Source organism: Cetorhinus maximus, chromosome 14, assembly GCF_964194155.1.
Source record: "Cetorhinus maximus chromosome 14, sCetMax3.hap1.1, whole genome shotgun sequence".
NCBI classification, from domain to species: domain Eukaryota; kingdom Metazoa; phylum Chordata; class Chondrichthyes; order Lamniformes; family Cetorhinidae; genus Cetorhinus; species Cetorhinus maximus.
The window spans coordinates 30,736,242-30,978,713 of NC_135892.1; the positions used below are offsets into that span (position 1 = coordinate 30,736,242).

General features: G+C 46.5%; 3 protein-coding genes across 3 annotated transcripts in view; all 3 read right to left on the reverse strand.

Annotated features, from left to right (window-relative positions):
- igf2r (insulin-like growth factor 2 receptor) overlaps positions 1–14,475 on the reverse strand; it is a 223,537-nt gene extending 209,062 nt beyond the window's left edge. Inside the window, exon 1 of the mRNA XM_078556726.1 lies at positions 14,263–14,475. Within this exon, the coding sequence (XP_078412852.1) occupies positions 14,263–14,375 (113 nt within the window). The 5' untranslated portion in view covers positions 14,376–14,475. The remainder of the gene's footprint in view (positions 1–14,262) is intronic.
- Positions 14,476–34,304: 19,829 nt separating this feature from the next.
- Positions 34,305–75,400, reverse strand: LOC144689563 (platelet-activating factor receptor-like). The gene is made up of 2 exons (XM_078556742.1): positions 74,311–75,400; positions 34,305–34,356 (listed from the first exon to the last, which is right to left on the reverse strand). Coding segments are annotated over exons 1-2 (963 nt in total). The 5' UTR covers positions 75,272–75,400; the 3' UTR covers positions 34,305–34,354.
- A 33,445-nt stretch (positions 75,401–108,845) lies between these two features.
- LOC144690054 (kinesin-like protein KIF25) lies at positions 108,846–242,196 on the reverse strand. The gene is made up of 12 exons (XM_078557562.1): positions 242,160–242,196; positions 234,541–234,608; positions 220,447–220,521; positions 206,171–206,320; positions 195,182–195,358; positions 128,102–128,256; positions 127,810–128,022; positions 126,582–126,737; positions 121,629–121,819; positions 110,438–110,495; positions 109,179–109,310; positions 108,846–109,024 (listed from the first exon to the last, which is right to left on the reverse strand). Exons 2-12 carry the CDS (start codon positions 234,555–234,557, stop codon positions 108,846–108,848), a joined length of 1,503 nt encoding a protein of 500 aa, XP_078413688.1. The 5' UTR covers positions 234,558–234,608; positions 242,160–242,196.
- Between the last annotated feature and the right edge of the window lie 276 nt (positions 242,197–242,472).

The following is a 242,472-nucleotide window of genomic DNA, read 5'->3' on the forward strand; positions in this document are numbered from 1 at the left end:
CCTCTGCAATACTGAATCAGTATTCAAGCCTTTAACAGATTGCACAATATAGCAATCTGAACCAAAGATTCAACAGCACATACAGTATTCAAAACAACAGGAAACACGATCCAGAACTGTTGCTCAGACCTTCAAATATATGAATTCTAAAAGATACAATCAGTATAAAGTACATTTTCCATCAATTGTCAAAGTTCTGTTCTATACATATAATTGTCACAGCAACAGCAGAAAGATCATATGTTACAGCATTTAAGCAGTGGCGAGGTAAAAGCATTGATCTTTATCTTCATGCAATATGGGGATTTTTTTAAAACGAGAAAGTACTAAGCATTAAAACTGGAGTTAAAAAGGGCAGACATTTCATACAAAAAAAATCAAGCAGTTTAACAGACACTACAAAGCTGAAGGAGGTATCAAATTATGCTGGGCAGCAATTTATCAAGTTCAGGATGCATTTCAACCTCCAATTGTACTGTTAAAATGCTACTAAATAAAATGATTTTAAATTCTGCTAGATGTTTGTGCTTTAAAGAAATAGTTTAACACTGTACAGGAACAAACACTAATGTATGAATAAAACCCTGCAGTAGCAAGATCATTAAATTGGCAGATAAAAGCAAAAAACTGCAGATGCTAGAAATCCAAAACAAAAATTAAAATACCTGGAACAACTCAGCAGATCTGGCAGCATCTGCGGAGAGGAACACAGTTAACGTTTCGAGTCCGTATGACTCTTCAACAGAACTAAGTAAAAATAGAAAAGAGGTTAAATATGAGCTGGTTTAAGGGGGGGTTGGGACAGGTAGAGCTGGATAGAGGGCCAGTGATAGGTGGAGATAGCCAAAAGATGTCATAGACAAAAGGACAAAGAGGTGTTGAAGGTGGTGATATTATCTAAGGGATGTGCTAATAAGTGACATTAAGGGTAGAAAGCAGGACAAGCCAAGGTACAGATAGCCCTAGTGGGGGTGGGGTGGAGGGAAGGGGTCGAAATAGGCTAAAAGGTAGAGATAAAACAATGGATGGAAATACATTTAAAAATAGAAGAAATAGGTGGGAAAAGAAAAAGCTATATAAATTATTGGGGAAAAAAATGGGGGATCGGAAAGGAGGTGGGGATAGAGGAGAGAGTTCATGATCTAAAATTGATTAACTCAATATTCAGTCCGGAAGGCTGTAAAGTGCCTAGTCGGAAAATGAGGTGCTGTTCCTCCAGTTTGCATTGAGCTTCACTGGAACAATGCAGCAGGCCAAGGACGGACATGTGGGCACGAGAGCAGGGTGGAGTGTTGAAATGGCAAATGACAGGGAGGTCTGGGTCATGCTTGCGGACAGACCGATGCTGTTCCGCAAAGCGGACACCCAGTCTGCGTTTGGTCTCTCCAATGTAGAGGAAACCGCATTGGGAGCAACGAATGCAGTAGACTAAATTGAGGGAAGTGCAAGTGAAATGTTACTTCACTTGAAAGGAGTGTTTGGGCCCTTGGACGCTGAGGAGAGGGGAAGTAAAGGGGTAGGTGTTGCACCTTCTGCAGTTGTATGGGAAGGTGCCGTGGGAGGGGGTTGAGGTGCAGGGGATGATGGAGGAGTGGACCAGGGTGTCCCGGAGGGAACGATCCCTGCGGAATGCCACCGGGGGGGTGAAGGGAAGATGTGTTTGGAGGTGGCATCATGCTGGATTTGGCAGAAAAGGCGGAGGTGATCCTTTGAATGCGGAGGTTGGTGGGGTGATAAGTGAGGACAAGGGGGTCCCTATCATGGTTCTGGGAGGGAGAGGAAGGTGTGAGGGCGGATGTGCGGGAGATGGGCCGGACACGGTTGAGGGCCCTGTCAACCACCGTGGGTGGTAAACCTCAGTTAAGGAACACATGTCAGAGGAACTGTTTTTGAAAGTGGCATCATCAGAACAGATGCGACGGAACTGAGAGAATGGGATGGAGTCCTTACAGGAAGTGGGGTGTGCTGAGCTGGAGTCGAGATAGCTGTGGGAGTTGGGAGGCTTGTAATGAATATTGGTGGACAGTCTATCACCAGAAATTGAGACAGAGAGGTCAAGGAAGGGAAGGGAAGTGTCAGAGATGGACCATGTGAAAATGATGGAGGGGTGGAAATTGGAAGCAAAATTAATAAATTTTTCCAGGAGGTCCAGACGAGAGCATGAAGCCGCACCGAAGCAATCATCGATGTACCGGAGAAAGAGTTGTGGGAGGGGGCCGGAGTAGGACTGGAACAAGGAATGTTCCACATACCCCATGAAGAGACAGGCATAACTGGGGCCCATGCGGGTACACGTAGCCACACCTTTTATTTGGAGGAAGTGCGAGGAGTTTAAGGAGAAATTTTTTAGTGCGAGAACAAGTTCAGCCAGACGGAGGAGAGTAGTGATGGATGGGGATTGTTCGGGCCTCTGTTCGAGGAAGAAGCGGAGAGCCATCAGACCATCCCGGTGGGGGATGGAGGTGTAGAGGAATTGGACGCCCATAGTGAAGAGGAGGCGGTTGGGGCCAGGGAACTGGAAATTGTTAATATGACGTAGGGTGTCAGAGGAATCACGGATGTAGGTGGGAAGGGACTGGACAAGGGAGAGAGAATGGAGTCAAGATAGCAAGAAATGAGTTCGGTGGGGCAGGAACAGGTTGACACGATCGGGCTGCCGGAACAGTCCTGTTTATGGATTTTGGGTAGGAGGTAGAAGCGGGTCGTCCGAGGTTGGGAGACTATGAGGTTGGAAGCTGTGGAAGGAAGATCTCCAGAGGAGATGAGGTCAGTAACAGTCCTGGAAACAATGGTTTGATGTTCATGGTCCAGGGGGAGGTAGGAGGAAGTGTCTGCGAGTCATAAATTGGTAGGGACAACTAGCTGTTACTGTGTTTGTTGCAAATAACAAAAAGGAAAAGCTACACTCCTCCCAAGACCCACTTCCCCAAATAGCAGGTTTTAGATAAATTCTCTAAGTACCAAGTGAAAGTTTAGCAAAGAGCTGGAGATGCACAAGTAAGACATTTCTACAGAATCCCTTGGCAAATCATTTCATCTGTTGAAGAAACTCGAGACAATTTTATCCAACTATTACTGAACACTTGATATCACTGGTCATTGCAGGTTTGGAGGCCCGTTGCCTTTTTAAAAAATTTCTAGCTCTGCACTTGTAAGTTTGTAATAAAAACACCGAAAGGTTCGATCACATCTAAATATTGACAGGCAATTGAATTTTATACTTAACATACAAGCTTTCCTTAATGGAAAATGCAGTACTTTTTACTTCTTACACCATCAGAAGTAAGCTAGACAGAAGAAAACTTGCCTCTCTGCCGTAACTATGCTATACTGTGGATCAACTAGTAATACTGCGACTATCTGAAACACTTTCTATGAAGGGCTGTTGCACCTGAAAGAAAGGAAGGAAAATAAAAGGAAAGCTTTTCCCTACCAGCGAGAGCAGGATTTAACCTAACAAGGGTGACAGCACTACGAGCTCAGCTGCTGTACTACACTATCCTCTAGACTAATTTCTAAACAATTCAAAACTCCTATTAACTGAAGTTTACTGCATCAGGCATTCCTTCAAGATGAAACTAGGAGTCAAAAGTAATTTTCAATACCCAGTTAGTTTAAAGAATCAGTTTAAACAAGTCCATCATAACAGGAAACCCTCAGGATTGAGGGAAGGGGAAAGAAGCAGCCTAAAGAAATTCTGGGAATGAGGAGTCCCTAAGTTTTCGTGTTGCGTTGTCACTATATTCCAAGCACAAAAATGAAGACAAGGACTACAACAGTAACAGTGAATTTTATCCATGGGATAGAATTTCTTGCATTTACGTCCAGAGGCACATGTAATCAGGGTCTAAAGCAAATATCTAATCTAGAAGATAGATGAAAGTCAGGTGCAAGTGTTATGCAAGCAATTATGGCATGCCCAAATGTCTCGGCTCTTTTATCATCAATCCCTGTGCTTGAACTCACATGAGATCCTCAAAATGGCTACATCACCAGAGAGAACAGGTGCAAACTTTCTGCACTCTTCTGTCTTTGAGTGTTTTTTTTTATGGCATCATGTTAAAAATTGAAAAGCACCACAACTCCACATTTTCAAACATGCTGTGCCTAATGCGTATGACTGATCGTCGGATGGTTTGAAATGCAATTTTCATACTCAAGGTTCAATGCATTCCCTGGGCCTTGACTGGTTACACTGCTTTCCTCTCTAGGGGTATGCCAATGAGATTGGAAACCTCTTTTGGGGGCGAATAAACATTAGAAAAATAAACTCGTTTGAGAGTAATTTTAAGTGTAACTTCTTATTGACACTCCCACAGAAATTTCCACCCTAAAGGTTAATTTACATTAAGACAGGAGGAAGCATTACCCGACAGGTTATGCGGGGTAATTGGAGTGGGACAAGTGGAAATTCCACAATAATCTATATCCAACTCCTCAGAAACCGTTCAGTTTAAAACCTGCCCAGGGCTGCTCAGCTGATTTCTGTAAGCCACTTCTATCATCTCACAGCATCTTTTCCTGCCCGGATACTGACTGGGTGATATCCCAAGGTTAGATTTCAAATACAAGCATTTATTGGTGTTTTATTTTCCTTCTAACCTGGGAGTTAAGATTATAATTGAGCACTTTAAAATAAAAAGTCATTTGATAGCACAGAACTAGAGTATTGCTGAAAAGAGACATTTTTTGTCAAAGTTTTTTGCCTTGCACTCATCAGGACAATTTGCAGGAAAATACCAATGTCAGGGGGAACAACATATTTATACTGTATGAGAAGAGATGCTGACTGGTTGGCAAGTGGACTCCGATAGGTAGAGGCGTTGCCGTGGAGAATGCACCAGTAGATGGTGACTGACAGTTACCAAACATTCCTGAAATTTAAACCAGGCAGCTTGACTCTGATTGGTCAAGACATTGCCCTGGGGAATGAACCAGTGAATGGCCGTCATTTATTTTGTTTAGCTGAAACAGCCGCAATGTGTGTACGTGTTCTTTATGTCTACAAAGAACAGGGCGCTGTATATTAATACATGTAGCTTCCAGTACACGCATATGTATCACACTGCAAGCCTGACTGACAATCTTAAACTGATTGCCAGTGTAATTCTTAGCACCCAGATTATTTAGCAAATATTGTTTTGGTATAGAAAGATCACAGGTTCAATCAGGCTGCCGGTCTGAAGCCAAAACTAACCCAAGAGGGGAGAAAAGATGAAGCCTGAATCTCCCGATAAAGCAGGAAAGCCTGAATAAACTTAATATTTTACCACACTTCAAATGCACTAATCACAAGCAGGGTCTGGATTCATCAAGATGGATAGGTCATGCAGAATTGCATTATTTATGTTATATAATTTGATAAACAGCCTAGAACATTTAGATTTTGCATCACTTAAATTGTCTCAAGCGATAAAGTTAGATTTTTTTTAAACTAGCAGCCGTTATCTCAAATTACTGTTCATCAGGATTAAACATTGTACAAAACTACATGAAATGGGTTATAAGAGAGCCTGAACTACAACATGAAAGCTTTTGCTAACATGTAATTTACATCATCTGATGTAGACCCAGTTAGCTCCATCCTGTAATGCCAAGTATACGTGCCTATAATAGTAGGTCATAATGGAGCTGAGCGGGTTACATCTTCATAGGACTTTAAAGTATTCCCCTAGCATTTAGCATCTCCAAAGCTGCAGCTGAACCACAATACTAATTAGATACAAATAGCTATATAGACAGAAGATAAAAACAAAAAACTACTGTGGATGCTGGAAATCCAAAACAAAAACAGAATTACCTGGAAAAACTCAGCAGGTCTGGCAGCATCGGTGAAGAAAAGAGTTGACGTTTCGAGTCCACATGACCCTTCAACAGAACTGAAGTACAGTTAGGAGAGGGGTGAAATATAAGCTGGTTTAAGGTGGGGGGCGGGGGGAGAGAAGTTGAGGGCGTGGTGGTTGTAGGGGCAAGCAAGCAGTGATAGGAGCAGATAATCAAAAGATGTCACAGACAAAAGGATCAAAGAGGTGTTGAAGGTGGTGATATTATCTAAGTGCTAATTAAGAATGGATGGCAGGACATCTCAAGGTACAGCTCTAGTGGGGGTGGGGTGGAAAGACTGACAAGGTATTAGTTGTAGATTTAAAAATAATGGAAATAGGTGGGAAAAGAAAAATCTATATAATTTATTGGAAAAAAAACAACAAAAGGGAGGGGGAGGAAACAGGGTGGGGATGGGGGGAGGGGGAGTTTAAGATCTAAAGTTGTTGAATTCAATATTCAGCCCGGAAGGCTGTAAAGTGCCTAGTCGGAAGATGAGGTGCTGTTCCTCCAGTTTGCGTTGGGCTTCACTGGAACAATGCAGCAAGCCAAGGACAGACATGTGGGCAAGAGAGCAGGGTGGAGTGTTAAAATGGCAAGCGACAGGGAGGTTTGGGTCTTTCTTGCGGACAGACCGCAGGTGTTCTGCAAAGCGGTCGCCCAGTTTGCATTTGGTCTCTCCAATGTAGAGGAGACCGCATTGGGAGCAATGAATGCAGTAGATTAAGTTAGGGGAAATGCAAGTGAAATGCTGCTTCACTTGAAAGGAGTGTTTGGGCCCTTGGACGGTGAGGAGAGGGGAAGTGAAGGGGCAGGTGATGCATCTTCTGCGTGGGCATGGGGAGGTGCCATAGGTGGGGGTTGAGGAGTAGGGGGTGATGGAGGAGTGGACCAGGGTGTCCCGGAGGGAACGATCCCTACGGAATGCCGCCAGGGGGGGTGAAGGGAAGATGTGTTTGGTGGTGGCATCATGCTGGAGTTGGCGGAAATGCGGAGGATGATCCTTTGAATGCGGAGGCTGGTGGGGTGATAAGTGAGGACAAGGGGGACCCTATCATGTTTCTGGGCGTGACATTAGATGTCTCAATTTCTCTGTTCCTCTCACCCATTCTAATCTGTCTCTCTCTGAACTTACTGCACTCCGTTCTCTCAGGTCCAACCCCAACATTGTCATCAAACCCGCTGACAAGGGTGTGCTGTTGTTGTCTGGCGCACTGACCTCTACCTCACGGACACTTCCTCCTACCTCTCCCTGGACCATGACCCCACCACTGAACATCAAGCCATTGTTTCCAGGACTGTCACTGACCTCATCTCCTCTGGAGATCTTCCTCCCACAGCTTCCAACCTGATAGTCGCCCAACATTGGACGGCCCGCTTCTACCTCCTATCCAAAATCCACAAACAGAACTGTCCCGGCAGATCGATCGTGTCAGCCTGTTCCTGCCCCACGGAACTCATTTCTCGTTATCTTGACTCCCTTCTCTCTCCTTGTCCAGTCCCTTCCCACCTACATCCGTGATTCCTCTGACACCTTACGTCACATCAACAATTTCCAGTTCCCTGGCCCTAACCGCTTCCTCTTCACCATGGACGTCCAATCCCTCTACACCTCCATCCCCCACCAGGATGGTCTGAGTGCCCTTAGCTTCTTCCTTGAACAGAGGCCACCAATATACAATACAAGCCTACCGACTCCCACAGTTACCTCGACTACAGCTCCTCACACCCCTCTTCCTGTAAGGACTCCATCCCATTCTCTCAGTTCCTTCGCCTCCGTCGCATCTGTTCTGATGACTCTACCTACAAAAACAGTTCCTCTGACATGTCCTCCTTCTTCTTTAACCGAGGTTTTCCACCCACGGTCGTTGACAGGGCCCTCAACCGTGTCCGGCCCATCTCCCACGCATCCACCCTCACGCCTTCTCCTCCCTCCCAGAAACATGATAGGGTCCCCCTTGTCCTCACTTATCACCCCACCAGCCTCTGCATTCAAAGGATCATCCTCCGCCATTTCCGCCAACTCCAGCACGGTGCCACCACCAAACACATCTTCCCTTCATCCCCCGGCGGCATTCCATAGGGATCGTTCCCTCCGGGACACCCTGGTCCACTCCTCCATCACCCCCTACTCCTCAACCCCCACCTATGGCACCTCCCCATGCCCACGCAGAAGATGCAACACCTGCCCCTTCACTTCCTCTCTCCTCACCGTCCAAGGGCCCAAACACTCCTTTCAAGTGAAGCAGCATTTCACTTGCATTTCCCCCAACTTAGTCTACTGCATTCATTGCTCCCAATGCAGTCTCCTCTACATTGGAGAGACCAAACGCAAACTGGGCGACCGCTTTGCAGAACACCTGCGGTCTGTCTGCAAGAAAGACCCAAACCTCCCTGTCGCTTGCCATTTTAACACTCCACCCTGTTCTCTTGCCCACATGTCTGTCCTTGGCTTGCTGCATTGTTCCAGTGAAGCCCAACGCAAACTGGAGGAACAGCACCTCATCTTCCGACTAGGCACTTTACAGCCTTCCGGGCTGAATATTGAATTCAACAACTTTAGATCTTAAGCTCCCCCTCCCCCCATCCCCACCCTGTTTCCTCCCCCTCCCTTTTGTTGTTTTTTTTCCAATAATTTATATAGATTTTTCTTTTCCCACCTATTTCCATTATTTTTAAATCTAAAACTAATACCTTGTCAGTCTTTCCACCCCACCCCCACTAGAGCTGTACCTTGAGATGTCCTGCCATCCATTCTTAATTAGCACTTTTCTTAGATAATATCACCACCTTCAACACCTCTTTGATCCTTTTGTCTGTGACATCTTTTGATTATCTGCTCCTATCACTGCTTGCTTGCCCCTACAACCACCACGCCCTCAACTTCTCTCCCCCCGCCCCCCACCTTAAACCAGCTTATATTTCACCCCTCTCCTAACTGTACTTCAGTTCTGTTGAAGGGTCATGTGGACTCGAAACGTCAACTCTTTTCTTCTCCATCGATGCTGCCAGACCTGCTGAGTTTTTCCAGGTAATTCTGTTTTTGTATATAGACAGAAGTGTAGCTGGTCAGGTCAGAAATACACCCGACACTGCCCCCACTCAGATCACTATTCCTACAGCACTCCCTTAGTTACCTTTTGGTCAGAAGAGAATAGGTAGCACATGTTTCCTGCAGCATTCAAGCTAAGCTTGGAAACTGCATGGGGAACCAATTAACCGAACTTTACGCCAATGGTTTGAAATGATGAGTTTAGATCAGACAGTAATTGTACTACAGCCAGTGCCAAACCCAGTGGTATACCACCACCTTTCAGAAGAGACTCCCACACTTTCACTTCAGTGCAGCTCAGGTGATGACTTGATGGGAACGTTCTGTAAAGTGGCTTTGGATAAGAATCAAAATTATTGCAGCCCAACTGAAAAGACAAAGGGAGGTTTTTTTTTGACTCAACAGGCAACCACAGCTATGTATGGTCAACATGTTTATATAGCACCTTTTAACAAAATGAAACATCCCAATGCGCTTCACAGGAGCATTATAAAACCAAGTATGACACCCAGCCACATAAGGAGATATGTCAGATGATTAAAAGCTTGGTCAAAGGGGTAGGTTTTAAGGAGTGCCTTAAAAGGAGGAAAGCAAAGTAGACTGGGGGAAGAGGTACAAGGATCAGGTTTTGAAGGGGATGTTCAAGAGGCCAAAATTAGAGGAGTGCATATATCAGAGTTGTGGGGCTGGAAGAGATTACAGAGATGGGAAGGGGAAGGCAACGGGGGAATTCGAAAACAAGAATGTCGATCACAACAGTCAGAAGCCACTAGCCTCTTCTCAATTTCATTTGAAGCAGTGTTCAACGTTTATCTTTAAATAATGTTTGTCATCTTTTATACCTCTAAGCTCACCCAAATTTCTCCATGGCTTTCCTCCTACTTAGTTCAGTCACCTGACACTAAAGTGAATCACATGGTTCTTTGCATCAACTTCAAGGCTGAAAAGTTTCCCTGGGCAGTTAAATAATGTTTGGCACTGTGAAGTAACATTCCTGTGTATTAAAGAGAATGTTAAACACAGCCTCATCACTTCCCTTCAAAATCACAACCCAACTCTGAACTTGTGAACGTGGAGAAACAGAAATCACAACAGGAATGGCAGTATGGCTACACTGTCTCCTGACACTCCTTGTTAGTGCAACACATTAACCTTTCTAGTTGGCAGGAGACTGGGAGCAATCAACCTGTGAAAAGCTCCCTCCAGTACAGAATCATGAATGGAGAACATTGCCTATTTGCCTCCATTCATGATACTGCACTGCAGGAGTTTTACCTATTCTGGGGTCATTTTATATTTTGTATTTTGAATTGCTGATTGGAAAAGTCAAAAGGACTGAAAAACTTTGCAGCATCTGTGCAAATAGCCCAGCTATAACATTGAAGATTTGCTGGAGAATTAAGAAAGTGCAATTCAACAGGAAGTGACTTCACCACAAAATCAAACATGTTTCGATGTTAGTTTAAAAACTGTCAAATTTCAGAAAATATGCCTTGATAAAAAATACATTACAATAATACAGCCTTACATTTCTTAATGCCAGAACATGTTTCATACACAACAAATTGCTTCAAAGTGAGTGTAAATTAATTGGAACACAGCAGCCATTTTGTGTAAGAAACCACTAATACCAAAGGGATGAATAAGAAGTTAATCATTTTGTGGTGGTACTGGTTGACAGACACCACCTTAGTGTTCTTTGAATTGGATCTATGATATTACAACATCAACCTGAACCAGAACTAGCATCCATGGCCTCCATTCAACATCTCAAATGACAATGAAGCACTCCCTCAGTATTGCAGTGAAGTGCTAGCCTAGACTTGTACTCAAGTCCCTGGTAGGGCATGAATCCACAATCTTTAACTATGCATCTCAAACATTTTAGGCAACAATAAAGCAAACTTTCTTATTTGGCATGTTTACAGTCACAATAACTATGCAAACTTCAAACAATTTGCTGCATATTTCATTATTGTAAAAAACCAATAAGGATAAAAAAAAATCCTGAGAGCAAAAGTAGTGTCCTAAACAAAAACTGCATTGTGCCTTAACGTGATGTCAAAGAATTTTAAATTGTCAAATTATTGGCCTGAATTTTGCATCAAGAATACCAGTGATACTAACAGCACTCAGCATTATTAGGGAGTAAATCACACAGCAACTTCCGAAGTATGCACATGCACAATTAAACATGGAAATCCTGAAGCTGCCGTCAAAGTCATCCTGCTCCACCACAGGAGGAGCTCAGCACATCCTCAATAGGCTCGGCATTGAAATTAATGTAAGGGCTTGAAGATCCTTGAAGTTAACCACTAAGCATGCTAGAAAAAGTTAGGGCTGGTGCATTCCAGTGTCAGTAAATTTTTTTAACAGCTTGATAATAACTGGGAGAAGGCTTGAGTGGAGCAGGAAAACTAGCATGGACTGGTTCAGCCAAATGGCCTGTTCTGTGCGGTATACTTTATATAATAAAAACACAAGCTTTTATTTCCTAGAAACCAAACCCATCCCCCTCTCTGCCTCGCCACCATTCCAGGTTGAACCAGACTGTTCTCAACCTATGCATCCGATATGACCCTGAGCTGAGTTTCCAAACAGATATCCATTTCCACCTCTAACAATGCCCCACTCTGCCTCTACCCTCAGCTCATCTGCTGCTGACACCCTTATTCAAGCCTGTTACCTCTGGACTCAATTATTCCAGGCTCTTCTGTCTGATCTCCCATTTTCAACCCTGCGTAAAATTGAGCTTATCTGAAACTCTGTTGCCCTTAGCCTAATTCTCAACAAGTTCCATTCACACATCACCCTGAACTATACTGGACCAATCTGGCAATACTACAATTTTAAAACTTTCATCCCTGTTTATAAATCCCTTCACAGCCCCGTCCCTCACTAACTCTAACCTCTTCCTGACCTACAACCCTCTCTGCGTTCCTCCAAATCTGGCCACTGGCCTACACCCAATGTTCCTTGCTCCGCCATTGCCTTCAGCTGCCAAGGTCTCAACTCTAGAATTCGACCCTAAACCTCTCGCCTGCGCTCTCCTCCTTTAGGCTGTTTCTAAAAACCTACATCTTTTGACCTGTTCTAATATCTCATATGCAGTGTCAAGCTTTGTTCAATAATATTCCTGTAAGTGCCTAGGGGTGTATTACTATGTTAAAGTTGCCAAATAAATGCAAGCTGTTGTAAAGGACAAGATTTCTGAGCTTTGAGGCCCTGAATGAAAAATCATTACTACAATAAAACTCCTGGGCCATGCAATTCTGTATATGGAAGAAAAAAGATCAGATTAGACAATATTTCAAAATATCTGCATGAACCCTCTGACTGCCTTGGAAGTATCCATTTGCAGTGTAAGCAATTACATTCTGACTGAATAACTGACATAAGTTATTATTTCTTTGTATTTTCAACTTTAAAGATAGCTTAAAATTGAGCTAAACTAAAATAATTTATGCACGACCATTTCATACTCTACTATGCAACAGTGATCTGTTAAGCAGTATTCCATTGAAAATAAGCTTTAAAACTATACTCCACCCAAATGTAAAATTACAGGCCAAACCCAACTGATATTTCAGGCCACTTTTAATCTGTATTGCTGAAAAAAGACATGCTGAAGCTTTTCATCTTGCACTCATCAGGACAGACTTGCAAGAATAACAATTGCAAAGGGAACAAGAATTTATACTGCATAAGAGAGAGTGCTGATGGGTTGACAAGTGGATTCTGATTGGTAGAGGTGTTGCCATGGAGGATGCACCAGGGAACAGTTAACTGCCAAGCTTTTGGTTAAATTCAAACCAAGCAGGTCAACAACCTGCCTACGTCTAGAATTACAAATTGTGGTTTCTAAGGGCTAATTGGAAAAATGAACAATCCAAGAGAAACTCAATTGAGAGACATTTAAAGATTCTTACAAAAACGACAAAACATTGGAGCTGTTCAAAATCCAAAATAAAAAACAGAAAATGCTGCCACTACTCAGCAGGTCAAGCATCATCTGTGGAGTGATATTTCAGAATGTTGAAACCTGAAGGAGCCTTGGTGTGTTGTTGCAGTGCATCCTGTATGTGGTACATGTTGCTGCCACTGTTCACCAGTGGTCAAGGGAGTGAACATTTAAAGTGGTGGAGGGTGCTAATCAAGTGGGCTGCTTTGTCCTGGACAGTGTTGCGCTTGAGTGTTTCTGGAGCTGCACTCATCCAAGCAAGTGGGGAGTACTCCATCACACTCCTGTAGATGGTGGACGGGCTTTGGGAAGTCAGGAGGGGAGTTACTCACTGCAGAATTCCCAACCTCTGACCTGTTCTTGTAGCCAAATGTTATGTGGCTAGTCCAGTTCAGTTTCTGGTTAATCATAACCCCCAGGATATTGATGGTGGGACTTAGCAATGGAAATACCATTATATGCAAAAAGGTACTTGGTTAGAATGTCTCTCGTTGTAGCTGGTCATTGCCTGACAAATGTCTTTTGCCACTTATCATCCCAAATTTGAATATTGTCCAGTTCTTGCCATTTGCAGACATGGACTGCTTCATTTTCTAGGATGCTTTTAATTTAATGATGTCTATGTTAAAAAAAAATCTAAAAATAAATAATACTGGAATCAAACACAGATCCACAGAAACAGACATACAAATTCCCACTGTGGACAGTGTAGAAGTGGGACAGGGTGGGAGTCACCTGACAAATTGAAACTACACATTTGCAAAACTTAAGAGAATAAAGAGAACACAAGGCAGGTTTAGCCCACAGGTTTAAGACAGTGACTTAGCAGGCAGAGAATATGACCATGTGTTCAGAAAGAACTGCATTTTTATAGTGCCTTTCGTGACCTCAATGTCCCGAAGCACTTCGCAGCCACTGAAATATTTTTGTCGGAAACACGGCAGCCAATTTGCATGCAGCAAGGTCCGGCAAACAGCAGCAATGTGACAACGACCAGATCATCTGTTTTAGTGATTTCCATCGAGAAATATAGTTCAGGGCGCCAGGGAAATGGCGTCTGTTCTTCAAAAACGGGGTCACGGGGTTATTTAAATTCAACGGAGGGGCAGACAATATGGCACCTCAGACAGTGGAGCACCCCCTCACTTACAGGGTCATATCGCCTAAGAGTGGGACTTAAACCCACAACTTTCTGTCCCAAAGCGACACCAACAATGCTTCCCACTGAGCCATAAGCAACCAGCAGCCGGGCTCTCCTCTCTCTCTCTCTCTCTCTCTCCCCGGGGCCAGTGCTCCATCCCCGTGCCAGGCTCCACGCAGGCAGCGTCTCCACAGCCCCGTTAATGCGACCGGAAGGCGGTTCAGCAGGAGCAGCTCGGGGCTGCGGAGGCCCGGGGGCCGGTGCGTTTGACAGCGGCATACTCACCCGCACAGCTCCGGGTAACTGAAAAGCTCGGTCGCCTGAGCTCCGCTCCACACGCCCCAAAGGACGAGGAACAGCCACCTCGCCGCTCCCAGAGACCCGAACCGGGCCGACATGTTTGCTCGTTACTAGAGAGACAAGCGGCAGCTCCCTCCCGATGAAACAATCCAGGGCCTCCTTCTGCAGCGAACACCCTGCCCCCCCCCCGTCACATGACTGATTGGGCCCAGGCCAAGTTACCCCCGTCACATGACTGACCCGGGCCGCGTCACCCGTCACATGACTGATTGGGCCCAGGCCAAGTTACCCCCGTCACATAACTGACTGGGGCCGGGCCAAGCGCCCGGTCACATGATTCAGGCGTGCACGTGATCAGCGTGACATCGGAGCGGGAACTGAGGGCCGCACCTGGAGCTCAGGGCTGGGCTGGTTATTAGGCAGGTGGCTCCTTCTGCTTCACCGTCACAGCCCAACATTCACATTCCGCCAACATTGATGAATGTGGTTAGTGCTGGCTGAATCAGACATGACCTGCTGATATGGCAGTCTGTTGCTTCCTGCTTACTGATAGTGACCAAGCTGGCAAGTCAAGAAAGAAAGCAAAAAACTCTGGATGCTGGAAATCCAGATCAAAAATAAAAATACCTGGAAAAACTCAGCAGGTCTGGCAGCATCTGTGGAGAGGAACACAGTTAACGTTTCGAGTCCGTATGACTCTTCAACAGAACTAAGGAAAAATAGAAAAGAGGTGAAATATAATCTGGTTGGTTGGGGTGGGGGAGGGGTTGGGACAGGTAGGGCTGGATGGAGGGAATTGCCAAAAGATGTCATAGACAAAAGGGCAAAGAGGTGTTGAAGGTGATATTATCTAAAGGAATGTGCTAATTAAGGGTAGACAGCAGGACGAGCAAAGTACAGATAGCCCTAGTGGGGTGGGGGGGGGAAGGGAAGGGGCCGAAATAGGCTAAAAGGTAGACAAGGGATGGAAATACATTTAAAAATAATGGAAATAGGTGGGAAAAGAAAAAGCTATATAAATTATTGGGAAAAAAGGGGGGATCGGAAAGGGGGTGGGGATGGAGGAGAGAGTTCATGATCTAAAATTGTTGAACTCAATATTCAGTCCGGAAGGCTGTAAAGTACCTAGTCAGAAGATGAGGTGCTGTTCCTCCAGTTTGCGTTGAGCTTCACTGGAACAATGCAGCAAGCCAAGGACGGACATGTGGGCATGAGAGCAGGGTGGAGTGTTGAAATGGCAAGCGACAGGGAGGTCTGGTTCATGCTTGCGGACAGACCGAAGCTGTTCCGCAAAGCAGTCACCCAGTCTGCGTTTGGTCTCTCCAATGTAGAGAAAGCCGCATTGGGAGCAACGAATGCAGTAGACTAAATTGAGGGAAGTGCAAGTGAAATGCTGCTTCACTTGAAAGGAGTGTTTGGGCCCTTGGACGGTGAGGAGAGGGGAAGTAAAGGGGCAGGTGTTGCACCTTCTGCGGTTGCATGGGAAGGTGCCGTGGGAGGGGGTTGAGGTGTAGGGGGTGATGGAGGAGTGGACCAGGATGTCCTGGAGGGAACGATCCCTGCGGAATGCCGCCAGGAGGTGTGAAGGGAAGGTGTGTTTGGTGGTGGCATCATGCTGGAATTGGCAGAAATGGTGGAGGATGATCCTTTGGATGCGGAGGCTGGTGGGGTGATAAGTGAGGACAAGGGGGACCCTATTATGGTTCTGGGAGGGAGAGGAAGGTGTGAGGGCGGATGTGCGGGAGATGGGCCGGATACGGTTGAGTGCCTTGTCAACCACCGTGGGTGGAAAACCTCGGTTAAGGAAGAAGGAACACATGTCAGAGGAACTGTTTTTGAAAGTGGCATCATCAGAACAGATGCGACGGAGGCGAAGGAACTGAGAGAATGGGATGGAGTCCTTACAGGAAGCGAGGTGTGAGGAGCTGAAGTCGAGGTAGCTGTGGGAATCGGTAGGCTTTTAATGAATATTGGTGGACAGTCTATCACCAGAAATTGAGACAGAGAGGTCAAGGAAGGGAAGAGAAGTGTCAGAGATGCACCATGTGAAAATGATGGAGGGGTGGAAATTGAAAGCAAAATTAATAAATTTTTCCAGGTCCAGACGAGAGCCTGAAGCAGCACCGAAGCAATCATCGATGTACCGGAGAAAGAGTTGTGGGAGGGGGCCAGAGTAGGACTGGAACAAGGATTGTTCCACATACTCCATAAAGAAACAGGCATAACTGGGGCCCATGCGGGTACCCATAGCCACACCTTTTATTTGGAGGAAGTGAGAGGAGTTTAAGGAGAAATTGTTATGTGTGAAAACAAGTTCAGCCAGACAGAGGAGAGTCGTGGTGGATGGGGATTGTTCGGGCCTCTGTTCGAGGAAGAAGTGGAGAGCCATCAGACCATCCCGGTGGGGGATGGAGGTGTAGAGGGATTGGGCGTCCATGATGAAGAGGAGGCGGTTGGGGCCAGGGAACTGGAAATTGTTGATATGATGTAGGGTGTCAGAGGAATCATGGATGTAGGTGGGAAGGGACTGGACAAGGGGAGAGAGAATGGAGTCAGATAGCAAGAAATGAGTTCGGTGGGGCAGGAACAGGCTGACACGATCGGCTTGCCGGGACAGTCCTGTTTGTGGATTTTGGGTAGGAGGTAGAAGCGGGCCGTCCGAGGTTGGAAGACTATGAGGTTGGAAGCTGTGGAAGGAAGATCTCCAGAGGAGATGAGGTCAGTAACAGTCCTGGAAACAATGGCTTGATGTTCAGTGGTGGGGTCATGGTCCAAGGGGAGGTAGGAGGAAGTGTCTGTGAGTTGACGTTCAGCCTCTGCGAGGTAGAGGTCAATATGCCAGACAACAACAGCACCACCCTTGTCAGCAGGTTTGATGACAATGTCAGGGTTGGACCTGAGAGAACGGAATGCAGCAAGTTCAGAGAGAGACAGGTTGGAGTGGGTGAGAGGAGCAGAGAAATTGAGACGACTGATGTCAAGCCGACAGTTCTCAATGAAAAGATCAAGAGAAGGTAAGAATGCAGAGGGAGGGGTCCAGGTGGAGGGAGAATATTGGAGGTGGGTAAAAGGATCTGTTGAACGGGGATAGGACTCCTGCCCAAAGAAGTGAGCACGGAGACGAAGGCGGCGGAAGAAGAGTTCAGCATCGTGCCGAGCCCGAAATTCATTGAGATGAGGTCGCAAGGGTATGAAACTAAGTCCTTTGCTGAGCACTGAACGTTCAGCATCGGAGAGGGGAAGGTCAAGGGGTATGGTGAATACACGGCCGGGGCTGGAATTGGAAGACAGGATGGGGACAGACGGACAGGCAGGGGTGGAGGGTCCTGGATGGGTGTTGGTGTCGATGAGTTGTTGGAGCTTGCGTTCCTTTGCACCTGAATGAAAGAGACAAAGTTTCTTGTTGAGGCATCGGATGAGACGAAGAATAAAATGAAACTGGGGGCACGGGCAGCTTAGAAATAGGGTGCGGCGGTGCTGCTGGAGGGAGAAGTCGAGTGTGTTCATATGGTGGCACATGGCACTGAGTGTGGATCTCAGAATGCGACGAGGACAGCAGTCCGAGGAGCGTTGTATGTCCCGGAGATAACGAATCCTGGGTGGGTTCGAAACATGAGCGATGGAACTTCAGTCGAAATCCACGTGGGGTAAGTCGGAGACGGAGACAGTCACTGAGGAAGGAAATATGGCTGTGAAAGCGGGTTTTAGCAAACACCTTGTCAAACACCAGGAGAGAAATGGAAAGCAATGAAGGTGAACAAGGCGAAAGAGAGATACGGAAATCCTGTCGGAGAGAAGAGCAATACTTCTTCAAGGTAGGCATTCCTTGAAGAGAAGTGGCAGTCAATTAAACACTAAGATAAAAGCAAAAAAGTGCAGATGCTGGAAATCCAAAACAAAAATAAAAATACCTGGAAAAACTCAGCAGATCTGGCAGCATCTGCGGAGAGGAACACAGTTAACGTTTCGAGTCCGTATGACTCTTCAACAGAACTAAGTAAAAATAGAAAAGTGGTTAAATATAAGCTGGTTTAAGGGGGGAGTTGGGACAGGTAGAGCTAGATAGAGGGCCAGTGAAAGGTGGAGATAGCCAAAAGATATAGACAAAAGGGCAAAGAGGTGTTGAAGGTGGTGATATTATCTAAGGAATGTGCTAATTAAGGGTAGAAAGCAGGACAAGCAAGATACAGATAGCCCTAGTGGGGGTGGGGTGGGGTGAAGGGAAGGGAAGGGATCGAAATAGGCTAAAAGGTAGAGATAAAACAATGGATGGAAATACATTTAAAAATAATGGAAGTAGGTGGGAAAAGAAAAATCTATATAAATTATTGGGAAAAAAAGGGGGGATTGGAAAGAGGGTGAGGATGGAGGAGAGAGCTCATGATCTAAAATTGTTGAACTCAATATTCAGTCTGGAAGGCTGTAAAGTGCCTAGTCGGAAGATGAGGTGCTGTTCCTCCAGTTTGCATTGAGCTTCACTGGAACAATGCAGCATGCCAAGGACGGACATGTGGGCATGAGAGCCGGGTGGAGTGTTGAAATGGCAAGTGATATGGAGGTCCAAAGGTGTTCTGCAAAGCGGTCACCCAGTCTGCGTTTGGTCTCTCCAATGTAGAGGAAACCGCATTGGGAGCAACGAATGCAGTAGAGTAAATTGAGGGAAGTGCAAGTGATATGCTGCTTCACTTGAAAGGAGTGTTTCAAGAATACCTCTGATTCTAAACTTTGGCATGTTGAAATACGTGGGTGTACAGAGTTTGCAAAAGCTGAAGCAGTAGCCACTTCCTTCATCTGTATTGGAGGCCAGAAAATAGGCAGGTTTATGGTGATTCAGGGTCTCTGCTTTGCTGCCACATGAATTTTTGACTTTCATTTTAAAATTTTGCATTGTGGTTAATTTTAAACGCAATTGATCGTCTAAAAACTATTATCTAAAAAGAAATTAAACTTGTCTCAAAAGAGTATTAGGTGTGCATTGGCCTTTGTTTGCCAAACATCACAAGTTTGCAGATGACACAAAAGCAGGTGGGAAGGTAAGTGGCAAGGATGACACAAAGGCCGGAATTTTTCCATCAGTGAGTTGGGGGCGGGGCCAGCTCGCCGACACGGAAATGACACGGGATGACATCAGGAGGAACCCCCGACGTCATCCCGCCCCATTTAAATATTCAGGAAGGCGGGCGGATAGTGAAATCAGCTGTCCGCCTACCGACCTGTTAATGGCCAATTGAGGCCATTGGCAGGATAATTAACCCAATTAAAGGCCCTGCCGCCCAACCTTAAGGCTGGCGGGCAGGCCAAGAGCCCTGGCGGGCAATAGAAGAAACATGAAACCTCATCCACTGGCGGAATGAGGTTTCATGTCCATTTTAAAATTCTTTAATAAACTTTATGTCATATTTATTAACATGTCCGATCTCGTGTGACATTGTCACATGAGGGGGACATGTTAATAATTTTTTTACTTTTCTATTTTTGAGGTTTTTTAAACTGTCACCCATCTCCCTGAGACAGCACTTAGTCTCAGGGAGCGCACTTTGACAGTTGGAGAATCCCTCCCCATGCCCCCCCTCCCCCGCCCCGGCACAGGAAGCGCATAGCGCTTCCCGTTGGGCAGCCCGCTGGGCAAGCATTAATTGGCCCGTCCACTTAAAATGGCGGCGGGGCCCGTTTCGGTGGCGGAATTCAGCTGCCCGCCCGTCCATCGAGGGCTAAATTCTGCCCAAAGAGTCTACAGAGGGATATAGACAGGTTAAGTGAGTGGGCAAAAACTTGGCAAATGTAATATAATGTCGGAAAATGGGAGGTTATGCACTTTGGCATGAAGAGTAGAGGAGCTGAATATTATTTAAATGGAGAAAGACTGCAGAAAGCTGCAGCACAGAGGGATTTGGGAGTCCTCGTGCATGAATCCCAAAAAGCTAACATATAAGTTCAGTAGGTAAAAGGTAAGGCAAATGGAATGGCCTTTATTTCAAAGGGAATAGAGTATAAAAATAGGGAAATCTTGCTAAAACTATTCAAGGCACTAGTTAGATCACACCTAGAATACTGTGAACGGTTTTAGTGCCCTTACATATGGAAAGATATACTGGCATTGGAGGCAGTCCAGAGAAGGTTCACTAGGTTGATCTCGGGTATAGAGGGAATTTCTAATGAGGAGAGGTTGAGTAGGTTGGGCCTGTACTCATTGGAGTTTAGAAGAACGAGAGGCGACTTTATTGAAACATATAAGATTCTTAGGGGGCTTGACAGGGTAGAGGTTGAGAGGTTATTTTCCTTTGTGGGAGAGTCTAGGACCAGAGGGCATAATCTCAGAGTAAGGGGTCACCCAGTTAAGACAGAGATGAGGAGGAATTTCTCTCAAAGGGTAGTAAATCTGTGGAATTCTTTACTGCAGAGGGCTGTAGAGACTGGGCCTTTAAGTATATTCAAGTCTGAGACAGACAAATTTTTAATCAGTAAGGGAATTAAAGGTTATGGGGAAAAGGCAGGAAAGTGATTTGAGGATTATCAGATCAGTCATGATCTCATTGAATGGCGGAGCAGATTCGATGGGCCGAATGGCCTACTTCTGCTTCTACATCTTATGGGATTGTCCTATCCCTCCTTATGGGATTGTCCTATCCCTCCCAATGGGAGCTACCCTGTATCCTTATAAACTTGGTTGCTTTCCATTGTTCAATCCTTTTTTAAGTATTCCACTGGCCTTTCATTTTGCTTCCTTCAGTACTTTTAACTTACTTCAAAATCTTTCTTTTTTATTTCATTGCATTGTGAAATTTTACTTGGGGCTGGTGCACTTGAACAGCCTTCATACGATGTGTTTGGTCAGCTTCCCTGGCAGCTGGGGAGATACACGGCAGCCTGGATCTCCCTGAAGCTGATGGTTAAGTGCTTGTTTTACTGGGCCAGGCAAAAAGCTTCATCTGCTCATGACCTTGGAGGAGATGCTGGCATTGGGATCTACTTGCTTTATCAGTTTATAAATGTAGATTGACCAACTCTCCTTCCTTGATCTAGAGAGTGGAAATACTCAGATTTCACTTGCTGGTTCAGTGCAAAGATTGCAAACCTGGTGCCACGGACAAGTAACATTCCTCCACTTTTCCGAATGTTTTTAGAAAGGAGATAATGTAATGAAATTACAACTGCAGTATTGTTTCCTAAGCTGACAATGGTGGAGCTGCAATTTGGCAATTGCACCCCATCATCACTAGGAGTGAGTGAAGAACATTAAACTTGCACTGCAAGTCACAGGTACACATCTTTTAGTAATGGGCACATTAAGTTATGATTTTAAAAGCAATGTGGCTCTCAAAGTCTTGCAAAATATTCACATTAAAGGTACTGAGGAATCGTTACCACTTTGGGTACAATCTAGGAATTGGACACAAATTTTAGTTGAAGTTCTGCTATCGTTCATGTTTGCACCCACACGTTTTCGAACCATTGAATGCAAGGTATTCTGCGTAAAGAATGCAATGCAATAGTAGTGATCAACAAGTGTCCAGGAACAGAACCAGTTGGGCCCCAAGTAGCTGGAGAGGAATCAAATAAAAGCCAGTCTGAAAACTTCTCCTTCAGAGTAAGGCTGAAGAGTAAACGGTAAGAAGACTCTGCATTCTGCCTGGAAAGCAATGCCAAGTGGTCTGATTTATCAGGTCAATTAATTTAATATATCGTAGTGGCACATGATTCCAATCTGAGCAGTGTGCAAGTTGATTTAAGGAATGCATTAATCTGATTTAATTTTAATTAACTTAAATGTAAATCATGGTAAAGTTTTAAGATCAGTGTTGAGTGTTCTCAATTTGAACAGTGTGCAAATTGATCTAAGGGATTCATTGATCTGATCTGATTGATTTAAATTCATTTTAATTTAATGATGAATGAGTTTTAAGAGCAGTGATGAGCATTTCTGTCTCAGCAGTGGGAAAGTTGATTTAATGTGACAGCACACTGAAATAATTGGGGCTCCTCTCTCTGGCGAATATGCCAGCAGCACATTCCCAGATCTGTTCAAGTACCTGAAGCGGCTCTTCAGGACCCCAGTATCTCTACCAATGACCTGCCTGGTGGCGAGAAGGGCCTGATTAAATGTCACCTCTGCCGCAGTATGTGGTGCTCAAAATGTAGTCATCAGCCATGGAAGCAAGGGTAGATCTTATCTGCAATGAATCAGCCATCAGGCCAATCGCCTTCTCCAAATATGTGGCCTACATCTGAGTTCCTTATAATGAACACATTGTGTGTTGATCCATGTGCATAGCATTCACATGGAAGAATCACAAAAAGGCATTACACAGTACCTGAACATTAAGATGGTGGAATCCCTTCCTGGTTCAATAGTGTGAGTCCTCACTAATGACCTTCAATGCCACTTATATGCCACCAATCCCTCCAAGCACCTTTGGAAAATTAGCTATTCACCAAAACACCAGTGACTTCTGCCACTGGCCAGCAAGTGTTAAATCAAACTTTTCTGAAGTTATTCACCTGGCGGAACAGAATATCTGTCCCTTGCCAGATACTGACCTTCACTGCCTCTTGAGCTGATCTGGCATAAGTTCACCAATGGACCTGGAATGAGCCATTCACGTAAAAGCAAAAGGCAATTTTGAACTTTATCTCACATTGATGGCTTTGCTGGTTGACAATTGAGGGCCTCCCTCAGCAAGTTGCAGAGCTGCCTTGATGAAGGATAAACAGTGCATGATCATATAGAGACATGAGTTCAAATCCTACCAAGGCAGCTGGGGAATTTAAATTCAGTTAAATAAATCTAGAATAAAAAGCCATTCTGAGTAATGGTGACAATAAAACTACTGGATTATAATAAGAATCTGTGTGGTTCACTAATGTCCTTTATGGAAGGAAATCTATTGTTCCTACCTGGACTGGCCTATATGTAACTCCAGACCCACAGCAATGTGGTTGACTTTTCATTGCCCTCTGATATGGCCTTGTGAACAAACTACTTGAAAAATTCTAATAAGAATAAAGCCAGACAGACCACTTGACATCAACCTAGGCATCAGATACGACAAAGACACATCCAGTCCAGTTGACCCTGCAAAGCCTCCCTCACTAACATCTGGGGACTTGTGCCAAAATTGGCAGAAGTCCCACAGACTACACAAGCAACAGCATGACATAGTCATGGTCACTGAATCATACCTTATATTCAATGTCCCAGGTGCCTCCATCACCATCCTTAGGTATATCCCGTCCCACCAGTATGATAGGTCCACCAGAGGCGGTGGCACAGTAGTGTATAGTAGGGAGGGGGTGGCACTGGGAGTCCTCAACATTGATTCTGGATCCCATGAGGTCTCATGACATCAGGCCAAACATGGGCAACAAAACTTTCTGCTGTTTACCCCTACCGCCCTCCCTCAGTTGATGAACCAGCATTCCTCCACATTGAGCACCACTTGGAAGAAGCACTCAGGGTAGCAAGGATGCAGAATGCACTCTGGGCAGAAAAATTCCATCACCAAGAGTGGCCCGGTGCCATCACTACTCGCCAAGCTGGCTGAATCTTGAAGGACCTATGAGCCCGGCTGGGCCTGTGGCAGGTGGTGAGAGAATTAACAGGGGAAAATCCTACATGACCTCATCCTCACCAGGATACCTGTTGCAGATGCACCTGTCCGTGATAGTATTTGTAGGAGTGATGACCGCACAGTCAAGAAAGACTTGCATTTAAATTGCACCTTTCACAATCCCAGGCTGTCCCAAAGTGATTTGCAGGGAATGAAGTACTTTTTGAAGTGCAGTCACTGTTATAGGAAACTCAGCAGCCAATTTGCGCAAAATGATCTCCCACAAACAACAATGTAATAATGCTCAGATTCAGTATATCACTTTTGCCATCATTATCAGCTAAGTGATGCTAAAGATCTCCAGAACAGAACAGATGCAAGCATAGCCAGGGCAGTGTTACAGTAAGCACGCACACCACTGAGAACTTTACTCATTGGCAAAATTAATGCTGAATTTAGACAGGAGCAAACATTTTTCAACTCTTAAATTCAGCAGCAGTAATCGCACCCAAATCCAGAGGCAGACCTCACAAGTATGAGTGAGGTGATAATCGGAAACCCACTGAAACAAAACAGTTCAATGAGATTAAACCTGGAAGCTCTGTCAAGGTCATTTGATCCACCACTCTATATCTGTAGATCACCCTGCATAGGAAAATACCAGCTATACTGACAATTGGTGATATCATAGCTTAATGATGTTCCAGAAATACCTGCACTGAACAGCAAAGTCCCGATCTAAAAACTGACCAGTTGCACTCCGTCCCTCTGTATAATCAGCAAACAAATGTCATGTAAACAGGAAGTACCTGTCTTCAGTACTAATCTCAATAATTGATTCTGGTGTCAAAGCTAAATTTAAATCATTGTCTCTGCTCCACTGGATTCTGGCAGCATATCTGTTTTCATGTGCATAGTTATTCAATCTGTACGTCCAATCAGAGCAGGGTGTGGTCCCAGGGGCAGCCCCCTTCTGTCAGAAATTAAGAGTAAAACAGTCAGGGTACCCAGATTGTAGGTGAGCAGCCTGGGTGCTTCTGATTCCAGTTACTGAAAGTGACACCCCACACAATCCCAGTTGGTTGAGGGATAGGGTTGGATTTTTGACAATGGAACTGACTCAAGTACCACATGATGGATGGAGTGTAGTAGTAGCTGAAAAAATCATTCCATCCTGATTCTTAGCTGAGTGTTCAGGGCCAGTCACATGATTGTGACTCACGGTCCAGTCATTAGGTAACAATCTTAGACTGTTTTCCAGGTTCTTAGAATAGGTTGGCCTCAGGACCAATCACATGACCATTAGCAGCTTGTCTTTGAGTCTTAAACTGTTTCGAACTTTTCCCTGTCACATGATGTGAGAGTGTGTGGCTCTTGTCCAAATTCTACTCCCAAGTCTTCTTTTGACTTACAGCCTAACACGGTGGTTGCTGACTGGATTGAAATGATATCTTAACCAAGTCGCAGGAACCATTTCTTGTGAAATTAAAACTGCCATGAACTATTTTCCACTGACCCCTACTGGAAAGCGTGAGAACTTCAATGAAAATTGAGACTAGGCTCTGCTGAAGTACCCCACAACTAGAAGTTTCCAGAAGCTTCCTGACAGTATGGCCTACAGCATTTGGGAACTTCCAACCGATGGGAGATGGCTGCTTCCACTCTGAGGAGGAAACAGCACTGATAAGGGACATTGAACAAAAGATTTCCCTCTTCATTCAAGTTCACTGTGAACTTTTCCTGTTGCCCAGTAATAGTGGGAACTTATTGAATGTGAGCAACAGCAATGTGGTTTTATAATCAGGATTTATATTACTGTTAATTTTGTTTGATTTATATAGATGTAAGTTAAGCATTAGTTTCTCAGAAAAATATTATTGTGCTGATTTTAAAGCAGATATGCGATTGTTTCTAATAAATGTGATCTCCTTTATTATTCATGTTTGATATGAAAATGTCTTATTTTGTTTCTGGTGCCACTTAATTTAATTATGATATTTAATATAAAAAAGTTAATGCACACCAATTTGTAATATGTAGTAGTAAAAAAGCAGTGAAATATTTATAATTTTTATAAGTCTCCATTAATTCTGATCAGTTTTTTTGTGGTGGCAAGCAAAAATGGATGGGCTAGGACTTGTAGGTGGTCTTCTGTCCTGCCTAAGTGGTCTGCGGGTGAATAAGATTGAGAACCATTGCTCTAGAAACTTGAAATCTTAATCCAGGCTGACACTTCAGTGCAGTACTGAGGGATTGCTGCACTGTTGGAGGTGCCATCTTACAGATCAGTTGTTAACCCTCTGGGATAGATGTAAAAGACCCCATGGCACTATTTTGAAGAATAGTAAGGAAGTTCTTTCTGGCATTCTGGCCAATATTTATCCCTCAAACAACATCACCCAAACAGATTATCTGGTTAATCCTCTTTGGGGACCTTGTTATGCACAAATTGGCTGCCACATTTTCCTACAATGCAGCAGTGATTACATTTCAAAAACAAAAATTGTTTAAGTGATTCAGGATGTCATAAGTACATGAAAGGCACTTTACAAAGGCAAGCCTTTCTTTTTCTTTTAGTAATGATAGAAAATTGCGACAAATGATGTAATTCCATTACGGTTGTCTCACTGTCTGTCCAGATTTGAGAAGATGCTTCCAGGATCTGCCCAGTTTCCCACTTGAACAGTTTATTGATGAATTAACAGAGAGGGTAGATGAGTGTATTGCAGTTTGTTTTGTATTTAGACTTCCAAAAAGCTTTTGATAAAGTACTGTGTAATATAGGCTTGCTAGCAAAATTGAAACCCATGGGTTTAAAGGGGCAGTGGCTGCATGGAATTGGCTGAGGGACAGAAAGCAGAGGAAATGGTAAATGGTTGTTTTTCAGACCTGAGGGAGATGTACAGTGTTGACCTCTCTAGAGGTCGATGTTGGAATCACTGCTCTTTTTGATATATATTAGTGACCTGGACTTGGGAATATTTAGCATTATTTCAAAGTTTGCTGTTGATACAAAGCTTGGAAAATTAGAAAACAATTAGAGGTATTGTAACGGACTTCAGGAGAATCCAGGCAGATTGGTGAAATGGCCAGACACATTGTAGCATAAAGGTTTATTGCGGAATATGTAAATATATAGTCTACATCATCAGTGACACAAGATCACATGATAACAGAGCTTGGAACGAGTTCTAAGTAGAACATCATGTTGAGACTACCTTGTAAATAGTTAGCATAATGTTAAATAAAAGATAGAGTTTGCTAACAATATTGCCTTTCGCCTTACTAGTAAGTCCAGGACCACGACTACCACAAACCAGAACAAAATGAACAATAACATAGGGTGGCAATGGGTTAAACACGATGAAAGGAGCAACCAGTGAAGAGCTCAGTGACTGGAAGGCGCAACGAGGAAAACGACTGCAGGACAAGGACAACACAGGAAAACTTTCAACCATGCTCCAGAAGGAGGAACAGTGAATGGAAGCAATTGAAAAGGTCCTATCTTTACCGAGTGCTTTGACCACGTGGAAGGCCTGGATTAAGCCGAGAAGTGGCAGAACTGGCATCGCAGATTCACCAGGTAAAGAACAGTATCGGGACTAGCAGAAAAGACTAGCAAGGAGCAAATCAGTACCTTACTATACACCATAGGCAGCAGTGGAGGCAACATAATGGAGGAAAGAGTGTAAACGAAGACATGGCGACATATGAAAAAGTCATTAAAGCCTTCGATACCTATTTTAAGCTTCGAAGAAACACCATCACAGAGTGAGCAACGTTTAATAGGTGCACCCAAAAATCGGGAGAACATGTAGATCCCTTTATTAATGAGCTATATCGATTAGCAGAAAATTGTGAATATGGAGCCCTGAAAGATAAATAGGGATCAGATTGTCATTGGCGTCTTAGAAGAGACATTCTCCAATATTTTGCAGTCGAGGGAAGACTTGACTCCATCAAAAGCAGTACAGTAGTGAGGAAGGCAGAAGAGAGAAAACCAAACCAAAGTTTCATCTGAGGTGAAAAAGAAATCTGGTGGAGGAAACAGGTTGATATAGTCCAGTTCATAGCAAGTAAAATTCGCAGCGTACCTAACCCCAAACAGAGCAAAAAAGAGGGTGGGGAAGCCACCATTATTCAGTGTTCTTCTCGTTGTGGTGGGAAAAGGCTACATCGGCACAAAGAATGCCTGCCAAAAATGCGGAGTGTCATTCATGCAAGAAGAGAGGCCATTTTAAATCAGTTTGCCACAGCAAACTGCTTTTAACCAAACAATTAAGGGAGAAACAGCCAAGATCATGTACCATTTGGGAAATTGAAGGCATTCAAGGTGCTGAAGAAGAACAAGAAGCAGAAGTACCATTCGTGGGACAGGTCATGGGATCAAGTGGAAACTATTGGAGGCTGGATATTATGGTCAATGGACATAAAACCAACTTCGAGTTAGACACTGGAGCAGCAGTTTCAATTCTGTCAGATACAGAAAAGTGGTTAAAAGATACTCTAGCTATCGACCATAAGACTCCATAGTCCAGGAGGCATTCAGCTGAAAGAAAAGAGACAGTTGACTGCTGAACTCCAGCATAAAGAAAGAGAAATGTGATTCACAGTCAAGAATGCTTAATGTTAAGCTGGAAAACTTGCACAGATTTACAACTCTGTTTAAAGGTGATGAATTGGAAAATCTAGAGGAATCCAAACAGAAGATGTCCTTGGAACAGAGGGAGAAGGAACAAGACCGAATAGTTACAAGGCAAGCAGCAAACAACAGCAGATGCATCATCACCCATTCCTGTTGGAAGCCAGAACAGGAGGACATGAATCTTATTGAGGAGGTAGAGTCATACAGTTCACTCATAACAAAATTCTTACCGCTGGGCAATTCTCCTGCTCCCAGGGGCCCTCTTAAAAAATCTCCAACCCTGAGTTACAGTTGGAGACTTTAGACAGTTCTGACTTACTTACCTGGATAGTTACCCAGGAAATATTAGACAGAAAAATACCTTGTCTAACTCCTGGGTAACTATACAACTGACCCCACAATCACTTACACTGACCAACCCCCAACTTCCTCCATGACCCCTTATACACCCCCAGATCCCCTGACTCGATTTGACTATTCCCCAACCTGACCTGACTAGCCCTCACCATCTGATTTCCCCTGAACCCCAACATGACCTGACTCCCCCCAACCCACCTCACTCACCTATCACCCCTATTCAACTCGCCTACCTACCACCCTGCCCCTTATCCACCTTACCCCTTTACACACTTAGCTTCTCTCCATAGCTGTTTTCAAAGAAGCCTTGGGACATCTAGACTCTTTGCTTACCAGAAAACAGCAGCTAGTGCCTTAAAAAAGAGGGCATGGCTCCTGTGCAGATTCTCTGCATTGCTCCCTACGAGTTTTGCAGCACTGGGTAGGATGTGAAAGATCCTCCATCAGTAGATTGCTCAGAAAACTCAGAGGAAGATAAGCACGCATTGTCTTGATCAGGGTCAGAAATGGGGGCTGGGATTTTCCATGCACGTTGGCATTGGATATGGTCAATAGTGTGAGCAGATAACACGGCGAGAAGGCCAAAAATCGGTTCCACGACGTCGTGTAATCAGTTTGCGATCATCCACTCAGCCCGTCGATGGAGGGCTGTGTTTCCCACCATCGGACGTCAGGAACCTCATTGTAATACATCTGCATATCACTATAAGCCCAGACTGCTGGAATCGTCCCCCGCCACCCTGCTGGATCATCCACCCACGTTGAGATGTTTCACAGCAGCATATAAAAGGCGTGCACTTTGCAGGCTGCACTTTGAGGAGAACTTGGAGGTGAGTGCACAGCAACGTTGTGGAGCGCCTGTCCAGGTCGCCAGTTGGACTTCAAGGCTGAGGCATGTTGGGTTGGAGGGGCGGGGGGGCCAAGGGCTGCCCTGCGATTGAGGCGACTGTGGGTGGGGGGGGTGCACCAAGGACTTCCCTGTGGTTGAGGCAAAATCAGGGGTTGGGGAAAGGGACCAAGGGCTGCTCTGTGGTTGGAGGTAGTGCAATGTCATCATCCAGGCTTGGACCAATCTCCCCCACTTGATGTACTTCTGCTGCAGGATGAAAGAGAGAGATGCGTAGGTTAGCATGGGTGTTCTAAGAACCTGTCCTAGTTAAGTCTGAAGGCCCCTCAACGCAACCCGGAGAGTGTTGGCCACCACTTGGACGGCCAGAGATTAGTGTGCTGCATGGCTGCCTGAAACCCCACCTTCCTCCGCCCCAATCTACCTGACCAATTGGTGGTAGCTTTGCCCATTGGACTGCATGCTGTGCTCTCAGCTCAGGCGCAGACATTCTCCTAACCCGAACTGCAAGACTGCACTGTTAACTTGAACCATTGGTGAGACTGGTCCAAACCGGATGCTAACATTGCAAGGGTCTGTGAACACCTCCAGCAGTGACTGCTCCATGGCCAGCTTTAGAGAGGAGATTGTACAATGTGTGCAGTTGTCTAACTGTTCTGCTGAATGTGAAGCTGGTATGCGACAACCACAAGTGCATCCTGCAGGTCTGTGGACAGTTTCCAGGGTCTGTGCACAACTCATACATTCTCAGTTGGTCACAGATCCCTGAAGTCTTCCAGAGTCTGCAGATACTGCAGGAATGGCTCCTCGGGGACAAGGGCTACCTGCAGGGGACGTAGCTGACGACACCCGTACAGCGGCCTCAGGCTGTAGCAGAGCGACGCTATAATGAGGCTCATGCTGCAGCTCACAACTTGGTGGAGCAAACCATCGGGATGCTGAAAATGAGGTTCCAGTGCCTGGACTGGTCTGGTGGAGCCCTGCAATATAGTCCACAGAGGGTGTCACATATCATCATCGCCTGCTGCACCCTTCACAACCTGGCACTGCAATGGTGAGAGGAACTGGCTGAGGAGGAGATGGAGGAGCCGGACGTCTCCGATGAGGAGGATGCCGACAGGAATGAGGGTGAGGAGGTCCTCGAAGGCAACGATGACGGGGATGAGGCACTTGCAGTGGCTAGATGGGGCAGGTGCGCTCAGGAGGCCCTCATAGCTGCTAGATTTGTGGAGGATGACAACATGCAGTGAGGTGACCCCATAGATCCTCACATTGCATCTGTGAATGTTTGACTCCAGTCTGGCTTAAGGCAGCGCCAATACCCTCTGTGAGAATGCTCCTGTCCTGGAGACACAGTGGAGGGCCTAATAGTCACTTCATTGCAGGAGGATGATGACAACATGTGGTGAGGACACTCCATAAACCTTCACATTGCCTCTGAGAATGCCTGACTCCTGTCTGGCCAAGGGCAGCTCGCTTGTACTCTGTGATCAGGGTCATATCATAGAAACGCAGCAATGAAACTTTAAAAGCCTCTGATCCTGTGTCCACCTTCAGTACCTGTCCCCTTCAGGAGCACAGCATCACTGGTCACAGATACTGAAGAGATGGGGGCCAGCTTCACCTAAAGATGCTAAGAACACACAGAGAGAATGACGGAACTCTGTGACACCTGCCCACGACATTCTGGCAGCAATGACAAGCACCTTCGAGGTGCAGGCTTCAGTAATGTGTCCAGGGAGTGTGAGGCCGGACCATCACTTTGGTCTGAAGGCTGCACAGAGCACAGGGAAGAGGCCCTGGACTGAGACACCTGCCTTTATCTTGTGTAGAAAGGTTCCACACCTGAGTGACACGAGCACTGCTCGTCAGAACAAGGAGCCATAGGGAGGGAGACATTCTTGGAAGTTTATTGACAATGGTGAACATTATGTACAAGTGATTAAGATCTGTGCCCAGGCCATGCAACTGCATCTTCTTAACCTTCCTAACTCTGCCGCTATATCTTGGTGTTCCCCAGCCATCCACAGTGGAGATGGAGGCAGCCTGCTGACTGTGACGCCCTGACTGTGATGAGCTTGGTGGGTGTCTTATGGAGGGCCGAGACTCTGCACTGGTGAAGGGTGTAGGTGAGCGCTGTGAGAAGACTTCAAGGAGGGTGCCTCCAGGTTCCTCTTCAGAGGTTTCTTCAGGGTTTGTTTGGAGGCTTTATATTGTGGACTCTGTTGGCTGATTGGTAGATGTACCGGGCTGCTTTCGGGATCCTGCTGTCGGCAGTGACACTTTCCTCGGCCTGGGGAGCTGCTGAGGTCACAGGAAGAAGGGATTCGGATGGGCCGGACACTCCCAGAGTCACCTGGATGGATGGCCCCGGGAGGGGTACATCTGCTGATCCTCCTCCCAATGGATGCCCAAGGACCCCTCGCTAACTCCTTGAAGAGAATGGATTGCTGGGGTGAGATCATGTTGCCTTGCACCCCTCTTGCGTACACACTGTTGGAGGCCAACTATGGCATCAGTGATGGAGTTAAGCCCCCGCAGCAGTGCAGGAGCAACATCCGGGACCAAGATCTCCATGGCAGCCACTGTCCTGCCAGTGTTGACCTCAGTGCGTTGGAGTGCCAGCGCTATCACCTCAGACTGAAGGTGGATGGACTCCTCCATGGTGCCTTGCAATCTGAGGAGTGCAGTAGACATCCCTTTCTGGTGTTCCCGAGCTTGCCTTTGCAGCTCCAGCAACTGTGATATAACCGAGTCCAGAAGCTGACTTGGACTCAGCAAACTTCTGGCCTCCAGCAATCCTCCGAGTGCCGGAGACCTGGGAAATCCCTACCACCAGCTGCTACAGATCAGAGAGTGCAATGTGCTCACCAGACTGTGATCCCGAGGCTACTGTAAAGCCAGGTTCCACCGAGATGTGTGACTCTGCATTGGTGGAGAGTGTGGGTGAGCGCTCTGACAGGACTTCAGGGAGGGTGCCTCCAGATTCCTCTTGAGAGGTTTCTTCAGGGTTTGATTGGAGGCCCTATGTTGTGGAGTCTGTCGGCTGATTGGCAGATGTGCCAGCGGAAGCAAGGAGAGATAATTATTGCATGGCAGTGGCCTGTGAAAGAGGACACATCACTCACGGAATGGTTGTCTGATGGATGTTGCACTGCTGGATCCTCACTTGGTAGAGCACCGCTGACCTCACCAACAGCACAGGAACGGTCCCGGTCATAAACGGCCAGCTGGATGGCTCTGTTTTCAAAGTCTGTGAGGACCTTGATTTCAGACATTTCTCCACCAGTCTGCGACCTCTCCCTCTTGTGTGTCAGCTTTTCCTGCATGAATAGAGATGGAGAGAGTGTAAGCAGAACGCCTGCCAGGCCAAATGATAAGTATGCCTGGCATGTGTGGGTGGTGAGTGGTCCCACGGACAGGATGAGGACAATGAAGGTGTGTGTGAGAGTGAATGGTGATGTCCCTTGAACTGATGGTGAGTGAGGGCCCTGTGGATGTGTGATGGGTTTGTGAGTGTGTGAGTTGAGAGTGATGAGAAGAGTATCTTACCCTGGTGGGAGATCATTCATCCTCTTGTGGCACTGGGTGGCTGTCCTCTTTTGAAGGGTGTTGGCGCTGACCACTGCCTCCCAAGCCGGATTAGTGATGTTGCTGCCCATCCTGTGGCCATAGCAGGTGTAGAGGACATCACAGCGAGTCTCCACTGTGTCCAAAAGGTGCTGGAGGGACACGTTATTGGACCTGGGGGCTGCAGTCTTTTTGCCTTTCAGGGCCATGTCTTCTTTGCAGCAGCCATGGGCTGGAAGCACTGAGAGGTGTGTGCACAGCTGGACTCTAAATATGGCGCCTGGCGTGCTGCAGCGGCGAATGAGAGCCAGCCTGCTGTGGAAATGGCGTATTTCCCAGGAATGCATAATTAAGGCAGCGAGTTTGGGATGACACGGCGTGAAAAGTTGCCATTGCAACTGGCAGGTAAAACATTGTTTTACCCGCCCGCTACCGGACTTAGTGCAAATCTGGGACAATTCCACCCGGGGTTTCTGATCTTGATCAGAAGATTTGGGCCAATAGCTCTTTAGTTGAAGATCAGCAAGAGCCAATTGCTTTAAAATCAGGAAAGATATCGCGACTATAAAAACTGGAAATTAAGCACCAGCTCACACAGAAATGAGACATTATAGCTCAATGGTAGCACTCTCAGTCTCTCAGTCAGAACCTCTCAGTCAGAAGGTTGTGGGTGCAAGTCCGCCCCAGAGACTTGAGCACACAGTCCAGGCCGACACTCCTAAGCAAGTGATCCTTTCAGGGAGGTTTCAGTTGAGACATCTCACTGAGGCCCCACCGGCTCTTTAAAATGGACATAAAAGATTCCATGTAAAATTAGAGTAGATTGTTGCTCAGGAGAGCAGGGCCAGGGGCGGTTGTGACCAGGAGCTGAAAGTGGGCCTTTTTATATGGGTTGGCTTGGATAGTGCAAGGCCAGGAAAAGGATAGAAAGTTGTTGCATAAGTCAAGGTGGGCAAGGCTTCGAGCAGGTCAGAACATTAACTGAACTGGGAAGTAAGACAGCAGGACAGATCAAGCACTAGGGCCTAATGTAATTAGGGCTAAAAGCGTGAGAGTGAGCGGATGTAAAAGGCAGCAATATGAAGAGGCAGCAGCTGGGAGTGAAGGCAATCCTGTGGGAAGAGGGGAAAATATTGAACATTATTAGCTGGAGAAAATGTGATACAGAGCCACCTTGTGCCCAAACATGGAAATGCATGATTAATGTTACAATAATTCATTCCTTTTGAGTGCAAGTTTTGAACTTGAACTATTTTTCAAACAGATTATTTGTAAACACAGTACTCATCAGTACTGCTTCAGAGGGCAGAATCATCCCAGCTTTGTACAAAGTGCAGTAGCAGATATTTAACTCGCCGGCCGCAATTGCGGGTTTTCGTGCCGTATCATCCCATTCCCACCTCATTAATTATGCAGCCACAGGAAACATGCTGTCTTGCTGGCGGGTGGCCTCCGATTTGCCCACCACGCCGTTACCTCACTGCTTCCTCATGCAGGGCACCATATTTAAACTGCAGCTGCGCGTACACTTCTCAATATTTGCAGCCCAGGAGGGCACCGGTGAAGACATGACCCCAAAAGCCAAGAAGGGAGCAGCAGCCCCCCCCCCGCCCCGATTCAGTGACACATCCCTGGGACGCCTCCTGGACACCGTGGAGGCCCACCGCGATGTCCTCTACCCCTGCTCTGGCCAGAGGAGGCCCATCAGTTTCACCACTCTGGCTAGGGAGATGGTGGCAGAGGTGGTCAGTGCCAATGCTGCACATAAGAGGTCAGCCATGCAGTGCAGAAATAGGATGAATGATCTCAACCGTGCCTCAAGGGTCAGGTAACCATCTCATCACTCTAAACTCACACACTCACAGGGCCATCACACATTCACTGGCATCTCACTCACTACCAGCTCAAGGGACGTCACCACCCATTCTCACACACACACCCTCACATCACCATCTGGATTTATCTCATCTAGAGACTGCCTCCTCAGCCCTCACCATCTTGAGGACACTTGCACAGATAAACATGTGCCCCTATACACGCCCTGGGATACCCCCCCCTTCCCCAGTACAGGCCTCGCCCTGCAGCCTCTTCCATCGCCTGAGGCCACTTCTCCACCTTTCCCAAGCAAGCCCTAGCCCTGCAGCCATTGAAAAGCCACCCTTCCCTTACAGCTGGCCTGGTAGGTAGAGACCTCCCCATGAGACCCCCTAAAAGTGATGTGGTGCTGCCTGCGAAGCCTTGCGCTAATGACCACAGCTGCTGCCCGAAGCAAGGTAGTCAAACGAACCTTGAAGTCCTGAAGAAGTGCAGCTCAGCAGGTGAATGTCACTTATGTATAGTTGTGAAACACATCGGCATGGTACCTGGATGATCCAGCGTGGGGGGATGTTTCCGGCAAGCTGGGCTTATAATTAGATGCAAATACATTAAACTGACATTCTTGACCTCTGGCAGTGGGAAAGATGGCCCGCCATTGACAGGCAGAGCAGACGATTGCAAACTGGTTTCGCAACATTCTAAAACTGATTTTTGGCCTTCTGGCCATTTTGCCGCTCACGCCCTCCATGACTCCAGACACCAACAGGGGTGGAAAATTCTGGCCAGAGTTATTTGGTAAAGCAGGAAAGACACCAATCAGAGAAGGTTAATCTGAAATTTTGGGTATTTCTTTAACCTCTATTATTAAAAAAGTGTGATATAATAGTGTAGTAGTAGTGTTGCTAGAATATGAGCTCAAATACCACCATGGCAGTTTGAGAATTTGAGTTTAATTTTCCTTTAAATCTGGAAGTAATAAGCTGGCATCAGTAAATGTTACCATGAAGTTGCCTCGTTGTTGTAAAAACCCAACTAGTTTAGCAACGTATTGTAGGTAAGCAAACTTGCCATCCTGATCCGGTCTGCTTTGTAAAGTGACTCAAGTTTTAACTGCCCTTTGATGTGACCTAGTAAACCTACATTGTATCAGTCTATTACAATGAGGAAGGCCCGCCACCAGCGAATTAAAGCAGTTTTCAAAAGGCACGCAGAAAGCAAAGGACATTTAGTCTACGCTCTGCGATGTGAAAAGGCAACTAGAGATGGGCAGTAAATGCTGTCCTGCCAGCAATGCCCACAATGAGAATAAATCAAAGAGACAGAAAAGAACTGCTCCCTAATACACAGTACAGGAATTTATTTTAAGTAACTGTGATATTTATTTATTTGCCAGCCATGGTGAAGGCACACATTTAAATAATGTTCAGCCATCAATCAAGAACACTTGTCTTCCTGCCTCTTGAGAGATCATTTACAAACTTCTTTCCAAATCTTTTCACTGGGGATGAGCTGCTCTAACCATAACTGTGCAAATTCTGACTCGCCTTTAGCATAATCACAGTTATTGTCTCTGTCACTTTGTCATATCTGCAAGTCACAATTTTGACATACTGGGTTAATAGCTGGGAAAGAGTTGGGGAATTTCCACCTCTGTTTAAAACTATTCCAGGAGGTTTTATCACATTTCCTCCAATCTCCAACCGCCCTTCTCCCACACTCCCGTTTTTTGTTGCCCGACATTTCCAACCTCACATTGCACGATCACCCTTACTAATCAGAAGTTGAACAGCCTTCATTGCCCATTTGGATTATTGACTGTCAGTCAAAGAACCTTACCCCCCTACCTCCAATATTTTTTTAACTTACAAAAGCATTCAAAGAAAATGAAAAATGCATTCAATTTGTTGATGATTTACTTCCTAGGTTTCTCACAGCAATGTGTAGAATATTCTTCTTTAATCCCTTGAGACAGGGAAGGTTCCTAGTACAACTTAGAAATGCTTTTAAACTGGTAACTGATTTACTTTTCAGGCCTCCCAACACTCGGTACTGCTGTCTCACTTCTGTTTCTGTAAGTGGCACAGTAAGTAAGTTTTTCTCTTCAATTTATTCAACTATTGGTATTTTCCATTTATATCTTACTTAAACATTTAAGTCGATTTTAACTTTGATATTTTCTTTATCGTACCTTCTTTCAGCTGCCTCCAAGACCTGCTTGTCCTCCTCGTTGGGCCTTAGGGTTCAGACTGACACAGGCTACCCAACCTCACTTATTACGCTCTACATGGAACCAATGTCCCACATAAGGGTTGCCAACCATCCAGAATCATCCTGGAGTTTGTAGGAATTAAATATTGATCTCCAGGACATTACCACAAGCTATTTGCGAGAAAAACCATTGGGACTTAAAAAAAAATCTTATTTCTTATCATTTACTTTAAATACATTCATTTATTAGTTAAAAAATATTAGAGATTGGGGAAAAGTGCTGTTTGACTGACAGTCAAGCAGCATCCGATCGGATAATCAAGAGCCTGTTTGCTTTCCAATCAATGTGGCAAGGCAGTGCACTGCAATAATGGACAAATTGGGTGATCAGTGGTGGAAATGTGGGATTGGGGTGGTTGGTAACAGAAGTTGTGTAATGAAGCCTTCAGAAATATGTCCACCAGACTTGGCAACCCTCATCCTACAACCCTACATCTGGTCCTACACGAAGACCATTGTCACCCGCCTCTACAATGTTGTCTTCTTTTGGCTGAGACCCCTCACTTCCACTGCCGAAAGCCTGAGCCACACATTCATCATCTCTAACCTTCATGAGCTAATCCAGAAAACAGAAACCTGGTTCCTCTCCTGCAAAAAGTCACGAGCATCCATCCTTTAGACTAAATACCTTCATAAAGAGTATCAGCTATCCAGCCAACCCATTTTCACCCTGGCTGGCTCCTCGTGTCTAGAAAATCGACATCGGTATCCTTGTGCTTCGTAATTTCATAACTCCAGCCATGTAGTGAAACCTGCACCCTCTGCTCTCCAGACTCTGGATTATTGCTTGTCACTATCTGTCAAAATCATTTTACCTTGATTCTTCCTTCTCTTTCCTTTGTTAACTGTTGAAATGTACTAACAGACAGGCCATCTCTCTTCGGCAATGCCAGATAATTGAAAGTTCCCATATTGCTCTTCACCGAATGCAGCAAAAGTAAATGTAAAATTTTGTTTGTTTAAACTCTGGAAAATTCTTGTATACCCATTTTACAGCTTCAGAATTCACATTCCCATTTAAATTTTTAAAAATTCCACAAGAGCCAATATGATCCCCATAGAGACCAATAACCATTTTAAAAGAGATGAATTTCCCACTGACTGAGGGAAATAACCAAAGGACAAGATGTCATGTTTAAGACTATTATTGTAACAAACAAACTAAAATCAACATAGATCAGTCATTATTTAGTAGACAACTAATACATCAAACTAAGCCAAACTTTTTTTCATTAACTAAGTAATGCAATTAAGACACTTCTGGCAACCCTTTTTCTTGTGCTTCACACTTCTGGCAGATGTGTAGGATTACAGGAGCAAGTCCCAAGTTACTTCCAGCTTTCCAACAGACTCACTTCTCCCTGCTGCGCTATGTCGAAACTTCCAGGGTGAAATTTTACGGCAGCGGGATTTTACATTCCCACCAAAGCCAATGAGGTTTAGAATGTCTCGCTGCATTTTACAGCCCCATCCCCACTGAAACGGGGCCATAAAATTCTGCCCCCAGTGTCCTTTCGAAAATATTTCTACCATTGGCATTGAAAAATCTCCATGTATTCATTAAGCACACTAGTCAGCATGAGTTTAGACTCAGTATCTCTTTTTATGAGCATATAGTGATGTTCTTCCCTTCCTTCTAAAGTGCCTTGGGATGTTTTTCCACATTAAAGGCATTATATAAATGTACACCATTATTATCAGTCTACACAACAGTTTTACTCTGGACAGAATTGCTCTCTGTGTTTATTCTGAATCTCACTAACTCCTAACCATAGCTTCCTCTTTAATCTAGTAATAGCATCTGGTGTTGTGATGGCAGGTGTTTTATTCCTTTCATAAAAATAAAAAACTACTGCGGATGCTGGAAATCCAAAACAAAAACAGAATTACCTGGAAAAACTCAGCAGAACTGTTGAAGGGTCATGAGGACTCGAAACGTCAACTCTTTTCTTCTCCGCCGATGCTGCCAGATCTGCTGAGTTTTTCCAGGTAATTCTGTTTTTGTTTTATTCCTTTCCCCTGTTAAGGAAGTAGTGAGTGATCTTGTCAACATTCATTTAGAATAATGATGTCCTTTATGTGTAGACTATTACTGTGCCTTGCAGGAGTATAGTTTAAAATAATATTGCATGTTCTCTGTATGTTACTGTTAGTCACCTAAAACATTTACTCACTGTGAAATTTCAGTGTACAATTCATTGCAATGTCAGGTTTGTGAACTAGCTGAAAGCAGTATAAATACTAACCAAAGAAATTGAACCTCTAAAAGCTGTAAGCTTCATTATGCCCAGGCCCATTCTGCCCTCAGTTGTACATAAAATATCCCACTATGGTATAGAAAGAACAGTAAGGAATTTCTTCCCACTGCCTTTTTCCAATATGTATTCCTCAACCAACATCACTAAAAACATAGATTATCTAAATTGGCAGCCATTTTTCACATATTACAACATATCTGCAGCTAACAATCAGCTCGACCACACCCTCACCTCCACTTTCAATATCCTAGTCCCTATTATATTCCAGAAAGCCAGGTAGTGAAGGATAGAACTGGAGACAATCTTTATACACTTTCATAGACATTTATTCACAGATATACATGTGCAAATATGCACCTCCTAACCCAACAATGACAGTTTCTGCCTCTTCCTATTTATAGGGACACAAGCGAATGCCCAGTTAATGCTCACCACCTTCATACAGTTAGTATATAATTAACAGATTCTCTTCTCTCTCTAAATAAAAATTAGAGTTTATATGTACAACAAAAATTTCAAAAGAAATTAATTCAAATGCCTCCATATTCTGTACAAAACATGACATTGTGCAATGCATCTCTTCCAGGACCCCAAACATTTCTTTGAGCATGTATTTCTTTTTGTCAAACAGTTGATAATTTTCATCCATCAGTTTAATTTTTCTTTCTCTCCAAATTTTGTTTGAGACCAGTGAAGCCAATCTGATTTCTCACTTGTGCTCTTTGCAGAGTGTACATTATCCCACAAGGAACGAATATCCACAAAACATTCAATGGGTTCAATACTATCTTCAGTACATCACTTTTATAGAATCTCACTTAAAATATTTGATAAATAGAATCATATGTCCGCTGCCTGCACAAAGCCCCAGAAACCAGCCCTGCTTTAACCTTACAAGTCCCCTCTATAAGTAGTTTTCAATACAAATCCAACCAAGTGACAAGGCTGGTTTGACTCTTAGCTGGTACCTCAGAATAAATTCCTGTCTCTCTCCAACTATCTAGCTCCCTTTGTTTTGCCTCTCTTATTAGTTTATCCTCAAGTTTACCGGCAGCCACTAAAGCTTCACGATCATGAAACTTCTACTTTTAGTTCTGATCCAAGACATCTGTGACCTTTATTTTATTGTCTAATCTTTTCAACGTACAGCTTCTACTTCTACTTTAATATCTGTCGGAACTGCTTCTGTGAAATCTCCCTCTTGCATTCTTGGAGGTTCTTTCTCCAGTTTGTGATCATTTTTTGATACAAGAGTCAGTTCCGGATCCACTATCATTACTTGCACTGCACTTTCTTACTCTCCAGTCTTTCACCCAATTTTGCCAATCCATCGACCTCATTTCTTGGCAATCATCCCGAGCATTTAAATAACATTTAAACTTGCTAGTAGCCTTTCTTGCATGGCCCACAATTGTCGCATCCCTCTATTCATTGCAAACCTCTGGAATTTATATCATCCAAGTACTCTCTGTGTAATTGACCTTTAGATATGATAGCTCTGTCCTGTGTATCACAATCACTCTCTTCACTACTATCCAGCCCCTGCATTCTGTTCCCCAGGACCTTCATCACAAAATACATGAACATTTGAGATACAGGGTGCCTCATTTGCTTCTATCAGCTTACTCAAAGTGAGATTTCATAATTAATTCCAATTAAATGTGAGAAATGACCTTTATGGGCTGGATTTTGCTGGTAGGGACGAAATCTAACCCCTGGGTTGGTGGAGTAGCCCAGGGAAGTATATTAGTGGCTGCATCTCTGTGGCCAGGTGTCCTTAAGGAGCACTGAGGGGGAAGCCAGGGCCAGCCATCAGCCGGGAGGGGGTGCGGTTTGTGAAGTTCCGGCTGCCCTATTGCCATGAGGGTGACCATTGTACTAATTGTAATACCTTCTTGAACAAGAGGTCTATCGCACAGGCCGTTCAGGATCTTATATACTTCAATCAAATCATCCCTCACTCTTCTAAACTCCAGTGGAAACAAGCCCAGCCTGTGCAACCTTTCTTCATAAGACAACCCACTCATTCCAGGTATCAATCTAGTAAACCTCCTTTGCCTCCAATGCATTTACATCCTTCCTTAAATAAGGAGACCAAAACTGCACACAGTATTTGAGGTGTGGTTTCACCCCAATGTCCTGTATAACTGAAGTACAACATTCTTACTCTTATGTTCAATCCATCTCCTAATAAAAGAGAGCATTCCATTAGCCTTCTTAATTACTTACTGTACCTGCATACTAACTTTTTGTGACTCATGTACTAAAACACCTAGATCTCTCTGCACCTCAGAATTATGCAGCTGTTCTCCATTTAAGTAATGCTCTTTTTTGTCCTTCCTGCCAAAGTGAACAACTTCACATTTTCCCACATTAAACTCCATTTACCAGATCTTTGCCCACTCACTCAACCTATCTGTATCCAACTGCAACCTCCTCATGTCCTCTTCATAGCATACTTTCCTACCTATCTTTGTGTCATCTGCAAAATTAGCTACCATGTCTTTACTCCCCTTATCTAAGTCATTGATGTAAATCATAAAAAGTTGAGGCCCCAGTACAGACCCCTGTGGGACTCCACTCGTCACATCCTGCCAAACAGAAAAAGACCCATTTATGCATACTCTCTGCTTTTTGCCAGCCAGCCAACCTTCTATCCATCCTAATATGTTACCCACTACACCATGCACTTTTATTTTCCGTAATAATCTTTGATGTGGTTCCTTATCAAATGCCTTCTGGAAATCCAAGTACGGTACCTCTACAGGCTCCCTTTTATCCACTGCACATGTTACTCCTTCAAAAAAACTCCAATAAATTGGTTAAACATGATTTTCCTTTCACAGAACCATGCTGACTCTTCCCTATTGCCTTGAGCTTTTCCAAGTGCCCAGCTATAACCTCCTTAATGATCAGTTCTAATAACATCCCCACGACAGACATCAAGCTAGTTGGCCTATAATTTCCTGTTTTCTGCCTCCCTCCCTTCTTGCATAGAGGGGTTGGTTATATTTGCTACTTTCCAATCTGATGGAACCTTTCCAGAATCTGGCAAATTTTGGAAAATTAACAGCAGCACATCAACTATTTCATTAGCCACCTCTTTTAAGACCCTAGGATGTAATCCATTGGGACCCAGAGACTTGCCAGCCTGCTGCTTCATCAATTTGCTCAGTGTTATTTCCCTAGTGATTTCAATTCCACCAAGTTCCTTTCTCCCGATTTGCCGCTACTACTGGAATGTTTTTTGTATCCTCTATAGTGAAGAACACAGAAGCAAAATATTTGTTTATTCCTTCCGCCATTTCCTTATTATCTACTAACTGTCCACTGTCACTCTCTAGAGGACCGACACTCACATAACTCACTCTTTTCCTTTTTAAATACCTGTAGAAACTCTTGCTATCCATTTTACATTTCTAGCTAGCTTCCTTTTATACTGTAATTTCTTTCTCCTGATTAAACTTTTAGTCATACTCTGCCGTTCTTTATATTCTGTCCAATCATCTGTCCTGCCACTCATCTTTGCGGAGTTGTATGTTTTTTCCTCAAGTTGATGCTTTCCTTAACATCTTTTGTTAACCACGGATGGTGGGTCCTCCCCTTAGAATTTTTCTTTACAGCACCTTCCAAACTCGTGAACTCTACCATCTAAGAAGACAAGGGCAGCAGAACCTTGGGAACACAACTACCTGCAAGTTCCGCTCCAAGTCACACACCACCCTAACGTGGAACTGTATCACCGTTCCTTTATTGTCGCTGGGTCACAGTCCTGGAACTCACTTCCTAAGAGCTGTCCGTGTACCTGCACCCAATGGACTGCAGTGGTTCAAAAAGGTGACTCACCATCATGTTCTCAAGCGCAATTAGGAATGGGCAACAAATGCTGGCCTTGCCAGCAATGCTTACATCCCATGTAAGAATAAAAAAATATATAGTGTTGTTTGCCTGTATTATTGGTGGCCTCCTATTGGATAGGGCACTTGTGGAATGTAGTTACTTACTAGTGGCACTGTGTTAACTGTTGTCTCTTGAAACTTAAAAGTAAAAACAAGCTCTTGATCAAACCATCATAAAGGTTGGTTTCAACCCAGTGGGCAAGCTAGCAGAACTATTGAACTAGAAATTCAAAAATCACAGCATGGTGAAAAGATGAATGATCATGTAATGATCTGCACATGTAAGGATGCATCGAGTGGAAGACCAGTTCATGGAATACCTTTTAATAAATGTGGCATCAAATGACATTATAAAATATTTTCAGTACAGAGTGCACTCTGTCAGTGTTTATGTTCCATATTAGCCTCCTTCATACATTTCATTATCTAACCCTATCAGCACATCCTTCCATTCCTTTCTCCCTCATGTATATGTCTACATTTCTGTTAAACGTATCTATGCTATTATCCTCAGCTATTCCTTGTGGTAGCAAGTTCCACATTCTAACCACTCTCTGGATAAAGAAATTTCTCCTGAATTGTTACTGGATTTATTAGTGACTCGTCATCGAAGTGCCATGCTGAGTTGGGTAGGTGACCATGGTCTTCCAAACTTTCCAATCATTGCAACAGTGGATGATCTGGTTGTTGGAGTTGTGGTTAAGCCTTTCAGGTGGTTAGGTGTGGTTAGGTCTTTCAGGTTGTCTAGATGCTTCCTTCAGTGTCAGTCTCTTGCTCTTCTTCCATTAATCCTTCCAGTGGTGATTTGGGACTCCAACCCTTCTGCATGGAACATGCCTGAAGAACTTGATGTATCAGCTTTTGATATTATTTAAGAGTTCCCTTGTTCTTATGGCCTCATTCAGTACTTCTTCATTAGTTCTTTTCTCCACCCAACTAACTCTGAGGATCCTTCTTAAGCACCACATTTCGAAGCTGTTGATTTCCTTTTCTTCCTCTTTCCCGATGCTCCAAGCTTCACATCCATAGTTCATTACTGACCAGACATAACATTTACTGCATGGATTCTCATTTCAAGACTCAAGCTGAAGTTTCTTATAATGTTGCTTCAATCCTTTGTCCAATCCTTTTTCGGATTAGGCACCATCTGATACCATATATAAACAAATCTCTTATACCTGCAGGAACACAACACTGATTTATACATTTTATGGCAAAAGGTTGTAAATAATAATAGTAACCATGGGCTGAATTTTACACAGGAAGGCATATTGCTTGCCCACCCATATGAATAGTTGATTTGACTTTAAAAAAGGCTGCCCCACACCGACATTACACTGCGGGTGGCCTGAACAAGCAGAGATTGGGACTTTTGTTCCTGCTGACCAATCAGATTGCCAGTCAAGCGGAGTGCTACTGGTACAGAGTGGAATTATTGCGCGTTTGATGGGAAGGGAGTTAAGTTTTAAGGGTTAATCTTTTATAAAATCTAGTACTGCTTGCTTGCAATTTAGCATCTTACTTAAATTTACTGTTTTAAGTTTCTTATAGACTTGGGCAGGGCTAATCAAGCAAATCAAGCCCTCTGCTGGAGAGCAGGTGAGGTCAGCGAATCAAGGAACTGGCCTCATCTGGGTTCTGTAGCTGCCAGATAGGAGATTCATTTGAATCTCAGTAGTATAACTAAGAGAGGTTAAATTCACTGTTATGGAGTGCTACTGGTACAGAATGGAATTACTGTGAGTTTGGTGAGAAGGGGGTGTGGTGAGGAGGGGAGGGAAGTGATCTTTTCTTTTTCTTTCTCTATCTTTCTCAGCCTGTGGGAAACCAGGAGTTGAAAAGTTACATGAGAGGGCTGAGTTTTGAAAACATTCAAGAGTGACATCACAGGAGAAACATAAGTTCATTGGTTGGTGAGAAACTGCTGTTAGGGAGGGTCTTCAAGCAGCTGAGAGTTATAAAAACACATTTTTAAAAGGAGAAACTATTTAGCTTTCAGTAAGAAACACAAGCAATAGGGAAGTAAAGTTAAGGCCAGGTAAAATAAAGGAACTAAGTAAATCAAAGTAAAACAAAGTTAACCTAAGGGAAGTAAATTGAAGCCATGACAGAACAGCTCAGTCATGTGTAATACCTGTCCTGTAGTATGTGGAAAGTCATGGACACTACCGGTGTCCTAGACGACCACATGTGCAGGAAGTGTCACCAGCTGCAGAACCTTGAGCTCCGAGTTTCGGAGCTTGAGCGGTGGCTGGAGTCACTGTGGCGCATCTGCAAGGCTGAGAGCTACGTGGATAGCACATTCAGAGAAGTGGTCACATCGCAGCTGAGGAACATGGAGGCAGAAAGGGAATAAGTGACTGCTAGGCAGTCCAGAAGAACCAGGCAGGTAGTGCAGGAGCCCCCTGGGGTCCCGCTCGCCAATCGGTTTTCCGTCTTGGATGCTGCTGAGGGCATTGGTTTCTTGGAGGAGTGCAGTCAGAGCAAGGTTTGTGGCACCACAGGCATCTCTGCTGTACAGGAGGTGAGGAAGAAGAGGTAAGAGCAGCACTGATAGGGGATTCGTTAGTAAGGGGAGCAGACAGGTGTTTCTGTGACTGTAGACGTAACTCCATGATAGTATGTTGCCTACCTGGTGCCAGGGTCAAGGATGTCACGGAGCAGCGGCAGGACATTCTTCTGAGGGAGGGTAATCAGCCAGAGGTCATGGTTCATGTTGGTACCAATGACTTAGGTAGGAAAGGAGATGAGGTCCTGAAAGTAGATTTTGGGGAGCTAGGAAGAAGATTGAAAAACAGGACCTCTAAAGCAGTAATCTCAGGATTATTCCCAGTTCCACATGCATGTGAGTAGGAGAATTGAGCAATTGAATACGTGGCTGGAAAGCTAGTGTAAAGAAGGAGGGCATCAGGTTTCTGAGACATTGGAACCGGTTCTGGGGAAGATGGGATCTATACCAAGCCGGACAATCTACACCTGAATAGGACTGGGACAAATATCCTCACAGGGAGATTTGCTAATGCTGCTGGGGGTGTTTAAACTAGATTGGCAGGGGACTGGGAACCTGAGGGCAAATTCAGAGCAGGGAACGGGAAATGGAGAATTAGTGAGTTACTCTGAAAGACCGAAGAATCACAGATTAAAAAGTGTATAGCACAGGAATTTGGCAGTGTTTAAAAGTATATATGTTAATGCAAGGAGTATAGCAAATAAAGCTGATGGGCTGAGAGCACAGACGGATACATGGCAGCATGATATTGCTATAACGGAAACTTGACTTAAAGAGGGGAAAAATGGCAGCTCAATATCCCTGGATATAGAGTCTTCAGGCAGGATAAGACGGAGATAAAAAAGGCAGGGGTGTGGCAGTATTGAATAAAGAATCAGTTACAGATGTGAGGAGGGACAATATACTAAATGAGGCATCAAATGAGGCCATTTGAGTTGAGCTCAGAAATTTAAAAAGAGGCAGCTACACTGCTAGGAGTGTACCATAGACCCCAAAATAGTGGAAGGGAGTTAGAAGAGCTAGTTTCTGAGTGCAAAAACAACAGGGCAGTAATAGTCGGGGACTTCAACTACTCTAATATCAATTGGGATACGAACAGTGTGAAGGGCACAGAAGGCACAAAATTCTTGAACTGCTTTCAAGAGAACGTTTTCTGCTAGCACATAACAAGCTGAATGAGAGGAGGAGCAATTCGCGATTTAGTCTTAGGAAATGAAGCTGGGCAAGTGGATGAAGTAGCAGTGGGGGACCATTTTGGAGATAGTGACCATAATATAATTAGATTTAGCATCATTATGCAAAGGACAAAGATAGAATAGGAGTTAAAATTCTAAATTGGGGGAAGACAAATTTTACAAAGCTGAGAGGTGAGCTGGCGAAAGCGGACTGGATGCAGCTACAAGAAGGGAAAACAGTGTCAAATCATTGGGAGGCATTCAAAAGAGAGACTTTCTGGGCACAGTGTAGACATGTCCCCACAAAGAAAAGTATGGTACTGCCAAACCTAGAGCCCCCTGGTTATCCAGAAGAATACAGGGTAAGATAAAGCAGAAAAAGAAAGTGTATACAGTCACAAAAAGCTTAATACTGTAGAAAGCCAAGAGAAGTATAGAAAGTACAGGGTTGAAATAAAGAAGGAAAGCAAAGAGAGGATGCGAAAATAATATTGGCAGGTAAAATCAAAGAAAACCCAAATGTATTTTACCAGTTGTTAGGTATGAAATATAGGGGAGAATTTTCTCCCTGTCGGACGGGCCAGTTGGGAGCGGGCAGGTGCAGAGCCGATCGCCACCCGCTATTGGCACCATGCCACCATTTTATGTGGGTGGACCAATTAAGGCCAGCGTAAAACGTGGCTCCTGAGGACAGCGGGAGTGGGCGGGCGGCAGCAGGAATGCAATGACCCCCGGGTCCAATGACAACCCGGCGGCCTGTTTAAAGAGCGCTCCTGCAGCCTTACAAAGGCTGTGAATCATGGCCAGTGGAAGGGCTCCCCAGAGCGCTGCTGGTGAGCAGGCCAGGGAGGAGGGTAGGGCAGGGGGGCACTGTGGCCCTCACTTTTCAGACAATTGCCTTGCTGCCCTCCTCGAGGAGATGGCAGCGCGGCGTGAGATCCTTGTTTCCAGGGACTGGAGGAGGAGGCCCCCCCATATGACCAAACATGCCTGGGAGGAGGTGGCAGAGATAATGAGTTCACATGACGCGGTGTGATGCACCTGGGTTCAGTGCCACAAGCGTTTCAACGACCTCTTGCACTCGGGAGGTGTGAGTACTGTGTTGGCATAGGCCACTTAACACAGCAGTTAGGCTTCCCCGCCTGGCCCCTGCACCCCTCCATGCCCCCCAACTTTGAATGTAGTGACTGCATTGAATAATTCACAGCATGTGTCCTTCGCTGGGTGGGCCAGCATTTATTGTGCATCCTAGTTCATCCTGAGAGGATTGTGCTAAGATGGGTTCTGCACCCGCAACCTGTGGTAGACTGACACCCAGAGTACTGTTTTGGGGGCTACCTCAAGGATCTGCACCTAGGCGCAGTGCTGGAACTGCAAAACTTATCAAAGTCAAGCTACTGACTGATCGGGAGGGGAACTTCCAAGTGGCGGGACACCCATCCATCTGCTGCCCTTGGCGTTCCACGTGCTTGTGCATCCTTGCTTTGCAAGGTGAAACCGCGTGGTGGCAAATGTGATGGAGGTAGCATGTGGGCAAGGGGCGTCAGCCCTGGCTGCTCGGTGTGAGTGTGCGGCTGTTCCAGATTCATGATTCACTGGAACCCTGCAATGTCCCACTCTGGTTGGGGTGGCAGGGATGTGATGGGAATCCAGGTACAGGGTGGACTAATCAATGCCCCTCTCTCCTTTTCAGGAGAAGACTGCACACAATTCCGCCAGCGGATGCGGACTGGCGGAGGCCAGGCACAGTTGACCATAATCATCAGATACGAGCAGGAGGTGATGGAGCTGGAGAAGCGCCATGTGCCCATGTCCACCAGTGGCGGTGAGGCTGGGGTGCCAGGGAAAGGTAAGATTGCTGAGCACTGAGGTCACCTTGTCTGTCCCGGCAACTATTCCACTGTTGAATGTTTAGTGATTGAAGCTTGCAACATGGGTTTCCCATTGATTATGGAAGGATGAGCACATACTGATCTGGGGGCCAGGCATGCATATTGACATTGTCTCCACTTGAACTAATCAAATGTCCTTGATCTTCCTTTCAGCCTCACCAGAGCAGGGCTGGGAGGAGGAGGCAGAGGGGCCACCTCTGACACCTGAGGGCCCAGAAGAATTACAAGCACCAACGTCACACCATCTCTGCCAGGCAGGCACTAGTGCAGATACTAGCACCTCAGTGGGGATTAGATCGGTGGCTAGTGTCCCGGGGCACAGTGGTGAGGGCACTTCACACTCGATGGAGGTGCAGGCAAAGACAGAGAGTGCCCATGGCGCTGGCAGTTGGAGGACTGCAGGGGACCAGGCACATGCTCAGTCGGTGGCTGATGATGTGTCTCTGGAGTCATCCCTGAGGCAGCAGATGCTGGAAGTCCAGCAGGGTGTGCAGGAGGATCTGACGGAGATACATGAGGCAATGCATGGCATAGTCTCCCTGCTGGAGGAGTCCATGCAGAGCATCAGCAATGCATTGACCCTCATGGCCAAGCGCAATGCTTCCTCCATAGAGAGAGTGGCAACTCTCGTGGAGAGGCTCCTCCAGGAGAACAATCAGGGCCTCCTGGGGTTGCGCTCGGACCGGCAAGCCCTCACAGCGGCATTGACCACAGCTGGTCAGTGCTAGTGTGGGGGAATGGATTGGGCACCAAATATCCCAGTTAGGTTCCCATCCATCAACAGTGAAAAGGGAGGCCCGAAACGACCTCATGTCGGCGCAGCAGCAGCTGCCTGTCTCTGTGGGCTCCTCTCAGGGCACTGCGGATGAGGGTAGCAGCTCCTCCGGCCCTCTGCCAGTGACCATGGGATCCATTGAGGCTGCGACGACTGGGAAGATGTCAGCCGTGGAACTGGTTGCTCCCTCCCAGGCGGGGCCAGCACAGGCTCCACTGGCCAGAGGACACCCACCAAGGTCATCAAGGCCAACAGGACAGCAGAGTGAGCAGGCTGTCTCAGATGCCAGTGCCAGCGAGGGAGGAGCACCTAGACGTAGCACCCGAAAACGTAAGCTTAAGGCACCTTAGGCACACCACAGGCTTCTCACTGATGGTTTTAGGTTGCCCCACTTTTAGTTGATTATAATTTGGTGTGACGCTCAACACCTTTGAATTAAGTTTCTTTTCTGTTTTATTTTGTGAATTCATTAAATGTTAAATGTGAACATGGTTCAGGGTGATTCCTTACTTCTGTAGGTGGACGGGAACCCATGATGTTATGAGTGACTTGTTTGTCATTGAGCTTTATTGACAAGGCACTTAGTTAATGTTCCTAACCAGGCAGATGTTGCACTCAGGATTCCAGTGCGGATCCTGCAGCCCTGGCTCATGTTGGAGGTCCATCTATGGTGTGCTAGCTGAAGGTTTGTTGGATTAAAGCCTCCCTGGTGTCCCTGCCTCCCAGGAGGTTGCCCGGGTCAGTGTTCTCCTGTGCGTGCTCATCCTTGGATTCACTGCTGGACTCATCGTGTGCAGCCGGAGCAACTCGTCTACATCTTCTTCCTCCACTGCGTCCCTCCTTCCAGCGCCAGGTTATGGAGAGCACTGCATGCAACCACTATCAGCGACACACGATCTGGGGGGTATTGCATTCCCCCCCCGAACGGTCCAGGCATCATAAGCGCATCTTGAGAAGACCGATGGTTCTCTCCACCACAGCTCTTGTGGTGCCCTGGCTCCTATTGTACCGCTGCTCGGCCTCTGTTCTTGGATGGCAGAGAGGCGCATGATAAGCCCTGAGATCTGCACCAGCATGAGCCACCTTTTGCAGGGATAGCCCTTGTCACCCAGCAGCCATCCATCCAGCCGGGCTCAGATGAGCCTCGGCACCTGGGAGTGTCTGAGGATGTAAGCGTCGTGGGAGCTGCCTGGGTACCTTGCACAGACTTGTAGAATCTGCATCCTGTGATCACACACTATCTGCACGTTCATGGAGTGGAAGCCCTTCCTGTTGACGTAGGCACCCGGCTCACCTGCTGGTGCCTTGATGGCCACATGTGTGCAGTCGATAGCACCCTGGACGTGGGGGAACCCAGCAATCACTGCGAAGCCTCTGGCTCGCTCTGTCTGGCTGGCCTCGTCCCAGCGGTAGTGAATGAAAGTCAATGCATGCCTGAACAGAACATCTGTCACCTGCTTGACACAAGTGTGGACAGTTGACTGGGAGGCTCTGCAAAGATCACCCACTGACTCCTGGAAGAGCCGGAGGCATAGAAATTGAGGGCAGCTGTGACCTTTTGCACCACGGGCATGGGGTGCCCACCCAAACGGTTGGTGCAGATCTCAGGGCTTATCATCTGACAGATGGAGGCCACTGTCTCCCTTGAGAGACAGAGCCTCCTTCAGCACTGGACCTCAGAAATATTGAGATAGCTGCTTCGCTGCCTGTAAACCCTGGCAGCAGGCTAGTGGCGTCTTCTGCGGCCCCTTCCGCCTTGCACTTCCTGTTTTCCCTGCGCCCTTGTGCCTGCGCCTCTCCTCCCAAAGGTGGCTCCCCTGGAGACTGAATATGGACTCCTGGCCTCCTCCTCCTTCTGGTCCTCCCTTCCTCCTCAGAGGAGGTGCCACCAGTGGAGAGCATAACTCGCATTCCCAGAGTAAAGGAAGTCTTCCTGAAACCAGCAAGGCCCCAAAAATGATGTTTACTCCAGAGTCGTGACCTGAAGCTTATTATTCCTGTCCGAGCAGCTGTGAAGAGATTTGAAGTTTTCCTGCTTACACAGGCAAGTAACAGTAAGTTTAAACATTAAATCTCTACTAAAGATCACTTGCGACCCCACTCACGCCTCTTATCCTGCCCGTGGATGAGGTTTTTTAAAATGTGGCCTACCCGCCTGCCCGTTGTGCCCATGCGACGATCTGAAGATCACATCGGCCCCGAAAAATCGCCGTCAATTAGTGGCTAAAGGGCCTTAACTGGCCTGTTAATTAATGGCGGGCACGCATCGCTGATCACCGATGTCACCACATGTCATTTTACGCGTTGGCACAGGCGCGGGCACACACCAACAAGAAAATTCTGCCCATAGTTTAAGTAAATTGTATTTGTATTTGTGGGTGTTAGGAATAAGCTACATCTTTAAGGTTAAGTAAGTTATATGTTTTATTTGTGGGATAAAGGGTGAAACCTGGGTCTAGTTTTCACTTTAAAGAATGTTGCCTGCAAATCTGTGGATTTGTTTGCGTACCTGCATTTTTAATAATGTTTTACGACTCTTGAAGTGGCTTAGGGAAGTTAAAACAAAGTTAAAGTAGAAAAACCGGGCTGTTGCCTAGCAACAGGGGGGCCATAGACAAAGAAAAACAGAAAACAGTTTGAGTGAAGAAAACAGTTTAAGTCTCTCTCTAGCTGGACATACTAGCAAATTGCTGAGAAAAAATGAGTCTAAGAATCTTAGATGAATTGCTCTAAAGTTAAAGTTACAGTGAATGTCAAGTGAGTTCTGGATCTCAACGGAGATACCAAGTTGTGAGCAGTCTACTGGGAGAGGGAACTACAAGCAGCAGGTCCTAAAGGAAAAAGAGAAAGGTTTCAAGAAGTACTTTCAGTTAAGTCAAAGGACAAGGACAGGGATCTGTTACAAGATCCTGTTCAGTGGAAGTGAAAGCAAGGAACAGAGGAAAAAGTTCCAAATTAAAGAGAGAAAGCTGTGGAAAGCAGACTCAAGGCAAAGTGGGCTTGCAAGAAGCCAGAGGATACGAGGACACAGCCAAAGGTTGGTGACTCCTTACTATGGGCATGTGAAGCAGTGGTGTTCTGTTGGCACAGCTGAGTACCTGAGAGAGAGTGCATGGAAGGTGAAGCTTGAATGCACGTGGCAATCCAAGGGAGTGGAACATCAGAAGGAGAGTTCGAAACCCTGGAGGTAGACCCTTGCGGAAGGCATTCGAGAGAAAACATTGTTTGGGAGAAGATTCCAAAGTGGGTTCTTCGCGAGTGGAGATTGGAAACCCTCATGTGAAAAACAGAGTTCAGTGAGACCAGTTGACTCAAGGTGTGACAAGTATCTGGGGGGAGTTGATGAGAGATCCATAGCATCTATTCAGGGTGGCATCTGTCACTTGGTTTCAGAGTGTGTTGTGCCTGACCACAAGTCGCCTATTGGTTTACATGAACTGTGTATTTACTGTGAACATGAGAGTATTAGATCACTTTTGTAACTTGTGTTATCCTTACAAATCTGTATATATCTGTAAAGGCATAGTTAAGGGTGAAGGAGTATTGTAATATAGTTCATCTTTTCTTGTTTAATAAATGTTTTATTCTTTTTTTAAAAGTTCATCAGCTGACTCCTGTGACTCTGTTCAGTAACCGCCCCCCACGTTTCTAAACGAAAAGTAAAAGTTAGGATCTATCAAGCCAGGCTCCACACTAGGATCTGACTTGTCCAGTAGTAACATCAGCTGGATCATAACACAGCACATTAAGAGCAAGAGAATCACTAAGGAAAGGGTAGGGCCTATTAGAGATGTGCATGGTAACTTGTGCGTTGATACTGAAGTTGTGGGGAGGACTCTCAGTGAGTACTTTGTCTCTGTTTTCACTAAGGAGAGGGATGATATGGACATTCTAATTAAAGAGGAGTGTAAATTATTAGATACAATAAGCATAATGAGAAAGGAAGTACTGGAGGGACTGACATTCTTGAAGGTGGATAAATCACCAGGGCCAGGTGGATTGTATCCCAAGCTGTTAAAGGAAGCCAGGGAGGAAATAGCGGATGCTCTGAGAATCATTTTCCAATCCTCGCTAGATATAGACGAGGTACCAGAGAATTGGAGATCTGCAAGCGTTGTACCAATATTTAAAAAAGGGTTCAAGGGATAGGCCAGAAAATTATAAGCCAGTCACTCTGACTTTGGTGGTGGACAAATTAATGGAATCAATTCTGAGAGACAGGATAAACTGTCACTATGAAAGGCACAGATTGATCAGGGACAGTCAGCTTGGTTTTGTTAGGGGAAGATCGTGTCTTACTAATTTAATAGAATTTTTTGAGGAAGTAACAAGGAGAATTGATGAGGGTAGTGCAGTGGATGGATTTTAGTATGGCATTTGACAAGGTCCCACATGGCAGACTGGTCAAAAAATTGAGACCCCATGGGATACAGGTGGTGAGTTGGATCCAAAGTTGGCTCAGCAACAGGAAACAAAGAATAATGGTCGATGGCTGTTTTTGCGAATGGAAGACGGTTTCCAGTGGTGTTCCACAGGGTTCAGAGTTGGGGCCCTTGCTGTTTGTTGTATATATTAATGATTTGGACTTAAATGTGGGAGGCCTGATTGGGAAATTTGCAGATGACACAAAAATTGGCCGTTGATGGTGAAGAGGAGAGCTGTTGTCTCCAGAATGAAATCAATGGCTTGGTTAAGTGGGTGGAAAAGTGACAAATGTAATTCAATCTGGAAAAGTGTGAGGTAATGCATTTGGGAAAGGCAAACAAAGCAAGGGAATAAACAGGAGGATATAGAGAGGGGTTGAAGAAATGAGAGATCTTGGAGTGCAGCTCCCCGAAGGTGGCAGGACAAGTGGATAAGGTGATAAAGAAAGCATATGGAATGGTTTCCTTTATTGGACGAGGTATTGAATATAGAAGCCGCGATGTAATGTTGGAACTGTGTAAAACGCTGGTTAGGCCACAGCTGGAATTTTGTGTACAGTTCTGGTCAGCACATTACAGGAAGGACATCATTGCGCTTGAGAGAGTACAGAGGAGATTTACAAGAACATTGCCAGGGCTTGAAAATTGCAGCTGTGTGGAGAGATTTGATAGGCTAGGATTGTTTTCCTTAGAACAGAGGAGGCTGAGGAATGACCTAATTGAGGTGTACAAAATTATGAGGGGCCTAGATAGGGTAGACAGGAAAGACCTGTTTCCCCTAACTGAGGGGTCAATTACCAGATTTAAGGTAATAGGCAGAAGGATTAAAGGGGACATGAGGAAAACCTTTTACATCCAGAAGGTGGTGGGTGTCAGGAATTCGCTGCCTAAATTAGTGGTTGAGGCTGAAAAGCTCAACTCATTTAAAATGTACCTGGATCTGCATCTGAAGTGCTGTAACCTGCAAGGCTACAGGCCAGGTTTTGGAAAGTGGGATTAAAATTGAGGTGGCTAGTTTCTTTGTTCCACCTTTTTTGGTTGGTGCAGAGACAATGGGCTGAATGGCCTCTTTTGGCGCCTTAAGATTTCTATGGTTCTAATCTGATTGTCTGGCAGCTGTTGCAGTACCAGGAGCCCCAGAACACGGGTGCTGCTGGGACTGCAAGCAGCCCCATGAAGGATAATGATGGTGCCTAGACCCAGGTAACTCCCGGGCCTATTGGGCAGGGAGGAGTGGGGCTTCCTGGGCTGTGTGCGGGGAGGGGAGGCAAAGAGGGGTGGGGAGGTGGGTTATGGATGCCAGACGGGAAAGCACAAGAAGTGGTGGGGGCCGCAATCTTGGGGGGCTCTGCTCCACGGAGCACACAGCAACCCCAAAGGATGTGCCCTACCTTCCTTCCTTCTCTTTCACAAACTTTGGTGTAAAAAACAGTCTTCCCACCCTCCACTGCCCAGCGTATTGTGGCAGTGGAGGCAGATTGAGGTCCTTAAGTGGCCATTAATTGACCACTTAAGGCCTCAAGAGGCCAAAGGGCAAGTGGTCCAGGGCACCTTACCACCCTCCCCCCCCATCCCCATCCCTGTATTATGTCGATCGGTTCGGGATTGGGTAGGAAGGCAGTGGGATACCCACCTGTCATATTTTACGTGCCCCAATGCCCTCCCCCACCCCAACCAAAAGCATGCCTGGTGGAGTGCTGAGAAATCCAGCCTAACATTGCTTTATCCTTAGGTCATTAGTTCCAAGTAAAAAATAGCTTATCCCCTTGAGGTCAGCTCAGACCCTAATATGGTTATCCATGTTTTCACATTAATCACTCTAAATACATTGTTATCCAGTTGCTAGATTCCTTTATTTCTCAGTCATGTAAGTGGAATGAGTAGGGTGATGTAGTGCTTCTACAAAACATACATGCACATCAACCAGAGTCCCTAATGTTGCAATTGTAAATATATTTTGTTGATCCACAATTGAAAAATAAAGCATATGCTAAATCTTTAACTACTGAAATGGAAGAATTAAGTTATTTCACGTTTGATTTAGAGTTGCAAAATGTATCTGAGTTTTGTGTGTTGGTGAGGAGCTGACTTGATCTATAATTTTGGACAATGAGAGAGTTATTTCAGGTGTATTGCTCCAAGTCTTTGCTCCAAGGTTCACTCATTTTCCCACATTGATTGGTTTATGTATTGCTGAGGAAAAGCAAGTATCAGGTAACAATTGAACTATGTCAGAGAATTTTTCTCAGGATTGGCCACTGACAAGGGGATTAGTGAACAGTGTTCAATAAATCACAACTGAAAGTGCAGGAAATACTCAGCAGCTCTGACAGTTTCTGCAGAGAATAGGGCTGGAATTTTACCAGCCCCTTGCTGACAGGCTAAGAAGCGGGAATGTTGTCAAAATGACAGGGGAAGGCATCGGGGTTGTAGATTTCGCCAGTGGCGTGGAAGCTGACAGATGTGCTGCACACCAGGAGCCCAATTCCAACACTGAAGTGGACAATTAAAAGCCATTTCCCCTTTCCATGGGCTTGGTGGCCTCCGCCACATGGGGAGATGCTGGAGTGAAACCTGGCAGCATCCCAATGGGCTAGAGAGGAGGTCCTTCCATTTGGACAAATGTGGCAGCAGTGGCCACCCCCTACACAAGACAAACTATCCCCCTGCCGCAATTACCTTGGCCAACCTGCCATGCCCTGCACCCCCAATCTCACTTGCGCTTCTTTGAGGGCATCCAGCCATTAAAATGCCCTCTTCCTGCAGCATCAGCAATGGCCATCACTACAGCTGCTGGGGGATTGTGGCGTCGAACTTAATAGGAATGGCAATCCCGGCAGCAGCCACTTAATTGTCCATTGCCAAGAATTCAGCCTAGGCTGCTTCCCAATTCCAATTCTGGCAGCGGGACTTCAGCAATTGTGACAACATTCCAGCCAGTGTTTCACGTTGATGACCTTTTTTTCAGAACTGGTCAATGACTGGAAATATGAACTCTGTTTCTCTCTCCACAGCTGCTGCCAGACCTGTTGTTACTTCTAGCATTTTCCATTTTATTTCAGATTTCCAGCATCTGCAATATTTTGCTTTTGTCAATTACTCAATATACAGTCGTAGAACTGGACATTGACAGGACTCCAAGAGAATGTTTGCCCAGTTCTGAATTCCAAGTATATATTTCTTATTGTATTGCGTATATATAGAAGATAGCCAATGTGAGGACTGATCCCTCTGGGAACCTGCTGTTGGTTATGTGTGGGTGGTTGATTTGATCTCCAAGTTGCACACGGAATTGTTGGTCACTGATCATGGTGTTGATTAGTTGTATGGTTTTCACACAGCAGATGATTTGGGAGGGTTTCAGCAGTATGCCTGTGTGCCACACTGTGTAATATGCACAGGATAAGTCAACAAAGGTGGTTCCTGTCTTCAGGCCCTTCTGGACACCAGCCTCAATATAATAGGTCAGTGTCAGGACCTGCTAAAAGCAGTTGTGGCCTGTGCGACAACCTGCCTGTTGGGGGGTATTGTTTCCTCCAGTGTGGGACTCAGTCTGTTAAGCAGGAGGCGTTCCAGAATCTTGTATATTATTGAAAGCAGGGTGATGCATGGGTCGTCGAGTGGATTCCCTGGCTTGACAATGGATTTGCTTCAGATGTTTGATATGGTGCCTGTGCTGTGGGTGTTGGTAAAAAGCTTTGCTAGGCATTTTCTTCCATGTGATCTGTTGTTCTTCAGGAATTCTGGGTAAATCCCGTCGGCTCCTGCTGATTTGCTTGACTTGGTTTCGGTTAGGGTGCTGTCCACTTCCTCTTCTGTGTAGGGGCTTGAGAAATCTGCCGGCTCTGGAACAGTGTCAGAGGCTGCAGCAGTGCTGTTTTTACCATTTGTTTATCTTCCCTGCTGAGTTTTTATTAAGAGATGTGAAGCGACAGCATTAGTGATGATTTTGGGCTGTGGTGTGGTTGTTATTTGGCTGCTCCCAGACAGGGTAGGAGTTTCTGTGGCTGGAATTTTCTGTCCCCGTTGGCATCATGGTGGGCATGAGTGGACAACATGACGGGAAGGCCAAAAATCGGTTTCAGGCCATCGTGAAACCAGTTTGTCATCGTCCACTACGCCCGTCAATGGCGGGCTGTCGGGAACATGATTTTAATGCATTTGCATCTTGTTATAAGGCCTGCTTGCCGGAATCATCCGCCCACGTCAACTTTATTGCCCACATCGGCGGGGAAACACGCCAGACCAGAACACGTCTTGACAAGTGTGACATGCAGAAGCCGGGGCTTACCGTTAGGGCCTTGCTCACACTGTGGACTTCCGAGGTGCAGAAAATACTGGAGCCCGACAGCTAACGGACCCTGGAGGAACATGTGCATCACACGCTGGGTAGATTTACATGGCCATGGTTTTGTTGTGAAGCAGCTCACGGATGGTGGAAGGTCACCTTTGATGTCTGGGGTCTGCTTTGGGACATCAGTGTCTTGGCCATGGGCTGTTATGGTAGATCATCAAGGGGGTGGAGAGGAAGGCTGAGGTTTAACTGGGAGAGGAAGGTGTACTGTGGGGGTTGAGGTTGGGGGAGGGGTGAAGGTCTCAGAGGGCTGAGGTTATAGAGTCATTGGGTCATAGAGGTCTACAGCACAGAAAAAGGCCCTTCAGCCCATCGAGTCTGTGCCACTCAAACAAGTCCCTAACTATTCTAATCCCATTTTCCAGCACTAAGCCCATAGCCTTGTTTGCCATGGCTAGTTTGGGAGGTAAGGAGGGAGTATAGCTGGAGGAGGGTGTAACAGGGGAGAATGTGGCAACTGAGAAGGTCGGTGTAAGGGGGGGAGGAAGGTATAAGGGAAGGAGTTCAGAGGGGGAAGGACTTCAAGGGTAGCAAGGAGTTTGGAGGGGAGCAGGAGTCCAAGGGGAGGAAGGAGTAAGGGTGGGGGAAGGAGCCTTGGGGCAGGAAAGAGTCTGGGTAGAGGAGGCAGTTCGGAGGGGGGAAGGAGAAAGAGTGGAGGAAGGAGTAAGCGGAGAGGGGGGGGCATGTCCAGGTGAATGTGCAAGAGATGGGTCTGTGGGGCTGATGACTGCCTCCTGGGGAGTGAAGTTGAGGGTGGACATGGTAGGAGGGAATGGTATGATAGAGAACAGAGTAAACCAGTAGGGTGGGAAGGTGAGGGTGCGACGGCAGCGGTAGAAGTGACGTCGAGGGTGGTTGCTAGGACTCGGAGGCAGACATGGACCCTGGGGATGGGAAGGAGGTGGCTGAAGAGGTCAATGTGGAAGGAGGTGGGATTCTCAGGAAAGTAGGGAATGTACATGTTCACCTGGACATCCTGGAAAGAAAACAATCCTAGTTGGTAGTGACAGTGGGGAGGTGGAAGGTGATGCCAGGGAGGCCAACAGTGATGGGGGAAAGGACATGGGTGACTGAGGGAGGGGAAAAGACAGGGGAGTTGAAAACATACTTAACAACCAGCATGCTTCTAAACTGAAAAGTGAAAGGAGCCTTGTGTTGGGCGAGCACAGGTGCTGCATGGGAGTGTGATCAGTGGGCGGGTGGAGATGCAGGTCAGCTCAGATGGACAACAGAAAGAGAACCCCAGCAGGCAGCATTGAAAATGCTCGGGACAGTGAGATGAGTGTGATAGAGAAAGGATCCGTGTGCGTGGGTGTGTGGGAGCGTGCTCGCACGAGGCTCCGAAAGGCCCTGCCGCACTCACTCTTCTCCCTCCAGAATCACTCAAGGATTGGCTGTGTGCAGCTGAACTGCTAGTGGGGAGGCTTGCAGGGGATGACTCGTGAAGCCTGTCAATGAAGCTTTAAGACAAGATTACACGTTATTCAGTGAAAATGAATATATTTTCAGATTATAAAATGACAAAATGTGTTCATACGTGCAACCACTTGTGGTCAGAAACTCTCAACTTTTCTAGGCCTGCCACTTCTTCTAGGTGCTGCCCTGACATCCGCAGCAGGAGTGGAGACAGCCTGTGCGATGGTTGTCCCTGTTGCCTCTGGTGTTCCAGTGTGGGTCGTCTGGAGAGCCGAGGCCTTTGGCTATCCTCTTGTGGGCCAGCTGCTCCCTCTGCGATGACAGAGGATGAAGTTGAGGCGGTCACAGGCAAAGGGAACTCAGAGGGAGAGGACAGCGTCTGAGATTCCTGAGTGGATGATCCAGGGGTGTCCAACTGCCGCTCCTCCTCCCTTTGGGTGCCCGAGGGCACGGCCTGACTCATTGAGAGGAAGGAGCACCTGGAGGGAGGTCAAGGTGTCCTATTTCCCTCTTGTGTTGTCACTGGCAATGGCACGGTTCTCAAAGTGAGTGAATGTGGGCCACTGCACCCATGGTCTAGGACCTCTCCCTGCTGTTGTGAGCCAGCTTCTCCCACATGTAAAGTGTGAGCAGGAGGCAACGCACTGTGTGGAATATTTGTGTGGTGAGCAGAGCCATGGATGGGATGAGGATGTGAGCTCCAGAGGTTATGAGCCTGATGGAGATGTGAGGGTATGTGTGAGAGTTAGTGTTGTTGTCCCTTGAGGTGTGAGATCCTTGTGGATGTTTGATGGGTTTGTGAGTGTGTGAGTTGAGAGTGATGAGAAGAGTGGCTTATCCTGAAGGAACAGATGAGACCATTCCTCCTCTTCCTGCACTGGATGGCTGTCCTGTTTTGCAGGGCTTTGTGCTGACCACCGCTGCCACCGCCTCCCATGCTGGATTGGTGACCTTGCTTGCTGGTCTTTGCCCAGAGTGGGGATAGACAACTTCACGGCAGGCCTCCACTGCGACCAATAGGCGCTCAAGGAAGGCGTCACTAAATCTGGGGGCAACATGTTTCCTCCCTTTGGCAGCCATCAGTTCACAGCAATTTCCTATCTCTTGAAGAGTGCGAGCTCTGTGTAGAGGCAACCTTTAAATATGGTGCCCGGTTTACTGAAGGCCTGAGGTGACAGCAGGCGGGTGAGTAAGAGGCCGCCCCGCCAGCGATCCAGCATGTTTCCCAGGAATGCATTATTAATGAGGCGGATATGGGACAATATGGCGTGAAAAGCCGCCATTGCAGTCGATGGGAAATACGTCCTTTTCCCAACCGCACCGCACTTAGTGCAAATCTGCGACGATTCCGCCCCATGTCTTTCAGCTTGAGTATGTGAAGTCAATGTTCTCTGCTGTTTCCGAACATCTTATGAGGTGCCCTTCATCAAGGGACTTGAGGAGTGGTGTTACGCCAGCAGATAGAAGTCCATGGAATTAAGAGCAGAGTTCTGTTAGAGATATGGAAATGCCTCAGTGACAGGAAGCAGAGGGTGGTGGGGGTGGATGTTTTTCAGACTGGGAGGTGGTTTGCATTATTGTTCCCCAAGAGTCAGTACTGGGTTCATTACTCTTTTTAATTTTTATGACAGTCTGGACTCTGGTTTGGGGTGAAACTGTCGGAGATTAATCACACCAAGGCATCATTAATATGTAGAAGCCCCATTTATTACTTGTGCACAAGGGAGACAGCACACAAAAGACCTGCTGTACAGTCTCGTAGCAGAATACACGCAGACTTGTTAAAAGCATTTTTACAGCCAATCAGAAAGTTTTGCAACAAACCTATCCATTTATTTGCATAAGTTAACGACCAATCCATGTTCCAGTAAATTTTCATTTCCCTCACAACAGATGTTTGGTTATGCAGTTGCTTATCACAACCCTGATTACATTTGGCCTGAGAAAGAACAAAATGGAATGACTCAGGGCTCATCCTACAACTGGGGTCAGACAAGGTTGTATTCTTCTCAAGGCTGCAGTATTTTTCTCTTAGGCCTAGGCGTACAATCAACTTCTCATTAACCCTGTCAGCACCAAATGGGCTCCCTGCAGTTGCCCAGGTCACCACGCAACATTAAAGAATTGTCGTCTTGTGAATAAAATCCCAAACTCCTCCCAGTTTTAACAGGATGAATCTTCCAGCGTCCTATTAAACAAAGTCCCCTTCACTCAACACTTTGAGAATAATCGAATGAACATGTCAGTTTAAAAGGACAGTTTATGTAAGAGAGTAGCTTCCTTGCTTAGTAATCTTGATCAGATTGTGAAAAATGAGCCTTATTCTTGAGCCAGACCATGGAAGACTATGATGTCGTAACTTATCAAAAGTTAGAAAGATTCCTTTGTCTGAACAGTTTCTACTAGCTCTTCATTTTCTAGGAACATTTAAGCTGACACAACATTCATTTAAAAATAAAAATCTAGTCTTTCCAATATACTTATCAATCTTATTGATTCACTAACTATATCTTAATCAAGGTTAATTTCTTATCAATCATCTCTCTCATGATGCTTTAAATACAAGATCAATATATAGCCACATGTTAGAATTTAAAATGGCCTCTTTGACCTTGTTACAGTGAACACAATATAAACATGATTTTAAAAAAAAAGAAACTTTGACTGTCCAGAACTACTGAACTTAAGGATTAGCTTGTCACAATGAACTATATGTGATAGTTAGGATTTAAAGTCCAGTTTGCATGAGTTCCAACTCTCTTGCAAGTGAGAGTTTCTTTCATGACTGGTCATTTCACTTTCTTTCAGGCTGCACAAAAGATCCCCTTTTCCATTTTGAATAAGTTGTCCAACACTTCCACATTCTGGGTTAAAAGATTGAACCATGGTTTTACATCCTTGAGGTTACTTTTTAAAATCTGCATTGTATTGTACACAGTCTGCACCTGAGTTAATATTTGTGATGGATGTATTGTCAATGACAATATTGTCACTAGGTTGTTGATTTTTTTTAACTCTGTCTTTGAGCTACTCGAAGAAGGTCATATTCAACTCAAAATCCCAACTCTGTTTCTCTCTCCACAGATACGACCAGATCTGCTGAGTTTTTCGAGAACTTTTTGTTTTTAGTTCAGATTTTCTGCATCTACAGTATTTTGCTTTCATTTTACTTTGAACTACCCTGTTTGGGTTTTAACTACTGATTTCCATTCTTTTTAAAATATTTTTTTATTCATTCATGGGAAGTGGGTTTCACTGGCTGGGCCAGCATTTATTGCCCATCCTCAATTGCTCTTGAGAAGATGGTGATGAGCTGCCTTCTTGAACCGCTGCAGTCCATGTGGTGTAGGTACACCCACAGTGTTGTTAGGGAGGGAGTTCCAGGATTTTCACCCAGCGACAGTGAAGGAATGGTGATATATTTCTAAATCAGGATGGTGAGTGACTTGGAGGGGAACTTCCAGGTGGTGGAGTTCCCATCTATCTGCTGCCCTGGTCCTTCTAGATGGAAGTGGTTGTGGATTTGGAAGAAGCTGTTGAAGAAGACTTGGTGAATTCTTGCAGCATTCCTGTAGATGGTGCACATTGCTGCTACTGTGCGTCGGTGGTGGAGGGAGTGAATGTTTGTAGGTGTGATGCCAATCAAGCGGGCTGCTTTGTCCTGGTTGGTGTCCAGCTTCATGAATGTCATTGGAGCTGCACTCATCCAGGCAAGTCGAGAGTATTCCATCACACTCCTAACTTGTGCCTAGTAGTTGGTGGACAGGCTTTGGGGAGTCAGGAGGTGAGTTACTCGTCGCACGATTCCTAGCCTCTGATCTGCTCTTGCAGCACAGTGTTTATATGGCTAGTCCAGTTCAGTTCCTGGTCAATGGCAACACCCAAGATGTTGATAGTGGGAGATTCAGTGATGGTAATGCCATTGAACATCAAGGGGCAATGGTTGGTTTCTCTCTTGTTGGAGGTGGTCATTGCCTAATACTTGTGGAGTGCGAATGTTACTTGCCACTTGTCAGTCCAAGCCTGGATATTGTGAAGGTCTTGCTGCATTTGGACACGGACTGTTACAGTACCTGAGGAGTCGCAAATGGTGCTGAACATTATACAATCATCAGTGAACATCCCCACTTCTCACCTTATGATGGAAGGAAGGTCATTGATGAAGCAGCTGAAGGTGGTTGGGCCGAGGACACTAACCTGAGGAACTCCTTCAGTGATGTCCTGGAGCTGAGATGACTGACCTCCAACAATCACAACCACCTTCCTTTGTGCTAGGTATGACTCCAACCAGTGGAGATGTTTCCCCCTGATTCCCATTGACTCCAGTTTTGCTAGGGCTCCATGATGCCACACTCTGTCAAATGCAGTTTTGATGTCAAGGGGAGTCACTCTCACCTCACCTCAGGAGTTCAGCTCTTTTGTCCATGTTTGAACCAAGTCTGTAATAAGGTCAGGAGCTGAGTCACCCTGGCGAAAACCAAACTGGGCATCAGTGAGCAGGTTATTGCTAATCAAGTGCCACTTGATAGCACTGTTGATGACGCCTTCCATTACTTTGCTGATGATGGAGCGTACACTGATGGGGCAGTAATTAGCTGGGTTGGATTTGTCCTGCTTTTTGTGTACAGGACATACCTGGGCAATTTTCCACATAGCCGAGTAGATGCCAGTGTTGTAGATGTACTGGAACAGCTTGGCTAGGGGCACAGCAAGTTCTGGAGCACAAGCCTTCAGTACTATTGCTGGAATGTTGTGAGGGCCCATAGCCTATGCAGTATCCAGTGCCTTCAGCCATTTTTTGATATCACGTGGAGTGAATTGAATTGGCTGAAGATTGGCATCTGTGATGCTGGGGACCTCCAGAGGAGGCCGAGATGGATCATCCACTCAGCACTTCTGGCTGAAGATTGTTGTGAATGCTTCAACCTTATCTTTTGCACTGATGTGCTGGGCTCCTCCATCATTGAGAATGGGGTATTTGTGGAGCCTCCTCCTCTAGCGAGTTGTTCAATAGTCTTCCACCATTCATGACTGGATGCGGCAGGACAGCAGAGCTTAGATCTGATCCGTTGGCTGTGGGATCACTTAGCTCTGCCTATCACTTGTTGCTTATGCAGCTTGGCACACAAGTAGTTCTGTGTTATAGCTTCACCAGGTTGACACCTCATCTTTAGGTATGCCTGGTGCTGCTTGTAGCATGCCCTCCTGCACTCTTCATTGAACCAGGGTTGATCCCCTGGCTTGATGGTAATGGTAGAGTGGGGGATATGCTGGGCCATGAGGTTACAGATTGTGTTCGAGTACACTTCTGCTACTGCTGACGGACTACAGCGCCTCATGGATGTCCAGTCTTGGGCTGATAGATCTGTTCCAAATCTATCCCATTTAGCACAGTGGCAGTCCTCATTGTGAAGGCGGGATTTCGTCTCCACAACGACTGTGCGGTGGTCATTCCTACCGATACTGTCATAGATAGATGCATCTGCAGTAGGCAGTTTGGTGAGGATGAGGCCAAGTATGCTTTTCCCTTTTGTTGGTTCCCTCACCACCTACTGCAGACCCAGTCGAGCAGCTATGTCTGTTAGGACTCGGCCAGCTCGGTCAGTGGTGCTGCTACCAAGCCACTCTTGGTGATGGACATTGAAGTCCCCCATTCTGCACACTTGTCACCTTCAGTGTTTCCTCCAAGTGATGTTCAACATGGAGAAGCACTGATTCAACAGCTGAGCGAGGGTGGTACGTGGTAATCAGCAGGAGGTTTCCTTGCCCATGTTTGACCAGATGCCATGAGACTTCATGGGCTCCCAGGCCAACTCCCTCCCGACTGCTAACCACTGCGCCACCACCTCTACTAGGTCTGTCCTGCTGGTGGGACAGGACATACCCAGTGATGGTGATGGTGGAGTCTGGGATATTGTCTGTAAGGTATGATTCCATGAGGATGACCATGTCAGGCTGTTGCTTGACTAGCCTGTAAGGCAGCTCTCCTAATTTTGGCACTAGCCCCCAGATGTTAGTAAGGACCAAACAGGGCCGACAGGGCTGCGATTGTCGTTGTCATTGTCGTTTCCGTCTGGTTTCATTCCTTTTTTGTGACTTTGTAGCCATTTGATATAACTGAATGGCTTGCTAGGTCATTTCAGAGGGCATTTTAAGAGTCAAACACATTGCTGTGGGTCTGGAGTCACACGTAGGCCAGACCAGGTAAAGGTGACAGATTTCCTTCCATTTTTACAACAATCGACAATGGTCATCATTAGACTTTTAATTCCAGATTTTTATTGAATTCAAATTCTACCATCTGATAGAATTCGAACCCGGGTCCCCAGAGCATTTCCCTGGGTCTCTGGATTACTAGTCTAGCGACAATACCTCTATGCCATTGCCTCCCCATCACCGCCTCTTCACCACGTCTGCTGGTTTTTAATGTCCAAATACATGAAGAAAATCTCAACCTGCACCACATTCAAATTGTCCTCATCCTGTTTTAATTCAGAATCACTTTTCTCTTTAATTTTATTTGCATAGGGCAGAATTTTGCCCTTGGCATGCAGGCTTGGTTGGGGCAGGCAGGGGTGGTCGGAAAGCTGTCCGATGCCTGCGATCGGCACAGCACCATGAAATCATGCTGGCAGGCCAATTAAGGCCTCGCCAGCATGAAAGGCGTCTGGGGAAGCTCTCAAACGGGGCGGGTGGGGGCGAGGGCATGAAATCCACCGGGTTCAATGGTGCCCCAGCGGCCGATTCAAAAGTGGCCCTGGCAGCCCCTGGAAGGCAGCCACGGAAGGGCGCGGAAGTCTCGATGGATTCCAGTGAGGTTGGACACAGCAGCCGGGAGGGCAGGTCGGCGGGGCCGTTGGCCCTGCATTTCTTCGATGAGTGCCTTGCTGCCCTTCTGGAGGCAGGAGGAGGCCCCTGCACATTAACAAAAAGGCCTGGGAGGGGGTGGCATCCAGGGTGAGCGGCCACGACGTGGTGAGGTGCACATGGGTGCAGTGCCGGAAGAGCTTCAACAATCTGCTGTGATCGGGAAGGGTGAGTAACGTGTTAGAATGGGTCAGTGTGCAGAACAGTTAAGGGCTGGCCACCCCGCTGTGGACCTGAGGGGTGATAGAGTGCATCTGGAAACTGGCAATGACATCGGAGCTGGCCAAGAGCGTGAGCCCTGGCTGCGTGGACTGAGTGTCTTGCGGCTCAAGGGCCATGAATTGGTTGAGCCCTGCCAAGCGTTCCTCTGCTGGGGTTGGCCAGGCTGCAATGGCAATGCAGTTACAGAATGGACTAATCAATTCTCCTCTATCCTTTCAAGAGAAGATGTCCTATAACAATATTGAGAATCGCGGACTGGCAGGGGATCCCCACAGCTCCTAATCCTGATGTGCTATGAGCAGGAGGTACTGGAGCTCAAGAAGCAGCATGCATTTTGGTCAACCGGCCACGGTGAGGTTGTGGTGCCAGACGAAGGTAAGAATTCATTGAGTGAGAATGTCGGCTATTGCAACCATTGTAATGTTGTCTCTATATTGATGTGAGCCTTGAAACTGGAGTCCCCATTGATAATCGAAAGACAAGGGCACCATGATGCAGATACTGTTGTCTCACCAGGGTGCCTGGCATGCACAGTAACAGTGTCATAACTTCAACTAATGACATGTCCTCCTTCTCCCTTTTAGACTCGCGCAGACGGTCGCAATGAGGACGATGAAGGCCCACCCCTGACTTCGGAGGACCACCATGCCCAGCACGCACCTGCGTCATGCCCTCTCTGTCAAGCAGGCATCAGTGCAGATACCAGCACCTCGGTGGGTATAACATCACCATCTAATATCTCGGTTCATATTGGTGAGGGCACACCACACTCGCTTCAGCTGCAGGCAGAGGCAGAGTGTGCCTAGGACTCCGGCAGTCGGAGGACTGCTGGGGACCAGGGCAATGCTCAGTCGGTGGCTGATGATGGGCCCCTGGAGTCGTCCATTAAGCAACAGCTGCTGGAAGTCCAGCAGGGTGTGCGGGAGGATCTGGCGGAGGTACATGAGGGAATGCGTGCCATGGTGTCTGTATGGGAGGTGTCCCTGCAGAGCATGACCACTGCATTGACCCTCATGGCCGAGCACAATGTCTCATCCATGGAGAGAGTGGCGACTCTCATGGAGAGGTTGCTCCAGGGACACAACCAGGGGTCCTTGGGGGTGCACTCGGACCTGCAAGCCTACACACCGGCAATGACGTCAGCTGGTCAGTGTGGGACATGGATTGGGCATCCAGTATCCCAGCTCGGTGCCTGTCCATTAATGGTGAGCAGGGAGGTCCAGAACGACCTCATGTTGGTGCACGAGCTGCCTGTTGTCTCTGCGGGCTCCTCTTAGGGCGCTCCGGATGACGCCAGCAGATCCTCTGCCCCTCTGCCAGTGACCTCGGCATCTGATGTGGCTGCAGCGACTGGGGAGATGTTGCACTGGCTGCTCCCTCCCAGGCGGGGCCTTCACAGGCTCCACGGGCCAGAGGATGACCACCAAGGTCATCAGGGCCAACATGGCAGCAGAATCAGCAGGCTGTCTCCAATGCCGGTGCCAGCAAAGGGGAGCAACTAGACATAGCACCCACAAACATAAATGTAAAGCACCGAAAGCACAAGATGACCTTATCATGGATGATATTTTGTTCCCCCATTTTGCTTTAATGTGAACTTGGAGACAATTGGTGTGTCAGGGCCTTAACTGGCCTCTTAATTAATGGTGGGCACACCTCTGTCTCCCTGGTATGCCCGCCAAGCGAAATATTGCAAGGGTGCACGTTTGATGTTGGCATGCTCAGCCAATGTCAACGAACGTCATTTCCCACTCAAGCAGTTCTAGTGCGTTCCCGCCCGCCGAACGAAAAATTCTGCCCATTTATTCCTTCAGTGTTCTTTCCCAGGAGAAGCATGTCTCACTCCATTTCCTTTTGTGCAAGCAGTTCATTCTTTCTCTGAGTAAAATCCTCTTTCGCTGCTTTAAGAACTTGTGATGCCTGTGCTGGATACTTTTAAAAACTGCCCAGTTTAGACACACATACGAGTTTTTCTCCATAGTTCCACAAATTAGTCCTCTTCAAGTACATGTCTGATTGCCTTTTTAAAGGAATTTGCTTCCATAAGACCACAAGAAATCAGAGCAGGAGTTGTCCATTCAGCCCCCTCCAGCTTGCTCCACCATTCCATAAAATCAATGCTGATCTGATTGTGGCCTTCCCTCCATTTTCCTGCTGCCCCATAGCCCTCAACACCCTTGTTGATCTAAAATCTATCTAACTCAGCCTTGAATATATTCAATGACCCAGCCTCCACTGCTCTCTGGGGAAGAGAATTCCAAAGACTAACTTATCTCCGGGAAGAGAAGAAATTTCTCCTCATCTCAGTCTGAAGTTGGAGATCCTTTATTTTTAAACTGTGTCCCACAGTTCTAGATTCCCCCATGAGAAGAAACATCCTCTCAGCATCTACCCTGTCAAGCCCCCTCAGAATCTTAGACGTTTCAACAAGATCACCTCTCAATTTTCGAAACTCCAATCAGTATAGGGCTAACTTGCTTAACCTCCCCCTAAAACAACCTCTTCACCCCAGGAATCAGCCCAGTGAACTTTCTTTGAACACCTTTCAATACAAGAATATCCTTCTTGAGTAAGGAGAACAAAACTGCACACAATACACTATGGTCTCACCAATGCCATGTAAAGTTCCCTACTTTTATGCTCCATCCCCACTCTCCATCAAGCTTTCTGGTCATGAAAGTCCTGTGTGAACAACATTCTCTGTATTTCCCCTCTAATTCTTTTACCAATTATTTTAAATCTATGACCTCTGATTACCAACTCACTTTCCAGAGGAAACAATTTCTCCCTATTTCCTATATCAAACCCCCCCAATGATTTTGTATACTTCCATTAAGTATCCCCTTAACCTTCTCTGTCATATTAGGATGATTGCGCATTAGATCAAATCTGAGGTGATGAGAAAAAGAAAGTATGGATTTGTAAAGAAAAAGTGATGTCTAAACTAGGTGAATTTTTGAAACAGGAACAAATCTGGTAGATGCGGGAGTGTCTTTGGGTGTTATTTATTTGAAATTCCAGAAGATATTCAATAAGGTTCCAGCAATGTTCTTTAAGGTGGGTGTGTGTCACTTGTGAAGAATGCCTGTTTTTGTGACTAAGGGCAGAAGCTTACCAGCCTGTGCAGAGGCAGCTTTGGAGGAGGGAGGGTGATTAATTCCTGAAAGATGCACCTTTGGTCATCTACCCAACGCATTTTTGCCTCTGAACGATCGTGCTGGAGATGCGGGCCAGACCAGCATTGGCTAAGTGCCCAGCAGCAGTGGTTAGCCAATTAGTATCAATTATGTGCCCACTTGGGGACAAATTGATGATGCCACCAGGATCTTCCTGATGCGCAGACAGGCACTGCTCTGAACTCCCGGCAAGCCTGTGGACCATTGACACCTCTTTGAAATCCCTCCATCCTGCTGCTGCAGGGATCAGAGGACCACAGCTGCAGCCACATGTCATTCTTGTTCATCAAAACTGGGCAAAGTTAGAAATGTAATCTTCTCCTGAGCATTTTTTGGATGTTGTGGAAGAGTGGGATGTACAAGCCAATGTGACAACTGGTTCTGACAATGCATGAATTTCAGTAACGGCAGCCAATTTTTTGCCATTTGAACACATGTCCTGCATCGTTCACAGTAGCAGTTAATGATGACAGACTTAGAAATTTCCTGGCAAAATATAGAAAACTCACAGACCATTTTAGACATAGAATAACTAATAGTTATTTTATAATTATAACTATTCTGTGCTGTACCCATTCTATTTGATTATAAGAAATACAACAGGCCACAATTGGATAGCAACAGGAACTCATACAAGATGTCTCTAGATGGAATGTCAATTTATAGATGGGTCAGTGGCTGTTAGATTCTCTGTCACAGTCACATGAGCTCCCCAGAAGCGTATTCTAACAGTGCCCCCTCCTGCTGCAAACTCTAAGAGCCATAAATTACTGGGGAGGTGCATCATTAGAATGACACATGAACAATTAATTTGCAAAAGAAAAATGAGGTGTTAACTTATGCGAAGAGTTTTGATCTTCCACAAATAACCATTTTCATCTGACCGTATTTTCTTCATGTGTTGTTTCTTGCACTATCTTTGCTTTCCATTATTAAGGAATGTAGGCTATTGAGCAAGATGTTCACAAAGTCGCACATGTGGTATTGCTGTTATAGGATCGACATTCCACCAATTTGTTCTGAAAATATAGTGCAATTCCAATGCAGAGCTTAAAAGCCTAATTAAAGTTAGATCGTCACCATGTGCAGACCCAAAAGTCAAAAACACGATTTGAGGCCTGCAGATAGGTGACCAAGCTCCTTGGAGGAGGGGTTGTATGTTTCTTGTTCCATGATTGTACCCACAATGTGTCATCTATTATGTGACATCTTTCTGGGATAATGGCCACCTCCCCCTCCCCGCCTTATCTTGTTCAACTTAAGAACTTCTTTCACTGCAGACTTACTGCAAAAAGATCAATCTCACATGTCTAAGGATGATGACAATATTGGGCCCAAGTCTTAAGAATCTGAAGTTTCTTCCAAAATTCTCTGAATCTCTCAAAATTATGGCGATAGAATGAAAATAGCTGGGCAGAATTTATAATTTGTTCAGTGCCATCCCCAGGAAATAATAAATTATGTGCATAATTGGTTTACTAATATACAAAAGCTTCAAAAAAAAATCTTTAGTCAAGTGCTAACGTCCTCAATGGTTTTGACTAGAAATTAACCTGAAGAAATATGGTATTTGCAAAAACCACAACTGTCTTGAATCAAAAGGGAACAGTGCAGTGAGGCAATGTGTTTGTGAAAAAGTGTTTAACTTTAATAGCTTGCGTAAAGAAATATAGGTGCATAATTTTTAGTATGTGAATTTAAATGTAAGTGTTGATGCAAAACACATTTATCTATTATGGTTTATGGTAATGTGTTCTGCGCTTGTGAGAAAAACAAAATGGTTTGCAAAACATTGTCCATGAAAATTCTTAAAATGCAAACGAAACATTTAGCAATATGCCCTCTACATTGGAGAGACAAAACGCAGACTGGGTGACTGCTTTGTGGAACACCTTCGGTCTGTCCGCAAGCATGACCCAAACCTCCCTGTCGCTTGCCATTTCAACACACCACCCTGCTCTCATGCTCACATGTCCGTCCTTGGTCTGCTGCAATGTTCCAGTGAATCTCAACGCAAACTGGAGGAACAGCACCTCATCTTCCGACTAGGCACTTTACAGCCTGCCGGACTTAACATTGAGTTCAACAACTTCAGATCATGAACTCTGTCCTCCATCCACACCCCCTTTCCGATCCCCCTTTTTCCAATAATTTATAATTTAAAAAATATATTTTTCTTTTCCCACCTATTTCCATTATTTCTAAATGTATTTCCATCCATTGTTTCATCTCCATCTTTTAGCCTATTTCAATCCCTTCCCCCCACCCCCACTAGGCCTATCTGCTTTCTATCCTTAATGTCGCCATTAGCACATTATAATGCAGATGAGCTGCTTTTAAACATGAACAAACAGGGGAAAGGGGCAGAAAATAAACACACAATGACTGCACATACAAACACAGCATCTTGTCATTTTTCAGAGTCTAGCTTCTAAAGGTCTCTCATCAATTCTGTAGTCTGATTTTCTTTTAGTAATATTAGATCTGTTTCTGCCTGAAAATGCTGACTCAGTCTGGGGTATGGCCCCATAGATGCTGAACAGTCTCCTGTACTTGGCTGTACTTCAGCCAAGAGATCATCCTTCACATCCAAGCCTAGACAATGATTGTGAGCAGAAGATCACTTCATCCAAGGACATAAATGGAAGCGAAGTCAAGTTATTGGCCTGGTCAGGAAATTCACTCAGGAGACAAAGGTCTGGATTTTTGTGGACTCGGGGAGGCTCCGTGGACATTTACAGATGGCAGGTTGGACCCAGATGCAGAAATAGCACCTCTATTTCCAACAGAGCCAATTTTTGCAAATAAGGGAAAGCGGCAGGGCATGATTCACACAGAAGGGAAATCTGAATTCAGCAGGGCCACTTGAATTCAGTGCTGAGTTCAAATAGGCAGCATTTTGGCCGTTGCAAGGACCTTAACCCATAGTGTGGGTGTCACAAGTTTATGTACTAGACATAAACGTTCTTGCATGGTAGATAATGTCCGTTTAACTGTCATGATCTAAAGTTTTTTTTAAATTCCCCGGTCTTTAAATTGTGAAAAAAACTGAATGCAGCTGTCAGTGATTGTTAAAAGGAAACCTCTGTTGGACTTCTTTGATTGACAGACCTGGTGGTGAAGCATCCGTTTGAGCAGTTTCAATAGAGTTCTTTGTTGGCATTTCACCAAGGACCATTCCTTATGAATGCTTGGCTGAGTTTCAAAAGCTAAAATTAATTCAGCAGGTGCTTCTGAGTTCACAGTTTGATTGACAGCTTAAAGAAACTATTAAAAGATTGAGTATGACATGTTTGTTTTTATACAAGATTAGCCACTTGAGATTTAAAAGCTTTGATGCTTTTATGGGTGGGTGTTTTTCACCATCAAGTCTGTATAGTGAGAGGCACATTAGATTTTTAGAAGTTTATTTTCTTCATCTCCTCATGGCTCCTGAGTCTCCCCATGGGTTATGCTGGCTGAGTTGGCATTGAGTTGACATGGGTGGTTTGAGGGGCCATGGGGAATGGTGGGTGGGTTGGCATTGACTTGGCATGGAGGGTATGAGGGATGTTTGGGGCATGAATTGGCATATTGGGTATGAGGGGCCATTGGGAGTGGGTGGGGAGGGGGTGGGGGGTGAAAGTGTGTGAGGGGTAAGGACTAGATGGTCTAAAATTTTCTAAAACAACTGAGACTAAGTCCCAGAGAATCGTGGTGGGCCTTCTAACCAGCCCCTTTATCCTTCCTATCAGGAAAAACTCAGCAGGTCTGACAGCATCTGCGGAGAGGAGTATAGTTAACGTTTCGAGTCTGCATGACTGTTCATCAGAACGGTCATTTATTACTCATGGTAAACTAAACAAACTTTAAGAACACTGGTATATATACACGTAATAAAATAAAAGGTTAACAGCGGTTATTTTTAAGATGATGGGTAAAGTACTGACTAAATAAAATTACCAAACTAGGATATAACTTTCATGAAAGCTGAATCTCTTGAGGTTCAGGGTTTCCCCTGATGGTATGTTTACATTTCCAGGGCTGTGTTAATTCTTCAAGATATTGCCTGAAACCTGTTGTCAGGAAGCAGTAAAGAATGGGGTCCAGAATGCAGTTGATACACATCAGGCACAGAAATACTTGATGAACATCGTTGACAGATTTTCTAAAAGTGCAGTCCCCAGATTCCCAGAAATTGAGAACTAAAAGCGTCCAGGGCAAATGGATCATATGGTAAGGTAGAAAACAAACAATGTAAATGACCAGGACCGCAAGCACCATTCGAAAAGCCCGTACCTTCAACTTTTGCGAACTTCTGAATGTCCTCCGATCATTTGATAGTCTTCGAAGGATAAGGACACTGTTGGTAATGACCACTCCAAAACCAACGATAAATCCCAGGAACATTAGCACATGAATAGATAGTAATTTTGTTTTGATGTCTTTCTTCCTATAATATTCAAAACATTTTAGATGTTTCTCGTTTGTTTCGTTAATGTGATCTTCGTGATTGATTAAAGTCGGTAAAGAAAAGCATATCGTTGTTGTCCAGATTAAAGCAGTTAATGCGAAACCTCTTGCGTTCTGTCTCGACTGAGCTACCTTCACCGGCTTTGAGACGGCGAGATAACGAGTGAAGCTGATGACAGCCAGAAAGAAGATAGTTGTGTAAGTATTGATGTAAAACAGAGATCCCCACAGGCTGCACGTGAAACTGGAAAAGATCCAATTGCCTCCGCGATAGAAGTAATCAATCCAGAAAGGAAAAAATGTAACGAACAGGAGATCAGACACTGTTAGACTGATCATGTAGATTTTGATTTCAGTCAGTCCTTTTATGCTACGTGTTAAAACACAAAGTGATGCGATGTTTAGCGGGAGTCCCACAATAAATAGAAAGCTGTAAAATACATAAGAAGCCGTGTACCTAATTCCAGATGTGACATAAAAATGTTCTTCACTGCAGTTTCCCGAATATTTTGAGGTGTTCATTTTAACCGCCGAACATTCGATGTCGCTGGACGTTATTATTTCCTCCCGTTCTTAAACATTCATAAATTCCTATTGCAAGGTCAAGTCACAAGTCACTTTTCTGCCGTTTTCGATATGCTTCTTCACACTCTTCCGAATCTGAATTAAACCTCTGAATGAGTAAATGGTGTAACTGATTCAGTCTCCACAACCGCCTCAGTGCAGGTACTTGCACAGTTCACACAGGCAAATCCTCTTACAGTTTCCCCGTTCTAAAAACTGCAAATGGTGGAAATAGCAGGTCAGGCAGTATCTGTGGATACTGTTAGCGTTTCAAGTCTATGACCTTTCAGCAGAATTCTGATTGGAGAGAAGAGCAGAACTTTGTCAATGTGGCGACCCGGGCTTCCCTGTTCTATACAGATTGAAAGGAAGCTGTGCTTTCTGGTCCGTTATCTGACAGGACACGATGCTAATTGTTTCACATTGCGACAGCTGAATGGTTAATACCGAGTAAACTGCGGGCGTCTTATGTCAAAATGCTGTTCTTTGTTGACTCGTTGTAGGCGTTTCTGTTCCTTCCTCAATCTTCCGTTTTCTGACTTGCCACACGCTTTGAATTGACGTCGGCTGTTGGTTATTCTAGTTGAAGCCAACTTTCCCTAGTTTAAAAAGAGGCCAGTATGCCGGCATTTCCAAAAGGGGAGAAAACAGTGGATTGGTGCCTGGTGTACTGAACCTCGCCATTGGAACAATGCTGGTGTCTTCGTGTGCTTTCCTTCTAGAGTTTGCATTTTTTCATGTTTCCCTTTTTATCTACTTAGCTATCCCGCCTTTGCTGGTCACACTCTTCTATATTTCAACTCTTTGATATCTTTCATTACTCCTTTTGTTTTCTGCTAATATCACATGGCATTTAAACGTCTCCCGTTCTTCACCCACAATGACATTCTGTCTTTTCTTCAGTGTGCGGTTCCTCCCACACCCCGTGTTGATCTGTTCCTTTTAAAATGATTTTCACAGTATCCTTAGAGTGTAGAAGGAGGCCATTCGGCCCATCGAGTCTGCACTGGCTCTCTGAAAGATTCACCTGCTATATTTTCAATTTCTGAGGTAAGGGTGGTGTCCGAAACATTGACTTTTCTATTTTTATTCTGCACAAATATTGCCTGACTTGCGAAGTGTGTCCATCATTTGCTTCAAATTTTCAGCATTTGTAGTATTTTGAAGTAAATGTCCACCTCCAAAAAAAGGATGCCAACCAGGAAAAAGGTCAAAGAAAGTAAGTCGATGTTTTAAAAGTTGCTTTTATAAAGGAGTAAAATAGGTGATTTAAGTTGGCTAGAAAAAGGAGAAAGTATCTTTTAATGAAGAGATAGCACTCATGTCTGTTTTTAGATAAAATGAATGAACACTGGGAATTATATTTGCCAGAGAGCCAGGGTGAGGCCAAACATGCAATTCTATTCATTATGGAATAGTAAACAACAAGGCCACATGTGCCAGAGGAAAGCCTGAAATGCATTTATTAAACATGATGTCAAACATTGTCCATGTTCTTTTTACATTAGTATATATTGATAATTTAGTCATTACATGCAGTGTGTACAATAATATGCAGAGATTTGTAATGATGCTACTCCTATTGCGAGTACTGGAAGGACAAATTGGCAAAGCAGAGAAAGTCAGGTTAGCCATAAATAAGGAGTTGTGTTTGGGGAGACCTGCGGAACTTTTTATTTGTGGTGTGGAAAAAATATTATATAGACTGGCAGCTTTTGGGACCTTCAGAGACAGATTGGTGGCATTTTGCAGACAGTTCTGGACTAGAAGCTGTGTGGGGGAGGATGAAAACCAAGGAATTGAGAGCAGCATACTGCGAGGTGGAGAACAGACAATTTGGTATCTTTCCAGCTCCCAGTGCAACTCATTTAATAGGTACTTAGATTGACAAGATCACGTAGAACTTTTGACTATTTTTGTTATGACATTGTATGGCACAGGCGGGGTTGCACTGTACCCAGTAAGACTGTTATGGGGCACAGGCAGGGTTGCACACTACCCGGAAAGACTGTTGAGGGGCACAGGCAGGTTTGCACTGTACCTGGAGAGACTGTTGTGGGGGACAGACACGGCTGCTCTGTACTCAGAGAGACTGTTGTGGGGGTGCAGGCAGGGCTGCACTGTAACCGGAAAGACGTTGTGGGCTACAGGCAGGGTTACACTGTACCCAGTGAGAAAGTTATGGGGCACAGACAGGGTTGCACTATGCTTGGAGAGAATGTTGTGGGGTGCAGTCAGGCCGGCATTGTACCTGGAGAAACTGTTGGGTGCAGGCAGGGTTTACTCTACCTGGAGAGAGTGTTGTGGGGTGTAGGCAGGGCTGCACTGTACCCGGAAAGACTATAGTGGTGTGAGGGCAGGTCTGCACTGTACCAGAGGGACTGTTGTGGTGTGCAGGCAGGGTTGCACTGTACCAGAGAAACTGTTGTGTGGCACAGGCAGCTTTGCACTGTACTCTGAGAGACTGTTGTGGGGCGCAGGCAGGGTTGCACTTTAACCGGAAAGACTATTGAGGGGTGCAGGCTGGATTGCACGCTACCCAGAAGTACTGTTGTTGCATGCAAGCAGGGTTGCCCTGTACCCAGAGAGACTGTTGTGGAGCGCAGGCAGAGTTGTGTTCTTTCCGGAAAGGCTGTGCGCAGGCAGGGTAGCACTGTACCAGCAGAGACTGTTGTGGGGCTCAGGCAGCATTGCACTGTACCAGACAAATTGTTGTGAGACGCAGACAGGTTTGCACTGTGCCCAGAGAGACTTTTGTGGTGTGCAGGCAGGGCTGCAATGTACCCGGAGAGACTGTTGTGGGACGCAGGCAGGGCTGCACTGTAGTTGGAGAGACTGTTCTGGGGCGCAGGCAGGTCTGCACTTTACCCAGAAGGACATTGTTCGATGTGAGCAGGGTTGCACTGTAGCTGGAAACTGTGTGGGGCACAGGCAGAATTGCACTGCACCCGGAGAGACTGTTGTGGGGCACAGGCAGGGCTGTACTGTACCCGGAGAGACTGTTATGGGGCGCAGGCAGGTTTGCACTGTACCCACAGAGGCTGTTGTGGGGGGCAGGAGGCTTGCACTCTATCAGAGAGATTGTTATGGGGCACAAACATGATTACACTGTTCCCAGAAAGACTGCTGTGCGACACAGGCAGGGTTGCACTGTACTAGAGAGACTGTTGTGCTGCGCAGGCAGATTTGAACTGTACCCAGAGAGACTGTTAAGGGGTGCAGGCAGCGTTGCACTGTACCTGGACAAACTGTTGTTGGAGAGACTGTTGTGGGACATAGGCAGGGTTGCACTGTACCTGGAGAGACTGTTGCGGGGCAACGCAGGGTCGCACTATGCTTGGAAAGAAGGTTGTGGGGTGCAGTCAGACCTAGATTGTACCCGGAGAGATTGTTGTGAGGTGCAGGCATGGTCATATTCTACCTGGGGAGACTATTGTGGGGCGGAGGCAGGGCTACACTGTACCCAGAAAACCTGTTGTTAGGGCACAGACAGGACTGCACTCTACCTGGAGAGACTGTTTTGGGGCACCGGGAGGGCTGCACTGTACCTGGAGAGACTGCTGTGGGACGCAGGCAGGGTTGCACTGAACGTGGACAGATATTGTGGGACACAAGCAGTGTTCCACTGTAGTGGTGAGACTATTGTGGGGAGCAGGCAGCATTGTACTGTACCTGGTGGGACTTGTGGGGCACAGGCAGGTTTGCACTGTACCCGGAGAGACATTGTTGGGCACAGGCAACGTTGCACTGGAACCAGAGAGACTATTATAGGGTACAGGCAGGGTTGCACTATACTCACAGAGACTGTTGTGGGGCGCAGGCAGGGCTACACTGTACCTGGAGAGACTGTTGTGGGCTACAGGCAGGGTTGCACTGTACCGGAGAGAGTGTTGTGGGGTGCAGGCAAGGTTGCATTGCACCCAGAAAGATCATTAAGAGACGCAGGCAGGGTTGCACCGTACTTGGAAAGATTATTGCGGGACTCAGGTGGGTGGCACTATGCTCAGAGAGAAGGTTGTGGGCACAGTCAGACCTGCATTGTACCCAGAGAGACTGTTGTGGGGCACAGGCAAGGCTGAATTATATCTGGAAAACCTGTTGTTGGGGCACAGACAGGGCTGCGCTCTACCCGGACAGTCATTGTGGGTGTAGGTAGGTTCGCACTGTACCCAGAGAGACTGTTGAGGGGCACAGGCAAGGTTGGCCTGTCCCCAGAGAGATGCTGTGGGGCGCAGGCATGGTTGCACTGTATCGGAGAGACTGTTGTGGGGTGCAGGCAGCGTTGCTCTGTGCCTGGAGAGAATGTTTGGGCCCAGGCAGGGTTGCACTGTACCTGGACAGACTTTTGTGGTAAAGGCAGTTATGGGGTGCTGTCAGGCCTGCATTGTACCCGGAGTGACTGTTGTGAGGTGAAGGCGGGCTTGCACTGTACCTGGCCAGACTGTTTTGGGAAAGGCTGTTGTGGGGCACAGGCAGGGTTGCACTGTACCCAGCAAGACTGTTGCGGGGTGCAGGCATGGTTGCACTGCACGCCAAGAGATGGTTGTGTGGCGCAGCCAGTTCTGTACTGTACGGGAGAGATTGTTGTGGGACACAGGCGGGCTTGCACTGTACCCGGAGAGACTGTTCTGGGGAGCAGGCAGGTCTGAACTGTGCCCGGACAGATATTGTGGGACACGAGAAGGGTTGCACTGTCACGGGGAGACTGTTGTGGGAGACACAGTTGTGGGGCATAGGCAGGGTTGCACTGTACTTGGAGAGACTGTTGTGGGGCACAGTCAGGCCTGCATTGTACCCGGAGGGATTGCTGTGGGGCACAGGCAGGGTTGTACTGTACCTGAACAGACTTTTGTAGGAGAGGCTGTTCTGGGACACAGGCAGGTCTGCACTGTACCCGGACAAATATAGTGGGACACAAGCAGGGTTCTACTGTAGCAGGGGGACTGTTGTGGGAGAGACAGTTGTAGGGCATAGGCAGAGTTGCACTGTACTTGGAGAGACTGTTGTGGTGCACAGGCAGGGCTGCACTACACCCCGAGAGACGGTTGTGGGCACAGCAAGGCCCGCACTGTATGGGAAAGTCTGTTGTGGAGTGCAGGCGGTCTTGCACTGTACCCAGAGAGACTGTTCTGGTGCGCAGGCAGGTCTGCACTATACCTGGATAGGTATTGTGGGACAGGAGCAGGTTGCACTGCACCAGCAAAACTGTTGTGGGGAGCAGGCATCATTGCACTGTGCCTGGAGAGACTGTTGTGGGCCCAGGCAGTGTTGCACTGTACCTGGACAGACTGTTGTGGGAGAGGCAGTTGTGGGGCGCAGTCAGGCCTGCATTGTACCCTGAGTGACTGTTGTGGGGCACAGGTGGGGTTGCACTGTACCCGGAGAGGCTGTTATGGGGTGCAGGTAAGCTTGAACTATACCCGGAAAACCTATTTTGGGGCACAGACAGGGCTACACTGTACCGAGACTATTGTGGGGCACTGGCAGGGCTGCACTGTACCTGGAGAAACTATTGTGGGGCGCAGTCAGACCAGCATTGTACCCGGAGAGGCTGTTGTGGGGCATGGGCAAGGCTGAACCGTATCCGGAAAACCTGTTGTTGGGGCACAGATAGGGCTGCACTCTAACTGGAGAGATTTTTATGGGCCACAGGCAGGGTTGCACTGTACCCAAGAGAGTGTTGTGGGTTGAGGCAGGGTTGCACTATCCCAGAAAGGCTGTTGAGGGGCACAAGCAGGTTTGCACCGTATCTGGAGAGAGTGTTGTGGTGCGCAGGCAGTGTTGCACTGTACCTGGACAAACTTCTGTGGGAGAAACTGTTGTGGGGCGTAGGCAGGGTTACCTTCACTGAAGAGACTGTTATGCTGCGCGGCCAGGTTTGAACTGTACCCAGAGATACTATTATGGGGCACAGGCATGGTTGCATTGTACCCGGAAAGGCTGTTGAGGAGAGCAGGCGTGATTGCACACAAGCCAGAAAGGCTGTTGAGGGGCAGAGCCATGGTTGCACACTACCCGGAGAGACAGTTGTGGGGCGCAGGAGGGTTGCACGCTACCTGGAGAGACGTTGTGGGGCAGAGGCAACGTTGCACTGGAACCAGAAAGACCGTTATGGAGCACAGGCAGGGCTGCACTGACTGGAGAGACTGTTGTGCTGCGCAGGCAGGTGTGAACTGCACCCTGAGAGACTATTATGAGGCACAGGCATGGTTGCACACTACTGGAGAGACAGTTCTAGGGCGCAGGCGGGGTTGCATTGTACCGGAGACACTATTGCGGGGAACAGGCAGGGTTGCACTGTACCCGGAAAGACTGTTGTGGGGCACAGGCGGCGTTGCACTGTACTGGAGAGACTGGTGGGGCACAGGCAGGGTCATATTCTACCTGGGGAGATTGTTGTGGGGCGGATGCAGGGCTGCACTGTACCTGGAGAGGCTGTTGTGGGGCGTGGGCAATGCTGAACTGTACCCGGAAAACCTGTTGTTGGGGCACAGACAGGGCTGCACTCTACCCAGAGAGACCGCTGTGGGGCGCCGGGAGGGCTGCACTGTACATGGATTGACTGTTGTAGGCCTCAGACAGGGTTGCACTGTACCCGGAGAGACATTGTGGGACACATGCAACGTTGCACTGGAACCAGAGAGACTGCTATGGGGTGCAGGCAGGTTTGCACTGCACCCACAGAAACTGTTGTGTGGCACAGGCGGGGCTGCACTGTACCCGACAGGACTGTTGTGGGGCGCAGGCAAGGTTGCACTGCACCCCAAGAGATGGTTGTGGGGCACAGCCAGGCCTGCACTGTACCTGGACAGATATTGTGGGACACGAGCAGGGTTGCACTGTGGCAAGGTGACTGTTGTGTGGCACAGGCAGGGTTACACTATGCTCGGAGGGAAGGTTGTGGGACGCAGTCAGGTGTGCATTGTACCAGGAGTCACTGTTGAGGGGCGCACACAGGTTTGCATTAAACCCAGAGAGACTGTTGGGTGGCACAGGCAGGGTTGCCCTGTACCAGAGGAACTGTTGTGGGGCACAGGCAGGCTTGCACTGTTCCCAGCGAGACTGTTACGGGGCATAGGCAATGTTGCACTGTACCTGGACAGACTTTTGTAGGACAGACTGTTGTGGGGCATAGGCATGGTCATATTCTACCTGGGGAGACTGTTGTGGGGCAGAGGCAGGGCTACTCTGTGCCTGGAGAGGCTGTTGTGGGGCGCGGGCAAGGCTGAACTGTATCCGGAAAACCTGTTGTTGGGGCACAGGCAGGGCTGCACTCTACCTGGAGAAACAGCTGTGGGGTGCCAGGAGGTCTGCACTGTACTGGAGGGATTGTTGTGGTGTGCAGGCAGGATTGCACTGTGCCAGAAAGACTGTTAAGGGGCACAGGCAGGGTTGCACTGTACCCGAGAGAGTGTTGTGGCTTGAGGCAGGGTTGCACTGTCCTGGAAAGGCTGTTGAGGGGCGCAGTCAGGTATGCACCGTACCTGGAGAGACTGTTGTGATGCACAGGCCGTGTTGCACTGTAACTGGACAGACTTTTGTAAGAAAGACTGTTGTGGAGCATAGGCAGAGTTGCACTGTACCCAGAGCGACATTGTGGGGGACAAGCAACTTTGCACTGGAACCAGAGACTGTTGTGGGGCACAGGCAGGGTTGCACTGTACCCACAGAGACTGTGCTGGGGCATAGGCAGGTTTGAACTGTATCCAGAGAGACTATTATAGGGTGCAGGCCAGCTTGCACTGTACCTGGACAGACTTTTGTAAGAGTGATTGTCGTGGGACATAGGCAGGGTTGCACTGCACCGGAGAGACTGTTGTGCTATGCAGACAGGTTTGAACTGTATCCAGAGATACTGTTGTGAGGCATAGGCATGTTTGCACTGTACCCGGAAAGTCTTTTGAGAGCAGGCGGAGTTGCACACAATCCCGAAAGACTGTTGTGGGCTGCAGGCAGTGTTGCACTGTGCCTGGAGAGACAGTTGTGGGATGCAGGCAGTGTTGCTCGGTACTCGCAGAGACTGTTATGGAGCGCAGGCAGGGCTGCACTCTACCCGGAAAGACTGTTGTGGGGCACAGAAATGGCTGCACTGTACCCGGAGAGACTGTTGTGCTGCACAAGCATGTTTGAACTGTACCCAGAGAGACTGTTGTGGGGCACAGGGGTTGCATTGTGCCTGACAAGACTGTTGTGGGGTGCAGGCAAGGTTGCACTGCACCCCAACAGATGGCTGTGGGGCACAGCCAGGTCTGAACTGCACCCGGACAGATATTGTGGGACACAAGAAGGGTTCCACTGAGGCGGGGAGACTGTTGTGGGGAGCAGGCAGGGTTGCACTGTACCAGAAGAGACTGTTGTGTGGCGCAGGCAGGGAGGTACTCTACCTGGGGAGACTGTTGTGGGCGGAGGCAGGGCTACACTGCACCCAAAGAGGCTGTTGTGGGGCACGGGAAAGATTGAACTGTACCCGGAAAACCTGTTGTGAGGCACAGACAGGACTCCGCTCTACCTGGTGAGACTGTTGTGGGCTGCAGGCAGGGTTGCACTGTATCCGGAAAGATGTTGAGAGGCGCAGGCAGGGTTGCAATAAACCCAGAAAGACTGTTGAGTGGCGCAGGCAGGGTTGCACTGTACCTGGACTGACTTTTGTAAGAGTGACTGTTGTGGGGCATAGGCAGTGTTGCACTGCATCGGATAGACTGTTCTGCTACACAGGCAGGTTTGAACTGTACCTACTGTTATGAGGCACAGGCATGGTTGCACTGTACCCAGAAAGGCTGTTGAGCGCAGGCGGGATTGCACGCAACCCGGAGAGACTGTTGTAGGGTGCAGGCAGGGTTGCACCGTATCCAGAGAGACAGATGTGGGGTGCAGGCATGTTTGCATTGTGCCCGGAAAGGCTGTTGAGGAGCGCAGGCGGGGTTGCACACAACCCAGGGGGACTGTTGTGGGTGCAGGCAGGTTTGCACTGTACCCAGAGAGACAGATGTGGGGCGCAGGCAGGGTTGCACTGTACCTGGAAAGGCTGTTGAGGAATGCTGGCGGAATTGCACACTACCCGGAGATACTGTTGTGGGGCACAGGTGGCTTTGCACTGTACCGGAGAGACTGTTGTGCTGCACAGGCAGGTTTGAACTGTACGCATAGAGACTGTTATGGGGCACAGAGTTGCACTGTACCCGACAAGACTGTTGTGGGGCGCAGGCAAGGTTGCACTGTACCTGGACAGATATTGTGGGACATGAGCAGGGTTGCACAGCAGCAGGGAGACTGTTGTGGGGAGAAGGCAGCGTTGCACTGTACCTGGACAGACGTTTGTAGGAGAGACAGTTGTGGAGCACAGGCGGGGTTGCACTGTACCAGAGAGACTTGTCCTGTGCAATCAGGTTTGAACTGTTCCCAGAGAGACTGTTATGGGGCGCATGCAGTGCTGCAATGTATCTGGAGTGACTGTTGCTGGCCCCAGGCAGGTTGGCAATATACTCAGAGAGAAGGTTGTGGGGCACAGTCAGACCTGCATTGTACCTGGAGAGACTGTTTTGGGTCGGAGGCAGGGCAGCACTGTACCCGGGAAGGCCGTTGAGGAGTGCAGGCGGGGTTGCTCTCTGCCCAGAAAGACTGTGGTGGGGCGCAGACAGGGCTGGATTCTACCAGTAGAGACGTTGTGGGGCACAGGCATGGTTACACTGTACACGGTGAGAATGTTATGGGGCGCAGACAGTGTTGTAATGTACCAGAGAGACTGTTGTGGGGTGCAGGCTGGGTAGCACTGTACCAGAGAGAATGTTGTGCTGTGCAGGCAGGTTTGAACTGTAGCCAGAGAGACTGTTATGGAGCACAGGCATGGTTGCACTGTACACAGAGACACTGTTGTGGGGCACAGGAAGGGTGGCACTGTACCCAGAGAGACATTGTGAGACACAAGCAACGTTGCACTGGAACCAGGGAGACTGTTATGGGGCACAGGTGGGGTTGTAATGAATGGAGAGACTGTTGTGCTACGCAGGCAGGTTTGGACTATACCCAGAGATACTGTTATGGGGCACAGGTGGGGCTGCACTGTACACGGAAACACTGTTGTGGGGCACAGGCAGGGTTGCACTGTACCCAGAGAGACATAGTGCGGCACAGGCAACGTTGCACTGGAACCAGAGAGAATGTTATGGAGCACAGGCGGGGCTGCACTGACCAGAGAGACAGTTGTGCTGCGCAGGCAGGTTTGAACTGCACCCAGTGAGACTGTTATGAGGCACAGGCATGGCTGCACACTACTGGAGAGACAGTTCTAGGGCGCAGATGGGGTTGCACTGTACCGAAGACACTGTTGTGGGGTGCAGGCAGGGTTGCACAGCAGCCGGACACACATTGTGCGGCACAGGCAGGATTGAACTGTACCCAGAGAGACTGCTCTGGGGCGCAGGCAGGTCTTCACTGTACCCAGGCAGATATTTTGGGAAACGAGCAATGTTGCACTGTAGCGGGGAGACTGTTGTGGGGAGCAGGCAGGGTTGCACTGTACTCGGAGAGACGGTCGTGGGGCGCAAGGGGCACACACAGAGGTGCACTCTACCGGGAGAGAAAGTTGTGGGACGGAGGTGGGGCTGCAGTGTACCTGGACAGACATTGTGGGCACAGGCAGGGCTGCTCTGTACCCGGAGAGAGTATTGAGGGACACAGGCAGGGTTGCACAGTAACTGGAGAGACGTTGTGGGGCACAGGCATGGTTACACAGTACACAGTGCGAATGTTATGGGGTGCACAGTGTTGTACTGTACCAGAGAGACTGTTATGGGGTGTAGGTAGGGTGACACTGTATCGGAGAGACTTTTGTGCTGTGCAGGCAGGTTTGAATTGTAGCCAGAGAGGCTGTTTTGAGGCACAGGCATGGTTGCACACTACCAGGAGAGACAGTTGTGGGGCACAAGCAGGGTTGCACTGTACCCGCTGAGACTGTTGTGGGGTACAGGCAGGGTTGCACTGTACCCAGAGAGACGGTTGTGGGGCACAGGCTGGCTTGCACTGTACGGGAAAGGCTATTATGCTGCACAGGCAGGTTTGAACTGTACCCAGAGAGACTGTTACGGGGCGCATGCAATGTCGCTCAGTACCTGGACAGGCCTTTGCAGAAGAGACTGTGTGTGGAGCACAGGTGGGGTTGCGCTGTACCCAGAGAGACTGTTGTGCTGCGCAGTCAGGTTTGAACTGTAGCCAGGGAGACTGTTATGGCGCACAGGCAGGGTTGCACTGTACCCGCTGAGACTGTTGTGGGGTACAGGTAGGGTTGCACTGTACCCAGAGAGACGGTTGTGGGACGCAGGTTGGCTTGCACTGTACCGGAGAGACTGTTGTGCTACGCAGTCAGGTTTGAACTGTAGCCAGAGAGACTGTTGTGGGGCACAGGCATGGTGGCACTGTACCCAGAGAGACATTGTGCGGCACAGGCAACGTTGCACTGGAACCAGAGAGAGTGTTATGGAGCACAGGCGGGGCTGCACTGACCAGAGAGACTGTTATGCTGCGCAGGCAGGTTTGAACTGCACCCAGTGAGATTGTTATGAGGCACAGGCATGGCTGCACACTACTGGAGAGACAGTTCTAGGGCGCAGGCGTGGTTGCACTGTACCAGAGACAATGTTGTGGGGTGCAGGCAGGGTTGCACAGCAGCCGGACACACATTGTGCGGCACAGGCAGGATTCAACTGGAGCCAGAGGGACTGTTCTGGGGCGCAGGCAGGTCTTCACTGTACCCGGGCAGATATTTTGGGAAACGAGCAATGTTGCACTGTAGCGAGGAGACTGTTGTGGGGAGCAGGCAGGGTTGCACTATGCTAGGAGAGAACGTTGTGGGGCGCAGACATGTTTGCACTGTACCAGAGAGACTGTTGTGGGGCACAGGCAGGTTCGCATTGTACCCGCTGAGACTGTTGTGGGGTACAAGCAGGGTTGCACTGTACCCAGAGAGACGGTTGTGGGGCGCAGGCTGGCTTGCACTGTACCAGAAAGGCTATTATGCTGCACAAGCAGGTTTGAACTGTACCCAGAGAGACTGTTACGAGGCGCAGGCAATGTTGCACTGTACCTGGACAGGCCTTTGTAGGAGAGACTGTGTGTGGGACACAGGTGGGGTTGCGCTGTACCAGAGAGACTGTTGTGCTGTGCAGTCAGGTTTGAACTGTAGCCAGAGAGTGTTATGGGGCACAGGCATAGTTGCACTGTACACGGAGACACTGTTGTTGGGCACAGGCAGGGTTGCACTGTCCCCAGAGAGACTGTGGGACACAGGCAGGTTTGAAATGCACCCAAAAAGACTGTTATTAGGCACAGGCATGGTTGCACACTAACTGGAGAGACAGTTCTAGGGCGCAGGCGGGGTTGCACTGCAGCCGGACAGATATTTTGGGAGACGAGCGATGTTGCACTGTAGCGGAGAGACTGTTGTGGGGAGCATGCAGGGTTGCACTGCACCCGGACAGACTATTCTGCATCCCAGGCAGGGTTGTACTATGCTCAGAGAGAATGTTGTGGGGCGCAGTCAGGCCTGCATTGTACCTGGTGAGACAGTTGTGGGGCGCAGACAGGTTTGCACTGTACCAGAGAGACTGTTGTGAGGAGCAGGCGGGAATGCATTGTACTGGGAGACTGTTGTGGGGCGCAGGCAGGGTTGCACTGTACCTAGAGAGACTGTTATGGGGCACAGGCATGGTTGCACTGTACCCAGAGAGACTGTTCTGGAGTGCAGGCAAGTCTGCACGATACCTGGACAGATATTGTGGGACACTGTAGCAGGGAGACTGTTGTGGGGAGCAGGCAGGGTTTTACTGTGCCTGGAGAGACTTTGGTGGAGTGCAGGCAGGGTTGCACTGTACCCAGAGAGACTGTTATGGGGCGCAGGCACTGTTGCTCTGTACCTGGACAGATTGTTGTGGGAGAGACTGTGGTGGGGTGCAGGCAGTGCTGCATTGTACCCAGAAAGACTGTTGAGGGACGAAGGCAGGGTTGCACTCTACCGGGAGAGAAAGTTGTGGGGCGGAGGGTGGGGCTGCAGTGCACCTGGACAGACATTGTGGACGTAGGCAGGGCTGCACTGTACCTAGAAAGAGTGTCGAGGGGGCGCAGGCAGGGTTGCACAGTACCTGCAGAAACGTTGTGGGGCACAGGCATGGTTCCACTGTACATGATGAGAATGTTATGGGATGCAGGCAGGCCTGCTTTGTACCCTTGTTGTCAGGCGCAGGCAGGATTGTACTCTGCCTGGAGAGCCTGTTGTGGGACGCAGGCAGGGCTGCACTGTACCTGGAGAGACTTTTGTGGGGTGATGACAGACTTGAACTGCACCCCAAGGCATATTTGTGGGGCGCAGCTAGGCATGCACTGTACCGGACAGACAGTTGTGAGGCGCAGGCGGGTTTCCACTGTACCTGAAGAGACTGTTCTGGCATGCAGGCAGGTCTGCATTGTACCCAGACAGATATTGTGGGACACGAGCAGGGTTGCACTGTAGCAGGGAGATTGTTGTGGGGTGCAGTCAGGGTTGCATCATGTCTGGGGAGACTGATCTGGGGCGCAAGCAGTGTTGCACTGTACCTGGAGGGACTGTTGCGGGGCTCAGGCAGGGTCTCACTATCCTTGGAGAGAATGTTGTGGGGCGCAGACAGACCTGCTTTGTACCCGAGGAGACTGTCGTGGGGCGCAGGCAGGATTGTACTCTACCTGGAGAGACTGTTGTGGGGCCCAGGCAGTGTTGGACTGTACAGGAGAGAGTGTTGTGGGGTGCAGGCAGGGTTGCACTGTACCCGGAAAGACTGCTGAGAGGTGCAGGCAGGGCTGCACAGTATTCGGAGAGACTGTTATGGGGTGCAGGTAGAGTTGCACTGGACCCACAGAGACTGTTGTGCGGTGCATGCAGGTCTGCACTGTACCCGGACAGATATTGTGGTACACGAGCAGGGTCACAGTGTAGCAGGGGACTGTTGTGGGGAGCAGACAGGGTTGCACAGTGCCTAGAGAGACTTTTGTGGGAGAGATTGTTGTGGGGCATAGGCAAGGTTGTATTCTACCTGGAGAGGCTGTTGTATGTTGTATGTTGTGGGGCCCAGGCAGGGTCGCACTATCCTCGGAGAGAATGTTGTGGGGCGCAAGCAGGATTGTACTCTACCTGGAGAGACTGTGCTGGGGCGCAGGCAGGGTTGCACTGTACCCAGAGAGACTCTTGTGGGGTGCAGGCTGGGCTGTACTCTATCCGGAGAGAGGAGGCTGGGGAAGGGAGGGGGTGGGAGAATTGGAAGAGTCATACCGGGGTTGGAGGGGAATGTGGGTTTCAGATGAACAAAGGAGTTAGTGAGGGGAGGGCAGGCAGAGGAATGACTGGGGCTTGTGGGGAGGGGCATTCAGAAATTACTTGGACTGGGGGAACTGAAGCCTGACATGGAAGGGGTGGATGCAGAAGGTGGTTGGGCGGGGTGCAGGGCGTGGTCAGTGCCTCACACACGGTGGTCCTGGGGATGTGTGCTCCCTACTGGGCTGCAGATGGTATTGTCATGGGTCAGGGGACGCATCTACAGCCTGTAGGTGGGAATGACATAATACTGGGGGACTACCTGAAACTCTTGTGGGGGTGGTCTCTGTATGTGACGGTACAGATGGCTTCAAGGGCATAGGGACATCGACATTGAGGGTTCAGGGGGAGGGCAGAAATGTCAACAACGATTACAATGGGCTCCAGGATTACTGAGGGAGGCTGGAGAGTGACTGGAGGGAGGTCTGCCTGCACATTGTGGGATTCCATGATGATCGGAGGGACTTCCACAGTGACAGGGGGAGGCTGGAAGTTTGTCTCAAAGTACAGGTGCAGCGCCACCATGTTGACTGCCCAATGGATTGACGCAATTAAAAAAGTCCCTTAGAAAATATTTGCCGGGGAGGGGTCAGAAGCCATAAGGGAGGAGTCGACAGCTGGACACAGGAGCGCATTCACTGGGCACCCTGATTTTTTGCACACGAGAGCATAGAGATCCATGCTCAACTGAAAACAGTAATGAAGACTTATTGAAAAGGTAATGAATCGGGAACCCTAAATCATGGTGCGCTTTGACACGATTACACACTAGGGCTTGGGGTCACATTTGAGTTGGTGTCATTGAGCCTGTTGCCACCAGAGGAATGTGAGAAGGGAAGAGGGATCACACCATTAGGGGAGTACAGCAGCAAGGCATATGCCATCTGCAAGATGATCCATGAGACCCTGTACATGGCATTGTGGAATAGATATAGCTTCCGGGGCTATAAACCAGGTAAGTTTCCAAAGATTCCAAAAGTGCAAGGCAGGGGTGAATTCAAATCCAAATGTGGCAGCCTGACAGAGCTTAGGATAAGTCTAAAACCGCCCTCTCTAATCCTATTTGTGATTGTGCTGTCAAGTTGCTGGGGGATTAATAGGCACATATGATCCTTGGTTTGCTCCTCAGTTGCAAAGTGGAACTGGGAATGGCATGTATCTAATGAGCGCAGCCAAGGGCTTCACACTGTATTTAACTTGGAGTGGGAGGTTGATCCTTGCAGACTGAGCTGCATTCATGTGTTTGATCTATCTGTCCCCAGGAAGAAGGAGTACAGAACAGAGGCTGCAGACAATGCTGCCTTCTTGATGGCTGTGTTCAGTGTAAGAAGAAGAAGAAGGGCCCATCACTGTGTGGCAGGGCTCAGAGGAGAGCCTCAGCCTGAGGTACATGGTCTGGCAGGGGGGGTGGGTGCGAGAGCACAGGAAGACCCAGAGGCTGAGAAGGTGAGACCAATCCCACGGAGATGACAGGGTGTACCTAAGAAGACTTTCATATTTGGAGATGACCGAGAGAAATGCAGCAGATGCCTTCACTTGTCAAGGGATGTGGTGGCTAACATCTGCCACATTCTTAGGGAGGATTTGATGCCATATGGACTGGGAAGTCATCCCTTACCAATGGCTGTAAGGCACTCAATTTTTTGCAAGCGGCTCGTTCCAGGGATCCACCGAGGACCTATGCAGCATATCTCGGTCTATAACGCATAATGTATAAGAGAAGTTACAGTAATGTGCATCATTGCACGCTGTTCACAATGAATGAAGCCAGCCAGGCTGCTAGATTTCTGGGATTTGCAGTGATCTCCGGCTTCCCATGAGTGGGAAGGCTGCCATAGATTGCACACATGCCGCTTTAAGAGCTCTGTGGCAGTAGCTACTGATCTTCATCAACAGGGTTCCACTCCTTCAACATGCAGCTGATGTGTGATCATCAGAAGAAGATTATGCATGCTTGTGCCAGGTACCCTGGGAGTTCTTACGACTCCTAATATCTGAGTCACTCCAAGGTGCCACAGATCTTTGAGGGCCTGTGGTGCTTACATGGTTGGCTGCTGAGTGCTAGGGGATACCTGCAGAAGAATTGGCTCATGACATATGTGCATCATCCTCAAAGTGCCTCGGAGGACAGATAGAACGCGGTGCATCCTGTAACAAAGTTCCGACATAGAGCAGACCATTGGCATCCTGAAGATACGCTTCCAATGTTGGGACCATTCAGGAGGATCTCTGCAGCACTCTCCACAGAAGGTGTCCTGCATCAACGTTGTCTGCTGTGTACTGCACAACCTGGTGCTTCAAAGGGGAGTTCACTTGCTAGAGGGAGACATGGAGGAGGCAGAGATTTCCTCAGACAAGGAGGACTTGGAAGGGACGGAACCTGAAGAGGGCCAGGATGGAGACTTTCCATGTGAGGATGCCATTGTAGTGCCCATGAGAGGCTGATTGCCGCTAGGTTCTAGGAGGAGTGAGGTCCATGCAAGGTGACAAATGCGCATTTCACCTGTCCCCCTGGGCACATAGGAATGATCAGCAAGTGCTTTCCAAATGTCCACATCACAAGCTCATCTCTCTGCCTGGGCCTAGTAACCCTCAGGGATCATGAAGGTAACAGCGCTGGAAAGGTCTGTATCCAATGCTGCATGTGGCACCTGTGCAATGTGAAAAGCAGCACACCAGCACTCAACCTGAGTCAACTGCACATTATGCAGTCTTTGCCACCAGCATGCAACACTTACTTTCAGCAGCCTGGCTCGGCCCAACCAATACCACCCCACCCCAAGGCCTGGCCTGGCCTGGCCCGGCCTCACCCCGACCCCACCCCCTAAGACCCGGCCCGGCCTTTCCCGCCCCCCCCCCCCCCCCCCCCCCCCCCACCCCCACCCCCCAACCCCCCTCCAAACCCCCATTGACCTCTCCTCACCTCTAACCCTTTAAACTTGGCTAGACCTTTAAACTTACCAGGTTTACAGCAGCTAGTGCCATAAAAAAGGGGCCCTTCGGCACCAGTGACACTGCACTACCCAATCTCGCCCGGCCTGAGTCAGAAGGTCTGGTGAGACAGGATGGAAAAAGAATTCAGGTAAAAAGCTAGGAGCAGAGTGGCAATCCGACACTGATTGCCACTCCGAGGAAGTTCAGGCTCAATGTGATAATGTGATCAGCATGTAGCCAATAACTCTGAAAAAAGATATGGATATGTCACAGAGGACAGGCAACTTATAAGACTTTCAAAACCATGGTAATGGTTGTTGAATAACAACTGTAGCATGAAGGGTTGACAGATGGGATATGCTAATGGATGACGTAGATGCTGATGTACCACTGACATCAGTCAGTCATATGTTAGACTCTCAAGAGAGAGGTTGGAACACCATACCTGGGAGCAACATGCCTACTCTGTAGCCTGTTTAGAAGTAGTACTAATAAACAAGTGTTAAGCAGATATCAGAGTATGACTGCAGTCTGACTAAACAAATATGACGCCTAGAGTCCATAGATACAAGGACCATCTCAGAATGTGGTGGCAGTAGTGGAGACTTTGATATAGAAAAACACATCGGTGTTATCGAAGGAACCACAGAGTGCAGAAAACCTTGATAGCAGCTTGTAACAAATCGACATAAAGAGGAGGCACACTAGAAAGAGGTAACAATGACCGTACCTGGTGAGCAGTCCTACCTCAAGCATTTAACTGCTTGAGGGCCTGGAGAGAGACCAGCAATGGGAGTTATGGCAACGCCTTTTTCTCCAGTACTGAGCAGCATCAGACAAGCAACATCAAGTCAGTTCATTTCTTTATGCCATGGGTCCAGTAGCGATGTTGTTCTCCTAAGTCAGGGACTGCAGGAGTACACCATGGACTTTGAGACCATTCTCAAAGCCTTTGGCACCTATTTTATCCTGAAGTGAAACTTAGTAATTGAATGAGCAGGTTTTAACAAGTGGTCACAATGACTTGGGGAATCGATTGAATTATTTTTAACCGACCTGTATTGCCCAGCTAGTTCTTGTGGATATGGGGTGTTGAAGGATGAGCTAATCCATGATCACATAGTCATGGTATCCGCGATGAAAAACTCTCTGACTTTCTGCAGACCAAAGATGATCTTACTTTGGATCAAGTGGTCCAATATGCGAGGCAGGCCGAGCTTAGGGAATTTAATCAGGCAATAATTTGGTGCGATTCCAAGGTTTCACATGACTCCATTGACTGGGTAGGCCCACGAGCAGTGGCCTCACTCACAAGAAAGCTCGCTAAACCAAGCGAAAGGGCAGTAAACTCCTTGCCGGCAACCATTTTGGGATGCTTGTGTTGTGGTGCAAAAAATCCAGAATGGTGCAGCCCCCAGAATGCTTCCAGTGGGGCAAAACCAACAATTGTAATCCATGTAGAAGACAAGATTATTAATGAAACACACACCATCCAAGGAATTGGAAATGAAGAAAAAGATGCAGTTACAGAGTTCCTAGGGGAAGTTGATCATCTTAATCCAGACTATTGGTCAGTTAAGTGCAAGTTCAAGGTTTCCATACCACTTTAAAATTGATATTAGAGCTGCTGTTAACATATTAGCAGATGATCTTTTCTGGTTTCAGCCAATGACCCTTCATCCATCAGACATCCAATTACAAGTTCTAGGCGGCATAGTCCTTCCAATTAAAGGCAGGATAATTGCTCCACTTCGCTACAAGGGGCAACAGATAATTGATTATCTCTGCTATTCACAATCAACTTACATCCTCATTGAGTGGAAATGTTGGCACACTCTAGGATTTCCTAGAAAAACCAGATAAACAATTTGAACGATTCACTATCTTCCATGAAACAACCTTCAACCTTTTATTTAGAACCAGTGGAAATTCAGCTTTCAGAAGCTGAGGAAGTTTACACAATCCGTGGCAAATTCCTTTCTTCCACAGAGACACCATCCATTACACCCTGGGCAGAGATTGAAGTAATTCATCCTTCAGTTCTTCATGAAGTTAGGCCAGAGGTGGCGGATATAGAAGGCACTACAGCAGATGGTGACCATCCCCATGAAGACTTGCTGGACCTGAACTGGCTCTTCCTAGAAGAAGGTGATGAGGAAGAAACCTTTACCGCACTGAGTGACCTGTTGGAGTTGAGGCCCTACAGGATGATTCATCTTTCCAGTTGATAGATGCACCTTATGAAGTCTCTGTTGTCTTTTTAGTGGAGTCAGTTGTGTGTCAGTGGCTGAGCAGCATTCAGATCTTTATTCCACTGAGCCAACCAATGTATTGCTTAGTTTACCTCTCGTTGTCCCTGAAGAAACTTCCAGAGAGGATGCCTTGCCTGCGTTCATGTCAGAGTCCATAGAGGATGACACTGCCACAGAGCTGGTACCCCTCGGGGGAGAAAGTCAATTGAAACCAATACTTTAGTCTCAGCTGAAAGTCTTCTTCCCTCCAAAGCTGGATGTCAGCACAGAAACTGAAGCAGAGTCTTTGCATTTCTGAAGCTGCAGAATCCTGTCCAGCAGTCTTGTCCCCGAGTTGGTTGAGTACAAGAAATTTGTTTCATTACAGAAGATGATGCTGTTTGTCTCCATATCCTCAGCAATTCTTCCTGTTACCCAGAGTGGAGCAGCCTCACACAGAGAGAAGTGTAGCCCTCTTAGCACTGCCTAAAGAAAGTAAGCAGTCCTCTGAACTATCATTGGGAAATCATCCCTTTATTTCCTCACAGCCTTACAGGAATTTGCTCTTTTTTTTTCCTTCATTGTCTAAGTTAATTGAAATCTCGGGTCTTCAAAGCCTTTTCAGTCTTTGATGCTGCAGAGCAAGATGAGGCTGTGAGAGCCGTACCTGAAGTTGAAGATCATTTGTCTTCTGATGGTCTTTCCCTGTGTGCTTCGAGGGAGCAACAAGTTCCTCAGAGTCTCTTGAGTTCTTTTCTTCTAGCCCCAGAGAGTCCAAAGGTCAAAGCTTTTCAGTCTTCTTTCTCGGATCAGTCTTTCGTTGAAAATTCTTTGTTGTCCTTGCAGTTCAGTCATCCTGCAACTTACACTCAACTTCCCAGAAATGCTGTTAAATTGCTGTCCTATCCTGCAGATGATGATGTCCTACCAGATGCAGAAGAAAACCCTCATGTCTCCAAAACATCTTCCCCAAGGGCCAAGAATACCATGGGAGATTGAATCCCCCAGGACTATGACTTGGGGAGGGGAAGAGTAGGGGTTGGAGTTGAGTAGAATCTGTAGTTGTAAATAGGGAGTTACAGAAATGCAATGTAAATAGTTAAAGACATAGTTTCATATTCTTGTTAAAGATGGGAAAGTATACTTGGTGGGTTGGTATAGTATAAAGGGTTAACAGATGGGATATGCTAATATATGATGTAGATGATGCTGATGTACCACTGACATCAGTCAGTCATGTGTTAGGCTCTCTCTCTCTCAGGTTACAGAGTAGGCATGTTGCTCCTAGGCATGATGTTCCAACCTCTCTCTCTCTCAAGAGAGAGGTTGGAACATCATGCCTAGGAGCAACATGCCTACTCTGTCACCTGTTTAGAAGTAGTACTAATAAACAAGTGTTAAGCAGATACCAGAGTATGACTGCAGTCTGTCTACCACCCAAGTACCATGCCTAGAGTCCATAGATAGAAGGACCATCTCAGGATCGATTAGAAGTGAAAGTGAATTCCTGACTTCTCCTGTTTATTTCCCTTTTGAAATAGAATGTCTGGTCATCCTTTTAAAGCATTCCCATTCAGATGATTACAATGGGATATGGTTAAAGTTTAGTTCATTTCATATTTTGTGCATGGTGTCCTGAACGCCACAAACATTTCTGTTGCATAACTCTAACATTTTCATGGCAAATTTTGTGGTCAGTTTATGGGAATTTGTTTATAGAAATGGAAAATCCAGCACTGTTCTCTCTCAGGCTCTTTCTCTCTATCTCCCTGTTATTATCAGGTTGTGGAAGAATTAAATAAAGTTCTTTCTTTCCTTTTTGTCTTACTGAATTTAAATTTTGACCTTCTTTGTCACTTTATTGTTTACCAGCATTGTGAATGTACTCATATCTTTCCATCATGTATCAGGGTTTTAGAATCATGGGGGTGAAATTGGTCTTTGCCAGTACTGCAAAATGGGTTCACAGTGAACTAGCAGCCTCTTGTGTCCAGTTTTTCTCCATTGAAGCCGGTTGGCTATGAGCTTGTTTTATGCTACTGGTTTAAACCAATTTCAACCCCATAGAATTCACAGCAAGAGCAATTCAGCCTATTGGGTCGACACAAGTTGTCAGAGAAACTTCATTAAAATTTTCAAGAAATAAAAGGCAAAATGGTAAAACCCAAAAAAACTAGGTTAAAAAAAGTTCAGTTCTGCACAGCAAATGTAAGTACAGAAGCTATGACATATCCAAATGAATGGAAAATCAGAGCAAGCGGATGATTTAATACAGACTGTGCACTCAGAGGTACTCTGTTCAATGCCCCAAACTACAGGGCTTCTTGCTTCATTTTCACCAGAAGCGAACTATCTGGTTCCAAGAATATTGCTTTAGACATTGAAATCAGTCATATAACTATCCTAGGATATTCCAGATTAACTCATTTGTCAAAGTGCTCTTGTCAAAATGAGCTGCCAAATAATGAGTAGACAGAGAAGCAGTTAAGCTAAGAAACACTGGATGTACCATCACACTACTGCATGTATTCTATAGGCCGCTGGCTATTGGGAACGATATAGAGGAACAAATTTGCAAGGACATTATGGGGAACTTTAATTATCCTAATATAGACTGAGGTAGTAATAGTGTAAACAGCAGAGAGAATGGAGGAGCTTATGAAGTGTGTTCAGGAGAATTTTCTAGATCAGCATGCTTCTGGCCCAATGAGGAAGGAGGCAAGACTGGATCCAGGGAATGATGTGGATCAAGTAGGTTCCCAAACAACCCTCCCTTGGGGTCAATAGACAATCATTTGGGGTCACGAGTACCGAGGCACCAATGGTGACTTTGGAGTGGAGGCTCTGGCTGGGGTGCAAATATTTTTTCCCCAAATGGTTTGTCAATGAGACAGGTTTTCACTGCCCTGATTGGTTGTTCTTTCAGTGCCCTGATTGGTCATTCAGTTCAGTGCCCTGAATAGCTAATTGGGGACTTCCATGGAATTGAAGAAGTGCTTTAAATGTGAGAGACAATCTTGGGATTGGTATCAAGGCTCCATGACACAGTTGTGCATGATGCTTAGTTCTGAAGCCCCATCAAAGTCTTCAAAACAGTTGTGGACAAAACCATTGGTCCCTGCTCAACAACCCCCACCTCCAACACACCAATTCCACCACCACCCTCCCAGCCCGCCCCACCCTGGCTCCCAACAAATCAACACCCCCTCCCCCCAAAACAACAACGCTTTATTTCCCCCTGACTGCTCAACAGTTCTCCCTCTCTCCCTCCCCCAATCTCATCTCCCCTCCCCCATCAACAACTCACACCACCACCCCACCCCCGCCCGCACGCGCCCCCCCACCCCACCCCCCCCCACCCCACCCCCTCCCCTCCCCCCCCACCTGCTCTCACTTGGGGTTGAATCTATTTTCAAGCATTAAAATAGGGCCACGATCGGAAAAAGTTTGGGAAACGCTGAAGTAGGGGAACATTTAAGGGACAGTGGTCATAACATCATAAGGTTTATGTTGGCTACGGAGGACAAGGAGCAATCCAGTGTAAAAATAATTAATTTCAGGAGGGCCAACTTCAATGACATGAGAACAGATCTGGCCCAGATAAATTGGAATCAATGATTGGCAGGCAAGACTGTAACAGAACATAACACAATAATAACAATAATCTAAAGGATTGCCTTTAAAGAGGGTAGTTATTAAAAGTAGGATAGTTCAGGTATAATTGAAGTATTTTCCCAGGTGGGGCAAAGGTAGGACAAACAAAGCCAAAACTCTCCGGCTGGTAAAAGAAATACAGTGTAAGATGAAGGAGAAAAAGGGTGCATATGACATATCAGGTGGTAACATTGAGAATCGAGAACCAGGCTGAATATCGCAAGCTCAGAGGATATGTAATAAAATAAGTAGGAGAAGCAAAGAGAGAGTATGAGACGAGATTGGCAGCTATAATAAAACGGAATCCTAAAGTCTTCTATAGGCGTATAAATAGTAAAAGTATAGTAAAAGGAGACATGGGGCCATTTAGGGACCTAAAGGAAGATTTATGCATTCAGCTAGAGCGTATAGCTAAGGTACTAAATGAGTACTTTGTATCTGTCTTTACCAAGGAAGAAGATATTGCCCAACCCATAGTGAAAGAGGAGATTGTTGACAACTGGACGGGCTAAAAATTAATAAAGAGGAGGTATTAGATAGGCTGGATGTACTTAAAGTCACCAAGACTGAATGAGATGTATTCAAGATACTGAGAGAATAAGGGTGGAAATTGTGAAGGTACTGGCCATTATCTTCCAATCCTCCTTAGATACAAGTGTGGTGCCAGAGGGCTATTGAAACAAGGGTGCAAGGTGAAGCCCAGCATCTACAGGCCAGTCAGTTTAACCTCAGTGGCGGGAATGCTTTTACAAATTATATTTGGGACAAAATTAGTAGACACTTAAACAAATGTGGATTAATTAAGGAAAGCCAGCACAGATTTGTTAAGGGAAAATCATGTTTGATTGAGTTTTTGATGAGGTAACAGAGAGAGTTTGAGGGTAATGCAGTTGATGTGGTGTAGATGGACTTCCCAAAGGTGTTTGATAAAATGCCATACAACATGCTTATCAGCAAGGTCAAAGCCCATGGAATAAAAGGGACCATGTCAGCATGGGTACAAAGTTAGCTGTGTGACAGGAAACAGGGAGTAGTGGTTAATCATTTTTCAGACCAGAGGAAGATGTATTGTGGGGTTCCCCAGGGGTGAGTGTTATGACCCATTTTTCTTGATATATATTAATGACCTAGACTTGGGTGTGCAGGGCACAATTTCAAAATTTGCACAAAATGTGGAGGCATTGTGAACTGTAAGGAGGATAGTGATAAACGTCAAGGGGACACAGACAAGCTGCTGAAATGGGTGGGCAGGCACGTGACACATTAAATTTAATACAGAGAACGTGAAGTGATTCATTTTGGTAGGAAGAACAAGGAGAGACAATATGAAATAAAAGATACAAATATAAAGGGAGTGCATGAGCAGAGGGACCTGGGTATATATGTGCATAAACAATTTGAGTTGGCAAAGCAGGTTAAGAAAACAGTTAATAAAGCATATGGGATCCTGGGCTTTACAAATAGGGACACAGAGTGCAAAAGCAAGGAGTTTATGGTGAATCTTAATAAAACACTGGTTCAGCCTCAACTGGAGTAGTGTGTCCAATTCTGGACACTTTAGGAAGGATGTGAAGGCATTCAAGAGGGAGCACTAAAGATTTACAAGAATGGTTCCAGGGATGAGGAATTTCAGTTACGTGGATAGATTGGAGAAGCTGGGGCTGTTCTCTACAGAGAGGAAAATATTAAGAGGAGATTTGATGGTGATATTCAAAATCTACTTTACAGCGTAGATAGAGAAAAACTGTTGCCCTTGGTGGAATTGCTGAGAACCACTGGACACCGATTTCAGGTGATTTGCAAAGGAAGCAATGGCGACATGAGGGAAACCTTTTTTTACACAGCGAGTGGTTAGGATCTGGAATGCATGGCCTAGGAGTGTGGTAGAGGCAGATTCAATCGAGGCTTTTAGAAGAGAAATTGATAATTATCTGAAGAAAAAAGATTTACAGGGCTATGGAGAAAGGGTGGGGAAGTGGAACTTGGTGAGTTCAATCAGATATCCAGCATGAATACAATGGGCCGACTGACAGCTTTCTGTGCTGGACCATTCTATGATTTTCTAATTCAGACATCTGGCTGAAGCTGGTCTTCACCAATTGTGCAAAACAGGCAACAGCGAATAGGCAGCCTGGCTTACACCTTACTGGATTTTCTTTTCTGCAAAAGTCTTTTTTTGGATGCTTATTCTTTGAAATTTAGCTTTGGATCTTTTTCCAGAGCATCCAAGGAATCAATTTACAACAGAAAAGAAGGCACTTGGCATGTCATGCCTGAACTGGCTCTTTGAAAGAGCAACTGTGCTTAATCCCATATCCATATATTTTTGCCTTTAACTGTCTAAGTTCCCTATCTTCACAGACCTGTCCAACTCCCTATTAAAGTTACTTATGGGGCAGAATCATCCCAGATTTGCACTAAGTGTGGTACCGATCATGAGCAAAGTCATTTTACCTGCCAGCCACAATGGCAGGCTTTCACGCCGTATCGTCCTATTCCCGGCAAGTCCTGCCTCATTAATAATGCATTTACAGGAAACATGCCGGATTGCTGGAGGATTGGTTTCTGATTCGCCCGCCTGCCATTGCCTCAGTTCTTCAATAATCCAGGGGCCATATTTAGAGGGCGTGCCTGTACAGATCCAGCATTCCCTAAGGGATCAGAAGCTGCTGCAAAGTCACGGCTGCCAAAAGGAGGAAACATGCTGCCCCAAGATTTAGTGACGCTTCCCTCGGGCACCTAATGGGAGGCACGGTGTGAAGTGCTCTACCCCCACTCTGGGCGAAGACCAGCAAGCAATGTCACCAATCCAGCATAGGAGGCGGTGGCCAGCACCAACTTCCTGCAAAAGAGGACAGCCACCCAGTGCCGAAAAAGGATGAATGGTCTCCTCCATTCCACCAGGTAAGTCACTCTTTTCATCACTCTCAACTCACACACTCTCAAACCATCACACATCCTCAAGGATCTCACTCACTGCCAGTTCAAGGGACATTACCATTCACTCTCTCACACACGCCTTCATCTGCCCTGTGGATCATGGTCTCATCCTGTGCATGGCATCACTGACCACTCACACACCCAGGAATCCTTTTCATCTGGCCTGGCTGGTGTCCTGTTTATACTCTATCTGTCTTCATAAAAGACAAGCTGGCACATAACAAAAAGGAGAGTTCGCAGGCTGGTGGAGGAATGCCTGAAATTGAGGTCCTCACAGACTTTGAAAACAGAGCCATCCAGCTGACCAGCAAAGATCTGGACCATTCCTGTGCTGACGGTGAGGTCAGCAGTGCTCCACCAAGTGAGGATTCAGCAGTGCAACATCTATCATGCTGTGAGTCAGTTCCCCTATTCCGCAGTCCCCTGCCATGCACTAATTATTTCTCCTTGCTTTCGCAGACACATCTGGGAAACAGCCGAGGGGGTCCACGAGCCAGGCCCTCAACTCAAGCCCCGAAGACACCTTGAAAGAAGAATCTGATGATGCCCTAATTGAAGACCCGTCACAGCATTCACCCATAGCCTCCACCAGCGCAGAGACGCACACCTTGGTGGGACCTAGTTTTAGAGTAGCCTCGAGGTCACAATCTGGTGAGCTAATTGCACTGTCTGATTCACAGCAGGTGGAGGCAAGGACTTCCCAGGTTTCTGGTATTCGGAGGACTGCTGAAGGCCAGAAATCTGCTGAGTCCGAGTCAGATGAGGAGCCTCTGCACTCGGTTATACCTCAGTTGCTGGAGTTGCAAAGGCAAGCTCGGGAACATCAGGAAGGGATGTACGCTGCACTCCTCAGATTGCAAGGCACAATGCAACAGTCTGTCCACCCTCAGTCTGAGGTGATAGCGCGGCATGCCAATGCACCGAGGTCAACACTGATAGGACGGCGGCTGCCATGGAGACCTTGGTCCAGGACATTGGTCCTGCACTGCTGCACAGGCTAAATTCCATCGTTGCAGCCATAGTTGACCTCCAGCAGTGTCAATGCGAGAGGGGTGCAGGGCAGATCAATTTCACTCCAAGTTTCCCTTCTCCTCAAGGAGAAGAGGACCCCCAAAGGGAGGAGGACCAGCATCTTGACACCCAGGGGCCATCCACCCAGATGACCCTGGGAATGTCCAGCGGATCCAAACCCCCTCTTTCTGTGACCCCCACAGCTCCAACTCAACAGGCCAAGGAGGGTGCAACTGGCCCAAAGCAGGACACCCAAAGCAGCCCAGAACCCTCTAGGTCTCAGCCCTGCAGAGGACGCCTACCAAGGTGACCACAGACAGGGCATCGCAGTCAACAGGCTGCCTCCACCTCCGCTGTGGATGTCGGGGGAGCACTAAGATGTAACAGCAGGGTTAGGAAGGTTAAGAAGATGTAGTTGCAGAGCCTTGGCATGGGTATTAATTATTTGTACATAATGTTCATGATTGTAAATAAACTTCCAAGAATGTGTCCTTGCCTATGGCTCCTTGTTATGATGAGCAGTGTTTGTGTCACTCAGATGTAAAGCCTTGGTTCCTGCACAGGATAAAGGCAGGTGTCTAAGTCCAGGGCCTCTTCCCTGTGCTTTGTGCAGCCTTCAGACCAAATTGATAATCTGGTTTCACACTTACTGGACACGTCAGTGATGTCTATAAGACCATAAGACATAGGAGCAGAAATTAGGCCATTCGGCCCATCGAGTCTGCTCCGCCATTCAATCATGGCTGATAAGTTTCTCAACCCCATTCTCCTGCCTTCTCCCCATAATTTTTGATCCCCTTACCAATCAAGAACCTATCTATCTCGGTCTTAAATACACTCAATGACCTGGCCTCCACAGCCTTCTGTGGCAATGAATTCCATAGATTCACCACTCTCTGGCTAAAGAAGTTTCTCCTCATCTCTGTTCTAAAAGGTCTTCCCTTTACTCTGAGGCTGTGCCCTGGGTCCTAGTCTATCCTACTAATGGAAACATCTTCCCCACGTCCACTCTATCCAGGCCTTTCAGTATTCTGTAAGTTTCAATCAGATCCCCCCTCATCCTTCTAAACTCCATTGAGTATAGACCCAGAGTCCTCAAACGTTCCTCATATGTTAAGCCTATATCTTGATGGTACTTGTCATTTCTGCCAGAATGTTGTGGGCAGGCATCACAGAGTTCCGTCATTCTCTCAGCACTTTTGAGGTGGGGCTGGGCCCCCATCTCTTCAGCATCTGTGACTGGTGACAGTGTGCTCCTGAAGGGCTCAGGTGCTGAAGGCAGTCAAAGGATCAGGTGCATTTAAAGTTTCAAGGCTGCATCTTCATGATGCGACCCTGGTCACAGAATGCAAGCGAGCTGCCCTCAGCCAGACAGGAGTCAGACATTCACAGAAGATCTATGGAGTGTCCTCACTTTATGCCGTCATCATCCTCCTGGAATCTAGTAACTATTAGGGCCTCTGCTGCATCTTCATGACATAAGCCTGAGCACTGAGGGTATGTGTGCTGCCATTAGCCACACGGGAGTCAAACGTTCATAGATGCAAGGTGAGGATGTCAGGACTGTCCTCACTGCATCTCGTCATCATCCTCCGTGAATCTTGCAGCTATGAGGGCCTCCCGAGCATGCCTGCCTCATTTGCCAGTGTGATGGCCTCATAGCTGGCATCCTCGCCTTCGAGAACCTCATCTTCATCATCCCTCTCGACATCCTCCTCATCGGAGGATATGTGTAGCTTCTCTATCTCCTCCTCAGCCAGGTCCTCCCCACTGTTGCAGCGCCAGGTTGTGGAGCATGCAGCAAGCAACGATGATGCACAACATCCTCGATGGACTGCATTGCAGCACACCAGTGGACCTGTCAAGGCACCCCAACCTCATTTTAAAAATGTTGCCTTGCCCCCCACCCCCCGGCATATGCTTGAGTACTTCCTTCAGTCTGTGCTGCCTTGCCTCCCGCCCCACCAACCTGACCTGCACTGGACCCCTTGCCTAGACACTGCACTGAAAGCCAGCCAGGAAAAAGCCACCTGGCCTGTGCCCCCCACAATTGCATGGTGCCTCTTCCTTGATGTCCTACGGGCGATGCTCGCGAGCGCTGCACAAGGTTGTGTGCACTCACTCGAAGTTCAGCTCGCCAGGTGGTAATTGTGAAGCATGTTGTTCTGAAGTCATGCCAATGTGGGAGGTCATTTTGACATGGAGTCATGATTCCGGCAACCAGGGGTTACAATGAGATGCTAAAGTATTGAAATTAGGTTCCCGACGTGCGGCGGTGGATTGGTGGGTGGAGCAAACCATTGTAAACTGGTTTCACGACAGCATGAAATCGATTTTTGGCCTTTTCGCATATTGTCCTTCCCCGCCCTCCATGATGCCCGACGCCAATGGGACCGGATGATTCCGCCCATTGAATCAACTTTTACCACCTTTCAAGTAGAGTGTTCCAGATCCAACTAAGTGGAACAAAAATCTCCTCATCTTTCCATTGATGTTGAAACAAATATAGCCGAATGCCTCCAAAATGAACAGAAATTGAAGTACTCACAAGAATTCAGTAGGATAAGAAGACACTTTGAAACCATGTTGACTTAATTATGGCATGCATCCCTTTAAGAGTTCATGATGCACTGGATTTCTTTCTTTCATTTGACATTCCTGCTCAGCAACTCGAATGAAATATCTTCAATTTAAATTGCCTCATTTGCCCTGGATTCGTTTTGACTTCTAGTTGTTATTGAACATTGATAGAAAAAATAATATTTGCCTGCTGAGAACTTGGTGTGGATGGAATTCAGCGGGGCAGAAAGATCAGCCAAGATGTTCATTGTTTTGAACCCAATTTTGCAAAGCTTTGTGAGGTTAGCAGAACCGAGTAGAGGAAAACATGGGTTACAAAATCAGCCGAACAAGTGTATTGGCCCATGTTGCACTGCTCTGAATTTCACAGTGAAGAGACATGGGCCGGAATCATCCGCTCCCATTGGCAGCGGCAGTCATGGCGGGTGTGAGTGGACAATATGGCGAGAAGACAAAAAATCGGTTTAACACCATCGTAAAGCCAGTTTGTGATTGTCCACTCCGCCCATCAATGGTGGACCACATTTCCCGCTGTCCAACGTTGGGAACTTTATTTTAATGCATTTGCATCTCACAATTGTGGTTGCCTGCTGGAATCATTGGCCCACTTTGGCGTGACTTCAGAACGGCGTGATTTATGACTGCCTTTTAAAGGCATGCACTTCGAGGGAATTCGGAGGTGAGTGCACACACCTTGCACAGCGCTCATGGGGACTGCCCACAGGGCATCAAGAAAGAGGCGCTGTACATGGAGGGGGCGTTGGGAGTGGGGTGCAAAGGCAAGTGGCTTTTTCCTGGCTGGCTTTCAGTGCGATGCCGGGGCAAGGGTTCTAGTGCGGGTGGGACTGGGATTTGGGGCAAGGTGGGGGCGGAGGGGTGGGGGCAAGGCAGAACAGACTGAAGGAAGTGCACAGGCACATGCTGGGGAGTCGGGCGGGGGTGGTGAAGTGGCCATACACTCGGAAAAGCTTGACAAAAGTGAGCATTCTTCCGCAGCTGAGACCATTCAGCGCTCCATTGACATGCTTGAAGTTGGGCCTCTGAAGAATTTCTGCCCTCGCAAGCAACACAATAGCAAGAATATGCCATCAAATGCTCCAGACTTTTCACCCCTTGGGTGCAGACTGCAAATTAATGTGTGTTTTAGGGGGCTGCAAAAAAATTGGATGACTGGGCAAGTTGTACAATCCCCTTGTGAAAGATGGCCATGGAACAGTCACTGGTGGAGACGCTCAGAGCCCCTTGCAATGCCTTTATTAAGGTTTAGACCAGTATCCATAATGGTTCAAGCTAACAGCACAGCCTTGCAGTGCGGGTTAGGGGAATGCCTGCGCCTGAGCTGGGAGCATAGCATGCAGTCTAGTGGCCGAAGTTGCCGCCAATCAGTCTATTGGTGTGGGGCGTAGGTGGGTGGGGTTTCAGACAGCCATAAAGCACATTACACACTGGCCATTCAAGTGGTGGCCATCACTCTCCAGCATTAATGAAGGGGCCTTCAGACTTAACCAAGAGAGGTTCTTAGTACACCCATGCTAACCCACGTGCCACTCTCTTTGATCCTGCGGGAGGAGAACATGAGGATCAATGAGCCTGGTGATCTAGCTGTATTCCTCATGGCTTACAGGGAGGAGGAAAGAAGGAGAAGAATGTGACAGAGGGGCCTGGTTCATCAATGGGAGGAGAACCACCTTCAAGATGAAGATGCGGCAGGGCCTCCTGCGCATTGTCGCTCATGGACCCTTTGCTAGACCCAGAGTCTATAGAGGCCACTTGTCATTCCTGCAGATGACTGAGAACCAGTGTCGCCAAAGGCTGCATATGTCTAGGGAACTAGTCGGTCACATATGCCACCTGCTGCAGAATTTGGCACCACAGGGACATGGAGGGCATCCACTGCCAGTTACAGTGAAAGTGACCGTGGTGTTCAATTTTTACACCAGTGGCTCCTTCCAGGGCTCCACAGGTGACCTGAAGGGGATCTCGCAAGCCTCCACCCCCAAGCGCATCCAGGATATCACGGATGACATCTTCGCGAAGGCACAGAACTTTGTGCATTTCATTTGGGATCAGGCAAGCCAGGAAGCAAGAGCACTGAGATTTGTACAGATCTCTGGTTTTCCACAGGTGCAGGGTGCCATCGACTGCACTCACGTGGCGCTTAGATCTCCATGGCAACAAGCAGTCAACTAAATCTAAAGGGCTTCCACTTGCTGAATATTCAGCTGGTCTGTGACCACCACAAACGCAGGTCTGCGCATGATTCCCAGGAAGCGTCCACGACTCCTTACATCCTCAGCAGGTCTCAGATCCCTGACATCTTCCAGGATCCACAGAGGCTGCAGGGTTGGCTGCTTGGAGACAAAGACTACCCACAGAGCACTTGGCTGATGATGCCCATGTGGCAGCCTCAGATTGCAGCAGCAAGATGGTACAACGAGGCTTGTGCCGCAACCCAGACTTTGGTGGAACAAATGGCATGAAAATGAGGTTCCAATGCCTTGACAGGTCTGGTGGCGCACTGCAATACAGTCCCCAGAGGGTGTCGTGCATCATCATAGTTTGCTGCGTGCTACACAACCTGGCACTACAAGGCGGGAGGACTTGGCAGAGGAGGAGATGGAAGAGCTGCAAGTCTCCTCCGATGAGGGGGACGTCGAAGGGGATAAGAGTGATGAGGTCCTCGAAGACGAGGATGCCAGTGATGAGGGCATTGCACTGGGCAGGCGTGCTCGGGGAGCCCTCATAGCCGCAAAATTAGTGGAGGCTGATGGTGAGATGCAGTGACCACAGTCCTGATCCTCACCTTGCATCCGTGAAGGTTTGACTCCTGTGTGGTTGATGGCAGCGCACATACCCTCAGTGCTCAGGCTCATGTCATAGAGATTCAGCGGAGGCCCTAATAGTCGCAAGATTCCAGGAAGATGATGATGACATGCAGTGAGGGTCCATAGATCTTGACATTGTCTGTGTGAACATCTGGTTCCTGCCTGGTTGATGGCACCTCGCTTGCACTCTGTGATCAGGATCATAGAGATGCAGCCATGAAACTTTAAGTACACCTGATCCTTTGGCAGCCTTCAGCACCTGTCCCCTTCAAGACCACACCATCACTAGACACAGATGCTGAAGAGATGGGGCAGCCAACCCCACCTCAAAGGCACACGGAGAGAATGACGGAACTCTGTGACGCCTGCCCACAACCTTCTGGTAGCAATGGCAAGCGCCATTGAGGTGCAGGCATCACTGATGTGTCCAGTGAATGTGAAGCCGGACCATCACTTTGCTCTGAAGGTTACACACTGCACAGGGAAGAGGTCCTGGACTGAGACACCTGCCTTTATCTTGTACCGGAAGCAAGGTTTCACATCTGAATGACACAAACACTGCTCATCATAACAAGGAGCCATAGTCAAGGAGACATTCTTGGGAGTTTATTTACAATAGTGAACATTATGTACAAGTGTTTAACCACCTGTGCCCACGCGATGTAACTACATTTTCTTAATCTTTCTATCCCTGCTGCCATGTCTTGGTGCTCCCCCGACATCCACAGTAGAGGTAGAGACAGCCTGCTGACTGCTACACCCTGATGTCTGTGATGACTTTGACGGGTGTCTTCTGGAGGCCAGGTGCACCCTTCTCGGCCTGTGGAGTTGGAGATGATGGGATCACAGGAAGAGAGGATTTGGATTGGCCAGACATTCCAAAAGTCACCTGGGTGGATGGCCCCAGGTGTTGAACTGCCGGTCCTCCTCCCTAAGGGTGTCCAACTGGCTGGCTGACCCCTTGAGGAGAAGGGGAAGCTGGAATGAGATCGAGCTGCCCCGTAACCCTCTCGTGTCCACAGCTAGAGGAACAGATTGCGGGCTGTGCTCACAAGATCATGATCCCAAGGCTGCTCTTCATCTAGATCCCACCGAGATGTGTGACGCTTCACTGCTGGAGTGTGTGACGGATCTTCAATGGTGCTGCCCTCAGGGTCCTCATCCGAGGTGCTCTCAGTGCTGAGGTTGGGGTCAAGTTTGCCTGAGGGTGAGGTGGCAGATGTGCCGAGGAGAGAAAGTGAAGATGATTCGTGCTTGGCAGCCACGTTACACACACAACTGTGGACTCAGAGTAGCACTGACAGAGCAATGATGTAGTGCAGGATCCTCACACGGATGCTTGCCATCGACCTCACCGTCACCGCAGGAATGGTCCACGCCCTCTCCGGCCACCTCAATGCACGACTCTCGAATGGAGTGAGAGCCTTGATATCCAGCACTCCGAACCTGGTCTGGGACCTCTCTCATTGATCGTGCATAATCTTGTCCTGCACGAAGACAGACGAAGAGAGTGTGAGCAAGGCGCATGCCAGGCTAAATGAGAAGGATGCCAGGTGTGCGTCTGCTGGGTGGAGCCATGGGCAGAATGAGGAGGCGATCTTCAGAGGAGATGAGGCCAGATGGAGATGTGAGTGAGAGAGTGAGTGGTGATGTCTCTTGAGCTGGCAGTGAGTGAGATGCCACTGCATGTATGAGTGTGGCTTGTGAGTGGGTGAGTTTAGAGTGATGAGATGGTTGACTTACCCTGGCGACACAATTAAGATCATTCATCCTTTTTTTGCTCTACGTGGCCGACCTCTTGTGTGCAGTGCTGGCACTGACCACCTCTTCCACTGCCTCCTAAGCCGGAGTGGTGAGATTGATGGGTTACCAACTGAATTCTCCCTTTGTTGGACCTGAATCGAATGAACAATCTACTGAAACAAGGTCAGGGCTTAAATGCAATAACTTTTATTTGCAATAACAATAATATTTGCTGGTCCACCCAGCGAGGGAAACATGCCGTGAAGGATTCAATGCCATTACTGTACTCAGAGTTGCTGTGGGGGGGGCGGGGGTGGAAAGGATGCCGGCTGCATTAAGTGACCTCAGCCAACATGGTACTCACCCTTCCCGAGCGGAGGGGGTCATTGAATCTTTTATGGCACTGGACCCACGTGCGTTGCATCACATCACGGGAGCTAACACTTTTGGCCATCACCTCCCACGCACGCTTGGTCAGGTAGGGAGGCCTCCGCCTCCTGTACCTCGGAAGCAGGACCTCCCGCTGTGCTGCCACCTCCTCCCGGAGGGCGGCTAGGCATTCATCCGAGAAATGAGGGGCACACTGCCCCGCTGCCCTACCCTCTGGCCTGGCCTGCCCCACTGGCCTAGCCTCTGGACTTGCGTGCTGCACAGTAGCCCTTTGCTGAGCTCTTCTGCCGGCCATTTTGAGCAGCCTTGCAGAGGCTGCCAGGCCTTCCTTTATACAGTCTGCAGGGTTGCAATTGGACTCGGCGATCTGTGCGCGCCCGCCACCGCCTGCCCACTCCCGCTATCCTCGGGAGTCGAGAAATACGCTGGGCGGGCCTTAGTTGGCCCACCATTTTACGCAGGCTGGCCAATTAAGGCCCACCAGCGTATTTCTCGTGTAAAATGGGTGTGCAGTTAATCTGGAGGTGAGCAAAGGGAGCCTGCAACAACAGCATAATTTGACTTTGAGTAACATAATGATGACCAAATGCTTAGTGATAGGGATACGTTTTAAGGACTGTCTTAAAGGAGGAAAGTGAAGTAGAGAAGCAGAAAGGTTTATGGGGGAGAATTTTCCCCATGTCGGCGGGCTGGTCAGGAGCGGGTGCAGGCGGACGCAGACCCGATCACCGCCCACGATCGGGTCCGCGCTGCCATTTTACGCGGGTGGGCCAATTAAGGCCCGCCCAGCATATTTCACGACTCCCGTGCATAGCGGGAGTGGGCGGGCGGCGGTGGGCGCGCTCAGCCCGCCGGGTCCAATTGCGACCCTGCAGACTGTATAAAGGAAGGCCTGGCAGCCTTGGAAAGGTGGTTCGTAATGGCTGGGCAAAGGGCTCTGCAGAGGGGTAATGTTGGTGACGCAAGACCGGAGGGTAGACCATCAGGGCAGGCCAGACCGGAGGGTAGGGTAGGGGGGCAGTGTGCCTCTCATTTTTCAGACGAGTGCCTAGCTGCCCTCCTGGAGTGGGTGGCAGCACAGTGGGAGGCCCTTCTTCTGAAGGATAGGAGGCGAAAGCCTCCCCAACTGACCAAACATGCGTGGGAGGAGGTGGCCGAGAGTGTTAGCTCCCATGATGTGGTGCGGCGCGCATGACTCCAGTGCCACAAGAGGTTCAACGATCTCTTGCACTCGGGAAGGGTGAGCACCATGTTGCCTCAAGTCACTTAAGTCACCTTTTCCCCCAAACCGCCCCCCACCCCCCAACACTCCCGCCAACTCTTGAGTACACTAACGTCATTGAATCCCTCACGGCATGGATCCCTCGCTGGGTGTGCCAGCAGAGATTGCCCATGCCTAGTTAACCCTGAGAGAGTTGACCCAGGATGTGTTCTGCATCCGCAGCATGTGTGACACTGACACCCAGAGTATAGAATGGGGTCGAAAGTCAAGTGTCTGCACCTAGGCAGAGTGCTGGAACTGTGAAGCATGTCAAAGTCAGGGTGCTAAAATGCTAGGAGGGGAGCTTCCAGTTGGCAGGGCACCAATCCGTCTTCTGGTGTTTGTGCTCCACGTGCTTGTGCCTTCTTGCTTAGCAAAGTGACATCTTGTGGTACCACATGTGAAGGAGGCAACATTTGGCCGATGGTGGGTTGGTGGGGGGGGCGTCAGCCCTGGCTTGTTTGGGTCAGTGTGCGGATATTGCAGGGTGACGAAGAGCTGGAGTCCTGCAATGTCCCACTCTGGCTGGGTTGGCAGGGATGCGATGGGAATTCAGGTGCAGGCTGGACTAATCAATGCTCCTCTCTCATTTTCAGGAAAAGACTGTGCACAATACGTTGGAACAAATGCGGACTGGCGGAGGGTAGGCTCATTTGACCATCCTTTCGAGCAGCAGGCCACGGACCTTGAGAGGCGCCATGCCCCCAGGTCCACTGGTGGCGGTGAGGCTGGGGTGCCACGGGGCGGTATGTTCGCCGAGCACTCAGGTCACCATGTGTGTCACAGAAACCATGGCACTGCTGAATGCTCAGTGATTGAAGTTAGCAACATGGGTTTACCCTTGATTATGGGAGGATGAGCGCATAATGATCTGGGGGAGCGGCATGCAAGTTGACATTGTCTGCACTGTAGCTAATCAAATCTCCTTTTCCTTCCTTTCAGCATCACTGAAGCAGGGCCAGGAGGAGGAAACAGAGGGCGCACCTCTCACCCCAGAAGCCCCCGAGCAAATGCACTCTCCAGCGTCACATCATCTCAGCCAGGCAGGCATCAGTGCAGATACTAGCACCTCAGTGGGAATTAGATATTCGGCTAGTGCCCCAGGGCACGGCGGCGAGGGCACCTCACACTCGCTTGAGGTGCAGGCAGAGTCAGAGAGTGCCTAGTGCGCCGGCAGTCGGAGGACAGCTGGGGACCAGGCACATGCTCGGTCGGTGGTTGATGATATGCCTCTGGAGTCATCCGTGAGGCAGCAAACGCTGGACGTGCAGCAGGGTATGCAGGAGGATTTGGCAGTGATACATGAGGCTATGCGTGGCACGGTGCCCGTGCTGGAGGAGTCCACGTGGAGCATCACCGATGCAATGAGCCTCATGGCTGAGCGCTATGCTATCTCCAAGGAGAGAGTGGCGACTCTCGTGGAGAGGCACCTCCAGGAGAACAATCAGGTCCTCCTGGGCTTGCGCTCGGACCTGCAAGCCCTCACAGCGGCATTGACCACAGCTAGTTAGTGCCAGTGTGGGAGATGGTCTGGGCACCAAGTATCCCAGCTCAGTCCCCATTCATCTACAGTGAGCAGGGAGGTCCGAAGCGACCTCACGTCAGCGCAGAAGCTGCCTGTCATCTCTGCGGGCTCCTCTCAGGGCGCTCTGGATGAGGGCAGCAGCTCCTCTACCCCTCTGCCAGTGACCGTAGCATCAGATGAGGCTGCGGCGATTGGGCAGAAGCCAGCTGTGGAACTGGCCGCTCCCTCCCAGTCGGGGCAATCAAACGCTCTGCGGGCCAGAGGATGTCCGCTAAGGTCATCGTCACCAGCAGGACAGCACAATGAGCAGTCTGTCTCAGATGCCAGTGCCAGCAAGGGGACAGCACCTAGGCGTAGCACCCGTAAGCGTAAATTTAAGGCACCTTCAGCACACCACAGGTTTCTCACTGGTGCTTTTATGTTGGCCAATAGCACTTAGTCGAAGACTCGGTGTGATGTCCAACACTGCTTTTGTTTTGCTTTACGAATTTACTTTTGTTTGCTCAATATATTTTGACATGTTGCTATATCTCAGGGTGATTCTCACTTCTGCATGTGTACGGGAAGTCATGATGTTATGAGTGAGTTGTTTGACATTCAGCTTTATTGACAAGGGCCTTAGTTAATGTTATTATCCAGGCTGATTTAGCACTCAGGTATAGAGTGTGGAGCCTGCAGCCTCGGTGTGTGTTGAAGGTCCATCTGTGGTGGGCTAGCTGAAGGTTCTTTGGATTATAGCCTCCCGGGTGTCCCTGCTTCGCTGGAGAATGCCCGGGGTCGATGTCTACCCCCTCAGCATTCTCCTGTGCGTGCTCATCCTTGAACTCACTGCTGGACTCATTGTGTGCATCCTGAGCAACTGCGTCCACGTCTTCCTTGTCCACTGCATTGCCCCTTTCCAGTGCCAGATTGTGGAGAGCACAGCATACAACCACTATCAGTGACACACGATCTGGTGGGATACTGGTGTGCGCCCCCTGAGCGGTCCAGGCATCAGAAGCGCATCTTGAGAAGATCAATGGTTCTCTCCACCACAGCCCTTGGAGGTGTGGCTCCTATTGTACCGCTGCTCAGCCTCAGTTCTTGGATGGCGGAGAGGCATCATGAGTCACCTTTTAAGGGGATAGCCCTTGTCACCCAGCAGCCATTAATCAGGCCGGGCTGGAGCACTGAAGAGCCCCGGCACCTGGGAGTGTCTGAGTGTGTAAGTGCCGTGGGAGCTGCCTGGGTGCCTTGCACAGACTTGCAGAATCAGCATCTTGTGATCACAAAATATCTGCACGTTCATGGAGTGGAATCCCTTTCTGTTGACGAAGGCACCGGGCTCACCTGCTGGCGCCTTGATGGCCACATGTGTGCAGTCTATTGCACCCTGGGTATGGGGGAAGCCAGCAATCACTGCAAAGCCTCTGGCTTGCTGTGTCTGAATAGCATCGTCCCAGCGGTAGTGGATGAAAGTCAATGCACGCCTGAATAGAGCATTTATCACCTGCTTGTTACAAGTGCGGACAGCTGATTGGGAGACTCCGCAGAGACCTGGAAAAGGTCGGAGGCATAGAAGTTGAGGGCAGCTGTGACCTTTAGAGCCACTGGCATTGGGTGCCCACCCAAACAGTTTGCGGAGATCTCAGGGCCCATCATCTGACAGATGGAGGTGACCGTCTCCCTTGAGAGACGGAGCCTCCTTCGACACTGGACCTCAGACATATTGAGGTAGCTGCTTTGCCGTCTGTAAACGCTGGCAGCAGGATATTGGCGTCTTCTGTGGCCCCTGCCATCTTGCACTTCCTGTTGGCCATGCGCCCCTTGTGCTGGCGCCTCTCCTCCCAAAGGTGGCTCTCCTGAGGCTGGATGTGGGCTCCTGCCCCCTTCTGGCCCTCCCTTCCTCCTCAGAGGAGATGCCTCCAGTGGAGAGCACAACTCCCATTCCCAGTCTAAGCGAAGGCTTCCTGAAGGCTGCAGGCCCCAGAAATGATTTCTAGTGCACAGTCCTGACCAAGGCAGCTGGAATGAGTTTTGAAGACTTCCTGCTCACACAGGCAAGTTAAAGTTACTTTCACACTTAAATACCTCAAACATCACATTTGCGACCCCACTCACCCCTCTTATCACACCCGTGGATGAGGTTTATATAAATGTCTCCAACCCGCCTGCCTGTTGCACCCATGTGACGTCCTAAAGATCGCACGGGCTGCAAAAAATCGAGATCAATTGCTGCCTCAAGGGCCTTAACTGGCCCGTTAATTGATGGGGGGCATGCATCTGAAGTTATAGAGCGCCCGTCTTCCCAAATATCGCGATGGCGCAGGGTGACGTCAGGATGCTCGCCTGACATCACCACACATCATTTTATGCGCGGGTGTGCAGGCCCTGCCCCCGCATGCCAACGGGAAAATTCTGGACATGGAGTAAGTAAAGGCCTTGGCAGCTAAAGGCGCGTCCACCAATGGTACAAGGGCACGAGTTATAACATGGGCAGCAGTATTTTGAATGACCCTAAGTTTACAGAGGGTAGAGTATTGCAGGCTGCTTGGAATGCGTTGGAATAGTCAAGTCTTCGGGTCAGAAAGTCATGCATGAAGGTTTCAGCAGCAGATGAGCAGAGCCAGCTGAGGAGCCATGTGATGTTACGGGGGTGGAAATAGATTCAACTATTCCTATTCTGATAGCCTTCCACATTTTATCCTCCATAAACTTGAACATCCAAAACACTGCTATCCATGTTCTAACTCACAGTCCTATGCATGCTTATATACATTGGCTCCCGTTTAATCAATGCCCCATTTTTAAAATTCTCAATCATATTTTCAAATCCCTCTATGGCCTCAGCCCTCCCTAGCTCTGTGATCTGCTCCAGCCCTACAACCTCTGAGATATCTGCACTCCTCCATTACTGGACTCTTAAGCACCCCCAATTTTAAGCTCCTTTTAACATTTGGTGGCCATGCCTTCTTAGTGAACTGCAGACTTGCAGTCAGAAGCTCATCTCAGGCTCAAACACAATATCCAGGTTGTGAAAGTCTGGCTCGGCCTTATATCATTGCCTGCAAAAGTAAGTCAGTGACTAGAGAATAGAGTTTTGTGGTGGGAACTGAAGATAATGGTTTCAATCTTCCTCATATTTACTTGGAAGAAATTTCTGCCTGTCCAGTACTAGATATTGGGGAAACAGTTAAACAATTTAGAGACAGTGGAGAAGGTCGAAAGAGGTGGTGGTGAGGTAGAACCGGTTGTCAGCATACATATGGAAACTAAGTGCATTTTTGGATGATGTCTCTGAGGGCAGCATGTGGATGAGAACATACAAACATACGAACTGGGAGCAGGAGTAGGCCATTCAGCCCCTCAAACCTGTTCCACCATTCAATAAGATCTTGGCTGATGTGATTGTAACCTCCTGCCTACCCCAGATAACCTTTCACCCCCTTGTTAATCAAGAATCTATCTCGCTCTACCGTAAAAATATTCAAAGACCCTGCTTCTACCACCTTTTGAAGAAGAGAGTTCCAAAAATAGGAGGGCAGGAAGGATAGATACTTGGGAAAAAGGGGAAGGCCAGAGGTACTGATGTGAGAGTTATTGCATGCTTAGCTTCATCAGGTAGGTCCCTCATTCTGGGTATGCCTAGTGCTATTCCTGGCATGCTCTTCAACATTTCTCATTGAACCAGGGTTGATCCTCTGGCTTGATGGTAATGGCCGAGTGAGGGATATGCTGGGCTATGAGGTTATAGATTGTGGTTGAATACAATTCTGCTGCTGCTGATGGCCCACAGCACCTGATGGAAATTCAGTTTTGAGCTGCTAGATCCATTCTGAATCTATCCCATTTTGCACAGTGGTAGTGCCAGACAACATGATGAGGTATATACTGTCATGGAAACTGTGCCGACTCTCCCTTCAACCAATCACCCTGTGAATGAGTTCTCTGATTCTGACAGCATATTAGCACTCATGGACGGATTTAGACAAAACTTGGTACACAGGTAGGGTGTGGTCCAAGGAAGAACTGATTAGTTTTTGGCGAAGCTGCAGATCCGGAGCCGGATCCTAGAATTTTTCAAAGGACCCATTAACATTGGAAGATAGGATAAATTGGCTTTTTTTTAGGATGTTGTGGGTTGTTTTATTTAGAATGTTGTTGATTGTTTTAGAATATTGTGGATTGCCTCAGCTGCTCTGGTGAAATTTGTCACAGCTGTCGAAATGTGAGCAGAGTTTCAGAGCAGGTTGTTGGATGTGGATTGGCCAAAAGCCTCCTCAGTGAGATGGAAGCTCTTAATAATTTTTTTCAGCTTTGTAGTTATAGAGCACTAACCAGGTGGGGAAAAACCTCAAAGAAGAGCTACACATTTGTAATAACATTGAGTTAACACCGCATGGCAGAGGTATGGGCTTTACTGAGTGCTTTCTTCACTTGTTCTAATTGTAAAATTTGTTTGACACCCCCAAGCATAATCAAATGAAACTTATCACTACATGATAACCAGTTAAGAAGTAAAAGTTATGAATAATGTAGCTGGTGAAAAAGTGCAATTAAGCCTTTTTATCTATAATGTTCAACCATTGTTAACACCAATAAACAGTTAGTAGTAACATGCACAAACTCTACAACTTTCAATGAATGAATTATTGATCTTCCTTCAAAGTTAAAGAATTACACATAGAAATGCATTAAATAATGAGGGCTATATCATAATTAATTAAATGCTCAGGCTTCATAATTTTAAAAACTACATTAAATCTGATGACTTTCTTTTCTTCAGACTAAATTACCTCAGGCACTCCCCTAAATTAGAAGGTTTTTTTGTAGTTCATAGTTTCTTTGGGTTATTAAAATAGTTATTAAAGCACAGCAAAATCTTTTCACAGGAAACTGAATTGAAATAAATAATTAGATGTTTGCTGAAAAAATATATCAAACCATTGCAGTGCCTCTTCCCTTGTCTTGATAACAAAGAGCAGAATGTTTAGCTTGGTGTGCGGGCGTGTGCCCGACCCGCTCGAGCATAAAACAGCGCGTGATAACATCAGGCGAGTGTCCCGACATCATCCAGCGCTCACGCAATATTTTGATCAGCGGGCGCGTGGGAAAGTTGGAAGCGCACCCACTGACAATTAAGAGGGCAATTAAGCCCATTAAAGTTCCAATTGTCCCCGACTTTTCATGGTCCGTCCAACCTTATGGTTCGCGGAAGGGAAAATCTGCCAGACGGACTTTGCAATTTTGATGAAACCTCATCCAAGGACAGGGTGAGGTTTCCATTATTAAATTTAAAAAAATAAAAATGAATGGGCAGAATTTTCATCATGTACATGTTCAGGTTTCTGATTCTGATGCGTAGGTGTTTTTTTCTGGATTTTAAAATCTTTATTTATTGCTTTTAAATTCTTCAGCTCCCTGAGGCAGCTCTCTGCCTTCAGGGAACTTTTATTCCGCTCTCCCCTGCACCTGCGCTTACGTCAGCACCCACCCCATCCCGGCAGCACTGAGCATTTCAGCGTGTGTTTCATGCTGGTTGGCCGTTAATTGGCCGGCCAGCGTGAAATCTTGGTAAGGGGCCGATCGCAGGCGGCCATTCCCTGGCCGCTCCCGGGCCCACCAATTGCACTCGCACACTGATCTAAAAATCCTGCCCAAAGTTACGATTTGAAATTGGTGCTGCAAATTTTGGAAGAATAGTACAAATGGTTTTGTTATTTAATTACTCTTGCCTTTCACCTTATCACAGGACTTTTCTTTTGTTCTTTCCTCCTCTCCCCCTTTCCCTGCCTCTGTATTGTTTAAACACTGCTACATCTCTAACTTTTTCCAGGTCTGATGAAAGGCATTCGACCTGAATCTGTTTTTCATTCCACAGTTGCTGCCTGACCTGCAATTTCTCTTTTTATTTTGGATTTCCAGCGTTCACAGTATTTTGCTTTTGTAATACTGTGTGGCTATTGGACCGAAGTGAAGCTGGAAACACTTTGACGAGTTCCTTGGGGATTATTTTGTGAAGATCTTCCTCCAATGTTCTCTACAAGTCATAAATAAATCATAGTTAGAGAAGACATTAAATTCCCAGAAACCAAATGCAAAACACAGCATTCCTATATACTGCTGGAGGAAATGCTTATTAATTCCAGTTATATAAAGATAACAATCACCTAACAGGGTAGTTATGTTTCTCTCCCTCATTGTTCAGGACAAAAATTTTAAATAGTACCAAATGAGGCCAATTCTGTGCTTTGGGCTTGTGTGCCGGGAAGTTGAACTGAGCCCATTGAAACCCAACAATCATCATTATTAATAATGGCAACTAAATCCTTTTCACAAGCACAGCCTTATAAAAAGTATTACTTATCCTCTGAGATTTTCTTAATTATTTAAATATTAGGCATAGAACCACAGAGATGTACAGCACATAAGGAGACCAATCAACCCCATGCCCCTGCTATCTGCTAAAGCAATCCACAACTAATCCCACTGCCCTGCTCTATCTGTTACAAAATTTAATTACTCTTCACTTACAAAATTCAATAGACTCTGCCTTTATTTCTTCTTGAGATTATACATTTCACCTTGATTGGGATTTTTCAAAGATGACAGGAGTCCCGCTGTCATTGCTGGGACCAGAGGAGCAGTCCTGCTTCAGCAGGCAGCCGGACCTCGAGTTGCATTTTATGGCTGGCAGCCAATTAAGTGGCTGTTGCTGGGCCTGTCATTCCTATCAAGGATGGTGCCCCTAAGAGCTGTCAAAGCAATCAGAGGGCAGACAGCTCAGCAGCCTTGGCAGCACCACTAGGGGCAATGGCCATTGTTGAAGCTGAATCTGGAAGAAGAGGATGCAGTGATTGACTTGCACTCTTATAACCAGTTAAGTGGGTTTGTGTGGGGGGGGGGGGGGGGGGGGGGGGGGGGGGTGTCACTGAAGCTAGGGGCAGCCAATGCCTCCAGGGGGCCCCTTTGTGAGCCAAAGAGTGCCCAAAAAGGAAGCCCAACCCCAGGGTCTGCAGCAGTAACCCCCCTCCTCCCCACCCAAAGTAAGTAACTTTTCTTATTCATTCATGGGCCAGCATTTATTGCCCATTACTAATTACCTTTGGGAAGGGAGTGGTGAGCTGCCTTCTGGAACCGCTGCAGTCCATGTGGTGTAGGTACACCCACAGTGCTGTTAGGAAGGGAGTTCCAGGATTTTGACCCAGCGACAGTGAAGGAATGGCGATGTACAAGTCAGGATGGTGAGTGGCTTGGAGGGGAACTTGCAGGTGGTGGTGATCCCATGCCTCTGCTGCCCTTGTTCTTCTAGTTGGTAGCGGTCATGGGTTTGGAAGGAAATGCCAATGGAGGTGGGCAAAGGACACTTAATTAAATGGCTCAATTGGGCTCGGGGCATTGGGGTGGTGGTTAACAGGCCATCTGCCTCCTTTCTCAGCACTGGCAAAATGGTATGAACTGCATTCCCACACTATTTTGCCAGCCTTCCCAATTCTGAATCCATTGCCAAAGGCCCATAAAACTCAGCCCCTTCTAATAGCTGTCTGGATAAAGAGGTTCCTCCTAACTGCTTCCCACTGTTTTACTGATCATTTTATATTAATGGTCCATTGTCATTGACCGCTGAATGAGAGGAAATGGCACTTCCTATATCATCCTATCAAAATCCTTCATGATTTAAAGCCTCTAACATTTTACCAGCTTTAAATAGTCTCAATGGGCAGAATTTTACGGCAGCAGGATTTTACATTCCCGCTGAAGTCAATGGGATTTATAATGGCTCGCCGCATTTTACGGCCCTATCCCCGGTGAAACGGAGCCATAAAATTCTGCCCAATATCTCACATTTCTCCCTCATAACAATAGTTCTTCATTCATCCTATAATCCTAGCGAATAAGAGGAAATCGACCTGCAACTAACTTGCAAGTGGTTGATAAACCCTTTAAATAGCACAGGTGAGGTGGTGGTCTCCTTCCTGTTGCATGTTCAGTTCCACAGGTTAAGAGAGGGCTTTGGCTGGGATGTTGTATTCCAAAATAGCACTACTGGTGTCAAGTCAGTGTTCATAGTGCATGCAAAGTTTTGCAAGGTGCAAAAGCCTGCACCAGTATGGCATCCAGCATGATTCACCCCACATGTTTGTGCAACATTTTGGAATTCTGAGGACACTTACAGCATCCAAAAAATGGGCACTAATGAGCCCAATTTCTCATCCATGCTCTTTTGCAAAAGAAAGACTAACAAGCAAGACTTGGAAAAAGTGAGGTCACAGGCTCAATATCTTGAAGTAGAACTAGCAAAACAATCATAGGACTAAGCCTTTATCAAACTAATTGACACCTTTTGACTGTTTGACACATAACTCATCTAGTTGGATGAATCTTTGGAAAGAGTGCATGCGTTAATCTTCTTGGCTTACATACAAGCCCTGTTTATTGGCTTTAGTATAATTTAAGCTTTTAAAGCAATGCTTTTCCCTACCCATAATTTAGAACAAAGGGAAGAGAGAAATATTTCAAGGAAGTGTTAGGATGCTTTCTTACAAAGGTAGAATTTAGAAAGGAGTTGTAAGGAACCGCTGTTGCAGTTGTTCAAAACATTATTAAAAGCTCAATCACACAGAATTAAAATATGTTAAATGTATCAGAGTCATTAGTAACTTGTCATTTATTTTAAATTGGCATTTAAGTTATATGAATGTGCGTAACGGTTGTGCATGAATATTACAAACATCAGTTTGTAGGATCATGTAACAAGTGGTTCTTACACCTTTATGAAAAAAAAGCCTAATTTTGGTATTGCACCTCAGTTCTTCAGCGGCAGAAGAGAACAAGTACCTGCAATTTCTGTGGAATAACTCGGGTAATTAATTGTTATGAGAATATAACCAAATGAGGAAAATTTACCAGGAATACATTGAAATTTAATGCAAAACTGAACAATTTAATTTTACCTGGGATTACAGGACTCTTTTTCCTTACATGACCCTTCTGCACCTGCCGAGCTCGGATACCAAATCCTAAAGATTGCATTGATTCTGTAGTATATTTCTGGGCAGGCGAAACACATACTATCACCAACAGTTTAGCATCGCCCCCTAAAGAAGGAGACACAACAATATTTAGAATGCATATTATTGTATTTTTGCACAAACTATGTAATTATAAACAAACTATAGTTTCTTTGGCAGTACTATTTTGATTAACTATCCCATTTATCAAATGTTCTTATCCATAAATATTTCAGAAATTCAGTGCAGTTGCAATTTTTAAAAAATGTTTTATAAACTTATCCCAAGGTGACCGGTCCTGCAATCAGAGCAACTATCTTTGTTGCATGTCTAAAGCTATGCAAGCAAATATGACTTAGCTTTGGCAGCCAGCATTCTTCAACCTAAGTAGTGGACTCCTGCTAGTAGATTATGTTAGAGTATTGTACCTCAGGCTGCAAATTTCAATCTAGATTAATGTTTTCACTCAGCATTGTTGAGATTATGAATAGGCAACATTTGTTAATCTCAAATACAAAACATATTATTTTGGAAGGAGGAAAATAATAGTGCCTCAGAATCTTTATATTCATCTGAGAGGTTTAACATATCATAAGGGGTGAGAGGACCTGAGACTACGCCTAAGTGAGACGTAGATTGAGTAAGTAGTTGAGAATTTGGTTCAGGTGGGAAACTGACTTAAAGGCTGACAAGTCCCAGGGCCGGATGGCCTGCATCCTAGGGTCTTAAAAGAAGTGGTGGCACAGATAGCAGATGCATTAGTTATAATCTTACAAAATTCCTTAGATTCTGAAAAAGTTCCAGCCGATTGGAAAATAGCTAATGTAACACCTTTTTTCAAGAAAGGAGGGAGGCAAAAAGCAGGAAAGTATAGGCCAGTTAGTTTAACATCTGTCATAGGGAAAGTGCTAGAATCCATTATTAAGGAGGTTATAGCAGGATGCTTAGATAACCACGATTTGATCAGGCAGAGCCAACATGACTTTATGAAAAGGAAATCGTATTTAACTAATTTGTTGGACTTTTTTGATGAAGTAACATTCAAGGTGGATAAAGGGGAATCTGTAGATGTGATTAACTTGGATTTCCAAAACGCATTTGATAAAGTGCCACATCAAAGGTTGCGAAACAAGATAAGAGCACATGATGTAGGGGGTAAAATATTAGCATGGATAAAGGATTGGTTAGCTAACAGGAAGCAGAGTCGGGATAAATAGGTCTTTATCAGATTGGCAAGCTATAACTAGTAGAGTGCCATGGGGATCATTGCTGGGTCCTCAACTATTTACAATCTATATCAATGACTTGGATGAAGGGAGAGAATGTATAGTAGCTAAGTTCACTGATGACACCAAGATAGGTAGAAAAGTAAGTTGTGAAGAGGAGGTAGAGGGTCTGCTAAGGGATATAGACAGGTTAAGTAAGTGGACAAAAATTTGGCAGACGGAGTATAACATAGATAAGTGTGAACTTGTTTATTTTGGCAAGAAGAATAGAAAAGCAGTATACTATTTAAATGGAGTAAGATCACAGAACTCTGAGGTCCTGAGGGATCTGGGTGTCCTGGTACATGAATCACATAAACTTACTATGCAGGTACAGCAAGTGATTGGGAAGGCAAAATGGAATTTTGGTGCTAATTGCAAGTGGAATGAAATATAAAAGTAGGGAAGTTGTACAGCTGTGCAGGCCTCTGGTGAGAAGCAGCTCAGAGAAGGTTCACTGGACTCATTCCTGGGATGAAGGGGTTGTCTTATGAAGAAAGTTTGAACAGGTTAGGCCTATACCCATTGGAATTTAGAAGAATGAGAGGTGGTCTTATTGAAACAAATAAGATCAGGAGGGGACTTGATAGTGTGGATACCTGGAGGATGTTTCTGTGTAGAAGTTTCGAAGGATGTAGTCTGTGGAGGAGACTAAAACTAGGGGACATGAGAAGAAACTTTTTCTCCCAAAAAGGTCATTGGTGTGTGGAATTCTCTTCCTCAGAAAGTAGTGGGGAGTTTCAGAGTTAGACAGATTTTTGGTAGGCAAGGGAGTCAAAGGTTATCGGGGTAGACAAGAAAGTGGAGTTGAGACCACAACTAGATCAGCTGTGGTCTTACTGAATGGTGGAGCAGGCCTGAAGGGTCAAATGGCCTACTCCTGCTTCTAAATTCCTATGTTCCCACCTGAAAGACAGCACCTCCAAACAGTACATTAATCCCTCAGTACTGTTCCAGACAAAGTTATGTGCTCAGTGCCTGGAGTGGGATTGACCCATGCCGTTCTGACTCAGAGGGGAGAGTGCTACCACAGAGCCGCATCTGACGCTTAAGTCAACAATCAGTTTTTCTCAGTATTAAATATAATAATTTCCATGGGCTATAAATAATATTTTGTGTTTATGGCATTTTCACATGTGGTGTTAACAGCCATAACTATAATTACTCCTCTATTAATTAATTGCTAAAATTGGAAACTGCAGTTCATAGAAAAACATGTGTTCATGGGCCAAAGGGAACACCTGCAACATCAGTCTGTTGTCCAGTTGACTAAGTGACATTGCCTGTCAGAGCTGGGGAATTGACCACTATCTCCATGAAACTTGGGGACCAGAATCTACATGCACTAGACTTCCTCCAAGTAGACTGGTTTCAAAAGGTCCAAGGAGTCACCAAAAGCTCATACATAGGCACCTTTCTTTCTTTGCAGTGCTAACTGCATACATAGGAAGAGATTCTACTTTATGTGTAGCTTGTACATGGCTACTACCATAAGATTATGCAGGTCAAATTTTTTCTGAAACATTGTTCTTTAAAAGCTGGGCCCTGGAAATCTGAATCTCTAGACTCAGCAGCTGGGGAGATGTGACCTGGCCCTCTGAGCGGTGTTTCTTGTTTCTCCAGCACCATCTCCTCCAGCTCCTGCTCATCTCTCCTCCATATATTACCAGCATGCTACCAAGTTTGGAGGCGCGATCAGTGGGGGTGTGAAATAGAAAGTTGCAGCATTCAGATAGACATCAGTGATAGATATCCTGATCTTTCTGTGCAGAAAAAATAAAGCTGGTAGTGTGACAACTACAGAATGCAACTTCATAGACAATCATTGTGGGTGCATTGAAACAGAAGGGGTGGAGGAAGAGGTCTGAGGCAATGCTAGTACCTGTGGCAGCACAGTGAAAAGAGGGTGGGTGTCATGCACTTACTTTGCCTTTCCTTGTAAGGTTGGAGAATATCTTTTTACATGCGGTTGAATCTTTCAACATGCCTGTCACCTCCTGGAATGCCCACCTACCCACTTTTTTGCAAGTCTGTAGCCATTGTGAGGGGGTATGAGAATCTCCTTTCTGCTGTCCACTTGTTCAGCAAAATGTGAGCTACATTCCCATGAACATTGAAGGCACTGCTTCTTCCCCTAATGCTGCATGCTATTCTTTGCAACACAATTAGTTCCTACTTCTAAGCAATTTCAATAAACTATCCAATAAACTCCAATTTCAATCAGCAATCAGGCCAAGGTCAGCCCAGCCAATCATTGGGTTGAATTTTCCGTGCAGTGGCAATCACCGTTGGATTGGCATTCTGCTCCTAATTTGTTACGTTAGACTGGAGATCCACATTTCTCACCTGGCCTTGCAACTCGGGCCTGCTGATAAATGTGCCGTATAGCTATTTCTGGAATCCTTCAGTGCAGTGCAGGATCGTCAGGGGAAACAACGCCATGCCCCCTTTTTACGGCACTAGCTGCCGTAAACTGGTAAGTTTAAATATCCTAGCCACTTTGACAAGCTAGGAAAGAAGATAAGTGTGTAAAGTAAGTAGGTAAGGGGTTAGGATGGGTCAGGGGTGGTCGGGGAGGGGGCGGTGTGAGGATATTCGGGGGTGGGGGATTGGGGGGGTTAGTCGGGGCATGGAGAGGTCAGGGTGGAGGGGTTGGGGGTAGTTAAGGGGTGGGGGGGTTAGTTGGGTAGTTAGGGGGGCTACAGATGACCAGGGGGTGGTCAGGGGAGTAGTCAGGAAGTGGGAGGGGGGCTTAGAGGGAGTGGGTCTAGCTGGGGATTGGGAGGGTGTGGTCAGAGGATTGGGGGTGGTGGGGGGGGGTCAGTCGGGTTGCACGGGGGTGGTGTTGGTAGTTGGGCGCTCCAGTGGGAGGTCAGTTTGACAATACCTTACTTACGTAGGAGTAGACCTGCTTTTAATCCTTCTAACCTTTCCTGGGTAAATACTCTACTAAGTTGGAACCATCCAAAGTCTCTGACTTTAAATCAGAGTTTTGTATGGTTCCAGATGCAGGGCGATTGCCCAACGGAAGTTGAAGCTTCCCGGGCAATTCCTGTGCAGTTCTTGGTTAGGGACTTCCAAGAGGTCCCCCAGCGCATCTTCCAAGGTAACTTGAAGGTTTGACCCTCCTGGGAATGGAAGATCTGGGCCATTGTTTCACAATGCAGGTTAAAGGAGTGCTCCAACATGCAGGTCATTTCAGGTCTTGCAAACATTGCACTTTTAAACAGCTGCATGCTTTAAGTTCTCCCCACAAAATGGGTGTGTGGGCATTCGAAGATGTACATATACCTAGCACATACCCATAGTATGACCAGGATTTCCAACCCCGTCGTGGTGGGGCCCACCACAGGAGATTTAGTGCCCAGCCAGAAGTCCATTGACTTTCGGCAAGACCATACGATCTGGTGGCAGGCGGGGCTCGAGAATCCCACCCTATATAATTTCTCAGCTTGTAACTTCTGGGCGGAGTGCACTTCCACTGTTTTTACATGCATGCACAGTGAGTATTGGGGCCAAGGACTTGGTGTTAAAGTTAATGTGATTATTGCAGAAGTAGTATTTTGCAGAATATATATTCCTACCTATAGAATCCTGGAGTAAACGAGTGAGTTTACTGTTTCGATAAGGTACATGGGATCGGTGTTCAGCAAGTGCTCCAAGTACATCAGACAATGCTGATAAGCTTCGATTTATAAATGAAGTCTCTCTCAAAGCTGTACCAGTCACTCCTGACATTCCTGATAGAAATCAGACTACAAATTAGATGATGAGAAAAGCAATCTATAAAAAGAGAAGCTGGTATGATCATGCATCCTGACAAATTGAACAGGCCTTGTAGCTTTTTTCAAAGAGTTTAACTTTTTTCTCATTCCTTGCTCTTGGGTTGTATTTTCAGCCATGGAGATGTGGGCCTGAGCCACCAACAATATCAACCTTTAGCTGGTTATTGACAAGTTTGATAATGATCAAGAGCAGTAACCCTTGCTTATTTTTATTCTCTGCGGCCCAAGGATGATGAAGGCAATTATAGCAGCCCCCCACCCTCCCCTCCCCACCACATACCTGAGTTTATATCGTCCTTTCAAACTATTGTTTGAAATTGTTAACCACCTTGATCAAAGAAGACTTTGACTCAGGTTTTCTGCTTTTGTGGATTTGGCGCTACCACCCACCATAAAGATATGCCCTTTGCCCCAACCAATCTTTTAACCTTTGTGTTATGCAGACAGAATCCGCTGGAGAGTCCAGACAGTGGGCACAGTTCAGCAGCAGCATAATGGTGCCAGCAGCCTCCAAGATGCCAGTGAAAACTTCAACTGGACAAGCTTTCTACTGGTAAAAAAAAATTGAAATCCATCCTCCTTCCTCCAGTGACCGAGATGCATCCCAAGTATATAGTGGTTCTAAGCTACACATGGCAGAAAATGTATTCATTGTTCATAGATGGGCCTGTGGGGAATTGGGGTCATATAAAAATATGCATGGACACAGCAGAGTGCATTTCTGAGCCATTTTCCACCACACCCATCCCAGCTATGGTCAAAAATCATGGAAGGTAGGATATCCTGAAATTTATCTTCTAGCATTGCCCTTTGCACATAATGGTAGTCCAATATCAAAATAATTGATGGAGAAAATAAGCCATTTGATGTCATTGCTTCAGCAGTTTTTAAAGTATTGCGATGTTTCTTAGGACATCCAATCACCCTTGTTCGTAGTTACCTATTTGATAAAACAATCATGTGATATTTTAACAAGTGGGCAAGAAGCAGCACATGATTGGTTTATTATAAATTTAAGGCTGTTTACCTACGCATTCACTGCCAGCAAGATCTACCAATTGTAGTTTAGTTTCAAGATACTCTGGAAATTTTGCAGATTCTGTGGAAAAGTGCTTGGCAGGCAAAGATCGGGAAAGCGGTGCTGAATTGTTATCCGCGATAGGAGAAGACAGCTGCTTGCAGGACTGACGCTGTAATGGTCGAAGTATATTTGATTCTGATGTGCTTTTCATCTGTACTTCTGGAACAATAAAATACAAAACTGAAAGACAGTCAACAAACACTACAACTTGGGAAATTCTCATTTGTGGCTTGCTTACCAGATCTATTAGCAGCAGTGACCTTTGTGGTGATAGTAATTGTTATTACAAGGTGAGACCGAGAAGAATGTGCATGGACTAGTGTTGGGTAGCTGGTTCTATGTTGTAAACCATGGGTGATTAGATTCAGAATACTTGTGGGATTCTCAACATGCCTGTAATACAGTGAACAGCTTTGTTATAAACAAATGAAGCAATAGCACCGCTAATCATGAATTACAAATAACAGTTGTGTACTACTGAACAACAGACGGTCTACATAATGTAGTCAGTAGTCTTTGAAAGCCATTTTGAAAGAATACTATAGTGAATGACATATATTCAAATTATGTTTTATGAAGAAACAAGGAAGGTTGGAGTCCTAGTAGGGGATCTGATACATTGTAGATGTTATACCAAAGGCTAGGATTGCTGTTGTTGTTTCCAGTGCCTGGGTCTAAGCTGGATGGTAGCAGTTTGTTTCAACTGACAACAATAGCTTGCTAGGCCATTTCAGAGAGCATTTAAGAGTCAACTGAGGGAAGTTGTGGATCTGGAGTCATGTGTAGGTCAGACCATGTAAGGATGACAGATTTCCTTCCCTAAATGGATGGCAGATGGGTTTTTACAACAATCGACAATGGTTCCATAGTCATCACTAAACTTTTAATTCCAGATTTTCTTTTTATTGAATTGAAATTCTACCATCTGCCATGATGGGATTCGAACCCAGGGCCCCAGAGCATTACCCTGGGTCTCAGGTTTACTAGTACAGCAACAATACTACTACACCATTACCTCCCCCAAAGGTAAAGGTAGGAAGCTAAGAAAAAAAGTTAGAGACAGAAACTACAATCCTAGCAGTTATTATGAACAATGATAAAAAGCACATGTAAATTGTCATAAGATCATAAGAAATAGGAACAGGAGCAGGCCATTTGGCCCATTGAGCCTGCTCTGCCATTCAATAAGATCATGGCTGATCTGATTGTGGCCTTGACTCAATTTTCCTACCTGACCCCATAACCCTTGATACCCTTGTAGATGAAAAACCTGTCTAACTCAGCCTTGAATATATTCAATGACCCAGCCTCCACTGTTCTCTGTGGAAGAGAATTCCAAAGACTAATGAACTTCTGAGAGAAGAAATTCCTCCTCATTTCCATCTTCAATGGTAGACCTCTTGTGTTAAACTATGCCCCCAGTTCTGGATTCTCTTATGAGGGGAAACATCCTCTCAACATCGCCTATGTCAAACCCTCTCAGAATCTTATGTGCTTTAATAAGACCGATGCTCATCATTCTAAACTCCAATGAGTATAGGCCAAACCCGCTCAACCTTTCCTTATAAGCCAACCCCTTCATCCCAGGAATCAGGCTAGTGAACATTCTCTGAGCTGCTTCCAATAAAAGTATATCCCTCCTTAAGCAAGGAGACCAAAACTGTGCAGAGGCATGAAAAGCCAATTACAGCCATGAATTACTTATGGGCAAATTGAATGTTTTAAGGAAGACGTGTGTGTTTTTAAAGAAATTCAAGCAACGACAATCAGCAAAAGTTGGCTAATAATGTAAAGTGACCACTTTCTGGAAAAAATCCTTTATGGATTATACTGACAGACCTGTTTTGAGACAACATGGAATATTACACCTGAAATGGTGTCATGGCCTCCTTCAAGCAGAGACACTTAAAAGAGAGATAGGAAAGATGCAAAAGACTGAACTTTAATCTCCTGAGGTTGCAAAGACAAAAAGCTGATTACCACATCTCAGCAGTCATCTAAAATCCATCTCCTGTTGATTCATATCTCAGAATGTGTAAAATGGTTGGGGGTCAAAGAAAACAGACACTGGGTGCAAGATAAAGGGCAGAATTGTCCCAGATTTACACTAAGTGCAGCAGTGCAGACGCTTTAACCGCCGGCTGCAATGGTGGCTTTTCATACCGAATCATCCCAAACCTGTCACACTAATTATGCAATGCCAGGAAACACAGAGTTTCCATGGTGGGCGGGGCCTCATTCGCCTGCCACGCCATCATCTCGCTGCTTTATCACACTGGGCACCATGTATAAAGTGCAGCCACGCACACACCTCTCAGTGCTTCCAGCCCATGGCTGCTGCATGGAAGACTCGCCTGCCAAGGTCATCACAGACAGGGCGTAGCAGTCAGCAGGCTGCCTCCACCTCCGCTGTGGATGCCCAGGGAGCACCAAGACATAGCGGCAGGGTTAGGAAGGTCAAGAAGATGTAACTCTTTTGAGTCAACCAAATAAACTAAATTAACAGAATTGGGGACAAATTAAAAAGCAGCCCCTTAAAGGGAAAGTGCAAAAAGAGACAAAATTTAAAGGAAACTTACACACATTAAATCAAAATGTGTTTAAAGGGGTCTATGAAGCACCCCAATACCCACATTGCCCACTGGGCACAGAAGGCCTCGATGCTGCCGGCAGACGTTGCGTGCTCCCTCTCCAGAGACACCCGGCTGCAAACATAGCCACGGAAGAGGGACAGACAGTCAGGTTGGACGACCCCCTCAATCACCTGCTACTTGGACCTGTTAATGGCCAACTTGGCTAGGCCCAGGAGCAGGTTCACGAGGAGGTCCTCCTCCCTCCCGGCCCCTCTCCACACGGGGTACCCGTAGATAAGGAGCATGGGACCGAAGTTCAAACAAAACAACAGTAAAATATTTTTTAAATAACTGAAAAGGGAGTGCAGCCTAAGACACCCTATATAGACATGATCCACAGATTCCATAAGGCCGCAAAAGACGTAGGCATCTTGGGAGTCTGTGAACTGACACAACCTAAGGTTATATGGGACTGTTGCGTGCAACAGCCTCCACCCCAGGCCCCCAATGGAAAAGGGGAGGACACCTCCATAGAGGGTCCCCCACTGTGGACCTTCGCTGCCGGACGTCAAGAAGATGTACCTCTTTCAGAGTCAACCAATTAAACTAAATTAACAAAATGAGGGATAAAGTAAACACAGCCCCTGAGTTAGGGTCACTGCAAAACCAAAGACAAAATTTAAAGGAAACTTACAACATCAAACCAAAACGTGATTAAGAGGGTTGATAAAGCACTCCAGACCCCACAGTGTCCACCGGGCACAGAAGGCCTCGACGGTGCCGGCAGACACCGCATACTCCCTCTTCAGGAACACCCGGCCATGAAGGAAGAGGGCCAAACAGTTGGGTGGGACGACCCCCTCGATCGCCCGCTGCCTGGACCTGTTAATGGCTAACTTGGCCAAACCCAGGAGCAGGTCCACAAGGAGTTCCCCCTCCTTCCTGGTCCCCCTACGCACCGGGTGCCCATAGATCAGGAGCGTGGGGCTGAAGTGCAAACAAACAGTAATAAAAGGTTCTTTAAATAACTGAAAAGGGAGTGCAGCCTATAATACCCTAAATAAACATGGTCCATGGACTCCACAACACCACAAAAAGGGCAGGTATATTGGCAGTCCGTGAACTGACACATCCTACGATTATGGGGGACTGCTGCATGCAACACCCTCCACCCCAAGTCCCTGATGGAAAGTGGGAGGACACCTCCGTAGAGGGCCTCCCAACAGGGACCTCCGCCGCCAGACGTCAAGAAGATGTCACTCTTTCAGAGTCAAACAATTAAACTAAATGAACAAAATTAGGTATAAAGTAAACACAGCCTCTAAGTAAAACCAAAGACAAAGTTTAAAGGAAACTTACAAACATTAAACCAAAATGTGATTAAAGGGGTCAACAAAACACCCCAGTCCCCGCAGCGCCCACCGGGCACGGAAGGCCTCGATGGTGCCGGCAAACACCGCGTGCTCCCTCTCCAGGGACACCCAGCCGCGAACGTAGCCGCGGAAGAGGGACAAACAATCGGGCGGGACTCCGTCGTCGATCGCCCGCTGCCTGGACCTGTTGATAGCCAACTTGGCCAGGCCCAGGAGCAGGTTCACGAGGAGGTCCTCCTCCTTCCCGACCCCCTTCCGCACCGGGTGTCCGGAGATCAGGAGCGTGGGACTGAAGTGCAAACAAAATAGTAACAAAAGGTTTTTTAAATAACTAAAAAGGGAGTGCAGCCTACAACACCCTAAGTAAACATGGTCCACGGACTCCACAAGACCACAAAAAAGGCAGGTGTCTTGGGAGTCCGTGAACCTACACATTCTACGATTATAGGGGACTGCTGCATGCAACACCCTCCAACCCAGGTCCCCGATAGAAAGCGGAAGGACACCTCCATAGAGGGCCCCCCAACGGGGGCCTCCGCCGCCGGACGTCAAAAAGATGTAACACTTTTCGAGTCAAAACAATTAACTAAATTAACAATAACAAGGGATAAATCAAGCACAGCCCCTAATTCAGGTCAGCTGTAAAACCAAGGACAAAGTTTAAAGGAAACTTACAAACATTAAACCAAAATGTGATTAAAGGGGTCAACAAAACACCCCAGTCCCCGCGGCACCCACCGGGCACGGAAGGCCTCGATGGTGCCGGCAAACACCGCGTGCTCCCTCTCCAGGGACACCCGGCCGCGAACGCAGCCGCGGAAGAGGGACAAACAATCGGGCGGGACTCCCCCCTCGATCGCCCGCTGCCTGGACCTGTTGATGGCCAACCTGGCCAGGCCCAGGAGCAGGTTCACGAGGAGGTCCTCCTCCTTCCCGACCCCCTTCCGCACCGGGTGTCCGTAGATCAGGAGCGTGGGACTGAAGTGCAAACAAAACAGCAACAGAAGGTTTTTTAAATAACTAAAAAGGGAGTGCAGCCTATAACACCCTATATAAACGTGGTCCACGGACTCCACAAGACCGCAAAAAGAGCAGGTGTCTTGGGAGTCCGTGAACCTACACATTCTACGGTTGTATGGGACTGCTGCATGCAACACCCTCCAACCCAGGTCCCCGATAGAAAGCGGGAGGACACCTCCGTAGAGGGCCTCCCATCGGGGGCCTCCGCCGCCGGACGGCAACAAGGCATGCCAGGGCGTGTCCGGGCGGTGGACGAGGGCGAGAAAATGGAAGGTGTGCAGCAGCAGTCCGTACAGAAAACCCCTCCGCGCCGTGCCAAATGGCATGGAGGGCATGTCCCCGAGGCGGCTCATATTATTGCGGGGCACCGGCACCCGAGGGAGGGTTCGGGGCTTGGGGCCAATGTGGAATTCCGTCCCAACAGGGGAACGTTCAGACGGAAGACCACCGCGCACCTGGGCCGCCTCGAGACCTAAAATGACTTCGGGTCGGAGCACGACCGTCCTTAGGTCTTGGATGGCATCGGCTGCGACCTGGACACTCACTGACGCGCGACGCGCCAACTCCTGCGGGAGCATCCAGCCCAGTCCTCCGCCACCCAGCACGTCCCTGATCCTGGTCACCCCGGCAGCCACAACCCTCCTCTCCGCCAGCCACTGAAAGGGATGGAGGGGCGGATTCCTGAGCAGCGGCTCTCTGACGATAGCCGCTACTCCTGACGGGGGAGAGCTGCGTCGTGAGGCGACCACATTCCAGACTTTGATCAGGTCCTGGTAAAAGACGGGCAATGCCTGTAAGGAGCCACCGAGGCCCCTCTGCTCTATAAACAGGAGCTGCACGTCATAATTCAGGCCGCGCACCTGGCGGAAGAAATACGTCGCCAGGGCACACCATCTCGGAGGAGGCTCGACGTAAAGGTATCGCTGCAGGGTCTGAAGACGGAAAGTCGCCACCTGCGTGCGTAGGCACACTAGCGCCTGACCGCCCTCCCTAAGCGGGAGACTCAGAACCTCAGCAGCGACCCAGTGCAATCTTTTGTCCCAGAAGAAGTCGACTAGCATTCTCTGGATTTTTACGACAAAGTCCAGGGGAGGGGTCAAAGTGACCAGCCGATACCACAACATGGCGGCGATCAGCTGGTTTATGACCAGAACTCGACCCCGGTAAGACAGCACTCGGAGCAGTCCTGTCCAGTGCCGCAGGCGAGCGGTGACTTTCGTCTCCAGTTCCTGCCAGTTCGCCGGCCAGGATTCCTCGGCAGGGCAGAGATGGACCCCCAGGTAGAGGATGCTGGTCCTGCTCCAGGTGAAAGGCCTGAGCTCCTCGGGTAGGGGATCCATCTGCCATGGGCCGACCAGGAGTCCAGAACATTTCTCCCAGTTGATCCTGGCAGAAGAAGCCGCAGAGTAGACCTCCTGGCACTCGCGCATCCTCCGCAGGTCAGCCGGGTCACTAAACATGAGGAGCACGTCATCGGCGTATGCCGAGAGGACCACCCCGATGCCCGGCCCGTGCAGAACCAATCCCGACAACCTCCTCCGCAAGAGGCGCAGGAATGGCTCCACGCAAATAGAATACAACTGGCCAGACAGGGGGCAGCCCTGACGTACCCCTCTCCCAAAGCGAAGGGGCGCCGTCAGGGACCCGTTAACCTTCACTAGACACTCCGCGGCGGTGTACAGAAGTCGGATCCGGGCGACAAAATGCGTCCCGAAACCGAATGCTCGCAGAGTCCTGAGTAAATATTCGTGATCCACCCTGTCGAACGCCTTCTCCTGATCAAGGGACAGGAAGGCGCTCGACAGACCAGCCCTCTGGGAATGGTGGATTATGTCCCGGACCAGATGGATGTTATCATAAATTGTGCGGTCCGGGACGGTGTAGGACTGGTCAGGGTGGATCATGTGGTCCAGCACGGTGCCGAGCCGAGAAGACATGGCTCTGGCGAATATTTTATAGTCCGTGCTGAGGAGGGAGACCGGGCGCCAGTTTTTAAGAAGGCGGAGATCCCCCTTCTTCGGAAACAGGGCAATCACGGCCCTGCGCCACGAAAGGGGCATCTCCCCAGTAGCAATGCTCTCCCCCAGGACCCCCGCGAAGTCGCTCCCCAGGACGTCCCAGAACGCCCTGAAGAACTCCATGGTCAGCCCGTCAAGTCCCGGGGATTTGCCCCTTGAGACACCATCGAGGGTGCCGGTCAGCTCCCCCAGACTTATAGGGGAGTCAAGCTTTCCGGCACCCTCCGGGCCGACCTGCGGCAGGTCCTCCCACAAAACTCTGCAAGCATCCTCGCTGGACGGATCCGAAGAGAACAGGGCAGTATAAAAGTTCCTGGTAATGGCCCTGATGCCCTCCGGATCCGAGACGAGGGATCCGTCATCGGCCAGCAGCGTAAAGAGCTGCTGACGGACCCCGTGCCTTTTTTCCAGCGAGTAGAAGAAGGGGGAGCCACGGTCCAAGTCCTTGAGGAACTGGATCCGTGACCTCATGAACGCGCCCCGGGACCCGACGAGTTGCAGGTCCCGCAGCGCGTCCTTCTTTTCATCGTACACCGACCGCAGGGCCGGGTCCGCGTCGGGCTGACGGAGATGTGCCTCCAGGTCGAGCACCTCCTTCTCCATCTCCTCGACCCTGGATTTCCGCCTCTTTTTCGACCCCTTCGCGTACTCCTGACAGAAAACTCGGACGTGAGTCTTGCCCATGTCCCACCATAGCCTCAAGGAGGGGAAGCCTCCCCACTTCCTTCTCCAGCCAGCCCAGAAATGATGAAACGAGTCCAGGAACCGCCCGTCCTCCAGCAACAGGTTGTTAAAGTGCCAGTACGCGGACCCCGTCCGAGCGCAAAACGGAGCGAGCTCCGCCCACACCAGACGGTGGTCCGTGCACAGCACCTGCTGCACAGAAGCCACCGGAACGCAGGACACGTACGCCTTCGAAATGTAAAGACGGTCGAGTCTGGACGCTCCGACTCCAGGCAACACAAAGGTGAAAACGCTGGAATCGGGATAGAGATTTCGCCAGACGTCCACCAAGTCGAAGGACCTGACCAGGTCCCGTAACTTACTCACACCTCGCGTGCGGTGCTGGGTACCGTGACGGTCCTGGGCCTCAAGGGCGCAATTAAAAACCCCCCGAGGACGATGCACTCGCCCGCGTCGATGGAGCCAAGATGAGTGGACACTTCTTCAACGAAGCTCGCTTGCTGCTGCAAGCCCAGGGGAGCGTACACATTCACAAAGTGAAGCGCCGCGCCCTCCAGGCGCACAGTAAGGTGCAGCAACCGGCCTGGCACCGGCTCCTTGACCCCCAAGATCTCCGGCTGAAAATGCGGGGCCAACAAGATAGCCACCCTGCCTGAATTGGAGGCTAGGTGACTCATGTAGACCCCCCCTCGCCACTCCAGGAACAACGTAGCTTCGTCTCCCGGAACGGTATGGGTTTCTTGCAGGAAGCACACCGCATACTTCCTGTCCCTGAGGACCGAGAAGTTCTGGAACCTGCGCTGTGCGTCCCTGCTGCCGCGGATGTTGAGGCTGGCTAGAGTCGTCTTCATTGTCAAAGAGTATAAACAACCATCACCTTATTTAAAAGGAGAGGACTTTTTAATCCTTCCTCTCCCTCAGGAGCCCAGCGAGAAACGTTTGGACCCTCCGCCGGGCGTTCCTGTCCAACTCGGGGGCCTTAAGGGCCTCGCGAGTGGACCAAAACACCAGCGGAAACGAATGCCACCGGGCCAAGGCCAACTGGACTCTGTTTCGGCGACCGCGATGACTCGCTAAAAAGTCCCAGAGTTCCCGTGGGGGGATGAGGGGAGAGTCAGCGGAGGGCACCAGGGTATCCATTGACTCGCTTGAGAACGAGTCGAGGTCATCCCCGGTGCTCACCACCGAAACTCCGTCCTCCTCCGGGTCGTCGCCTCCAGCTTCCAACCCCTCCCCCGTATTGAGTATGGGGGCTGGTCCAGAGCTGCCAGTAGGCTCCACCTCCACCTCGATCCCACCCCTAGGATCAAGGCCAGAGTGGTCCTCTCTGGTCTCCTCTAATAAATTGGGGCCAGGGGGTGGCGGCACTACGGATGCCCGCTCTCCTCCCGGCACCGGGTCGTCCGGGGAGCTCAAAATGAGCTCCTGACCTAAAACGATGACGCCCGGTGCTAAGTTCTGGGAGGGAGCGGGAAGGCCTTCCTCGCCACCACCACCCAATGACCCAGTTAAATTTTTTAAATTATTAATCTCACAGTCCCCCGACGGGCCAGAGGATACCTCGGGGGTATTGAGTGGGTCTAAAATGGGCACCCCTACAAGGGAGGTGCCCTCAGTGACCCCCGAGGGGCCCTGCTCAGGGGACTGCAGCAGGTTGATTAGGGGAACTGTGGGTGCAGGGGTAGGGGTATGTGATTCCCCCAGAGGGCAGGTCGAGGTCTTATTGGGTGGTGGAGACGCCACCACCTCTTCATCAGGGGAGGGGACACACCCAACCTCTTCAGATTGGGCGTCGCCCTCCTCCTCCTCTTCCTTCTCCGAGGGGTGGCGTCTCTTCCGAGGGAGGCTGGGGGCTAGGGAGACCTCCATCTTTGGGGTCTCCTCCACCTTGTCCAGCCTACCCAGACGCCCCGCCCTCTGGGGTTTGGGGTTTTCCTTTTCCACTGGCTCAGGGACACGAGTCTCGCCCCCGCTAGCCCCGGGAACCCGCGCAGGGACGACGCCGGGCCCAGCACATGGCGCCTCGGCACCTACGGGCCCGGGAGCACGCGCGGTGACGACGCAGGGGCCGGATGTTGAATTATCCCCCGAGCCGGTGTCTACAGGGGTCTGGGGATCCTTGGGGGGTTGGGGAGTCTCGGGGACCGCCCCCAGGTTGCGGGTCTTCCTCCGCGACTTCTTATGACGCGGGGGCTCTCCCCCCGCCTCACCGGCAACCGAGATGGCAGTGGCTGCCGGCGACGCCTCCCCTTGCGGGGAGGGAGATGGAGTAGTGGCGGGGGGAGGAGGGGCGGTGCCAGCCACGGCCGCTTGAGTGGTGCTGGCGGCCTTGAGGACGGGGCAGTTCTTTCTGACATGCCCCGCCTCCTTGCAAGCATGGCACCGCACGCCCTCCGTGGTCCAAAACACCCGGTAGGCGGTCCCCTCATAATTTATTGAAAAGGCCCCCTCCAGGCACTCCTCCCAGGCCAAGCGGACGAATACTTGGCGCCGGAAAGAGTACACGTATTGGAGGGCCGCGTCCTTGAGGCCAAGTGGGATCGGCGCCACCCCCGACCTGACCTCCCCCAGTTTACAAAGGTGGGGGAGGAGGAGCTCACTTGGGAGAAAAGGCGGGACGTTAGAAATAAGAATCCTCTGGGCGGTGGCCTCAAGAGGGTCCACCGCCAGAAAGGTCCTGCCCACAGTGAGTCCCTTTTGTAGGGCGAGGTGCACCGCCCGCTCGGACCTCAGGAAAAATATGGCCTTCCCATACATTTTTGAGGCTGCGACTATGGTCGAGGGGCCGACGACCCCAGCCATAGCCTTAATGCAGGCCTCAATAGTCATGTCAGGGTGAGCGTAGCTCTTTACCCCTAGGGCCCTCGTTAGGAGGCGGGATGGCGACAGGGCTGCGGGAGCAGCAGGAGCTGCAGAAGTAGCCACCCCCGCATAGGTCTTTTTAGTAGGCCCTGGCACCGGCGACAACACCACCTCCACATTAGCCTTTGAGGGCCCGGCCACAGGTGATGGCAAACTGGCCTTTGGGCCAGAGCCACACCCACCCCGGGAAGTATTGGCCATGATATATATATATTTTTTTTTAATTATATTGAATAGTTGTTTTTTTTTAAATTAAAGCTCCTCCCTGGGGGAAAAAGGGGGAGAGAGGTTGAAATAACCTCCCCCTTTTATGCAGGAGAGGAGAGGAGAGGAGGGAGAGGGGTAGAGGACAGGGAAGCACAGGAGGGAAAGGGGAAAATTCTAGGTGGGTGTCTCTGGTTCTAAGATGGAATGTGGGTGGGGGCTTGTTGGTCTTCCGGTAGGGGGAGGCGATGGCTTCAGCCAATACTGGCCACTGGAAAAGGCTGGGTTGGGGGGGGGGGAGGGGTGGCAGCAAGATGGTTTGTAACCACACACACACCCTCCCTCTTCCTTCCCCAAGTCCTCCGGACGGTCTTCTGGCCTCCCCCTACAATACACAGTTCTTAATAACCCCCACCTGAAAACAAAACAGAAAGTCCAAACACCCACCTAGGATGTTGTAAGTCCCAAGGTCAGGCCTCCTGGCCTTCCTGTCCTGCAGCAGCCAAACAAAAGAAAATGGTCTTCTTCTCTCTCTCATCTCTGGCCCCTCAGGAACAGCAGCAGCAGTATTCAAATGTTGAACTCAGTAGGCACAGCAGCAGCAGGAACACCTCCTCTCTCCTCTGCAACCTGCTCCAAACTGAGCAACAACGAGATCGTTAAGATGTAACTCTTTTGAGTACAATCACAGTTCTTGGTTTCCGGGAGTGGGACATGAACCCACAACCTTTCCGATTCAAAGGCGAGGGTGCTATGGACTGAGCCACAGTGCTAAGCCTGGGCATGGGTGTTAATCACTTGTAAGTAATGTTCACAATTGTCAATAAACTCCCAGGAATGTCTCCCTGTCTATTGCTCCTTGTTCTGATGAGCAGTATTCTTGTCATGCAGATGTGAAACATTTCTGCACAAGATAAAGGCAGGTGTCTCAGTCCACGGCCTCTTCCCTGTGCTTTGTGCAGCCTTCAAACCAAAGTGATGGTCTGGCCTCATGCACCCTGGGCACATTACTGATGCCTGCATATCAAAAGTGCTTGTCATTGCTGTCAGAATGTCATGGCCAAGCATCACAGAGTTAAGTCATTCTCTGAGTGCTCGCAGCACCTTTAAGGTGGGGCTGGCTCCCATCTCTTCAGCATCTGTGACCAGTGACGCTGTGCTCCTGAAGGGGTCAGGCGCTGAAGGTGGACAAAGGATCTTTGAAGGTTTCACGGTTGCATCTCTATGATGTGACCCGGATCACAGAGTGCAAGTGGGCTGCCCTCAGCCTAACAGGAGTCAGACATTCTCAGAGACTATGTGAAGGTCTGTGGAGTGTCCTCATTGCATGTCGTCGTCATCCTCCTGCAATCGCGGAACTATTAGGGCCTCTACTGCGTCTCCATGACAGGAGCCTTATCACAGAGGGTATGTGCGCTGCCGAAAGCCAGACTAGAGTCAAACATTCATAGATGCAATGTGAGGATCTATGGGGTCTCCTCACTGCATGTCATCATCATCCTCCACAAATCTAGCAGCCTTGAGGACCTCACGAGCATGCCTGCCATCGCCGTCATTGTCGCCTTCGAGAGCCTCTTCACCCTCATCACCATTGGCGTCCTCCTTATCGGAGGAGACCTCCAGCTCCTGCATCTTCTCCTCAGCCAGCTCCTCTCCCTGTTGCAGTGCCAGGTTGTAAAGGGTACAGCAGGCAAAGATGATGCGTGCCACCCTCTGTGGACAAGATTGCAGAGCTCAACCAGGCACCGGAACCTCATTTTCAGCATCCTGATAGTTTGCTCCAGCACGTTGTGAGTTGTAGCATGAGCCTCGTTATGCCTTCACTCTGCTGCAGTCTGAGGCCACCGCATTGGTATCATCGGCCACATCCTCTGGGGGTAGCCCTTGTCCCTGAGGAGCCATTCCTGCAGCCTCTGAGGACCCTGGAAGGCATCAGGGATCTGTGACCAACTAAGAATGTAGCAGTTGTGCACTCCGTAAAAACTGTGCACAGAACTGCAGGATGCATTTCCTGTGGTCGCACAACATCTGCACTTTTAGCGAATGGAATCCCTTGCGGTTGACATAGTTGACCATGTGTTAGAACAAAGAAAAAACAAAGAAAAGTACAGCACAGGAACAGGCCCTTCGGCCCTCCAAGCCTGCACCGATCATATTGCCCGACAACTAAAACATTTTGCACCTCCGGGGTCCGTATCCCTCTATTCCCATCCTATTCATGTATTTGTCAAGCTGCCTCTTAAACACCACTATCGTACCTGCTTCCACCACCTCCTCTGGCAGCGAATTCCAGACACTCACTTCCCTCTGTGTAAAAAACTTGCCCCGCACATCTCCTCTATAGTTTTTTCCTCTCACCTTAAATCTATGTCCCTAGTAATTGACTCTTCCACCCTGGGAAAAAGCTTCTGACTATCTACTCTGTCCATGCCACTCATAATTCTGTAAACTTCTATCAAGTCGCCCCTCAATCTCCGTCGCTCTAGTGAGAACAATCCGAGTTTCTCCAACTTCTCCTCATTGCTAATAACCTCCAGACCAGGCAGCATCCTGGTAAACCTCCTCTGCACCCTCTCCAATGCCTCCATATCCTTCTGGTAATGTGGCAACCAGAATTGCACGCAATATTCCATGTGTGGCCTAACCAAGGTTCTATACAGCTGCAGAATGACTTCCCAGCTTTAATACTCAATACCCCTGCCAATGAAGGCAAGCATGCCATATGCCTTCCTGACTACCTTATTCACCTGCGTTGCCACTTTCAGTGACCTGTGGACCCGTACACCCAGATCCCTCTGCCCGTCAATGCACTTAAGGGTTCTGCCATTTACTGTATAATTCCTGCCTGTATTAGACCTTCCAAAATGCATTACCTCGCATTTGTTCGGATTAAACTCCATCTGCCATTTCTCCGCCCAAGTCGCCAACTGATCTATATCCCGTTGTATCCTTTGACAATCCTCTTCACTATCTGCAACTCCTCCAACCTTAGTGTTGTCTGCAAACTTACTAATTAGCTCAGTTACATTTTCCTCCAAATCATTTATGTATACTACAAACAGCAAAGGTCCCAGCATTGATCCCTGCGGAACTCCACTAGTCACAGCTCTCCATTCAGAAAAGCACCCTTCCACTGCTACCCTCTGTCTTCTATGACCAAGCCAATTCTGTATCCATCTTGCCAGCTCACCTCTGATCCTGTGCGACTTTACCTTCTGTACCAGTCTGCCATGAGGGACCTTGTCAAAGGCCTTACTGAAATCCATGTATATAACATCCACTGCCCTTCCATCGTCAATCATCTTTGTCACTTCCTCGAAAAACTCGCTCAAGTTAGTGAGACACGACCTCCCCTTCACAAAACCATGCTGCCTCTCACTAATACGCCCATTTGCTTCCAAATGGTAGTAAATCCTGTCACGAAGAATCTTCTCCAATAATTTCCCTACCACTGACGTAAGGCTCACCGACCTGTAATTTCCTGGATTATCCCTGCTACCCTTCTTAAACAATGGAACAACATTGGCCATTCTCCAGTCCTCTGGGACCTCACCCGTAGCTAGGGAGGATACAAAGATTTCTGTCAAGGCCCCAGCAATCTCCTCCCTTGCCTCCCTCAGTACACTGGGGTAGATCCCATCTGGCCCTGGGGACTTATCCACCTTAATATTCTTCAAGACGCCTAACACCTCCTCTTTTTTGATCTCAACATGATCCAAGCTATCTACACACTCTTCCCGAGACAAATCGACCGCTAAGTCCTTCTCTTTGGTGAATACTGATGAGAAGTATTCATTTAGTATCTCTCCCATTTCTTCTGGCTCCACACACAGATTCCCACCTCTGTCCCTGAGTGGGCCTACCCTTTCCCTGGCTACCCTCTTGCTTCTTACATATGTATAAAAGGCCTTGGGATTTTCCTTAATCCTGGTTGCCAGTGACTTTTCATGACCCCTTTTAGCCCTCCTGACTCCTTGCTTAAGTTTCTTCCTACTTTCTTTATATTCTCCATGGGCTTCATCTGTTCCCAGCCTTCTAACCCTTACGAATGCTTTCCTTTTCTTTTTGACTAATCTCACAATATCCTTCGTTATCCAAGGTTCCTGAAACTTGCCATGCTTATCCTTCATCCTAGCAGGAAAATGCCGGTCCTGAATTCTTATCAACTGACGTTTGAAAGCCCCTCCACATGTCAGTTGTTGATTTGCCCTCAAACATCCGCCTCCAGTTTAGATTCCTCAGTTCCTGCCTAATATTGTTATAATTAGCCTTCCCCCAATTAAGCACCATAACCCGAGGACTCCTGTTATCCTTATCCACCAGTACCTTGAAACTTACTGAATTATGGTCACTTTTCCCGAAATGCTCCCCTACTGAAACTTCGACCGCCTGGCCGGGTTCATTCTCTAATACCAGGTCCAGTTTTTGCCCCTTCTCTAGTTGAACTATCTACATATTGTCTCAGGAAGCCCTCCTGGATGCACCTTACAAATTCTGCACCATCCAAACCCCTAGCACTAAGTGATTCCCAGTCAATATAGGGAAAGTTAAAATCACCCACCACAACAACCCTATTGCTTTTACATCTTTCCAAAATCTGCCTACATAACTGTTCCGCAATCTCCCGCCAGCAATTGGGAGGCCTATAGTAAATCCCCAACATTGTGACTGCACCCTTCCTATTCCGGAGCTCTACCCATATTGCCTTGCTGCATGAGCCCACCGAGGTGTCCTCCTGTTGTACAGCTGTGATATTCCCCTTAACCAGCAGTGCAGCTCCCCCACCTCTTCTACATCCCTCTCTACCCTGCCTGAAACATCTAAATCCTGGAACATTTATCTGCCAATCCTGTCCATCCTTCAACCAAGTCTCTGTAATAGCAATAACATCATAGTCCTAAATACTAATCCAAGCTCTAAGCTCATCTGTCTTGCCTGTTATACTTCTTGCATTGAAACGAATGCATTTCAGACCCCCAGTCCCACTGTGTTCAGTAATTTCTCCCTGCCTGCCCTTCCTCTTAGTCCTACTGGCCATATTCACTGGTTCCCAGTCATTTATTTCACCTGCTGATCTATTGCTCTGGTTCCCAACCCCCTGCCATACTAGTTTAAACCCTCCCGAATGACACTAGCAAACCTCGCAGCCAGGATATTGGTGCCCCTTCAGTTTAGATTCAACCCGTCCTTCTTGTACAGGTCCAACCTGCTCCGAAAGAGATCCCAATGATCCAGATATCGGAAACGCTCCTCCTACACCATCTGTTCAGCCACGTGTTCAGCTGCACTATCTTCCTATTTCTAGCCTCACTGGCACGTGGCACAGGGAGTAATCCTGAGATTACAACCCTAGAGGTCCTGTTTTTTAACTTTCTGCCTAACTCCCTGAACTCCCGCTGCAGGACCTCGTCACTCTTCATGCCTATGTCGTTAGTACCAATGTGTACCACGACCTCTGGCTGTTCTCCCTCCCACTTCAGAATGTCCCGTACCCGATCAGAGACATCCTGGACCCTGGCACCAGGGAGGCAACATACCATCCTGGTGTCTCTTTCACGACCGCAGAAGCGCCTATCTGAGCCCCTGACTATAGAGTCCCCTATGACAATTGCTCTTCTGTGCTTTGACCCCCCCCCCGATGAACAACAGAGACAGTCATGGTGCCACTGCTCTGGCTACTGCTGTTGTTTTCCCCTAATAGGCCATCCTCCCCAACAGTATCCAAAATACTATACCTGTTAGAGAGGGGGACAGCCACAGGGGATTTCTGCACTGACTGCCTGCCCCTTTTAGCGGTCACCCATCCATCTGTCTGTACCTTGGAATTGACCACGTCTCCAAAACTCCTGTCAATGACGCTTTCCGCCACCTGAATGCTCCTAAGTGCATCCAACTGTTGCTCCAACCGATCCATGCGGTCTGTGAGGAGCTGCAATTGGGTACACTTCCTGCAGATGTAGTTGTCCGGGACACTTGAAACGTCACAGATTTCCCACATCCCACGGGTGAAGCACTTCACCCCAGCAACTGCCATTTCTAGAACTATTTAATAAATTAATTTAAATCTAATAACTGCCTATTGACTCCTTATTAACTATACATTCCCTAGGGCTAGATTTCTACTATAAATGCTAAATTCTAAGAACAGTAATCCCCTGATTATGGTCTAGATACCCTTTACTTATTAATTAAGTGATTCATTTATTTGCTTTAATTAGTTTAACAATGTTTTAGTTTCAAATTCAGTGTAGATTCTCTACCAGCCAATCAGGTCACAGATTTACCGTGACGCCACTTTTAATTATTTAAAAAAAAAATAAAAGTTGCGATGGAGATCTGAGTGCCACGTGAGTACAGTCGATGCCACCCTACACCTATGGGAAACCTGAGATCTGGGCAAATCCAATTGCTGTTGCATCCTGGCTGTCCTGGTCCCGGGCGAAATGCACAAAGTTGTGTGCCCTTGTAAAGATGGCATCCATGACCTCATGGATGCATTTGCGAGTGGAGGTATGCGATATCCCTCAGATGTCACCTGTGGAGTCCTGAAAGGGGCCATTGGCGTAAAAATTGAGCGCCGCTGACACTTTCACGGCATGTGTGACTGACCAGCTCCTCGGACATGCACAGTCTTCAGCAACGCTGGTTCTCTGTCATCTACAGGGATGGCAAGTGCCATCTGTAGACCCATCTAAGCGCTGACCGGCAACGGCTCGCTGTGCCTCTTCAGTGGCATGCGTAGGAGGCCCAGCCGTCCCTTCTTCCTCAGGGTGTCACTCCTCCCTCTGCACAGCTAGGTGCCTCTGTCTCTTTCTTTTCCTTTGTTTCCACTCCCTGTACAGCTGGTTTGCCAGGGTCCATGCTCTTGATGTACTCCTCCTCCAGGATAAAAGAGAGAGATATGTAGGTTATCATGGGTGTACGAAGAACCTCTCTTGGTTAAGTCTGAAGGCCCCTTAATGCATTCCACGGAGTGCTGGCCACCACTTGGATGGCCAGAGATTAGTGCGCTGCATGGCTGCCCGAAACCCCACCTTCCTCCACCCCACTCCGCCTGACCGATTGGTGACAGCTTTGCCCATTGGACTGCATGCTGTGCTCTCAGCTCAGACGCAGGCATTCTCCTAACATACGCTGCAAGGCTGCAATGTTAACTTGAACCATGGGGGAGACTGGTCCAAACTGGGATGATGACATTGAAGGGGCTGTGAGCATCTCGACCAGTGGCTGCTCTATGACCAGCTTTAGCAAGGAGATTGTACAACGTGCCCAGTCGTCCAACTGTTCTGCAGTCCACTAAAACGCTGATTAGTTTGGAGTCTGTGCCCAAGTGGTGAAAAGCTCTGGAGCACTTGGTGGCACTTTCATGCCTCTGCATTGCTTGAGTGGGCAGATAAGCTCAAGGCTCGACTCCAGTCATATCAATGTGGTTGTGCCTGAACTGTCTCAGCTGCAGATGAATGGTCGCTTTATACGAGATGTCCCTAATGAGTGGCCGCTTCCCTTGCCCACCCCACCCCACATGTGCTTGTGCACTACCTTCAACCGCAGGGCAGCCTTTGCCCCCACCCCTCAACGCACCTCAACCTTGAAGTCCAACAGGTGACCCTTGTGAGTGATCCACAACGTTACTGTGCACTCAACTCCAAGTTCCTCTCAGAGTGCAGCCGTCAAGTGCACGCCTTTTATATGCTGTTGTGAAATACGTTGGCGTGCAATCACGTCGACATGGTGGATGATCCAGTGAGGTGGCGGAGGGGGGATGAGTCCGGTGGGCTTGCCTTATAATGATATGCTGATGTATTACAATGAGGTTCCCAATGTCCGATGGCGGGAAACGTGGCCCCCTATCAACGGGGTGAGCGGACGATCACAAACTCATTTCACAACATCGTGAAACCGATATTTGGCCTTCTCACCATATTGTCCGCTCACACCACTTAACACCAGTGGGCACAGATGATTCCACCCATGGCTTTTCTCCCTTACGGAAATACACAGGGAAAAATGGGTTAAAAAGCTAGCTGCAGAGAAATGCAGTGTATGCTAGTGTGCTGTGTGTGTGACAGCAAGAAGACCAACTAGTCAACCTTGCGGTTGTAGCCAAAGTCTCTCTCTCTTGCTGGATGCAAGGCTCAGCAAAGCCACAATCAAAAAGGAAATGGGACAGCTTCATCAGCTATCCTGCAGAACCAAATGTCTCCAAACCCACTGTGAAACTGCCAAAGTCAGCTCTACCGGAATGACCCAACTTAACGGCCACAACGTTTCTCCATCTGTGCCTCACAGACAAGCCAAAAACCAATTCGTATATCTTTTTTAACTTTTAATTGGACTCTTAACTTTTCATTTATGATCTGTGTGTATGTATGTTGTGTTTTTATTATTTTTCCCAGGTTTTTAGTAACTAATAAACTTACTCTTTCTTTGACTCCAGAAAGCTTGGTGAAACTGGCTCCTTCTAAAAAATAAATACATTTGGACTGGGAAAAAGTATCCATGGGGAAAGGGATCCCTTTTAAATTAACCTTGTTGCCACCAACTGAGGGGTTGGATAAAGATGGGGAGCCAGCTCAATCCTCCTCACCCAGGAGCTTAACAAAATTGGGGTCCCATTTGGGAAGTTAACAGATTGGGGACCTCACCCGGGGACCGGTTGTAACAAAATAGGGGCTTGGTGCCGGAATAATTCCCACAGATGAAATTAAAGAATTAGAGTGGGGAAAGTAAATTGTTCCTTTGAAACCAATTTTAAAAAAAACGCAAAAAGGTTTTCTTGAGTCTGCCCTACTAAAGTGTAAAAATGTCCACATTTGATGCCAGTGTTTTTGTAGATGGAAGCGATGTTATTTATGAAAATTAACAGTTCTATTCCTCGAAGAGTTAAAGAGCTAGCTTGGAATTTCATTTGGAATTAGAATTTCGACCAAAGGCCAGAAAACCTGAAATTTTAAAACGGATAGCCAACAATATAAAGATGGCAATTGAGGATGATGAAATGGATAGAGCAGCGATAGAGAGATTAAAATTGGTGCAGTGGAAATTAGAATATCAGGAAAGAGAGAAAGAGGAAAGACAGGAAAGTGCATGGAGAAATGAGAGAGAATTTCAGGACAGAGAGAGGGAAAGGGAGTTTAAACTAAAAGAGCTTGAGCTGAGGGGCAGGAATCCTATTGTGTCCCTTGAAGTTACCTTCAGCTCAGATTTAAGGGCTGAGACAATCCTTTTTGCTCATATAATCCCTAAATTTGATGAAGCAGAGGTGGAACCCTTCATCTCTTTCAAGTGGTTACCACTGCAGTTAAAGTGGACAGTCTAACATTGGTCCCTACTACTGCCGAGTAAGCTTTCAGGAAAAAACAAAAAACTACTGCGGATGCTGGAAATCCAAAACAAAAACAGAATTACCTGGAAAAACTCAGCAGGTCTGGCAGCATCGGCGGAGAAGAAAAGAGTTGACGTTTCGAGTCCTCATGACCCTTCAGCAGAACTGAGTGAAGTTAGGAGAGGGGTGAAATATAAGCTGGTTTAAGGTTGGGGGTGGGTGGGGGGAGAGAAGTTGTGGGGAGGTGGGGGGGTGGTTGTAGGGACAAGCAAGCAGTGATAGGAGCAGATAATCAAAAGATGTCACAGACAAAAGGAACAAAGAGGTGTTAAAGGTGGTGATATTATCTAAGAAAATGTGCTAATTAAGAATGGATGGCAGGACACTCAAGGTACAGCTCTAGTGGGGGTGGGGTGGAAAGACTGACAGGGTATTACAATTATAGGTTTAAAAATAATGGAAATAGGTGGGAAAAGAAAAATCTATATAAATTATTGGAAAAAACAAAAGGGAGGGAGAAGAAACGGGAAGGGGGTGGGGATGGGGGAGGGAGTTTAAGATCTAAAGTTGTTGAATTCAATATTCAGTCCGGAAGGCTGTAAAGTGCCTAGTCGGAAGATGAGGTGCTGTTCCTCCAGTTTGCTTTGGGCTTCACTGGAACAATGCAGCAAGCCAAGGACAGACATGTGGGCAAGAGAGCAGGGTGGAGTGTTAAAATGGCAAGCGACAGGGAGGTTTGGGTCTTTCTTGCGGACAGACCGTAGATGTTCTGCAAAGCGGTCTCCCAGTTTGCGTTTGGTCTCTCCAATGTAGAGGAGACCACATTGGGAGCAACGAATGCAGTAGACTAAGTTAGGGGAAATGCAAGTGAAATGCTGCTTCACTTGAAAGGAGTGTTTGGGCCCTTGGACGGTGAGGAGAGAGGAAGTGAAGGGGCAGGTGTTGCATCTTCTGCGTGGGCATGGGGAGGTGCCATAGGTGGGGGTTGAGGAGTAGGGGGTGATGGAGGAGTGGACCAGGGTGTCCCAGAGGGAATGATCCCTACGGAATTCCGCCGGTGGGGTGAAGGGAAGATGTGTTTGGTGGTGGCATCATGTTGGAGTTGGTGGAAATGGCAGAGGATGATCCTTTGAATGCGGAGGCTGGTGGGGTGATAAGTGAGGACAAGGGGGACCCTATCATGTTTCTGGGAGGGAGGAGAAGGCGTGAGGGCGGATGCGCGGGAGATGGGCCGGACACGGTTGAGGGCCCTGTCAACGACCGTGGGTGGAAAACCTCGGTTAAGGAAGAAGGAGGACATATCAGAGGAACTGTTTTTGAAGGTAGCATCATCAGAACAGATGCGACGGAGGTGAAGGAACTGAGAGAATGGGATGGAGTCCTTACAGGAACCGGGGTGTGAGGAGCTGTAGTCGAGGTAGCTGTGGGAGTCGGTAGTCTTGTAATGGATATTGGTGGACAGTCTATCATCAGAAATTGAGACAGAGAGGTCAAGGAAGGGAACGAAAGTGTCAGTGATGGACCATGTGAAAATGATGGAGGTGGAGATTGGAAGCAAAATTAATAAATTTTTCCAGGTCCCGATGAGAGCATGAAGCCGCACCGAAGTAATCATCGAAGTACCGGAGAAAGAGTTGTGGGAGGAGGCGAGAGTAGGACTGGAACAAGGAATGTTCCACATACCCCATAAAGAGACAGGCATAGCTGGGGCCCATGCGGGTACCCATCGCCACACCTTTTATTTGGAGGAAGTGAGAGGAGTTTAAGGAGAAATTGTTCAGTGTGAGAAGAAGTTCAGCCAGACTGAGGAGAGTAGTGGTGGATGGGGATTGTTCGGGCCTCTGTTCAAGGAAGAAGCTAAGGGCCCTCAGACCATCCTGGTGGGGGATGGAGGTGTAGAGGGATTGGACGTCCATGGTGAAGAGGAAGCGGTTAGGGCCAGGGAACTGGAAATTGTTGATGTGACGTAAGGTGTCAGAGGAATCACGGATGTAGATGGGAAGGGACTGGACAAGGGGAGAGAGAAGGGAGTCAAGATAACGAGAAATGAGTTCCGTGAGGCAGGAACAGGCTGACACGATCGGTCTGCTGGGACAGTTCTGTTTGTGGATTTTGGGTAGGAGGTAGAAGCGGGCCGTCCGAGGTTGGGTGACTATCAGGTTGGAAGCTGTGGGAGGAAGATCTCCAGAGGAGATGAGGTCAGTGACAGTCCTGGAAACAATGGCTTGATGTTCAATGGTGGGGTCATGGTCCAGGGAGAGGTAGGAGGAAATGTCTGCGAGTTGACGCTCAGCCTCCGCGAGGTAGAGGTCAGTGCGCCAGACAACAACAGCACCACCCTTGTCAGCGGGTTTGATGACAATGTTGGGGTTGGACCTGAGAGAACGGAGTGCAGTAAGTTCAGAGAGAGACAGATTAGAATGGGTGAGAGGAGCAGAGAAAATTGAGACGACTAATGTCACGCCCAGAAACATGATAGGGTCCCCCTTGTCCTCACTTATCACCCCACCAGCCTCCGCATTCAAAGGATCATCCTCCGCCATTTCCGCCAACTCCAGCATGATGCCACCACCAAACACATCTTCCCTTCACCCCCCCCCGGCAGCATTCCGTAGGGATCGTTCCCTCTGGGACACCCTGGTCCACTCCTCCATCACCCCCTACTCTTCAACCCCCACCTATGGCACCTCCCCATGCCCACGCAGAAGATGCAACACCTGCGGTCTGTCCGCAAGAAAGACCCAAACCTCCCTGTCGCTTGCCATTTTAACACTCCACCCTGCTCTCTTGCCCACATGTCTGTCCTTGGCTTGCTGCATTGTTCCAGTGAAGCCCAACGCAAACTGGAGGAACAGCACCTCATCTTCCGACTAGGCACTTTACAGCCTTCCGGGCTGAATATTGAATTCAACAACTTTAGATCTTAAACTCCCTCCCCCATCCCCACCCCCTTCCCGTTTCTTCCCCCTCCCTTTAGTTTTTTCCAATAATTTATATAGATTTTTCTTTTCCCACCTATTTCCATTATTTTTAAATCTATAACTATAATACCCTGTCAGTCTTTCCACCCCACCCCCACTAGAGCTGTACCTTGAGTGTCCTGCCATCCATTCTTAATTAGCACATTTTCTTAGATAATATCACCACCTTTAACACCTCTTTGTTCCTTTTGTCTGTGACATCTTTTGATTATCTGCTCCTATCACTGCTTGCTTGTCCCTACAACCACCCCCCCACCTCCCCACAACTTCTCTCCCCCCACCCCCCCCCCCACCCCCAACCTTAAACCAGCTTATATTTCACCCCTCTCCTAACTTCACTCGGTTCTGCTGAAGGGTCATGAGGACTCGAAACGTCAACTCTTTTCTTCTCCGCCGATGCTGCCAGACCTGCTGAGTTTTTCCAGGTAATTCTGTTTTTGTTTAAGCTTTCAGGAAATGCTCATGAGGTTTACTCCCTCTTGCCTGAGGAAAATGCCACTGACTATGAGGCAGCAAAAAGGGTTATTTTAAGTGGGCAGTTAGTGCTGTATGCATACCGTCAGAAATTCCATACCCTCAGGAAACGGCCTGACCAGACGTACCTGGAATTTGAAAGGCTTAAGCAACTTGCTTTTGACCAGGGCGTGCAGGCAATTAAAACTGAAGCCACTCATGAAATCCTCTATTAAATAATTCTCCCTGAAGAGTTTAAAAACTCCATACCCTTTCCAATAAGAAAACATCTAGAGGAACAGAGAGTAACAGGGGCCAGGCAGGCAGCCACACTGGCTGATGATTATGAGCTGATGTGCACAAACCCTTGTCCCAGAAGGGACCCTCTGCTAGTCATCCCCAACCAACTGGAAAGGATAGAAGTGGAGAGAGTGATAGAAAACTGAGCACCCATGGGAGAGAAGGAAATGGTAGGGGCACTCCTCAAGACAGAAAGGGTGGCGCTGAGATGAAAAGTGAGACCAAGAAGCCTGTGTGGTTTAACTGCCAAAAGGTAGGGCATCTCTGGGAGAACTGCTGGAGGTTACGGGAAAATCCAATGGCATTTATTGGGGCACGTGGACCCCGTGCAGAGAATGGGAGTCAGTCAGAGAGCATAGCAGACCAGGCTATGGCTCTGACTGCGGCTTTGAATCCCTGTAGATGCACTCCTGAGAGTGTGGATGAGGTTAAACAAATCCCTGAGAGTTACAAGGGTTTTGTATCCGAGGGAAGGGTGATGACATTTCCCCAGGGTGAGGCAAGTAAGCTATAGTGATACTGAGGGACACAGAGGCCAGCCAAACTCTACTGCTGGGAAAGTCATGATCTTTCAGCCAGAGAATGCAGTAAGTACCAAGGTGTTGGTAAAGGAAATTGAAGGAGGGTACATGTCCATCCCCTTATACTGGGTGTATCTGGAGTGTAACCTTGTGACAGGACCAGTGACCGTGGGAGTCGTCCCCAGTTTGCCTGTGACCGGAGTCAACTTACTCCTCAGCAATGACCCGGCGGAATCAGAGGTAATAGCATCCCCATTGGTCTCAGAGAAGCCCACTGAGGTCAGGGAGACAGAACAGCTGCAGGAGAATGTGCCTGGCATTTTCCCTGACTGTGTAATAATGCAGTCTACGGCCAGACAAGCTTTGTCAGTGGAGGCTGTAGTGGCACTGCGGACAGAAGACCCTACGGTCTGGTTATCTGAAACCTTTTTTAGGAGTTGAGAAGACCCTAAAGAAGTAATAGGTAGATCTTCCTTGGTAGTGGCCCAGCAAGTTGACCCACTGTTAAAAACATTAGCTCAGACTGAAGCTGAGGCAGAAGCAGTCCCTGAATGTCACTAATTTAAAAATGAGGTGCTAATGTGGAACTGGAGACCCCCTCACAGATCTGCAAATGAGGAGTGGACAGTGATCCACAAGGTAGTGGTGCTATCAAGGTACCATAGGGAAATATTACAACTAGCTCATGAAATTCCGATGGCTGGGCATGTCAGTATTTGCAAAACTCAAGCCCTCATCAGCCAGACCTCCACAGGGATATAGTACGGTTTTGCAGAACTTGCCACACCTTCCAGGTTGTGGGAAAACCCCTGCCTGCAATAAAACCTATGATTCCCGTGCCAGCGTTTAGGGAACCATTCAGCAAGGTGTTAATGGACTGTGTGGGGCCCCTGCCCAAAACAGAAGGGGGCTACCAGTATATCCTTATCATCATGGACGTGGCTACCCACTTCCCAGAGGTTGTTGCCCTGAGAACTATATCTGCCAAAACGGTGGTGAGGGAATTAACCCAATTGTTCACCAGATATGATCTGCCTACCGAGATCCAGTTAGATCAGGGCACAAATTTTATGTCCAAAATATTCCAGGAAATCATGGATAACCTGGGCATGACCCAGCTGAAGTCTTCAGTGTATTGCCCGCTGTCACAGAGGGCACTAGAATGGTACCACCAGGCCCTAAAAACAATGATCAGGACATACTGCCTCAGTAACCCCATGACTGGGATAAAGGACTAGGTTTTCTTCTGTTCGATAACAGGGACTCACCCAATAAGTCCACCAGTTTTACTCTGTTTGAATTAGTTTACGGGAACCAAGTGTGAGGGCCTCTGAAACTTATCAAGGAGAGGTTTTTAGAACAGAAGCAGGAAGTCTCCATGTTAGTCTACGTAACAGTGTTCTGAAAGCCACTGATAAGAGTCTGTGATGTGGCCCAAGAACACTTAAAAATCTCCCAGACAGCACTGAAGAAAAAGGCAGAGAAACATGCCAGGGAATAAACCATTCAGCCAGGAGACTACGTGTTAGTGCTCCTACCAATACCAGATGAATCCTTAACTGCCCAGTTCAGTAGCCCGTACAGAGTAGCAAAGAAGCTCGGGGAAGTAAATTATCTAATTGAGACTCCAGATTGGGTAAAAAAGCAAAGTTTGTGTCATGTCAACATGATAAAGCAATATCACAGCCGAGAAGGGGAAAGCAGGTAATGGTCTGTCCCATTGCCACCGATGTAGAAGATGAGGGTAGCAGTGGGATGATTTAGAGGGAGACATGGGTGAGACCCACATTGAACCCCCTACTACCCGGCTAACCAACACAGAGGGCAGAATCATCCCAGGTTTGCACTAAGTGTGGTGACGGAAGGGAAAAAGGACGTTTTGCCTGCTGGCCGCAATAGCGGCTTTTTGCGCCATATTGACCCGTTACTAGTGCGTCCCGCCTCATAAATTATGCATTCCTGGGAAACACGCCAGGTTGCTGGTGGGGCGGCCTCTAATTCGCCCGCCCCGCCGTCACCTCAGGCCTTCAGTTAACCAGGCGCCATATTTAAACAGTGTACATGCACAGAACTAGTACTTTTGAGGGATAGGAAGCTGCTGGGAACTGATGGCTGCCAAAGGGAGGAAACATGCTGCCCCCAAATTTAGCAACACCTCCCTCGGGCACCTACTGGATGCAGTGGAGACCCACTCTGAAGTCCTCTACTTTGCTCTGAACAAAGACCAGCATGCAAGGTCACCAATCCCGTATGGGAGGCAGTGGCAGTGGTGGTCAGCGCCAACGCCCTGCAAAAGAGGAGAGCCACTCAGTGCCAAAAAAGGATGAATGATCTCCTCAGTTCTGCCAGGGTAAGTCACTCTTCTCATCACTCTCAACTCATACGCTCACAAGCCCATCACACATCCACAGGGATCTCACTCACTGCTAGTTCAACGGACATCATCATTCACTCTCACACACACTTTCATCTGCCCTGCGGATCATATCCTAACATGCTTGGCATGTGTGGGTGGTGAGTGCTGCCATGATGGGCACCACTCACCACCCTGGTGATCTGGCCACAAGCCTCCACTCTCTCCATCCGTCTTTATGCAGGACAAGCTGGCACACACAAAAGGGAGAGATCATAGACCGGTGGAGGAATGCCTGACATCAAGGTCCTCACAGACTTTGAAAATAGAGTCATCCAGCTGGCCGGCGATGATCTGGACTGTTCCTGTGCTGATGGTGAGGTCAGCGGTGCTCAACTAAGTGAGGATCCAGCAGTGCAACATCCATCAGACAACCATGCTGTGAGTGAGTTCCCCTGTGCTGCAGTCTCGTGTCATGCCCTAATTATTTCTCCTTGCCTTCGCAGGACATCTGGAAAGCAGCCAAGGGGGTCCACAATCCAGGTCCATGATTCAAGTCCTGAAGAAACCTCTGAAGAAGAGTCTGACGACACGCTCATTGAAGACCTGTCACAGCTTTCGCCCACACCCCCCACCAGCGTAAATACACACCTTGATGGAACCTAGCTCTAGCGTAGTCTCAGGATCACAATCTGGTGAGCACATTGCACTTTCTGATTCACAGCAGGCGGCGGCAGGGACTTCCCAGGTTTCCGGCATTCAGAGCACTGCTGGAGACCAGAAATCTGCTGAGTCCAAGTCAGATGACAAGCATCTGGACTCGGTTATGTCACAGTTGCTGTAGCTGCAAAGGCAGGCTCGGGAACATCAGGAAGGAATGTCCACTGCACTCCTTAGATTGCAATGCACGATGGAGGAGTCCATTGCCTTAAGCGTGAGGTGATAGCGCCAGCATGTCAATGCACCAAGGTCAATGCTTGGAGGGTGGTGGCTGCTATGGAGACCTCAGTCCAGGACATAGGTTCTGCACTGCTGCGATGGCTAACCTCCATCGCTGATGCCACAGTTGGCCTCCAGCAGTGTCAATGTGAGAGGGGTGCGAGCCTGCTCAACTTCACTCCAGCTCATCCTCCCCTCAAGCCAGGGGCCCTTGGGCAACATTAGGTGGGAGGATCAGCAGATGTACCCCCTCGGGCCATCCATTCAGGTGACTCCGGGAGTGTCTGGTCCATCTGAATCCCCTCTTCCTGTGACCCCAGCAGCTGCAGCTCCACAGGTAGGGGAGGGTGCCACTGCCACACAACAGGGCCCCCAAGGCAGGTCTCGGCCCTCCAGTGGATGTTTGTCAAGGTCATCACAGACAGGGTGTAGCAGTCAGCAGACTGCCTCCACCTCCGCTGTGGATATCGGGGGAGCACCAAGACAGAGCAATGGAGTTAGGAAGGTTAGGAAGATGTAGTTTCACTGCATGGGCACAGGCGTTAATCAGTTGTACATAATGGTGACTATTGTAAATAAACTCCAAACAATGTCACCCTATTTATGGCACCTTGTTATGATGAGCAGTGTTCGTGTCAATCTGAAATGAAAGTTTGTTTCCCTGCACAAGATAAAGGCATGTGTCTGCACTGGACTGCTGCTTTGGGCTGCAGTAGAGTGCTTAAGTTGGAGTTTGGTGACTGAGGGAGTTCGGTGAGGAGGGAACGAGGTGGTACTTTGAGTACCGTGAGTACAGTCGGGTAAGTATTTACTAATTTTATCGCTTATAGTTTTTAAGGTTTTATTTTGTGGTTCATCATTTGTAAGGGCTATATTCTGTAACAATAAGGAGCAGGGAAGAAGGGCCCTAGAGTAGTTGATATTATTTGATATTAAGTATCTTCCAAAAGGTTTACTTTAATTAAAAAGGGTAGATCATGGCAGGAGAGCTCAAAGCTGTGGTGTGCTCCTCCTGCTCTATGTGGGAAGCCGGGAACATTTCCAGTGCCTGAGGCCAGCATGTGTGCGGGAAGTGTCTCCAGCTGCAGCTCCTGGAAGCCCAGGTTTTGGAGCTGGAGTGGTGGCCGGGGACATTGAGGAACATCCGCGAGATGGAGAGTATCGTGGATGGCACGTATAGAGAGGTGGTCACACCACAGGCTAAGAGTCCACAGGCATGAAGGGAATGGGTGACCACCAGGCAGAGCAAGAGGACTAGGCAGGCAGTGCAGGAATCTCCTGTGGCTATTCCCCTGCAAAACAGATATACTGCTTTGAATACAGTGGAGGGGAATGGTCTCTCAGGGGAAAGCAGCAACAGCCAAATTCGTTGCACCACGATTGGCTCTGCTGCACAGGGGAGGAGTAAAAAGTGTGGGAATGCAATAGTTATAGACGATTCAAGTGTAAGAAAAATAGACAGGCATTTCTGTGGCCACAAACGAGACTCCAGGATGGTATATTGCCTCCCTGGTGCTAGGGTCAAGGATGTCTCAGAGCGGCTACAGGATGTTCTGAAGGGGAGGATGAACAGCCAGTGGTCGTGGTACACATTGGTACAAACGACATAGTTGAAAAAAGGGATGAGGTCCTAAAAGCAGAATATAGGGAGTTAGGAAGTAAGTTGAAAAGTAGGACCTCAAAGGTAGTGATCTCAGGATTACTACCAGTGCCACGTGCTAGTCACAGTAGAAATAGCAGGATATATCAGATGAATACGTGGCTGAAGAGATGGTGTGAGGGAGAGGATTTCAGATTCCTGGGACATTGGGACCGGTTCTAGGGAAGGTGGGACCAGTACAAACTGGACTGGGCAGGACTGGGACTGATGTCCTAGGGGAAATATTTGCTAGAGTGGTTGGGGAGGGTTTAAACTAAAATGGCACGGGGATGGGAATCTATGCAAAGAGTCAAAGGAGGGGGAATCAAGGACAAGAACAAAAGACAGAAAGGGGAATAAGGAAAGTGATAGGCAGAGAAATCAAGAGCAAGGATCAAACAGGGCCTCAGTGAAAAATAATGGGAACGGGACAAGTAATGTTAAAAAGACAAGTCTTAAGGCTTTGTGCCTTAACGCGAGGAACATTCGCAATAAAGTGGATGAATTAACTGCGCAAATAGATGTAAACAAGTTTGACATAGTCGGGATCACGGAGGCATGGCTGCAGGGTGACCAGAGATGGGAACTGAACATCCAGGGGTATTCAGTGTTTAGGAAGGACAGGCAAAAAGGAAAAGGCGGTGGAGTTGCATTGCTGATTAAAGAGGAAATTAACGCAATAGCGAGGAAAGATATTAGCTCCGACAATGTGGAATCTATATGAGTAGAGCTGAGAAACACTAAGGGGCAAAAAACGTTAGTGGGGTTTGTGTATAGACCCCCAAATTGTAGTTGTGATGTTGGGAATGGCATTAAACAGGAAATTAGAGATGCATGCAATAAAGGAACATCTGTAATTATGGGTGACTTTAATCTGCATATAGATTGGGCAAATCAAATTAGTAACAATACCGTAGAGGTGGAATTCCTGGAGTATATACGGGATGGTTTTCTGGACCAATACGTTGAGGAACCAACTAGAGAACAGGCCATCCTAGACTAGGTATTGTGTAATGAGAAAGGAATAATTGGCAATCTAGTTGTCCGAGTCCCCTTGGGGATGAGCGACCATAATATGATAGAATTCTTCATCAAGATGGAGAGTGACATAGTTGATTCTAAGACTAGGGTCCTGAATCTTAATAAAGAAATCTACGATAGTATGAGGTGTGGGTTGGCTATGATGGATTTGGAAACGTTACTTAAAGGGATGACGGTGGATAGGCAATGGCAAACATTCAAATAGCACATGGGTGAACTGCAACAATTATTTATTCCTTTCTGGCGCAAAAGTAAAACAGGAAAGGTGGCCAAACCATGGCTTACACGGGAAATTACAGATTGTATTAGATCCAAGGAAGAGGCATACAAATTGGCCAGAAAAAACAACAGACCTGAGGATTGGGAGCAGTTTAGAATTCAGCAAAGGAGGACCAAGGGATTGATTAACAAGTATGAGGATAAGCTTGCAGGGAACATAAAAACTGACTGTAAAAGTTTTTATAGGTATGTGAAGATAAAAAGATTGGTGAAGACAAATGTAGGTGCCTTACAGTCAGAAACAGGGAAATTTATAATAGGGAACAAAGAAATGGCTGACCAACTAAACACATACTTTGGTTCTGTCTTCACAAAGGAGGACACAAATAACATTCCAGAAATGTTGGGGAACACAGGGTTTAGTGAGAGGGAGGAACTGAAAGAAATCAGTATTAGTAGGGAAATGGTGTTGGGGGAATTGATGGGATTGAAGGCTGATAAATCCCCAGGGCCTGATAATCTACATCCCAGAGTACTTAAGGAAGTGGCCCTAGAAATAGTGCATGCATTGGTGGTCATCTTTTGAGATTCTATAGATTCTGGAACAGTTCCTACAGATTGGAGGGTAGCTAATGTAACCCCACTATTTAAAAAGGGAGTCAGAGAGAAAACAGGGAATTATAGACCAGTCAGCCTGACGTCAGTAGCGGGGAAAATTCTAGAGTCCATTATAAAAGATTTAATAGCTGAGCACTTGGAAAACAGTGGTAGAATCGGACAGAGTCAGCATGGATTTACGAAAGGGAAATCATGCTTGACAAATCTACTGGAATTTTTAGAGGAGGTAACTAGTAGAGTTGATGAGGAGGAGCCAGTGGATGTGGTTTATTTGGACTTTCAGAAGGCTTTTGACAAAGTTCCACATAAGAGATTAGCATGTAAAATTAAAGCGCATGAGATTGGGGGTAGTGTATTGAGATGGATAGAAAACTGGTTGGCAGACAGGAAACAAAAAGTAGGAATAAATGGGTCTTTTTCCGAATGGCAGGCAATGATCAGTGGGGTACGGCAGGGATCAGTGCTGGGACCCCAGCTATTCACAATATATATTAATGATTTAGATGAGGGAACTAAATGTAATATCTCCAAATTTGCAGATGACACAAAGCTGGGTGGGAGGGTGAGCTGTGAGGAGGATGCAGAGATGCTTCAGTGTGATTTGGACAAGCTGAGTGAGTGGGAAAATGCATGGCAGATGCAGTATAATGTGGATAAATATGAGGTTATCCACTTTGGTAGCCAAAACAGGAAGGCAGATTATTATCTGAATAGCTATAAATTGAGAGAGGGGAATGTGCAACGAAACCTGGGTGTCCTTGGACACCAGTCGCTAAAGGTAAGCACGCAGGTGCAGCAGGTGGTAAAAAGGCAAATGGTATGTTGGCCTTCATAGCGAGAGGATTCGAGTACAGGAGCAGGGATGTCTTGCAGCAATTATACAGGGCCTTGGTGAGAGCACACCTGGAATATTGTGTGCAGTTTTGGTCTCCTTATCTGAGGAAGGATATTCTTGCTATATAGGGAGTGCAGCCAAGGTTTACCAGACTGATTCCTGGGATGGCGGGACTGACATATGAGGAGAGATTGTGTCAGTTAGGATTATATTCGCTGGAGTTCAGAAGAATGAGGGGGAATCGCATAGAAACCTATAAAATTCTAACAGGACTAGACAGGGTAGATGCAAGAAGGATGTTCCCAATGGTGGGGGAGTCCAGAACCAGGGGTCACAGTCTGAGGATACGGGGAAGACTAGGACTGAGATGAGGAGAAATTTCTTCACCCAGAGAATGGTGAGCCTGTGGAATTCGCTACCACAGAAATTAGTTGAGGCCAAAACATTGTATGTTTCCAAGAATGAGTTAGATATAGGTCTTGGGGCAAAAGGTATCAAAGGATATGGGGAGAAAGCGGGAGCAGGCTATTGAGTTGGATGATCAGCCATGATCATAATGAATGGCGGAGCAGGCTCGAAGGGCCAAATGGCCTACTCCTGCTCCTATTTTCTAGGTTTCTATATGTCTCAGTCCAGGGCCTCTTCCCTGTCCTTTGTGCAACCTTCCCAGCACACTGATGTTGTAACTTCATGGTCACGGGGCACATCAATCATGCTTGCACTTCGATGTAACTTATTATTGCTGCCAGAATGTCTTCAGCAGGTGACACAGAGTTCCCTCATTTTCTGTGTGTGCTCTCAGCATCTTTAATTTGTGTCTGGCCCCCCCATCTCAACAGCATCTGTGTCTGGTGACAGTGTGGTCCTGAAGGGTTCAGCTAACGACGGATGCCATCGGATCAGGAGAAGTGAAAGTTTCCCTGCTGCATCTCCCTGATATGACCCTGTTCACAGAGCACAAGCAAGGTGCCATCAGCCAGACTGGAGTCAGACATTCACATAAGCTATGTGAGGATCTATTTAGTGTCCCCACTGTGTGTCGTCATTATCCTCCTGCAATGTAGGGTCTATGGGCATCCGCTGCGTCTCCGTGACAGGAGCCTTATCACAGAGAGTATGTGTGCTGCCTTCAGCCAAACAGGAGTCAAACATTCACAGATGCAATATGAGGATCTATGGAGTGTTCTCAGTGCATATTGCCGTCATCCTCCACGTATCTAGTGGCTATGAGGCTCTCCCGAGCACGCCTGCCTTGTCTGGACAATGCGATGGCCTCATCGCCATCATCTTCTCCTTCGAGGACCTTCTCATTCTCATCCCTGTTGACGTCCTCCTCACCCAAGCAGACTTGCAGCTCCTCCATCTCCTCCTCAGGCAGCTCCTCCCCCCATTGCAGCACCAGTTTGTGAAGAGCTCAGCAAGCAATGACAATGTGGGGAACCCTCTGTGGACTGTATCGCAGGGGTCCTCCTGACCAGTCCAGGCACCCAAAACTCATCTTCAATATCCCAGTTGTTTGCTCCACCAAAGTGTGAGTTGCAACATGAGCCTCGTTGTACCTTCTCTCTGCTGCACACTGAGGCCGTCGCATGGGCGTCAGCAGCTGCGTACTCTTCGGGTAGCCCTTGTCCCTGCAGAGCCAATCTTGCAGCCTCTGTGGACCCTGGAAGACGTCAGGGATCTGAGACCTACTGAGAATGTAGGAGTCATGCACGTTCCCAAGGAATCATGTGCAGACCTGCAAGTTGCATTTCCTGTGGTTGCAGACCAGCTGTACATTCAGCGAGTGGAAGCCCTTGCAGTTGACAAAGTTGACCGTTTGTTGCCCTCGAGATCTAAGCACAATGCGAGTGCAGTCAATGGCACCCTGTACCTGTGGAAACCCAGAGATCTGCGCAAATCCTAGCGCTCTTGCTTCCTGGCTTGCCTGATCCCAGGCAAAATGCACAAAGTTGTGGTCCTTCGTGAAGATGGTGTCCATGACCTCATGGATGCATTTGTGGTTGGAGGCTTGTGAGATCCCATAAAGGTCACCTGTGGAGCCCTGGAAGGAGCCACTGACGTAGAAATTGAGCACCGTGGTCACTTTCGTGGCCACCGGCAGTGGATGCCCTCCAAGTCCCCGTGGGCCAAATCCTGCAGCACGTGGCATGTGTGACCGACCAGCTCCTTGGACATGCACAGTCTTCAGCAACACTGGTTCTCTGTCATCTGCAGGGATGGTAAGTGCCATCCATAGACCCTGGGCCTAGCCAAGCACTGACCGGCAACGGCTCACTGTGCCTCTTCAGTGGCATGCGCAGGAGCCCCAGCCGCCCCTTCTTCCTGAGCATGTTGCTCCTTCCTCTGCACAGCTAGGTGCCTCTGTCACTTTCTTCTCCTTCGTTTCTGCTTCCTTTAAGCCATGAGGCATACAACTGGGTCACCAGGCTCTATACTCCTGGTGTATTCCTCCTGCGGATGAAAGAGAGAGATGCGTAGGTTATCATGGGTGTACTAAGAACCTCTCTTGGTTAAGTCTGAAGGCCCCTTAATGAATTCGCAGAGTGGAATTTAGTGCGCTGAATGGTTGCCAGAAACCCTACCCACCTCTGCCCCACTCCACCTGACTGATTGGTGGCAGCTTTGTCCGCTGGACTGCATGCTGTGCTCTCAGCTCAGGTGCAGGCATTCCCCTAATCCGCACTGCTAGGGTGCGCTGTTAGCTTGAACCGTGGGGGAGGCTGGTCCGAACCTGAACGAAGACAATGCAAGGAGCTCTGAGCACCTCCACCAGTGGCTGCTCCATGGCTAGCTTTCGCAAGGAGATTGTACAGCTTGCCCAGTCGTCCAATTGTTCTGCAACCCCATAAAATACTCATTAATTTTCAGTCTGTGCCTGAGGGATGAAACGTTCAGGAGTATTTGGTGGCACTTTCATGCTTCTGCGATGCTTGAGTGGACAGATAAGCTAGAGGCCCGATCCCAAGCATGTCAATGTAGCAGCGCCTGAACTGTCTCAGCTGTGGAAGAATGTTCACTTAATAATTATTTCCCTAATGTGTGGCCACTTCCCTGTCCCCCACAACTATGGTTGTGTAGTACTATCAGACCGTGCTGCCTTGCCCAACCACCTCCCCCCTCGCCCCAACTGCAGTGCAGCCATTGCCCCAGCACTGCACAGTCAGCCAGTCGGGAAAAAGCAACCTGCCTGCGCTCTCACTTTAATGCCTCTTCCTTGAAGTCAAACGGGTGACCCTCACAAGCGCTGCACTCACCCCCAAGTTCCCATCGAAGTTCAGCTCGCCAGGTGCATGCCTTTTAAATGCTGCTGTCGGCGTGCAATCACGACACGACACATAATCCAGCATGGTGGTAAGATACTGGCGGGCAGGCAAGATTATGAAATGCAAGTGGATTGAAATTAGGTTCCCGACATTGGATGGCGGGAAAGGCGGCCTGCCATTGATGGGAGGAGTGGACAATCACAAATTGGTTTCACAATAGCGCAAAACCAGTTTTTGGCCTTCTCACTATATTGTCCGCTCATGCCCACCATGACGCCCAACGCCAATGGGGGTGGAAAATTCCAACCAGAGATACTCGTGAACTTAAGACTCCCTATTCACTCAATTAAGTGAAGAGCAGCGAGCAGACCTGACGAGGCTGCTCACTGCATTTAACAGCTTACGCAGAGACAAACCAGGCTGAACCACACTAGCTCTACATGATGTGGATGTGGGAGAGGCCCCTCCCATAAGGAAATATCCCTATCGTCCAGGCCCAAAAAAGCTGGTCCAGGTTTGGGAGGACACTAACTACATGCTGGAGCACCAACTAATAAAGCCTAGCGACAGTAGCTGGAGCTCCTGAGTTTGCTCATGCCCAAAACACATGGCTCCACAAGGTTTTGCATTGACTACCGAAAGGTTAATGCAGTGACCAGAGCCGACTCCTACCCAATACCCCACCTGGAAGACTGTATAGATTGGGTAGATAAAGCAGCCTTACAAAGATAGATTTACTCAAGGGATACTGGCAGGTTCCCTTGACTGCCTGAGCGAAGGAAATCTCCGCCTTCACAACTGCAGATGGGTTATAATGGTTTTCAGTCATGCCATTTGGATTCCAAAATGCCCCAGCCACCTTTCAGGCTGATGAACCAGGTAGTGGCGGGCTCATCCAAATGCATAGTGTACCTAGATGACCTCCTAGTGTACAGCAACACCTGGGAAACTCACTTAGAGCAACCAGAAGCTCGCTTCCAGAAAGCACAGTCAGCTGACCTAGTGGTCAATCTTGCAAAGAATGAGTTCACTAAGGCTCAAGTGATCTATCTAGGACATGTAGTTGGTAAAGGACAAGTACTGCCCAGGGCTGCAAAGGTACAAGCAGTGGCACAGTTCCCCATTCCCACAATGAAACGGAAAATCATGAGGTTCTTGGGTATGTGTGGGTTCTACACAGACCTACTACAGAAAAAAAGCAAAGTATGGACTGAGAAATGTCAAACAGCTTTCAAAAAGCTGAAATCTATTTTAATAGATGAGCCTATGCTTGCAGCTCCAGTCATTAACTAAGCATTTAAAGTAGCCATCGATGCAAGTTACAATGGGGTAGGGGCTGTCCTCCTCCAGGAAGATGAATCAGGGATTGAGAGACTAATAAACCAAAAAAACTAAACAAGCATCGGAAACGGTACTCCATAGTGGAGAAGAAAACCCTCGGTTTATTACTGGCTCTCAAACACTTCGGGATATAGGTCCAAAATAGATACTGAGAGACCACAGTCTATACTAACCACAACCCTTTAACCTTTCTGAAAAAGGTTAAAACACAGAATGCCAGGCTTTTCTGTTGGAGTTTGTTTCCCCAACCGTACCACCTAAAAATCACCCACATTGCCAGGAAGTCAAATGTGATTGCAAACGCCATGTCCAGAACTTAAAAGAGATCCAGTTAGAACCAAAGAGATAATATTGACCAAGGCTAGGAGAATGAATGTGTATGCATGTGCGTGTGTGTGTTTGTTGTTTTATTTATTTTTTCCTTTGTAATTAAATTAGAATGAAACTCATTTCATTCGTAGTGCAGGGAAAATGTCATGAAAAGCCGATTACAGCCAAAATTACTTACGGGCTTATTGAACATTTTAAGGAAGACGTGTGTTTTTAAAGAAATACAAGCAAGGACATTGAGCAAAAGATGGCTGATATTGTAAAGTGACCACTTTCTGGGGAAACTCCTATGCAGATTATACTGACAGACCTGTCCTGAGAGAACATGGAATGCTGCACCTGAAAAGGTGTCATGGCATTGTTCAAGCAGAGACACTTAAAAGGGAGATAGGAAAGATGCAAAAGACTGAACTTTAATTTCCTGTGGTTGCAGAGACAAAAGACAGATTATACGTCTCAGCAGTCATCTAAAATCCATCTCCTGTTGATTCATATCTCAGAATGTGTAAAATGGTCAGAGATCAAAGAAAACAGACTCTGGGTGCAAGATATAGTTTTTATCCCTTACAGGAATACACAGAAGAAAATGGGTTTAAAAGCTAGCTGCAGAGCAGTGGAGTGTGTGCTAATGTGCTGGTATAGTGTGTATGTGACAGCAAGAAGACCAACTAGTCACCCCTGCAGTTGTAGGCGCAGTCTCTCTGTCTCTCTCTGTGTTGCTGGACGCAAGGCTCAGTGGAAGCCACAATCAAAAAGGAAATAGGACAGCTTCTTCAGCTATCCTGCAGAACCAAGGGCAAGATTTTACCCCCGTCGGGGGCAAAGTTGAATGGCGGGCGCATACAGGCGCGCCTCTGATCAACGCCTCCCAATCGGGGCCGCAGCATCATTTTACGTGGGCGGGCCAATTAAGGCCCACCCTGCACAACGTCCACACGGAAGCGCTATGTGCTCCCTGTGCGGGTGGGGTGGAGGGGGGGTGTGAATCCCTCAGCAGAGAGTGCACTCTTTTGCGCATGCGCTCGAAAGAACGCACACATCTCCCTGAGGCTAAGTGCTGCCTCAGGGAGATCGGCTGTTCTGTCACAAATATTAAAAATAAGAAAAAAAAATTCCTGACATGTCCATAATTTTTACAAAAACTTTAATAAAATTTTTAAAAACCTACATGGATCCTCATCCCACCCGTGGATGAGGTTTCATGCTTTTTTAAATTCCTGCTGGGGCTCCTGGCCTGCCCGCCAACCTTAAGGTTGGACGGGCAGGTCCATTAATTAGTTAAATGATTCTGTCAATGGCCTCAAGTAGCCATTGACAGGTCGGTGGGCGCACAGCTGATTTTGCTGCGCCCTCACCTACCGGAAAATTTAAATGGGACGCAGTGACGTTGGGAGTTCCGCCCGATGTCACCACGTGTCATTTTACGTGTCGGCGAACCGGCCCCGCCCCCCGCTCGCCGACGGGAAAATCCTGCCCCAAGTGTCTCCAAATCCACTGCGAAACTGCCAAAGTCAGCTCTGCTGGAATCATCCAACCTACCTTTCACCATCAATGCCTCACAGGCAAGCCAAAGACTGATTCGTATATCTTTTAAAACTTTTATTTGGACTGTTAACTTCTCATTTCTTATCTGTGTGTATCTGTGCTGTGTTTTTATTATTTTTCTCAGGTTTTTAATAACTAATAAACTTACTCTTTGACTCCAGAAAGCCTGGTGAAATTGGCTCCTTCTAAAAAATAAATACATTTGGACTGGGGAAAGTTATCCACAGGGGAAGGGATCCCTTTTAAATTAACCTTGTTGCAACCAACCAAGGGGATTGAATATGATAAAATTTAGGTCCCGTTTGGGAAGTTAACAAATTGGGGGACCTCACTCAGGGACTGGTCGTAACAACAGTACTCCAGATCCAGTCTCACCAACTACAGTTGTAGTAAGACCTCCCTACTTTTATTCTCAATCCCACTTGCAATAAAGGCCAACATTCCATTTGCCTTCCTCATTATTTGCTGTACCTGGATGTTAACTTTTTGTGATTCATGTACAAGGACACCCAGATGCCTCTGTACTGCAGCATTAGGCAGTATCTCTCCATTTAAGTAATATTCTGCTTTTCTATTCTTCCTGCCAAAGTGGGCAACCTTACATTTTCCCACATTATATTCCATCTGCTAAATTTTTGCCCACTCACCTACCATGTTACGGACAGGAGAGAGAGAAACTGAACTTCTTTATCTTCTCCCTATCCGTCCGCAAGCACACAGATGTTTTAAAGTATGCTGTGGCGTGTTTCCCCAAACCCTCAGTTTGTGTGAATAATAGTGTGAAACTCAGTTTGAGTTAATAATAACTCACAGCAAATTCACATTATGATTAACTCAGAAGGTTAGTTTATTCACATTCAAACCTGGTGGTGGGGCATGGTGTTCACAATCTCTCTCACACACGCACATATATACAGTAAGGGGAGGGATAGAAAAGAGGAAGATTTACAACTATGGGCAACAGCAGTAATAGAACCACAGAAATGAATATTGGTTCATGTGATTACCACTGTCTGAGAAGTCAAGGTCCAGAGGGTGTTTCCTTCATGACAGGGTTCTGATCAGATGCACTTCTGGTTGGAGACAGCAACATAAAAATCCTTGAAATGAATGTGGATGTAGCACAATGGAGTTTCTGTGCTTAGACTGCTTGGCAGGTGATGATCAGAGACTTTTAAAATCAAACAGGCTTTGAGGAGTTGAGAGATGGTGGCCAGCTGCTTGGTTAGGCAGGAGCTGCTGGAGTTCTTTCTTGGTGTTTAATCAGCAGACTGAGCTGTGAGGCTAGAATTGTAATATTAAAATGATCCAAAAGGCTAGCAGCATGAGGTCAGGTGATGTGGCCCATTAATGAGTTAATTGCAGCCTTGCAAGCAGTTTCTGTGCCCCTGGCCAAAATCCATCGTTTCCCTTAGGAGTGAAATGGTGGCTGTTAACACTTCTCCAGGTGTAATGAGTTTTGAAAATAATGAGTCTTGATGTCTCTATCTTTGTTACTATCCCAGCTAGGGGAGTCAGTTCATCTGTTAGTCATCTAGTTTTGTGATTACAATGTCGCCTTACAATGGGGTATGAGATTCCACAAGGATGGGAGAGGAACTCTTATGTTCTTTGTAGCCCCAAGCAGACTGTCAAAGTCATTTGGCAGAATGCCTCATCGCCAGAACTTTCCAACAAGCACCAAGACGTGGCTTGGCTGGTGGTGAGAAAGGCCCTCCCTGTCAGATCCTTCCTACATGCCAGGAGTCTCACCCCCTCAGCACGTTGCCCTCGAGATGGCGGTGGTGGGGAAGAGACCGTTGTTCACCTCCTTGTGGATTGTGCCTTTGCAAAGAAGGTCTGGAGAGAGATGCAGTGGTTGCTGTCGAGGTTCATCCCGAGCAGTTCTGTGACACAGGACTCTGTGCTCTACGGGCTGTTCCTAGGGACACACACCGAGACAAACATCAACTGCAGCTGGAGGATCATCAACTCGGTGAAAGACGCTCTTTGGTCTGCCCGAAACTTGTTGGTCTTCCAGCGCAAGGAGTTGTCCGCGACTGAGTGTTGCAGACTGGCACATTCCAAAGTCCAGGACTACGTGCTGAGGGACGCACTAAAGCTTGGGGCAGCTGCCGCAAAGGCGCAATGGGGAAGGGTCGCTGTCTAAGACCTTTCTGCCACAGGGCACCAAGGGACTGGGAACTGTTTAAATCCCCTCGGACTGTACAGCTCAAAATGAAAGGCTGTAAATGATTGTAATATTGTTTGTACTGATGCACCTGGTGATACATTTTGTAAAAGTTGAACCTGATTGTACCTTTGTAATGGTGTTTTTGAAATGGTTTGGAATGCGGTTGAAGATATTTTATGAATAAAGTATATTTTTGCAAAAAAAAAAGTGGAGACCGTGGGGGAGGTCATTTGAAAAAGAGCGCGGATCTTGAAGGCAGGTCAGTTGAAAAAGAGCGCGGAGATTGAAAATAAAAGGAGGGGAAGCTGAAGGGGAGCGGCCAGCCTGTGAGGGGCCAGTGTGTGAGTGGCCCAGTGAAGGAGTGGAGCTTTGAGGCTTTGGCTCGAGAGGCTTAGGCGAGCAGAGGCTGAGTACGAGCTTGCTCCCAGTGGGGTAGGGCCGGGTAAAGTCCTTTTAAGTAAATTAGGAGTAGGTAATGGAGGCAGCAGTTGGGGCAGTCGAGTGCTCCGAATGCAGCATGTGGGAAGTCATGGACAGCACAATTGTCCCTGACAAAGGTGCATCCAGCTGCAGCTCCTGAGAAGCCGTGTTAGGGAACTGGAGCTGGAGCTGGATGAACTTCGGATCATACAAGAGGCAGAGGCAGTAATAGACAGGAGTTTCAGGGAGACAGTCACCCCTAAAAGTCAGGAGGCAGGCAGCTGGGTGAATGTCAGGAGGGGGAAGGGGAATAGACAGAAAGAGCAGAGCATCCCTGTGGCTGTTCCCATCAACAATAGGTATACCGTTTTGGATACTGTGTTGGTGGGGACGACCTACCAGGGACAAGTTGTAGTGGTCGCGTCTCTGGCACCGAGGCTGGACCCTCAGCTCAGAAAGGAGGGAGGGAAAAGAGGAGAGCAGTAGAGATAGGGGATTCGATAGTTAGGGGGACAGATAGGTTCTGTGGGAGAGATCGAGAATCCCGGATGGTCTGTTGCCTCCCTGGTGCCAGGGTCCGCGATATCTCGGATCGAGTTCTCAGTATTCTCAGGAGGGAGGGTGAGCAGCCAGATGTCGTGGTCCATGTAGGGACCAATGACGTGGATAGGAAGGAGGAGGAGGTCCTGCAAAGAGAGTTTAGGAAGTTAGATGCAAAGTTGAAGGACAGGACCTCCAAGGTTACGATCTCAGGAGTGCTACCCGTGCCACGTGCTAGTGAGGCTAGAAATAGGAGGATAATGCAGCTAAGTACGTGGCTAAGGAGATGGTGCAGGAGGGAAGGCTTCATGTTTCTTGACAATTGGGCTCTGTTCCAGGGAAGGTGGGACCTGTTCCGACGGGATGGTTTGCACCTGAACTGGAGGGGGACTAACATCCTTGCGGGTAGGTTTGCTAGTGCTGCTCCGGGGCGTTTAAACTAGATTTGCAGGGGGAGGGGAACCAGAGTGTTAGAGCAGATAGTGAGGTGGAGGAGGATAAAGGTCAAGCGAGGAATGCATGTATAGACAGAAATCAAGGGTCCGTACGTGATAGAAATGTTCTCAGGTGCATCTATTTCAATGCAAGGAGTATTGTCGGAAAGGCAGATGAGCTTAGGGCATGGATTGGCACGTGGGATTATGACATTATTGCTATTAGTGAGACTTGGTTGCAGGAGGGGCAGGACTGGCAGGTCAATGTTCCTGGGTTCCGTTGTATCAGACGTGATAGAGGGGGAGGGATGAAAGGGGGAGGAGTGGCATTACTAGTCAGGGAAAATATCACAGCTGTGCATAAGCAGGACAGCCCGGAGGGCTCGTCTACAGAGGCCATATGGGTGGAGCTGAGGAATGGGAAAGGTGTGACCACACTAATAGGGTTGTATTATAGACCGCCCAATAGTCAGAGAGAATTGGAGGAGCAAATCTGTAGAGAGATAGCAGACCGATGTAAGAAACAGAAAGTTGTGATAGTAGGAGATTTTAACTTTCCACATATTGACTGGGGCTCCCATACTGTAAAAGGGCTGGATGGCTTGGAGTTTGTCAAATGTGTTCAGGAAAGTTTTCTAAATCAGGTAGCTGTCTAAATAGAGGTACCAACGAGAGAGGATGCAATACTTGATCTCCTATTAGGGAACCAGACAGGTCAGGTGACAGAAGTATGTGTAGGCGAACATTTTGGGTCCAGTGACCACAATGTCATTAGTTTTAAGCTAATTATGGATAAGGATAGGTCTGGTCCTCGAGTTGAGATTCTAAATTGGAGAAAGGCCAATTTTGTGGAAATGAGAAAGGATCCAGGAAGAGTGGATTGGCATAAGTTGTTTTCTGGCAAGGATGTGTTCAGTAAGTGGAAGGCATTCAAAGGCGAAATTTTGAGAGTGTAGAGTTTGCATGTTCCTGTCAGGATTAAAGATAAAGTTAACAGGCATAGGGAACCTTGGTTTTCAAGGGATATTGGCGATCTGGTTAAGAAGAAGAGAGGTGTATAGCAGGTATAGGCAACAAGAAGCAAATGAGGTACTTGTAGAGTATAGAAAATGTAAGAAAATACTAAAAAAGGAAATCAGGAAGGCAAAAAGAAGACATGAGGTTGCTTTGGCAGATAATGTGAAGGTAAACCCGAAGGGTTTCTACAAGTATATTCAGAGTAAAAGGATAGTAAGGGACACAATTGGTCCCCTTGAAGATCAGAGTGGTCGTCTATGTGTGGAGCCTCACGAGATGGGGGAGATCTTAAACAGTTTTTTTGCATCAGTATTTACTCAGGAAACTGGCATAGTGTATAAGGAAGGAAGCAGTAGTTTCATGGAACATATAGAGATTAAAGAGGAGGAGGCGCTTGCTGCCTTACAGTGAATAAAGGTAGATAATTCCCCCGGGCCTGACATGATATTCCCTCGGACCTTGAGGGAGACTAGTGTAGAAATTGCAGGGGCCCTGGCAGAAATATTTTAAATGTCCTTAGCCACGGGTGAGGTGCCGGAGGATTGGAGGGTAGCTCATGTTGTTCCGTTGTTTAAAAAAGGCTCCAAAAGTAAACCAGGTAATTACAGGCCAGTGAGCCTGACGTCAGTAGTAGGTAAATTATTGGAAGGTGTTCTGAGAGATCGGATATATAATTATTTGGACAGCCAAGGGCTGATTAAGGATAGTCAGCATGGCTTTGTGCATGGTAGGTCGTGTTTAACGAACCTTGTAGAGTTTTTCGAGGAGGTTACCAAGAAAGTAGATGAAGGAAAGGCTGTGGATGTTGTCTACATGGACTTTAGTAAGGCCTTTGACAAGGTCCCAAATGGGAGGTTAGTTCAGAAGGTTCAGACACTTGGTATCCATGGAGAGGTTGTAAACTGGATTCGAAATTGGCTGTGTGGGAGAAGACAGAGAGTGGTAGTGGATGACTGCTTCTCAGACTGGAGGTCTGTGACTAGTGGTGTGCCTCAGGGTTCTGTACTGGGACCGTTGTTGTTTGTTGTCTATATCAATGATTTGGATGATAATGTGGTGAATTGGATCAGCAAGTTTGCTGATGACACTAAGATTGGAGGCATTGTGGACAGCGAGGAAGGCTTTCAAAGCTTGCAGAGAGATCTGGACCAACTGGAAAAATGGGCCAGAAAATGGCAAATGAAATTTAATGCAGAAAAGTGTGAGATGTTACATTTTGGAAGGTCAAACCAAGGTAGGACATACACAGTAAATGGTAGGGCACTGAGGAGTGCGGAGGAACAAAGGGATCTGGGAGTTCAGATACATAATTCCCTGAAAGTGGCGTCACAGGTAGACAAGGTTGTAAAGAAAGCTTTTGGCATACTGGGTTCATAAATCAAAGTATTGAGTACAGGAGTTGGGATGTTATGGTGAGGTTGTATAAGACATTGGTGAGGCCAACTTTGGAGTATTGTGTGCAGTTTTGGTCGCCTAACTACAGGAAGGATATCAGTAAGATTGAGAGAGTGCAGAGAAGATTTACTAGGATGTTGCCGGCTCTTAAGGAGTTGAGTTACAGGGAAAGATTAAACAGGTTAGGACTTTATTCCTTGGAGCGTAGATGAATGAGAGGAGATTTGATAGAAGTTTACAAAATTGTGAGGGGTATAGACAGAGTAAATGTGAGTAGGCTCTTTCCACTTAGATTAGGAGAAATAAACACGAGAGGACATGGCTTTAGGGTGAAAGGGGAAAGGTTTAGGGGGAACATTAGGGGGAATTTCTTCACTCAGAGAGTGGTGAGAGTGTGGAACGAGCTACCATCTGACGTGGTAAATGAGGGCTCACTCTTAAGTTTTAAGAATAAATTAGATAGATACATGGATGGGAGAGGTCTGGAGGGTTATGGACTAGGTGCAGGTCAATGGGACTAGTGGAATAATATTTCGGCACAGACTAGAAGGGCCGAATGGCCTGTTTTCTGTGCTGTAGTGTTCTATGGTTCTATGGATATGTGGATATGGGTTAGGCCCTACCAAAGAGGAAATAAGGTATGGACTTGGCATTGTTGCTTCCTACCAGAAATAAAACATTTTGACAGCTGGATGCCTTTCATTGGCTAAGTGATGAAGGTTTGCATCTTCTATTAGAGTTACTGGATGAAATTTACAAGAAAGATGATCTGTTAAATGCTTATGACACATGGTCAGGACTTTGTTAGATTTTTGAAAAACACTTGGTTATTCCAAGGAATATATCATAAACTTTAACAGATTGTAAAAAAAAATTGACAAAGTTCAATTTATGGATCCCTGGATCAGTACAAGCATTTAAATTGTTGGGTTGTGCTATGATGTCTCATATGGTGTTCAACTATCGGAGTGGAAGGCTCTGTTGGATCAGATGTCTGCGGCCTTGAAATGATTCCTAGGGAAACAGTAATTTCCTTCAGCCTTTATGGAACAAATGAGACATTCCTTGATGACACAAAGAACAGAGGACTCAATAATTGTCAGATTTGAAAATGGTCCAGCTGCTGGATTCAGTTGTCAATAAATACAATGAAATGGTTAAAGGCGGGCAGAATGAGGTTGAAAGCACCTTTAGCATACCTGGCTATTATAGCAGAAGACAGAATTGGAATAGAAATAATTGGCAAATGAATCCCAGAAATGCCCAAGGGGCAATTAATAGGTGCTTCAGGTGTGGCTACAAATATCATTATGTGGCAGGCTCCTCAAACTACACATGACACAGGTAATTTGGAGGAAGGGAATGAAAATAATCATGAATACAAACAAATTATGCTGATCACAAAGAGTTTTGCAATGAATTTGTTAGTCACAGACTTGGTTGTGTGGTTCTAGATGCTGCTTGCACTTTGACAGCATGTGGAAAAGATAGGTTAAAATGTTATCTTGATTCACCAAGTATTGAGGATTGATGCAAAGTTAAGGAATATAAAACAACTACATGTTTTAGGTTTGGTAATGACAACAATCTGAGGTCAGTAAAGAAAGTTACTAAAGAGAATTTCATATAAATTAGTCATTAGTAAGTCATTTTATAAGTGCGGATGTAGTCTCTAAACAGATATATGTGCCATGGCGTAAGTCCCCTATGAAAAGGCACAAATGAAACTTGCCATTGAGCATGATAAGGAAATTATTTTTGGAAAGTCAGTGAATCTGCAGTTTACCCAGTCAAGGTATCATTGTATCCCCTTCACAAAACCTAATGTTTCTCAGAGTGTGAGACAAGTACCAATGGCACCAGATGAAAAGAGAAAGAAAAGCAAATTGTCTTACAGTTACATAGCCAAGAGGCAATGGCGTAGTGGTTTCTTTGCTGGTCTAATAATACAGAGACACAAGGTAGTGCTTTGGGGACCTGGGTTCGAATCCCGTCACAGCAGATGGTGGAATTTGAATTCAATAAAACAAAAAATCTGGAATTAAAAGTCTGAAGATAACCACGAAACCATTGGCAATTGTTATAAAAACCCATCTGGTTCACTAATGTCCCTTTAGCGAAGGAAATCTGTTGTTCTTACCTGGTCTGGTCTGGCCTACTTGTGATTCCAGACAGCACAGTGGTATACAGTCAGGAGGGAGCTGCCCTGGGAGTCTTCAACATCGACTCCAGACCCCATGAAGTCTCATGGCATCAGGTCAAACATGGACCAAGGAAACCACCTGCTGATTACCATGTACTGCCCTCCTTCAACTGATGAATCAGTATTTTTCCATGTTGAACACCACTTGGAGCAAGCACTGAGCAATGCAAGAGTGCAGAATGGGGGACTTCAATGTCCATCACCAACAGTGGCTTAGCACCACTACTAACCATGCTGGCCGAGTCCTAAATGACAGAGCTGCTAGACTGGGTCTGTGGCAAGATGCTGAGGGAAAAACATATTTGACCTCATCCTCAACTGTCATAGATGCATTTGTCCATGACAGTATCGGTAGGAGTGACCACCGCACAGTCGTTGTGGAGACAAAGTCCCGCCTTCACATTGAGGATACCCTCCATCATGTTGTGTGGTACTACCACCATGCTAAATGGGATAGGTTTCAAACAGATCTAGCAACTCAAGACTGGGCATCCATGAGGTGCAGTGGGCCATCAACAGCAGCAGAATTGCACTCAACCACAATCTGTAACCTCATAGCATGGCATATCCCCCACTCTACCATTACCATCAAGCCAGGGGATCAACCCTGGTTCAAGGAGGAGGGCATGCCAGGCCTAAAAGAGGTGTCAATCTGGTGAGGCTATTACACAGGACTACTTGTGTGCCAAACAGCTTAAGCAGCAAGTGATAGATAGAGCTAAGTGATCCCACAACCAACGGATCAGATCTAAGCTCTGCAGTTCGGCCACATCCAGTTGTGAGTGGTGGTGGACAATTAAACACTGGAGGAGGAGGCTCCACAAATATCCCCATCCTCAATGATGGAGGAGCCCAGCACAGTGCAAAAGATAAGGCTGAAGCATTCACAACAATCTTCAGCCAGAAGTGCTGAGTGGGTGATCCATCTTGCCTCCTCCAGAGGTCCCCAGCATCACAGATGTCAGTCTTCAGCTAATTTGATTCACTCCACGTGGTATCAAGAAACAGCACTGGATACTGCAAAGGCTACGGGCACTGACAATATTCCGGCAATAGTGCTGAAGACTTGTGCTCCAGAACTTGCCGCGCCCCTAGCCAAGCTGTTCCAGTACAACTACAACATTGGCATCTACCCGGCTATGTGGAAAATTGCCCAAGTATGTCCTGGACACAAAAAGCAGGACAAATCCAACCCCGTCAATTACCGCCCCATCAGTCTACTCTTGATCATCAGTAATGTAATGGAAGGGGTCATCAACAGTGCTTTCAAGCAGGGCTTGTTTGGGTTCCACCAGGTCCACTCAACTCTTGACCTCATTACAGCCTTGGTTCAATATGGACAAAAGAGCTGAACTCCTGAGTTGAGGTGAGAGTGACTGGCCTTGACATCAAGGCAGCAAAACTGGAGTCAATGGGAAACAAGGGGAAAACTCTCCGCTGGTTGGAGTCATACCTAGCACAAAGGAAGATAGTTGTGGTTATTGGAGGTCAGTCATCTTGCTTAGGACATCACTGCAGGAGTTCCTCAGGGTAGTATCCTTGGCCCAACCATCTTCAGCTGCTTCATCAATGACCATCTCCAACAAGAGAGAATCCAACCACCACCCCTTGATGTTCAATGGCATTAACATCACTGAATCCCCCCACTATCAACATGCTTTTCCCACATACTGTTGAAGTGCAAGCACTATCTAGTATAGCACAGTTAAAAGAATCCATGACTAACACAGTCATCGCAGGACTGAAACTCCTTGAGGCCAGTATAATTTGTTTATATACATCATTAACTCCATCCCTTCTCCTGAATTATCTTCATCGTGTGTAATTTTGAGGACCCTGTCTCTCCATTTTGGGAAGTTCACTGTATAGTGAAGCACCTATCACTTGACCCTTGGGAATTCTTGGGATTCATTAACCTATTATTGCTGTTCCAATGCTGTTTTCTACTGTAATAGTCACATTTGCTTAAAGGTGCGTTCATCCTCATTCTACCTATTGTTACTCTTTCTACTATATTGGCTCCTGCATCTAGTATCCTTGGGGAACTGTCACTGTGTGGTCCTTATATAGGAGCTTTGTATATCCCTATAGCAGTCTATCTCCATTGCAATTTCTAGAGAGGGAGGATCAGAAGAGGCATGCTAGATAGATATTTGCATATCAGGCAACCTAGTGTAAAAACTCTTACACCATGGAACTTACTTATGGAACTCTGCAATGCCTTGCAGCCTGATGCACACATCACTTTCACAATAGGGACATCTGTCAGTGGCCATTGAGGTAATTTTTATGCTCCTAGGTCCTTTTAAATAACAGCAAAAATTAGGTACAACATCTCCAAACTTGCAGTATAGGGTTGTTTGAATCAAAGCTGTGTGATTTGTCGATCTCACTGAACTCATCAATTTCACGTGGGAAACAGGTATCAAGAGGAAAGAACCCTGTATTTTTAGTGGTAACTAGATTTTTCGAAGCATTAATGGTGGAAAATATGTGTTCATACAAACTCTATTCGAATACTGACTATTGCTACTAGTCCAGCTTCCCACCAAACCTTGCCTGTGTATAGAACTTAAATGTGCTTGTGAGATACTAGCAGAGCTTACAGATAAAAGGTGTTGTTTGGAAACATACTGCAAAGGACCAGCTAACAGTTAATAACAAGATATGGCCAGGGGCAAGGCCAATGTGTCCATAATTAGATCCTGTTTTATTGGGTATAACTATAGGGCGAGTAGTCAGTAGTTGTTGGTGCTCTCCGGACAGTCAGAGATAGCACAGTGAACTGATGAAAATTGAGTCTAATCACTTTGAAGTATGCAGGTAACTAGGTTGTATTAATTGCTTGTCATTTGATACAATACTTAAAACTGTTTTCGTTCATTACTTTAATGATTGTTTTTTTAAAACCACTTGAAGCAGAATCATGTAGAAGTTATTGCTGAAGGACGAAGAACCCTTTATTATGACAGTAACGAGGGGAAGTCTGCTTTAAGGCCCATATCCCCAATGCTACCCTCTTTGATTGCAGAGGTAAATAGACATAAACCTCAATTATTAAATTATGCATTATTGCGACATGGACATTACTGGGAAGGCTCGCATTTGTTGTCCTTCTCAGATTCCCCAGAGAAGGTCCGGTGGCCTTCTTCTTGAACTGATGCAGTCATGCTTTGTAGCAGTTTGACATAACTGATGGCTTGCTTAGCAAAAGCACAGGGCAGTTAACAGTCAGCCAAATTGGTGTGCGACTGAAATCACATATTAGCGAGACTGGTTTCTTCCCTAAAGGGCATTAATGAACACTTGGGCTTTATGACAATCCAAAAGCTTCAGGCTAACTTTTAATTTCCATGTTGTAAATTGAATTCAAATTCTCAAACTGTCTTGGTAGAACTGAACTCATTTTAATTCAAATTATTAATCTTAGCCTCTGGATTTCTAATCCAGTGTCATAACCACTATACTACTATAATCCCCATAATATCCAATTTCCCAGACAAATAAACCATTGCCAACACTCCCCTAAGCTTCATGCCAACAGCCTAAATACTGTTGAAGGTTCTTGTTCTGTTGAAGGGTCATGTGGACTCGAAACGTCAACTCTTCTCTTCTCCACCGATGCTGCCAGACCTGCTGAGTTTTTCCAGGTAATTCTGTTTTTGTTTTGCCTAAATACTAAAGCTTGTCTTGTTCTATCACATCCTAAATTAAATCACAATAGGTTAGTTTGCCAGCATAATCAAATTTTACTTACCCTAAAGATATGTGTTATGCTCTAATATTTCACCCTTGTGACAGTATATGGAGTGCTTCTTCTACTTTGTAACCATGTGTTCATTCCAACCAGTTCCTTATTAGGAGGGGATATAAGGTGGGTGGCTGCTCTCTGTTTGTAGAGATTGCCCTGCAACAGCAGGTCGCACTGTACTGATGCAAGTGCTTACCTGGAACTGTATCCAGTTTGGCACATTTGCAGCCATTTGAGTTGAACTGTTGAGGGTAATAGATATGGCATTACCCTGAGACACACCTTCATTAGCTGTGCCACCTCATGCCATTTCTCAAATACTGGGCACTCTGCCTGGCCAGAAACCTGTGTGGAATTAAAACAGCTAATATGGCAGGCCATTCTAGTGTCTTGTGCTGCAATGTATTCTCATGCGAAAGGAAGTGAATGACTAAGTGAGTCAGTAAGAAAATAAAGACGAAACAAGCTGTAAGTTTTGGGGAAGGTCTCCAATTCCTAGGGCTTTGGAACTCTTTCCTCATAAAAAGTCAAAACTTGTAGGTTAGTAATCCTCCCCCACATCAGGATGCACTGCATCTTGTCATGTGGAGATTTTTTCTGTAAGTAGGTCAAAAAGGGACGTATGTTTCAAAGAGGAATCTGAGAAAGAATGTGTGCCATTCAACTGCCTAAAGTAGCAGCCATGTGTAACTGTGAACATTGAGCATTCAGGTGTTATGTGTAACAGAACCTTTGGTGCTTGTTTGTTGCCACATTAAATTATCTCTGGGTGAAATTATTGTCATGGTAATGCCTTTAATGAAATAGAACATCCTAAGGTGCTTCACAGCAGCATTATATAGCAAAGTTTGACACCAAATCGCATAAGGTGAAATTAGGGCCAATGGCCAAAAGCTTTTTTTATTCATTTGCGAGATATAAGCATCATTGGCAAGTCCAGCAGTCATTGCCCGTCCATAATTGCCCTTGAGAAGATGATGGTGGAGAACCACTGGAGTCCATGTGATGTAGGTACATTCACAGTACTGTCAAGGAGGGAGTTCCAGGATTTTAATCCTGCAACACTGAAGGAGCAACAATATTGTTCCAAGTCAAGATGATATGTGACTTGGAGGGGTACTTACAGATGATGATGTTCTCATACGTCAGCTGCCTTCGTTCTTCTAAGTGGTCAAAGTCGTGGTTTGAAAGTTGCTGTTGAAGGAGCTTTGACGTGTTCCTGCAGTGCATCTTGCAGATGATGTACACAGCTGCCACTGTGCACCAGAATGGGGGTGAATGTTTAAGGTGGTGGATGGAGCGCTGATCAAGCAGGTTGCTTTGTCTTGGATGGCGTCAACCTTCTATAGCTCGAGCTTGGTCAACAGTTAGGTTTTAAGGAGCATTATAAAGAAGAAAAGAGAGACAGAGAAGTGGAGAGGTTTAGAGAGGGTATTCCGGAACTTAAAACCGAGGTAGCTGAAGGCCTGGCCAACAATGGTGGAACAATTGAAATCAGGAATGCTCGAGAGGCCAAATTAGATATCCAAGAGGGCTGTGGTGCTGGTAGAGATTACAGAGAAAAGAAAGGGCAAGGCCATGGAGGGATTTGAAAACAAGGGTGAAAGTTTTAAAATTGAGGAGTCATCAGCTACAGAATAAATGAATTATGGCAGCTCCCAGGATATCTTGTGCAGACACACATGATAAACTACTGGTAGTCACAAATGATCTGAACATTAAGGGAGTGGAATCCCTTACAAATGATGAACACTCCAGGTTGATCTGAGGGTACCTTATATTGCCACACAAGCATAGTCACCAACTTCCTGCAGTTTTTAACTGCAGGAAGTTGATGACTGGACCAAATATGGCACATTTGGCCCAACCAGCCCATGTTGGTGTTTATGCTCCATTCAAGCCTTCTCCCATTTTTCCTCATCTAAATCTATAATCGCAACCCTCTATTCCTTACTCGCTCACATGCTTGTCTAGTCTCCCCTTAAATGTATCTAATACTATTTGCTTCAAACATTCCCTGTGGTAGCAAGTTCCACATTTTCACCATTCTTTAGGTAATTGCTACTCCTGCTGCTGTTGCTGCTGTTAGCGTGGCTTCTGCTGTTGCAGTTGATGTTGTGGCTTCTGCTATTTTAGCCGTTGGTGTGGTTTCTATTTTTGTAGCTGTTCGTGTGGGTTCTGCTTTTGTAGCTATTCGTGTGGCTTCCGGTGCTCCCGTTGTTGGTGTGGCTGCTCCTGCTGCCCCTCATCAGAGATCCATATAGCTGTGCAAGTTGCTCCCATGTTGCAGTGAAGGCTGTCAGCAGGGAATATCAGGTCAAAGTGAGTAAAAACCAAGGTAGGTGAAATGACTTCTAAAAAGTTAGAAATCACCTTCAAAGCAGCAAAATCAGACTCTCAGAACGAGTCTTGTGAATACAAGTCTTTCACAGAGGCTGCCCATAAGTTTTGCAATTGCACTGTTTATAGTATTTTCAGTACATTAATTTCATTGAACAACTTGCCTTGTTGACCCTGGGGAGTTCCACACAACTTGGAAAACCCTTGGATTGGCTGTTAAAGCCACAATTCTGGGTTAAATCCTCAGATAATTGTAAATTTAAATATTGCTATTACTTACTTGACACTGCCTGCAAACCTGCCTGGGTTAAACCCAGAAGTAGGTGGAATCACGTCAGGATACTGACCATTGCCACTCTTCAGTGCATTACTTCCCCTATCTACACCTGAACCTGTCACATTTGGCAGTTAAAATTATACCCAAAGAATCTAAAACAGCCTAAATTGAGACTCCAAGGATGGAATCATCCCAGATTTGCACAAATTGTGGTAGCGGGCAAGAAAAAGGACATTTTAGTCACCAGTTGCAATGGCGGGTTTTCACGCCATATTCTCCCATTCCCAGCGTGCCCACCTCATTAATAATGCATTCCCAGAAAACACGCCGGATCGCTGGTGGGGCGGCCTCTGATTCGCCTACCCCTCCGTCACCTAAAGCCTTCAGTAATCCAGATACCATATTTAAAGGACGCTCCTGCACAGAGCTAGAATTCTCTAAATAATCGGAAGTTGTTGCAAAGCCATGACTGTCTAAGGGAGGAAACATGCCACCCCCAAATTTAGCGACGCCTCCTTTGCGCGCCTACTGGATGCAGTGGAGGCCTGCTGTGAAGTCCTCTACCCCCGCTCTGGGTGAAGACCGGCAAGCAAGGTGACAAATCCAGCATAGGAGGTGTTGGCAGCAGTGGTCAACACCTTGCAAAAGAGGACAGCCACCCAGTGCTGAAAGAGGATGAATGAGCTCCTCCGTTCTGCCAGTGTAAGTCGTTCTTCTCATCACTCTCAATTCTCACACTCACAAACCCATCACACATCCACAGGGATCTCACTCACTGCCAGTTCAAGGGACATCACTATTTATTCTCACTCACAGACCTTCATCTGCCCTGTGGATCGTGTCCTCATCATGGCAACACTCACCACACACACATGCCAAGCATCCTTCTCACCTGGCCTGACAGGCATCCTGCTTACACACGCTCCATCTGTCTTCATGCAGGACAAGTTGGCACACAACAAAAGGGAGAAGTTGCAGACAGGAGGAGGAATGCCTGACATCAAGGTCCTCACAGACTTTGAAAATAGTCATCCAGCTGGCCCGCAATAATCTGGACCATTCCTGTGCTGACGGTGAGGTCAGCAGTGCTCAACCAATTGAGGATCCAATAGTGCAACATCCACCAGACAACCATGCTGTGAGTGAGTTCCCTTGTTCCGTAGTTCCCTGCCATACACAAATTGTCTCTCCTTGCTTTCGCAGGCACATCAGGGAAGCAGACGTGGGGGTCCATGAGCCAGGTCCTCGACTCAAGTTCCGACACCCTGAAAGAAGACTCTGATGACACCCTCATTGAAGACCTGTCACAGTACTCACCCACATCCTCTCCCAGAACAGACACACACCTCGGTAGGACCTAGTTCTAGAGTAGCCTCGGGGTCAAAATCTGGTGAGCACACCTTTGAGATGTGGCTGGTCCCCCATCTCATCAACATCTGTGACCGTTGACAGTATGGTCAGGAAGGGTTCAGCTCACGAAGAATGCAATAGGATCAGGAGAAGTTACATTTTCCCCTCTGCATCTTTATGATATGACCCTGATCGCAGAATGCAAGCAAGCTGCCTTCAGCCAGACAGAAGTCAGACATTCACAGAAGCTATTTGAAGATCTATGGATTGTCTTCACTGCATGTCGTCATCATCCTCCTGGAATCTAGCGACTTTTAGGGCCTCCACTGTCTCTCCATGACATGAGCCTGAGCACTGAGGGTATATAATCAGCCACACAGGAGTCAAACTGTTATGTGCTGTGTGTCTTGTTTAGCTTGCCGTACTTTGTAAGCCTGTGCATTATGGGATCGCAGAATCCATTTTGTTTTGTTAGTTCAGTTGCTGAAGTAAAATAAACGAAAACACATGTTCAACCACCTCCGTGCCCACATAAGTATTGATGAATCTTTAAAACGTTATCGGCAATACCTGTATTAAAACGTAACACAGATGCAAGGTGAGGTTGTCAGGCCTGTCCTCACTGTATCTCGTCATCATCTTCCATGAATCTTGCCGTTATGAGGGTCTCCTGAGCACGACTGCCTCATCTGGCCAGTGTGATGGCCTCATCGCTAGCATCCTCCCCTTCAAAGTTCTCCTCATCGGAGGATATGTGCAGCTCCGCCATCTCCTCCTCAGCCAGGTCCTGCCCCTGTTGCAATACCAAATTGTGGAGCGTGCAGCAAGCGACGATGATGCGTGACACCATCGGTGGACTGTATTGCAGTACTCCACCAGACCTATCGAGGCACCGATACCTCATTTTCAAAATGTCTATTGTTTGCTCCGCCAAAATCCGGGTCGCAGCATGGGCCTCATTGTACTGTCATTCTGTGGCACCCTGAGGCTGCCGTATGGGTGTCATCAGCCACGTTCTCTGTGGGTAGCCCTTTCCCCGAGGAGCCAACCCTGCAGCCTCTCCAGAGCCTGGGAGACGTCAGGGATCTGAGACCTGCTAAGGATGTAAGAGGCGTGGAAGCTCCCTGGGAATCGTGCGCAGACCCGTAGGATGTGTTTGTGGTGGTCGCACATTCAGCAGGTGGAAGCCCTTGCGGTTGATGCAGTTGATTGCTTGTTGTCACAGAGATCTAAATGCTACATGAGTGCAGTCAATCACACGCTGCACCTGTGGGAAACCAGAGATCACTGCAAATCCCAGCGCACTTGCATCCTGGCTTTCCCGGTTCCAGGCGAAAAGCACAAAGTTCTGCGCCTTCACAAAGGTGGCATCTGTGACTTCCGGGATACACTTGTGTGTGGAGACTTGTGAGATCCCACACAGGTCACCTGTGGAGCCCTGGAAGGTGCCACTGGTGTAAATATTGAGCGCCATGGTCACTTTCACAGCCACAGGTAGTGGATGCCCTCCATGTCCCCATGGCACCAAACCCTGCAGTAGGTGACATATGTGACCGACCAGTTCGCTAGATTTCGGTGACACTAGTTCTCGCTTATCTGCAGGAATGACAAGCTCCATCTATAGACCCTGGGTCTAGCGAGGCACCTACGAGTGATGGCTCGCTGTGGATCTTCAGCTGTGTGTAAAGCAGGCCCTGCTGCCCCTTCATCTTAAGGGAGATGCTCCTCACTTTTCCGAGCCAGGTGCCTCCACTGCTCTCTTCCTCTTCTCTGGTCCTGTAAGCCATAAGGAATAACGCTAAATCACTAGGCTCCATGATCCTGATGTTCTCCTGCAGGTTCAAGGGGGAGATGCATGGGTTAGCATGGGTGTACTAAGAACCTCTCTTGGTTAAGTCTGAAGGCCCCTTCACGCATGGAAAGTGCTGGCCACCACTTGGATGGCCAGTGTATAGTGCATTCGTTGGCTGTCAGAAACTCCATTCACCTCCACCCTATTCCGCTTGACTGATTGGCAGCAGCTTCAGCCATTGGACTGCATGCTGTGCTCTCAGCTCAAGCATAGGCATTCTCCTAACCTGCACTGCAAGGCTGTGCTGTTAGCTTGAACCATAATGGATACTGGTCTAACCTTAATAAGGACATTACAAGGGGCTCTGAGCGCCTCCTCCAGTGACTGCGCCATGGCCACCTTTCGCAAGGGGATTGGACAATTTGCCCAGTTGGCCCATTGCTCTGCTGCCCCCTAAAATGCACATTAATTTGTAGTCTGTGCCCGAGGGGTGAAAGGTTATGGAGCATTTGGTGGCACATTCATGCTTTTGAGTTGATTGAGTGGGCAGAAAAGCTTCAGAGACCCAATTCCAAGCATGTTAATGGTACTGCAGCTGAACGGTCTCAGTTGCGGAAGAAGCTCACTTTTGACAAGCTTTTCCAAATGCGTGGCCACTGCCCTTGCCCACCCTCCCCGCCAGCATGCGCTTGGTATTTCCTTCAGTCTGTGCTGCCTTGCCCCCCCCTCTCTGCTCCTGGTCTGACCTGCATTGGAGCCCTTGCCCTGGCGTGTCACTGAAAGCGAGCTGGGAAAAAGCTGCTAGCCTTGTGTCCCCTGCGAATGCATGATGCCCTTTCCTTGATGTCCTATGGGCGATGCTTATGAGTGCTGCACAAGGTTGTGTGCACTCACCTCCGAGTTCCCATTGAAGTCCAGCTCGCCAGGTGCATGCCTTTTAAAGGCCATTGTGAAGCATATCGTTCTGAAGTCACGCTGGTGTGGTTGGTAAATTTGATGTGGGGGGATGATTCCGGCGAGCAGGGCTCATAATTAGATGCGAATGTATTAAAATGACATTCCCGATGTGTGGCGGCAGGAAACATGGCCCGCTATTGACAGGTAGAGCGCACGATCGCAAACTGGTTTCACGACAGCATTAAACCGAATTTTGGCCTTCTTGCCATATTGTACCCCCTGCCCGTCACGACGTCCGATGCCAACAGGGCCAGAAGATTCCAGCCCAGAGTAAATCAAGTGAAAAGAACTGAAGAGCTAAAGTTGTTAGTTTGATAGATGTTCAGTGTTAAACCAATATAAATAAAAATTGTAATGAGTATCAGCACAGTAGTTAATCCTGTGCCTCTGAGCACAGTGCAAGGCTGAGGTATAACAACATGACTTTGGTAGCTCTTGGTGGCTCACTGAGCCAGGCAGCGAAGACATTGGCCAGGCAGATGATGAGTCACGGCAGGTGTTCCTGATGGGAAGATGAGCAGCCAAGAAGAAATCGAACACAAATTTGATCTACCTAAGAGCAGGCTTAATGTAGGGAGTCTCTGATTTCAGGCACCAGATTTTCTTGGCAGCTCAACTAGCCAATCCCAAATACAGAGCTGGAAGGGCTGAGACCAAATCATTTAGCTTCATGTACACCTAAACAAGGCTCAACCTACACAAATCTGAATCTAGAAACATCCACAAATGGAGTAAATACTTGCTCTTAAGACTAGAATCAGTGAGTTCAGTTAAACCCGGCCTAGATAAATAAAGTGAGCCGTATGGCTTCCTTGGATTGAATTCCCTGAATTGCCCTCAGCTATAGCTGAAGCACATTAAAGCTTACTAGAAATAAATAATTTAAATACTCTGTTGACTTTTTAATCTAAGCTTGAATCCCTGGTATCACTAATTCATGTAAGAACATGTGCAAACATAATGTTGATCATAAACTCACTACTAATTGAATATCCATTTTAAAATTAATGTGTAACATAACAATACCAAAGACGGAGTCAAACACAGATGCTGTAACAATAGTAACAATACCCATTTATGCCAACACACTAATATTCTCATACAATAAAGCATCAACCTCACACAATGCTTGGTTAGGCCAGTTTGCTGAAGGCATGACGTGACGGTGAGGCAGGCAAATCAAAGGCCACCCCACCAACGGCCCGGCATATTCCTCGGGAATGAATTATTAATGAGGTGGGACACACCGGGAATGGGACAATAAGGCGTGAAAAGCTGTCATTGCGGCAGGTGGGTAAAACATCCTTTTTCCTGCCCGCTACCGCACTTAGTGCAAATCTGGGACGATTCCGTCCTTCGAAAATCATAATACAATCAAGCAGAGTTAACATGGTTTTAAGAAAGGGAAATCATGCTTGACAAATTTATTAGCGTTCTTTGAGGATGTAACAAGCAGAGTGGATAAAGGGAAACAATAGAGGTGGATTTCTAAATTCAATAAGGTGCCACATCAAAGATACTAGACAAGTTAAGAGCATATAGAGTTGGGGGTGATATATTAGTATGGATAGAGGACTGGCTAACGAACAGGAAGTAGAGAGTCGGAAAAAATGGGTCATTTTCAGGATAGCGAACTGTAACTAATGGAGTGCCAAAGGGATCATTGCTAGGGCCTCAACTATTGACAATCTATATTAGTGACTTGGATGAAGGGACCAACTATTTATAGCCAAATTTGCTGATGATATGAAGATAGGTAGGAAAGCAAGTTATGAGAAGGATACAAATGGTCTATAAAGGGATATAGAGACGTTAAAAGAGTCGGCAAACATTTGGCAGATGGGAGTATAATGTGGGAAAATGTAAGGTTTTCCACTTTGGCAGGAAGAATAGAAAAACATAATGTTATTTAAATGGAGAGAGACTGCAGAACGCTTTGGTACAGAGGGACCTGGGTGTCCTTGTACATGAATGGCAAAAGTTAGCATGTAGGTACAGCAAGTAGTTGGGAAGGCAAATGGAATGTTGGCCTTCACTGCAAAGGGGATGGAGTATAAAAGTTGGGAAGTCTTGCTACAACTGTACAGGCATTGATGAGACTACATCTAGAATACTGTGTACAGTTTTGGTCACCTTACTTAAGGAGGGACATACTTGCATTGGATACAGTTCAGAGAAGGTTCACTAGGCTGATTCCTGGGATGAAGTGTTTGTTTTATGGGGAAAGGTTGAGCAGGTAAGGTCCTGTATTCACTGAAGATTAAAAGAATGAGAGGTGATATTATTGAAACATAAAACATTCTAAGGCGGCTTGACAGGGTAGATGCCGAGAGGGTGTTTTATCTCATGGAGGAATTTAGAACTAGGGGCCACAGTTTCAAAATAAAGGGTCTTACATTTAAGATGGAAAGGAAGAGAAGAGTTGGCCAGAATTTTTCGGCCCTGTTGGCGTCGGGCGTCATGGTGGGCCAGTGGGGGGACAATACGGCGAGAAGGCCAAATAGCAGTTGTGAAACCAGTTTGCGATTGCCCAATCCACCCGTCAATGGCAGGCCGCGTTTCCCACCACCGCAAGTCAGGAACCCAACTTCAATACTTTAGCATCTCATTATAAGCCCTGCTCGCTGGAATCATTCCCCCACGCTGGATCATCCGGGCACATCTGTGTGCTTCACAACTGAACATAAGCAACATGCACCTGGCAAGTTGCACTTTGCTCAGGACTTCTAGGTTTGTTTGCCTAACTTGCTTCAAGCAGCACTCACGGTCATCAGCACCAGATTTTGCAGGCAACATCACATCACTTTTAGGGGGCTCACAGGCAGGTCTCTACTTACCAGTCCAGCCCTAAGGCTTTACAATGGCTGCAGAACTGGGGCTTGCTTGGTGAAGGGGGAGAAGTGGCCTCAGGCAAGGGAAGAGGCTGCAGGATGAGGGCTGTATTGGGGAAGTGGGGTATCCCAGGGTGTGTGTGGGGGCACATGTTGATCTGTGCAAGTGGTCTCAAGATGGTGAGGGCTGAGGAGGCAGTCTCCAGAGGAACTGCGGCCAGGTAGCGATGTGAGGATGTGTGTGAGAGAGTGAATGGTAATGTCCTTTCAGCTGGCAGTGAGTGAGATGCCAGTGAATGTGTGATGGGCTTGTAAGTGTGTAAGTTTAGAGTGATAAAATGGTTGTCTTACCCTGGCAGCACGGATGAGATCATTCATCCGTTTTCTGCGCTGCAGGCTGACCTCTTGTGTGCAGCATTGGCACTGACCACCTATGCCACTGCATCCCAAGCCAGAGTGGTGAGATTGATGGGCCTCCTGCGGTCAGAGTGGGGGTGGAGGACATCGTGGCGGGCCTCCACGGCATCCAGAAGGCGTCCCAGGGATGCGTCACTGAATCGGAGGGCTGCACTCTTCTTAGCTTTTGGGACCATGTCTTCACTGGAGCAGTCTTGGGCTGCAAGTATTGAGAAGTATGCCTGAGGCCACAGTTTAAATATGGCGCCTTGTGTGAAGAAGCAGCAAGGTAACGCCGTGGTGAGCAAATCAGAGGCCACCCACCAGCGAAATGGTATGTTTCCTCTGGCTGCATAATTAATGAGGCAGGAATAGAATGATACTGTGCAAAAACCCGCCATTGCGGCCAGCGGATAAAGCAACTTTTTTCCCGCCCGCTACCGCACTTTGTGTGAATCTGAGATGATTCTGCCCTTCATCTCTCAGACAGTAGTTCGTATTTAGAATTCTCTTCCCCAGAGAGCAGTAGGGCTGGGTCATTGAATATATTCACAGAATTACAGAATCATAACGGCGCAGGAGACCATTTGGCCCATCATGTCTGCACCAGCAAGGTTGAGTTAGACAGATTTTTGACAAGTGAGTCAAGGGTTATGGGGGGCAAGAAATTGAAGTTAAGGCCAGTGTGGGGGGGTGATTCCGGCGAGCAGGGCTTATAATGAGATGGTAAAGTATTGAAATTAGGTTCCCAACGTGCAGCAGTGGGAAATGCGGCCCGCCATTGATGGCAGAGAAGGTTCAAGGGGCCAAATGGCCTACTCCTGCTCCTCTTTCTTATGATCTTATGTTTTTATGCCTAATAATATGGGACCAACAGATTAAATATTTGGGTGCTGTGGATTTCTGTGTTACATGGAGTATTACATTCTAACTAAAATGTGCTATTTTAATGTTGCCTCTTTTAATAATACTTTCATATAAATTTGATTTATATCTTTCAGCCGAAGTATATGGCATTTGCCATCAATCAGAAGTGAATGGTGAAACTCCAATGCATACAATAAATGTAAAAAAAAAAGTTCATTGTTCATCCCAGAATATTTTGTGCATAAGATCGATCATGTTTTAGTTCATAGAGAGCAGGGGCTTATCTATGAAAGTGAATATTTGTATTTGACAAGAGCATAAAGGACTCTGAAGCAAGTTTGGATCATAACAGGGATCGCTTGCGAAACAGGGTGAAATATTTCATGATGCCATTGATGACAAAATTGTATTTTAAACTAAGTCATGTCATTCAGAATGTCAAAAAAAATGTTTCACATCATATAGGCTTGTTACGGTTAGTGAATAGAATCTTGTAAACAATTGAGCAGTTTCCCAGACAAATATCAGCTTGGCTCCGTTGAGAGTGCTCTTTACTTTCAGTCAGAAAGTTTACCATTTAAATACAATTTAAGGCCAGATTTTTGTCCCTGGGTCATGTTCGCTGAGACGGGAGATTTCCTGACTCAGTGAAATCAACATTTTAAAATGTCCGCCTGGAGGTCGGAATTTTGGTCTGGGCGGGAATAGGTTATAAAACGAGTTGGGTGGGCAACCTCAGAACAAATCCACAGGTTGTCGGGTGTGGAGGTCGGCTGGACACAAGGCCTCTCTCTGTGCTCCAGCAGTGTGTTGAAATAAATAAAAAAGAATGATAAAACAAAATCATCCCTCCAGTCCTCACACCCCCCATGCACTGCCTATGCCCCATCCATGCCAACCTATGTCAACCCATGCCCCCCACCCACCCCATGGCCTGCACGGCCCTATGCAGTTCCTTGACAACTTTAACACTTACTCGATAGCTTTGACAGATTTGACACTTCCTGGATAGCTTTGACAGATTTGACAGGTGGACAGCTCCTTAACATTTCTTTGACAGCTGGACAGTTCTGGGACAGCTCTTTGACAGCTGGACAGCTCCTTAACAGTTCAATAAGGGGCATGCGAGGAGACAGTTGACTATGCCGGAGTGAGACGGAGACCGAGTGAATAACGAATTAGATTAGTTAGCTCAGCCACTCACCATCTTGACTTGGAAATATATCGCCATTCCTTCATTGTTGCTGGGTCAAAATCCTGGAACTCCCTCTCTAACAGCACTGTGGGTGTACCTACACCACATGTACTGCAGTGGTTCAAGAAGGAAGCTCACCACCATCTTCTCAAGGACAATTAATGATAAGCAATAAATCCTGGCCTAGCCAGCGATGCCCACATCCCATGAATGAATAAATAAAAAGGTTCACATGGGAATTTGGTGCATGGAGGAAAGAGATGTGATATACATAGGAATTATTATAAGTTAATTAAGAAAGTAACTAAATTAATCTAATTAAACAATATAAGAGAATCCATAAAGCAGCAGGAGTTTAGAGAGAGAGAGCCCATAAAGCAATGGAGAGAGAGAGCTGGGAGTTTACAGACAAAATCTATAAGTGGCATCACAGGAGTCCTGTTATCTGAGTGGTTGGTAAGTATAGGCCTTTCCGGACTCGGCACAGAGGAGATGATTGGTGAGTTATTATATTATACCATACTGTAGTAAACACCTTATATAAATTTTGAGATATGCCAGTGCAGCTCAGCATGTGGAATGCACATCCTGCGGGATGTGGGAAGTCATACAGGTACAAGGTGCCCTCGATAACTACATCTGCAGGAAGTGTCACCAGCTGCAGAAAGTTGAGCTCCAGGTTGTGGAACTCGAGCGGCGGCTGGAGTCACTATGGTGCATCCGTAAGGCTGGAGATTACGTGGATAGCACGTTTAAAGAGATGGTCACACGTAGCTAAGAAGTATACAGACAGAGAAGGAATAGGTGACCACCAGAGTATCTAAGGTAGTGCAAGAATCGCCTGAGACTATCTCACTCTCTAAACGTTTTTCCATTTTGGATCCTGTTGAGCGAGATGCCTCCTCAGAGGACTGTAGCAAGAGTCAGGTTTGTGGCACTACAGGTGGCTCAGCTGCACAGAAGAGGAGGAGGAAGAGTGGAAGTGCTATAGTGGTAGGGGATTCCATAGTTAGGGGAGCAGGCAGGCATTTCTGGAGCCAAAGACGTGACTCCAGGGTGATATGTTGCCTCCCTGGTGCCAGGGTCAAGGATGTCACAGAGCAGCTGCAGAACATTCTTCTGGGGGAAGGTGAACAGCCAAAGGTCCACATTGGGACCAATGACTTAGGTAGAAAAAGAGAAGAGGTCCTGAAAATAGATTTTAGGGAGTTAGGAAGGGAATTAAAAAGCAGGACCTCAAGAGCAGTAATCTCAGGATTACTCCCAGAGCCACATGCTAATGAGCATAAGATTAGGAAGATTGAGCAGTTCAACACGTGACTGGAGAATTAGAGTAGGCAATAGCAGTTCGTTAGATGCCATCAGAGGGGGAAAGTAAAAAAGCCTAAATCATGGCTAACATGCATGTATGTGAATGCATGGAGTATGGTGAATAAGGTTGGTGAAGTGCAGGCACTGGCTGACAAATAGAATTATGAAATTATTGCTACAGCAGAGCCCTGGCTCAAAGAAGGGCAGGACTAGGCATTAAATATTCCTGGGTACAAAGTGTTTTGGAGAGACAGGAAAGGAAGAAAAGTTGGAGGGGAGGGGAGGAAGAGTGGCAGAATTGATTAAAAATGGTATTACGATGCTGGAGAGAGAGGATGTTCCAGAGGAGTCAAGGACAGAATCACTCTGGATAGAGGTAAGGAATGAAAATGGTGTAATAACATTGATTGGTGTAGTACATAGATTGCCAACCAGTGGATCAGGTATAGAGAAATAAATCTGCAAAGAAATTACTGTGAAGTGCAAGAGTTATAGAGTAATTATAATGGGGGACTTCAATTATCCAAATATAGACTGGGACAGGAATAGTGCAAAGGGACATGGGGGCGAGAGTTCAAGATAATTTTCTGCAGCAATATGTCTCTGGTCCAAAGAGAGGGAAGGCACTGTTGGACCTGGTTTTGGGGAATGAGTTGGCCCAAGTGGATCAAATATCAGTAGACGAGCATTTAAGGGACAGTGACCATTGTACCATAAAGTTTAGGTTGGCTTTGGAAAAGGGCAAGGAACAATCCAGAACATGATAATTAATTGGGGGAAAGCCAACTTCAAAGGGATGAGAATGCATCTGAATCGTATGAGTTGCAATCAAATGTTGGCAGAAAGGACAGTGGCTGAACAATGGGCTACCTTCAAAGAATAAGTATTGTAGGCAATGACAAGGTATATTCTCCTGAAGGGGAAAGGTAGGACAAATAAATCCAGAGCACCCTGGATGGTGGGAGAGAGACAGAGGTAAAGATGAAAAGGAGGAAGTACGCATATGACAGATGTCAGGCAGAAAATACAATAGAGAATCAGGCTGAATATAGAAGGACCTGAGGGGACATGAAAATATTAATAAGAAAAGCAAGGAGAGAGCATGAAAAGAGACTGGCAGCTAATATAAAATGAAATCCCAATGTCTTCTATAAGCATATAAATAATAAAAGGGTGGTAAAAGAAAGAGTAGGGTCGATTAGGGATAAAATAGGGGACTTGCACATGGAGACAGGAGAAATAGCAGAGGTATTAAACGAGTGCTTTGCATCTGTCTTTACAAAGGAAGAAGATGCTACCAAGGTTGAGGTGAGAGAGAAGGTAACTGGTACACTAGAATAATTTACAATTGAGAAGGAGGAGGTTTTAGAAAGGCTATCTTTACTTAAAATTGATGAAGTACCAGGACCTGATGGGATGCATCCAAGAGTAGAGGGAAGTGAGAGTGGAAATTGCAGAGGCAGTAGTGATTATCTTCCAGTCTTCCTTAGATACAGGGGTGGTGCCAGAGCACTGGAGAATTGTGAATGTTACATCCTTGTTCAAAAAGGGGTGCAAGAATAAAGCCAGCAACTACTGACCAGTTAGTTTGATCTCAGCAGTAGGGAAACTTCTGGAAACTAGAGTTTGGGACAAAATCAATAGTCACTTAGACAAGTGCAGGATGATTAAGGAAAGCCAGCATGGATTCATTAAGGGAAAATCATGTTTAACTGATTTGCTGGAGTTTTTTGAGGAGGTAATAGAGAAGGTTGATAAGGGCAATGCTGTTGATGTGGTGTATCTGGATTTTCAAAAGGTATTTGATGCAGTGCTACACAACAGACTTGTGAGCAAAATTCTAGCTCATGGAATAAAAGGGAGAGTAGGCACTTGGATAAGAAATTGGCTGAGTGACAGGAAACAAAGAGTAATGGTTAAAGGATGTTTTTCAGATTGGAGGAATGTTTGTAGTAGAGTTCGCCAGGGGTCAGCATTGGGACCCTTGCTCTCCCTGATTATATTAATGGCCTAGACTGTGTTGTTCAGGGCATGATTTCAAAATTTGCAGATGATACGAAGATTGGAAATGTTGTCAACTGTGACGAGGATAGTCTTGAACTGCAAAATGACATAGACATGTTGGTGAATTGGGCAAACAAATGGCAGATAAAGTTCAATGCAGAGAAGTGTGAGGTGATTCATTTTCACAGAAAGAACATAGAGAGACAGTATAAAATAAAGGGAGAAACTCTAAAGGAGGTGCAGGAACAGAGGGTCTTTGGTGTATATGTTCATAAGTCATTGAAGATGGCAGGGCATGTTGAGAAAGCAGTCAATAAAGCATATGGTATCCTAGGTTTTATTAACAGAGGCATTGAGTACAAGAGCAAGGAGATCATGCTGAACTTGTATAAGACATTAGTTAGGCCTCATCTGAAGTACTGCATCCAGTTCTGGGTGCCATACTGGAGGAGGGATGTGAAGGCAGAGTACAGAGGAGATTCACAAGAATGATTCCAGGGATGAAGAACTGTAGCTATAAGGATATTTGGAGAGGTTGGGACTGTTTTCCTTGGGGAAAAGAAGGCTGACGGGAGACTTGATAGAAGCATTCAAGATTCTGAGGGGTATGGAGAGGGTAAATAGTGAGAAACTGTTCCCACTCAAGGGAGCGTCAAGAAATAGAGGGCAAAGATTCAAAATAATTGGCAAAAAGAGTAAAAGTGATGTGAGGAAAATTTTTTTCAGCCAGAGGGTGGTTGGAGCCTGGAATGAAGGTCCTGAGAGGGTGGTGGAGGCAGGTTCAATCGAGGTATTCAAAAGGAAATTGGATGGCTATCTGAAAAGGAAGAATGTACACGGGGTTACAGGGATGGCAGGGGAGTGGGACTAGGTAAAATTCTCCCTCAGAGGGCCAATGCAGACTCCATGGATTGAATGGCCTCCTTCTGCACTATAAAGATTCTGTGATTCCTTGACAGCTGGACAGTTCTTAGACAGCTGGACAGCTCTTTTACAGCTTGACAGTTCCAATGAGTTTGTGCGTAGGAAGTGCACAGTCCCAAAGAGTGCCTTACCTATCCCAAAGATGTCCCGGGACCCAATCCAAAGGGGTGCCTTACCTCTCCAAAGGGGTACCCTGGCTATGCATAAGAATCCACCAAGTTCAGACCTCATCTTACCTGTTCTAATCTGCACACTCCGGATTTCACACTCCTGTCCTTCCAAAATCCCACTTCAGTGGAGGAATCTGGTGATTTAAATGGCCAGCTGCTTCCATGAATCGCACTTGCCAGAATCCTGGCTTGACTCCAGTTTCTCTCCCCCTCCCCCTCCCCCCCACCCCCGCCAGAAGATGGAAAATGCCGGATTCGGGGGCGGAACTTAGAATTTTCAGCCGCTTCCAGGATTTTTGAAACGACGGAGAGGCTCTCTGTCATGGCAAAAATCCAGGCCTACAAATAGAGGATACAATCTTAGCTGCATTACTGGATCACTTCAGATAAAATGTCTCCTTCTTTGATATCACAGCAGTTTCCATCCATTATATGGTACAATGTATTGTCCTGATCAGTTGTTCATTATCAATTCTTTACACCAAAAAAAAGTAAAAATAAAAAACAATAATCTGAAATAAATTTACTTACTCGTAAGTTAACGAAGGAACATCGCTGGCACCAGTAATGGTAGTCACAACATCTCGTTTTATACCTAACACAGTTCCATCGTCGTCTTTTGCCAGCAGGTCAATTAATTCATTATTGTACACTTCCACTATAGACACTTTGACAGAATGTGTTTCAAATGGTTTATTTGACATCAGTCTGTAAAGATAGCAAAAGCCTTTCATTAACAAAATTCTTCCTATGTCTTAAAGTCACCAAAGTAAACATGCATTAAGTATATTGAATAATTCATAAATTACATTTTATTCTCTATTCTTTTTACAGCAAAATCTGTAAAGCAATAAATTTTGCCTGGACATGAAAACATTTAATGCCTGTTCTAGGGCAATTTCTGCTGTGTTCACATCGGGGAAACCTGATTTATACAATAGAGATGGAACCTGAAAGTTCATAGCACTTCCAGCAGATTTGGAGTAAGTGGAAGTTAGCAGAATTGGAATTTGGAGTGCAACCTGGTCTGTGATACCCTGGGGTTCCCTCTAGGAGTGGGGGCAAATGAAAGTGGGTCTGCCTGCACATAATACTTCAAAATTACATAAATGAATCCACAGCACTATTCCAGGCCTGGTTCAGTGAAGAAAGAAGAATTTTACACCCTGAAAATAATTTTCCAACAAAGCAGCTGAAATGCGTACAGAAGTGCAAGCTGCTGGGACACCAGCTGTGCTACTACTGGTATAAGAATCCCATAACAATAGCTAATTGCCTGATTTTGGGAATTCTGATGAGGTCAGGCATTTTATTTTCTAATGCTGTGCATGTTCCTCTTCTCTACAATAAAGATTTTGGACATGGTATTCTGATTTTGCACTCATCAGCTGTAATTTTCTTTTCATTAATTTCTTGTAAGTTCAAAGCATAAAATCCTAGCCCCTGTCTCTTTAAGTGGTACCCTGATTTGGCTGTTAAGGTCCATTTTCAATAAAAGTATAAAGAGAAAAAACAACTAGGATCAGTGGGAATTGGAGGATGCAGAATTGTTTGGTTCCCAATACCAATTTCCATTCTTCTCTCACCATCACATGGTCCATTTCCAACTCATCCCTTCCCCATCTCGACTTCACTTTCTCCATTTTTGGGGTAGGCTATCTATGAATATTCATTGTAAGTCACTGACTCCCACAGCTATCTCACTGCATTTCCTCATACCCAGCTTCCTATAAGGGCTCCATTCCATTTTCCTAGTTTCTCCATCGCATTTGTTTGTATGATGCGTACATCCACATCAATGCTTCTGATATGTCTTCCTTTGCCCTCAACCAAGGAATCCCCCCCGGCCACGATGGTTGACAGTCTGGCCCACTTCCCGCACCTCTGCTCTCACCCCTTCCCTTACCTCCCAGAACCATGATAGGGTTTCCCTTGTCCTCACCTTCCATCACGGCAGCCTCTTTATTCAAGAGATCATTGACCACCATTCCGCCACTTCCAGCATGATGTCATCACCATATATCTCTTCCCCCCTTCGTTTCAGCATTCCAAAGGGACTGTTCCCTCTGTGACACCCTAGTCCACTCCTCAATCACTCCAAACACCTGCTTCCCAAGACACCTTTCCATGCAAGTGCAGGAGTTGCAAAACCTGCTCTTTTACTTCCTCTCTCCTTATCATCAAAGTAAGGCCTCAAACACTCTTTCCAAGTGAAGCAGCAATTTGTGTGTACTTCTTTCAATTTAGTATACTGTGTTTGATGCCCATGATGTGGTCTCCTCTACACTAAGGAGACACAACACAGATTGGGACTGCTTTGGGAAACACCTCCAGTCTGCAAGCATGACCCTTTTGATTCCTGTCATTTGAATTCCCCATCTCATGCTGACCCCCTGTCTCAGCCTCCTGCGGTGTTCATATGAAGTTCATCGTAAACTGGATGAACAGCACCTCATCTTTGATTAGTCACTCTACAGCCTTCTGGACTCAACATTGAATTCAACAATTTCAGACTGTAACCTCTGACCTTATTTTGTTTCCTTGTTTTTTGCAGGTCTCGGTTTTAGTCTCTTTTTTCTCTTGTTCTTGCTTTTGGGTGGCAGCTGCACATTATTCTGCCATTCACAGCTCCTCTAGACACATCTTTTATTTCCTTACTTCTCCGATTACCACCAGATTTTGTCCTGCAACAACTCTTTATCATTTATTTGCTCCTGTCTTCCACCCTATCACATTCTTTTTCCGCCCTCTGCCCAGTTTCACTTCCTTAAAACCTATTACTTTTCTATCTTTCCTAGCTCTGATGAAAGGTCATCAACCTGAAATGTTAACTCAGTTTCTCTTCCCACAGATGCTGCCTGACCTGCTCAGTATTTCTGTCATGTCCAGCAGTGTGTACCATTTACAAGATGCATTGTATTGATTCATCAAGGTTCCTTCGACAGCACCTTCCAAGCCCACACCTTTACCACCTAGGCAGACAGGGGAGCAGACCCATGGGAACACCACTGCCTGAAAGTTCCCCTCCAAGTCACGCACCATCCTGATTTGGAACGATATCGCCTTTCCTTTACTGTCACTGGGTCAAAATCCTGGAATACATTTCCTAACAGCACTGGAGGTGTATCTACACCAGATGGACCTTAGAAGTTCAAGAAGGTGTCTCACCACCACCTTCTCCAGGGCAATTAGGCATGAGCAACAAATGATGCCCAGCGACACTCACTTCCCATGAAAGAATAAATAAAATATTTTTATTACAATGGAAACAGTTTCTCTCTATTAACTCTGTCTTTAATATCTTGAAAACTTGAATCAAATCACCCTACAACCCTAGCCTGTGTAATCTCTCCTTGTAATTTAACTCTTGGAGTCCAGTATCATTCTGATAAACCTATACTGCACTGACTCCAAGCTCAATATATCCTTCCTAAGGTGTGTTTCCCAGACTGCTTACTGTATTCCAGGTGTGGTCTGGCCAGGGGTTTGTATAGCTACAGCATACCCGCTTTTATTCCAGTCCTCCAGATATAACGGCCAGCTTTCCATTAGCCGTTTTGATTATGTTCTGTATCTACTCATGACATTAATTTGACCTACGGGTGGAATTTTCCCAGATTTTCACTAAGTGTAGTAGTGGGAGGGTAAAACGACGTTTTACCTGCTGGCCACAATGGTGGGTTTTCATGCCATATCGTCCCAAACACACCTCATTATTTATGCATTCCTGGCAAACACACTATTTCCATGACGGATGGGCTGTCATTCGCCCTCCTGCCATTACCCGGCCATTGCATCACGCCGGCCGCTATGTTTAAAAGGCAGCCGCCAGCACACCACTCATCACTACCAGCTCACCACTGCTGCCCGGGAGACATAGCCAGCAAAGCGAAAAAGTCCACAGCCACCCGGCAGGCATCCTGCTTATATTTTCTCCATCTCTATCCATGCAGGACAAGCTGGCATACAATAAGAGAAAGATGTCACAGGCCAGCAGCAGAATGCCCAAAATCAAGGTCCTCACGGACTTTGAAAACAGAGCCATCCAGCTGGCCACAAGAATCTGGACCAGTCCTGTGCTGACAGTGAGGTCAGCGCTGCTCTATCAAGTGAAGATCCAGCAGTGCAACATCCATCAGACAACTAATCAGAGTGATGTGTCCTGTTTCACAGGCCACTGCCATGCACTAATTATCTCCCCTTGCTTTTGAAGGCACATCCGCCAAACAGCCGACAGAGTCCATGACCTAGGGCCTCCAATCAAGCCCCAAAGAAACTTCCGAAGGGGAATCTGAAGGCACACTCCTTGAAGTTTCGTCACAGTGTTCACCCACACACTGCACCAGCACAGAGACACACACCTCTGTGGGACCTAGCTTTACAGTAGCCTCGGGATCACAATCTAATGAGCACATCACACTGTGTGATCCACAGCAGGCGGCGGCGGCAGGGATTTCCCAGGTTCCCAGCATTCCGAGGACTGCTGGAGGCCAGAACTTTGCTGAGTCCGAGACAGATGACGAGCCTCTGGACTCGGTCATGTCACCGTTGCTACAGCTGCAAAGACAGGCTCGGGAACATCAGGAAGGGGTGTCCACTGCAATTCTCAGATTGCAAGACACAATGGAGGAGTCCGTCCGCCTCAGGCTGAGGTAATAGCGTTCGCAAGTCAACGCACCGAGGTCAACATTGGGAGGATGGCAGTCGCCATGGAAATCTTGGGCCAGGATGTCACTCCTGCATTGCTGCGTGGGCTGAACTCCGTCGCTGACGCCACAGTTGTACACGAGATGGGTGCGGAGCAGCTTGATCTCACTCCAGCTACCCCTTCCCCTCAAGGTGTCAGCCAGGGGCCCATTGGCATACATAGGGAGGAAGATCAGCAGGTGCACACCCTGGAGCCATCCACCCAGGTGACTCTGGGAGTGTCCAGCCCATCTGAATCCCCTCTTCCTGTGACCTCAGCTGCTCCAGCTTCACAGGCCGAGGTGGGTGCCACTGCCACACAGCAGACCCTGAAAGGCTGGGGCCCTCCAAGTCTCGACCCTCCAGAGGGTGCCCACCAAAGTCAGTACAAATAGGGCGTCGCAGTCAGCAGGCTGCCTCCACCTCTGTTGTGGATGTCCAGGGAGCACCAAGACGTAGAGGCAGGGTTAGGAAAGTTAAGGAGAATTAGCTGCACAGCCTGGGAACGGGTGTTAATCACTTATAAATACTGTTCACTATTGTCAATAAACTCCCAAGAATGCCTCCCTGCCTACGGCTACTTGTTCTGATGAGCAGTGTTCTTGTCACTCAGATGTGAAATCTTTCTGCACAAGATAAAGGCAGGTGTCTCAGTCCAGGGCCTCTTCCCTGTGCTCTGTGCAGCCTTCAGACCAAAGTGATGGTCCGGGCGCACACTCCCTGGAAACATTACTGATGTCTGCACCTTGGCGGTGCTTGTCATTGCTGCCAGAATATAGTGGGCAGGCATCACAGAGTTCTCTCATTCTCTCGATGTGCCCTCAGCACCTTTAAGGAGGGGCTTTCCCACAGATGTGGACGGACGATCCAATGGGGTCCAAGAACCTGGCGGGATAGCCTTTTAATGATATGCTGATGCATTACAATGAGCTCCACAATGACCATTGGCAGGAAACGCAGCCTGCCATCGGCGGGCTGAGCGGACGATCGCGACCTGCCTTCCCGCTATTGTGAAATCGATTGTGCCATATTATCCGCGCATGCCACCTATCACGCCCACTGCCAGCCGGTACAGAAAATTCCGCTCATATTTCTGAATCCCCAAGTCTCCTTGAACCTTCACTTTTCAACGCCTGTCACCACTTCAAAAGTACCCTGTTCTGTCGTTTTTGGGTTCAAAGTGGATTACCTCACATTTGCCTACATTGGAATCTATTTGCTACAGTTTTTCCCAATCATTTAATCTATTAATATTGCATTGTAATTTTATGCTTTTGTCTACACTGTTTACAATCCTGTCTACCTTTGCATCATTGTCAAATTTGGATTTGGCACTTTCAATTCCATCATCCAAGTCATTTATAAATACAGTGAATAGTTGAGGCCCCAACACAAATCCTTGTGGGGTACCATGAGTCATATCTCTATATTGTCCCTACTCTCTATTTATTGCTGCACAACCAATTTCTTAACTATGTCAATAGGTTGCCCTCAATTGCATAGGCTTCAATTTTAGCTAACAATATCTAAGGAGGGACTTTATCGGATGCCTTTTGGAAGTCCATATACATAACATTCATAGACATTCTCCACTTTATTACTTTGGCCACCTCTTCAAAAAATTCAATCTGGTTCCTCAGGCATGACAAACAGGTCTATGCTGGCTCTTTCTGATCCGCTGAAAGTTTTCACAGTGTTCAGTCATCTTATCTTAATTATAGATTCTAATAATATTCTGAGAACAAATGCTAGGCTAACTGGTCTGTAATTTCTTGGCATTCCACCCTCACCTTTCTTAATTTCAGAGTAACATGTCAATTTTCCAATCCAAGGTAACAGTTCTCTGCTATTATATCCTCTGTTGTGAAGACTGATGTAAAGAAAGTATTTAGCAAGTCTGCCATTTCCTGATTTTCAATTACAATATTACCTGTCTGTTTTCCAGGATCCTGTATCAGTCATATCCATCCTCTTTCTCTGAATATACTAGAAAAATTCTTCAGTTTTGTCCTTGCAAGTTTGTTCTTATATTCCCTTTTTGAACCTCTTACTACTTTCTTCATATCCCTTTGCTGTTCTTTATATCTCTCCTAGATCACCACATCTCCATTGTTCTTTCCATTTGTAGACACTCTTTCTTTAGTTTTATACTATATCTCACTTCTCTTGTTCACCAAGGCTGTTTTATTACACAAGTATAACTCGACCTCTAGAGGTATTTACAGGTTTTGTATTCCACCAATTACATTTTTGTTTGTCTGGGAAATAGTGATCATAATACCATTGAATTCCATGTTAAGTTTGAAAGTGACATGGTCCAATCACAAACAAGAATCTTAAACAAAGAAACAAAGCCATTACATAGGTATGAGGGGAGAACTTGCTAAGGTTAATTGGGTAAATAGACTAAAAGGTAAATGAACAGTGGGAGACATTTAAAGAAACAATTTAACATATCCAACAAAAATACATTCCATTGAAAAACAAAAGCACAGCAAGAAAGACCCATCTGTGGCTCACTCAGGAAGTCAAGAATAGTATTAGATTGAAAGAAGAGGTTTACAATCTTACAAAACATAGGGAGAATTTTCCCTCCATTGGGGGGGAAGTTCAGGAGTGAATGCATGTGGGCGTGCCTCCAATCGGCACCCCCGATTGGGGCTGCCTGGGCATTTTACCTGGGCGGGCCAATTAAGGCCCGCTCAGCGTGATGTTCGCCAGGAAGCACTATGCGCTCCCTGTGCGGGCGGGTGGGGGGTATCCCTCAGCTGAGAGTGCATTCTTTCACACATGCACGCGAAAGAGTGCACTCATCTCCCTGAGGCTAAGTGCTGCCTCAGGGAGATCGGCGCCAAATTTAAAAACGGTGCAGGTGGAAAAATAAAATTTCCCTGGCATGTCCCCTCATGTGACACTGTCACATGAGCTGGGACATGTCCATCACTTCTAATCAAGCCTTTATTAAATTTTTTAAATCCCTCATGAAACCTCATCCCGCCCGTGGATGAGGTTTCATGCTTTTTCTGAAGCCCGCCAGGGCTCCCTGCCTGCCCGCCAACCTTAAGGTTGGACGGGCAGGTCCATTAATTATTTCAATTAGTTTTTAAATGGCCTCAACAAGCCATTCACAGATCGGCAGGCGCACAGCTGATTAGGCTGCGTCTCCACCGATCTGAAAATTGAAATGACGTGGGGTGACGTCGGGAGTTCCACCTGACGTCATCCCGCATCATTTTACACGTCGGCGAGCGGGCCCCGCCCCCTGCCCTAAAGGTCCTGGCCATAGTGGCGTGCCTGAGGATTGGGAGTGTTTTAGAGACCAGCAAAGGGCCACCAAAAAGTTGATAAGAAGGGAAAAATAGAACATGAGGTAAACTAGCCAGAAATATAAAAACAGATTGCAAAAGCCTTTATAAGTATATAAAAAGGAAAAAGAGTAGCAAATGTAATGTTGGTGCCTTAGAAGCAGAGTCAGGAGAAATTATCATGGTGTTATGATGTGGCAGTTGATGTGTGCCAGGCGAATCAAATCCATGAGGGAAACTTGATCATGCGGTAACAGCAGTTTAGCAATCTGTATTTAATTGGAGGTGTGTGCCCTGAATTGAGTAGTAACTCAAGTAGTAATTCAGAAATTTTTTTAGAAAACTAAATTAAACATTTATTAACAAAAGAAAAGGTTTCAAACACATACACAGGTCTACAAATTACTACTATAATAACTCCTAAAACCCCTAATTAATCTAGTTTCCAGTTACACCCCCGGGTTAAGACAATGGTAAAAAAATTGATTCAAACAGATCCAGGCAAGTCAACACAATACCCTGCAAAATAGAATTCAAAGTGGCTTTTCCTAACTTTGGTTTCTGTACACAGCAGCTTAATGCACAAACACTGGAGGCTTTTCACACCTGGTAGATCTTACAATGCCTTCCCTGACACATAGCTTCAATCAAGTACAAGTTTATACAAGTTTTTCCCTTTTAATGTAAATTCTATTGTTCCCATATGTCTTTGGAACTTTACTTTTCTCATAATATAAATCTATTCATGGTGCTAATATTGTCAGTAACCTTTGGGAAAAATAAACACACTGCTTGGCCTAGTTTCTCTGGCTAGGTGTAACATCCTATAATCCCTTTGAAATTTGAACTACCCTGATTTATCTAAAAATGCAAATTCTCCTAACCTCACATTCTAAAGCTTCAACCATGTTTACGTATTTAGCATTTCAAACCTAGCTTCTTTTGATGAGTCAAAAGACCAGACCAACTGTCTCCAATTCAATTAAATCCAACACACACACACACTCAGGAACTATCCAAACCCCACTATTAATCTTTTCAATAAATCACAATAATATTATGAGAATTATTATACTTTCGTGACAATGGGGAATGTGGAAATACCAAAGGCATTGAACAAATATTTTGTGTCTGCCTTCACAGTAGCAGACACAAATTTCATTCCAGAAATTGACAGTAACATCGGGGCTAAAAAGAGTGAGGAAGTTAAGGAAATCAATATCAGCAGAGAAAAAATATTGGCGAAACTTAAGGGAATAAAATCTAAAAAATCCCCAGGTCTTGATGGCCTACACTCCAGTGATCTAAACGAGATAGCTGCAGAAATAGTAGAAACGCTAGCTATGATTTTCCAAAATTCCTTAGATTCGGGAATGGCCCCATCAGATTGGAAGTTGGCAAATGTTACACCACTTTTCAAGAAAGGAGGGAAAGAGAAAACAGCGAACTACAAGCCGGTCAGCCTAACATTACTCATTGCGAAAATGATGGAATCTATTATTAAGGAAGTCTTAACAATGCACTTAGAAAAGCATTGTATGATTATAACAAGACAACATGGTTTTACTAAAGGGAAATTCTGTTTGACAAAGTTATTAGAGTTTTTTGACGAGTAGGGTAACAAAGGGACTTCGATATGCTCATACAAGGAATACAGAAAGTTAGCATGCAGGTACAGCAAGCAAATAGGAAGGCAAATGGTATGTTGGCCTTTATTGCAAGGGGATTGGAATACAGGAGTAAAGAAATCCTGCTACAATTGAACATGGCTTTAGTGAGATCACATCTGGAGTATTGTTGCAGTTTTGGTTTCCACATTTAAAAAAGCATATATTTGTATTGGAGGCAGTACAGCAAAGGTTCACTAAATTGGTCCCTGGGCTGAGGGGGTTGTCCTATAATGAGAGACTAAGTAAATTGGGTTTATATTCTCTGGAGTTTAGAAGAATGAGAGGCTATCTCATTAAAACATAGGAGATTCTGAAGGGGCTTGATAGGGCAGGTGCTGAGAGATTGTTTCCACCAGTTGAGGAATCTAAAGCACAAGGGTACAGTCTCAGGATAAGGGGCCAATCATTTAGGACTGAGATGAGGAAAAATTACTTCATTCAAAGGCTGTGAATCTTGGGAATTCTCTACTTCAGAGGATTGTGGATGCTCCATCATTGAATACACTTAAGACTGGGATAGACAGATCTTTGGTCTCTCAGGGAATCAAGGGATATGGGGAGAGGGCAGGAAAGTGGAGTTGAAACCCAAAATCAGCCATGATCGTATTGAATGGTGGAGCAGGCTGGATAGGCCATGTAGTCTACTCCTGCTCCTATTTCTTCCGTGCTTGTGGTTTAAGAAGGAGGAAGAGAGAGTTTAAACTAATGTAGTAGGAGGAAAAAATAAAAATTAAGTGGAAAGAGAGTAAAAGGGGGAAAGTGTGTAGGAAAAATTAGAAAAGTACTTCAGAAGGACAGAGTCCTAAACATAGAATGTTAATTACACTTTTGTGGATCTTCTTTCAAAGTTATGGCAGCCAATCAGGAGAGCCCCAGCTTAAATTTAGTTATTGAGAAAAAAATTGCAGATGAAAGGAATGGAAAGCAGAGCACTGAGACAAGAAGCGGAATGCTGAGACTGAGTTGACTATGGAGCAAAGCATTGAGGCCAGCAACTGAGCACTGATTGGAAAGTGGAGGAGTCATATCTGACTGGTCCTTGATAACCACCTGGCTGATAATAGAAATGAACAGACAAGAATGGACACAATGGGACTTTTTTTTTCTCTTTGCCACTATGACAGTGGATTTTCACTGTGTGAGACCGGTGCCTGCTCTGTGTATCTCTGAATCCTTCTAAGAGTTAGAAACATTTAAATGATTAGGGGGTGTGTCCAGACCATTTATGATGCCTCTGGGCTATTTGCCTCAGATGGAAATTTGAATGAAATAGCTGCAGAATCAGAAATGTTTTCACTTGTACTTAAATTTTACAGCTTTAACTAATATAATTGATCGTCTTAGTGAAGGGAGCCTTTTAAAATGTAACCCATCTTCTGGCACATGGCAATGTTATATCCAAGAATGCATCAGAGTTCTTTGTGGCCAGCAATGTGACAGGAATACTGTTATTCTGTCATTTGTATATTATTATAATATAGCCATTCATGCACTCATGCAGTATTATCTGCCTGATGATACTTCCAGGAGAATATTTGGGAAATCAGGTCAGATTGCAGTGATTCAATGGATCAGGCCTGCGCCTGACCTTCCCTCCCCTAGTTATTCAGGTTATGCTAGACTAAAGAAGAAAATCACCCTCAGTCATATTTTTAGATAAATTGTAAATAAGCTGATATAAAACATTATAAATTGAAAGAAGCTTTTGAAGTAATTTAAGTTCACCAGCCCCCGCCCCCCCCCCCCCCCCCCACCCCCACCCCCCCCTCAAAATGTGTAGTTTTTAATACATAATTTATCAGTCTTTAGCACCAAAATTGCTAGATGAAAACTGATAGGCTATATAAGCACTTCCTTACTTATATAACTCTCTTGCAGCTTTTGGGACAATTCCTTCATCCAACTGTGGCTCAGGAGAAAGAATGAAGTTTTCTTTAGAATGTGGCCCGAACATAGTATAAGTCTTGCCACTGCCCGTCTGCCCATATGCCATGATGCATACATTGTATCTGGAATAAAATAATAGATCATAAGGAGTATGGGTATTTTTCAAAATCATTCTTAATTTGTCTTTGAATATTCCACCACCAGTCACATCCAACTTAAACATAAATAATAAACATAAATAAGGTACAATTTATAACTACATTGCTTTAATACATCAATACATCTTTCTATCCTGCAAGATCTTTGACAAATAACTTGAAAATACTTGTTGGGGAGGGGAGGTAGATGAGGTTCACTGTCAGTACAGAATACCATGCCCTGCTGCTTCAATATTAATTCTCAAAACTATTATACATTCTTCTTTTTAATGTTGGCTAAATAAGATAAGATTCATCTTAGCCCTTTGACATAATCAGTGTTCCATGAATTTCTGTCTCCATAACCACTAATTGAATATTCATGATTCCAGTCATGGTTTCTGGAGTGATGACACACAGCCCGTGATAGTGATGTACCTTAAGGTATTAAACTATCACCTATAACAGCACTTGCAGCAGATAGAATCAAGTATGAAAATAAAATGGAAGATTATATTTATTTCAATCATATGAAACTGCTTAACTTATTTATAATCATCATCCTTGAAGTATTAGAGCTGATTCTATGGGAATATTGTACAAGAAATCATTGGCATGCAGTCTATGATTTTCCTTTCTTAATTTTAGTTGGTGAAAATTCACCAGTGTGCACCCATTATTTCCTGTAATGCATTCTGAAAGATCATAGCATTTTTACTAATGCATTCTATAACCAGCACACCACAAGCTGAACTGATAGGGCTTTGGAATCAGTTCACTAGAACTAAAGTCTACAGAAAATGTAGAAGGTTCAGAAATAGTATACAAACAACCTGTCAATACTTGTTACCCGGCCTAAATAATAAAACATTAATTGAGACAGACTTTTTTTTAAACCTATGTTATTAACATTAATTAAATATTTACCTAGTCCCTGCTGGAACAGTGGACCATTTTCAGATGGAGAAGCGGAATCTCTGATTTGGACACCTTGCGGTTGTTCTTTCCCAGAGCAAACCAATTAACAGTCCACCTCTGGGTTCCCCAAACAATCAGGGAAGATGGGTGGAATGACGTGCCTGAAGCAGCAATGAAGGATCTTTATTTAAAGGGACCCTGGCTCACAATGACAGGAGCACTTGGAGAGAAAAATATACTGGAATGAGGAAAGAGCTGTAGAATGGATGCCAGATGTGGACAGTTTGCCCCCCAGTTCACTGACTCTACCCTGGAGTCATAATTCAGCCAGTGAAGGGACAGAGAGAAGTTCTCTTCCCTAAGGATGGCAGGAGACCGCCAGCCGGCATCAGCAAGCAGGCATGGCTTCATGTTGCTAAAGCAGCAGGGGTGTGAGGCTGAGGACCTGGGTCCTGTGCTAGAAAAGGCTCAATTACCTCATCTGGCAAGGTGTGTCCTGCAATTCTCAGCTGGCACTCATCATTGTCACTGTTTAGCAGTCTCCTGCACAACAGTCCTTTGGCCGACACAACTGATGTCATATATATTCCTTTCTCTCCAGCCTCTTCGTCAAATCTCCATCTCAACAGACAATCTATTGCCCACTCACTCTCATTCCTAACAGGAACCCCTTCCTCAAACATCTACCCTCCATCCTCAGCAATCAGTTAAATCTTCACACTCCTAATTCTCCATCTTTCCTCATTGTAGGAAGAGCGCCCACAAATCCAGGGAAAAGTAGAACCAGGGGTGGAGCTGCAGTCATGGCGACCCTGACATGGATGAAGGAGGAAGACTGGGAGATGGGCAGAGTGGTATTTGTACAAGCCATTGCTGATAGAGAGATGGGGATGGACCTGAGACCTGGTAATGGTATTAGATATCCCACTGCCACTTGGCACTTAATTGTCACTCATGTTGAAATTATGTCACCGACACATTAAATGTTATGATCTGCACTCGCTAACTTAGGACCCTCTTTCACCCAGGTTCAGCACTAACTCATGTCTTTCATCTCCCACAAATGCATTGCTAGAGCCAGAGTTGAGGGATGAGCCCCTGGGGTCTTCAGACAAGGACTAGCGCTCTGAGGATGTGCATGTTCTGCATGTTCTCCACCAGCATAGATACACACACTTTGGTGCATCCAGCATCACGGATAGACAGGGTGGAACATGGTGAGCAGCACATCACATGAGCAGGTGCTAGAGACATGGATAGCACTGGAGAGTCCCCATTGGAGGGCACAGGACACTTCAAGTTCTGCTCAGCTGGACACTAAAGGTGTACTCATGGGACACAAACAGGAAATCAGTTTCCTGAGACAGTGCACACCTGTGCACAGAAAATGTAGAATTCCATCTTTAGTATAAGTGCCGTGATGCCTCAGGCATTTGTGCTGATGGCCACCTCCATTGAAAGAGTGGCCAACCTCATGGAGAGTCATATGTGACAGGCCACTGAGTGCATGCTGGCCCACACCAATGGCTTGCAGGCACCTTGCTCTTGCCTGGTCTGACAAAGCCGTGAATGCTGGTATGCTGATTCCTGCCAGGATAAGCCCTGCACAGATGCAGGTGGGGCTGTCTTTGGTGAGGCCCTCATAAGCACTAAAGCCAAGAGGATGTCCGCCATGGACATCACAGCTGCTTTACTGAGCAGGTTACCCCTAGCTCTGCTGAAGTCCCAGTAAGCACTATGTGGAAGTAAAAGAAAACATATGAGGAAAAGGTTCATACAGAGTTAATGGCCTGGATTCCCAAGTCAGGTTGGAGGAAGGGAAATTTTCCAGCTCGCCGCACTCACCTCAGTAAAAGGTGCCCCAAATGGCAGGATCTTTGTTTCGGGGATGGGGGGCTGGTGGGTGATCGGGGTTGTGGGGGGGCGCTGCAGGATGGAATTGGCCCTGCTGCTCCTGGATGCAGATTGGAGGAGGCCACAGGGTCTGTTGAGTGCCGAGGTGCACTGTTTAAGCTTGGTTCCCTGTGACTTTGTCCCAGTTGTTTCTTAAACATTTGGCCCTCTAGCCTTCACACCCCCTCAACCCTCATCCACTGTGCATGTTCATACATACCAACTCATGCCAAACCAAGCCCCCACCCCCCCCAATGGCCCCTCATACCCTCCATGCCAACCCATGCCCTGTATTCTCATGGCCCCTTACAGCCCCTATGTCAACTTAGTGCTGACTCATGATCCCCACCCACCACTCTGCCTTTGCACCCTCCATGCCAACTCACCCCGTATCCACCATAGGCAGACCTCAGGAGCCATGCTGAAGTGAAATAAAGTTCTAAATATCTATTATAGAGTTCACTGTATAAAGAAGCTCTTCCATTCTTGAAAGCCCATTCAATACATTTAAATACCCTCAAATACTTAATCCCTTATCAAAACAAATAGGGCCCACATAACCCCACATCAAAGACAGTAATCCTTTAATAACCTCTTTGAGCTGCTAACCAGATTGTGAATTTACAAACCCCCCCCCCCCCACCCACCACCCCGTCCTCACCCTGCCGGGATAATGATAGGTTGTGGAAAGCAGCCAAGAATTAAAAATGCTATTGCCATGAACGTGTAATTATGATATTACAGATTTTAAGGACAACTGCTTTAAAGGCACATTTCTGTTCTCAAGCCTTTACATTGAGTTTAAAAGCCTTTTTCAAAATGGAAGTATGAACAGACAACATGGCATCTTCTGATGTTTATTCAAACCTTGTCAGACTCATCTCTCTACAGCTGGCTACGAAGAGTTATTAAACGCAAAAGACTCCTCCAGGGATCCATTGAATTCTAAAAGATGTGAAAAACCCTTTTACTTCTGAAGGATCACTAAAGATGTGTGTTCCACAAGTGTAAATAAGATCCTTCCACTTTCTGGTCTTATTTCATAACAAAGACAATTACCTGATAAAAACCTGAATGAAAAGCTATAAAAAGAACCCCGGGTGGAGAAAGGCTGTTTGTATGGCCAATACCTAATATGGAAGCATGATTTGTCAGTTTGGGAGCAGCCATCTTTGGGCTTCATACATTAAAAGGCTGGAAGCTGCCTAAAGAGTGAACCATCTTGAACATTATAACAGAGACAACCTGAAACAGAAATTGCTTCTCAACAGGGAGAGACTGAAGGAGGTTTCCAGAAACAGCTATCAGGCTGCTGTACTAAAACCAGGCCATCAAGAGCCACAACCTGCAGTACCGTAAAAAGTGAAAACATGAGCCTTCACTCACTCCCAGGGTCTGTTCTGCTTTCTTAGCCCACCTTCACAGGAAAACTCCAACTCTTCAATTAGAGGCCATTGCAGCTGCTAAACTGAACTTCAAATTTCAGCCCCTTCACTTCGTAAGGAAGGAATTCAAGCAACAGGACCGCAATGATATCTCACAGAGACTGATTTGAAATCTTACCTTTAGGTATTTTTTTTTATCTTTGTCTGGTTCTAATCTTTGTATCTGTATTTTAGTGAACAACTTTATCACTTTACAGTATTTTTCGAATATAAGTCATTTGAATGTCCAACATCTTTGGCAGGCCGCATTGAATTGGACAAGTCTGCATTAAATAGAAGGTGCTGGAGCGACGCTCCGGTGCCCTCTGGCAGCACTACACACTGACAAAAATTGCCTCCTTTGTAAAAAAAAAGAGGCACAACTAATCAAAAACTACACTGTAAAAGCAAAGGAAACTTATAAAATTAAGTAATGACCAAATGGTCTCCTTCTGTGCCGTAAATGACTCCACCGTTATCTGAAAAGGGAGAATGTGCAGGGCTATGGGAAGAAGCCAGGGGAGTGGCATTAAGTAAGCTGCTCCTACAAGGTGCCTGCACAGACACAACAGGCTGAATGGCCTCCTTCTGTACTGTAACAATCCTGTGATTCAGATTCTGTGATTCTAAGTGACTTTCAGCAGTAGTTTTTGTAACAAACTGACCATTTATCTTGTTATGACTAAAGCTTGCTTCTGGGTTGTTTTAAATTGAACCATTCATAAACTAAAAGGGGGCTACATACACAGACACAATTTTTTAGCTCACGGACCACTTTGAGGAAACTCCTTTTACATGGTCGTGCACTGTAATAATAGCACTTGGGGTTACGTCAACAAACAGCTATTGAAACTCCTAGAACAGATTTTTTTCAATTCTCACAGACACAGGTAGGCAGCTTTTTTTCAATTTTTAAAAGGCTGGCCATTTAAATAACTTGACAGCTTCTCAACAGGGAGGGACCGAGGAATGTTTCCAGAAACAGCTATTGGACTGCTGTACTAAAACCAGGCCACCAAAAGCCACCACCTGCAGTACCATAAAAAGTGACAATTCTACAGATCTCATCAGACCTTCAAGAGCATTTGTGACTTCTTTAAAGATTCTTAACTCCTACAATGCAGGATAAGACCCTTGCTCCAGCGAAAATGGGGTTTGTCTGAATTCTGCACCGAGTTCAAATGGCCCCACTGAGTTTGGAATTCCCACATATGAGAGTCACATCCTGTTCCTGTTGTCTCAGCCCCGTAATGAAAATAGGATGTGTCAGAAATGGGGGAAGGACTTTCGGATCTGGATCCCACACGTCATTTTGGAAGGTCCACAGAGTCGTCACAACTCCACGAAATTCAATTCTTGATTCAAATAAAGAGCATCAACGTAACACTAACAATGTAATAAGCACCCAAGTGATTCTGTATGTGCAACTAGATCTTTTCCTCTGAAAGCAAAATACCTTGGATGTTGGAGATCTGAAATAAATACAGAAAATTCTGAGAATACTCATCAGGTCTCCACGAATCCACAAATATCCAAGCCAATGTTTCAGAGATGTTAACTCTGTTTCACTCCCCACAGATGCTGACAGACCTGCTAGCTCACTGAACCTGCCTTGGGGGAAAGCTGCCCCTCATGACTGGAATTTCACTCCTGGGAGGGCTGGAGGGAGGGGTCGTGATGGAGTTGGGCCTGCCAACCCTGGAACCAGTAGCTATGTGGAGGTGGGCCTTACACTTGTCGAACGGAATATAAAAGGGGAATATGTTAGGAGTTCCTGCTGTAAAGCAGGAAGTAGATGAGAGCATTGCAGGTTCTGGGAGGAGACATAGATCGGAGGCGTTGGAGGTGAGCACTAACTGTAATAGTTGTTCACTAAGATAAAAGCAAAATACAGCAGATGCTGGAAATCTGAAACAAAATCAAAAAATGCTGGAAAAACTCAGCAGGTCTAACAGCATCTGTGGAGAAAAAAAAAACAGCGTTAATGTTTAGAGTCCTTATGAAGCTCTGAAGAGTGAGTGACAGCAACAGATGCCAGGCCACCCTGCATTCATTTCCCACCTCCCCCACCATCAGATGTTGATAAGCAAGAGAATATGGTTCGTGCATGTTAGCAGACGTGTGTTCTGTATGAAGCCAATCAAAACTGAAAGCCTTATGTGCTCATTTTTTTTTAATCATTATGCCAGAATGTCATAAAGAAGGGCAAGTGGAGAAGTAGTGGGAGGGTTGCTGTCCTGCTTCAGTGACCAGATCCTCTAGATCCTGGTCAGAGGTCCTGAGACGCTGGTACATGTTATACTCGCGGGCCAACGGAACCTACCCACAGTCCCCAAAAAGGACATAGCAGGACATAGTATCTACCGTGAGCACAGCGGGAGGCCATGCCAAATTCTGGATACAGCATCGGGAAAGGTTCCATGACCTTCTGGCAAGGTGAGTTGTTTGTCAGAAATATACAGCGGTGCAACTGATGGTTCACATCTGAATGGTGGACCTACGGTGGGAGACTTGGCACATTCCTCTCCTATTGCACAGAGGCTTTTATGTCCAAGCAGCTCCTGCAGGTGCACATAGTAATGGGTAGGGATGTGAACGTACACTGTGATATACTGCCACTACATAACTCTAACATCACTCTGTATGGTGTATTTACAGGACAAGAGGGCCCACAAAGCAAGGGAAATGGCCCAGACAGGGGTTGGATCCACGAGGCCACAGGCGATCCAAAACATTGAGGAGGCAGCCATGGAAGTAGCGAGGAGATGCCTGCCCAGCTCGTTGTCAGGGGTGGAGAATTACCCATAGCAGGTGCACTAAACAGAAGGGGACGTTGTTATGAGAGGGAGTACGAAGGTTGTGTTGCATGACAACAGCATCGCCTTTTCAGCTTTCAAATTGTGTACGTCAAATTGATTTCATATGTATACAACATTAATACTTGTAGTAACTTATAAATTTAGATTTTTAGTGCAGAAATACTTAATTCTTCAAAAGCAGAGTCAACCCATCAGGAATGTTTACGAAATAAATTATGCACTTCAGCTCTACTAGGCTACTTTTCTGGCTAAGCTTAAAAATGTATGCTAATAATAGATTTTTAAACAGTTGGCATCTCACAGAGTTGAATTTCAGTTAAAATAGGAAGGGAATGAAACTTCAAAACACAATCATTTTGACACTGAGGCAATAATAAAGCTACACAAATGATAAAATGTCTTATAAATAATGAAAAGGAAAAACTTGCATTTAAATAATGATTTTCACATGCACTGGATATTCCAATGTGAGAAATGGGGTTAATCCAATTGACAAAAACAGTGCTAACATAATATAACAATTGATTTATCTTTGTATCTTTGTTGTAATGTTAACTTTTAACCTTTGTTGTTCAGTGGGGAAGTACGGAGTGCTAAACACTGAACTAAGACTGACCCTACAGTACTGGATGTTTTAATAGGAAATAATTACCTGCTTAATGAAAGAAGTTAATTAGCCATCACATACTAGTTCCAAAGGTTCAGGGAGTGATAATCAATCATATGGATGCAGTGTCAATAGTTTGTACTGCAAAAGGAAACCATCTGGGTAAGTGATGGGGAATCAAGCTGGTAATGTGTGGTACAGAATCAAAGATAGACAAATAATTAGTAGTTCACTTGATGAAATAGCAATTATATATTCCCACCACTTATTTTGGAGGCATTGGTGCAGAACAATACAGCTATGGATAGTTGATTGCGATTGAAGTGTGCAATAGTCTGGACAGTTTCCTGTATGCTTAATTTCACCTCGGGCTTAGGATTGAAACAATCATAATCACAAGTCTGGAGAATCATGGGGTGGGGGTGATGTCTGAAGGCAGCAGTGCTGCCTGTAAGGACTTAATGACAGGCAATCGCACTTTGACAAGGTGCAAACTGCTGCCTGACATGCCTGAAATAGTCCATATGCTTCTAACAGTCTAAGAAACATCATTATAATTGACCTATGGTGATGGCAAATGGTGGCTGTCCAGGATAAGACGAGACTGTCTGTGGAGGAAGCGGCTACAAGGAGAAGCACATCAAATGAAGCAGGAGGCAAAAGAGAGAGAGGGCTGCAGGTATTCTGATGCAGCTCTGGAAGAATTGGTACAGGAAGTGTAAAGGAGGATCAAAGTAATATATCCGCAGGACACCAGGAGGCCCTCCAGGAATGCCCTGAGAAAAGAATGGGAGCAGGTAGCGAGGGTAGCCAATTTCCAGAGTCTGATCCCAAGGGCCTGGAAACAGAGCTGCAAGAAGTTCAATAAACTCACAAAGGTGGGTCAAAGAGTGAATAGAACTTCACATGCTATCCTCCCCACCACTCCACCAACCTCTCAGGGTCCTCAGAACACCACGATATCAAGGGAGACCCTTGTCCAAGCAAACTGAAGAACACCACCAGTTCCATCTAGACAATGGAACCTCATTTTGAGCAGACCATATGTGGCCATGACTCTCGCGGTATCCCAGCTCTGCTTCTACTCTTGGGCTCCTCACAGGTGTCAATAGCCATCTCCTGAGCATATATTCCTTGTTGCCCAGAATCTATCTGTCCAGCTGTGGTGAAGATCCATGGCACTTAAGAGTGTCTTAAGATGTAGGAGTCATGACTATTCCCAGGGTACCATGCACACACCTGTAGGATACTTTGCTGGTGGTCACAGACCAGCTGCACATTTAATGAGTGAAACCCCTTGCAATTTATGAAGGCTTCTGGCTTGTTCACAGGTGCCTTAATAGTTGCATGGGTACAGGCTATTATCCCTAGTGCGCTGGGAAAAGCTGCTAGGGCACCAAAGCCTCTGGCTCTGTCAGCTTAACCAGCCTCAACTGTAGCATAGTTTATGAATTCCCCATCCCTCTGTAATAAGGCATCTGAAACAACCTTGATGCAGGGGTGTGCTGTGTCCTGAGATATGCCATAGAGATCCCCAGCCGCTGCCTGAAATGAGCCCGTGGTGTAGAAGTTCAGGGCAACTGTCACCTTAAGTGTGACTGACATCAGGTGGTCTGTCATGGGAGCTTATCTCCCACACCATCATGTCGCGGAGAGTTGTGAAGATCTGACAAGATAAACACAGACATATAATACACCAGGCTCAACAAGTGAGAGCAGTGGAACTCTGCCTGTAGACTCGTCCCACAGGGTAAGGTCTTCTGCATCTTCATGCTTGTGGACAATTGCCGTGGCCATGTTCTGCAGCTGCTGCTGCACCCCCAGCTTCCCTCCTTTCCTTCCTTTTGCTGACTTCCTCCTCACTGAAGGATCCACCTCCAGAGTGAACAATTCCCATGGTTCAAGATTGTCACTAGGAACCTTGCCTTCCAAGGCTCAGCCATGTCTGATGGCAATACAAGGGGATCCTACCTTTCAAAACCTACCCTTGTGATGTCAATTCAATAGAAAGTCTCCAAAATAACATTGCTCCACAACCCAGGACAGTTGCTGCAGTATTAACAGCTGCCTCCAACATTTCTCACATTAAGAGACACTCTGAAACTTTTCTTAAACACACTGTGCTGCCCTTGACAGTGGCACAGTGGTAATGTCACTGGGCTTTAATTCAGAGGCCCCAGGGTTCAAATCCCATCATGGCAGTTGGTGGACTTTGAATTCAATATCTGGAATATTTCATCAGTGATGGTGACATGACAACTATCATCAATTGTTGTAAAAACCCATCTGGTTCATTAATGTCCCTTTGGGGAAGGAAATCTGTCATCCTTACCCATTGTGACATGAAACCCATAGCAATGTAGTTGACTCTTAACTGCCTCCTGCAATAAACTAGCATGCAGGAACAGCAAGTAACTAGGAAGACAATTAGGGATGGGCAACAAATGCTGACCTTGCCAGCAATGCCCAAATCCCATGAATGAATTTTAAAAAAATTTACACCTGCTCATTCTGCCCTGCCTGCAAACCCACCAGCAGGGGAATGTAAAATTCTGCCCTGAGACTCTGGATACTACTTGTATCCCAGTCCTGTCCACTGCAGCTTCTTGCACTACTGGGAAGAGAGAGCTGCTGGCCAATCAGATTGTGTGGCAGCTGTCTGAGGTAGGACTTCCTCCTGACTGATGGGTGGAAGTCCCATCTCCAGTCAATTAATGCGCATTGGAGTGTTAAATGGTTCTGTGAGGTGTGAGCGAAGTTGCTTGTATCGCTCATGAATTATTTGATCATGCAAAGCCCAGGCAGAATGGGGTTGTCTAGATTGCAATCTCCCTTATTCTGTCCCTGTTGCACTTTCTCCTCCCCCACTTCCTCCTCTTCTTCATGCTACTGCTCCTTAGTTTTTTGCCTGATAGGTGGTGGGAAAGGCTGTCCCTCTAAATGGTGAGGTTGTGTAGTTTGTAACATACTACCACAAATTTTGATGCCCACTTAGATGAGTACTGCAGTGGAAGTGTTGCTTGAAGATGCCAGTGTTGTTCCTTGTAGCAGCAGGGCTCTCACTGTAGGCCTGCTGTGCACATGTGCACGGGTTCCAGTCTAGAATTACGAACAATGATACAAGTGAATAATCCTTGTCACCCTGTACCAGACTTTGACTTGTGGTGGGTCAAATACAGATGATACAGGACAAAACAAATGTTGCTACCCCCACCAGTTAGCAACTGCTGCCAGCAGTTATGCACCAACTTGTCCTGCAAAGGAGAGATACTCTGCAGGATTGACCATAGTGGTTGCTGGGAACTGAAAACATGGATAATGAGCAACAAGTTTCCTGTAATCCATACTCAGCAATCTTAGTGGTAGTGCAACTCTTTATTTAACCTTTTTATTGAACATATTTGGGGGAAAGTTCCACAGATAGGGCAAAAGTTATTTGACAGCAGCAGCGACATAACATACAATCTAGCTCTTGTGTTGTTGCTCATGTTATCTTTTAGGGCCTGAAAGTCTGACCACATCCTTCCTGTTCTACTTGAGTTTCTGTGTCAGAAGTTATTATGTAGTACTGATTATACTGGAAATAAAGATTCTGTTTCTTCTCATTGCAAAAACATAAGCAAAACTTAGGAGCAGTACAGGGAACATATTAATACATTAACATTAGTTAGAAACACATTATGAAAGAAAGAACATGTAATTAGTGATTTTGACATCCGTAGACCATCCAAGCACTTCGTAACCCATTTGAAGTATCGTCACCGTCTTATGTAGGAAAACAGAGCAGCCAATCTTTACAAAGCAAGACCCCACAAACAGTAAGTAAATCAGTGGCCATTTCGATGGTGTTGTTGGAGGTTGATGATTAAATGTTGGTCAAGACACTGGGAGAACACTTTGCTCTCTGCTAATATTAGCATAGGACCTTTTACAATTACCTGAACAGTAAGACAAGGCCTATTGCTAACACCTGAAAAATAGTGGGATAAGGAAATTTTGTGACTCACCAATCTGCCTTAGTAAAAAATGTATCCTAAAATGCTCAATTTTCGCTTTGGTAGGGAGTGGGGGCTGGGTACAGAATAGATTTGGACTCACTGACCCCTGAAGCAGAGCATAGCTGGCCAGGGGGTGTGCGAGTGCTAAGATGGGCTGATTAAAAGGCTCGTCTTTCCAGGGCCTTCGTCTCAGGTTTCTTATTAAGTTGTTAGCCATTCTAGCCCTCACCCTTCATGCCCTCACCGCCTCCCTATGGCCCTTCATACTCCATGCCAACTCATGCCACCCATCCACCCCTATGCTCCTCATACCACCTCCATAGTCACTCACCCAGTATCCACCATGGGCAGACCTCAGACAATAAACTTCCAACATTCTAATGCAGCTCTCACTCCTACGTACTTGACAGTGAAAAAACTGCCTTTCATAAAATGTATTCATAGTTTTTAAATCTCTTTAACTGGTTAATTTCTTATAAAAACAAACTTCTTTTCAGACCCCACAACAAAGACAATTAATTCAAAGCAAAAATTGCTGGAAAAACTCAACAAGTCTGACAGCATCTGTGGAGAGAAAGAGTTAACATTTCGAGTCCAGATGACTTCTTCAGAACTAAAGAGAAGTAGAAATGTGGTGAAATATATACTGTAGAAGGGGGATGGGACAGATGAAGCTGGATAGAAGGCCAGTGATAGGCGGAAGCAAAGGAAAGATTGCAAAAGATGTCACAAACAAAAGGTCGAAGGGGTGTTGATGGTGGTGATACTGGCTAAAGGAAGTGCTAATGGTGACATTAAGAGTAGAAAGCAGGATGAGCCAGTGACAGATGGCCCTAGTGGGGGTGTGGTGGGCGGAGGGGACGGTGTGGGAGCAAAGATCAAAATAGGCTAAAAGGTGGGGATAAAACAATAATGGAAATAAGTTTTAAAAATAATAATAGAAATAGGTGGGGAAAAAATGTAAAAAATAAATATTTGAAAAAAGAGGATCAAAAAGTGGTGAGGATGGAGGAGAGAGTTCATGATCTGAAGTTGTTGAACTCAATGTTAAGTCCGGAAGGCTGTAAAGTGCCTAATCGGAAGATGAGGTGCTCTTCCTTCAGTTTGCGTTGAGCTTCATTGGAACATTGCAGCAGGCCAAGTGGGCATGACAGCAGGGTGGAGTGTTGAAATGGCAAGTGACAGGAAGGTCTGGGTGACTTTTGGAGAGAATTCCAATGTGAGATCTTCAAAGGTGAAAATTGGAAATCTTCATGAGACAGACGGAGTTGCAGTGAGATTAGTTGCTTCACAGTGTTACTAACATCTGGGTGGGTTTATAATAATAATAGTATGGAGAAATCTGTGGAATCTGTTTTGGTTGCATTTGGCATTTATTTTGTAGTGTGGTGTGTTTGACCACAGTTGGCCTGTTAATTCACATACATCTCATACTTAGCCTGAATGTTAGGATATAAGACAGATATTGTACATTGTTTTATCTTTCTGACCTTGTTTAGTTAAGCGTATTTTTTTGTTCAAAACCCATGGAATCTTGCGGTTTTCTTAGCTGAGCAAGTGTCTTGAATCTTAAACTTTGTTTGTTTTAAACAAAACACTATTAGTCCCTAACCGGATCTCACCAACAACTTGGGGGTTTGGCCAAGGATCATAGCACACTGGATTCCTAAATATTACACCTCTAGTGCTGTTTCAGTGCCTTGTTAGCTGCTTGAGGAGTGTTAAAGAATAAATTATTACAGGTATGTTGTTGGCTGATTTGTTGTTCTGGCTAACAAAATGAAAAGTATGAAATAGTCTGCTTAAAGATAGTATACATCAGGTATTTTGTTAGCAGCTAGAAATCTAAAAATGTGTTATTGATTTAATTTTGAGGATTATTATAAACTTATTATATAATTTATAAAATTGATCAATTATAAATTTCTTTTAGGATTATTATAGATGAAAAACTATAAATCAAGTAGGAATTCAGGAGAAATTTCTTTACACAATGTAATTAAAATGTAGAACTTGCTATCACATGGAATAGTTGACGTGAATAGCATGGATGCATTTAAAGGGAAGTCAGATATGCACTTGAGGGAGAAAGATAAAAAGGATTGGCTGATAAGATTAGATGAAGTAGGGTGGAAGGAGGCTCATATAAAATATAAACAGAAGAACAAAACTAGTTGTGCAGAATAGCTTGTTTCAGGTGCTGTAAATTCAATAGCATTGATTATTAGTAATAATCTTACTAATTTCAAATGTAATTATTGAAGCACTTCCATTTTAGAGTGGAAATTGTATACATTTTGTTACCACTGGCTCCTTGATTTACTGTAATCATATGGTTCACTTTAAAAATACTTCAAGTTATGTGCTGTAGGCTGAACTTTCCTGAGAGAAAAAAAATTGCCTCATGGAGAATCTGTTAATACTACATGTTAGAAAAATGTGTTACACTTACCCATCTAGTACAGAGGTAAGTAAGGGACGCACTTCCTCAAACATGGACTCCTGGGAATCACCAGGACTATAAACCCTATTGTGTAGAAAGAATTTATATAAATGATGAATTGTACATTAATTATGGATGCACAATTAAGAGAAATTTTCAAGAAGCTACCAACAGTTATTGATTCAAAGCTCTGAGGATTGCAGCAATAAATTTTTCACTGCATTGCTGTTATAAAGTTCTACCGTTAGCATCTGAAACATACTGAACCCAAAATTCTGAAGCCTGCCATCTGCCGCTGTAAATCCCAGGGTCAACTTATTGGTTAAATCTATGCTGCCCTCCTTCTTCCAAGGCCAATGTAGCCTTCCTAAGGTGTGGTGCCTACAGTACTGCAGGTGTTGTCCAACCAGGGCTTTGTATTGCTGTAGATTAACTTCTAACCCATTATATTTTAGTCTTCAAGAAATAAAGGCCAGCATTCCATTAAACTTTTTGATTATTTTTCTGCACCTGGATCCTCTACTCTCTTTGGATCTCCACTGTTTTTAGTTTTTCACAATTGAGAAAGTATTCAATTCCATTCTTTTTAGGTCCAAAGTACATTAACTCACATTTGCCTACACTGAAATCCATTTGTCTCAGTTCTGCCCTTCCATTTCCATAAGAACACGAGAACTAGGAGCAGGAATTGACCATATGGATGCTGAAGCCTACTCCGCTATTTAATACAATCATGATTGATGTTCTGCCTCAACTTTCCCTGCTGCCTTCCATATCCCTTGATTACATGAAAGGCCAAAATTTTGTCCATCTCAGCCTTAAATATATTGAATAATGCAAAATCCATAACCCTTTAGGGTAGAGAATTCTAAACATTCACAACCATTTCAGTGAAAGCATTGCCAACACTTCTCAGATATCAGAAGATGTTATTTATATCTCTATAGAAGCAAAGTAATGTCCTCAGAAATATTGTTGAGAAGAGGAGATTTGAGGATTATCATTACTAGGACGCTACACCAGAAATTTCCCACATTTTGCTCCACTAATAATTATCAACCTATTTTTAAGACAAGCCTTGCTTTTGGTGCTTACCAGCCCAGAAAAAAAGGGCAGAATCGTCGCAGATTTGCACTAAGTGCAGGCAGGAAAAAGAACGTTTTACCTGCTGGCCATAATGATGGCTTTTGATGCCGCACCGTCCCAAGTCTACCTCATTAATCAGACATTTCCAGGAAACACACCACTTCAATGGCAGGTGGGCTCTCAGTTGCCTGCCACACTGCCACGTCCTCACACCAAGTGCGTTTTTAAAGTCCAGCCGCGCGCATACCTCTCAGCGCTTCCAGCCCAGGACTGCTGCAAAGAAGACATGGCCCCGAAAGGCAAGAAGAATGCAGCCCCGATTCAGCGATACATGCCTGGAACAGTTTTTGGACGCCGTGGAGGCCGCTTTGATGTCCTCTAACCCTCGTTCTGGCTGTGGGAGAGGCAACAATCTCACCACTTCAGCTTGGTAGGCAATGGCAGTGGTGATCAATGCCAATGCTGCACAGGAGAGGTTGGCTATCCAATGCAGAAAGAGGATGAATGATCTCATCCGCGGTAAGGTAACCATCTCATCACTATAAACTCTCACACTCAAGCCCATCACACATACACTGGCATTTCACTCATTGCCAGCTCAAGGTACATCGCCACTCACTCTTTCACATACACCCTCACATCTCCTCTGGAGACTGCCTCCTCAGCCCTCACCATCTTGAGGCCACTTGCACAGATCAACTTGTGTCTCAGCGCACACCCTGGGATACCTCCCTTCCCCAGTACAGCTCTTGTCCTGCAGCCTCTTCCCTTGCCTGAGGTCACTTCTCCCCCTTCCCCAAGCAAGCCCTAGCCCTGCAGCTGTTGAAAACCCACCCCCACCTTATGGCTGGTCTGGTAGGTAGAGACCTGCCTGTGAACCCCCCTAAAAGTGATGTGATGCTGCCTGCGAAGCCTGGCGTTGATGACCGCGAGTGCTGCTTGAAGCAAGATAGGAAAACAAACCTCGAACTCCCGAGCGAAGTGCAGCTTGCCAAGTGCGCTCGAATGATCCAGTGTAGATTCCGGCGAACTGGGCTTATAATGATATGCAGATGTATTGCAAAGAAGTTCCTGATGTCCGATGGAGGGAAACGCAGCCCACCATTGACGGGCAGAGCGGACAATTACAAACTGGTTTCAAAACGTCATGAAATCGATTTTTTTCTCACCATATTGTCCGCTCACGCCACCAAACATGCCTGCCGCCAAAGGACATGGGAAAATCTGCCCACAAAGATGTGATACAGATCATGTTGATAAAGATTTGTCAGTGGGTGAGCCACAGGACAACAATTTGCATTTTTATAACACCTTTGACAGTCTACTTCAAGCTGAGACAGTGGTCAAGAGAAGGATGGAATTGGTGATGAGGGCACTGAGTTTATGGTGGGACTTGAAGAATTAAGAAAAAGTGGTCTATTCTAAGGAGGCAGTGATTTGTGTCTCAACGTACCCTTTTGAGAGTGCCATGGAAGGCACATGTGGGCTTATTCAAAGGAGGTTCAAGCTTGAGTTAGTAACAGGAAAGTGAGAAAGGAATGGTAATGGATTGGGTAGGACATGGGCAGCAAAGTACACAAGAGGAAGGAAATGAAAGGGCATGACAGGGTGATAACAAGGAGGCACAACAGGAGAGAAAGGCCCAAGAGGGGAGCCAGAGAATGTGACAATCGAAGAGGAACCTGATGAACCTCAGTGGAGATCAAGGAAAAGCCAGTCTCTGGCTTTCAAGTGGATGAATGATGATCTCCAAAGTACTGCCATAAAGATTGATGGGATGGCAGTTGGTCAGATTGGATTTGTTCTACTTTCGTGTGAACAGGGAATTCATTATCTAGTTCAGACCCCAGGTCCTTAGGTGGCACCAAGAAGAAATATAAAAACAAAAGGGCAAAATAGATTTCATAAATGCATGGGGGTGAGGAGGGGGAAAGCATATTAAGAGTTACAGTTTCAATTTTGTATTAGAGTGATGAAATACAATACAGATAAAGGACCCAACACATCCCGGCCACGAAATGGCACTCCATGATGCTAGTGCCGGTGCAACAGAAGCCCCGAAGAGAAACTCTGAATATTTCTGGTCACCTCCAATGCGGCCTGACAGGGAGCCATGGTGGGTGTGCCTTGCATGCAGAGTGGGCAGATCATAACATCAATTACCCTGTATAGCTGAGTTGACGCACGTTCTGCTAATTGGGATGGCACAGGACCTGCTATTCTTCTGCTATTCACTTACAGCTGAACATGCATTCCACAGCAGGAGGGACCCCTCAAAAGCATTATTTAAAGGACCAACCATCCAACTTGCCAGTTAAGCGCTTCTAACTTACATCTGTTCTTGCAAAGTTTGTGGAAGTATGCAGTATGTTCTTGAAGGAATTTTGATAACTTACTGGATTTTGAAGCAAGTGTTGTTGCACAGCAACAGGGGTCAAAGGAGTTTTCTGCCCTGTCAGCAGAAAACCTGTTAGAGTTATGAGGCTATAATTGCAATCCCCCTTGGGTTGCAACACGACAGGGACATGGGACACAGGCTTCAGAGAGGAGAAGGTGTGCACAGAGGGAGGAGGGTTCTCAGTAGAAGGCCTTGCCCACCAAGGGTGTTCATGGAGCACTTCTGCCACTGCTTCAGCCATGGGCAATGTGTGAGGCACCTAAAACTCAAAGGGAACTGTGCCACCTTCTTCACTAGGACCTACAGCCATAAAGCATACAAGGACAGTGCTGCCAATGACCATCAAGGTCACTGTCCAACACAACTTCTAGATATGCAGATCATTCCAGGTGAGAGCACAGAGCCAAAACTTCCCAGTTGCTGTCCATCGCTGCATTGGGAAGGTGACAGGAAAGGGGACTTCATAGTCTTCATCCTCACCAGGGAGAAGCAGGCATGTGGCTTTGCTAGAGTAGCAGGACACCTAATGGTACAGGGAGCCATTGACCTCATGCATGTGGTGCCACAAGCCCCATATGTAAACGGGAATATGTATTTTAACCACAAGGGCTACCACTATCAATGTGCAGTTGGTCTGCAACCATTTACAGAACACCATGAGAATGAATGCTTGCTATCCTGGCAGCTGCCATAACACCTTCACCCCGAGGCAGTTAGCCATTCCAACCATCTCTGAGTCACCACACCAAACCAGAAGCTAGCTGCTGGCTGACTAGGGATACGCTCCATACACCTGGCTCATACTTCCTCCAACGCCTGACCACAGAAGGACAAGGTGCCAATGATGAGAACCACATGGAGAAAGCCAATGTCCAGAAGCAACAATTCCACTGCCTAAATCATTCGGTGAATCCTATAGTACTTGCCACAGCCAACGTTTATGTTTGTGGTTTGCAGCATCCTCCACAGCCTCATTATCATGAGGGCACAGCCCTTGCTACTGGGTATTGGGAGGTCACCTTGGCAAGGGGGTGACGATGAGAAGGAGGTAAAGGAGAATGAAGGAGCAGGGAGGAGGCATCTGCAACCCCTTTGGTTTGGGCAGGCTGTCCATCTGTGACTACTGAGATTCCGGTTCTCTTTAAACGTCATCTCGTCAACATCATGGCTCCACTATTCCTCACCTTTCAATCCAACTGCTATGTACCATCATAACATCCTCATCACCAAAATCCCAAAATAAAAGTCTGGCAGGATGACCTCAAGCAGCTCTGGGCCTGGACTTCCTAGCTCCGGACTGTACCATGGGTAGCAACAATCTGGGTTGGCTGGCTGAGAGGCAATAAGCAAGGACACTGACAAGTAAATAAAAATAAAAATAAGTGGTTAAAAAATAAAAATAAAAAATGAAAATAATTAAAGTTAAGAAATAAAAATGAATTTTCAATATTCTTTTTCATTTCTTAACTTTTATTTTTTCATTTTTAATTTTTATTTTTTAACCACTTATTTTTATTTATTCATTGTTTTATCCCCACCTATTATCCTATTTTCAATCTTTTTTCCCCACCACCGTCCCCTCCCCCCACCCCACCCCCAAAGGGCCATCTGTCACTTGTTCATGTTGTTCTTTCCAGAGTGCTTACCCTTGTCCTATCATTGTCACATTCTGCTTTCTGATCTTAATGCCACCATCAGCACCTCCTTTAGCCAGTACCACTATCATTAACACCCCTTTGTCCTTTTGTCAATGACATCTCTGGCAATCTCTCCTTTGCCTCCACCTATCACTGGCCTTCTATCCAGCTTCACCTGCTCCACCCCCCTTAAACGGTATAAATTTCATTACATTTTTACTTCTCCTTAGCTCTGAAGAAGAGTTATAAGGGCTCAAAAGGTTAACTCTGTTTTTTTCTCTCCATAGATGCTGTTAGGCCTGCTGAGTTTTTCCAGCATTTTCTGTTTTGTTTCAGATTTCCAGCATCCACAGTATTTTGCTTTTATGACAGAGTGACAGTGGTGGGATAACGAATGCTGTCATTTTGAGAGAGCACAACAGATTTGTGCACCACCGAGCCAGAGGCACTCCCTCAGGGCTTGCCTCAGCAATCTTGGTAAACTGCTCAAGGACAGATTGTTGGACTGCTGTGACAGCCTGCATGGCCCTTTGAGTACCATAGTATGATGGCAGCAATCTGAGCCTGCATGCCAGCAAGCATGAATCTCATGATCTATGTGTGAACTTCTACTACAGCAGTGAGACACTAGATGGCTTCCATCTGTGCCACAATGGAAGTTAAAACATGGGCCATCTGCCAACGCATCACAAATGGGTCATCAAGTCCTATCATAGAGCTGGCCACCACTTCCATGGTGGAAAGAATGGGCTCCAAGCTCTGTGCCATGTTAGAGACAGGCTCGTCTATGCTCCTTCAACAGTGACAACAGCTGGTAGGCCTGTCAATGTATCAGGCATCTCTCAGTACATCAACAATAAAGCTGTCGCCCTTCCTCATGAGGCTGCAGTTGCTGGCAAGGCAACAGTTCTCGGTTATCTGAAATCAGAAATACAAAAGGGGAGGGTTGGGTGAAGCAAGGGACATTGGCTGGAAAGCAAAAGGTCCAAGATCACAGCATCCCCAATTCATGTCAGATAGCAGAATGAGGGCGAGATGGGATTTGAGAATGGCACAAGGCAGGAATGTACCATCAAAGCCATCATCATTTCTCCTCCAGAGGGTTCAGGTGATGTAGGTGTGCCTGTCTGCCTTCAGTTCTGCTCTGCTCCCTCCTGTTATGGATCACTGTCATGCATGCCAGAGGGAAGAATGTCAGTGAGTGTGCTGCAATGTGTTTGGGTGATATACCTGCCATAGCTGAGCAAATGGGCATATGTGTAAGCAGCGAGAGGCGGATGGGAGTCTGGTAGCATTGGTAAGTATGTGAAGGTGAGACAAAGGGCGGAATTTTCCAGCCTTGCCAGCTGCCGGGATTGTCTGGTCCCACCGAAAGTCAATGGACTTTTGACTGTGCTGCTGCATCCAGCACGATGGGTCCTGCCACGGCAGGGCCGGGCAATCCCAGCCATACACACAAACTAGGAGCTTGAGTTGGCCACTCGGCCCTTCAAGCCTGCTCCACCATTCAAGAAGATCATAGTTGATCTGACTGTAACTTCCCACTTGCTCCCAGTAACCCTTCACTCCGTTGTTTATCAAGAATATATCTACCTCTGCCTTGAAAACAATCAAAGGCTCTGCTTCCACTGCGTTTTGAGGAAGAGAGTTCCAAAGACTCTCAACACTCAGAAAAAAATTCTTCTCATCTCTGTCTTAAATGGGTGACCCCTTATTTTTGAACAGCAGCCCCTAGTTCTAGATTCTCCCACAAGGGGAAACATCATCTCCACATTGACCCTGTCAAGACCCCTCAGGATCTTGTGTTTCAATCAAGTCGCCTCTTACTCTAAACTCCAGTGGATACAAGCCTAGCCTGTCCAATCCTTCCTCATAAGATAACCTGCCAATTCCTGGTATTAGCTTAGTTAACCTTCACTGAACTGCTTCTAATGCATTTATATCTTTCCTCAAATAAGGAGACCAGTATAGTACACAGTGTTCCAGATATGGTCTCACCAGTGTCCTGTGCAACTGAAGCATAACTTCCTTACTTTTGTATTCAAGTCCCCTGGCAATAAATGATAACATTTTATTAGCTTTCCTAATTACTTGCTGTACCTGCATACTAGCCTTTGCGATTCATGCACTAGGACACCCAGATCCCTCTGAACCTCAGAGCTCTGCAATTTCTCACCATTTAGATAATATGCTTCTTTTTTATTCTTCCTGCCAAAATGGACAATTTCACATTTGCCCACATTATACTCCATTTGCCAGATCTTTTCCCACTCACTTAACCTATGTCCCCTTGTAGTCACCTTATGTCCTCTTCATGACTTACTTTCCTACCTATATTTGTATCATTCAGCAAATATAGCAACCATACCTTTGAAACCTTCATCCAAGTCATTTATACAAATTGTAAAAAAGTTGAGGGCTCAGCACTGATCCCTGTGGCATACCACTAGTTAAGTTACATCCCGCCAACTAGAAAAAGACGCATTTATAGCTACCCTCTGTTTCTTGTTAGCTAGCCAATCTTCTATCCATGCCAATATGTTACCCCTACACCATGAGCTTTTGTTTTCTGCAATAACCTTTGATGTGGCACCTTTTCAAATGCCTTCTGGAAATCTAAGTACAATACATCCACTTGTTCCCCTTTATTCACAGCACGTAACTCCTTCAAAGAACTCCAATAAATTGGTTAAACATTATTTCCCCTTCACAAAACCATGTCGACTCTGCCTGATTGCCTTGATTTTTTCTAAGTGCTCTGCCATAACATCTTTAATAATAGCTTCCAACATTTTCCCTATGACAGATGTTAAGCTAATTGACCTGTAGTTTCCTGCTTTCTGTCTCCCATCCTTCTTGAAAAAAGGAGTTACATTTGCTACTTTCCAGTGTAATGACACCTTCCCCGAATCCAGGGAGTTTTGGAAAATTAAAACTAATGCATCAACTATCTCACTAGCTACTTCTTTTAAAACCCTAGGATGAAGTCCATCACGACCTGGGGATTTGTCAGCCCGCAGCTCCAATAATTTGCTAAGTACCACTTCCCTGGTGGTTGTAATTTTCCTGAGTTCCTCCCTCCCTTCCAGTTCGTGATTTACAGCTATTTCTGGGATGTTACTTGTATTGTCTGTAGTGAAGACCAATGCAAAATACCTGTTCAATTCATCTGCCATCTCCTTATTTTCCATTATTAATTCTCCAAACTCACTTTCTATAGGACCAACATTCACTTTATTAAGATAAAAGCAAAATACTCTGGATGCTGGAAATCTGAAACAAATGCTGGAAAAACTCAGCAGGTCTAGCAGCAATGTGGAGAGAGAAACAGAGTTAATGTTTCGAGTTCGTATGACCCTTCTTCAGAATCTGAGCTGAAGCTCCTCGAGCTGTAAACACTTACTGCAGACATGTTTTCCCTGGATCAAAGTGGCATCCAGGATCTCCCACATGCTGTAGCATTGACACATCACATGTCCTGCCATGCTTAATGCGTTTGAGTTAATTACTTAATTGTATTATTCACTTATTTATTTTCCTTTTTTAAATATATTTTATTAACCGCACCACGAGTTTGTATTCTTTTTAAACCTTAGGAATAGAATACATCTTAACGACTTATCAGATACTCACCAAAGTTAGCTTCTACCCCTGTCATCAAGCAAGAACCAATTCATACAGCATGGATAAGTTAGAAAAGGCAAAAGCAAAGGAGCACCTGCTTCCCCTCCTCCCGTAACTCCCTAATCACCCAACTCCTAGCACTCTGTTCAAAGTTGCACTCCGCCATAAGTCTGAGGGCGGAATTGTCCCAGATTTGCACAAAGTGTAGTAGTAGGCGAGTAAAAGGACGTTATACCAGCTGGCCACAATGACGACTTTTTGCGCTGTATTGTCTCATTCCTGGCATGTCCCGCCTCATTAATTATGCGTTCACTTGGAACACGCAGAGTCACTGGCATTTGGGCTCTGATTAGTCTGCCACACCATGACCTCAGCACTTCCTCGCTCTGGACTCCATATTTAAAGCACACCAGAGCGCATGCCTACTTCATGTCTGCAGGCAGTTGGCCCCGAAAGCAAAAAAGACAGCTGCCCCCAAATTTAGTGACATCTTTCTGGGGTGCCTGCTGGACACAGAAGAGGACATAAGGAGGCTACAAGGGGACACATTAGAAGGCTGCCACGATGTCTCCTACCCGTACTTTGGCCACAGGAAGTCCGCCAGAGTCACCAATCTGGCTTGGGAGCTGGTGGCAGTGGTGGTCAGCGCCATCGGAGCACAGAGGAGGTCAGCCATCCAGTGCAGGAAGAGGATGAATGCTGTCATCTCTTCTGTCACGGTAAGTCAACCACCCCTCGTTACTCTCAACTTTCACACACTCAAACTCATCACACATCCACAGAGATTTCACATCTCAAGAGACAACACCACTAACTCACACACCCTCACACTTCATAGGCTCACATCCTCTGGAGCTCGTGTTCTCATCCCGCCCATGCTCCGCTCACCAGTGGCATGCACCCCGCTCACAATCTCTCCATCTGTTTTCATGCAGGAGAAGCTGGCTCACAACAGCACGGAGGGGTCCAGACCGGGAGGTGGTGGAGTGGCCCACATTAGGCCCCTTACTCACTTTGAGGAATGTGCCATCGTGCTGACTGGTGAGGACATGGACCATGCCTGCGGTGACAGTGAGGTCGGCGGCGAACACCCACATGAGGATCCTGCACCACATCTCCCTTTCTCAACACAACTGTGAGTGCCCTCTCTCCTACTTTTGACTCTGCTGCCATGCACTCACTATCACTACTTTGGTTCATGCTCTGCCAAGCGATTGACACCCCTAAGCCAGTTCCTCAGCTCATCCAGGTCCTCACCTCCAGCGAAGAGGATACCTCCTCCATTGAAGAGCTGGAAATAAGCAGCCTGGAAAATCCCGCAGCTTTTACCCAGACCCTCCACCAGCACAGATACACACACCTCAGTGCAACCTAGATCTACAGCAGGCTTGGGTTCACAATCTGGTGGTCACAGCATGGACAAGAGTCCGCAGCAGGAGGAGGCAGGTTCAGCCGAGCTCCCCGGCACTTGGAGGACTGCTAGAGAAGAGGCATCTGTGAGGTCTGAGTCAGATGGTGAGCTTCTGGATTCGGCCTTCCAACTCAACGTGGAAAGTCAGCACTTTCCACATAGAGAACATCACATAGAGCTGTTGGAAGCCCCCAACAGAGTGGCATTTGAGTCGGAGGAGTGTATCCGCCTGCCCTCTGAAAAAGTGGTGCCCACACGTGCACAAATGGAGATCTCCATGGGAAAAATGGTGGAACCCATGGAGATCCTGGTCTAGCAGAACGCAGAGATATGCACAGACCTGTACTCCATCGCGGTAACCATGGGCAAGTGCCTGCAGTGGCAATACAAGGGGGAAAACAGGGCACCCTGACACCCCTCAAGGTGCTCCTTGCCCTCAAGGAGTCAGGCCGGGGCCCTCGGGCACCTGAAGGGAGGAGGAGTAACACTGGACACCCCGGGGTCATCGGTTCAGGAATCCCAAAGAGAGAGGACAGAGTCTGAGTCCTTTTTGCCTCTGAAGCCCTCAACCTCATCCTCTGTCACCGCAGAAGGAGCAAGCCAGCTGAAGCAAGCCGGGGCCCTCAAAGCCTTGGCTCTCCAGAGGACGCACAAAGTCAGAGGCATCCAGGCCAACCATTGTGCACATCATCTCTATCCTTCCTGTAGATGCCGGGGCAGCACCTAGAAAAAGTGATTGGCCTAGAAAAGTTAAGAATTTCTGATCACAAGTGGTTGCATGGGTGAGCACAATTTGTCACTTTATAATCTGAAAACATATTCACTTTCACTGAGTAATGTGTAATGGTGTCTTTCAGCTCAATTTACAGGCTTCTCGAGTTCTTCCCCCACTAGCGGTTCAGCTACACACAGCTGGACCATAAGTGATTCTGGGAAAAGTGTGTGTGGGGCAGGGCTTTCTGGAGCCTCGTGCAAGCATTCTCCCTTGCACGCAGAGCCTTCCTCCATCAGACACATCTCAATGTCCCAAGCGTTTTCAATGCTGTCTGCTGGGGTTGTCTTTCAGTTGTCCACCTGAGCTGACCTGCATCTCCATCCACCCACTGATCGCACTCCCATGCAGCACCTGTGCCCATCCAATACGAGGCTTCGCGCACTTTCGATTTGAGAAAAATGGTAGTTGTTACATTTCTGCTCAGCTCCCGTGTACTTTCCCCTCCCCCAGTCACCTTTTCCCCATCACAGTTGGACCCCCTGGCATCATCTTCCACCTTCCCACTGTCACCTACCAATCAGAGCCCCTTTCTTTCCAGGATGTCCAGGTGAAGGTGCACATTCCCTTATCTTCCTGAAAATCCCAGCCCCATCCACACTTGCCTCCCTGACCACCTCCTTCCCACCCATAGGGTCCATGTCTGCCTCCAGGTCCCCACCAACCACCCTCCCTTCTACCGCTACTGTCACACCCTCACCTTCCCACCCTTCCAGGTCACTCTGCCCTCAGTCATTCTCACCATTCCCTCGTACCATGTCCACCTTCAGTTTGCTCTCCAGGAGGCAATCATAGACTCCACAGACCCCTCCCTTGCATGTTCACCTGGATATTCCTCCCTTATTCCCTCATGCATCCTTAATCCGTCCCCCCTCCAAACTCTTTCCTACCCCCGGATTCCTCTCTTACCCCACCGAACCCGGACTCCTTCCCTTAAATCTTCCACCCCCTTACACCTTCCACCCTCTTACACCTACCTTTCCAATTGCCGCATTCTCCCCCGTTACATCCTCCTCCCCAGAACCCTCCCACCTGACACCTTCGTTCCCTCCCCAGTACACCTTCCTCTCCCACTCACAGCTGGACTTTCTTCTCCCCCCATCCCCTCGCTGATCATCCGTTGCAACTCGTGGCCAAGACCGTGATGTTCTGAAGCAGACCCGAGACATCAATGGAGACCTCCCGCCTTCCGAGAGCTGCTTCATGGTGGAGCCATGTCCATGAGAATCCACCCAGCATGCGATGCATGTGTTCCTCCATGGTCCGGTAGCTGTAGGACTTCAGAATCTTCTGCTCCTCGGATGCCCGCGATCTGAGCAAGGCCGTAATGGTAAGTCCCGACTTCTGCGTGTCACACTTGCCCAGACATTTTCTGGGCTGGCGTGTTTTCCCGCCGGAGTCAACAGTAAATCGGGAATGGGGGGACAATTCCTGTCGGGCCTTACTTTGCACCCCATTAGCGGGATTGGCGTTCCGCCATGGTGAACACCATTGGATGATCCCGCTGTGTCTACATGCCGGCATGAAACCGATTTTTGACCTTCTCACCATATTGTCCCCACTGCCCACCATGATGCCAATGGAGCCAGAAAATTCCGGCCTGAATTTTAGGCATGAGTCCTCCTTGCTGATGAGTGAGTGAAGGATATTGGCATTCAGCAGCGTGAGTGGCTGGCAGTACAATGGGTAGGAGATGTATTCAGTGACCTTGAATATTTGTATGAGGTCATTGAATTTCTTGCAGCATTGCTGTGCGATCCTCAGAGACAGACACCAAGAATTGATCTCCCTAGCCACCTGCTCCCATTCCCTTCTCAGGGTTTACCATAAGGACCTCCTGGCCGTCTGCAGAAACATTGCTTCTCTTCTCCTTTTCACTTTTTGTACTAATGCATCCAGCCCTTTATTAGAAAACCTGGCAACTTTGTTTCCTGTTACTATTTGTTGTTCTTCTCCCTATGGCTTTTCTACAGTCAGCAACAGCTCCCCTTTAAGAGGGGCAGACCAGTTTTGAGATGTGCAGACTAGCTGAACTCCACCCCCCACCCCCGTTTAAGTGCGCTGGGTCGAGACAACACAAAGTTTGTGTGCTGCCTGCCTCAATAGGACCAGATTAAGGGTAATGGTGAATTGATCGCTTCTGAAAATATCTCAAACTTCTCCCCCCTCCATGTGTCTTGTTTATTGTTGTGAATTTTTTTCAAGGTACATAAATTGATATCCCTTTATCTGCCCTCTCACCTCACTAGAATTTTGGACCCATATGTGATCGAAGAATTCTGCGCCTCTTAGACAGACGTATTTTAAATCAAGTGTGGGCAATCTTAGAACTGTCTCCACATCCTACAAAGGATATAGGTTCTAAATTATCTTGGGAGTTTGACTGGACTCTACTAGTCACTCCAAGGGAACTCTCTTAAACATCCTCCTAGCGATGCTATGTATTTGCTGTTTCTGGGACTTCCCTAGTTGGCCTTGTAAAGGATGAAACCTCTAACTAGCTCTTACAAGACCAATGATATCAAGGAACAGTGGGAACTCTACTCTGGAAATTCCAGTTTACTCAGCTCAGCTGGGATTCAGTGTCGGAGTGGAGGCTGGTATGCCATGCAAGATGTGCCTCCATATTGATGATACAAAAGCAGAATACTGAAAATGCTGGAAATCTGAAATGAAAACAGTAAATGTTGGGAATATTCATCAGGTCAGACAGCATCCAAGGATATGGGTAGTAATGGGAATCCCCTGGTGGTCCTAAGATGCACAAAATATTGTGGTTTTTTAAAGTCAAAATGGATCAGCTCCCTTACAGAGGGAGGCATGTGAAAGACACAAGAAAGTTAGAGAATGATGAGCACATGGACAACTCATCCCAATGGCAGGCAGCCAGGCACCAGATTTTGTGACAAAGGACTGTTGGTGCCTCTAATCCACAGTAATGCGAGTGTCCATCAGCTCCACGCAACTTAGGTGCCCTCCACTATTTACAGGATATATGAGCCGAACTTTATTTTCTATTTACATTCTACTTATAAATACAATAGTGGTAGAAAAATTGCCATGCATGCCACAATCACCTCTTAAAGAGTGAACCGAGAAGTTTTCCATCATTTGATTGTTCTTTGTCGTGTGGTGATGGAATAATTCTGTGAATTATTGAAATTATATAACTTACCGGTCAAACTGAAACATCTTGTTCACTGATGTATGACCAGAACGGTTGCATTTTACATGAACAGTTTCCTAAATAAAAGATAAAAATACATGAAACCAAAATTTAAAAAAAATAATATTATGAGATTTCAACATATAAAAATCATTCCCTGACATCATTTTGATAGAGAAACCAAATCTACAATGAAACCGATTTATCTGAAGTAACATATATTGGAGGTAATGGGGATTGCACCGATCATACTTCTTTTTGTTGCTCTTAGTCCCATAACTCCCACAAACAACTCACCTAGAAACACCACAATTGGTGCTCTGTATCCATGTATGCAAATCTATGTGAACATATCCTAATCCTAGAGCTGAATGGCACAAATGCAGATACCTAAGAAACATAAGAACAGCATTAGGCCATTTAGCCCCTCAATCCTGTTCAATGAGACCATGGCTGATCTATGACCTAACTCCACCCACCTTTTCCCCAATATCGCTTGATACCTTTGAATAACGAAATCTAATCAATCTTCAGATTTGAAATTAGCAATTGATCTAATATCTGCCATCCTGTGTGGAGATGTGTTTCCTAATTTCACTCCTGAAAGGTCTAGCTCTACTTATTAGACTATGCCATTAGTTCTAGACTCCATAACCAGTGGAAATAATTTTGTCTAACTTATCTGTTCCCTTTAATATCTTGAAAAAGTCGATCAGATCACCCTTAACCCTCTAAATTCCATAGAATGAAATCGTAGTTTGTGTAACCTTTCCTTGCAATTTAACCCATGGCCTGCAGTTGTTCTGGTAAAATATGCTGCACCTCCTCCAAGGCCAATGTATCCTTCCTAAGGTATGGTGCCCAGAAGTACTCACAGTACTCCAGGTGTGCTCTAACAAAGGCTTTGTATAGTTGAAGCGTGACTTCTACCCCCTTGTATTCTATTTCTCCAGATATAAAATTAAGATTAGAAGATTAGAGTGGATGACCAGTTGGGGCGCACCTGGCATCCGCTCCATACACCATTGCACCATCAGTGCCACTGACTGGTCAATTCTACATAAAGTGGTATAAAGGAACACAGGAAACTGTTCAGCAGAGGTGGTGGATGAAACCAAAATGAAGAGAAGCAGAATCAGTCATGATTGAATGGGCTACAGCCAAATGGAAGCAACTAAGGCATCTGGAGGTCAGCTAAGCCCAAGCCAATATTTGAAACTCAAGCCAAGTACTCCAAAAGTGTGGCCCAGAACTCTTAAGGGTGGAGTAGGCCTCTTTGGAAAAACTAAATCCACAAAATTACAGTAGTGTAGAGTTGAAATCAATAGGTTTTTAGCATTGCTGAAAAAAGATACAGTCAAAGCTTTTCATCTTGCACTGTTCAGGACACTTTGCAAGAATACCAATACAAGGGGAGAACAACAATTTATACTGTATGTGAAGAGAGTGCTGACTGCTTGGTAAGTGCACTCTGATTGGGAGAGGCGTTGCCATGGAGAATGCACCAGTGATGGTGATTGACAGTTAACTGCCGAGCATTGTTTGAAATTTAAACCAGGCAGCTTGACGCTGATGAATCAAGGCATTGCCCTGAAGAATGAGTCAGCGAATGGCTGTCACTTATTTTGTTTAGCTGAAACAGGTGCAATGTGTGTACATGTCCTTTCTGTCTGTAAAAAACAGGGCCCTGTGTATTAATATATGTAGCTTCCAGTACGTGCAAATGCACCACACTGCAAGCCTGACTGACAATCTTAAATTGATTGTCAGCGTAATTCTTAGCACACTGAGGATTATTGAGCAAATATTGACCAATCACGGAATCACATCTAATGTTGGACACTGCATTTTGAATTGTGAAAGCACGGGCTGGTTGGCTAGTCTGTACCTTGCCCATTGCGAACACTGGGACACTCTGTTTGATACGATCCACCAGTCTTTGGGACGTATGACCTACATACCTAGCATCACATTGGCACCGAAATTCATATACCAAATTACTCATTTGTGTGATAGGCAGAACGTCTTTTTGGCTGGATGGCAGCATCCTGTTAGTGTCAAATATCACTCGTATAGCAGCAGCGTGAAACAGCTAGCTTTTTACCTGTTGCTCAAATTTTTGAGATCCCTTGCCCTTCTGGGGCAATCTTAGATAGACTGGGCAGTTTTCAGGGCTGAAAGTGACGGCCTTAGGCCCGTTCATGAGTTTGCGTGATATACGGTGAGAAATGATCTGATCAGGTTATTATCCCGCAGGATGCCTTTGATGCACCCTATTTCAGCATCAAGCTTCCATGGTGAGCAAATGGATTGGGCCCTATTTACAGGGTTGCCGATAAGACCAATCTTATAGCATGTGAAACTGTAAGAATCCCAACACGTATATTGACCAGTGAAGGTAGGCTTGCAGTAGTCCGTGGTAGAGAACCTCCTGGCAGATTTTTCAACTAGTATGTCAAGGAAGGGGAGTACACTTGACTGCTCCATTTCAAAGGTGAATTTGAGTGCAGGATGGAGTCCATTAAGACATGTAAGGAAATTATTACATGCAGCTGTGGATTTAAATATAACGAACATGTCATCCACATATCAGAAATATGCAAGGGGCAGGAGGTTAGATGTAATTCCATTGAAGACACATTTCTCATGGAACTCAACAAAGCTCTTTGCGAGACCTGGGCCTAGAGGGGATCCCATGGTAACATCATCTATTTGGGCAAACATGGTGTCATTAAAACTGAACTCAACTGCACGAGTTGCTGAGTTTATAAGTTCAATGAATACTGATTTACGCAATGGTGGCGGGTCTAGATCACCATGATATAGTGCTGCAGCACAAATATCAATGGTTTCCTTAAGTGGAACATTGGTGAATAGGCTAGCAGTGTCAAATGAGCACATGGACACAGCATTGCTATCATTATGCAAGCTCTGTATGGTCTTCGCAAATGTGAAAGAATCCTTCACCGTGTATGTGGAAAACTTGGTCAAAACTGGTTGTAACAATTCATCCAAGTTACATATCCAACTAACCCGTGCTTACAAAACTCAAAACAGTGTCCAACATTAGATGTGATTCCGCGATTGGACTATATTTGCTAAATAATCTTCAGTGTGCTAAGAGTGACACTGACACCAATTTAAGATGGTCAGTCAGGCTCGCAATGTGGTGCATTTGCGTATACTGGAAGCTACATATATTAATACACAGGGTCCTGTTCTTTGTAGACAGGAAGAACATGTACACACATTGCGCCTGTTTCAGCTAAACAAAATAAGTGACTGCCATTCATTAACTCATTCCTGAGGACAATACCTTGACCAATCATGGGCAAGCTGCCTGGTTTAAATTTCAAATAATGCTTGGCAGTTAACTGTCAGTCACTGTCACTGGTGCATTCTCCATGGCAACTCCATGGCCTCTACCAATCAGTATGCACTTGCCAACCAATGAGCACTCTCTTCACATTAGTATAAATTGTTGTTTTACTTTATATTGGTATTCTCGCGAAGTGTCCTGAACAGTGCAAGACGAAAAGCTCTGACGTCTCTTTTTTTAGCAATACTCTGGTTTCTAGTATTTCAGGGAACCATGGGACCAGGTGAGCAGTGGGGAAATGGAGTTGAGGCAGAAAATCAGCAATGAGCTTATTAAATAGTGGAGCAGGCTTGATGGGCCATATGGTCTACTTCTACTCCTATTTCTTATGATTTTATGTAACTGAGTAAGAACAAGAATTTCATTGAAAACTCTCTAACTTTATATGTTTTTTTACATTAGAAATATTACTCTTACTGGTAAGTTTTGCATGGGAGAACTTCAAATCAGCTTCACAAAAGCTTTGGAACAATTCAACTCGTCACTTCCTGTTCAGGATTGGTTTTTCCTGCTACTGCACTTACCAGATTGGCGTTGGTTACTTTAAAAAATGCTCTATTTTTCTGCTGCTTCTCAAATCTTTGGTACTTGTAAACTAAATCTGTTTCTGTTCTGTACTCTAATCAAATGAACATTTTATTAGTGATTTAAGCTAAATCCTCATGTCAGCCAATATGGCACCCTGAGGTGCAACCTCTTAAGTACCAGGGTCTTTGAAAGAAGTAACATGATATAAACATGCTAGATGTAAGACTTTTAATTACATAGCAATAAATATTCCTAAACATTCCTGTGCGTGATGCTGTTGTTCAATAGACAGCAGAAAACCAGAACATGACAGTATGTGCTTATTTATATTTATTGATTGCATTAACTACTTAATATCAAGTACTCATACATCAAGTACAAGACTCATTAGTTATAAAATATAAATATAAAATGAAGGCACTATTGGCTTTCATTTATCTATGTTTCATAACAGACAAAATATAAACAGTCAAATCCCATTATTGAATACAACAATAACTGAAAATTAAAACAAAAAGAATAGAAAAGATGACGAGATAAATCAAGTAGTTGTTGAAATTAAAAAGCTGGTGATTATAGCCCTCGAGAAAGTTGATATAATAACTCATAAGCAAGTGGAGACATAAAATGGTTTACAAACCTTATTCCAATCTATCCATCAAATACATCAGATATGTAATTAAACAGTGATTTGTAAATGCTGATTTTTAAATGAAAACTATAATATTACATTCCCATCTTGATGTGGTGGAGAGGTTTGCATGCTTGGAAGGTCCCTTGACCAATGCCATCGGGAGGTCTTTGTTCCTGGTAGGGCCACCCATGGCGGTAACATGGGGGGATGGGGGAAGGTGCCAGATAAAGTAGGGTCCAAAAAGTCCTTAACGGCAGAACTGGTGAAGGAAGAATTCGCGTCTCACCGGCTGTGAAGGCAGAAGGCAGCTGCAGTGGCAAGGTGGTCCCGCTAATCATCATATGGCACATCACTGAAAATCTGATCACCAATCCTTAAGATTGCATAGGCAATGACAGCGCCTCAAGGTCCCCATATTAAACAAAGTCATGCACAGGTTTCTACCAGGGCCCATTTGCCAAGTCCTGTGGAGATGTAGAATTAGTGATAGGGACAGGGCTGTGGAGTCCCTAGTCAAGAATCTGCACACAGAAAACAGATGCATGAAGATTGTTGGCTACCAGCACTTGTGACTGAGCAGTCTTCCTCACGTACCATCTGCTCACCCCAAATGGGGATGAGGGCTAGAAAAAGGTGCCCTAAAAATGGGCTGTTACACCCTCTGCTGGCTGGGGAACGACACCCTGTGGGATCACCATCTTCATGATCAAAGGAGGAAAACTTTAAATGTTGCACCTTGGAATGTTAGAATAATCTCAAGAGTGACTGTCCAGAAAGAGGAATTGCAATTGTATCATGTGAACTGTCAAGACTCCAAAATGACACCCTCAGTGAGACCTGCCTCCCTAGGGAGAGGAGAGCTGAAGGAACAAGCCGGGGGGGGATACACCTTCTACTTTTTTAAAAAGTTCATTTTGGAATGTGTTACTGGCTAGGCTAGCGTTCATTGCCCATCCCTAATTGCCCTACTGGAAATGAAAGGCTGAGAGTGACCCTCACGTCCATGAATTTGGTTTTGTCATCCAGAACAGGATCTTAGATGCACTGTCAGAACTCACCAATTGTATAACTGAAAGGCTCATGCCACTTCACCTACTGCTCATCCGTAATCAACACGCCACCATGAGCAGTACCTTCGTCCCGATCTTTGACGGTCACGAAGGCATAAAGGAAAAGTTTTATTTTCACCTTGATGAAGTATTTCACAGTATTTTGCTTTTAAGTTAGAATTGTAACTATCTTCAAAAAGGGAGTTAAATCATGCTGTGGAAACGATTGAGTTATTTCCCTCTTGTCCATAGCAGGGAAAGTCCTGACACGCCACCTCCTGAATTGTCTACTTCCTATGGCTGAGGAAATCATCCCAGGGGCACTTTAGATCTTCCAGGCGAACCTATAACATGGTCTTTCTGGATAGACAAATCAAAGAAGAACACCACCAGGAACTCTTCATTGCGTTCAAGTAACCAAAGCATTTGACTCAGTAAATTGCAAGACTCTGTGGATTACGCTCCAAAGATTTTGATGTCCAATCCTGCAACTGCTTCATCATGATATGACTGTAACTGTCTTGAGCAGGAGATCTGAAACAGATACCCCAAATGATTTACAATCTACCTGACAGTGGCTATTCACCTCAAAGATCAACTGCCCTCTGGTGTCAGTATTAAATACCATCTAGATGGAAATCTATTTAACCACAGTTGTCTCCATGCCAGAACTAATTTCACCACCATAAATGTACATGATCTACAGATTGTGGATGTCTGCAGTGTCATTGCCCACTCTGCACCAGATTTGCAAGTCACTCTCAATCTCTTCAATTCTGCATACTAGAAACTCAGCCTGACCTTGAATGTTGCCAAAACAAAACTCATATCAACCCATACCCAGTCAGCCAAAATTTGACCTCTCATATATGTTGAAGGAGAGGTTTGAATATGTTGACCACTTCCCATACCTTGGCAGCCACCTCTCTCAAAGGCTACTATTGATGAGCAGATCCAACACCAGATCAGCTGCGCCAGCTCAGCCTTCTACCAACTATAGTAGCAATTGTTTGACAAGTCCTCTGCAAGTCAACAAAAGGCCTAGTGTACAGAGCAATTGTCATCACCACACTCCTATATTGCAGTGAGACCTGGACTGTGTATCAGTGACACATAAGAACACCAGAGAAATTCCATCAGCAATGCCTCCACCACATCCTCCAGATTCAATGAGAGGACCGTGGAACAAATGCCAGTGTCCTTCTTGAAGCCAGTTCCAGAAGCATTCAGGCAAAATCAACTTCATCGACTGGACACTGTCTGGATGCCCAAAATTCATCTCCCCCACTAGGTCCTGTTTTCTCAACTCTCAAATGGTCAGAATTCCAGGAAGGATAAAGAAAACGCTTCAAAGGCACGCCGAAGTTCTCCTTGAAGTGCGGCAGCATTGACATTAATGACTGGGAGGAGCTTGCGACCAACCATTCAGAGTTGTGACAACTTGTCCATTAAGATGCATCACACTTTGAGTCACGTCTTAACAATGAGGCAGACTGACAGCAGAGAAGGAAACAAAAGGAACAAAACAAAAAATCCTGCACTTCAGATGCAAATACCTCACAGGATATCCTGCCCCATGTGCCCGATATATAGGTCAAGAATCAGCCCGTTCAGTCACATGAAGACCCATGGCAGAAACCCATGACCCTGAATAGACATCATCCTTGAACTGAGGAACAGCTGATGGCGATGATGATATTAATGCAGGGGTTGCCTTGAGGGCTGGTGATGCGACCATTATGTTTTTTGCAACAGTGTAATCTTACATTGTTACTTCAGTAAATAGGAAGAAAATCTCAAGATGAAACCACTATAAAAGGTATAACAATATTTAGACCATGTTGATAATAACGGTTTCAAAAGAAGAATCATGATATTGCAAGGCACAGTTTTAAGTAGGGGAGCAGATTTAAAACAAAAACAATGTTTACTTACTGAGGCATAAACTAACTAGTGGCTTATTTTTAACATGTAACTGACTTCACCTTCAAACATGATGGTAAGATTATTATTGGACAATGGACAGGGTAGTACTCACATCATCAATCCAATGAATCACCCTCTCTGATGCAGTCCCAGGCCTACAAAATATCATGTGTAACAAAATATTTGAAAAATTAACAAGGGACACCAGCATATAAAAAAATTGATAATAATAAAGTTTAAAAACAAATACAAAAAAGCAAATTTAAATAATATTGCATCATTGTTATTTTTTTATAGTTTAAACAAAAGGAACTGTTAGCATTGTAAATGCAAAGATAGGTATCCTCAAGCACACTTTGTTCAACCTGGAGTAGGTCTGTAAAAAAATGAAAGGAATAGTCTTGTTTTGTTAGACACTTCACTTA

What these genes read in the sequence shown, in the direction of transcription:
- LOC144689563 (XM_078556742.1), bottom strand. Translation starts at nt 75,271, where the DNA reads ATGAACACCTCAAAATATTCGGGAAACTGCAGTGAAGAACATTTTTAT.
- LOC144690054 (XM_078557562.1), bottom strand. An exon ending in GCTGCAAGAGAGTTATATAA is followed by an intron (nt 195,359 to 206,170) that starts GTAAGGAAGTGC and finishes CTATCTTTACAG; the next exon opens with ACTGATGTCAAATAAACCAT. An exon ending in TTTACTCCAGGATTCTATAG is followed by an intron (nt 121,820 to 126,581) that starts GTAGGAATATAT and finishes CTCCTTCTTTAG; the next exon opens with GGGGCGATGCTAAACTGTTG.